Here is a 288,358-nt window from a genome sequence, read left to right as displayed (position 1 = left end):
CAGTACTGACAGGCCAATCACAGCACAGGAGCAGTGGTTTGCCGGCATCTCCATCTCTGACAAGCTCATTCCTGTCAGAGAGATTGTGAGAGTCGGAGACAAGAAGAAATACGGTGTGACAGTGAAAAAAAGAACAAAAAAAAACCAGCGATCTGCCCCTTTTCTGCCCATTAACCAGTGATCACCCACTTTGGTGCCCACTGGTTAAGAAAAAATAAATAAATAAATATATATATATATATTAAATATCATTTCAGTCCCCCACAGTGCCCTTCTGCCGTGCTGTGATCTGTCGCAGTACCCGGTCGCCACCACCCTGCTGTGTCCCTAGATTGCCCACTGCCCGAGTTCCCTGTTAGGTAGCAATGCCACATCTTATTTAGTTTTTCCCCTGGTAGGTAGGGTACCCTTACTCATTGAATACAGCAGGATCTGTTCTCATTCCACAATTGAGAGTAGCGGTTTATTTTTTGATAAAAAAAAAAAAAAATGTAAAAAAATTAAAAAAAAAAAAAAAAGTTACAAAAAAATGTGTTCGTTAGTGATCGCAAGAGTTTATTAGTGTGGCCAAAATAGTCTTTTCAGCCGAGGAAACATCTGCAATGCTGTGTTCCGACACGGACAGCGCGAGTGAAGGTGAAGAGCAGTTCGTGCTTTCATCTTCCTCTGAATGCAGTGACTGAGTCTGCACCCCCCAGTCGGCGCAGAAGAGCCGTAGGTCCTGCTCTGCCGGAGCTGACCTGGGAAGCTGCGGACAATTATACCCCCCAGGTGCCCGAGTTTACAGCCCCCTCAGGCATTCAAATTGAAATTACCGGTTTCAGCCCCATTGATTATTTTAAACTTTTTTTTTCAGACTCCCTTTTAGAATTAGTTGTCCAGCAGACCAACATCTATGCGGAGCAGTTTATCGCCCAGAACCCCGACTCTTATTATGGGAGAAGCCAAAATTGGACCCCCACAAATCCAGTGGAATTGCATAAGTTTTGGGGCATTTTTCTAAGTTTTGGTCTCATAAAAAAGCCCAGTATTAGAGACTATTGGTCCCCTGACATTTTATATAATACCCCCATTTACCGCACAGTAATGACAAGGAAGCGATTTGAAGCCATCCTAAAGTTCCTGCATTACAACGATAATAGCCAGTGCCCACCCCCACAGGACCCACATTTTGATAGGCTATATAAAATAAGACCATTAATTGCCCACTACTCCCAAATTTTTCCCAAATTTATACCCCCCAACAAAATATTTCGGTGGATGAATCCCTAGTCAGCTTCAAGGGTAGACTGCACTTCAGGCAGTATCTACCCAATAAAAGAGCCCGGTACGGCATAAAGCTCTACAAGCTGTGCGAAAGTGCCACCGGTTACACGTACTCTTCTAGGGTCTATGAGGGAAAAGACTCCCAAATAAATCCCCCAGAATGCCCCCCCTTCCTAGGAATTAGTGGAAAAATTGTATGGGATCTTGTCCATCCTTTGCTCGGCAAAGGATATCATTTATATCTGGACAACTTCTACAACAGCGCAACTGCCCCATTTCCCTTAGCTTTGTGTACCCTTGTCTGTTTATCTCGTGCACTTACTGAGCGTAGGGACCGCCGCCCAGTTGTACCCCGTCGCCTAGGGCGGGTCGTTGCAAGTAGACAGGGACAGAGTGGCGGGTAGATTAGGGCTCACTTGTCCGTTTCCCTACCCCCATCATTACATCATCCGTCTCTTCCATCAGCAGGATAATTCCCGGCCAGCATTTCCCCACTGAAATCCCCCCCACTGAAAAAAAACAGAAGCCCCCAAAAAATGCTGTGTGTGCGCCAAGCGAGGCATTCGTAAGGACACCACATACCAATGTGAGACGTGTCCCACAAATTCCGGCCTGTGCATGAAACAATGTTTCAAAATCTATCATACCTCCTTAGATTTTTCATTCATTTATTCTTCATTCACCTTTTCAGTCTCCCATATTGGCCATGAATAATTATTCATTTTTTTACTGACCTGCCCTATTTAAAATTTGATCATTTAAAATTTGTAAAAAAAAAACACCTAAAACAAAACTAAAAATGCTCACTATACCAAGGAGCCGAGGGAGTGTCTTTCTCATCCAGGTTGCAAATCTGGGTGAGCGGAATAAATCCAGATGAGATTGGTTGTCTCAGCAAATCTTTTTTTGCTGAGGCCTTTGATTTATTTTTTGGGCTGGATTTTATGGAATGGTGGGTAGGTTGGTAGTGGGACCTGCCATTCCCTCTCCCTCCATAACGGGTTTTCCAGGTTGCCCTCCTTATTTACTAAAATTAAAGTATTTCTTATTATACCCCTAGATGAATACCTAGAGGGTTGTCACTTCACAATTTAAAAATTCTCACTATACCCCTAGATGAATACCTTGAAAGGTGTTACATTACAATCTAAATCTTCTCACTATACCGCTAGATGAATTCTTTGAAGGGTTTAGTTCCCTAAATGGGGTCACTTTTCTGGGTTTCTAATGTTTTGACACCCCAGAGCCTCTGTTTTCATGACACAGGGCAGTAAATGCCATCGTACTAGGCCTCAGATGTTGCATAGTGCTCTTTACCTTCTGAGCCCCGCCACGTGCTCAAACAGCAGTTTATCTCCACAAATGGGATATTGCCATATTCAGGAGAAATTGCGTAACAAACTGGGTGCTTTTTCTCCTTTAACCCCTTGTGAAAATTATGAATTTGGGGCTAAAGCAGCATTTTCTTTGAAAAAAATCTACATTTTATTATTTTACTTCCCAGTGTATGAAACACCTATGGGTCAAACTGCTCACTATACCACTTGAAAAATTCCTTGGAGGTAAAGCTACATCTTATTGGAAAATAATGTAATTTTTCATTTTCACTGCCCAATTCTAATGAAATCTTTGAAACACCTGTGGGGTCAAAATGCTCACTACACCCCTAGATGAATTCCTTAAGGGGTGTAGTTTCCCAAATGGAGTCACTTTTGGGGGGTTTCCACTGCACTGGTACCTTTACAAATGCAACATGGTGCAGAGAAATCAATCCAGCACTCCAAAAGCTAAATGGCGTGCCTTCCCTACTGAGTCCTGCCGCTTGCCCAATCAGCAGTTTATGACCACATATTTCCGTACTCTGGAGAAGTTGCTTTACAAATGTTGGGGTGCTTTTCCCGATTTGTTGAAAAAAATAAAAATTTTGAGGTAAAGCTACATCTTATTGGAAAATAATGTAATTTTTCATTTTCAAAACCAAATTCTAATGAAATCTAGGAAACACCTGTGGGGTGAAAAGGCTCACTACACCCCTAGATTAATTCCTCAAGGGGTGTAGTTTCCTAAATGGAGTCATTTTTGTGGGGTTTCCACTGTTCTGGTACTTTAGGAGCTTTACAAAAGCGACATGGTTCAGAGAAATGAATCCAGCAAAATCAGCGCTCCAAAAGCTAAATGGCGTGCCTTCCCTTCCGAATCCTGCCGCATGCCCAAACAGCAGTTTATGACCACATGTTGGGTATTTCCGTACTCTGGAGAAGTTGCTTAAGAAATGTTGGGGTGCTTTTCCTCATTTATTTGTTGAAAAAAAAAAAAATTGGAGGTAAAGCTACATCTCATTGGAAAATAATGTAATTTTTAATCTTCACTCCCCAATTCTAATGAAATCTATGAAACACCTGTGGGGTCAAAATGCTCACTACACCCCTAGATGAATTCCTCAAAGGGTGTAGTTTCCTAAATTGAGTCACTTTTGTGGGGTTTCCTTTGTTTCGGCACCACAAGACCTCTTCTAACCTGACATGGTGCCTGAAATATAATTTAAGAAAAGGAAGGCCCAAAAATCCTCTAGGTACTCCTTTACTTCTGAGGCTGGTGTTTCAGTCCAGTAGTGCACTAGGGCCACATGTGGGATATTTCTAAAAACTGCAGAATCAGGGCAATAAATATTCAGTTGTGTTTCTCTGGTAAAAACCTTCAGTATTACAGGAAAAATTGATTAAAATGGAATTTCTGCAAAAAAAATGAAATTTGCAAATTTCCCTTTGTAGCGCCCATGGCCGCGGGCCGTCGGGTTCACTCACCTCCCGACGCCCGCAGCCATGGATCTGTGAGCGCTGGCCTCCGTCTCCCTCCTAGGAGATGCCAGTGCTCACTTCCGCTCCGTCCGGCCGGGTCCCGTAGGGTGCGCGCGCACGCTCGCGCCCGCTCTTAAAAGGGCCAGCGCGCGCACATGAAAACTATGATCATTAACCCACGTGATTCCCTGCCCTATAAGAATGCCCCAGCCCTTCTGATCCTTGCCTGAGCGTTGTTAGTCTTTCCCGGTCTGTCTCGCAAATGTTCCCTTAGTGTCTCCCGTTCCAGCTGTTACCCGTGCCCTGTTACCGTTCCTGTATTCCGCATTGTTCCTGTGACTACCCGTGTTCAAGTGCCATCTGCCACGTCACGTGCCGCCTGCCACGTCACGTGCCGCCTGCCACATCACGTGCCGCCTGCCACGTCACGTGCCTCCTGCCACGTCACGTGCCTCCTGCCACGTCACGTGCCGCCTGCCACGCCACGTGCCGCCTGCCACGTCACGTGCCGCCTGCCACATCACGTGCCGCCTGCCACGTCAAGTGCCGTCTGCCACGTCAAGTGCTATCTGCTCATCGGATACTGCCCGCCACATCTGGCGCCACTTTCCGCACCTCCCTCCATCCGTGCTGAAGCCACAGTCACCGTCCGGACTATTTCAGGTACCTAAGCATTACTGTCTGCTATCTTACTTTCACATAGACTGTGACCTGGTCAGCTGCCTCCCCGCTACGGCGGAGCGGCCTAGTGGGTCCACAAACCCAGTGTCCGTGACACCCTTCCACTTTGCTTTAATTCCTGTGAAACGCATAAAGGGTTAAGAAACTTTCTAAATGCTGTTTTGAATACTTTAAGGGGTGCAGTTTTTAAAATGGGGTGATTTGTGGGGGTTCCTAATATATAAGGTCCTCAAAGCCACTTCAGAACTGAACTGGTCCCTAAAAAAATAGGCTTTTGAAATTTTCTTGATAATTTGAGAAATTGCTGCTAAACTTATAAGCCTTGTAATGTCCTAAAAAAATAGAAGGATGTTCAAAAAACGATGACAATCTAAAGTAGACATATGGGAAATGTTAGCTAGTAACTATTTTGTGTGGTATAACTATCTGTCTTACAAGCAGATACATTTGAATTTCGAAAATGCTAATTTTTTGCAAATTTTCTCTACATTTTGGTGTTTTTCACACAAAAATATTGAATATATCGACCAAATTTTTTCACTAACTTAAAGTACAATATGTCACGAGAAAACAATCTCGGAATCGCTTGGATAGGTAAAATCATTTTTCAGAGTTATTACCGCATAAAGTGACACATGTCCGATTTAAAAAATGAGGCTGTGTCATAAGGTCCAAAAGTGGCTGCGTCCTTAAGGGGTTAAAACAATAAAAAGAAAATTGAAAAGAAAAGAAAGGGGAACCAGGCCTTTTTTGGCCAGAACGGGATAATTAAAATGAGTTTCAGACTTTCCTTGTAAATCTTCTGAACGACTCTTGATAGCAGGAATGGTGGAAAGGCCTATGCTAGATCCATGTCCCAAGGCTAGGATAGAGCATCTATGCCAAGGGGACGATCCTGGGGGTTTAGAGAGAAGAAAAGCTCTGTTTTGGAATTTAATATGTTCACAAAAAGTGCTATTTTAGGAAATTCTAATAGCCGTGTGATATGAAGAAAGACTTCCTGATTTAGAGACCATTCGCCAGGTTCTAGGTTTTTCCTGCTGAGAAAATCAGTATCCGTATTCTCCAACCCCTTCAGATGAATGGTGAAAATCTGCTTTCTCTATGCCCAACAAAATATTCTCTGAGATAGTGAGATATGAGTGGGTGATCTGGTACCCCCCTGGTGTTTCAGAAAAGACACTGTTGTCAGGTTGTCCGATAGTATTTTGACATGGTTGTACTGAAGAGTGAAGGAACTTGACTTCAGTGTCTCCCAGAATGCTCAGAGTTCTCTGTAATTTGAGGATTAAGCAGCTATGGTCGGTGGCCAAGTCCCCTGTATATAACGGTCTGGGATTTTGGCTCCCCAACCTTTTTTGCTCGCATCTGTCAGAATTATGATTGCTGGAGACGGATGCCAAATTACACCACTCCTGCGATTTGAGTGTCCCATCCACCAATGTAGGGAAGTTTTTACCTCGGAGGTATTTTTATCTTTCAATCTAGGGATGATCGTTTCCTGTCCCATGAGGAAAGTATCCACCTTTGAAGTGGACGGGAATGGATTTGGCTCCAGGCGACTGACTGAATGCAAGCGGTCATCTGACACTCATTGACGCTCTTATTTTGTAAGAGGTGGCTTTTTGAAAATTTTTGATATTGGAGATTAGACTCATCCTTACTACCAGGAGAAAAAAAGAAGAAAATCCGTAGGGTAGAGTCTAGTAGGACCCTAGAAATTGTGTCTGAGTGTGTGGAGCCAGATTTGATTATTTATGATCAAACCCAGTTCTGCTAATTGGCTTAGCTTTACCTGAGTGGAAATATTCTCTTGGGTCTCCGCTGTAATTAGGAAGTCGCCCAGATAGGGGACTATAATAATTCCCTGTCTGCAAAATGAAAATATCACTTCTATCATTTTTGTAAACACCCTTGGTGCAGATGAAATCCCGAAGGGGATGGATGTAAATTGGTGATGGACCACTTTGCCTGGGGAGTCCTTTACTGCATATCTTAGGAGTCTCTGCGAGGAGGGATGAATGGGGATGTGGTAGTAAACGTCCTTTAGATCTAGGGTGCACATGTAAGCCCTTTTCTTTATTAAGGGAGTGGTAGATGCTACTGATTCCATCTTGAACCTCCTGTAAATTATCCAATTGTTGAGAGGTTTTAGGTTTATTATTAGCCTGTATGAATTGTCTGGCTTTCTTATAAGAAATAGAGAGGAGTAGTGACCTTTTCCCCACTGATCCTGTAGTACCGGAAATATTACCCCTCTCTCGTGTAGGTTTTAGATGTTGTCTAACATCTGATTTCTCAGAAATTGTGATGGTTGTGTGGTCAGAATAAATCTCTTTGGAGGAAGGGTTGAAAATTCTATTTAATAACAGTTTTTTATTTATTATGTCTGGAACCCATTAGTTTTGGGGGATGTTGTTCCATAGACTGTAGAATTTTAACAACCTTCCTCAGACCCTGGTGTCAAGGTCTGTTTTCTGGTCTATAATTATTCGGGTTGAGCAAGAAGCCTCTATCCATCCCCCATTTAGGATAACTCCAACGACCGGTCTTTCCCTTCCCTCTATAGTTTTCACTCTGCGGTCTTTGGGAACGAAAGAGATATTTTTGTTGGTTTATCGTCTGGAAATCCCTTTTTATCTATCCAACGCCTTCTCTTGGATTATGTCTAAGTCTGGGCCAAAAACATATTCCCCCCTGGAACGTGATGTTACAAAGCCCACTTTTAGAACGAGTGTCCCCTTTTGCCAGTACCTTAACCACAGAGATCTTCATGCGGCATTAGTGAGGGTCCCCTCCTTGGCCGCCTGATACATTCTACTGAGGCCTCTGCTAGAAACAACCCTGTAGCTGCTTTTAGGAGAGGAATTGACTCTGCTAATTGGTCCCTCAGTGTTTTTACCCTACGGTGGTTCTCTAGCTCGCCTAACCAAACAAATAAGGTCCTAGCTACTGAAGTGGCTGCTATGTTGGACTTCACGCGAAACATTTTTTAGAAGACTATCAGACTTCCGATTCGTGGGTCGGTTAACTGAGCTGAATCTTCAAATGGCAAGGATGTTTGTTTAACCACCTTTGGCATTTAGATATCTATTTTAGGGATATCATCCCAGATGCCTGTATCCTTTTTATTAAAAAAGGAGGCAATTCCTAAATTCACAGGAGACCCCAGCCTTTTTTATAGGTCCTTCTATTCATCATTTATTAAGGCCCCATGCACACGACCGTGTTCGGTCCGTGATATACGTGTCGCATGTCAGCCGCATGTCCCGGACCGAGCGCAATACAGGGAGCCGGGCTCCTAGCATCATACTTATTTAGGACACTAAGTGTCACTGCCGCGCTGCGGGACAACTGTCCTGTACTGTAATCATGTTTTCAGTACGGGACAGTAGTTCAGTGGACAGGCAGTGACACCATAGATAAGTATGATGCTAGCAGCCCGGCTCCCTGCACTGTGCTCGGTCCGGGACATGCGGCCCGTATATCACGGACCAAACACTGCCGTGTGCATGGGGCCTAACTCAAACAAGTTTTCGTTAATAGGAAACATGTTTTTTTCTTCGATTTTAGACCACCAAACATATAATCTTTGATGTTTTTTACCTCCTCGATATCCATCGTACCCCTGATTGCTTTTAGTAAATCGTCTTTAGAGAGGAAAAATTTTATTTTTTCTCATCGTCCTGATCTCCTTTAGGATTTAGAGATAGAGATAGACAGAGAGACCCAACTAGTACAGTTTTTGGTAATATAAGGGTATGTCCACACGGCTTATTTTTGGGCCGTAAACGGCTGAAAAATCGGAAGCAGGATGCCTCCAAACATCTGCCCATTGATTTCAATGGGAAACACGGTGTTCTGTTCCGACGGGGGGCGTTTTTTTTTACGCGGCCGTTTGGAAAAAGACGTGCATGTCACTTGTTGAGCCGTCACTTGTGAGGTCTCTTGCCCAGAGTGGGTAGGCAGGAGAACCCAGATTCATCAAACTGAAACCCCACCGGATCAACGCCAGGAAAGGACATGCTTGGAAACACAGACCTCAGAGCAGCATGCATGTGGCAATTTTCACTGCAGTGCCGGGCTATTTACCTGCTCTGCGTTCCCAATGCAGTCACTTCTGTCCGCACGGTCGCCTGACGCCACTTCCGCAGGATGTTTGGTTACAAAGCTGTAACCACGTTGTCAGGATGCCAGAAGGGCTACACTCCGCAGGCTTTAGTCTCAAGGGACGGCAGGCGGACGGGTGGTTTCTTCGCAAGGGGGGTGGGGAGGGAAATTTTTTGCTTCAAACCCCCCCTTAGGAAAAGAGGATCCTCTCTTCATCCTGACTCCTGTAGGGACAGGAAATGCACTGGTGGGAGGCTGAGGGAGGGGCCCTTTTAACCTCTCTGTTCCGGTCCCTACAGATGTCAAGGGATCATCCTCCTAGTGTGCTGTCATGGGGGACAAAATGGAAAACTATGCTCGTTGGAGGAAAAAGTAAGAGCGTTAAGAGTGCTGCTGTAGCAGAATAGTCAACGCAGTTTGATAGGTGTAATACAGTATTTGAAGCAACCCTCTAGTCTCAGAACAAAATTCTAAATGTGATAGCATATATAGAGTAATATTACCTAGTTCCCTCACTTGTGCCACTCTGTTGTGGATCCAAAGTTTTAGGGTACCCTCTGTATTGTCTCAAAATTGCCACAGCTTTATTCAGACTGACTCGAAGACACTCCTTCTGTTTACTGATTGGACAGAACTGCTCACGTGAGCATCTCTGGTCGATACTAGAACAGTGGAGCGTCTCAGACATGTAGTCTAAGAAGTGATGCAGCCATTTTAAGACAGCACAGAGGGGACCCTAAAACATAGGATCCATGGCAGGGGGGCACAATTGGAGGGCACCAGGTAATATTACTCCATATACACCATCATATTTAAAATGCTGTCCCGGGACCGGAGAACTGCTCTAACTTTTATTTGTAACCTTAAAGTGGCTATGCATTTCGATACCGGAGCGGTATCTTCATCAGGCCAAAATACATTAAACTTGAAGTCACACAAACAACAAATAGGGGGGAAAACTGTGAGCTTTTTAAGACAATATTACAAATGTTCACATAAATCGTAAATAAAACACAGGGATGGATGCATGATGAAAAAGCAGAACAGGGTATATTATACAAACAAGGACAAATGGGCTGAGATTTCAGATTGGTCCAGGGTCCGTAAAAAAAAGGGAGGGGTAAAAAAATTAATATTGCAATATACAAAGGAGACGTGGACAGTAGTAAAAACGAGTATTAGTGTGAATACTAAAAGATGCATAAAATACTGTAGTAAGGTTAGTAATCATTCAGTGCTTCGGAACAGTGATGTCCAGCTATGTACAAAGCTACGGTTGCCGGTAGGGTACAAAATAGTGAGTGATTTCTGACACTTGACCGGAAGATTAGAAAATATGAAAAAAAAAAAAAAAAGGGGAGAGGGATGTGATGACTATAATGGTACAGAGTTCAGGTGTGCGTTAAACCATTATATTGTGGTAATGGGGGTGTTATGTTGCCGGGGGCTGCTAACTGCACTAGTGGGCAAAGGTGATAATCAAGAGATTACAGATGTAATGCAAAAGAGGGGGCACAAAATAGTGGTGGGGGATAGTGTTAACCCTCAGGAATTTAAAAAAAAATTAAAACAAGAAAAATACAGATCATAATGAGCGCTGTTAGCTAATAATAATATTAATAATGATGCAAGGCTATATATACTGCGTATAATAGCAATGTCCCATTTTTGAAGGACAAAATAAAGAGAAGGGTAACTCAATATGTATAAAATAATCAAATACCAGATCAGTCTAATACAAAAATACTTACATAGGGGTCATGACCACTGCATTCATCATCGGAGAGCAAATGAAGCCAAACTATGTCCTTCTTGTTTGTATCTCGGAGATAGAGGTTTAGGGTCGTTCCAGAGTGGTCTTCCTTTTCCTGATGTACGGAGAAGATAGTTTCTCCATCACGGGTCTGGAAGACTGAAAGATGGGTCACAGTGCAGTCAAAAAATATCAGAATACAATGTAGTACAATCCACATTTACGGCTTCTTCAATATTTATTGTAACTGGCCCATGAGGACAATTTTTGTTTGTCAGGCCACTTGTGATGTTAGATAAAACGTTCTGTGGGAATGCCGCTCACAGTTTGCATTAAAATGAATATCCATTGATTGTCCAACTATTTTGCATACATTTTCCCAAGTAGTATTGGGCCAACCAGATGGAGAGCTAGGACACACAACATCTCACGCAGCCAACAAAGTCTATACTCTGTACTGGCGAGAAGGAACAACTCCAAAATCTGCCGTCTACGGATGGACGTCTCTGGTTTGGCTTATAATCAGCGAGTAATTTCACCGATCTTTAAAGGGTTGGACATTGACTTACAGATGGTAGTCCCCAGTGTTATTTTATTATCTGGAGGAGACCTATTTGGCATTATTTGTTTGAGAGAGTCCAAGAATATGTTACGTTAGCTTTGCACAATCACTATTACTAGAAAGGTCCCTTAAAAATAAGCAGACCACCAAGTCACCCTCTTCAATCAGCAGAGATCTGTGAGGAAATCTGGCAATGTGTTCAAATTCCCTGCAGCGCCCCCACAGGGGAAATTAAGTATTATACAATGACCATTTAAGTCAATGAGTTGTCTGTGTAGCGCAGGACAGAATACTGAGCGCAAAATACTGTATGTAACCTCTCCCCACTTTGGTCTATTAACTCAGAATTCCTTAATAGAGTAAGTGAAAATGGGTTTTCTAAACTGGACACCTCCTTTAAAAAAAACCTTACATATATGCTAATATTCAGAGTTATACAGTATCTCCTCCGATGGACAGCACGCACCTTCAGTAGTCCTCTCCAAAACGCAGTAGAAGGGGAGCCGACACACACTACATCACCTACTTAGCACCAGTATTAATTGACTGACTGTAATGAAATAGTTTTTGTACACCTCTGTTCATCCAAAGCCACCCATTGGTTAGGAGGCAACAGGTAAGTCTGTATAAAAGCCCCATTTTAATATACGGATACAAATATTCAAGCATTGTGCTCTGTAACATGCGGAGTAATGACTGCAGAATGAGAATGACCTCGCGTGATCCCAGCCAGTCTCGAATATTTATCCAGTCAACACTGAAACCAATTGATTATTAAGTGGCCGAGCCCGAGATTTCATCTGTCCGAATACTAATCGTGAGCTCAACGATCTGAAGTCTTGAGTCTCCAGCTTCTGCTTTGTAAACAGGACGTGGGGTTACCAGAGGCCATGTTTAATTTACATGAAGTTTTCTTGAGCTATTTCTTCAATCTTATGCCTCAATCTCAACTGGACATTGCATAACACATCTGATAGATATTGAATAGATCATGAAGAAGGATGACATATTTGTTTCTGACATCCCACACAGATTAAGACAACTCTTAGAATAAATGACCCAGCGACGGACTAATAGCCTGGTCAACCAATCCAGCCGCATAGGGGCCCAGATGGGAAAGAGGCCAATTCTAACCACAAGTTTCCTGCTTTTCTCACTTCGTACTCACACGATCTCTTAGTCTCTTATAAATTTCACAGTAATTGCATCATCAGAGTAAGCCAATCACAGAGCCTCTAATTGTCTGTGCTGCTCTTTGATTGGCTGTAAGCTGGCGGTGTAGGTTCAAGAGGAAGGAGTCCTGTGCAGGAAGATAACCCTTTCACCACACCCTAAAACACCAAGGATGTGCCTCTGGAATAACCAATCTCTAAACAGTAATATAGTTAATTATCCTAAACAACAACACTCCACCATTATTTTACCTTTTTCTTTAAATATAATCTCTTGTCCCTGTAATAAAAAAAGAAGGGTCAAGATTCCGACAAACCACCAGCTGCTTGAATGGAGAACTGGAATATGACAGCAGTACATTATTAATGGTAGACAGATCAGTACAAGCATATCCAACCTTTATGAGGTTCTCCAGTTGACAGGGGACAATGACTGGGGATGGACCAAGTGTGTCCTGGTAGTTGTTAGCCGATTGCTGTGGACTTTGAGGTTGGGTTTGGATGGGTGCAGATGTGTGATCTATAAAATATTAAAAAAAAAAAAACAGTTGCCAGTTGCTTAGATAGTCCACAAAAATCCCCAATTAGAATACAATTTTGGTAATATTAGATTATCATCGTGCCACCAAATGGTCTTTAGCTCCAGGTGAATGTCCGCCCCAATGTCCTGTCTTCTATTTGGGTTCTTCAGGGTTCTCCATGTGGCGTTTAGGATTTCCAGACTAGGCCACAAATTCAGTTGTGTAATCCCAGATAGAATCAGGTTGCATGACTTTATACTTCATTACTGCCATTTTATACCCATTTACGACTGGAAATATATTGGGGACTAGAGGCGTTGTCTCATCAGCACATCCATTTGTAAAACTGAAAGCTGATAGTATTGGTCCGGCAAATAGCCCTCCAGTAAGCAGCTGTTACAGCCAGTGGAATTTACAGCTGGTCAGGGTCACACATTTCCCTGGCAATGGTCTCTTGTATTTTATGCGGACCATTTAAGCCAGATTGGTCATCATACTATGATGTCCTGGTTCAGGGGTTTGACTCATGGTCATCAAACTATGGTATCCTGGTTAAAGGGATTGTCCACAGGATATGCAATAAATGTCTGAAAGATGCGGTTCCCACTCCTGGGGCCAGCAACTATCACAAGAACAGGGGTCACTCGTCTCGGTCCCTGCCTGGATAGGCAGCCGCCGACCACTGCATCCAGGTGGTGGAGGTGGTTTCCTGTTCCGGAAACACAAACTGTGCTACACTGCTTCCATAACTCCAATTCATGAGAGTGACAGAAACAGTGTAGCTCAGCGTGCTTTGCTGTTTTTGGAATCCTGACCATTACCACCGCCTGGATGAAGTTGCCGCCTCACCAGGGTGATGACTGCTTTTTAGATTGGTGCGGGTCCCAAAGCACGTAACTATCAGACATTTGTGGCATTTCCCGTGTTTTTGTGCCGTTTAGGCGAACAGTAGAGCAGAACTTTCCCCATATTATGTTGCACTCACATAGGAGACCATAGACTGATGACAGATTTAAAGACTGGACCGGCTGGGTTCATCAGAGTGAGAGCTGCTTTGTTAGTGGCTCTGCTCTGGAATTTTAACATTGACACTTAAGAATTTTGTGCACTTGCTGGTTAAACGGGTATAACTTTTTATTTTTTCGGCTATTAGCCCATTAATGAATGTGCCATACAGATACAGTGAGTCGCTGGCAAAGTGTAATGCCCAGACCATTACCAACAGGAAGACCGCTGTGATGCCGCTCAGTGACCATGACACTAAAAATATATAAACCAAAGGAGGGTTCTCACTTTTAATGCTAGTCTTTGACGGTTAGGCCGGGTTCACACGTAGCGTAAATCCTGCGGATATTCCACAATGGATTTCATTGCGGAAAATACGCAGCATAATACAATAGCAGCAGAGTGGATGAGGTTTGAATAAATCTCATCCACAAGCTGAGTAAAAATTCTGCCGAATAACCGTTCATAAGTTAACCCGGTGTGCGTTTTTTTTTAGCAGCATGTCAATTTATGTTGCGGAATCACTGGTTTTCTGTTGCAGGTTTTCCCCATTGAATTCAATGAAGAAGTAAAACCCGCAACAAATAGCACATGTTGCAAAATATCCTACTTACCCAGATCTCTCTGCTCCTGCATCCAGACTGGCCTTCAAGGATGAAAGTTCATCCCATGTGACTGCTGCAACCTGTTACGTGGGATGAAACGTCATTCCAGGAAGCCAGGTTACAGGACATCAGAGGGACGCGTTGTCATGACTACAGGTAAGTATGAGCTTTTCTTTATTTTCCGCAGCAGAAATTCCAGCGAAAAAACGTCACCACAGCTTAGTGCAGTTTTTACGCCTGAATTCCTTGCGGAATCCAGGGTGGATACGCGGTGTGCTTTAATGCTGCATATCCACACTGTGTGCATATAGGCTAAAGCTTTATTCAAACGAGCGTATAAATCGGCTGTATGACGGCTGTTTTTTTAACACACGGCTGCATATATTTCTATGAGGCTGTTAACACAGTTGTTTTAACGGACAGTGTGAAGGGCCCGTGTAAAAACAGGACATGTCCTATTTTTGTGCATTTTTACAATCCCTCAATAGACTAAAGTCTATGAGGGATCCATAAAAACGGGTCCCGTGCGGGTGCGAATCTGATGTGACAGACATCAGTATTTCACGTCCGATTTGACAACCTCGTTTGAATAAGGCTTTATACTGTATTTGCCCGTCAAGGGTCTAAAGAATGAGTATTCCCACCACTCAAAGGATGTGCCATAAATGTCTGATAGGAGCGCGTCCCAACTCTAGATTGCCGAGAGTACAATCCTGCCTAATCTGGCGGGAAATGGGGATAAACAGATAAGATATGAAAAAAAAACAAAAAACTTTATAGCAAGCACGTTAAGAAGAACCAAGAGCTGGATCAAGGTTGGTGAGGTCCCATGGGCAATAGATTTGGTGGACACTTCCTCTTCGTAACAGTGTCATCCATGGCTAAATGCTCTGGTTTAAAAACCCCATTTCCATACAACCTCTTAGGGAATTCTGGGTTAGTGAAGGGGGGTCCTCTGTTCGGGATCATTATCTCTTGGTCAGAGTGGAGAGCGGTTACATAGAGCGTCTCTGGAGGACCTGTGCTGTCCTGTATTACACAGACAACACACTGATATGAATGGACACTGTGTAATGCTTAATTTCCCCTGTGGTGGCGCTGCAGGGAAATTTAACTCGCCTATTCAAATGAATGAGCGACCATGTAATACACGGTTACGTTGATTCTGCCTGAGATGTTTTTTGCAGGTGGTCTTAGCTCTGGATAATATTGAGAGGAGTTTAAGACCCCCTTTGTGACACTCACATACCCTAATAGGGAATATGGATTAGGGGACTAGAGTTGACAACTCATTTAATGAGGACTTCATACAGAATAGACATCGTAAACGGCAACTTACTGGACGTCATGGCCGGTTGTCAGCGCTGAGTAAGTTCTTCCCTGTAAGATAAACAGACTTTATAGAGATATATATAATATACAGTCAGGGCCGGCCTTCTGTTGAACGATGCCCAGTACTTTCTATTGATGTCCCCTCATTGTGGTGTACAGTCATTTTGTTACAGTATGGTGCCCAAATGATAGTGCCATAGTTGTCAAATATTTTCATATAGTTGCCTAAGTAATAGTATAGACTGCTGCCCCCACCATACACAAAAAAAAAATAATATTCTGTATAGCACATAAGTAGCAGAATGTAAAAACCACCATACAAAGCTCAAATAATATTGACATATAGCGGCCAAGTGAAAACTCCAAACATTATGTATTGGCACTGTTATTAGATGATTTTATGTCATCTAATAACAGTGCCAATACATGTCATCTAATAACAGTGCCAATACGTAGTCATCTAACAGTGACAATATGTAGAGTCATCTAAGGGTATGTGCACACGTAGTGACCAAAAACGTCTGAAAATACGGAGCTGTATTCAAGGGAAAACATCCCCTGATTTTCATACGTTTTTTGAGCAACTCGCGTTTTTCGCCACGTTTTTGGAGCTGTTTTCATTGGAGTCTATGAGAAAACGGCTCCAAAAACGTCCAAAGAAGTGTCCTGCACTTCTTTGCCGAGGCAGTCATTTTACGCGTCATCATTTGACAGCTGTCAAACGACGACGCGTAAATTACAGGTCGTCTGCACAGTACGTCGGCAAACCCATTCAAATGAATGGGCAGATGTTTGCCGACATATTGGAGCCGAATTTTCAGTGGTAAAACGAGGCATAATACGCCTCATTTACGTCTGAAAATAGGTCGTGTGAACCCAGCCTTACAGTGCCAATACGTAGAGTCATCTAACAGTGCCAATACGTAGAGTCATCTAACAGTGCCAATACGTAGAGTCATCTAACAGTGCCAATACGTAGAGTCATCTAACAGTGCCAATACGTAGAGTCATCTAACAGTGCCAATACGTAGAGTCATCTAACAGTGCCACTACGTAGAGTCATCTAACAGTGCCAATACGTAGAGTCATCTAACAGTGCCAATACGTAGAGTCATCTAACAGTGCCAATACGTAGAGTCATCTAACAGTGCCACTACGTAGAGTCATCTAACAGTGCCACTACGTAGAGTCATCTAACAGTGCCAATACGTAGAGTCATCTAACAGTGCCAATACGTAGAGTCATCTAACAGTGCCAATACGTAGAGTCATCTAACAGTGCCACTACGTAGAGTCATCTAACAGTGCCAATACGTAGAGTCATCTAACAGTGCCAATACGTAGAGTCATCTAACAGTGCCAATACGTAGAGTCATCTAACAGTGCCAATACGTAGAGTCATCTAACAACAGCGCCAATGCGTAGTCATCTAATAACAGCGCCAATGCGTAGTCATCCAATAACAGCGCCAATGCGTAGTCATCTAATAACAGCGCCAATGCGTAGTCATCTAATAACAGCGCCAATGCATAGTCATCTAATAACAGCGCCAATGCATAGTCATCTAATAACAGCGCCAATGCGTAGTCATCTAATAACAGCGCCAATGCGTAGTCATCTAATAACAGCGCCAATGCGTAGTCATCTAATAACAGCGCCAATGCGTAGTCATCTAATAACAGCGCCAATGCGTAGTCATCTAATAACAGCGCCAATGCGTAGTCATCTAATAACAGCGCCAATACGTAGTCATCTAATAACAGCGCCAATACGTAGTCATCTAATAACAGCGCCAATACGTAGTCATCTAATAACAGCGCTAATACGTAGTCATCTAATAACAGCGCCAATACGTAGTCATCTAATAACATAAAATAAATAAATATGAATATTCATGGTGGGCACAAGGCTCATTTACTAAGCCACCTGTAGTGCCCCCAACAGAAGGGGCAGCCGATGCACCCTGTGTCAGTGCCCTGGTCACACACCTCTAATGCCAGTGCTGCTCACAACCATCACAGTGACAAACATCTACAATGCTGGGTAGGGCCTTAGGCAAAGACCCTAAACAAGTCAGACAACCTTTGGTCTGGTGTAGTCATAATGCAAATGAGTAGCAGATACCACTGGCATGAAAAAAATGGGTGCAATACAAACGTCAAAAGACAACATGGTATACAAAAAAACCTAAAAACCCCTGAGGATGCTGATCTGACCAGACTCATTTGCTCTTTCATTTTGCTTTACATGTAGTAGTTGTTTCTCTGGCTCATTGCCTACCATGTACATACACAAGTTGTATATTCACTTTGTATTATGGATTATTTGCATTCATGTACTTCTTTTTTGTGCTGAATTGGCATTTTGATTTACTTCCTATATTGGTCTTGCATGCACTGAGCACTTGGTATTTCATATGTGGTATTTATTTGGTGTTTTGGGGAACCTTGTATTGGACATTGACATATCTTGACTGTCTAGCCTTATTATTAGGGACCCCATCACTAGAGGGTCACATTATTGTGACACCCTCTGCATATTATCTCTTTTAATTATGTTGTTATATCTGTATCTTTTGTGGGTGTTTGTGTATATACATATATTTCTGGTGTAATATAATAAAGCTATAGAGTATTTCCTTTCAGTATATTTGTGGGTGCACATACTTTCTTAAATTGTTGCTTTATTGTATACCACAGTGTACTCGTAATGGACGGAGTCATTGAAGCAGATTGAGGTCAAAACTGGAGAGGACACCTCGTCTTCTCCTCTCTGGAGAGCGAATCAGATCATAAACGTCTTATATGGGAATACCCAATCCATATAAGACTGATGCAATATTTTAGACAGTCTTTTAAGGTGATTAAAATAAAAACTCATACAGCCAAACCGCGTCTCCCCCAAAACAGCACCAGACACTCCGTGTCTCCCCCAAAACAGCGCCAGGCACCCCGTGTTGCCCCCAAAACAGCACCAGGCACCCCGTGTCGCCCCCAAAACAGAGCCAGGCACCCCGTGTCGCCCCCAAAACAGTGCCAGGCACCCCGTGACGCCCCCAAAACAGTGCCAGGCACCCCGTGACTCCCCCAAAACAGTGCCAGGCACCCCGTGTCTCCCCCAAAACAGTGCCAGGCACCCCGTGTCTCCCCCAAAACAGTGCCAGGCACCCCGTGTCTCCCCCAAAACAGTGCCAGGCACCCCGTGTCTCCCCCAAACCAGTGCCAGGCACCCCGTGTCTCCCCCAAACCAGTGCCAGGCACCCCGTGTCACCCCCAAAACAGTGCCAGACACCCCGTGTCTCCCCCAAAACAGTGCCAGGCACCCCGTGTCTCCCCCAAACCAGTGCCAGGCACCCCGTGTCTCCCCCAAACCAGTGCCAGGCACCCCGTGTCTCCCCCAAACCAGTGCCAGGCACCCCGTGTCGCCCCCAAAACAGTGCCAGACACCCCGTGTAGCCCCCAAAACAGTGCCAGACACCCCGTGTCACCCCCGAAACAGTGCCAGACACCCCGTGTCTCCCCCAAAACTGCACCAGCCACACAATCTCCACAAAAGTGCGCCAGCATAACCGCATCTCCCCAAAAACGGTACCTGCCACACTGTCTCCCCCAAAACAGTGCCAGACACACCGCATCTCCACCAAAACAGCACCAGCCACACAGTCTCCACAAACGAGAGCCAGGCTAACCGAGTCTCCCCAAAAACAATACCAGCCACACTGTCTCCCTCAAAACAGTGCCAAACACACCATGTCTCCCCCAAAACCATAAAAGCCACACCACGCCTCCCCAAAACCGTAAAAGCCACACCGCACCTCCCCCAAAACCGTAAAAGCCACACCACATCTAACCCAAAACCGTGCTAGCCACACTGCATCTCCCATAACAATGCCAGCCTCACAGTGTCTCCCATAACAATGCCAGCCTCACAGTGTCTCCCATAACAATGCCAGCCTCACAGTGTCTCCCATAACAATGCCAGCCACAGTGTCCCCACCGTGACAGGCACATAGTTTTTTCCCATAACAGTGCCAGCGACATATTGTCCCTATATAACAGGTTCCAGATACACAGGGTCTCCTCCATAACACTGGCCAAAAGAGCCACTGCGCAAAAGCCACTTAACGGTACCAGACACACAATGCACCATTAGTACGTACCTGTCCCTGCTCTCGTGTGGCATGCTGTTCCCCACCACTTCTCCCTGACACAGAAGACACAAGTTAAAAGCCACTAGAGGGTGTGCACATCTATCTTCTAAGTCCAGGACTGATCACTAAGATCAGTGCAGGGGAATAGCAGCGCTATGCTCTCCATGTCACCGTAATGCAGCAGACTTTTCGTTTTCTGAACCTTCGGGACACAGACAAGTATGTAAGGTGGGGAACCGCACAGAATGGCATTGCAGGCCGCAGGTTGTGCAGCTATTGGCGGTATGGCGACTTTCATACTTCCCGTCACTTCCATTGCAGTTAATGGGGTAAAAGTAAATGAATATAAAAACTTGAGATATGGCAGATTCTAGAAGACTTCATCCTACATCTTGTGAAGACTGGGCCTAGACTCTAATCCGCCATTTTTTTTTGTTTGCCTCTTCTATAGGGGAAATCATGGGATTAAGAACTACAGGCAGGAACCACAAATGATAGAAAGTAACAGAAACAAACCATCAACCTGAGAGAGAGGCAGGGAAGGGGGCACTACCTCAACTCCAGAGTGAACTATATGGGGGTCAGGTCATCACCCCAAAAACTTAGAGCATGGATAGCCAAGACTTGATAGTATCAAAAGGCGGCAATGTTACTGTTAAGAAGCCTCCTCCTGTGTGAGCAGGACTATGTGCAGCTGACTCGTTAAAACACAAGGCGGGGAGAAGACAACACGAGAGGAGGAGTAGAGGATTCCAGAGAGCGAAGAGGAATAGCTGTGGATAACAGAGGAGCCAGAGCACTAGCCTTAGGCTTTATTCAGACGAACGGGAAATACGTCCGTGCAACGCGCGTGATTTTCACAGACCTATATTAGTCTATGGGGCCGTGCAGACATGTGCGTGATTTTTGCTCAGCGTGAGTCAGCTGAAAAAAAGTCACGACATGTCCGTTCTTTGGGCATTTTTCGCGCATGTCGCACGGAAGCACTTCCGTGTGAACAGCGTGATTCACGCAACAGCTGTTAAAAGGATGAATGAAAACAGAAAAGCACCACGTGCTTTTCTGTTTACAAACATCCAAATGGAGTGTCATAATGATGGCGGCTGCACGAAAATCTCGCAGCCGCGCGTCATATGCTGATGACACACGGAGCTATCAAGTGCCCTTTTCGCAGGCAAAACATTGCGTCTTTGGCCTGCGCAAAAACGGCACGGTCGTGTGAATCCAGCCTCAGACAGATGTAGCAGTTTTGAGTTTGTCGTTTGGCACAATATAGTGAATAATCACCATCAATTATCTAAGAAGCGGTGACGTAGGACGCTCTAGCCACGAGGTGGATGTCAGCCGATTCCTGCTATTTATTTTATATCTCATACTGCATGTTTGATATTTCTATCTGGATATCCTGTTAGTGAACGAGAGAGGCTTATACTTCTAACATCGAACTGCTCACAGAGTTAGGGCTGATTCAGACGTGCGTGGCGTTTTTGCGCATGCAAAACACGCGGCATTTTGCCTGCGCAAAAGCCACTCACCTGCTCCGTGTGGCAGCAGCATATGATGCGCGGCTGCGTGCTTTTCGCGCAGCCGCCATCATTATGACACGCCATTCGGATGTTTGTAAACAGAAAAGCACGTGGTGCTTTTCTGTTTACAATCATCCTTTTGACAGCTGGTGCGCGAAACAGGCAGTTCGCATGGAAGTGCTTCCGTGCGACCTGCGTGGTTTTCACGCACCCATTGACTTCAAAGGGTGCGTGATGCGCAAAATACGCCGAGATATTGACCATGTTGCGCTTTTTGTGCAGCGGACAAACGCTGCACAAAAAGCACAGACTGTCTGTACTGCCCCATAGACATGTATTGGTCTGTGCGTGGCGTGTGAAAACCACGCGGCCCACACGGACGCAATACACGTTCGTGTGAATCCAGCCTTATGCGTACAAGACGGCCGCCATATTACGTCCACTGCTCCCGTTCTACTGTGGCTGCTCCCCCGGCTCATCTCTGTGACATTGTCAATGTATCGTTATGTTGAGTGACCGTGTCAGTGGCTACTGACTGTTTCGGAATTATATTCCCTCCATCAAATATTGGGACATTTATTTGCTTTTTCCATCATTGCATTTACAGCTATTTTGCAATAAATCATCTCCCATATGCTCTTATTTACCTGAGCTATTTGGATATCGGCCAATACTACATGATGTATACATGTTTAGTCTAATATATATATATATATATATATTGTATAATTGTATCTATATGAATTATATCAATCACTGTGTGTTATCTGTGGTGTTACATAGGACTGCAGGTAACATCTACTACGTTGTGTGTATGTGTGTGATTTATACACTAGTCCTACTCAATCAATTAGAATATCATCAAAAAGTAAATTTATTTCAGTAATTCAATACAAAAAGTGTCTCTCGTATATTCTATAGATTCGTTACACACAGAGGGATCTAATTCCAGCATTTTTTTCTTTTAACGTTGATGATTATGGGAACAGTGAGGGTATGTTCACACGCAGTGTTTTCAAACATAATTGGGGCGTTTTACGACTTGAATTACGCCTGAAAACACGGCTCCGTTATGCCTACAAACATCTGCCCATTGCTTGCAATAGGTTTTATGATGTTCCATTCACACGAGGTGTCATTTTACATGTCACTTCTTTGGACGTATTTGAAGCCGTTTTTCATTGAATTCCTTGAAAAACAGCTCCAATTATATCAGTAATGGACGCCGCGAAAAATGCGAGCACTTGCAAAAACGTCTGAAATTCAGGAGCTGTTTTCGCCTGAAAGCCGCTCCGTAATTTCAGATGTATTTTGCGTTGTCGTGTGAACATACCCTTAAGGAAAACCCAAAATTTAGTTTCTCAGAAAACAAGAATATTATATAAGCCCAATTTAAAAAATAATTTTTAATACAGAAATGTTGGCCTACTGAAAAGTATGTCCAGTATCTGCACCCAATACTTGGTCGGGTCTCCGCCTTTGCATGAATTACTGCATCAATGGGGCGTGGCATGGAAGCGATCAGCCTATGGCACTGCTGGGGTGTTATCAATGTGGCGTGGCATGGAGGCGATCAGCCTGTGGCACTGCTGAGGTGTTATCAATGCGGCGTGGCATGGATTCGATCAGCCTGTGGCACTGCTGAGGTGTTATCAATGCGGTGTGGCATGGAGGTGATCAGCCTGTGGCACTGCTGAGGTGTTATCAATGTGGCGTGGCATGGGGGTGATCAGCCTGTGGCACCGCTGAGGTGTTATCAATGCGGCGTGGCATGGAGGCGATCAGCCTGTGGCACTGCTGAGGTGTTATGGAAGCCCAGGTTGTATAATAGCGGCCTTCAGCTCATCTGCATTGTTGGGTCTGGTGTCTCTCATCCTCCTCTTGATAATACCCTATATATTCTCTATGAGGTTTAGGTCAGGCGAGTTTGCTGGCCAATCAAGCGCTGTGACACGGTGGTTATTACACCAGGTATTGCCACTTTTGGCAGTGTGGGCAGGTGACAAGTCCTGTTGGAGAAAGAAATCAGCATCTCCATAAAGCTTGTCAGCAGAGGGAAGCATGAAGCGCTCGAAAATGTCCTGGTAGACGCTGTGCTGACTTTGGACTTGATATAACACAGTGACCAACACCAGCAGATGACACGGCCCCCAAACCATCACTGACTGTGGAAACTTCACACTGGACCACAAGACAATTGGATTGATGCCTCTCCACTCTTCCTGCAGACTCTGGGACCTGGAGTTCCCAATGAAATGCTAAATTTACTTTCATCTGAGAACAGGACTTTGAACACTGACCAGCAGTGTTGGTCACTGTGTTATATCCAGTCCAGAGTCAGTGCAGCGTCTACCAGGAAATTTTCCAGCACTTCATGCTTCCCTCTGCTGGGAAGCTTCATGGAGATGCTGATTTCATTTTCCAGCAGGACTTGGCACCTGCCCCCACTGCCAGAAGTACCAATACCTGGTGTAATAACCTCAGTATCACTGCGCTTGATTGGTCAGCAAACTCGCCCAACCTAAACCCCATAGAGAATCTATAGGGTATTGTCAAGAGGAAGATGAGACGCCAGACCCAACAATGCAGACCCCTCCACTTTCGTACTAGATTTGGTGGCCAGTGGGTATAGGACCTCAGTTCTCCTGATAGGTAGGGACTCAGAGGTAGGACCTCCACCGATCAGACATTTTTTGGTGTATATTGTGGAAATGTCAGAAATGTCTCTGGTGAGGAAATCCCTTTAAAAATTAATTATGTTATTTTTGGAATCCATGACTGGTGGGAATACCTGAAGGGGGCAGTATAAAAATACTGTTTACAGGATGCCGTTCTCAGAAATGGCTCCCGTGACAATGGGGCACAGATAAATGAGAACGGTCTGACCCTGTAGAAGAAAATAAAGGCCCGACTTCTCATTCCAATTTTTTGTTGCCCAAAAATGAGAGCAAAATATATGTTACTAAAGGGAATGGAGAGGTTTCAGTAATAACTGGGCTTCTATGATGTCAAACCGAGTCTCCTCATGCCTCCATTTGTCCCAGAATAGTTGAAGTGGCAGGCTTGAAAAGAGTGACTGGTTGAGTAGACGGCCGCCTTGGGCACTTTTGAGGAGGGGGTGCAATTTATGGGCTACAAAATCTATAACAATTAAAAATGTCTTTGTGCTGTCAAATAGACACTGTGTGTGAGCTGCTGATAATACTGTAGATGTTGGGGACAATTAGAGCTCTCCTTTAGTGTAATAAATGATTGTCCATGTGGCACCTATTACAGGTCCGAGGAGGGGACACATTCTGAAAACCTGCTTTCGGCACCCTGAGAACTTATCGCACACCTGCCTTTTGGTACCTACACCTTGATTTGACACTTGCAACTGTTGGACAATGGTCAAGCAGAGGCAGATCTTGTTACAGAGAAGCCTTTATAAGCCGTACACCTATAAAATCCCAAAAAGGTCACCTTACAAGCACAGAAGCACCATAATAACCTATCTATAACACAGAACTAAACTATAGTAGTCATTCAAAGATAAAAACATTACTAATCCTCACTGTGGTTTACCACGTCCATCTCAATATCTGACCCGACCCTCTCCAAGACGCCAAGGGAACATTTATTCAAAAATAACTCACTGATGGCCGAGGTCCGTTCCAGTTCTGTTCTTTCTCTTCACCTGGAATATTGTGGGAGAAGAACGGCTGGATGAGGTGGAGAGGCTGGATTAGGATGGAATTCCAGAGATTGGGGATTTACTTGCTCCGTCAAATGTCTTGTCATAATGAATATTTTAGTTTTGATCATAAGAAATAAAATTAAACTACCTGGAAGAAGAAGGGAGTGGATGGGAGAGTGAGAACAGCCCCAAAGAGCTGGCAGGTTGACAATCGCAATAACGTGATGTAGAAAGAAATACTATGCAAGAAATACCCTCAGGCACTCAGCTCAGAAATTCCTTTAACATGATGATTCGAGGAAGAGAACGAAGTCCGTACATGTTTTGCAAAATATTCAAATTCACAACATTGAGGCGTTTCTGAATTATATTGGGCTACGTGTGAGTAATGCTCTAGGTGGAACCTTCCCATAATGTGAAACTCCACCTTTGTATAATCCACCATATATTTATATTTTTATGACCTTTTGTGTTGTCTTTACAGGTTTTTAGTGGATTTTAAATTTAAATTCTGTGCATGGCCATATTATATATCCGTTTTGTACAGAGTCATAATAAGGCACCCATAGAGGTGCATAGGGCCTGATTGTACCTCAATTTCACACAAAGACATACATACAAATCCAACAGAAAAAAATAACACACAAGGATGATGTGTCATTGAGGTATTCTCTCCTAGAAGTGTTGCTGCAAGAGGAGAATATCTCCGATATACATAATATCAGAGTATTGCACAAAGACTCACCAGTCCCTGCAAGGGACTCCTTGTGTTACTGTACAGCCTCCTGGATGTGGCTCTGACAGTTCACCTGGGCCGGTGTGCTTGAGGAGTCCAATTGACCCTTTGTCACATAAAAGGATACCAGTATTAGAAATGACACATTGAAGGTGTTAAAGAGTTTGCATTGGGGTCAATATTTATTATGACTTATGTGACACCTATTAGGATACGTTCACACGGCAAACCAAAAACGGCCGTAAAATACGGAGCTGTTTTCAGGCGAAAACAGCCCCTTATTTTCAGCCATTTTTTAAGCAACTTGCGTTTTTTGCAGTGTTTTTTACGACCGTTTTTGGAGCTGTTTTTCTATTGAGTCAATGAAAAACGGCTCCAAAATCGACTCAAGAAGTGACATGCACTTCTTTTTACGAGGCTTTTTTTTACGGCCGTGTAAAAAAACGCCCCGTGGGAACGAAACACAGCTTTTTCCATTGAAATCAAAGGCGAGATATTTGGAGGCGTTAAGCCACCGCATTTTTAGCCAGTATTCGGGGCGTTTATGGCCCGAAAAACATCTGAAAATAGGTTGTGTTAACATACCCTTACAATCTGTAGGAACAAAACAGCAAGGACAGTCTCACCAAGCTTAAAAGGCAGCAAACGTTGTGTGTACCTTCCAGATTTACGCGTAGTATGTAGCACATTGACGGTTTGCTTCTACATGTAAATCCAGATTTTTCCTTTATGAATAAAGGAATATATAAAGGTGGCACTGAATGAACCATACATAGGATATCCTTTAAACCGCACAGCAATTTAAAAAAGTTAATCCCATGTGGCGATGTCTAGTACTGCAGCTCAGTCTTATCTACGTTTTGTGAGTCGGATGCCCACCAATAAGATAATGGTAGCCTATCCTAACAATAGGTCATGATTATTACAGTTCCGGAAAACCCTTTTCTCATAAGAAAAAAAAAGGTTTATAAAGAGACTAATAGATGTATGTGTGTGTATATATGTATATCTATGCGTATATAGATATATATATATATTTATATTTATATATAAAAGCGTTTGTGTTTTCACACTGTTAATAGAGCACACATAATAGGATGACATGTCCTGTTTTCTGCAGCTCACTTTGCTGAGTAGATTGAGACAAAAGAAACAGAGTCATGTCATTATCAGAAGGCAGGGTTTAATTAAAGATGACCGCTCTATTGCATAAATGCAAACTGACCCATTGTCCGCAGGATTGTCCTGAGAAATGCACCCCAAAAGGTGCGAGGATTATGCATATAATACTGAAAGTGGGTGTTTTTGGGTGGATCGGAAGAGGGACAATTTGGGATTCAAATGGGGGAGGTATTCTATTGGACTGAAGCCTATATTAGGAAGGATAGTAACACTATACTCACATCTAAGGCTCCGTATGAAATTTTGCTGTCACTCCCTGGTTTCTGGGGGAGTGGGCTGTACTCTATCTCATTCTGGAGACTGTAGTAATCTATGGATATTTCTCTGACAATTATCCCCATTTATTGTAGCCGCCATAATACACACACATATCCTGCTGTGCTATACATTCAATACAGAAGGGAATTTTGTGTCTCCAACATGGACGTTTTTTTTTAATTAAAAAGAAATTGCTACACCACAAAAAAAATTATAAATTACTTCTTTTCTACAGACTTATCTAATTACTGAGACTAAAATTACATACTTGAGAAATTCCCCTAATATCCTTGTTTCCTTTGTCCTTAAGACACAGGGACTGTGGATGTCCTTGTAGGATAAGCCCTTTAACCCCTTTAGGACGTAGCCTGTTTTGGCCTTGTGGACACAGCCGATTTTTTCAAATCTGATGTGTCACTATATTTGGTAATAACACCGGAATGCTTTTACCTATTCAAGCGATTCTGAGATTGTTTTCTCATGACATATTGTACTTTATGTTAGTGAAAAAATTTGGGAGATAAATTCAATATTTATTTGCGAAAAACGTCAAATTTTAGAAAAATTGTGCAAAAATTACCATTTTTTCTAAATTTAAATGTGTTTGCTTGTAAAACAGATAGTAATACCACACAAAATAGTTACTAGTTAACATCCCCCACATGTCTACTTTATGTTTGCATCATTTTTTTTCACGTCCTTTTAGTTTTCTAGGACGTTACAAGGCTTAGAACTTTAGCAGCAATTTCTCATATTTTCAAGAAAATGTCAATAGGCCATTTTTTAAGGGCCTAGTTCAGTTCTGAAGTGGTTTTGAGGGCCTTATATATTTTGAAAACTGTACCCCTCACAGTATTCAAAACCACATTCAGAAAGTATTTTAACCCTTTAGGCGTTTCACAGGAATTAAGGCAAAGTAGATGTGAAATCTTCAAATTTCATTTTTTTTTTGCCGCAATTCATTTGTAATAAAAAATAATCTGTAACGCTGAAGGTTTTAACAGAGAAACGCAACTCAATATTTATTGCCCAGATTCTGCAGATTTTAGAAATACCCCACATGTGGCCCTAGTGTCCTAATGGACTGAAGAACCGGCCTCAGAAGCAAAGGAGCAGCTAGGGGATTTTGGGGCCTCCTTTTTTTAGGAATATATTTTAGGCACCATGTCAGGTTTGAGGAGGTCTTGTGGTACCTAAACAGTCGAAACCCCCCAAAAGTGACCCCATTTTGGAAACTACACCCCTCAAGGCATTTTTCTAGGGGTATAGTTAACATTTTGACCCCACAGTTTTTTTGCAGAATTTAGTGGAATTAGTCTGTGAAGATGAAAATCACCTATTTTTCTGTGGAAACATAGATTTTTTTTAATTTTTACAAGGAATAAAGGAGAAAAATCACCCCAATATTTGTAAAGCAATTTCTCCTGATTACGGCAATACCCCATATGTGGTCTTAAACTGATGTTTGGACCCACAGCAGGGCTCAGGAGGGAAGGAGCACCTTTTGGATTTTGGAGCGCAGATTTTGCTGGATTGGTTTTCAGTGTCGTGTTGGGTTTGCAACGCCCCGGAGGGACAAAAACAGTGGAAACCCCCCAAAAGTGACCCCATTTTGGAAACTACACCCCTCAAGGAATTTTTCTAGGGGTATAGTGAGAATTTTGACCCCACAGGATCTTTTTTAGAACTAAGGTGACCAAAAAACAACGATTTTGGCACTTTCAATTCTTTTATTTATTACAGCGTTCACCGTGCGCAATAAATTACGTTTTACTTTATTCTGCCGGTCGGTACGATTACGGCGATACCATATGTGTATAGTTTTTTTTTACGTTTTGCAGCGTTTGCACAAAAAAATGACGTTTTTATAAAATAATTTATTTTCTGGGACACCATATTCTGAGCCGTAACTTTTTTATTTTTTCGTCCAAAAAGCTGTGGGAGGTCTTGTTTTTGCGGGACGTGTTGTAGTTTTTATTGGTACTATTTTGGGGTAAATGCGACTTTTTGATCACTTTTTATTCTATATCTTGGGAGGAGTGGTGACCAAGAAATAGTGATGCTGACATAGTTTTGCGTTTATTTTGTTTGCGGCGTTCACCGACAGTGTGTACCGGGAAAAACTCAGTAACTGTACGTCCTTGTGCGCTAAGACACTGGCAGCAGGGACGTACAGTTGCGCCTAGGGGTTAAATCCATTTCTGACAAAGAAATATCTTGAATTATTACTAGAAGCTTTGTAACTGATGATCAGTAAAGACTGACAAACAGCCAGAGAAGTAGGAAACAGTGGACAATGCAGATGTATAAATCAGAACAGGAAGGATCAGTCTATTATGAATGGTGGATCCTTTGTTATCTATATATAGGTGTTACCTGTCAGTGTAATCCTGCCTGTGATCTACAGAGCAGGAAGGTCCAAAATGTATTGGTATGATAAAGAATTAAGATATCCCTTCAGTGGAACTAAGGGGCCAACCCCTGAATAAAAATCATAGCATTACCCCTACTCCACCAAACTTTACAGCTGGCACAATGCAGTCAGGCAGGTAACGTTCTCCTGGCATTCACCAAACCCCGAGTCATCCATCCGATGCCAGATAGAGAATCGTCACTCCAGAGAAAACGTTTCCGCTGCTCCAGTGTCCAGTGGCGTCATGCTTTACAACCCTCCATCTAACGCTTGGCATTGTGCTTGGTGATGTAAGGCTGACATGCAACTAATCGTCCATCATGCCATGAAGCTCCCAGGCACAGTTTTTGTGCAGCTGTTAATACTAGAGGGGGTCTGTACTCTGCAGTTATGGAGTCAGCAGAGCATTGGCGACTTTTCTGCACTATGCTCCTCAGCACTCGGCGCCCCGACTCTGTAACTTTATGTGGTCTGCACTTCGTGGCTGAGTTGCTGTCGTTCCTTCCATTTTACAATAATAACACTCACAGATGATGGTGGAATATCTAGGAGGGAACACATTTCCAGAACTGCCTTGTTACATCAGTGGCGTCCTATTACAGGACCGTGCGCTGGAATTCAGTGATCTCTTTACAACGACCCGTTCTACCACTAATGTCTATAAAGTGACTGCAGGGCGAGCGCCGGATGCTATACACATGTGAGAATGGGACATAGGGAAACATCAGAATTTAATGATTAAGAGGGGGGCACAAACTATTCTCCATATAATGAATATAAATAACATAACAACTACTCCAGGAACTAGACCTGTGAAGGAAAAACAATGAAAAAAACCCAAATATAAAGCAATTAACATGACTGTGCTGTACTCACTCATAAGGAGCTACTTGCATGATTCCTGGTGGAAGATTTATTTTGGGTTTGACTCCCATTTTCCATTGTCTGGAATTGTGACCTGGCCCACTGTCATGTCCGTCCATGGCCGCGGGCCGTCAGGTTCACTCACCTCCTGACAGCCGCAGCCATGGGTCGGCGAGCGCTGGCCCCAGTCTCCTCCTCAGGACAGCACTTCTGCTTACCTCGGCCGGGTCCTGTAGGGTGCGCGCTCGCTCGTGCCCGCTCTTAAAGGGCCAGCGTGTGCACCTGAAGTTGATGTTAAAATTAACCCATGAGTACCCTGGACTATAATAAGGGGTCAGCCCCTCCCTCCCTTGCCTGAGCGTTGTTTGTCATATCCAAGTTTGTCTATGCAAATGGTCTCCTAGTGTTTTCCGTTTCCCAGTGTTCCCCGTTCCTGTATCCTGTATCCCGTGCTTTCCTAGTCAAGTGCCGTGCTGTAGTCGTGCTGTGCTGTACACCACGCCTGTCCTGCTATTCCAAGTCTGACATCTACCTGCTGCCTAGTCCCAGCCAAGCCTGCCTTGCTACTGTCCGAGCTGCCACACGTACACTATACGAACTATAGACACTGACCTGAGCCCTGTTGGCCAGCTGCTGTACTGTCAAGGCGGTACGGTCCAGTGAGTGCACAAACCCAACCTGACACCCCATACTTCACTTCATTATTCCATATAGTAGGACTGTGGTGAGGAAATTGTCAAGTATTCTTATCCAGACTTTCTCTGGTTATTTAAGGTGGTATATTTGTCTTCTGATGGCATAGAAGGTTTAACCTGTCTTGTCCTTTTAGGATTTCAATTATTGTTTTAAAGTTCCCTGATTGGTTGATTTCAAGACCAATGTATGTTGTGTGAAGACCATTGGATGCCATTGAGGGTTTCCACTGGAACATCATGTTTTTGATTATCTATCTATCTATCTATCTATCTATCTATCTATCTATCTATCTATCTATCTATCTATCTATCTGTCTATCTGTCTATCCATCTATCTGTTACTGTCGCCGCCTCCCGGCTGCCGATGCTCTCCAATGTGACCTAGCGCGCTGGCCCTTGCATTCCTAAAGAAGGGCCAGAGCGTGCCAAACTTTTACATCCTGTTATAAAAGCTCCTCCTGCTCTGGAACTCATTTCCAGAGCAATTTGGTTCACTCCAAGTTATCCCCACTCTCTGGTTTTGGATTCCTGTGTACCAACCCTGCCTCTTTTTGACCATCCATCCCTGCCCCCTGCCCTGACCTATTGCTACATATACCGTGAAGAACCTCTGCCGCCTGCCTTGACCTATTGTTAGTTTACCATGATGAACCTTTGCAGCCTGCCAAAACCTTTACCTCACTAGACCATTCTGTTTCTACTAACACCAAGCGAGACTATAGCGTTCTGTGGTTCCCCTGTAGCGAAGTACACAACCCTGTAAAGTGGTTTAAGTGTGAAGATGTGGAAAACCCCTAGACTCTGCTCCCTGGAGTAGTCCTAAATCAAATGCCTTGGTGACAATGAGGGTTTACAACGCCCATACTGCTCCTGCTACAGTCAAGTCCTTGGGCTTTGGTACACTATCTATCTAGAAATACTAGGTGTGATAGAGAAGTTAAGGTTGTAAGCATGCTTCCTAAGTTTTTAAAAGGTACTGTAGATGAAAAGCATTGGTGGACACAAACAGCGGAGGGCCCTGTGTAAGAACAATGTAGGGCCCGGTGCTTTCCAATAGAGATGAGCGAACTTATGAAAAGTTCGGTTCGGCAGGTTCGCCGAATTTCATGAAAAAGTTTGATTCGGACCGAACTAGTTCTGACCGAACCTGTAATACAAGAAAGCCCCTAAAAATCGTGTATAACACTGTTTAAAAGCCCTAGAAGCCCTGTATAACACTCTTAGGTCAACCATGAGTGTATCCAAGTACTTTTGAGCTGTCTTTAAGGCAAAGTTAGTGTCACAGTCATGCCAACATGTATGGCTATAGGAAAACGGATGGGACACGGTGATAACTAACAGAAACCACTGCACTTGTGCATGTTGTATGCTTAATGCATTGTTAAAAAAGGTACAAAAATTAACCATTTTTGGCAGCAGATGCCTGCCAGGGTTCATACATATAAGGTGGTAAAAGAAGAAGCAATGGCTTTTGACAAGCCCTCAAAAAATGTACCCTTTATGGTGGCAGATGCCTGCCGGGGTTCTTCCATACATGGATGTAAAAGCAACAAGCAATGGCTTTTCACAAGCCCTCCAAAAATTTACCCTTTTTATTGGCAGATGCCTGCCGGGGTTCATCCATACATGGATGTAAAAGCAACAAGCAATGGCTTTTCACAAGCCCTCCAAAAATTGACCCTTTTTATTGGCAGATGCCTGCCGGGGTTCATCCATACATGGATGTAAAAGCAACAAGCAATGGCATTTGACAAGCCCTCCAAAAATTGACCCTTTTTATTGGCAGATGCCTGCCAGGTTTCATCCATACATGGATGTAAAAGCAACAGCAATGGCTTTTGACAAGCCCTCCAAAAATTGACCCATTTTAGTGGCAGATGCCTGCCGGGGTTCATCCATACATGGATGTAATGTAAAAGCAACAAGCAATGGCTTTTCACAAGCCCTCCAGGCCTGCTTGTAGCAGACGGGCGCAGTGGAGGTATATTGGTGGTAGTAGAGGTAGCCAACACAGACAGCAAGGGTGGTAGTAGTAGTAGTAGCAGCAGCACATTAAAAAAAGAGACTGGACAACAGTCACAGGACAAAGCCCTGTGGTGGGGCAGGCCTCAGGCCTGCTTGTAGCAGACGGGTAGTAGAGGTAGCCAACACAGACAGCAAGGGTGGTGGTAGTAGTAGTAGTAGCACATTAAAAAAAGAGACTGGACGACAGTCACACGACAAAGCCCTGTGGTGGGGCAGGCCTCAGGCCTGCTTGTAGCACACGGGCGGCAGTGGAGGTGTATTGGTGGTAGTAGAGGTAGCCAACACAGACAGCAAGGGTGGAAGTAGTAGTAGCTGCACATTAAAAAAAGAGACTGGACGACAGTCACAGGACAAAGCCCTGTGGTGGGGCAGGCCTCAGGCCTGCTTGTAGTAGACGGGCGGCAGAGGAGGTGTATTAGTGGTAGTAGAGGTAGCCAACACAGACAGCAAGGGTGGTGGTAGTAGTAGTAGCAGCACATTAAAAAAAGAGACTGGACGACAGTCACAGGACAAAGCCCTGTGGTGGGGCAGGCCTGCTTGTAGCAGACGACACTGGGAGTAGATTGGTGGTAGAAGTAGTAGCAGCACCAACAGCGGCACATTAATAAAAGAGTGAACAGGACAGAATCCCGTAGTAGCAGGTGGCAGTAGCAGGTGGCAGCGGCAGCAGCAATGTCAGATCTAATCAGTGGCATCAGGCACAGGGGTTTTAAAATCCTCACCAATCCACGCTTGATTCATTTTCAGAAACGTGAGGACAATCTTGTTCGCTTAGGGATGACGAAGCCCCCTGCCGTGCTGAATACCCTCTCTGACGCTACACTGGAGGGTGGACAAGACCGTACACCCATGGCAAACTGGGCCAGTTCTTGCCAATGATCCAATCTGCTGACCCAGAAGTCCATGGGGTCTGGGATCAGCATTTCTGACGGAGAAAGGGCACAGTCCAGGTAAGAGTGAACCTGGTTGTTTAGGTGCTGCACCTGGTGATGGTGAACATCCCTTTGGTGACTACGATGTGTGTCAGGTCGGGGTATTGGATGTAAAAATGTTGTCATCATATTTTCCAAACTGAATTGGCAGCTGCTGCTGCTGCCGCCGCTGCTGCCGCCTATTGCAGAGGTAGCTCTGCCAGAGGCGGTGGAACGATGAGACAGTGGGGAGCGGAGAGTGGCCCCCCGGTCAGACATGCTTGCAGCAGGTGTTTGCCGTTTGAAAGCCGTGACAAGCTGGCTGCATAGCTTCTCTCGATAATAAGCCAATTTTGCCTCCCTCTCGGAAGGCGCAAAAGACTCCCCCATTCTGGCTTTATAACGAGGGTCTAAAAGTGTGGCTATCCAGTACTCATCTCTTTGCTTCATGCTAACAATACGACAGTCAGCGCGCAAGTAACGAAGCATACAGCTCGAAATCCTGGCCAGCGTTTCAGAGGGCCCGGTTGGTTCCATCTCCGCCCCATACTGCCATGGTTGTCCATCATCAAGGTCGCCGTCAGACTCGTCATCACCACCATCACTGTCAGGTTGTGCGGCTGCCTCGTCCCCTATCCCTTCCTGTGATTCCATCTCCAAATCCAGCTCCTCTTCAGGTCCTGTTTCGTCATCCTCCTCCTCCTCCTCCTCCTCCTCCTCCTCAACATCCATAGCCAGATGTGATCCTTCCTCCATCCTTTGCTGAATCATCGCTGTGAGAGTTTGCTCCAGAATGAATATCAGCGGCATAACATCGTTCATTCCGCTAGCGTCACGGCTCACAAATCGTGTGGCCTCTTCAAAGGGCCTCAAGACGCGACATGCGTTTCTAACCAGCTACCAGTGCCTGAGCTCGAAATTACACTGGCTCCAAACGCTGCCCGTCTGCTGCATCAGGAAATCATTCACGTCTTTCCGCTGTTCGTACAGACGGTCCAACATGTGCAGGGTGGAATTCCAGCGTGTTGGAATGTCGCAAATCAGGCTGTGTTCTGGGAGATTGTTTTGATGCTGCAAGTCCAGGAGGGCGTGCTTAAATGCATATGAACGTCTAAAGCGAACGCAAACCCTCCTGGACATGGCCAGCACACCTTTCAAACCAACATATGACTTTAAGAAGCGTGTTATGACCAGATTGATCACATGTGCCATGCAAGGAGCGTGCGTCAGGTGACCTAGACGCAGTGCAGCCACAATGTTCTTCCCGTTATCATAGACAACATTGCCCAGTGTGAGTTTCAGAGGAGACAGCCAGCGTGCGATTTCCTCCCTGATGCACAGCAGCAGCTCCTGCCCTGTGTGGCTTTTCTCGCCCAGGCTCAGCAGGTGTAAGACAGCGTTGTGGTGCTTCACCTTGCACCTATGAAAAGAGGAGGGAGGAGGAGTGGAAGATACGCTGTGTCCTGTCGGGGACGGGAAGACCTCCATTGAGGAGGGCGAGGAGGAGGAGGAGGAGTAGGAGGAGGAGGATTGTAGGCGCCTGGTGTCCGGAGTTGAACCAGAAAGATACAAGCGTGGAGGAGGTAATGCCTGGCATTGCTGCGGTGGTGCATCGGACTGCAAAATATTGACCCAGTGGGTCGTGAAAGACATGTACTGTCCCTGCCCATAGTTGCTGCTCCACGTGTCGACAGTGGCATGTACCCTGCTGCACACGGATAAATACAAGAACTGGCACACCTTTTCCTCCACGTGCTTGTGCAAGGCAGGGACAGCTGTTTTGGAGAAGTAATGTCGGCTAGGTATTCGCCACCTAGGCTGAGCGCACGCCATCAATTGCTTGAAGCCGGTGGAGTCGACCAGGTGGTACGGCAGCGACTGCACCACCAACAACTTAGCTAGGTGTGAATTAAGCCGCACGACAAGTGGATGACTGGGTATATATTGTTGCTTATTGGACAACGATTCCATAATGGATAACTGACGGGACGTAGGAGGAGCACTAGATGACAGTGATGATGATGATGACAATGACATGGTGGATAAGGCCTGGCTACTACTTAGATGACAGGAACTCGAAGCAGCAGCAGAAGCGGCAGAGGGGTCTTCATTAGATGTACATGATGATGGTGGGGCATGTTGATTGTCCCACATGGCCTTGTGATGCCGCTCCATGTGTTTACGTAGAGCGGTAGTTCCTACATTGCTGCCCTGCTCACGCCTTACTTTCTGCTTGCAGATACGGCACTGTGCCACGTTTTCGTCCTCCGGGAAGGTACAGAAAAATTACCACACGGCAGAGTACCGTAAATAGGTAGTACCACGTCGTCGTCCACCACCACCACCACCACCCGAGCTTGCCCCTTGTCTGGCAGGCTTTTTTCGGGAGCCTACACCAGCATCAGTGTCGCCGTCACAGGCTCCTGAGCTGACCCTACCGCTGCAACGTTTTCCAGATTGACTTCTGCCCCTACCTCGGCTTGGCTGTTTATCACGGCCAGTGCTGCCACTACTACCCTCCTCCTCTGATGCCGTCATCACCTCGTCACTGCTTCCCACGTCCTGTCTAAAACAACATCATCATCATAGCCTTCCTCATCATCCCCGCCACTTCTGTCACTGTGTTGTGAATGTGATGTGACATCATGGCGGGCTCCATGCCCCCCCTCATTACTGCGTCTGCCACCACGGCTACCACCACCAACACCCCCACTACCGCAGCTATGCGTCTCGGACACCGCTTCCACCTCCACCACCGCCGCAACACACTCCGTTGGCTGACTCGCGGAAAAAAATCATCATCATCACTATGTTGTTCAGTATCTTCCTTCGCACCCGAGGAGATGTCTCTTAGGACTCTCAGGAAAGATGGCTTCCCGCTAGGAAGGGGGAGTGAAGACATAGATGATGGAATGGATACGCTAGAAATACCCATATTGCTACTGTCACTGTGCCAAGGAACTGTAGAGGATCTGGAATCCAACGAAACCTGGCTTGAAGCCAGATCGTCAGAGTCTTCCTGCTGAGATGACCGTGAGCCAGCCAACCAGTCCACAATGGCCGTATTGTCTAAAGTAACCCGCCCACCGGAGGAGATGGACAAGTCTGGCTTGCTGATACTGCTACTACTACCAGCAGGTACATGGCTGCTGCTACTAGTAGAACTGGGCACATGTCTTGTGCCACAAATGCTGGTACTGGGTCTGGCACCAACAGATCCAACATTTGGACTGGAAGAGGAGACGGCATGGATGTTTTTTCCTCTACCCCGTCCTTTCACAACCTTTTTTTTACCAGACATTTCACGGCTGGAATGCAGCAAATTGAATCAAAACCTGGGGGATGAGCCCCTTCTAAAAGCGTATTCACACTGACACTGGCTTGGCAAATGGCAATGAATGAGAACTTCTATCAGCCACGCCGCGGTGCACTCAGGGAATGCTGGGCCTTGTAGTACTAGTACAAAGGCTGCCTGTATTGCAAGTTGTATTGTTATTTGTTTGTTATGTTAACGGCCGGGGATGAGCCCCTTCTAAAAGCGTATTCACACTGACACTGGCTTGGCAAATGGTAATGAATGAGAATTTCTATCAGCCACGCTGCAGTGCACTCAGGGAATGCTGGGCCTTGTAGTACTAGTACAAAGGCTGCCTGTATTGCAAGTTGTATTGTTATTTGTTTGTTATGTTAACGGCCGGGGATGAGCCCCTTCTAAAAGCGTATTCACACTGACACTGGCTTGGCAAATGGCAATGAATGAGAATTTCTATCAGCCACGCCGCGGTGCACTCAGGGAATGCTGGGCGTTGTAGTACTACGTCTACTAAAAAGGCTGCCTGTATTGCAGGTTGGATTGTTATTTGTTTGTTATGTTAACGGCCGGGGATGAACCCCTTCTAAAAGCGTATTCACACACTGACACTGGCTTGGCAAATGGCAATGACTGAGAATTTCTATCAGACACGCCGCGGTGTACTCAGGGAATGCTGGGCCTTGTAGTACTACTACTACCACTACAAAGGCTGCATGTATTGCAAGTTGGATTGTTCTTTGTTTGTTATGTTAACGGCCGGGGATGAGCCCCTTCTAAAAGCGTATTCACACACTGACACTGGCTTGGCAAATGGCAATGAATGAGAATTTCTATCAGCCACGCTGCAGTGCACTCAGGGAATGCTGGGCCTTGTAGTACTACAAAGCCTGCCTGTATTGCAAGTTGGATGCAACTGGGATGAGCCCCTTATAAAAGCGTATTCACACACTGGCTGAGTAGTGAGTAGTGGATGAGCCCCTTCGATTGCTGGATTCCTGCCTTTTAGATTCCTAAAGCTTTCCCTTACTGCACAAAGATGCTATCCCTACAGCTCCTGTCTGTAAAATGGCCGCTGAGCTCCGTGCATAGACTTTTATTGCAGGCTTGAGCCCGCCCCTATGCTGCCTCCCGATTGGCTGGGAGAGCCGTTTGCAAGGCATTATGGGTTAGCCTGATGTCAGGTGATCTTGTGAAATCCTCCATTTTAGATGTAACATGTGGCAGGCGCCAAAATGTAGCCGTGTACGGTCAAAACGGGTTCGGCCGAACCCGATGAAATTCGGATTCGCTGCGAACCAAACTTTTCCGGAAGTTTGGACCGAAACCGGGTTCGGTTGTCCCGGTTCGCTCATCTCTACTTTCCAACTGTTCCTTTAATGAGAGTGAAGGAAAATTTCCCTAATAGCTCATATATGAGATCCCCCATTAACAGTAATTGTAAGCCATGGAAATCATTAGTGCAGTCCCTTGCATGCAGTCCCATTTTGCTTTTAAAGTGGGATTGGGCTCCATTGTTCACAGAACTCATGTGGAACTGCACAGGTAGTGTATGAATATACGAGGGTGAGTCAAAAATTATCCGCACTCTGGCTGTAGAATTTATTTTAATCAACTTTCAGAAAAGACAAATACATCATTTTTCTACATAATCTCCCAGCTTTTCAATACATTTGTCCATCTGTCAAAAAGCTTTTGTATTCCTACATTAAAATGTTTTAGGCTGAGCTGCGAGCCACGAATGCACCACTGTCTTCACCTCTTCATCAAACGTGAGCCAAATGATTTGCCACATAATCCACTGATGCTCGTCTATCCAATAGAATCGATTTGCGTGCACGCTCAATGTTGTCATTAGTCGTAGACGTGGAAGGGTGTTTGGCTCCTTCTTCATGGCTAACACTTGTGCGACCTTCCTTGAACTTCTCTATACATTCATACACACTTCCTTGCAACAAAACACTTTCTCCATACTGTGCACAAAGTCTTCAATAAATATCGGCACCAGATGCACACTCAGACCACAAAAAGCTAATCCTTGCACGCTGCTCTTCTTTCGGGCAAATCACAAGTGGAGCAGTCATTGTTTCTCGGACCCCAGTCACAAATAAACAGATTTAACACGTTCAATCCTGCACAGCAGTGACTTGGGAGACAGTGACCTCGTACGGAAAATTCTGATAAGACTGAAATTTTAGTTTAACCATAGTGCGGATAATTTTTAACTCCCCCTCGTGTAGATATATATCTATCAATCCCCCCATTTGAGCACATAGCATATCTCTTAGGTCCCACAATGTTCCCTTAACAGTGCCAACAACAGTTTCAGCAATAGTGCCCCAGAGTCAAATAGCCTTGGCAAGAGCCACAGGACCCCCAGTACCTGCTGCAGACCCCCTGAAACCTCCACAGTGCTCCATTCACAGTAAGTAGACAATAAAGTGCACAATCACTTGCTCTGTGCAGGTATAAAGTGGGCCGGCCACATAATATGTATTGCAATATCTACGCTCTTACATTGGACTTTAGCAAAACATACGGCATTATCTGGATTTAGTCGATTATCACAATGCATCGAAGAAATAACTCAATGATAACTTCAGCACTGCCACATCAGGTACGGTGAGTGTGTAAGTTACGCTAGTGTTGTACATGTTTTGGTTGTTTTTTTACAACTACAGCTCTTTTATGTTATAGAAAATCTAAGAAACTTTTTGGCAAACTTCAACGTTCTCGGCATTAAAATTCTATTTTGGAATCATTCTGAAATGTAATTGGACCACCGGGGAGTTGTGCAGATAATTAGTGTTCAGTCTCGGTCCCTTCCAACCTTAATACTGAAGATATAAAATCAAGTTTTCTATATTCAATTACCAAACCGATTTCCACGCTGTTCTGATCTGATCTCAACTGTATCTACCAGAACAAGAACAAGTGAGTGACTTTTACAACTTTAATGCAATTTTTGTATTCACTTATTTTACTGCCGTAAAAAATAATAATATCTATACAGATTTTAAGTAAAATTTTAAATTCAAATTTCAAAAAGTTATTTCTGATATGTTTGTAATTTAGTTATATTCATAGATTATTTATGAAATTATTGTTTTTATATTTAAATATTCCATCGCAACACCTAAATAAAGTGATAATTCATTTAATTAAAAAGCAAAAAAAAAGCATTTGAAAATTTCAATTTTACAATGATGGCCCAAGAAATGTCTACTCAAGGTACCTGACGAGCCACCTTAGGGTTAACTAAAGCAACGAAAGGTTCACGCTAATAAGGATCCCATCATAAGAAGTTACCATTATATGACACTGATACACTAAACTACTATATCCCACTACACCACTGTATTACACTACTACACTACACTGTTGTATCACACTACTACACTGCTATATCACATTAGTACTCTATACCACTGTATCACACGTGCTATACCATGTGATATAATACTTTTACACTTTTTAATGTATATCTAAAGAAAACAAAAATGTACAGTGACAAAATATAAACCGACCCGCCACATAAGCAAAAAAGGACCAAGACACTAAGGTACACTAAAAGAGAACACTCTCATAAACCAGATTATAAATTATAATCAGCTCAGATATATTGATGTATCCATTGAATACCAAATGTCAAGAGGAAAAATATTGTAAAAAAAAAAAAAAAACAGCTACAATTTTAGGGTATTTTTAGACTTTAATGTATTTGAAATTATATGTGGGACCCTATAGTTTAATGGATATTTACTGGGAAGAAAACATTTTTTTTTTGGGGGAAATGATGAATATGTCTCACCAGCAATTAGGGACGTACATACAGTAGCATCGAGGCAGCCATCTGGGTGCTACGGGCCCATTAAAAGGCGATGGACCATCTCAGGCTATCATATCAACCTCTACACAATCACAGCGACATTAGCTTCACTAGAGTCAGTGAACATGGAGAGAATTCTTTATAGAAAACAGACCAAAAAATTAACTATAATAACTGAGGTGTAGACAAGTTTGTTCATTTAGATCACATATCTTATCTGTCTGATGACCGGTGTAACTACAGCGATACTTTGACAATATGACAAAAATTACTTCTGCCCTCATGCCACGATGACACAAGAGGGTAAAACCACCTTATTCTTCTACAGAGACAGATCCAATTGGCATCCAACTTATAGGGGTTTTTGCCTTCCTCTGGATCAACAGTGTAGGTTTATAGGTTGGACATGATGGACTTGTGTCTCTTTAACCTTATTAACTACTGTGTGTACAGTAACTATAGGCCCTTTTACACTGGCCAATTATCAAGCAAACGAGCGTTCACAGAATGCTCGTCCCCGATAATTACCCTATGTAAACAGGACAACGATCAACCGATGAACGAGCAAACGCTTGTTCATCTGCTGATCGTATCATTTTAAATGCATCAAATATTACCTTATTAGCAGCACATCTCCCCGTAAACAGGGAGAGGCGCTGCCGACATGGTAGAAATGTATAGGAAAGAGCGATCAGAGTAACGAGCGCTCGTCCCCATACTAACTCCTTGTGAAAGGAGCAAACGAGCGCCTATCAATGAGATGTCTGGAGAATGTCAAGGGTAAAAAAGAACCAGGCCCTATTGTTCTGGGTGGCATAACCCAGAAACATAAGTTGGAGAGGGGCCTCTTTGATCCCTGCTGGAAGGATATGTTTAATTAACAATGTGGCATCTTGTCTTTTGTTATGGTAAGAAACATCTTGAAGGTTACTATAGTGCCCCCCTTTTGAGGTGTCCATGCCACTGCAAGCAATATCAATTATGGGGTGTTTGTCATAGAGGACTGTTTACATGTGGGTTGGACTAAAGTATTGGATAGCATGGTATTTGGCTTCCTAAAATGTAATTGTAATGAAATAAAAATGCATGTTGAATTTTTTACCCACTTTCTACCGACAGATTATGTCTGCACAAAACTCTACAGAATTTTTCCTCATAGGATTCCAGAACCTTGATAACTACAAGACCCTTTTCCTCATATCTTTACTTAACATCTACATCATGACAGTCAGTGGAAATCTTCTCATTGTCGTCTTGGTGTCCACCAGTCACCTTGCACAGTCCCCCATGTACTTCTTCTTGAGCCACCTGTCATTTTGTGATTTCCTATTCTCCTCAAATATTGTCCCCAACATGATGCACATCACATTAGAAGGTGGAAGTCCCATCTCATTTCCCGGTTGTCTTCTTCAGTTCTATATCTTTGCTTCCTGTACTGCCACTGAATGCTATCTCCTTACTGTCATGTCCTTTGACCGATTTGTGGCCATCTGTGTCCCGTTACGTTACCCTTCAGTCATGAACGGCAAGCTTTGCCTGCATCTGGCATTATGGTCATGGGTGCTTGGTTTTCTTTTTGTCCTGATAACCGTTTCATTTATCTGCCAGTTGGATTTTTGCGGTAGCATGATCATCAACCACTTCTATTGTGACTTTATTCCGATGTTGGAACTGTCCTGCTCAGATGTATCACACATTGTCATAGAGACATTTTTCTTTGCTAATGTTATAGTCCTACTGCCTTTTCTGACTGTGCTCGGTAGCTATGTCTCCATTTTCTGGACAATCATTGGGATACCCTCATCTACAGGAAGACGGAAGACCTTTTCAACCTGCAGCTCTCACCTACTCGCTGTAGGTACCTATTATGGTTCACTGCTTAGTATATATTTATTCCCTTCAGGAGGTCAATCAGATAACATCAACAAGACTTTATCTCTGCTGTACACTTTGGGGACACCATTTCTAAATCCACTGATTTACAGTTTCAGGAACCAAGAAATACAAAAGCAGTTTTCTAGAATTATCTTTTTTATGAAAAATCTCAAGCCATCTCTCAGCTGTTGATAATTCTAATTGTAGAGTATGTATCATCAGAAAATTATTATATTTTATGTAAATAACGTTTTCACTCTGTCCAGAGTACACCCAAGACATTTATAATTTTTATTTTGAGAGGTTTCATGACAATACACTCTCCTGGATTTCTTCAGACCACCAAAAGATAAATGTGATACCACCTCTTCCCCTTATCTTGGTGTTCTTCAAGGGTGCATTCTTGAGAAAAGGAAGGGTCTAATCTATATAACATAGAATATCTTACTATCCAGAGCACCAGTCTAACAGTTGCCTCTTCTTTCTTCTCGCTTCCACAAAGTCCCCATCATCAAAATATAGTTAATATTATTTCCACTTTTTCATTCTCTTTAAACTTTAACCTATCCTTTAAACCACACACTCAATCATTTATCACCCCAATTTGCCTTTAAGCTGTCAAAGACCATACATTAAAGATACAAATAAAGTAAAAAAAACAAAAATTTAATATCAAATATCTAAATGATGGCAACAAAATTGGGAAAAAAAATCTTTCATTTAGTGTGGATTTGCAAATTGAAACTAAAAAACTATTGATTTGAAAAAAAATTTTTTTTTAGAATTTACCCATAATAAAAAATAAAGGATAAAATATGTTACAATAAAAAAGGTAAAAAAATACCTCTACTTGTCACAAACATATAAGCAAAAATTATTTTGGTAGTCCAACAATTAAAAAAGTTATGGGGTTAACATAAAATAAATTTCTACTTGTGCTTCTATGTCTACTTCGACAAAAACCAAATGCTTCTACATAACCTCATCATATGCCGGTTTGAATATTGTGATGCCTTACTCTGTGCGCTACCATCAGCCAGACTTTTGCCCCTCCACCACCACTCTGCTCTCCATTACAGTTACAACTTTGACAGAAAATAAAATTCAGAATTCTATCATGACCAGCGGCGTAGCTATCTATAGGGGATACATAGGTAGCATTCACACCCGGGTCCTGGTGTCTGAGGGTTGCACTATTATTTTTAGGGACACAGTGTGTAGCTCTAATATAATCAGGGGTACAGTGTGTTACACTATTACAATCAGGGGCACAGTGTGTAGCCATATTATATGAAAAGAATAGAGTGTGTAGTTCTATTATATTTATCAGGCATAGTGTGTAGCACTATTATATTCAGGAGCACAGTGTCTAGCACTATTATATTCAGGGGCACAGTGTGTAGCACTATAATATTCAGGGGCACAGTGTGCAGCACTATTATATTTAGAAGTCACATTGTCTAGCACTATTATATGCAGGGGCACAGTGTGTAGTACTATTATTTTTAGGGGCACAGTGTGTAGCACTATTATATTCAGGGGAACAGTGTGTAGCACTATTATATTTAGAAGTCACATTGTGTAGCAAGCGCCTTTACTGAAGTTAGATAAACTTGTCTTCCCAAAACAAAATTGAATATTTTACACTGTTATTGTATTCACTGAGGATTCATTTAAAATATAACTTTAATTTGTCTACGCATAAATGAACTTCAAAACATATCACTTATAGACACATACAGTGAAGGAAATAAGTATTTGATCCCTTGCTGATTTTGTAAGTTTGCCCACTGTCAAAGTCATGAACAGTCTAGAATTTTTAGGCTAGGTTAATTTTACCAGTGAGAGATAGATTATATAAAAAAAAGTAAGAAAATCACATTGTCAAAATTATATATATTTATTTGCATTGTGCACAGAGAAATAAGTATTTGATCCCCTACCAACCATTAAGAGTTCAGCCTCCTCCAGACCAGTTACACGCTCCAAATCAACTTGGTGCCTGCATTAAAGACAGCTGTCTTACATGGTCACCTGTATAAAAGACTCCTGTGCACAGACTCAATTAATCAGTCTGACTCTAACCTCTACAACATGGGCAAGACCAAAGAGCTTTTTAAGGATGTCAGGGACAAGATCATAGACCTGCACAAGGCTGGAATGGGCTACAAAACCATAAGTAAGACGCTGGGTGAGCAGGAGACAACTGTTGGTGCAATAGTAAGAAAATGGAAGACATACAAAATGACTGTCAATCGACATCGATCTGGGGCTCCATGCAAAATCTCACCTCGTGGGGTATCCTTGATCCTGAGGAAGGTAAGAGCTCAGCCGAAAACTACACGGGGGGAACTTGTTAATGATCTCAAGGCAGCTGGGACCACAGTCACCAAGAAAACCATTGGTAACACATTACGCCGTAATGGATTAAAATCCTGCAGTGCCCGCAAGGTCCCCCTGCTCAAGAAGGCACATGTATAGGCCCATCTGAAGTTTGCAAATGAACATCTGGATGATTCTGAGAGTGATTGGGAGAAGGCGCTGTGGTCAGATGAGACTAAAATTGAGCTCTTTGGCATTAACTCAACTCGCCGTTTTTGGAGGAAGAGAAATGCTGCCTATGACCCAAAGAACACCATCCCCACTGTCAAGCATGGAGGTGGAAACATTATGTTTTGGGGGTGTTTCTCTGCTAAGGGCACAGGACTACTTCACCGCATCAATGGGAGAATGGATGGAGCCATGTACTGTCAAATCCTGAGTGACAACCTCCTTCCCTCCACCAGGACATTAAAAATGGCTCGTGGCTGGGTCTTCCAGCACGACAATTACCCAAAACATACAGCCAAGGCAACAAAGGAGTGGCTCAAAAAGAAGCACATTAAGGTCATGGAGTGGCCTAGCCAGTCTCCAGACCTTAATCCCATCGAAAACTTATGGAGGGAGCTGAAGATCCGAGTTGCCAAGCGACAGCCTCAAAATCTTAATGATTTACAGATGATCTGCAAAGAGGAGTGGGCCAAAATTCCATCTAACATGTGTGCAAACCTCATCATCAACTACTAAAAATGTCTGACTGCTGTGCGTGCCAACAAGGGATTTGCCACCAAGTATTATGTCTTGTTTGCCAAAGGGATCAAATACTTATTTCTATAATATATATAATTTTGACAATGTGATTTTCTTTTATTTTTTTTATATAATCTATCTCTCATTGGTAAAATTAACCTAGCCTAAAAATTCTAGACTGTTCATGTCTTTGACAGTGGACAAACTTACAAAATCAGCAAGGGAACAAATACTTATGTCCTTCACTGTACAAAGTGATAAGACCAATGTTATAGACTGCATTGCTGATATGTATTGACTTTAAACAGCAATTAGACCAATATAAATGTTACATGGTCATTTCCATTTTTTTTTGAGTTTTATAGATAAAAGATGTGAAAGTGCTGATAGAAAAAGTATAGCAGGAGCAACAGTAAATTGATATCTGGTTTGTAAATTGTACTGCCTGACTGCCAGTTCTATTTCCTTTGTAGGTGATTCGTCATCAGAGGCTCCACAAAAGATAGTTTTACCTAAATCAGCCTAAATGCAAGCCACGTGTAGAGGAATGCACACTTATTTTTTAAAAGTAGCTCCAGCCCAAGCTACTTTGCTCTGCTAAAGATATGAATATTCCAGACCACGAGCAGCATCAATACCTCCAAAAACATGTACTGAGCTTGGTTCTGTTGCTGTGTATATGCACTATGCTTTGTTTTGGTGCTATATATACAGTTAGGTCCAGAATTATTTGGACAGTGACACAATCTTCATGATTTGGGCTCTGCATGCCACCATATTTGATTTGAAATGAAACAACTGAGATGCAATTGACGTTTAGACTTTCAGGTTTAATTTAAGGGATTGAACGAAAATATCCTGTGAAACGTTTAGGAATTGCAACCATTTTTCTATACAACCTCCTCATTTCAGGGGCTCAAAAATAATTGGAAAAATTAACATTATTATAAATAAAATGTTTTTTTTAATACTTTTGTAATGATGGGGATAGGGAAACAGACAAGTGAGCCCTAATCTACCCGCCACTCAGTCCCTGCCTACTTGCAATGACCCGCCCTAGGCGACGGGGTACAACTGGGCGATGGTCCCTACACTCAATAGGTGCACGACAGACAAACAGACAAGGGTACAAAGAAGCAAGGGAAATGGGGAAGTTGCCCATGGAACACAGTGAGCAACAAGGGAGGTGAACGAGCTGAGTAAAGCCAGGAGATGAGCGAGGTACAAATATGCAGAGCAGAAGAGTGGTCAGAAAAGCCAAGGTCAATCACAAGCAGAGGATAAGTAGGTCAAGAAGCTGCAGCAGGGCCAGGAAACCAACAGAGAAGAATCACAAGCAAGGAGGAACAGGAAAGGCAGGTATAAATAGACAGAGGGCGGGAGCTAGCTCCATCTGGCCAGGCTGTGATAGGCTCTCCCACTCCTAAGCCTGCCATCCTGAGTGGTGGAAGATGGAGTCAGTCTCACAGACATAGAAGCAGGTGCAGACTGATTACCTATGGGCGTTGACACAGAAGCTGTGCCTGGCAGATCCTTTACAACTTTGCAGAGAATCCATTCCAGTCAATGACTGCCTGAAGTTTGGAACCCATGGACATCACCACATGCCGGGTTTCCTCCTTTGTGATGCTTTGCCCGGCCTTTTACTGCAGCTGTCCTCAGTTGCTGCTTGTTTGTGGATCTTTCTGCCTTAAGTTTTATCTTAGGCAAGTGAAATGCATGCTGGATCGGGTTGAGATCTGGTGATTGACTTGGCCATTGCAGAATATTCCACTTCTTTGCCTTAAAAAAATCCTGGGTTGTTTTCACAGTATGGTTTGGGTCATTGTCCATCTGTACTGTGACGCGACATCCAATCAACCTTACTGCATTTGGTTGAATCTGAGCAGAAAGTATATCCCTGAACACTTCAGTATTCATCCGGCTGCTTCTGTCAGTCACATCATCAATAAACGCTAGTGGCCCAGTGCCTTTGGCAGCCATGCATGCCCATGCCATTACACTGCCTCCACCATGTTTTACAGAAGATGTAGCATGCTTTGGATCATAAGCCGTGCCAAGCCTTCTTCATACTTTCTTCCTCCCATCATTCTGGTACAGGCTGATCTTAGTTCATCTGTCCAAAGAATGCTGTTCCATAACTGGGCTGACTTCTTTAGATGTTGTTTGGCAAAGTCTAATCTGGCCTTTTTTTAATTTTTCAGGCTAATTAATGGTTTCCACTATGTGGTGATCCCTCTGCATTTGCTCTAATGAAGAATTCTCTTTATGGTAGACTTAGATACTGATACATCTACTTCCGGAAGAGTGTTCTTCACTTGAGTAGATGTTGTGAAGGGGTTTTTCTTCACCATGGAAAGGATTCTCCGATCATCCATCACTGTTGTCTTCCGTGGACATCCAGGCCTTTTAGAGTTCACGAGATTACCAGTTCGCTCTTTTTTTTTTCAAGAATGTACCAAACTGTTGATTTGGCCACTCCTAACATTTGTGCTATCTCTCTGATGCATTTCTTCATTTTTTTTCAGCCTAACTATGGTCTGTTTTACTTGCATTGAGAGTTCCTTTGACCTCATGTTGTGGGTTCACAGCAACAGAATCCAAATGCCATACCTGGAATCAACTCCAAACCTTTTACCTGCTTAATTGATGATGTAATAATGAGGGAATAGCCCATGCAGCCTATTAAATAGCTTCTGAGATAATTGTCCAATTACCTTTGGTCCCTTGAAAACAAGGCAGCTACATATTAAAGAGCTGTAATTCCTAAACCTTAACTCAAATTAAGATGTGAATACCGCCAAATTAAAGCTGAGAGTCTGCTTTAAGCCCATATTGATTATATAACTGTATATTCAATATGTTTTGGTACACAGCTAAAATGCCAAACTTTGTGTCACAGTCCAAATAATTCTGGACCTAACTGTGTGCACTGAGATTTGTTCTGGTGCTGTATATATGTACTGAGCTTGGTTCTGGTGTTGTATAAATGTACTGAGCTTGGTTCTGGTGCTATATATTTGTACTGAGCTTTGTTTTGGTGTTGTATAAATGTAATGTGCTTTGTTCTGGTACTGTATTTATGTACTGAGCTTGGTTCTGGTGCTGCATATATGTACTGAGCTTGGTTTTGGTGGTGTATATATGTACTGAACTTTGTTCTGGTGTTGTATAAATGTACTGAGCTTGGTTATAGTGCTGTATATATGTACTGAGTGTCACAGTCACAGGGTATGTGGACCCACTAGGCCGCTCCGCCGTAGCGGAGAGGCAACTGACCAGGTCACAGTCTATATGAAAATCAATAGTAGATAGTAATGCTTGGATACCTGAACTAGTCCAGTCGGTGGCTGTGGCTTCAGCACGGATGGAGGCCGGTGCAGCAGGTAGCGCCAGACGTGGCGGGCAGTATCCGTTGTGGCAGAAGACACTGGATGTGACAGAAGACACTGGACGTGGCAGAAGACACTGGACGTGGCAAACGACAGCAGGTGCAGTAGGCACGACTCCAACACTTGTATGCACAGGAACAAGTACAGTACGTGACACAAGAACAGGAAACAGGGCACGGGTAACAACTGGAACGGGAAACACAAAGGGACCATTTGCAAGACAGACTGGGATAAACTAACAACGCTCAGGCAAGGATCAGAAGGCCTGGGGCCTTCTTATAGACCAGGAAAACATGGCAGTTAATGATGATAACGATTTTGTTTGTGTGCGCGCTGGTCCTTTAAGGCCGGGCACGAGCGTGCGCGTGCACCCTGTGGAAAAAGCAGCAGAACGGAGCGGAAGTGAGCGCTGGCATCTCCTAGGAAAGAGTTGGGGACCAGCGCTCATGGATCCATGGCTGCGGGCGTCGGCAGGTGAGTAAACCCGACGGCATGCGGCCATGGACGCTACAGTATCCCCCCTCTTACACCCCCTCTTTTTGGGGCCAGAGCGAGAGAGGAACTTTTTAATAAGAGCGGGAGCACTGAGGTTCTCTTCTGGTTCCCAGCACCTCTCCTCAGGACCAAACCCTCTCCAGTCCACCAAATAGAAATTCCTTCCTCCTACCCTTTTGCAGTCCAGGATCTCCTTTAGTTTGAATACATCAGAAGGACCACTGGGAGCAACTGTGGAACTAGAAGTCTTGCTGTAGCGGTTCAGGACCACTGGTTTCAGGAGGGACACATGGAAGAAGTTGGGGATTCTGAGGGTAGGAGGCAGCCGCAGCTTATAGGAGACAGGGTTGATTTGTTGCAGAATCTTGAAAGGACCAAGGAACCTGGTAGCAAACTTGTATGAGGGTACCTTCAAGCCAATGTTTAGAGAGGACAGCCAAACTTTAGTTCCTGGAAGATACTGAGGCGGATCTCTTCTCCTAGTATCTGCCTTTCGCTTCATGCGATCTACTGCCAGCAAAATAGAGGACCGGGTCAGTTGCCAGATTTGCAGGAAGTCCCCATATGCAGAGTCAGCAGGGGGTACTTGAGATGTGGTCGACACTGGAAGAGGGACTCTAGGATGTTGACCGTATACAATGTGAAATTGAGTGGAAGTGGTGGACTTACTTGTGTGGTTGTGGTATGAGAACTCGGCCCATGGAAGAAGCTGTACCCAGTTATCGTGCTGTAAAGAGATGAAGTGGCGGAGATAATTCTCCATGATCTAGTTGATTCTCTCAACTTGCCCATTGGACTGGGGGTGATAGGCTGAGGAAAAGTCCAAACTCACATCCAGGAGTTTAAAGAGGGCTCTCCAGAACTTTGAGGTAAACTGAACACAATGTGAAGAGGCAAGCCATGCCAGCGAAAGATGTGTTGAATAAAGAGACTCGCCAGTCGGGGAGCAGAAGGTAGACCGGTCAGCGGGATAAAATGTGCCATCTTAGAGAACCTGTCCACCATCACCCAGACGGTGTTGCATCCTGCTGAGGGGGGAAGGTCTGTGACAAAGTCCATCGCAATATGCTGCCAGGGGGCATTGGGTACAGGCAGAGGTTGAAGTAGGCCATCAGGCTTGGAGTGAGTAACTTTGTTAAAAGCACACACCGTGCAAGAAGAGACAAAGTACAGAACATCTTTAGGTAGCGTGGGCCACCAGAAGTGACGAGCAATCAGGTCTCTGGTTTTATGGACACCAGCGTGCCCAGCTAGTTTAGTACTGTGTCCCCAGCGGAGAATTCTTCTTCCTGTCTGCCAACCGAACAAAAGTCCTCCCCGGAGGGGTGTCTCTAATCTGCAGAGGATTAGCAGTGACAATGCAGGATGGGTCTATGATAGTCTGAAGGGACTCCACCATGTCTTCCGTCTCAAACAATCTGGACAAGGCATCAGCCCTCACATTCTTGTCAGCGGGACGGTAGTGGAGCAGAAATTGGAAACGGTTGAAAAACAGCGACCACCTGGCTTGATGAGGATTCAGTCTTTGAGCGGACTGAAGGTAGGTAAGGTTCCTGTGGTCGGTGTAGCTCAAGATGGGGTGAGCTGCACCCTCTAGAAGATGTCTCCACTCCTCCAGAGCCAATTTGATGGCCAGTAGCTCCCAATCTCCAATAGAGTAATTGCGCTCTGCAGAAGAAAAAAGTCTTCAGTAGTAGCCACATACTACTGCCTTTCCTTTGGAGCTCCTCTGGAACAGAAGTGCACCAGCAGAGGAAGCGTCCACCTCCAATGAGAACTGTCGAGATACGTCAGGGTGATGGAGGATCGAAGCTGAAGTGAAGGTTTTCTTGAGGCTAATGAATGCGGACTCTGCCTCTGGAGTCCATACCATGGCGTTCACACCCTTCTTGGTAAGGGTAGAGATAGGAGCCGTCAGAGATGAAAAGTTCGGAATAAACTGCCGGTAGAAATTGGCGAATCCCAGGAACAGTTGTATGGCCCTTAGGCCCTGAGGACGTGGCCACTCCAGGACAGACTTTAGTTTCTCAGCGTCCATATTAAGACCTTGATCCGAGATGATGTAGCCCAGGAAGGGCAAAGACTTTTTTTTCAAAGACTCACTTCTCCAACTTGGCATATAAGTGATTCTCTCTTAGTCGCAGAAGAACTTGACGGACATGCCTCTGATGGATCATCGGATCTGGGGAGAAAATCAAAATATCATCAAGATAAACTACAACACACATATAGAGGACATCTCGGAAAATATAATTGACGAATTCCTGAAATACTGCGGGAGCGTTACGCAGTCCGAAGGGCATCACTAGGTAGTCGTAGTGCCCATCGCGGATGTTAAATGCCGTCTTTCACTCGTCACCCCGGCGAATCTGGATTAGGTTATAAGCCCCCTGCAGATATAGCTTAGAAAACATTTTGGCTCCTCGTATGCGATCAAACAGCTTGGATATAAGTGGCAACGGGTATTTGTTCTTGACCGTGATCTGGTTGAGACCAAGGTAGTCAATGCAGGGTCGAAGAGATCCATCTCCCTACTTTTTTTTTTTTGAAACATAAGATTTTTTATTGAGAAAAACAAATGGTGTACATATGTTACAATATACAAGTGTATAGCGGGACATCACCCACTGACAATCATACATAAAGACCATACTTTACAAAAGTCAAAGATGTTCAGAGCATACAGAATTGTAAAGCTTAGGCCCGTATAAAGTTGTATCATGAACAGTCAATGAGTTATAAAAGACTAAAAACATATGTACTCCCTTAGTAATATACTTGTTTTACTAAGTTTTTGACAAAAAATCCAGACAACAGTACAAACCAAACCAAACAAAATTAAATAAAAACAGAACTAAAAACAACATTAAACCTTACTCACAGGATCATACATTAATAAGGAGAAATGTCTTATGTGTGAAGAGAGTCAACAAAATAGCGAGAATCGGGCCATTTATCCCAATGAAGACATTGTGTTACTAGGGTTCTCTGCTGATGGATCGTACGTTCCATAATACCATTTAGATTAACATATTGAATCACCTCATTCAACGTAGGAGTGGAGGTCTTCTTCCAATATTTAGCAATTTGTATTCTTGCGGAGCACAGCACATGGAAGATTACGGTCTTATCATGTGAATGAAAATCGCCTAATCCCAGATTAAGTAAGGCCAACTCCGGGGTACATTCTAGTGGAAATTGTAGGACATTGGTTAATAATTTATCTATTTTCTTCCAAAATGTCCTAAGAGCTGAACAAAACCAAAAAATATGTTTAAGAGTACCAACTTCCTTACAGCATCTCCAGCACATATTAGAGGAGTTAGGGTAGATAAGAGATAGGCAGTGAGGTGTCAGATACCACCTGTATAGGACTTTCCTAGAGGCTTCTAAATGATGAGTGGAGTTGGATAGCTGAGAGGCCAGGGAGAAAGTGGCTTCCCAATCTACACTACCCGTAGGCAACGATAGATCCGCTTCCCATTTATCAACGAATAAAAGGTTAGAGTTGTTCAACCTTTCCAAGATAGCCTGATATGCTTTGGACACCCCTTTTGCCGTTTTAGCCGGCTGGTGGAAGTATATTTCGTAAGGAGATTTAGGGGGAGATGAAGTATTACTCATTCCTAACAAAAAATGATGGACTCTGACATATTTGTAAAATTCTGTAACTGGCAGATGAAACTTAGTGGATAGCTCCGCAAAGGTAAGAAGAAGACCTTCACTCCACACGTCCCCAACATTCCCAATTCCTCCCGATTCCCACATTGACAAGTTCATGTCAGGTAACAGGTATGAGAGATTCTTAATGGATAAATCCGCTAATCTTAGTGGAAACAGGCCTCGTTTAACCACCATCATTTTCCATGAAGATAGAGCAGCCCTGGTGGTTAACATAGTTGGGGTGGGAATGGACTTCCATCTCTCTTCTTAAAGAAGAAGAAGCCGGCCCCAGCCAGGGAGGAAGATTTTTGAATAAATCCCCTCTCCAAATTCTCCTTGATATAGGTTGACATAGATAAAGTCTCTAGCAAGGAAAGAGGATATACTCGTCCACGGGGAAGAGAAGCATTAGGAACCAGTTCAATGGGACAGTCATAATTCCGATGTGGTATGCACAGTAACTAGAACAGTACGGGACACAGGAACAGGAAACAGGGCACGGGTAACAACTGGAACGGGAAACACAAAGGGACCATTTGCAAGACAGACTGGGATAAACTAACAATGCTCAGGCAAGGATCAGAAGGCCTGGGGCCTTCTTATAGACCAGGAAATCATGGCAGTTGATGATGATGACGATTTCCTTTGTGAGCGCGCTGGCCCTTTTAAGGCCGGGCACGAGCGTGCGCGCGCACCCTATGGGACACAGCAGAACAAAGCGGAAGTGAGCGCTGGCATCTCCTAGGAAGGAGATGGGGACCAGCGCTCACGGATCCATGGCTGCGGGCGGCGGGAGGTGAGTAAACCCGACGGCGTGCGGCCATGGACGCTACACTGAGCTTGGTTTTGGTGTTGTATAAGTGTACCGAGCTTTGTTCTGGTGCTGTATATTTGTACTGAGCTTGGTTTTGATGCTGTATATATGTACTGAGCTTGGTTTTGATGCTGTATATATGTACTGAGCTTGGTTCTTGTAATGTATTTATGTTCTGAGCTTGGTTGTGGTGCTGTATTTATGTTCTGAGCTTGGTTTTGGTGCTGTATTTCTGTACTGAGCTTGGTTGTGGTGCTGTATTTCTGCACTGAGCTTGGTTGTGGTGCTGTATATATGTACTAAGCTTTGCTTTGGTGCTGTATTTACACACTGTGCTTGTTCTGGTGCTGTATATCTGTACTGGGCTTTGTTCTGGTACTGTATATATGTACTATGCTTGGTTTTGGTGCTGTATTTATTAACTAAGCTTTGTCCTGGTGCTGTATTTCTGTACTGAACTTGGTCCTTGTCCTGTATTTATGTACTAAGCTTTGTCCTGGTGCAGTATTTTTGTACTGAACTTGGTTCTAGTGTTATAAATAGAGTATATACTGAGCTTGGTACTGGTACCATATTTATGTACTGAGCTTTGTATTGGTACCGTATTCATGCTCTGAGCTTGGTACTGGTACCATACTTATGCAATGTACTGAGCTCTGTACTGGTACCGTATTTATGCGGTACCGCATTTATGTTTTGGGCTTGATGTTGGTGCTATATTTGAACTTGGTTCTGATGTTTTATTAATGTACTGAGCTTGATTCTCCTGTATATATGTATTGAGCTTTGTTCTTGTAATATATCCTAGTGGATTTTGGGGCCTACTTTTTATTACAATATATTTTAGGCACCATGTCAGGTTTGAAGTGGCATTGTGGGGCCAAAACAAAGGAAATACCCCCAAAAATACCCCATTTGGCGAACTACACCCCTCAAGGAATTTATCAAGGGGTATAGTGAGCATTTAGACCCCACAGGTCTTTTGCAGAAATTATTGGAATTAGGCCGTGAAAATAAAAATCTACTTTTTTTTCCCACTAAATTGTAGAATGTCTTCATTTTCACAAGGGATAATGAAGAAAAAACACCACAACATTTGTAAAGTAATTTCTCCTGATTACGGCAATACCCCACATGTGGTCATTCACTGCTGTTTGGACAGCAGGGTTTAGGAAGGCAGGAGCGCTATTTGGCATGCAGATTTTGCTGGATTGTTTTTTGGGCGCAAAGTCATATTTTAAAAACCCAGAGAAGTACAATAAAAGCCCCGAGAAGTGACCCGATTTTGGAAACTATACCCTCAAGTCATTTATCATTTGCCTGGACAAGACAGGGCTCAGAAGTGAAGAGCACCATGTGCATTTGAGGCCTGAATTGGTTATTTTCACAACATTGGCACACAATTTCAGGGCTCTGAGGTCAAATAGTAAAACAAACCCCCAAGTAGTGACCCCTATTTTGGAAACGACACCACTTAGCGTACATCAGGCTATCTATAAGCTGTGACAAGTACATCAGGGTATATGTAAACTGTGCCGCAAACATCAGGGTATATTTAAGCTGCATGGAGTACATCAGGGTATATGTAATCTGTGAGGAGTACATCAGGGCATATGTAATCTGTGAGGAGTACATCAGGATATATGTAATATGTGAGGAGTACATCAGGGTATATGTAAGCTGTGAGGAGTACATCAGGGCATATGTAATCCGTGAGGAGTACATCAGGGTATATGTAATCTGTGAGGAGTACATCAGGATATATGTAATATGTGAGGAGTACATCAGGATATATGTAATATATGAGGAGTACATCAGGGTATATGTAATATGTGAGGAGTACATCAGGATATATGTAATATGTGAGGAGTACATCAGGGTATATGTAATATGTGAGGAGTACATCAGGGTATATGTAATATGTGAGGAGTACATCAGGATATATGTAATCTGGGCGGAGTACATCAGGGTATATGTAATCTGTGCAGAGTACATCAGGATATATGTAATCTGTGAGGAGTACATCAGGGTATATGTAATCTGTGAGGAGTACATCAGGGTATATGTAATCTGTGAGGAGTACATGAGGGTATATGTAAGCTGTGAGGAGTACATCAGGGTATATGTAAGCTGTGAGGAGTACATCAGGGTATATGTAATATGTGAGGAGTACATCAGGGTATATGTAATCTGTGAAGAGTACATCATGGTATATGTAATATGTGCGGAGTACATCAGGATATATGTAATATGTGAGGAGTACATCAGGGTATATGTAATATGTGCGGAGTACATCAAGGTATATGTAATCTGTGAGGAGTACATCAGGGTATATGTAAATTGTGCGGAGTACATCAGGGTACATGAAAGCTGCACAGAGTAAATCAGGATATATGTAATATGTGAGGAGTACATCAAGGTATATGTAATCTGTGAGTAGTACATCAGGGTATATGTAATATGTGAGGAGAACATCACTGTATATGTGATATGTGTGGAGTACATCAGGGTACATCAGGGTATATGTAATCTGTGAGGAGTACATCAGGGTATATGTAATCTGTGAAGAGTACATCAGGGTATATGTAATGTGTGAGGAGTACATCAGGATATATTTAACCTGTGCGGAGAACATCAAGATATATGTAAGCTGTGCGGAGTACATCAGGGTATATGTAATATGTGAGGAGTACATCAGGGTATATGTAATCTGTGAGGAGTACATCAGGGTATATGTAAGCTGTGAGGAGTACATCAGAATATATGTAATATGTGAGGAGTACATCAGGGTATATGTAAGCTGTGAGGAGTACATCAGGATATATGTAATATGGGAGGCATACATCAGGGTATATGTAATATGTGAGGAGTACATCAGGGTATATGTAATATGTGAGGAGTACATCAGGATATATGTAATCTGTGAGGAGTACATCAGGATATATGTAATATGTGAGGACTACATCAGGGTATATGTAATATGTGAGGAGCACATCAGGGCATATGTGATATGTGTGGAGTACATCAGGGTATATGTAATCTGTGAGGAGTACATCAGGGTATATGTAATTTGTGAGGAGTACATCAGGGTATATGTAATATGTGAGGAGTACATCAGGGTATATGTAATATGTGAGGAGTACATCAGGGTATATGTAATATGTGAGGAGTACATCAGGGGTATATGTAATATGTGAGGAGTACATCAGGGTATATGTAATCTGTGTGGAGTACATCAGGGTATATGTAATATATGCGGAGTACATCAGGGTATATGTAATATGTGAGGAGTATATCAGGGGTATATGTAATATGTGAGGAGTACATCAGGGTATATGTAATCTGTGTGGAGTACATCAGGGTATATGTAATATATGCGGAGTACATCAGGGTATATGTAATATGTGAGGAGTATATCAGGGTATATGTAATATGTGTGGAGTACATCAGGGTATATGTAATATGTGAGGAGTACATCAGGATATATGTAATATGTGAGGTGTACATCAGGGTATATGTAATATGTGAGGAGTAAATCAGGGTATATGTAATCTGTGAGGAGTACATCAGGGTATATGTAATCTGTGAGGAGTACATCAGGATATATGTAATCTGTGAGGAGTACATCAGGGTATATGTAATCTGTGCGGAGTACATCAGGGTATATGTAAACTGTGAGGAGTACATCAGGGTATATGTAATCTGTGAGGAGTTCATCAGGGTATATGTAATCTGTGCAGAGTACATCAGGGTATATGTAATATGTGAGGAGTACATCAGGGTATATGTAATCTATGAGTAGTATATCAGGGTATATGTAATATGTGAGGCACTGGCGGATCATCATAGGGCGTTTTGGGCGGCCGCCCAGGGCCCGAGGTTCCCGGAGGGCCCATGTCCGCCCAAAGTACAATGTAGTATTTTCTAGTTTTTGCCGCAAATCTGCATTGTGTATGTCCTGCAAAAGGACCTTTAGACATAAGGTCACATGACCTTATCTCTGAAGTTCTTACTACTGTTTAGAGACCTGAGGGTCACATGACCGAAGGTCCTTGACCAGCAGCAAAATTCCACAGCGAAGACTGAGGCAAGCTGCTATGTAAGTATAAGGTTATGGATTTGTTTAAGGGGTCTGTATTTAGGGGGACTGTATTTAGGGGGTCTGGTGTGGGGTCTGTATTTAGGAGGTTTGGTGTCTGTATTAGTTTAAAGGGTCTGGGATCTGTACTTAGGGGGTCTGGTCTGGGATCTGTATCAGTTTAAGGGGTTTAGGGTCTGTATATTTAGGGGTCTGTGTTAGTTTAAGGGGTCTGGGAGTCTGTATTTAAGGGGTCTGTATGAGTTTTTTTTGTGGGGTCTGTATTTAGGAGGTCTGATCTGGGGTCTGTATTAGTTTATGGGGTCTATTTAGGGGGCCTGTTCTAGGGTCTGTATTAGTTTAGGGGTCTTTATTTAGGGGTCTGTATTTTGGGGGTCTGTATTAGATTAGGGGTCTATTCTGGGGTCTGTATTACTTAAGGGAATCAGATCTGGGGTTATAATTAGTGTAGGGGTCAGGTCTGGGGTTTGTATTTAGGGGATCTGTATTAGTTTGAGGTCTGGGGTCTGTATTTAGGGGGTCTGGGGTCTGTATTTAGGGGTCTGGTCTGGGGTCTGTATTAGTTTATGTGGTCTGTATTTAGGGGGCCTGGTCTAGGGTCTGTATTGGTTTAGGGGTCTTTTTTAGTTTAGGGGGTCTGATCTGGGGTTTGTATTAAGAGAGTCAGGTTTGGGGTCATTATTAGTGTAGGGGGTCAGGTCTGGGGTCTATTAAGGGGTCATGTCTAAGGTCTGAATTTATTTAGGGTGATTGTTCTGGGGTCTGTATTTGTTTAGGGGGGTCTGGTCTGGGGACTGCAATAGTTTAGAAGGTCTGGGGTCTGTATGTATTCTATGATCTAGTCTGGGGTCCAAATTTATTAGCCTGAGTAAAAGGGGTTGTCCGGGCACATCAATAGGTCATCAATATAAAAAACGGTCCGTGCCTGGACAACCCCTTTAATGTATGGGCCTGGGCCTTGGTGTCTAAATTTGTGTGTTTCTATAGAGGCTGGAAATAGCTGCAGAAGCGATGAGCAAAGATGTCTCATCAGGAGAAGTCGCCATAACGGTCTGTGGCAGATGTAGAAGTAAAGAGAACGACTCCCCTCAGAGAAGACGTCACTTGTGAGTCACTGGATTTATAGAGGATCTGTCCCCTCTCCTTACATGTCTGTTGTAGGAAATCCTTGTATTCCACATAAAGTCTTTGTGTACCCAGGACTAATAGACAAATGCGTGTTACCATTCCCCTTGTCAGGAGGATGTGTCCCTACACAGTGTGATACTGTCAGCGATGGTAGGAGACAAGGAGAATCGTAATAACCCTTTATCAATGCTCGCACAGAAAGGTGGTGTTCACTATAGACACAGTAGAGCGGCGGTGGGAAAGGGGGGCCCAAGTTTGTGGAACAGCCCAGGGCCTATGGTCTACTTAATCCGCCACTGATGTGAGGAGAACATCAGGATATATGTAATATGTGAGGAGTACCTCAGGGTATATGTAATCTGTGAGGAGTACATCAGGGTATATGTAAGCTGTGCGGAGTACATCAGGGTATATGTAATATGTGAGGAGAACATCAGGGTATATGTAATCTGTGAGGAGTACATCAGGGTATATGTAAGCTGTGGGGAGTACATCAGAATATATGTAATATGTGAGGAGTACATCAGGGTATATGTAATCTGTGAGGTGTACATCAGGATATATGTAATCTGTGAGGAGTACATCAGGGTATATGTAATCTGTGAAGAGTACATCAGGGTATATGTAATATGTGAGGAGTACATCAGGGTATATGTAATCTGTGAGGAGTTCATCAGGGTATATGTAATCTGGGCGGAGTACATCTGGTATATGTAATCTGTGAGGAGTACATCAGGGTATATGTAAACTGTGAGGAGTACATCAGGATATATTTAATATGTTAGGAGTACATCAGGGTATATGTAATATGTCAGGAGTACATCAGGGTATATGTAATATGTCAGGAGTACATCAGGATATATGTAATATGTGAGGAGTACATCAGGGTATATGTAATAGGTGAGGAGTATATCAGGGTATATGTAATCTGTGTGGAGTACATCATGGAATATGTAATATGTGAGGAGTACATCAGGATATATGTAATATGTGAGGAGTACATCAAGGTATATGTAATATGTGCGGAGTACATCAGGGTATATGTAATATGTGTGGTGTACATCAGGGTATATGTAATATGTGAGGAGTACATCAGTGTATATGTAATATGTGTGGAGTACATCAGGGTATATGTAATATGTGAGGAGTACATCAGGGTATATGTAATCTGTGAGGAGTACATCAGGGTATATGTAATTTGTGAGGAGTACATCAGGGTATATGTAATATGTGAGGAGTACATCAGGGTATATGTAAGCTGTGAGGAGTACATCAGGGTATATGTAATATGTGAGGAGTACATCAGGGTATATGTAATATGTGCGGAGTACATCAGGGTATATGTAATATGTGAGGTGTACATCAGGGTATATGTAATATGTGAGGAGTACATCAGTGTATATGTAATATGTGTGGAGTACATCAGGGTATATGTAATATGTGAGGAGTACATCAGGGTATATGTAATCTGTGAGGAGTACATCAGGGTATATGTAATTTGTGAGGAGTACATCAGGGTATATGTAATATGTGAGGAGTACATCAGGGTATATGTAAGCTGTGAGGAGTACATCAGGGTATATGTAAGCTGTGAGGAGTACATCAGTGTATATGTAATATGTGAGGAGTACATCAGGGTATATGTAAGCTGTGAGGAGAACATCAGGTTATATGTAATATGTGAGGAGTACATCAGGGTATATGTAATATGTGAGGAGTATATCAGGGTATATGTAATACGTGCGGAGCACATCAGGGTATATGTAATCTGTGAGGAGTACATCAGGATATATGTAATATGTGCGGAGTACATGAGGGTATATGTAATCTGTGAGGAGTACATCAGGGTATATGTAATATGTGAGGAGTACATCAGGGTATATGTAATATGTGCGGAGTATATCAGGGTATATGTAATCTGTGTGGAGTACATCATGGAATATGTAATATGTGAGGAGTACATCAGGATATATGTAATATGTGCGGAGTACATCAGGGTATATGTAATATGTGAGGAGTACATCGGGGTATATGTAATATGTGAGGAGAATATCAGGGTATATGTAATCTGTGTGGAATAAATCATGGAATATGTAATATGTGAGGAGTACATCAGGATATATGTAATATGTGCGGAGTACATCAGGGTATATGTAATATGTGTGGTGTACATCAGGGTATATGTAATATGTGAGGAGTACATCAGTGTATATGTAATATGTGTGGAGTACATCAGGGTATATGTAATATGTGAGGAGTACATCAGGGTATATGTAATCTGTGAGGAGTACATCAGGGTATATGTAATTTGTGAGGAGTACATCAGGGTATATGTAATATGTGAGGAGTACATCAGGGTATATGTAAGCTGTGAGGAGTACATCAGGGTATATGTAATATGTGAGGAGTACATCAGGGTATATGTAATATGTGCGGAGTACATCAGGGTATATGTAATATGTGAGGTGTACATCAGGGTATATGTAATATGTGAGGAGTACATCAGTGTATATGTAATATGTGTGGAGTACATCAGGGTATATGTAATATGTGTGGAGTACATCAGGGTATATGTAAGCTGTGAGGAGTACATCAGGATATATGTAATATGTGAGGAGTACATCAGGGTATATGTAAGCTGTGAGGAGTACATCAGTGTATATGTAATATGTGAGGAGTACATCAGGGTATATGTAAGCTGTGAGGAGTACATCAGGATATATGTAATATGTGAGGAGTACATCAGGGTATTTGTAAGCTGTGAGGAGTACATCAGTGTATATATAATATGTGAGGAGTACATCAGGGTATATGTAAGCTGTGAGGAGTACATCAGTGTATATATAATATGTGAGGAGTACATCAGGGTATATGTAATCTGTGAGGAGTACATCAGGATATATGTAATATGTGCGGAGTACATGAGGGTATATGTAATCTGTGAGGAGTACATCAGGGTATATGTAAGCTGTGAGGAGTACATCAGGGTATATGTAATATGTGAGGATTACATCAGGGTATATGTAATATGTGCGGAGTACATCAGGGTATATGTAATATGTGCGGAGTACATCAGGGTATATGTAATATGTGAGGAGTACATCGGGGTATATGTAATATGTGAGGAGAATATCAGGGTATATGTAATCTGTGTGGAATAAATCATGGAATATGTAATATGTGAGGAGTACATCAGGATATATGTAATATGTGCGGAGTACATCAGGGTATATGTAATATGTGTGGTGTACATCAGGGTATATGTAATATGTGAGGAGTACATCAGTGTATATGTAATATGTGTGGAGTACATCAGGGTATATGTAATATGTGAGGAGTACATCAGGGTATATGTAATCTGTGAGGAGTACATCAGGGTATATGTAATTTGTGAGGAGTACATCAGGGTATATGTAATATGTGAGGAGTACATCAGGGTATATGTAAGCTGTGAGGAGTACATCAGGGTATATGTAATATGTGAGGAGTACATCAGGGTATATGTAATATGTGCGGAGTACATCAGGGTATATGTAATATGTGAGGTGTACATCAGGGTATATGTAATATGTGAGGAGTACATCAGTGTATATGTAATATGTGTGGAGTACATCAGGGTATATGTAATATGTGTGGAGTACATCAGGGTATATGTAAGCTGTGAGGAGTACATCAGGATATATGTAATATGTGAGGAGTACATCAGGGTATATGTAAGCTGTGAGGAGTACATCAGTGTATATGTAATATGTGAGGAGTACATCAGGGTATATGTAAGCTGTGAGGAGTACATCAGGATATATGTAATATGTGAGGAGTACATCAGGGTATATGTAAGCTGTGAGGAGTACATCAGTGTATATATAATATGTGAGGAGTACATCAGGGTATATGTAAGCTGTGAGGAGTACATCAGTGTATATATAATATGTGAGCAGTACATCAGGGTATATGTAATCTGTGAGGAGTACATCAGGATATATGTAATATGTGCGGAGTACATGAGGGTATATGTAATCTGTGAGGAGTACATCAGGGTATATGTAAGCTGTGAGGAGTACATCAGGGTATATGTAATATGTGAGGAGTACATCAGGGTATATGTAATATGTGCGGAGTACATCAGGGTATATGTAATATGTGAGGTGTACATCAGGGTATATGTAATATGTGCGGAGTACATCAGGGTATATGTAATATGTGAGGTGTACATCAGGGTATATGTAATATGTGAGGAGTACATCAGGGTATATGTAATATGTGTGGAGTACATCAGGGTATATGTAATATGTGTGGAGTACATCAGGGTATATGTAAGCTGTGAGGAGTACATCAGGATATATGTAATATGTGAGGAGTACATCAGGGTATATGTAAGCTGTGAGGAGTACATCAGTGTATATGTAATATGTGAGGAGTACATCAGGGTATATGTAAGCTGTGAGGAGTACATCAGGATATATGTAATATGTGAGGAGTACATCAGGGTATATGTAAGCTGTGAGGAGTACATCAGTGTATATATAATATGTGAGGAGTACATCAGGGTATATGTAAGCTGTGAGGAGTACATCAGGGTATATGTAATATGTGAGGAGTATATCAGGGTATATGTAATACGTGCGGAGCACATCAGGGTATATGTAATCTGTGAGGAGTACATCAGGATATATGTAATATGTGCGGAGTACATGAGGGTATATGTAATCTGTGAGGAGTACATCAGGGTATATGTAATATGTGAGGAGTACATCAGGGTATATGTAATATGTGCGGAGTACATCAGGGTATGTGTAATATGTGAGGAATACATCAGGGTATATGTAATATGTGAGGAGTACATCAGGATATATGTAATATGTGAGGAGTACATCAGGGTAAATGTAATATGTGAGGAGTACATCAGGGTATATGTAATATGTGAGGTGTACATCAGGGTATATGTAATATGTGAGGAGTACATCAGTGTATATGTAATATGTGTGGAGTACATCAGGGTATATGTAATATGTGAGGAGTACATCAGGGTATATGTAATCTGTGAGGAGTACATCAGGGTATATGTAATTTGTGAGGAGTACATCAGGGTATATGTAATATGTGAGGAGTACATCAGGGTATATGTAAGCTGTGAGGAGTACATCAGGATATATGTAATATGTGAGGAGTACATCAGGGTATATGTAATCTGTGAGGAGTACATCAGTGTATATGTAATATGTGAGGAGTACATCAGGATATATGTAAGCTGGGCAGAGTACATCAGGGTATATGTAATTTGTGAGTAGTACATCAGGGTATATGTAATATGTGAGGAGTACATCAGGGTATATGTAATATGTGAGGACTACATCAGGGTATATGTAATATGTGAGCAGTACATCAGGGTATATGTAATATGTGAGGAGTACATCAGGGTATATGTAAACTGTGCGGAGTACATCAGGATATATGTAATATGTGAGCAGTACATCAGGGTATATGTAATCTGCGCGGAGTACATCAGGGTATATGTAATCTGTGCGGAGTACATCAGGATATATGTAATATGTGAGGAGTACATCAGGGTATACTGTTTGTAATATGTGAGGAGTACATCAGGGTATATGTAATATGTGAGGAGTACATCAGGATATATGTAATATGTGAGGAGCACATCAGGGTATATGTAATATGTGAGGAGCACATCAGGGTATATGTAATATGTGAGGAGTACATCAGGATATATGAAAACTGTGAGGAGTACATCAGGGTATATGTAATCTGTAAGGAGTTCATCAGGGGATATGTAATATGTGAGGAGTACATCAGGGTATATGTAATATGTGTGGAGTACATCAGGGTATATGTAATATGTGAGGAGTACATCAGGGTATACTATATGTAATATGTGAGGAGTACATCAGGGTATATGTAATATGTGAGGAGTACATCAGGATATATGTAATCTGTGAGGAGTACATCAGGGTATATGTAATATGTGAGGAGTACATCAGGGTATATGTAATCTGTGAGGAGTACATCAGTGTATATGTAATATGTGAGGAGTACATCAGGATATATGTAATATGGGAGGAGTACATCAGGGTATATGTAATATGTGAGGAGTACATTAGGGTATATGTAATATGTGAGGAGTACATCAGGGTATATGTAATATGTGAGGAGTACATCAGGGTATATGTAATATGTGAGGAGTACATCAGGGTATATGTAATATGTGAGGACTACATCAGGGTATATGTAATATGTGAGGAGTACATCAGGGTATATGTAATATGTGCGGAGTGCATCAGGATATATGTAAGCTGTGAGGAGTACATCAGGGTATATGTAATATGTGAGGAGTACATCAGGGTATATGTAATATGTGAGGAGTACATCAGGGTATATGCAATATGTGCGGAGTGCATCAGGATATATGTAAGCTGTGAGGAGTAAATCAGGGTATATGTAATATGTGAGGAGTACATCAGGGTATTTGTAATATGTGAGGAGTACATCAGGGTATATGTAATATGTGAGGAGTACATCAGGGTATATGTAAGCTGTGAGGAGTATAACAGGGTATATGTAATATGTGAGGAGTGCATCAGGGTATATGTAATATGTGAGGAGTACATCAGGGTATATGTAATATGTGAGGAGTACATCAGGGTATATGTAATCTGTGAGGAGTACATCAGGATATATGTAATCTGTGAGGAGTACATCAGGATATATGTAATATGTGAGGAGTACATCAGGATATATGTAATATGTGAGGAGTACATCAGGGTATATGTAATATGTGAGGAGTACATCAGGATATATGTAATATGTGAGGAGTACATCAGGGTATATGTAATATGTGAGGAGTACATCAGGGTATATGTAATCTGTGAGGATTACATCAGGATATATGTAAGCTGTGAGGAGTACATCAGGGTATATGTAATATGTGAGGAGTACATCAGGGTATACAGTGAAGGAAATAAGTATTTGATCCCTTGCTGATTTTGTAAGTTTGCCCACTGTCAAAGACATGAACAGTCTAGAATTTTTAGGATAGGTTAATTTTACCAGTGAGAGATAGATTATATTAAAAAAAAACAGAAGATCACATTGTCAAAATGATATATATTTATTTGCATTGTGCACAGAGAAATAAGTATTTGATCCCTTACCAACCATTAAGAGTTCAGCCTCCTCCAGACCAGTTACACGCTCCAAATCAACTTGGTGCCTGCATTAAAGACAGCTGTCTTACATGGTCACCTGTATAAAAGACTCCTGTCTACAGACTCAATTAATCAGTCTGACTCTAACCTCTACAACATGGGCAAGACCAAAGAGCTTTCTAAGGATGTCAGGGACAAGATCATAGACCTGCACAAGGCTGGAATGGGCTACAAAACCATAAGTAAGACGCTGGGTGAGAAGGAGACAACTGTTGGTGCAATAGTAAGAAAATGGAAGACATACAAAATGACCGTCAATCGACATCGATCTGGGGCTCCAGGCAAAATCTCACCTCGTGGGGTATCCTTGATCCAGAGGAAGGTGAGAGCTCAGCCGAAAACTACACGGGGGGAACTTGTTAATGATCTCAAGGCAGCTGGGACCACAGTCACCAAGAAAACCATTGGTAACACATTACGCCGTAATGGATTAAAATCCTGCAATGCCCGCAAGGTCCCCCTGCTCAAGAAGGCACATGTACAGGCCCGTCTGAAGTTTGCAAATGAACATCTGGATGATTCTGAGAGTGATTGGGAGAAGGTGCTGTGGTCGGATGAGACTAAAATTGAGCTCTTTGGCATTAACTCAACTCGCCGTGTTTGGAGGAAGAGAAATGCTGCCTATGACCCAAAGAACACCGTCCCCACTGTCAAGCATGGAGGTGGAAACATTATGTTTTGGGGGTGTTTCTCTGCTAAGGGCACAGGACTACTTCACCGCATCAATGGGAGAATGGATGGAGACATGTACCGTCAAATCCTGAGTGACAACCTCCTTCCCTCCACCAGGACATTAAAAATGGCTCGTGGCTGGGTCTTTCAGCACAACAATGACCTTGAAACATACAGCCAAGGCAACAAAGGAGTGGCTCAAAAAGAAGCACACTAAGGTCATGGAGTGGCCTAGCCAGTCTCCAGACCTTAATCCCATCGAAAACTTATGGAGGGAGCGGAAGATCCGAGTTGCCAAGCGACAGCCTCAAAATCTTAATGATTTACAGATGATCTGCAAAGAGGAGTGGGCCAAAATTCCATCTAACATGTGTGCAAACCTCATCATCAACTACAAAAAAAGTCTGACCGCTGTGCTTGCCAACAAGGGTTTTGCCACCAAGTATTAAAGAGGGTCTGTCACCAGATTTTGCAACCCCTATCTGCTATTGCAGCAGATAGGCGCTGCAATGTAGATTACAGTAACGTTTTTATTTTTTTAAAACGAGCATTTTTGGCCAAGTTATGACCATTTTTGTATTTATGTAAATGAGGCTTGCTAAAGTCCAACTGGGCGTGTTTAAAGTAAAAGTCCAACTGGGCGTGTATTATGTGTGTTACATCGGGGCGGTTTTACTACTTTTACTAGCTGGGCGTTCGGACGAGAATTATCATCCACCTCTCTTCAGAACGCCCAGCTTCTGGCAGTGCACAGACACAGCGGGTTCTCAAGAGATCACGCTGTGTCGTCACTCACTTCCTGCCCCAGGTCTTGCATTTTGTCGGACGAGCGAGGACACATCGGCACCAGAGGTTACAGTTGATTCTGCAGCAGCATCGGAGTTTGCAGGTAAGTCGATGTAGCTACTTACCTGCAAACGCTAATGCTGCTGCAGAATCAACTGTAGCCTCTGGTGCCGATGTGGCCGACACGATGCAGGACCTGGGGCAGGAAGTGAGTGACGTCACAGCGTGATCTCTCGAGAACACGCTGTGTGTCTGCACTGCCAGAAGCTGGGTGTTAACGAACAGAAGTGGATGATGCTGATTCGTCAGCATCATACACTCCCATTCCTAACGCCCAGCTAGTAAAAGAAGTAAAAACGCCCCGATGTATGCAAATAATACACGCCCAGTTGTACTTTTACTGTAAACACGCCCAGTTGTACTTTTGCAAGCCTCATTTGCATAAATACAAAAATGGTCATAACTTGGCCAAAAATGCTCGTTTTTTTAAAATAAAAATGTTACTCTTATCTACATTGCAGCGCCGATCTGCTGCAATAGCAGATAGGGGTTGCAAAATCTGGTGACAGAGCCTCTTTAAGTCTTATTTGCCAAAGGGATCAAATACTTATTTCTCTGTCCACAATGCAAATAAATATATATAATTTTGACAATGTGATTTTCTTTTTTTTTTTATATATATAATCTATCTCTCACTGGTAAAATTAACCTAGCCTAAAAATTCTAGACTGTTCATGTCTTTGACAGTGGGCAAACTTACAAAATCAGCAAGGGATCAAATACTTATTTCCTTCACTGTATGTAATATGTGAGGAGTACATCAGAGTATATGTAATATGTGCGGAGTACATCAGGGTATATTTAATATGTGAGGAGTACATCAGGGTATATGTAATATGTGCGGCGTACATCAGGATATATGTAATATGTGAGGAGTACATCAGGGTATATGTTAGCTGGGCGGAGTGTATCAGGGTATATGTAATATGTGAGGAGTACATCAGGGTATATGTAATCTGTGAGGAGTACATCAGGGTATATGTAATATGTGAGGAGTACATCAGGGTATATGTAACCTGTGAGGAGTACATCAGGGTATATGTAATATGTGCGGAGTACATCAGGGTATATTTAATATGTGAGGAGTACATCAGGGTATATGTAATATGTGCGGCGTACATCAGGGTATATGTAATATGTGAGGAGTACATCAGGATATATGTAATATGTGAGGAGTACATCAGGGTATATGTAAGCTGTGAGGAGTAAATCAGGGTATATGTAATATGTGAGGAGTACATCCGGGTATATGTAATATGTGATGAGTACATCAGGGTATATGTAATCTGTGTGGAGTACATCAGGGTATAGGTAAGCTGTGAGGTGTACATCAGGATATATGTAATATGTGAGCAGTACATCAGGATATATGTAATATGTGAGGAGTACATCAGGGTATATGTAAGCTGTGAGGAGTACATCAGGGTATATGTAATCTGTGAGGAGTACATCAGGGTATATGTAACATGTGAGGAGTACATCAGGGTATATGTAATATGTGAGGAGTACATCAGGGTATATGTAATATGTGAGGAGTACATCAGGATATATGTAATATGTGAGGAGTACATCAGGATATACGTAAGCTGTGTGGAGCACATCAGGACATATGTAATATGTGAGCAGTACATCAGGATATATGTAATATGTGAGGAGTACATCAGGATATATGTAATATGTGAGGAGTACATCAGGTTATATGTAAGCTGTGCGGAATACATCAGGGTATATGTTAGCTGGGCAGAGTACATTAGAATATATGTAAGCTGTGAGGAGTACATCAGGGTATATGTAAGCTGTGAGGAGTACATCAGGATATATGTAATATGTGAGGAGTACCTCAGGATATTTGTAATATGTGAGGAGTACATCAGGGTATATGTAATATGTGAGGAGTATATCAGGGTATATGTAATATGTGAGGAGTACATCAGGGTATATGTAATATGTGATGAGTACATCAGGTTATATGTAATATGTGAGGAGTACATCAGGCTATATGTAATCTGTGAGGAGAACATCAGGGTATATGTAATCTGTGAGGAGAACATCAGGGTATATGTAATATGTGAGGAGTACATCAGGCTATATGTAATCTGTGAGGAGTACATCAGGGTATAGGTAAGCTGTGAGGTGTACATCAGGATATATGTAATATGTGAGGAGTACATCAGGGTATATTTAATATGTGAGGAGTACATCAGGGTATATGTAATATGTGAGGGGTACATCAGGGTATGTGTAATATGTGAGGAGTACATCAGGGTATATGTAATATGTGAGGAGTACATCAGGGTATATGTAATATGTGAGGAGTACATCAGGGTATATGTAATATGTGAGGGGTACATCAGGGTAAATGTAATATGTGAGGAGTACATCAGGGTATATGTAATATGTGAGGAGTACATCAGGGTATATGTAATATGTGAGGAGTACATCAGGGTATATGTAATATGTGAGGAGTACATCAGGGTATATGTAATATGTGAGGAGTACATCAGGGTATATGTAATCTGTGAGGAGAACATCAGGGTATATGTAATCTGTGAGGAGAACATCAGGGTATATGTAATCTGTAAGGAGTACATCAGGGTATATGTAAGATGTGTGGGGTACATCAGAGTATATGTAATATGTGAGGAGTACATCAGGGTATATGTAATCTGTGAGGAGTACATCAGGGTATATTTAATATGTGAGGAGTACATCAGGGTATATGTAATATGTGAGGAGAACATCAGGATATATTTAAGATGTGAGGAGTACATCAGGATATATGTAATATGTGTGGAGTACATCAGGGTATATGTAATCTGTGTGGAGTACATCAGGGTATAAGTAATATGTGAGGAGTACATCAGGATATATGTAATATGTGAGGAGTACATCAGGATATTTGTAATATGTGAGGAGTACATCAGGGTATATGTAATATGTGAGGAGTACATCAGGGTATATGTAATATGTGAGGAGTACATCAGGGTATATGTAATATGTGAGGAGTACATCAGGTTATATGTAATATGTGAGGAGTACATCAGGGTATATGTAATCTGTGAGGAGAACATCAGGGTATATGTAATCTGTGAGGAGAACATCAGGGTATATGTAATCTGTAAGGAGTACATCAGGGTATATGTAAGATGTGTGGGGTACATCAGGGTATATGTAATATGTGAGGAGTACATCAGGATATATGTAAGCTGTGCGGAGCACATCAGGACATATGTAATATGTGAGTAGTACATCAGGATATATGTAATATGTGAGGAGTACATCAGGATATATGTAATATGTGAGGAGTACATCAGGGTATATGTAAGCTGTGCGGAATACATCAGAGTATATGTAAGCTGTGCAGAGTACATCAGGATATATGTAAGCTGTGAGGAGTACATCAGGGTATATGTAAGCTGTGAGGAGTACATTAGGATATATGTAATATGTGAGGAGTACATCAGGATATTTGTAATATGTGAGAAGTACATCAGGGTATATGTAATATGTGAGGAGTACATCAGGTTATATGTAATATGTGAGGAGTACATCAGGGTATATGTAATCTGTGAGGAGAACATCAGGCTATATGTAATCTGTGAGAAGAACATCAGGGTATATGTAATCTGTAAGGAGAACATCAGGGTATATGTAAGATGTGTGGGGTACATCAGAGTATATGTAATATGTGAGGAGTACATCAGGGTATATGTAATATGTGAGGAGTACATCAGGGTATATGTAATATGTGAGAAGTACATCAGGGTATATGTAATATGTGAGGAGTACATCAGGGTATATGTAATATGTGCGGAGCACATCAGGGTATATGTAATATATGAGGAGTACATCAGGGTATATGTAATATGTGAGGAGTACATCAGGGTATATGTAATATGTGAGGAGTATATCAGGGTATATGTAATACGTGCGGAGGACATCAGGGTATATGTAATCTGTGAGGAGTACATCAGGGTATATTTAATATGTGAGGAGTACATCAGGGTATATGTAATATATGAGGAGTACATCAGGATATATGTAAGATGTCAGGAGTACATCAGGATATATGTAATATGTGTGGAGTACATCAGGGTATATGTAATCTGTGTGGAGTACATCAGGGTATAGGTAAGCTGTGAGGTGTACATCAGGATATATGTAATATGTGAGCAGTACATCAGGATATATGTAATATGTGAGGAGTACATCAGGGTATATGTAATATGTGAGGAGTACATCAGGGTATGATATGTGAGGAGTACATCAGGGTATATGTAATGTGTGAGGAGTACATCAGGGTATATGTAATATGTGAGGAGTACATCGGGGTATATGTAAGTTGTGAGGAGTACATCAGGATATATGTAAGCTGTGCGGAGTACATCAGGGTATATGTAATATGTGAGGAGTACATCAGGATATATGTAATATGTGAGCAGTACATCAGGATATATGTAATATGTGAGGAGTACATCAGGATATATGTAATATGTGAGGAGTACATCAGGGTATATGTAAGCTGTGTGGAATACATCAGGGTATATGTAAGCTGGGCAGAGTACATTAGAATATATGTAATATGTGCGGAGTACATCAGGATATATGTAATATGTGAGGAGTACATCAGGATATTTGTAATATGTGAGGAGTACATCAGGGTATATGTAATATGTGAGGAGTACATCAGGGTATATGTAATATGTGAGGAGTACATCAGGGTATATGTAATATGTGAGGAGTACATCAGGTTATATGTAATATGTGAGGAGTACATCAGAGTATATGTAATCTGTGAGGAGAACATCAGGGTATATGTAATCTGTGAGGAGAACTTTAGGGTATATGTAATCTGTAAGGAGTACATCAGGGTATATGTAATATGTGAGGAGTACATCAGGATATATGTAAGCTGTGAGGAGTACATCAGGATATATGTAATATGTGAGGAGTACATCAGGATATATGTAATATGTGAGGAGTACATCAGGATATTTGTAATATGTGAGGAGTACATCAGGGTATATGTAATATGTGAGGAGTACATCAGGGTATATGTAATATGTGAGGAGTACATCAGGGTATATGTAATATGTGAGGAGTACATCAGGATATATGCAATATGTGAGAAGTACATCAGGGTATATGTAATATGTGAGGAGTACATCAGGTTATATGTAATATGTGAGGAGTACATCAGGGTATATGTAATCTGTGAGGAGAACATCAGGCTATATGTAATCTCTGAGGAGAACATCAGGGTATATGTAATCTGTAAGGAGTACATCAGGGTATATGTAAGATGTGTGGGGTACATCAGAGTATATGTAATATGTGAGGAGTACATCAGGGTATATGTAATATATGAGGAGTATATCAGGGTATATGTAATATGTGAGAAGTACATCAGGGTATATGTAATATGTGAGGAGTACATCAGGATATATGTAATATGTGAGGAGTACATCAGGGTATATGTAAGCTGTGTGGAATACATCAGGGTATATGTAAGCTGGGCAGAGTACATTAGAATATATGTAATATGTGCGGAGTACATCAGGATATATGTAATATGTGAGGAGTACATCAGGATATTTGTAATATGTGAGGAGTACATCAGGGTATATGTAATATGTGAGGAGTACATCAGGGTATATGTAATATGTGAGGAGTACATCAGGGTATATGTAATATGTGAGGAGTACATCAGGTTATATGTAATATGTGAGGAGTACATCAGAGTATATGTAATCTGTGAGGAGAACATCAGGGTATATGTAATCTGTGAGGAGAACTTTAGGGTATATGTAATCTGTAAGGAGTACATCAGGGTATATGTAATATGTGAGGAGTACATCAGGATATATGTAAGCTGTGCGGAGCACATCAGGACATATGTAATATGTGAGCAGTACATCAGGATATATGTAATATGTGAGGAGTACATCAGGATATATGTAATATGTGAGGAGTACATCAGGGTATATGTAAGCTGTGTGGAATACATCAGGGTATATGTAAGCTGGGCAGAGTACATTAGAATATATGTAAGCTGTGAGGAGTACATCAGGGTATATGTAAGCTGTGAGGAGTACATCAGGATATATGTAATATGTGAGGAGTACATCAGGATATTTGTAATATGTGAGGAGTACATCAGGTTATATGTAATATGTGAGGAGTACATCAGGGTATATGTAATATGTGAGAAGTACATCAGGGTATATGTAATATGTGAGGAGTACATCAGGTTATATGTAATATGTGAGGAGTACATCAGGGTATATGTAATCTGTGAGGAGAACATCAGGCTATATGTAATCTCTGAGGAGAACATCAGGGTATATGTAATCTGTAAGGAGTACATCAGGGTATATGTAAGATGTGTGGGGTACATCAGAGTATATGTAATATGTGAGGAGTACATCAGGGTATATGTAATATATGAGGAGTACATCAGGGTATATGTAATATGTGAGAAGTACATCAGGGTATATGTAATATGTGAGGAGTACATCAGGGTATATGTAATATGTGCAGAGCACATCAGGGTATATGTAATATATGAGGAGTACATCAGGGTATATGTAATATGTGGGGAGTACATCAGGGTATATGTAATATGTGAGGAGTATATCAGGGTATATGTAATACGTGCGGAGCACATCAGGGTATATGTAATCTGTGAGGAGTACATCAGGGTATATGTAATATGTGAGGAGTACATCGGGGTATATGTAAGTTGTGAGGAGTACATCAGGATATATGTAAGCTGTGCGGAGTACATCAGGGTATATGTAATATGTGAGGAGTACATCAGGATATATGTAATATGTGAGCAGTACATCAGGATATATGTAATATGTGAGGAGTACATCAGGATATATGTAATATGTGAGGAGTACATCAGGGTATATGTAAGCTGTGTGGAATACATCAGGGTATATGTAAGCTGGGCAGAGTACATTAGAATATATGTAATATGTGCGGAGTACATCAGGATATATGTAATATGTGAGGAGTACATCAGGATATTTGTAATATGTGAGGAGTACATCAGGGTATATGTAATATGTGAGGAGTACATCAGGGTATATGTAATATGTGAGGAGTACATCAGGGTATATGTAATCTGTAAGGAGTACATCAGGGTATATGTAAGATGTGTGGGGTACATCAGGGTATATGTAATATGTGAGGAGTACATCAGGTTATATGTAATATGTGAGGAGTACATCAGGGTATATGTAATCTGTGAGGAGAACATCAGGGTATATGTAATCTGTGAGGAGAACATCAGGGTATATGTAATCTGTGAGGAGAACATCAGGGTATATGTAATCTGTAAGGAGTACATCAGGGTATATGTAAGATGTGTGGGGTACATCAGGGTATATGTAATATGTGAGGAGTACATCAGGGCATATGTAATATGTGAGGAGTACATTAGGGTATATGTAAGCTGTGAGGAGTACATTAGGGTATATGTAAGCTGTGAGGAGTACATCAGGGTATATGTAATATGTGAGGAGTACATCAGGGTATATGTAAACTGGGCGGAGTACATCAGGGTATATGTAATATGTGAGGAGTACATCAGGGTATATGTAATCTGTGAGGAGTACATCAGGGTATATGTAATATGTGAGGAGTACATCAGGATATATGTAATATGTGAGGAGTACATCAGGATATATGTAATGTGTGAGGAGTACATCAGGGTATATGTAAGCTGGGCGGAGTACATCAGGGTATATGTAATCTCTGAGGAGTACATCAGGGTATATGTATGATGTGAGGAGTACATCAGGGTGTATGTAATCTGTGAGGAGTACATCAGGATATATGTAATCTGTGAGGAGTACATCAGGATATATGTAATATGTGAGGAGTACATCAGGGTATATGTAATATGTGAGGAGTACATCAGGATATATGTAATATGTGTCGAGTACATCAGGGTATATGTAATATGTGAGGAGTACATTAGGATATATGTAATGTGTGAGGAGTACATCAGGATATATGTAATGTGTGAGGAGTACATCAGGGTATATGTAAACTGGGCGGAGTACATCAGGGTATATGTAATCTCTGAGGAGTACATCAGGGTATATGTATGATGTGAGGAGTACATCAGGGTATATGTAAACTGGGCGGAGTACATCAGGGTATATGTAATCTCTGAGGAGTACATCAGGGTATATGTAATATGTGAGGAGTACATCAGGATATATGTAATATGTGTCGAGTACATCAGGATATATGTAATATGTGAGGAGTACATCAGGGTATATGTAATATGTGAGAAGTACATCAGGGTATATGTAATATGTGAGGAGTACATCAGGTTATATGTAATATGTGAGGAGTACATCAGGGTATATGTAATCTGTGAGGAGAACATCAGGCTATATGTAATCTCTGAGGAGAACATCAGGGTATATGTAATCTGTAAGGAGTACATCAGGGTATATGTAAGATGTGTGGGGTACATCAGAGTATATGTAATATGTGAGGAGTACATCAGGGTATATGTAATATATGAGGAGTACATCAGGGTATATGTAATATGTGAGAAGTACATCAGGGTATATGTAATATGTGAGGAGTACATCAGGATATATGTAATATGTGAGGAGTACATCAGGGTATATGTAAGCTGTGTGGAATACATCAGGGTATATGTAAGCTGGGCAGAGTACATTAGAATATATGTAATATGTGCGGAGTACATCAGGATATATGTAATATGTGAGGAGTACATCAGGATATTTGTAATATGTGAGGAGTACATCAGGGTATATGTAATATGTGAGGAGTACATCAGGGTATATGTAATATGTGAGGAGTACATCAGGGTATATGTAATATGTGAGGAGTACATCAGGTTATATGTAATATGTGAGGAGTACATCAGAGTATATGTAATCTGTGAGGAGAACATCAGGGTATATGTAATCTGTGAGGAGAACTTTAGGGTATATGTAATCTGTAAGGAGTACATCAGGGTATATGTAATATGTGAGGAGTACATCAGGATATATGTAAGCTGTGCGGAGCACATCAGGACATATGTAATATGTGAGCAGTACATCAGGATATATGTAATATGTGAGGAGTACATCAGGATATATGTAATATGTGAGGAGTACATCAGGGTATATGTAAGCTGTGTGGAATACATCAGGGTATATGTAAGCTGGGCAGAGTACATTAGAATATATGTAAGCTGTGAGGAGTACATCAGGGTATATGTAAGCTGTGAGGAGTACATCAGGATATATGTAATATGTGAGGAGTACATCAGGATATTTGTAATATGTGAGGAGTACATCAGGGTATATGTAATATGTGAGGAGTACATCAGGGTATATGTAATATGTGAGAAGTACATCAGGGTATATGTAATATGTGAGGAGTACATCAGGTTATATGTAATATGTGAGGAGTACATCAGGGTATATGTAATCTGTGAGGAGAACATCAGGCTATATGTAATCTCTGAGGAGAACATCAGGGTATATGTAATCTGTAAGGAGTACATCAGGGTATATGTAAGATGTGTGGGGTACATCAGAGTATATGTAATATGTGAGGAGTACATCAGGGTATATGTAATATATGAGGAGTACATCAGGGTATATGTAATATGTGAGAAGTACATCAGGGTATATGTAATATGTGAGGAGTACATCAGGGTATATGTAATATGTGCAGAGCACATCAGGGTATATGTAATATATGAGGAGTACATCAGGGTATATGTAATATGTGGGGAGTACATCAGGGTATATGTAATACGTGAGGAGCACATCAGGGTATATGTAATCTGTGAGGAGTACATCAGGGTATATTTATTATGTGAGGAGTACATCAGGGTATATGTAATATGTGAGGAGTACATCAGGATATATGTAAGATGTGAGGAGTACATCAGGATATATGTAATATGTGTGGAGTACATCAGGGTATATGTAATCTGTGTGGAGTACATCAGGGTATAGGTAAGCTGTGAGGTGTACATCAGGATATATGTAATATGTGAGCAGTACATCAGGATATATGTAATATGTGAGGAGTACATCAGGGTATATGTAATATGTGAGGAGTACATCAGGGTATGTGTAATATGTGAGGAGTACATCAGGGTATATGTAATGTGTGAGGAGTACATCAGGGTATATGTAATATGTGAGGAGTACATCAGGGTATATGTAAAATGTGAGGGGTACATCAGGGTCTATGTAATATGTGAGGAGTACATCAGGGTATATGTAATATGTGAGGAGTACATCAGGATATATGTAAGCTGTGCGGAGTACATCAGGGTATATGTAATATGCGAGGAGTACATCAGGATATATGTAATATGTGAGCAGTACATCAGGATATATGTAATATGTGAGGAGTACATCAGGGTATATGTAAGCTGGGCAGAGTACATTAGAATATATGTAATATGTGCGGAGTACATCAGGATATATGTAATATGTGAGGAGTACATCAGGTTATATGTAATATGTGAGGAGTACATCAGGGTATATGTAATCTGTGAGGAGAACATCAGGGTATATGTAATCTGTGAGGAGAACATCAGGGTATATGTAATCTGTGAGGAGAACATCAGGGTATATGTAATCTGTAAGGAGTACATCAGGGTATATGTAAGATGTGTGGGGTACATCAGGGTATATGTAATATGTGAGGAGTACATCAGGGTATATGTAATATGTGAGGAGTACATTAGGGTATATGTAAGCTGTGAGGAGTACATTAGGGTATATGTAAGCTGTGAGGAGTACATCAGGGTATATATAATATGTGAGGAGTACATCAGGGTATATGTAAACTGGGCGGAGTACATCAGGGTATATGTAATATGTGAGGAGTACATCAGGGTATATGTAATCTGTGAGGAGTACATCAGGGTATATGTAATATGTGAGGAGTACATCAGTATATATGTAATATGTGAGGAGTACATCAGGATATATGTAATGTGTGAGGAGTACATCAGGGTATATGTAAGCTGGGCGGAGTACATCAGGGTATATGTAATCTCTGAGGAGTACATCAGGGTATATGTATGATGTGAGGAGTACATCAGGGTGTATGTAATCTGTGAGGAGTACATCAGGATATATGTAATCTGTGAGGAGTACATCAGGATATATGTAATATGTGAGGAGTACATCAGGGTATATGTAATATGTGAGGAGTACATCAGGATATATGTAATATGTGTCGAGTACATCAGGGTATATGTAATATGTGAGGAGTACATTAGGATATATGTAATGTGTGAGGAGTACATCAGGATATATGTAATGTGTGAGGAGTACATCAGGGTATATGTAAACTGGGCGGAGTACATCAGGGTATATGTAATCTCTGAGGAGTACATCAGGGTATATGTATGATGTGAGGAGTACATCAGGGTATATGTAAACTGGGCGGAGTACATCAGGGTATATGTAATCTCTGAGGAGTACATCAGGGTATATGTAATATGTGAGGAGTACATCAGGATATATGTAATATGTGTCGAGTACATCAGGATATATGTAATATGTGAGGAGTACATCAGGGTATATGTAATATGTGAGAAGTACATCAGGGTATATGTAATATGTGAGGAGTACATCAGGTTATATGTAATATGTGAGGAGTACATCAGGGTATATGTAATCTGTGAGGAGAACATCAGGCTATATGTAATCTCTGAGGAGAACATCAGGGTATATGTAATCTGTAAGGAGTACATCAGGGTATATGTAAGATGTGTGGGGTACATCAGAGTATATGTAATATGTGAGGAGTACATCAGGGTATATGTAATATATGAGGAGTACATCAGGGTATATGTAATATGTGAGAAGTACATCAGGGTATATGTAATATTTGAGGAGTACATCAGGATATATGTAATATGTGAGGAGTACATAAGGGTATATGTAAGCTGTGTGGAATACATCAGGGTATATGTAAGCTGGGCAGAGTACATTAGAATATATGTAATATGTGCGGAGTACATCAGGATATATGTAATATGTGAGGAGTACATCAGGATATTTGTAATATGTGAGGAGTACATCAGGGTATATGTAATATGTGAGGAGTACATCAGGGTATATGTAATATGTGAGGAGTACATCAGGGTATATGTAATATGTGAGGAGTACATCAGGTTATATGTAATATGTGAGGAGTACATCAGAGTATATGTAATCTGTGAGGAGAACATCAGGGTATATGTAATCTGTGAGGAGAACTTTAGGGTATATGTAATCTGTAAGGAGTACATCAGGGTATATGTAATATGTGAGGAGTACATCAGGATATATGTAAGCTGTGCGGAGCACATCAGGACATATGTAATATGTGAGCAGTACATCAGGATATATGTAATATGTGAGGAGTACATCAGGATATATGTAATATGTGAGGAGTACATCAGGGTATATGTAAGCTGTGTGGAATACATCAGGGTATATGTAAGCTGGGCAGAGTACATTAGAATATATGTAAGCTGTGAGGAGTACATCAGGGTATATGTAAGCTGTGAGGAGTACATCAGGATATATGTAATATGTGAGGAGTACATCAGGATATTTGTAATATGTGAGGAGTACATCAGGGTATATGTAATATGTGAGTAGTACATCAGGGTATATGTAATATGTGAGAAGTACATCAGGGTATATGTAATATGTGAGGAGTACATCAGGTTATATGTAATATGTGAGGAGTACATCAGGGTATATGTAATCTGTGAGGAGAACATCAGGCTATATGTAATCTCTGAGGAGAACATCAGGGTATATGTAATCTGTAAGGAGTACATCAGGGTATATGTAAGATGTGTGGGGTACATCAGAGTATATGTAATATGTGAGGAGTACATCAGGGTATATGTAATATATGAGGAGTACATCAGGGTATATGTAATATGTGAGAAGTACATCAGGGTATATGTAATATGTGAGGAGTACATCAGGGTATATGTAATATGTGCAGAGCACATCAGGGTATATGTAATATATGAGGAGTACATCAGGGTATATTTATTATGTGAGGAGTACATCAGGGTATATGTAATATGTGAGGAGTACATCAGGATATATGTAAGATGTGAGGAGTACATCAGGATATATGTAATATGTGTGGAGTACATCAGGGTATATGTAATCTGTGTGGAGTACATCAGGGTATAGGTAAGCTGTGAGGTGTACATCAGGATATATGTAATATGTGAGCAGTACATCAGGATATATGTAATATGTGAGGAGTACATCAGGGTATATGTAATATGTGAGGAGTACATCAGGGTATGTGTAATATGTGAGGAGTACATCAGGGTATATGTAATGTGTGAGGAGTACATCAGGGTATATGTAATATGTGAGGAGTACATCAGGGTATATGTAAAATGTGAGGGGTACATCAGGGTCTATGTAATATGTGAGGAGTACATCAGGGCATATGTAATATGTGAGGAGTACATCAGGATATATGTAAGCTGTGCGGAGTACATCAGGGTATATGTAATATGCGAGGAGTACATCAGGATATATGTAATATGTGAGCAGTACATCAGGATATATGTAATATGTGAGGAGTACATCAGGGTATATGTAAGCTGGGCAGAGTACATTAGAATATATGTAATATGTGCGGAGTACATCAGGATATATGTAATATGTGAGGAGTACATCAGGGTATATATAATATGTGAGGAGTACATCAGGGTATATGTAATATGTGAGGAGTACATCAGGGTATATGTAATATGTGAGGAGTACATCAGGTTATATGTAATATGTGAGGAGTACATCAGGGTATATGTAATCTGTGAGGAGAACATCAGGGTATATGTAATCTGTGAGGAGAACATCAGGGTATATGTAATCTGTGAGGAGAACATCAGGGTATATGTAATCTGTAAGGAGTACATCAGGGTATATGTAAGATGTGTGGGGTACATCAGGGTATATGTAATATGTGAGGAGTACATCAGGGTATATGTAATATGTGAGGAGTACATTAGGGTATATGTAAGCTGTGAGGAGTACATTAGGGTATATGTAAGCTGTGAGGAGTACATCAGGGTATATGTAATATGTGAGGAGTACATCAGGGTATATGTAAACTGGGCGGAGTACATCAGGGTATATGTAATATGTGAGGAGTACATCAGGGTATATGTAATCTGTGAGGAGTACATCAGGGTATATGTAATATGTGAGGAGTACATCAGGATATATGTAATATGTGAGGAGTACATCAGGATATATGTAATGTGTGAGGAGTACATCAGGGTATATGTAAGCTGGGCGGAGTACATCAGGGTATATGTAATCTCTGAGGAGTACATCAGGGTATATGTATGATGTGAGGAGTACATCAGGGTGTATGTAATCTGTGAGGAGTACATCAGGATATATGTAATCTGTGAGGAGTACATCAGGATATATGTAATATGTGAGGAGTACATCAGGGTATATGTAATATGTGAGGAGTACATCAGGATATATGTAATATGTGTCGAGTACATCAGGGTATATGTAATATGTGAGGAGTACATTAGGATATATGTAATGTGTGAGGAGTACATCAGGATATATGTAATGTGTGAGGAGTACATCAGGGTATATGTAAACTGGGCGGAGTACATCAGGGTATATGTAATCTCTGAGGAGTACATCAGGGTATATGTATGATGTGAGGAGTACATCAGGGTATATGTAAACTGGGCGGAGTACATCAGGGTATATGTAATCTCTGAGGAGTACATCAGGGTATATGTAATATGTGAGGAGTACATCAGGATATATCTAATATGTGTCGAGTACATCAGGATATATGTAATATGTGAGGAGTACATCAGGATATTTGTAATGTGTGAGGAGTACATCAGGGTATATGTAAGCTGGGCGGAGTACATCAGGGTATATGTAATCTCTGAGGAGTACATCAGGGTATATGTATGATGTGAGGAGTACATCAGGGTGTATGTAATATGTGAGGAGTACATCAGGATATATGTAATCTGTGAGGAGTACATCAGGATATATGTAATATGTGAGGAGTACATCAGGGTATATGTAATATGTGAGGAGTACATCAGGATATATGTAATATGTGTCGAGTACATCAGGGTATATGTAATATGTGAGGAGTACATTAGGATATATGTAATGTGTGAGGAGTACATCAGGATATATGTAATGTGTGAGGAGTACATCAGGGTATATGTAAACTGGGCGGAGTACATCAGGGTATATGTAATCTCTGAGGAGTACATCAGGGTATATGTATGATGTGAGGAGTACATCAGGGTATATGTAAACTGGGCGGAGTACATCAGGGTATATGTAATCTCTGAGGAGTACATCAGGGTATATGTAATATGTGAGGAGTACATCAGGATATATGTAATATGTGTCGAGTACATCAGGATATATGTAATATGTGAGGAGTACATCAGGGTATATGTAATATGTGAGAAGTACATCAGGGTATATGTAATATGTGAGGAGTACATCAGGTTATATGTAATATGTGAGGAGTACATCAGGGTATATGTAATCTGTGAGGAGAACATCAGGCTATATGTAATCTCTGAGGAGAACATCAGGGTATATGTAATCTGTAAGGAGTACATCAGGGTATATGTAAGATGTGTGGGGTACATCAGAGTATATGTAATATGTGAGGAGTACATCAGGGTATATGTAATATATGAGGAGTACATCAGGGTATATGTAATATGTGAGAAGTACATCAGGGTATATGTAATATGTGAGGAGTACATCAGGATATATGTAATATGTGAGGAGTACATCAGGGTATATGTAAGCTGTGTGGAATACATCAGGGTATATGTAAGCTGGGCAGAGTACATTAGAATATATGTAATATGTGCGGAGTACATCAGGATATATGTAATATGTGAGGAGTACATCAGGATATTTGTAATATGTGAGGAGTACATCAGGGTATATGTAATATGTGAGGAGTACATCAGGGTATATGTAATATGTGAGGAGTACATCAGGGTATATGTAATATGTGAGGAGTACATCAGGTTATATGTAATATGTGAGGAGTACATCAGAGTATATGTAATCTGTGAGGAGAACATCAGGGTATATGTAATCTGTGAGGAGAACTTTAGGGTATATGTAATCTGTAAGGAGTACATCAGGGTATATGTAATATGTGAGGAGTACATCAGGATATATGTAAGCTGTGCGGAGCACATCAGGACATATGTAATATGTGAGCAGTACATCAGGATATATGTAATATGTGAGGAGTACATCAGGATATATGTAATATGTGAGGAGTACATCAGGGTATATGTAAGCTGTGTGGAATACATCAGGGTATATGTAAGCTGGGCAGAGTACATTAGAATATATGTAAGCTGTGAGGAGTACATCAGGGTATATGTAAGCTGTGAGGAGTACATCAGGATATATGTAATATGTGAGGAGTACATCAGGATATTTGTAATATGTGAGGAGTACATCAGGGTATATGTAATATGTGAGGAGTACATCAGGGTATATGTAATATGAGAGAAGTACATCAGGATATATGTAATCTGTGAGGAGTACATCAGGGTATATGTAATATGCGAGGAGTACATCAGGGTATATGTAATATGTGAGGAGTACATCAGGGTATATGTAATATGTGAGGAGTACATCAGGGTATATGTAATCTGTGAGGAGTACATCAGGATATATGTAATATGTGAGGAGTACATCAGGGTATATGTAATATGTGAGGAGTACATCAGGGTATATGTAATATGTGAGGAGTACATCAGGGTATATGTAATATGTGAGGAGTACATCAGGATATATGTAATATGTGAGGAGTACATCAGGGTATATGTAATATGTGAGGAGTACATCAGGGTATATGTAATTTGTGAGGAGTACATCAGGGTATATGTAATATGTGAGGAGTACATCAGGGTATATGTAATATGTGAGGAGTACATCAGGGTATATGTAAGCTGTGAGGAGTACATCAGGGAATATGTAATATGTGAGGAGTACATCAGGATATATGTAATATGTGAGGAGTACATCAGGATATATGTAATATGTGAGGAGTACATCAGGGTATATGTAATATGTGAGGAGTACATCAGGGTATATGTAATTTGTGAGGAGTACATCAGGGTATATGTAATATGTGAGGAGTACATCAGGGTATATGTAATATGTGAGGAGTACATCAGGGTATATGTAAGCTGTGAGGAGTACATCAGGGAATATGTAATATGTGAGGAGTACATCAGGATATATGTAATATGTGAGGAGTATATCAGGGTATATGTAATATGTGAGGAGTACATCAGGGTATATGTAATTTGTGAGGAGTACATCAGGGTATATGTAATATGTGCGGAGTACATCAGGGTATATGTAATTTGTGAGGAGTACATCAGGGTATATGTAATATGTGCGGAGTACATCAGGGTATATGTAATTTGTGAGGAGTACATCAGGGTATATGTAATATGTGAGGAGTACATTAAGGTATATGTAATCTGTGAAGAGTACATCAGGGTATATGTAATATGTAAGGAGTACATCAGGGTATATGTAATATGTGAGGAGTACATCAGGGTATATGTAAGCTGTGCGGAGTACATCAGGGTATATGTAATCTGTGCAGGTACATCAGGGTATATGTAATATGTGAGGAGTACATCAGGATATATGTAATATGTGAGCAGTACATCAGGATATATATAATATGTGAGGAGTACATCAGGGTATATGTAATATGTGAGGAGTACATCAGGGTATATGTAATATGTGAGGAATACATCAGGGTATATGTAATATGTGCTGAGTACATCAGGGTATATGTAATATGTGCGGAGTACATCAGGGTATATGTAATCTGTGAGGAGTACATCAGAATATATGTAATATGTGAGGAATACATCAGGGTATATGTAATATGTGAGGAGTACATCAAGGTATATGTAATATGTGAGGAGTACATCAGGGTATATGTAATATGTGAGGAGTACATCAGGGTATATGTAATATGTGCGGAGTGCATCAGGATATATGTAAGCTGTGAGGAGTACATCAGGGTATATGTAATATGTGAGGAGTACATCAGGGTATATGTAATATGTGAAGAGTACATCAGGATATATGTAATATGTGAGGAGTACATCAGGATATATGTAATATGTGAGGAGTACATCAGGATATATCTAATATGTGCGGAACACATCAGGATATTTGTAATATGTGAGGAGTGCATCAGGATATATGTAATCTGTGAGGAGTACATCAGGGTATATGTAATTTGTGAGGAGTGCATCAGGATATATGTAATCTGTGAGGAGTACATCAGGATATATGTAAGCTGTGAGGAGTACATCAGGGTATATGTAATATGTGAGGAGTACATCAGGATATATGTAATATGTGAGGAGTACATCAGGGTATATGTAATATGTGAGGAGTACATCAGGATATATGTAATATGTGAGGAGTACATCAGGGTATATGTAATACGTGAGGAGTACATCAGGATATATGTAATATGTGAGGAGTACATCAGGGTATATGTAATATGTGCGGAGTACATCAGGGTATATGTAATATGTGAGGAGTACATCAGGATATATGTAATCTGTGAGGAGTACATCAGGGTATATGTAATATGCGAGGAGTACATCAGGGTATATGTAATATGTGAGGAGTACATCAGGGTATATGTAATATGTGAGGCGTACATCAGGGTATATGTAATCTGTGAGGAGTACATCAGGGTATATGTAATCTGTGCGGAGTACATAAGGGTATATGTAATATGTGCGGAGTACATCAGGGTAGATGTAATCTGTGAGGAGTACATCAGGGTATATGTAATATGTGAGGAGTACATCAGGGTATATGTAATATGTGAGGAGTACATCAGGGTATATGTAAGCTGTGAGGAGTACATCAGGGTATATGTAATATGTGAGGAGTACATTAGGGTATATGTAATATGTGAGGAGTACATCAGGGTATATGTAATATGTGTGGAGTACATCAGGGTATATGTAATCTGTGAGGAGTACATCAGGGTATATGTAATATGTGAGGAGTACATCAGGGTATATATAAGCTGTGAGGAGTACATCAGGGTATATGTAATATGTGAGGAGTACATCAGGGTATATGTAATATGTGAGGAGTACATCAGGGTATATGTAATATGTGAGGAGTACATCAGGGTATATGTAATATGTGAGGAGTACATCAGGGTATATGTAATATGTGAGGAGTACATCAGGGTATATGTAATATGTGAGGAGCACATCAGGGTATATGTAAGGTGTGAGGATTACGTCAGGGTATATGTAATATGTGAGGAGTACATCAGGGTATATGTAATATGTGAGGAATACATCAGGGTATATGTAATATGTGCTGAGTACATCAGGGTATATGTAATATGTGCGGAGTACATCAGGGTATATGTAATCTGTGAGGAGTACATCAGAATATATGTAATATGTGAGGAATACATCAGGGTATATGTAATATGTGAGGAGTACATAAGGGTATATGTAAGCTGTGTGGAGTACATCAGGGTATATGTAATCTGTGAGGAGTACATCAGGGTATATGTAATCTGTGAGGAGTACATCAGGGTATATGTAATATGTGAGGCGTACATCAGGGTATATGTAATCTGTGAGGAGTACATCAGGGTATATGTAATCTGTGCGGAGTACATAAGGGTATATGTAATATGTGCGGAGTACATCAGGGTAGATGTAATCTGTGAGGAGTACATCAGGGTATATGTAATATGTGAGGAGTACATCAGGGTATATGTAATATGTGAGGAGTACATCAGGGTATATGTAAGCTGTGAGGAGTACATCAGGGTATATGTAATATGTGAGGAGTACATCAGGGTATATGTAATATGTGAGGAGTACATCAGGGTATATGTAATATGTGTGGAGTACATCAGGGTATATGTAATCTGTGAGGAGTACATCAGGGTATATGTAATATGTGAGGAGTACATCAGGGTATATATAAGCTGTGAGGAGTACATCAGGGTATATGTAATATGTGAGGAGTACATCAGGGTATATGTAATATGTGAGGAGTACATCAGGGTATATGTAATATGTGAGGAGTACATCAGGGTATATGTAATATGTGAGGAGTACATCAGGGTATATGTAATATGTGAGGAGTACATCAGGGTATATGTAATATGTGAGGAGCACATCAGGGTATATGTAAGATGTGCGGAGTACATCAGGGTATATGTAATATGTGAGGAGTACATCAGGATATATGTAATATGTGAGGAGTACATCAGGGTATATGTAAGGTGTGAGGATTACGTCAGGGTATATGTAATATGTGAGGAGTACATCAGGATATATGTAATATGTGAGGAGTACATCAGGGTATATGTAATATGTGAGGAGTACATCAGGGTATATGTAATATGTGAGGAATACATCAGGGTATATGTAATATGTGCTGAGTACATCAGGGTATATGTAATATGTGCGGAGTACATCAGGGTATATGTAATCTGTGAGGAGTACATCAGAATATATGTAATATGTGAGGAATACATCAGGGTATATGTAATATGTGAGGAGTACATAAGGGTATATGTAAGCTGTGTGGAGTACATCAGGGTATATGTAATCTGTGAGGAGTACATCAGGGTATATGTAATCTGTGAGGAGTACATCAGGGTATATGTAATATGTGAGGCGTACATCAGGGTATATGTAATCTGTGAGGAGTACATCAGGGTATATGTAATCTGTGCGGAGTACATAAGGGTATATGTAATATGTGCGGAGTACATCAGGGTAGATGTAATCTGTGAGGAGTACATCAGGGTATATGTAATATGTGAGGAGTACATCAGGGTATATGTAATATGTGAGGAGTACATCAGGGTATATGTAAGCTGTGAGGAGTACATCAGGGTATATGTAATATGTGAGGAGTACATCAGGGTATATGTAATATGTGAGGAGTACATCAGGGTATATGTAATATGTGTGGAGTACATCAGGGTATATGTAATCTGTGAGGAGTACATCAGGGTATATGTAATATGTGAGGAGTACATCAGGGTATATATAAGCTGTGAGGAGTACATCAGGGTATATGTAATATGTGAGGAGTACATCAGGGTATATGTAATATGTGAGGAGTACATCAGGGTATATGTAATATGTGAGGAGTACATCAGGGTATATGTAATATGTGAGGAGTACATCAGGGTATATGTAATATGTGAGGAGTACATCAGGGTATATGTAATATGTGAGGAGCACATCAGGGTATATGTAAGATGTGCGGAGTACATCAGGGTATATGTAATATGTGAGGAGTACATCAGGATATATGTAATATGTGAGGAGTACATCAGGGTATATGTAAGGTGTGAGGATTACGTCAGGGTATATGTAATATGTGAGGAGTACATCAGGGTATATGTAATATGTGAGGAGTACATCAGGATATATGTAATATGTGAGGAGTACATCAGGGTATATGTAATATGTGAGGAGTACATCAGGATATATGTAATATGTGAGGAGTACATCAGGGTATATGTAAGGTGTGAGGATTACGTCAGGGTATATGTAAGCTTTGCGGAATACATCAGGGCATAATAAGGTGTTATAATAATGCAGTAAATAAATAAATAAATGTGTGCCTATTGTCGCACTGATAAATGGTGCCCAATCGTATCCCCCTTTTGGAATGCTCTGCACATTTTGCGTCGCCATATTCTGAGACAGAATTTCTTTATTTTTTCTCCATCAAAGCTGTGTGAGGGCTTATGTGTTATATTTCTGGCATTGTTTTTTGTTTTCTTTTATTTGCGGTGTTCACTGTGCAGGAAAAATAACATCATAGTTGTATAGTTTGGGTGATACCAAAGGTGTGCTTTTTTCAAGGTTTCATTTCTTTTCTATAATAAATTATTTATTATAGGAAAAAGGGCAGTTTTCAATTTTTAGAACTTTTATTTGTACACATTTTTTGAACATTTTAATTTATTTTTTTTGTCCCACTAGGGAACTTCAAGGCCTGCACTTTTCACTTCCCACGTAGTGCATTGCATTAGAGCTGTCAGTTATTAACTGACAGCAAGCCTAAGACTCTACCTCCTGGGTGGGGCCTTCTAGGCTTCCGTTCGTGGCAGACTAGGAGGCCACGGTTGGTCTCTGGTCACCGACCAAATCGCAGCGATGCCAATCTCCTGGAAACCACTAAGAGGCCACGATCGCTTTTGATCGTAGCATCTAAGGGGTTAATGGCAGGGAGCGGAGCTTGCTCCGTTCCCTGCCGTTACAGCAGGGTGTCAGCTGTAACATACAGCTGACACCCTTTGCTGATGGCGCAGGCTCAGCTTCTGAGCCCGCGGCCATATTTCATCTGCAACAAGAAGACTTTTATGCCCCGCCATTGTTAGGCCTCCTGTTGCCAACAGCCGATCGGCTAGCATTGCTGCCCTGCTCTTTTGTCGGGTAACCATTCTGCAATGCTGTGATTGGTCATTCACTACTGACTGACCAATCACAGTGATAGCGGGCGGCACGACGATTGGTCCCCAACGAGTCCCAGTGACTATCAGATGTCTGTGACAGCCGATGTCAGTGTTCTGTCACCATGTCTTTTGACATGTTGACAGAAATGCACCATGACGTAACGGTTTGTCATGGTGCCTTAATGCAGGGCAAACCATGACGTACAGTTGCGTCAAGGTGCGTTAAGGGGTTAAGGTACCACAAGTCTCAATATTACCAAGTGGTAAATAATTGAACACTGCAACACTGTGGTACTACAAATATCAGCATAACCTAGACATTAATTACACTCTGCAACATTAAGATACTACAAGTCCCGATAAAACCTGGACATGAATAATCACACGCTGCAAAACTGAGGTACTACAAGTCCCAGCATAGCCTGTAAATAAATGCACACTGAAACACGGAAGTTTAACAAGTCCCAGCATAGTCTAGAAAGGAATTACACGCCACAACGTTGAGGTACTACAAGTCTCAGCATAACCTAGACATGAATAATTACACACTGCAATATTAAGGTACTGCAAGTCCCAACATTACCAAGTAGTGAATAAATGTGCACTGCAGCACTGACATACTACAAGTCCCAGCATAACATAGAAAAATATAATTACAAGGCATAAAATGAAGGTACTACAAGTCCCAGCATAACCTATACGTGAATAATTACACACTAAAATATTGATACTTCAAGTCCCAACATTAGCAGGAAGTGAATGCATGTACACTGCAACACTGAGGTACTACAAGTACCAGCATAACCTATACGTTAATTGCACTCTGCAACACTAAGGAACATATGTTCCAGCATAACCTAGACGTGAATAAGTACACATTGTAACACTAAGGTACTACAAGTCCCAGCATAACCTAGAAATCAATAATTACACACTGGAACATCCAGGTACTACAAGATGCAATATTACCAATAAGTGAGTAAATGCACACTGCAACACTGTGCTATTAATAGTCCCAGGATAACATAGAAAATAATATTTACATGCTGCAAAATTAGGGTACTACATGTCCCAGCATAACGGAGAATAAAATTATTACTTGTGACAATATTAAGGTACTACATGTCCTAGCATAGCAAAAAGTGAATAATTACACACTGTAAGGCATCATTTACACGTCCGTGATATACGTCCGTGCGACGCGCGTGCTTTTCTCGCGGGTCGCACGGACCTATACAAGTCTATGGGGCAGTGCAGACAGTCCGTGAGTTTTGCGCAGCGTGAGTCCGCTGCGTAAAACTCACAACATGTTCTATATTTCGCCGTTTTTCGCGCATCACGCACCCATTGAAGTCAATGGGTGCGTGAAAACCACGCAGGTTGCATGGAAGCACTTCCATGCGAACAGCGTGGTTCGCGCAACAGCTGTCAAACTCTGAATGTAAACAGAAAAGCACCACGTGCTTTTCTGTTTACAAACATCCAAACGGAGTGTCAAAATGATGGCGGCTGCGAGAAAATCTCACAGCCGCGCATCATACACTGATGACACACGCAGCTGTTAAGTGCCTTTTGCGCACGCAAAACGCCAAGTTTTTTGCGTGCGCAAAACGCACACGCTCGTGTAAATCAGGCCTAACACTGAGGTACAACAAGTTCCAGTGTAGCCTAGACATAAATAATTACACACTGCAACATTAAAGTACTAAAAGTCCAGGTAATAACTGCACACTACAACACAAAGATGCTTTAAAGAGACTGTGTCACCACATTATAAGTGCCCTATCTCATACATGATGTGACCGGCACTGTAATGTAGATAACAGTGGTCCTAGTAATAAAGCGACTGTGTCACCACATTATAAGTGCCCTATCTCATACATGATGTGATCGGCGCTGTAATGTAGATAACAGTGGTCCTAGTAATAAAGAGACTGTTTCACCACATTATAAGTGGCCTATCTTCTATATAATGTGATGGGCGCTGTAATGTAGATAACAGCAGTGTTTTTTATTTCGAAAAACGATAATTTTTGACGGAGTTACGACCTATTTTACTTTTATGCTAATGACTTTCTTAATGCCCAACTGGGTGTGTTTTACTTTTTGACCAAGTGGGCGTTGTGGAGAGAAGTGTATGACGCTGACCAATCAGCTTCATACACTTCTCCCCATTCATTTACGCTGCAGCATCGTGTTCTTGCTAGATTATGCTGTTCCAGACTCTTGTTCCAAAGAGGTTCTAAAGGCAAGACCATGTTAAGGACTGACGTGTAAAGACTGACAACGTCAAATGAACACAGTTGTGCCGTTGTAGGTATTTGTATACTTTGATTTTAAACAAAAAATCTGAACGCATATTTGAGAAGTACCCTATCCAAGAAAACGAAGATGTTACTAAAAATTAACCCGATGCTAGACACAATTGGTCTGTTTAATAAGGGATTTGTGTATTTTCGGTAGTATATAGATGATAGGTGTTATGGATATTGTACATATAGGAATTTCTTTAAGCTTTCGTCAATGATATCATTTGTGAGTGCTCTATCGAGAAATCTATCTATGTGTTTCCTTATATTGAATTTAGGGTCAGCTGTTAGCATACCATATACCTCCTTATCTTGGAGCTGTCTCATAATCTCCTCTATGTAGTCACGTGTATCCATCACCACAATCGCACCCCCTTTATCTGCCTGTTTTATGGTAACATTCTTATTCTCTTTCAGTTCTGTAAGTGCCTCTACCTCAATTGTAGTTATATTAGGATGTTTGAATCTAGTTGTCATGCATCTCTCCCTCAAATTACTGACGTCTAACTTGACGGCTGTTATAGAGGTTTCAATGGCTGCCGCATTACCATAGGGGACAAACTCACTTTTTTAAGGAAAGATCAAAATCACCAAGTCTTAACTCTCTGGGCTCATAATTCTATTCTGCGAACCAGGTTTTTAACTTAATGATACGAAAAAACCTCTGCAAATCCAATTCTAGATTAAACCACTCCGTTTTACTTGTCGGAAAAAATGACAACCCCTTATTAAGTACAGATTGCTGTGCTTCTATAAGTATGACTGAAGAGATATTTACCACAAGTGTTTTGGATGAGAGTCCATCTTGCGGAAGGATTGTGTTCATGTCATCACTTGCTTGAGTGTCACGGGATGTCTGGCGTTTGCGCTGCCTGCAGTGTCTCCTGCCTCCACGTCTGGTTCTCTGTTATTGGTATGTAGATCTCGCTGTGCTGTGCTGTAAGTCTCACACAAACGTTACCGAAGTGTCAGGATTGTGAATAGACATCATGTCCTGGCTGGTAGCGATGTCTATTCACTGACAGGACACCTCAGTAACGTTAATGTGTGTATGTGACTGCACATAGTGTTCTAGTAAGATCACTATTTGCAGCGTAAATGAATGGAGAGAAGCGTCATACACTTCTCTACAATGCCCACTTGGTAAAAAAAGTAAAACACGCCAAGTTGGGCATTAAGAAAGTCATTAGCATAAAGCTAAAATAGGTCATAAATCCGTCAAAAAATATTGTTTTTCTAAATAAAAACACTGCTGCAATCTACATTACAGCGCCGATCACATCATGTACAAGATAGGCCACTTATAATGTGGTGACAGAGCCTCTTTAAGTATACAACACATTCTAAACAATTTCATCTGCCCTGCAATTTTGTTATTATAAATATATCCTATATAATAACCGCACCAGAACAAAGTTCATACATATATACAGTACAAGAACCAAGCTCAGTACATAAATACATCACCAGAACAAAGTTCAGTATAAACAGTATATACAGCGCCAGAACAAAGCTCAGTACATATATACAGCACCAGAATAACGTTCAGTACAAAAATACAGCACCAGAACTAAGCTCAGTACATAAATACAGCATCAGAACAAAGCTCAATACATATATACAGCACCAGAACTAAGCTCGATACATATATACTGGAAAAATATAACCCCAGCACACACAGAGGAACACAAGAGATCCAGATGCAAACAAATGTAAGTTTTATTGCAACAAAAGTTGGTAAAGTTGAGGTAGTAAGCGACTTGGTACAAAGTCGCTTACTACCTCAACTTTACCAACTTTTGTTGCAATAAAGCTTACATTTGTTTGCATCTGGATCTCTTGTGTACCTCTGTGTGTGCTGGGGTTATATATTTCCAATATTGTGGGATTCTCGTCCCTACCCTACTAGCACCACGCTAATAGATTGAGGAGTGCATCCCAATATCTATTTTGAACACATGTATACAGCACCAGAACAAAGCTCAGTACCTATATACAGCAACAGAACAAAGCTCAGCACATAAATACAGCACCAGAACCAAGCTCAGTACATATACATAGCACCATAACCAAGCTCAGTACATATATACAGCACAAGAACAAAGTTCAATACATATATACAACACCAGAACAAAGCTCTGAACATATAAACAGTGCCAGAACCAAGCTCAGTACATATATACAGCACCAGAACTGAGCTCTGTAGATAAATACAACACCAGAAACAATCTCAGTACATATATACAGCACCAGAACAAAGTTCAGTATATATATACAGCACCAGAACCAAGCTCTGTACATATATACAACAAGAGAACCAAGCTCAGTACATATATACAGCCCCAGAACAAATCTCAATACATAAATACAGAACCAGAACAAAGCTCAGTACATACAGTGAAGGAAATAAGTATTTGATCCCTTGCTGATTTTGTAAGTTTGCCCACTGTCAAAGACCTGAACAGTCTAGAATTTTTAGGATAGGTTAATATAGAGATAGATTATATAAAAATAAAAAAAAAACAGAAAATCACATTCTCAAAATTATATATATTTATTTGCATTGTGCACAGAGAAATAAGTATTTGATCCCTTTGGCAAACAATACTTAATACTTGGTGGCAAAACCCTTGTTGGCAAGCACAGCAGTCAGACGTTTTTTGTAGTTAATGATGAGGTTTGCACACATGTTAGATGGAATTTTGGCCCACTCCTCCTTGCAGATCATCTGTAAATCATTAAGATTTCGAGGCTGTCGCTTGGCAACTCGGATCTTCAGCTCCCTCCATAAGTTTTCGATGGAATTAAGGTCTGGAGACTGGCTAGGCCACTCCATGACCTTAATGTGCTTCTTTTTAAACCACTCCTTTGTTGCCTTGGCTGTATGTTTCGGGTCATTGTCGTGCTGGAAGACCCAGCCACGAGCCATTTTTAATGTCCTGGTGGAGGGAAGGAGGTTGTCACTCAGGATTTGACGGTACATGGCTCCATCCATTCTCCCATTGATGCGGTGAAGTAGTCCTGTGCCCTTAGCAGAGAAACACCCCCAAAACATAATGTTTACACCTCCATGCTTGACAGTGGGGATGGTGTTCTTTGGGTCATAGGCAGCATTTCTCTTCCTCCAAACACGGCAAGTTGAGTTAGTGCCAAAGAGCTCAATTTTAGTCACATCTGACCACAGCACCTTCTCCCAGTCACTCTCAGAATCATCCAGATGTTCATTTGCAAACTTCAGATGGGCCTGTTCATGTGCCTTCTTGAGCAGGGGGACCTTGCGGGCACTGCAGGATTTTAATCCATTACGGCGTAATGTGTTACCAATGGTTTTCTTGGTGACTGTGGTCCCAGCTGCCTTGAGATCATTAACAAGTTCCCCCCGTGTAGTTTTTGGCTGAGCTCTCACCTTCCTCAGGATCAAGGATACCCCACGAGGTGAGATTTTGCATGGAGCCCCAGATCGATGTCGATTGACAGTAATTTTGTATGTCTTCCATTTTCTTACTATTGCACCAACAGTTGTCTCCTTCTCACCCAGCGTCTTTCTTATGGTTTTGTAGCCCATTCCAGCCTTGTGCAGGTCTATTATCTTGTCCCTGACATCCTTAGAAAGCTCTTTGGTCTTGCCCATGTTGTAGAGGTTAGAGTCAGACTTATTAATTGAGTCTGTGGACAGGAGTCTTTTATACAGGTGACCATGTAAGACAGCTGTCTTTAATGCAGGCACCAAGTTGATTTGGAGCATGTAACTGGTCTGGAGGAGGCTGAGCTCTTAATGGTTGGTAGGGGATCAAATACTTATTTCTCTGTGCACAATGCAAATAAATATATATAATTTTGACTGTGATTTTCAGTTTTTTTTTATATAATCTATCTCTCATTGGTAAAATTAACCTAGCCTAAAAATTATAGACTGTTCATGTCTTTGACAGTGGGCAAACTTACAAAATCAGCAAGGGATCAAATACTTATTTCCTTCACTGTATATACAGCAGAAGAACAAAGTTCAATACATATATACAACACCAGAACAAAGCTCTGAATATATAAACAGTGCCAGAACCAAGCTCAGTACATATATACAGCACCAGAACCGAGCTCTGTAGATAAATACAACACCAGAAACAATCTCAGTACATATATACAGCACCAGAACCAAGTTCAGTACATATATACAGCACCAGAACAAAGCTTTGTACATATATACAACAAGAGAACCAAGCTCAGTACATATATACAGCCCGAGAACAAATCTCAATACATAAATACAGAACCAGAACAAAGCTCAGTACATATATACAGCACCACAACAAAGCACAGTAAATGACTATAATAGCACCATATACTGTGTCCCTGATTATAATAGCACCATACACTGTGTCACACACACAGTGCTCCCTGTAGATAGTGCCCCCATAGAGTCCCCTGTAGATAGTGCCCTACATAGATCTCTCTGTAGATAGTTACCCCCATAGATCCCCCTGTAGATAGTGGCCCCCATAGATCCTCCTGTAATTAGTACTACACATATAGCCCCCCTGTAGATAGTGGCAAAAATATAGCCCCACTATAGATAGTGCCATACATATAGCCTCCCCTGTAGATAGTGCCCCAAATATAGCCCCCTGTAGATAATGCCACTCACACTTTTAAGTGAAAAATAAACCTTCACATTCTCACCTTTATCGCGTTCCCACACTGTCCTGTGTCAATGTAGCCCTGCTTTCTTCTATGCAGATCTGCTGGGGCTGAATGACTCAAGCGGCACAATGAGATCATTGCGCCACTTGCATCGTTAAAAGGTGCTGATTGGCAGGGCAGAATTACTTGTCCTGTCAATCAATGACGCAAGCGGTGAGATGTCTTCATTGCGCCACTTGCACCATTATAAAGCGCTGAATGCTTTTGTACGGAACGTGCCCGGCCATTCAGCGCTTTGCATGTTATTGTATCTGTGTCCTATAGACGCACGTACAATTAGTGCAGGAGGGGGTGGCAGGGGCTGGTTTCAGTGGCGCCACCGCCCCCCCCCCCCCTCAGAGAGGCAGCAGGCCGCCACCTGAGGCCTGAAGCTCATCTCGCCTCATGGATGGCGCGGCTTAGTATGGAGGTAATAGTAAAGAAAGAGGACTTTCAGGTTACATGCCTCACTTCTAGTCTTAAAGAATCTGACGAGAGACACACCCTAGGGAATAGTTACAATGTATTATGTTTGGAGGGACATCACTTTCGGTCTCACAAAATGGAATTAAAATAACGCAGGGATTATGAACGAATATTAAAGATAGACGTTGGATGTATTGTTTATTCATGATGACGGATATTAAATTTGCTTTTTTTGGTCACTCCCCTTACCACTCCCATAAATATGTTAATCATACCATCAACGCAAATAGGAAAATTAAATCGGAGCAGAGAAACACCTAATCAAACGGTCAAGGACAGACGTACACTCGCTTTTTCAGTCCAGGCATGTATGCTTTAGGTAATGTTTGTATTACCCATGAAATAACAATCCCGGAGTATCTTTTCTGTGCTGTTCCTATGTTATTCCCCCTGAAAATATATAAGCAAATTAATAACTGGTTGTTATTATTGCACTAGTCTAAGGGCCTTGTCCCTAAACAATGTCCAATCATCGCTGACAGTATTAGACGGTGTAGAGACACATACTATTGACAAGGGGAATGGTAACACTCAGGTTAATAAGGCCTGGGCTACATGGAGACATTTTGCATCACTACTGATTGATTTTGATGAGTGACCTGCTGCAGTCCATAAGACAGCTGTAGCTTTATAGTTAAAATTAATTATTTGAATTACAAAAAGTCTCCATGTAGGACAGGCCTTAGTCATACATTTCCAGGAAGAATAACAGAGGAACATCACAACACAGAGTTCTAATTAAAGACCTTTCCAGAATTGTTATCTCATGGGGAATACAAGTATTATCTATAACAGACATGTCAGGAGAGGTGACGTCTTTTCTATAAATTCAGTTACTTACAGGTGACGTCTTTTCTGATTGTAGACATTCTCTTTCCTATTTATCATTTTTCAGCGTAGACCCCATGACGATTTCTGAAGACTGCAGAATTTGCTGCCCAGACGTCTTGGCCCCTCGCTTCTGTAGACATCCCCAGCCTCTATAGCAAAACAAAAAAATTTAGACCACAGACCAGAACCAGAGTTAACCAGAAGTTATTTAGAGCACTAAATTATTCAGACCCCATACCAGACCCTTTAAATTAACCAGACCCTAGATCAAGACTAAATTAATGAGACCCCCACATCAAACCCCCTACATCATTTTTTTTAAACTTCTCAAATAGATGGTGCCACACACCAACGAGTTGTAGGTGCTTCACTTCAAATAGACAAACACAAATAATCCACCGAACACTTATAGGCAATCATGCAATTCTTCTTATGCATTTACACTATGACATCCAATTGATTGATTTCACCAATCAATACATCCAGAAATAGCAAGTCCATCCTGTATCCTTGTCAGGTCCTATCTGTTAGTAGAAAACAAAAAACTTGTGGCCATCAGTAAGAAGGCGGCGACATCACCCTTAAATTAAACACATCCCAAACCAGAGAAAACAAAATAAAATAATTAGATCCCAGATTGGACACTTAAATTCACTGCTCTTGTCTCTTGCTCCCGGCTGTTTGCTCTTCAGCGCCAGGTGCCGCTTGCCGCATCGTTGTGTGCGCCATCACACAGTACATCCTGTCACTGGATGACGTCAGGACCCAAACTGTCGGCTCCCGGAGATAAAGGAAAGCGAGCATTGGCTGCTATTTATTGGATAAATTAAATAGATAGGAAGTGGAAAATAATTTGGCGCAGTGGTCTTGGGAGGGGGGATTGCCCCCAGTATTTCCTAAATTCGCCCCTGCGTGATAAAAGGAGTTGCCCTAAAACGCATAGAATCAATTTTTATACATTTTATTGTTTTAATAAATGTTTTTTATACTAAACTGATAATCCTATTGGCAGATTTTAAGTGTGGATGAGAATTGACTGAGAAACGCTCCGAGATGTGAGGAGAGCACTGGAGATGCCCTTCTGAGAAGAGTGAGTAAAAGATCTCCGTATGATCCAATGGCTCAAAGATAATACTAGAAATACTGTTTTTGAGCCCTCCACATACTTGTGCTCCTTTTTTCTTGCTTAAAGTGTTTATATTTAGAAAGCAGCCCCGTGACAGTGTTCCTATTTCCAAAAATGGGGGTTTAATAATACAACTGAAAGCGTCCTGTATGGTTTTCTTACATGTTGATAAAAATTTGCCGATTTTAATCTTCAAATTACATTGAATGAAATCTTCAGAAAGTGCATGCGGGGAAGTGAAAGAAGACGTGAATTAGCATTATATCATTCCCTCAGCGCAATGTCCTGTGCATTCTAAGGGATTATATTACACAAAGGTAATACTTGTCTGGGCCTCAGCTAGCACACCCTCAACACAGAGCTGCAACAGACAAAGCAGGGGCTGTACTGCATACAAGAATATATATATTTTTGACAAATAGTTTTTTCTTTGTAAAAGTTGTAAAACATAAGGAAATATTATGTATCGCCGTAATCGTATCAACCCGTAGAATAAAATGAACATGTCCTTTTTACCGCACCATGAACAGCGTAAAACTCAAACCCAAAAAACATTGCCGCAATTGCTGTTATTTACTTATTTCACACCACTTTGTTTTTTTTCCATTTTCCCAGTACATTTTATGGTACATTAAATGGTGCCATTAAAACTACAACACGCCCCGCAAAAAAAAGAAAACACTGAAACGGCTATATCTACAGAAAAATAAAAAAATTACGTCTTTTGGAAGGCGGGGAGGAAAAAAAAGAAAGAAAACATGTGCCTGGTCATTAAGGGGTTGAAGCTCACTACCTCTGATTTTGGACCTCCCAGTAGGGGTGGCCGTGTGTGGTCTCATGACATGAGGAAGTAACTTAGGAACGAAAGACAAGGAATGTAATATTATAAGCAGATGTTATAATGTGCAGTATGAGATAATCTCCGGTACATCCAGTGCAGGGTCTGTCCCCGGTCAGTGACTTGTCCTGGAGTCTCCTCTCGGTTTTCTCATCTTTATAGTAAGTGCAGTGTTCTGTATGTGACATCATTTCCTTTCACTTTCTTTTAGAGTCCGGATAAATAAGGTGGAGTAACAGGATATTGTAACAGAAGAACGAGCCGAGACCTGAGGGAGAAGACAACACTTATTATACATCGTAAATGTAAGAAAAAAAAAAATCTGTAATTCTTACGATCTGGGGTCAGGTATGGAAACTGTGGTCAGGGATCACTAAATACATGAGACCTGTTTATAACAAATGCTGCATGAGGAACGAGACAAATCCAGGAATTATCAGGTAACAGCCGCACAGAGGATTTGTAGACAAATCGAATACCAGGAATTCAGGGATTTGGCTTCAGAGAGGATTTACAGAGGAAAAATTGTATATAAAAAAGGTTCAGGAAAACTTCTTAAGTGCATCATATTCTGTCATTGTCAGTGTGGAGCCTCTCTGTGAAGCTGAATACACAGATAATGTTTTGAAAGTTTTTTTTATCATTTTCAGCACTTTTTTTTAATTAAAAAATGTTGTGTCCAGATGTTACTCTAACCCCTTCCCACCACAGCCATTTTATTATTTTAATTTTTTTCCTTCACACTATTTTTCTGTCTATATAGTCGTATTAGAGCTTCACTTTCATCCTACAGCAGCACAATAATGTGATCATTTTGCTTCTGTGTACTGGTAGGACAGACAGAATTTTTAATTTACTCAAACACTAATTAACCAAAGTCCCCTCACTTCATAAGGACGTCTACCTCGTGGGTTTTTTTTGTTTTTTTTTTTCTGTCCTGGGGACTTGGAGATGATGGGTTTGTACTATTTGTTTGCTTTGCATTGTGTTACTGTTTTTTTTTATTTGTAAAGCTGAACTTCCTAGATTCCTGGGAGAAGTACAAAGGGTGTTGTAACGCTATGTAATCTGGGGGCTGCTGCTGCCGCCTGTTATTGAGGTTTTAGCTGTTTGTTGCAGTAATGCACCTTATCCAGTTTTGCTCTCTAGGAAGCCTGAGTCAGCGTGTAGGGGTGGAAGCGCCCTGAGCCTTTACCGTTTCTCAGATAAGTTTTCCTGAGAAAATGTATATTTCTTTGAAGAGGATGCCTCTTCTTTTGTTTCCTGTCTTCATGTAATCGGGACATAGTGCTGCGCTGCCTCATTAGGTGCAGCTATCACTTCATTTTATACTTATTTTCTGTCAAACCAGATATGTTGTTTTTTTTTATTTCTTGATATAAATTTCTAATTAAATCTATTTCTTAGATGTCTTCAGCAGGTTCTGGGGGCAGAGGTTGGAAGGAAGCTCCTCAGTAGAAGCAAGAGAAGGAGCAATGTACTCAGACATATTAGAACATGTCTGCTGTATAACCCTTTCACGACCGGACTAATTTTAGTTTTTGTGCTTTTGTTTTTTTCTACCTGCCTTCATAAATCATAACTTTTTTTATTTTTTCGTGGACCGACATATGAGGACTTAATTTTTACAGGACAAGTTGTACTTTATAATGCCACTATTTAATATTATGTGTGATGTACTGGAAGCTGAAAAAAAAAACCATCAGAATGGGATGGTATTGGGGAAAAAAAAGCAGATCCTCCATTTTCTTATGGGTTTTGTTTTTACAATGTTCACTTTACAGGGAAAATGACACATTAACTTAATTCTGTAGGTCAGTACGATCACGGTGATACCAAATTTATATTGTTCGTTTTATGTTTTAGTACCTTTAACCCCTTGGCGACATGTCAAGCACTATTAGGTTTCTGTTGCCAAGGTCTTAATGCAAAGACACGTAATAGTATGCGATGATAATGGTGCGGGCTCAGAAGCTGAGCCTGCACCATCGCCAGAGGGTGTGAAATGTATATTGCAGCTGACACCCTGCTGCATGGCCAGGACAGGAGCTAGTCTCCGATCTGGCCGATAAACCCCTAAAATGCAGCGCTCAAACGCGAGCGCTGCCTATATGGGGTTTTACCAGCAGATCGGAACCCAGCAATGTAATTGCGAGGTTTCAATGACTGCTCCAGCAGACCGGAGGCCACCTGTCTGCCAAGTAAGGAAACCTGCAAGGTCCCACCCAGAGGCAGGGTCTAACAGGCTTCTGTTCCCAGAAACAAGATGAGGCAGGCTCAGAAGCTAAGCCTGTGACATCAGCCGCCGGTGTCAGCTGTATATTACAGCTGACAGAACCGATAAAAAGAAGGGGACATATATACAAAAACACCGAAAAAGGCCATACTTGCAAATGGACACAGCCAGGTCAGAAACGCTGATGAAGGAGTGAGCAGGTGCTTTAAATAATAATAGCCACTCCCACTGGTCTTGAGGGGAGTGGTGTGTGGTGCATGGAATGTGTAGTAAGAAATAATAAATGAATAGTGTGTGTGCAAGTGTAATACTATAAGTGAAATATAGGTGGCAGTAATGAGTGAAGTGCCTCAATAGAAATAAATGGATAATGGGGTGCAAGTGAGTGAAACATGGAGGGATAGTGTGTACGTCATGAGGCACAACGTGTATAGCCAAGTAGAAGCCTATTTGTGATGCCTTGATAGTTCATAGAGCGGGCTACCCTGCTTGCTATGCCAAACAACAACACACCATGCTCTCCCAGCATCAAAGACACGGCTGTGTCCAAGAGAAGCGAATATATGTAGTAATGAAAAATATCTTGGGTATTAGTAATCATTTTGGCCAAAAGGACGCAAGCTCGCAATCCACGACAAGGATCCCCAGACTTGCGAGTCCCTAACTCCTTAACTGGAACAGAATGTTCCTGATGCACAAACAGAACCGATAAAAACAAGGGGACATATACAAAAACACAGAAAAAGGCCATAGTTGCAAATGGACACAGCCAGGTCAGAAACGCTGATGAAGGAGTGAGCAGGTGCTTTAAATAATAATAGCCACTCCCACTAGTCTTGAGGGGAGTGGTGTGTAGGGCATGGAATGTGTAGTAAGAAATAATAAATGAATAGTGTGTGTGCAAGTGTAATACTATAAGTGAAATATAGGGGGCAGTAATGAGTGAAGTGCCTCAATAGAAATAAATGGATAATGGGGTGCAAGTGTGTGAAACATGGAGGGATAGTGTGTACGTCATGAGGCACAACGTGTATAGCCAGGTAGAAGCCTATTTGTGACGCCTTGATAGTTCATAGAGCGGGCTACCCTGCTTGCTATGCCAAACAACAACACACCATGCTCTCCCAGCATCAAAGACCCGGCTGTGTCCAAGAGAAGCGAATATACATAATAATGAAAAATACCTGGGGTATCAGTAATCATTTTGGCCAAAAGGACGCAAGCTCGCAATCCACGACTCTGTGCTATATTGGCAGAAGTGATAGCGGCATCTTAGTGGTTTTTAGCCGATCGGCATCGCTGCAATGTGATTGCAGGGTTGCTGATCGTTGCTATGGCACCCGGAGTTCCTAACAATGTTAGGCCTCCTAGTCTGCCACGTATGGAATCCAATTACCAACTATGTGGGTACAGCAATGTATTAGAATAAAGCTCAGAAGTGCAGGCCCTCAAGTCTCCTAGTGTGATAAACAAAAGTTAATAAAAATGTTGAATAAAAGCATGAAAATAAAAGTTTCAAGTTAAAAAAACAGCCTTTTTTTCCTATAATAAGTCTTTTATTATAAGAAAAACATGAAAAAGTACACATATTTGGTATCACCGCGTCTGTAACGACCAAAACTGTAAAACTATAATGTTATTGTTTCTGCACGGTGAACACCACAAAAAAAATAATAATAAAAACAATGCAAGAATCACGATTTTTTGGTCACCACCCCCTCACGACATGGAATAAAAAGTGATCAAAAAGTCGCATTTACCCCAAAACAGCATAAATAAAATCTACAACCCATCCCTCAAAAAAACAAGCCTTACACTGCTTTTTTGATGATAAAAAAAAAGTTATGGCTTTGAGACTATGGTGACACAAAAAATAAATTATTATTAAAAAAAAAAAGTGATTTTATTGCGCAAAAGCTGCAAAACGTAAAAAAAGAAATACATATGGTATTGTCGTAATCGTATTGACCCGCAGAATAAAGTAAAATGTCATTTATAGTGTACTGTAAAACAAACAAGAATAAAAAACTTTGTCAGTATTGGCGGTTTTTTGTCACCTTGCTTTCCAAAAAACGGAAGAAAATGTGATCAAAAGAATCGCATGTACCCCAACAAGGTACCAATGAAAACTGCAGATTGTCCCACAACAAATAAGCCCCCACACCGCTCCGCTGGAGAAAAAATAGAAAAGTTCTGGCTGTGAGAATTTTGCGATGCAAAATGTGCAGAACATTCCAAAAACAGATAACATCCGGCACCATTTATCAGTGCGACACTGGCCACATATCTGCGTATTATTATTTGTTTACCCCATTATTATACCCTTTTATTATACCCTGATGTACTCCGCACACATTACATATACCCTGATGTATTCCTCACAGCTTACACATATCCTGATGTACTCCTCACAGATTACATATACCCTGATGTACTCCTCACATATTACATATACCCTGATGTACTCCGCACAGCTTACATATAACCTGATGTACTCCTCACATATTACATATACCCTGATGTACTCCTCACAGCTTACATATACCCTGATGTACTCCGCACAGCTTACATATACCCTGATGTACTCCTCACATATTACATATACCCTAATGTACTCCTCACATATTACATATAACCTGATGTACTCCTCACATATTACATATACCCTGATGATATATAGCACAACACGGTAAACAGCTCAGCATGGCAACAGCTCATTACGGCACTAGATCAGGATACAGGAAAATGCTTCCATGGAGGAAGTGAAACGTGGCTGTGTTGGGTGAATAAATTTCATTTTTTGCTATTGAGTGCTGCTTCTTTGCTCGATTTTTTTCCATATACCTTACTGGGAGAATGTCACTCCCTGTTATTTGAAGCTTAGCACCAGCTGTTTTTGGTTTTTTGCACAGTGCTGCTCTTATTATATGTTTGTTTCTGGATATACCCTGATGATATATAGCACAACACGGTAAACAGCTCAGCATGGCAACAGCTCAGCACGGCACTAGATCAGGATACAGGATACAGGAACAGGGAACATTGGGAGCAGGAAACACTAGGGGACCATTTAGAAGATAAACTTAGGATACGACAACAATGCTCAGGCATAGAAGCAGGGGACTGGACCCATCTTATAGTCCTGGGTACTCACGGGTGAAAATTTCATCGGAAGTCTGGTGCGCGCGCTGCGACTTTAAATGCGGGCACGAGCGTGCGCACGCACCCTACGGGATCCGGCCGAGGTAAGTGGAAGTGAGCACTGGCGTCTCCTGAGGAGGAGAATGTGACCAGCGCTCGCCGACTCGTGGCAGCGGCCGTCAGGGGGATAGTGGACTTGACGGGCTGCAGCCACGGACATGACAGTACCCCCCCACTTACGCCCCGTCTTCTTGGGACCAGAGCGAGAGAGAAACTTCTTCAGAAGAGTAGGAGCATTGAGGTTCTCCTCTGGCTCCCAGGACCTCTCTTCAGGACCAAACACCCGCCAATCCACGAAATAGAAAGTCTTTTCTCTCACTCACTTGGTGTCCAATATCTCCTTAACTTCAAAGGTGTCTGAAGGACCGCTGGAGGCAACCGCAGGGATAGGAGTCTTGGTAAAGCGATTCAGGACCACCGGTTTCAGGAGAGAGATATGAAAGGAATTGGGGATCCTGAGGGTAGGGGGCAGCCGAAGATTGTAGGCGACAGGGTTGATCCGTTGCAGGATCTCGAAGGGTCCGAGGAACCTGGGGGCAAATTTGCATGACTCAGTCGAATGTTCCTGCAGGACAGCCAGACCTTTGTGCCAGGAAGAAACTGAGGAGGTACTCTTCTCCTTGTGTCCGTCTTCTGTTTCATACGGTCAACTGCCAGCAGGACGGAGGATTGAGTTTGCTGCCAAATCTGTAGAAAGTCCCTAAAGGCCGTGTCAGCAGCTGGTACCGCAGACGTATCAGGAAACGAGAGAGGTATTTGTGGGTGTTGGCCAAGGACAATGAAGAACTATGTGTTCCTTGTGGACTCGCTGGTATGATTATTGTAGGAGAATTCAGCCCACGGAAGCAACTGCACCCAGTTGTCATGCTGCCTAGAGATGAAATGACGCAGGTAGTTCTCCAAAATCTGATTGATCCTCTCGACCAGACCATTGGACTGAGGATGGTAGGCCGAGGAAAAGTCCAACTTCACACCTAGGAGTCCGCAGAGGGCTCTCCAGAACCTTGAGGTGAACTGAACCCCCCGATTAAACACAATATGCTGCGGCAAGTCGTGCAGGCGGAAGATGTGTTGAATGAACAGCTTGGCCAGTTGAGGAGCAGACGGAAGACCGGTCAGAGAAACGAAATAGGCCATTTTCGAAAATCGATCCACCACCACCCAGACAGTACTGCATCCAGCAGAGAGAGGCAGGTCAGTAATAAAGTCCATCGCTATATGCTGCCAGGGAGCATCGGGCAGAGGCAATGGCTGGAGCAGGCCAGCAGGTCTGGAGTGAGCGACCTTGTTAGCTGCACACAGAGCAGGAGGAAACAAAGTCCATAACGTCTTTGGGTAGCATTGGCCACCAGAAATGGTGGGCTGTCTAGAGGCGTGACCCCAGCGGAGGATTCTCCTTCAGTCAGCCATGCGCACAAAAGTCCTCACTGGAGGAATGTCCGCAACCTGCAGTGGATTGACTGAGACATTGCAGGATGAGTCGATAATGTTCTGTGGCATCTCCATGATGTCTTCTATCTCAAAAGACCTGGACAAGGCATCGGCCCTCACATTCTTGTCAGCCGGACAATAATGGAGCTCAAACTGGAACCTGGCAAAGAACAGTGACCACTTGGCCTAACGAGGATTCAGCCGTTGGGCTGTCTGGAGGTAGGTGAAGTTTCTTGTGTTCCGTAAAAATCAGGATGGGGTGAGCTGCGCCCTCTAGTAGATGTCTCCACTCCTCCAGGGCCAATTTGATGGCCAGTAACTCCCGATCCCCAATTGAGTAGTTACACTCTGTGGAAGAGAAAAGCTTAGAGAAATATCCACATACCCTAGACTTACCCTTGGAACCTATCTGGAACAGGAGTGCACCAGCAATGACAGAAGAGGCGTCCACCTCCAACGAGAACTGTAGGGAAACGTCTGGATGATGGAGGATAGAGGCTGACGTGAATGCACTCCTCAGGCTATGAATGCGGACTCTGCCTCAGGAGTCCACACCTTGGCGTTCATGCCCTTCTTAGTAAGGTTAGAGATAGGAGATTTCAGTGAAGAGAAGTTTGGGATGAACTGTCTGTAAAAATTGGAGAATCCCAGAAAGCGCTGTATGGCCCTCAAGCCTTGAGGTCGTGGCCATTCCAGGACGGATCCATCTTGAGACCTCTATTCGAGATGATGTAGCCCAGGAAGGGTAGATCATCTCTCTCAAACACGCACTTCTCCAATTTGGCATACAGATGATTCTCCCTTAATTGCAGCAAAACTTGACGGACATGTCTCTGATGTGTCATAGGATCTGGAGAAAAAATCAAGATGTCATCAAGATAGGCTACTACACAAACATAGAGGAGGTCACGGAAGATGTCATTAACAAACTCCTGGAAGACCGCGGGGGTATTACACGGGTGTTAAATGCCGTCTTCCATTCGTCACCCTGGCGAATCCGAAATAGGTTGTAAGCCCCACGCAGGTCTAGCTTGGAAAAAATCTTGGCACCACGTATACAGTCAAATAATTCTGAGATCAATGGCAATGGATACTTATTTTTCACCGTGATCTGGTTGAGTCCACGGTAGTCTATACAGGGACGTAGAGAACCATCTTTCTTCTTGACGAAGAAGAACCCGGCTCCTGCTGGGGAGGAAGACTTGCATATGAAGCCCGCTCCAAGTGCTCTCTAACATAGGTGGACATAGACAGAGTCTCTGGCAAAGAGAGAGGATATACCCTACCACAGGGAAGGGAAGCAACAGAAACCAGCTCGATAGGCCAGTCATACGCCAGGTGTGGGTTCAGTGTCTCCGCCTCCTTCTTGCTAAAGACATCTGCAAATGCAGCAAAATGACCAGGCAATCCTGCCAGTGACTGAGGCAGAGGAGGCTGAGCCAAACTAATCTGTCCCAGGCAATGATTGTGACACTCGGAGCCCCACTGGAGAACCTCTCCAGAGTTCCAGTCCAGGACTGGGGCATGTAATCGGAGCCACACAGGGTTAACGGATTGATGGCCTCCAAGGCTGCAATATAGACAGAGTCCCGAAGGGAGTTTGCGTAGTCTCTCCTGACTACAATGTAAGTCTCTCCTTAGGGTATGTTCACACGGCCAAATTTCAGACATATACGAGGCGTATTTTGCCTCGTTTTACGTCTGGAAATACGTCTCAAATACGTCGGCAAACATCTGCCCATTCATTTGAATGGGTTTGCCGACGTACTGTGAAGACGACCTGTTATTTACGCGTCGTCGTTTGACAGCTGTCAAACGACGACGCGTAAAAATACAGCCTCGTCAAAAGAAGTGCAGGACACTTCTTTGGACGTTTTTGGAGCCGTTTTCTCATAGACTCCAATGAAAACAGCTCCAAAAACGGACGTAAAAAACGCTGCAAAAACGGCGTGAAAACGCCGCGAAAAATGTGAGTTGGTAAAAAAACGTCTGAAAAGCAGGGTCTGTTTTCCCTTGAAAACAGCTCTGGATTTTCAGACGTTTTTGTTGACTACGTGTGAACATACCCTTACACCGGTCCACATTTACAGACTCTCTATGAGGATCGGCATCTGAGGACACAGGTGTTCTGCAAGGATGAGGCCGGACTAGGGAGGCCTCCCTCCCGACGAGCCCCTTGGAACCGTTCTCGGATCCTCATATCAATCCGGACAGACAGAAGGACAATATCATCCAGTGTAGACGGCAGATCTCGGGCGGCAAGCTCGTCCATAATTCTAGGAGTCAGTCCATGCCAAAATTTAGCCACCAGGGCCTCATTGTTCCACAATTGTTCTCCTGCCAGGGTGCAGAAGTGGATGGCGTACACGCCCATGGAGGTGTCTCTTTGGCGTAGGTTCATCAAGGAGAATGCTGCAGACGAGACTCGTCCATGCTCCTTAAACACCATGCGAAAAGTTCGGAGGAAACCCAGGAAGTCCCGGGTCTCAGGTCCTTGTCTCTCCCAGATAGGGTTTGCCCAAGTAAGGGCTTTGCTAGTGAGGAGAGATATGATGAAGGCGACCTTTGCGCCGTCAGATGAAAATGCACTTGCATACAGATGAAAGTGGATCTGGCACTGGTTCTGGAATCCATGACAGGTCCTCGCGTCCCCATCATAGTGGTCAGGAATTGGCAAAAATAAACGTGGATCAACACTGCCAGGAGGTGTAGTCTGAGGATCAACACTGCCAGGAGGTGTAATAGGAGGAACGGTAACTTGTGCCTCCTGCCGACGTTCGAGAATGTCCAATGCCTGTAGGAGTTATTCCTGTCGAGATCAGAGGTCTAGCATATCCGCCCGCATCTCCTGTGACGTCAACATGGTATTGGATCGACCAGCGGGGTTCATGGCCGAGCGTACTGTCACGTTGGGTTCGTGGACCCACTGGGCCGTACCGCCTTGGCGGTTTGGCAGCTGGCCAATAGGACACAGGTCAAAGTCTATAGTTCTATAGGGTACCTGTGGCAGCTCGGACAGTAGCAAGGCAGGCTAGGCTGGGACTAGGCAGCAGGTAGACGTCAGGTGTGGAGTAGCTGGACAGGCGTGGTATACAGCACAGCACGGTAACAGCTCAGCATGGCAACATCTCAGCACGGCACTAGATCATTATACAGGTAACAGGATACAGGAACAGGGAACACTGAGAGCAGGAAACACTAGGGGACCATTTGCAAGACAAACTTAGGATACAACAACAACGTTCAGGCATAGCTGGACCCCTCTTATAGTCCAGGGTACTCACGGGTTCAAAGTTCATCGGAAGTCCGGTATGCGCGCTACCCTTTTAAGAGCGGGCACGAGCGTGTGCGCGCACCCTACGGGATCCAGCCGAGGTAAGTGGAAGGCTGGCGTCTCTGGAGGAGGAGACTGGGACCAGCGCACACTGACTCATGGCTGCGGCCGTCACGGGGAGAGTGGACCTGACGGGCCGCAGCCACAGACATGATAAACACCTTCATATCACTACTCACATACAAACATACATCACCTTCTTATCACTTCTCACATCCATACATACATATATACATACATCACCACCTTCATATCACTTCTCCCATATGTACATCATCACCTTTTATATCACTTCTCACATACAGACATACACCACCGCCTTCATATCACTTCTCACATACAGACATACACCACCACCTAAATATCACTTCTCACATACATACATACATACATACATACATCGCCTTCATATCACATCTTACACACATACATCACCTTCATATCACTTTTCACATACAGACATACACCACCACCTTCATATCACTTCTCACATACAGGGATCCACCACCACCTTCATATCACTTCTCACATACAGGGATACCCCACCACCTTCATATAACTTTTCACATACAGACATACATCACCTTATATCACTTCTCACATATATACATACATACAAACATACATACATACATCACCACCTTCATATCACTTCTTACATATGTACATCATCACCTTTATATCACTTCTCACATGCAGAGATACAACACCGCCTTCATATCACTTGTCACATACAGACATACACCACCACCTTTATATCACTTCTCACATACATGCATACATCACCTTATATCACTTCTCACATACAGACATACATCACCATCTTCATATCACTTCTTACATACATACATCACCTTCATATCACTTCTCACATACAGACATATAGCACCTTCATATAATTTCTCACATACATACAGACACCACCACCTTCATATCACTTCTCACATACAGACATTCACCACCTCCTTCATATCCCTTCTCACAAATATACATACACCACCTTCATATCACTTCTCACATACAGACATCACCACCTTCATATCACTTCTCACATACAGACATACACCACCACCTTCATATCAGTCTTCACATACGGACATACATCACCACCTTCATATCACTACTCTCATACAGACATACACCACTGCCTTCATATCACTTCTCACATACAGACATACACCACCACCTTCATATCAGTTTTCACATACGGACATACATCACCACCTTCATATCACTACTCACATACAGACATACACCACCACCTTCATATCACTTCTCACATACAGACATGCACTACCACCTTTATATCACTACTCACATACAGACATACAGCACCGCCTTCATATCACTTCTCACATACAGACATCACCACCTTCATATCACTTCTCACATACAGACATACACCACCACCTTCATATCAGTTTTCAAATACGGGCATACATCACCACCTTCATATCACTACTCACATACAGACATACACCACCACCTTCATATCACTTCTCACATACAGACATGCACTACCACCTTTATATCACTACTCACATACAGACATACACCACCACCTTCATGTAATGTCCGTGGCTGCGGGCTGTCAGCTCCAGCCTCCCGCTGACAGCCGCAGCCACGAGTCGGCAAGCGCTGGCACCAGCCTCCTCCTCAGGAGACGCCAGCGCTTGCATCCACTCACCTCCGCCGGAGCCCGCGGGGTGCGCGCGCACGCTCGTCCCCGCTCTTAAAGGGGCAGCGCGCGCACCGGATATCTTGAATGACCTTTGACCTGTGAGTACCCTGGGCTATAAGAGGGGTCCAGCCCCCTAGTTCGATGCCTGAGTGTTGTTAGTTTTCCCAGTCTGTCTTGCAAATGGTCCCTTAGTGTTTCCCGTTCCTGTTGTTACCCGTACCTTGTTTCCCGTTCATGTTTCCCGTGCTTTGCCATAGTATCAAGTCGTGCCACGTCCTGTGTCATCTGCCATGTCCAGAGGAATCTGCCACGTCCTGTGTCATCTGCCATGTCCAGTGGAATCTGCCAAGTCCTGTGTCATCTGCCACGTCCAGAGGAATCTGCCACGTCCTGTGTTATCTGCCACGTCCAGAAGAATCTTCCACGTCCTGTGTCACCTGCCACGTCCGGAGGACTCCGCCACGTCCTGTGTCATCTGCCACGTCCAGAGGAATCTGCCACGTCCGGAGGAATCCGCCACGTCTGGCGCAACTTGCAGCTCCTGTGTCATCCGCCACGTTTGGCGCCATCTGCTGCACCCATCTCATCTGGACTATCCAGGTACCCTTGTGCGGGTCATTGTATTTCTGGGGTGTCCTGTAGTTTGGCCAGCTGCCTCCCCGCTGCGGCGGTACGGCCTAGTGGGTCCACTAACCCACTCCGTGACACTTCATATCACTTCTCACATACAGACATACATCACCCTCATATCACTTCTCATATACAGACATACATCACCACCTTCATATCACTTCTCACATACAGACGTACACCACCACCTTCATATCACTTCTCACAAACGGACATACACCACCTATTTGCCCTGCCTTTCTGAAATAGTGGAAAACTCTGTAGATTTACAGCCAAGTTATGTGTAGTGTCAGGCCATGTTTCCATGCGGTCTGCCCCCTATTCAGTGTCCTCTAAAAGTAGGCTTTTGGCAGGGTGGGAAGGATTATCAGCATCCCAAAGTCTTACACTATGGCATCATTTACACGAGCGTAATATACGCACGTGCGACGCGCGTGCTTTTCACGCGTGTCGTACGCACCTATATTAGGCTTTGGGGCAGTGCAGACAGTCCGTGAGTTTTGCGCAGCGTGAGTCCGCTGCGTAAAACTCACGACATGTTCTATATTTCTGCGTTTTTTGCGCATCACGCACCCATTGATGTCAATGGGTGCGTGAAAACCACGCAGGTCGCATGGAAGCACTTCCGTGCGAACTGCGTGGTTCGCGCAACTGCGTGGTTCGCGCAACAGCTGTCAAACTCTGTAAACAGAAAAGCACCACGTGCTTTTCTGTTTACAAATATCCAAACGGAGTGTCAAAATGATGGTGGCTGCGAGAAAATCTCGCAGCCGCGCATCATACACTGATGACACACGCAGCTGTTAAGTGCCTTTTGCGCACGCAAAACGCTGCATTTTTTGCGTGCGCAAAACGCACACGCTCGTGTAAATGAGGCCTATGTATGAGACTACCTTGATCACAAATCTGCTTCTTCTTCTCCTGATTTAATTTCCACAATCTCTACACTTTGAAGCAGGTTGAGAAAAATCATTGTCCTTTCACCAATTAAACACGTATGACCCTCTTATATTTTTATTGTTGTTTTTGTATTGCTCATATAGCCCCAACATATTCTGTTCTGCACTGTTGTACAGAGATTGTTATCATTCATATTTGTGGCTGTCCCCAGGAGCTTACACGTAATAGGATGGAGTAATAGGTTTTTATACAGTTTGTCTTCAAAAAATTTATTTATTTATTATTGTTAACACTTCAGTCGTTTTTTGAAATCACCTCCAACAATGTAATTGTATTTGTTCTCTTTATATATTCGGTTTATGGGCGAGAGCCGCTGGTGTTTTTTTAGTTCTGATTGAATAATAAAGTAATAAACAACTGTTTCATTTTATTTTGATTGACCACAACTGTTTAATATATATATATATATTATTTTTTTTTCATTAACAGAAATCTTTAATATATTTTTTTGGACCACAAGAAATTAATATAATTTTCTCACAGAAGCAATTTTTAAGATGGTCTTAAATTATTATTTTTTTTTTTTAAACTTGAGAATATAACTAGAGATTTCATCAATGAGTTTTATATCCATAAACTTTAATATAGATATTTTTATTTATTTTAAAAATCTGCCACAATTTTCCTGTACGTCCTTCTTAAAAATAAAAAAAAAAAAATATTTTCCCACCCCCTGTTGCTCCAACTGCCATTGACACGTCCTATTTGACAGCCCAATGTTTACCTCTTCACCCAGCACAGTTTACCAATCATCTCTGGCGCTGGGCTATATCAACTTCCGCCGGCCCAGCACAAGCGTCACAACCAGAGGACAGTCCCAGAAAAAACTCATCCACCAGGCGCAACACAGTAACTAGCTGCCACGCTGGACACCACCACCCTTCCTCTCTACCCTGCTCAACACGCCACCATACAGCACAGTGAGCCAGCACACCCTTGCTCTCCACAGTACATCACCGATATCCCGCCTCTACACCAGCTGCTCTCTTCCCAAGCACAAAGTATGGGTCATGTTTTTACATTAAAAAAAATTACACTCTACAGACTACCCAATTTGCCTAATTCAAAAACACACACTAGGGCCAATTTAACCGCTTCCCGACCGCCCACTGTATATTCACGTCGGCACTTGCTGGGCTCTGTGCAGTGCCGACGTGAATTCATGGTGGGTGTTAAAAGCACGATCCGGGTGTCTCAGAGTAGCGCTGACACCCGGATCGCGCTGTTATCACCTACCTCTGTTCCCGGAGATATGATCGGGACCTGATTAGTTCAGGTCCCGGTCATGTGATCGCAGGGAAAGTGTGTTGTAGCAACGAACTGGAAAGTTTGTTGCTATAACAAACTGGAAAGTTTGTTGCTACAACAAACTTTCCCGGGGACCGATTGCTGGTGCTGCAGTCGGTTAAAAGGCAGAACCGGGGGCCATATAACGGCCCCCGGGTCTGCCATGCACAGCAGCCTATGAGAACCAGCCGGATGCTGGTTCTCATAAGCTTCCTGTCAGTGTGACTCTCAGCGTCACACTGACAGTTTATAATACGTTACACTACCTAGGTAGTGTAATGTATTATAGGAGTGATCAGTGCTGCAGGTCTTCAAGTAAAAAGTTAAAAATAAAGTAATAAAAAAGTTTTATAAAAGTGTAAAAACAAGTTATAAAAGTTACAAAAAGAAATAATGCTTTTTTTTTCCTATAAGTCTTTTATTATAGGAAAAAAATGAAAATGTTAAAAAAAGTACACATATTTGTTATCACCGCGTTCGTAACGACCCAACCTATAAAACTATAATATTATTTTTCCCGCACGGTGAACACCGCAAAAAAAATAATTAAAAAACAATGTCAGAATCACTTTTTTTTGGTCATCAACCCTCCCAAAATATAGAATAAAAAGTGATCAAAAAGTCGCATGTACCCCAAAATAATACCAATAAAAACTACAACCCGTCCCACAAAAAACAAGCCCTTACACCGCTTTTTTGACGGAAAAATATAAAATTATGGCTCTCAGAATATGGTGACACAGAAAATAAATAATTTTATCAAAGTGATTTTATTGCGCAATCGCCACAAAACATAAAAAACCTATATACATATGGTATCGCCGTAATCGTACCGACCCGCAGAATAAAGTACAATGTCATTTATACCGCACGGTGAACACTGTAAAAAAAAAAATACAAAAAACATTGTCAGAATTTATGTTTCTTTGTCACTTTGCTTCCAAAAAAATCTAATAAAAAGTGATAAAAAAAAATCACATGTACCCTAAAATGATACTAATGAAAACTACAGATTGTCCCGCAACAAATAAGTCCTCGCACGGCTCCGTTGGAGAAAAAATAAAAAAGTTCTGGCTCTCAGACTATGGCGATGCAAAATGTGCAGAGTGTTCCAAAAGCGGATAGGATCAGGCGCCATTTATCAGTGCGACACCTGCCACATATCTGCGGATTATTATTTATGTACCCCATTATTATACCCTCTTATTATGTCCTGATGTTCTCCGCACAGGTTACATATACCCCCACATCATAACTGAAATACGAGCAAAACCCCAAACAGAACAGTTACCAAGCAAAATCTGCGCTCCAAAAGCCAAATGGTGTTCCCTCCCTTCTGAGCCCCACAGCGTGCCCAAACACCAGCTTACGTCCACATATATGACATTTTATATCCGGGAGAACCCGCTCAACATTGTATGAGGTATTTGTCTTCAGTGGCACAAACTGGGCACAATATATTGTGCATTAAAATGGCATATCAGTGGAAAATTTTAATTTTCACTTTGCACCATCCGCTGCGCATTAACGCCTTGGCGCACCACGACTTAATAGAATGTCGTGGTGCGAGGGGTTATATATGGAGCGGGCTCACGCGCTGCGCCCGCTCCATATTCTGCAACTGTCAGCTGTGTATTACAGCTGACACCCGGGACTAACGGACAGGAACAGCGATCGCGCTGTTACAGGAGCCTGTAAAATGACATTATACTGCAATACATTAGTATTGCAGTGTATTGTACCAGCGACCTAATGATCGCTCGTTCCAGTCCCCTAAAGGGACTTTTGGGAGGTTTCCACTGTTTTGGTACCTCAGGGGCTTTGCATATGCGACATGACACCCGAAAACCAGTCCAGCTAAATTTAAGCTCCAAAAGCCAAATATTGTTCCTTCCCTCCTGAGTCCTGCCGTGGGTCCAAACAGCAGTTTATTACCACATATGGCATATTGCTGTAATCAGGACAAATTGCTTTACAAATTTTGGGGTAATTTTTCTCCTTTATTCATTGTAAAAATTTAACATTTCTATGTTTTTTCAGAAAAAAGTAGATTTTCATTTTCACGGCCTAATTCCACTAAATTCAGCAAAAAAACTGTTGGGTCAAAATGCTAACTATACCCCTAGAACAATTCCTTGAGGGGTGTAGTCTTCAAAATGGGGTCAGTTTTGGGGGGATTCCACTGTTTTGCTTACTCCAGGGCGTTGCAAACGCGACATGGCACTGAAAACCAATCCAGCAAAATCTGCGCTTCAAAATCCAAATGGCGCTCCTTCCCTTCTGAGCTCTGCTGTGGGTCCAAACAGCAGTTTAGTACCACATATGGGGTATTGGCGTAATCGGGAGAAGTCGCTTTACAAGTTCTGGGGTGCTTTTTAATCTTTATTCCTTGCAAATATTATTTTTTTTAAATATTTTTTCAGATAAAAAGTAGATTTTCACTTTCACAGACAAACTCCAATAAATATAGCAGAAGACCTGTGGGGTCAAGATGCTAACTGTACCCCTAGATAAATTCCTTGAGGTGTGTAGTTTCCAAAACCGTCTCACTTTTGGGGGATTTCCACTGTTTTGGTACCACAAGACCTCTTCAAACCTGACATGGTGCCTAAAATATATTCTAAAAAAAGGAGGCCCCAAAATCCACTAGGTGCTCCTTTGCTTCTGAGGCCTGTGTTTCAGTCGATTATCACACTAGAGCCACGTGTGGGATATTTCTAAAAACTGCAGAATCTGGGCAATAAATATTGAGTTGCATTTCTCGGGTAAAACCTTCTGTGTTACAGAATTTTTTTTATTACAAATGAATTTCAGCAAAAATAATAAAATGTGTAAATTTCACCTCTACTTTGCTTTAATTCCTGTGAAGCGCCTAATGGGTTAAGAAACTTTCTGAATGCTATTTTTAATACTTTGAGGGGTGCAGTTTTTAATATGGGGTGATTTATGGGGTCTATCTAGTACATAAGGCCCTCAAAGCCACTTCAGAACTGAACTGGTCCCTGTAAAAATAGCCTTTTGAAATTTTCTTGAAAATGTGAGAAATTGCTGCTAAAGTTCTAAACGTTGTAACGTCCTAGGAAAATAAAATAATGTTCAAAAAACTATGCAAATATAAAGTAGACATATGGAATATATAAAATAGTAACTATTTTGTGTGGTATTACTATTTGTTTTACAAGCAGATACATTTAAAATGAGAAAAATCATAATTTTTGCAAATTTTCTCAGAATTTTGGTATTTTTCACAAATAAGCAATGAATTTATTGCCCAAATTTTTCCACTAACATAAAGTACAATATGTCACGAGAAAACAATCTCAGAATCGCTTGGATAGGCAAAAGCATTCCAGAGTTATTAACACATAAATTGACACATGTCAGATTTGAGAAAATGGGGCTGGTCATGAAGGTCAAAATGAGCTCAGTCTTGAAAGGGTTAATAAGAAACAAATTGAGATCAGTCTGTTTTTGTGGTATGGGAATGGGAAGAAACTAAAATACCTGGAGAAAGCACGCCCATGCATAGGGAGAAAATTGTAGCTGCATATAGATGTTGATTATGGCCCAGTGCTGCAAATAATAGTACCTTACATTCTCTTCCACTAAGATTACATCAGCAAATAGTTCACAGGGTTTTCTCCTTACAACCTATTTGAGGTAGGAGCCACCACGCCGATCAGTGGATCGGTGCAGGTTCATCTCACAGAAACACTGGCAAACAACTTTAATAAACCAGTTTTTCCTTTGTGAGACAACCCCTTTAAGCTAAAAAAAATGTATTCCGTCGACATAGCTGTATAAGGGCCTGTTTTTTTGCGGGACGAGTTGTATTTTTCAATTGAAACATTTTTGGGTGCTTATAATATATTGATTAACTTTTATTAACTTTATTTTAGGAAAGTATTAAAAATAAACAGCTATTCCAGCATTGTTTTTCACGTTATAAATTTACGCCGTTCACTATGCGGCATAGATAACATATTACCTTTATTCTATGGGTCGGCACGATTATAGGGATACCAAATATGTAAATGTTTTATGTTTTCCTACGTTTGCAAAATTAAAACCCCTTTTTCCGTCGATATAGCCATATGTGGGCTTGTTTTATGCTGGACAAGGTGTAGTTTTCATTGGTGGTATTTTAGGATACATGGGACTTATTGATTAACTTTTATTTTATTTTTTTATGGTGAAAATGGGAGAAAAAAAAGAATTTGTTTTTTGCTTTTTTTTTTACACCGTTCACCAGCGGTTTAATTTGTTAACTTTATTGTTTGAGTCGTTACGATCGCAGCGATACCATATATGTGTATGTGTTATTTTTTTTTTTACACTTTTATTAAATAATACTACTTTTTGGGGAAAAAGTGTTTTTATTTTATTTTTACTATAATCTTTTTTTTTTCCATAAAATTTATTTAACGGTTTTATGTTTTTTTGTTTTTGATTGTCCCACTAGGGGACTTCACCATATGATCTGCTAACCATTATATAATGCTTTGGTATACTTGGCTGACTGCAGACCTAGGGGCCTTTGTTAGGCCTCCGGCTGCCATGAAAACTCAACAGCACCCCGCGATTTCTTTGTGGGGGCACCGATGGGGAGACAGAGGGAGATCCCTCCCTCTGTCAAACACATTAGATGCTGCTGTCACTATTGACAGCGGCGTCTAATGGGTTAAACTGCCGGAATCAGAGCGAGCTTTGATTCCAGAAGTTGGGGCAGGACAAGTCTGTGTATAACAGCCATGCTCCTGTCGTGGATCGCGTGGGTACAATGGCAGTACCCACCCAATCAGAGCGACGGATATATCTGTTGCTATACAGGTATTAACACCTGTTTGCAACGGATATATCCATCGCTCGTCATTAAGGGGTTGAGCGTCTATTCTATTTTCTACAGGTGATACTATTCTAGTGAATCTACCACTTTTAAGGTTGTCATATCTTTACACATGTGGAAAAAATTAATGTCTAGCTCATGTAATCACTCTTTAAAGCCATGAGCCTTATTGACCGCCGTGATAAGGCGGTATTGGTGGTTGCTAAGTGGTTAATATGGACTAGGTCTCTATTTTGCAGCTAAACCAGCTTCAACTCTTTTGGGGGCTTTCTACAAGATTTTGGAGTATGCCTGGGGGAACTTTTGCCCATTCACACAAAAAAACATTTGTGAGGTCAGACACTGATGTTGGTGGAGGGGGCCTGGCTTGTAATATCCGTTGTAGTTCATCCCAATGGTGTTGGATACGGTTGAGTTCAGGGCTCTGTGCGGCCAGTGAAGTTCTTTCACACCAAACACCCCCAACCAAACATGTCTTTATGGACCTTGTGCACTGGGGCACAGTCATGCTGGAACAGAAAAGGGAAGAACCCCAAACTATTCCCACAAAGATACAATTGTCCAAAAAGTCCTGGTATGTTGAAGCGTTAATAATTTCCCTACGCTGAAACTAAGAGGCCGACCCCTGAAAACAATCCCATAGCGTTATCCCACCAAACTTTAAAGTTGGCACAATGCAGTCAGGCAAGTAACCGTCTCCTGGCATTCGCAAAAACCCAGACTAGTATATTAGATTACAAAAAAATAGACTCCTAACATATATTTGTCACAGGCTAGGTAAAGTTTAGCGAACCAACTTCCCCCCATAATTAATCAGATTGACTGCTCCACAGTAATAATACCATACCGAAGAAAAGATAGAGCTGGTAGTCATATTATATAAGAATAAATCAATTTTATTAAACAAGATAACATACAATTAAAAACACATAGTTGTGAAGACTCTAGTACTAACACTGTGGTACAGAATGAAGCACGGAAAAAAGACTGAATGAGCAGGTATAATGGTATTAGGTGCCAAATAGATATATTACCCACCTAGATACTACAATGTAACATTCCAAAAGTGGATTGTATAATAGTGACACTCAGTGTCCCTTCAATCTCACAAATTCGCAGGCAAGTGCCAAGTCAAAGAAGGGTCACAGAGGGAAACAGGTGGTATCTTAGTGGTGAGCGGTATCAAAAAGCAATCTTACCCATTTATGAAAGGTGTCTAAGTGCGTCCGTGCTAGATCGGCCACAGGAAACCCCAACGCGCGTTTCGCAGTAATGGTTGCTTCCCTGACATTTAATTAACTTTTTTATTGTTGATCTTTTTCAGGGTGGCTCCTGGATCTATCCAATTTGCCATAACGTGTTCTATTTGCATGGAGATGTATAAAGATCCTGTAACCTTGATCTGTGGTCATAACTACTGCCTGGACTGTATCGAGAAAACATGGAACAATCAGGATATAGATGATATATACTGTCCTATCTGCAGGAGAAGATTTAAGAATCGGCCTGAATTGATTAAGAACCTGGTTCTATGTCAAATAGCAGAATTTTGTCAATCGTCAAAGTCACACAAGAAGACAAATAAGTGTTGTACATATTGTACTACATTTATTGCTGAGCCTGCAGTTAAACAATGTCTGCTATGTGAAGCTTTTCTCTGTGAAGACCATTTACAGGTCCATTGTAAACAAGCAGAACATGTAATAGTAGAGCCCAGCACATCCTCACAGAACAGACAATGCTCCATCCATAGAAAAATCCTAGAGTATTATTGCAGTCAGGACTCTGCCTGTGTCTGTGCCCACTGTTGTATAGTTGGAGAGCATAAAGGTCACCAGGTGAAATTATTTAAAGAAGCTGTGGAGATAAAGAAAGACAAACTGAGGGACATTGAGGAAAATCTGACTATCAAGAAGTCTGAGATCGAGAAAAGTATAAAGATTTGTATGCAAAAACTTCAAGAGAAAGCAAATAATACATTAGGATCAGGAACGGATGTGGTCGAGGTTCAAGCGATGAGGGAAATTCTAAAATTAGTCCAGGGAGGTCCATCAATAGAAGAAGAACAAGCCGCTGGGGATCTCGTGAGATAGCTGGAAGTTAAAAGGTCTCATTTAATCCAATTTATAGCCCGCATTGAAGAGCTGGGCAATGAGACTGATCCACTCCTTGTCTTACAAGATCAGGAGGAATATAATCTGTAATGTATTATATATGTGATACATTTCACTACAGGAGATGCTAAAGGACAATTCTCAGTGGGACATTATAATATATTAAGGGTTCACTATGTGCTGCTGCCACCACACGTGACAATATTTTTCAATTAAATTTTATATACAGGGAAAATCGACTACGCGTTTTGTTATAGTAAAGATGTTTCTATTGTACTTAATGTGTGAAAAGGGGCATTAAAAGTTCAGCTTTGTTAACCTAGACAAAAAACAAAGTAGTAAAATGTAGTTTTGGCTGGTTCATAAAGGAGGGGGCATATGAGCATATCTTTGTCCTTTTTGAGAGACACATCTGGGTGTACCCTACTAGTAATAAATGCGTGCTTTCTTATCTTGTTATTCCATACTGCGATTGGTGACCGATGCCTGACTGATGTCAAACGTTGGGTGTTGTGTCAAATAATACTCTAAATTGTACTCTCGTTTTTGCAATACAATAAAAGACGGGGGCTGAGGGAATGTCCTTAGGGTAAGGCCACACGGTGCAGCCCTGACACGGTCGCAACGCAGCCAACAACTGCGCCGGCAAAATGTTCAGTGCGGCTGTCAAATAGCCTGCTAGTGGCCGCAAGTTAATGCGGGTAAACCATCCCTTTATCTGTAAAATTGTGCGGCCCTGAATTAATACACTCTTTATGGCTGCACGATTTTGCAAGTTACAAGTTACCCCCTATTCATTCTCTATGGCAGCGGTGGAACAAGTCGAACACTGCACTCGGCTATCTCCGGCGCTCCCATAGAGAAAGAATGGAGCGGCAGTGCGCATGTAACCGGAATACCCCTTAACAAGGTATTTGACAGCCGCGCCTACATAGTGCCAGCACGGTTGTTGGCTGTGTTGAGACCGTGTCAGGACCGCTCCATGTGGCCGTACCCTTAGAGACTCCACATCAGACCAACCATTGTGTGTCTATGTCTTGCTCTCTGACTGCTGTCGTCCATTATAATTAGGAACACAGGATGCAATTATTTGATAGGATCCTAACCTTTTGATTACTCTAAGGCTATGTTTACACAGGGCGGATACGCTGTGTAAAGGTACAAAGCGTATCTGCCTTGTGCGGCGCACAGAATTCCGGACGGTAAACTGCACCAAATTGGTGTTGTTTCCTCCCTGCTGCTGCAGCCGTCCGGCATATAGGTGGACATCCAGACCCTGTCCCAAGTTAGTATTATGGGACCAGGGCGTCAATGTTTGTCAGAATCTCTCTTGGCCCTAGCATTAGCAGACTTTAAATTCTCATGGATCTCTATCCAGTTATCCTGAAAGTTTCAAAAGATGTCCACAAGAGCTGGCACCTCAGACTGTGTAGTGAAGGGATTAGGAATGACCAGATACACTTTTTCAAAAATAAATTAACCAGATAACTTGGAGACATGGTTGTTGTGGGCAAACTCAGCCCAAGATAGTAGCTCTGATCAATTGTCCTGATCGGCATTAGCATAAGCTAGAAGGAATAAATCAAGGACCTGTTCCTCATTACTCTGAGGGTGATAACCAGTTGAAAAATCCAGGGAGATCTTCATGGATTTTCATAAGGCTCTCCACAACTAACAAATTGTACTTCAAGATTGGAGGCAATGGGAGGCCATGAACATGAAATATTTATTTTAAAATATCTGAACCAAACGTTGTGTTGATAGCAATCCAGGCAGTGGTATGATGTGAGCCATTGTAGAAAACCGGTCCACAACCACCAGGATACTGTAGTAGTAAATCATTGAATGGGATGCAAATTGGTAATGAAATACATTAAGATTTCTTGCCATGACCCAGTTGGAATGGGTGATGTCTGGAGGAGCGCCGATCAGATTATGTAGGAGATAGGGCACTTATAATGTGGTGACAGAGCCTCTTTAAGTAGACCATAGGTCCTGGTCTGTTCCCAAACTTGAGCCCCCTTCTACAACGCTGCTCTGCCACTCAGTGTCTATAGTGAACGCCACCTTTCTATGCGAGCATTGACAAATGGGTGTTACGATTCCTCTTGTTAAAGGGCTGTGTCCCTAATACTGACGGTCTCCATCACTAAGGGTATGTTCACATGGCAGCCTATGTTACGGCTGAAATTACGGAGCTGTTTTCAGGAGAAAACAGCACTGTAATTTCGGCCGTAATGGCATGTGCAGGCGTCTTTCGTTGCATCCATTACGGACGTAATTGGAGCTGTTTTTCCATGGAGTCCATGGAAAACGGCTCCATTTACGTCTGAAGAAGTGACATGCACTTTTTTGACGCGGGCGTCTTTTTCATGCGCCGCCTTTTGACAGCGGGGCGTAAAAAAAAAGACAGTCGGCACAGAACATCGTAACACCAATTCGAATGAATGGGCAGGTGTTTGCCGACGCGTTTGAGCCGCATTTTCGGACGTAATTCGGGGCTAAAACACCCGAATTACGTCCGTAAATAGTATGTGTGAACCCAGCCTAACAGTATCACACTGTTTAGAGACACATCCGTCTGATAATGGGAATGGCAATACCCAGTTGTCTATTAGTTATGGAATACACAAACATTTTATGTGGAATACAAAGATTTCCAATAACAGACATGTCTCTATGCACTGAGTTCCCTCTAGTGGTCGCTGCAGGAAAATTATCTAGCTCTAGGTTGGGAAGCAAAAAAGAGTTCAGAGCCAGACCCTCTTCTCATCACGGGCCACACAGCAATGACGTAGTCTGCCTTTATGCTGAGTACATCACTTGTGTTTGGGGCAGCGTAGCCGCAGACCAGATAGATTGCCCCTGCTGTCCACCACTGCAAACACCTACAATGGGCACATGATTATCAGAACTGGACCATGGAGCAATGGAAGAAGGCGGCCTGGTCTGATGAATCATGTTTTACATAATGTGGACAGCCGGGTGATGATCCAAAACGTTCTAAATTCATTTTGCTTTATTTGAATCCAGAATTTGTGACCATATACATTTTCTTCTGACTGATATGCAACAACCTCACTGTCGAAAATAATCCAATATACTAGAAAGCTATATCCTTTAATAAAAAAAATACAAATATATAACTACATGAGTGTATAATATAATTGTTTCGTAGAGAACATACAATAATATTATGCTCTGTTCCCATTACCCGTAGTCTATAATCCGGCCGGTTTTTATTGCTGTTTGATATTAAAACAAATTCTGGCCTACAAACAAAAAATAGGGAAAAGTGACACAATATTCATGAGAACTGGGGTCCCAATCCCCTCCTCCTTGAGAGTAGGAGCTTAAAATGGAGCGGCGGTTGAGCATGCACCCGCCACTTCATTCGCTGTCTATGAGAATGATGAAAATAGCCAATCGCTGTACTTGACTGGTTCCGTCATTCCCGTAGCTGTTGAATGGAGCGGTAGTCAACCTGCAGCTCCATTCAATGTCCTCCTCACTGCGGTCGAGCAGTCACGATTACCCCAGCTCTCACAAGAAAGCAAGAAAAAATATTGCAAGTTGAATAGATTTATTTTTTCACAAAGCCGTATATCATATATTATTTTATATGTAATCAGCGGTTTTATATGAATACATGAGTTGAAGCGACTTAATAATGACGTTTCGGCAAATCCACGGCCTTTATCACTGTCGCTGAAAATGTAGTGAAGAATCGTATATATGGACGTCTGCCAGACTAGCCAAAATTTCACTGTAACGAGCGAGATCGTTACCCCTTAGATGCTGCGGTCAATAGCGACCGTGGCATTTAAAGCATTTTTAAGAGGGGGTGACCCCACTCTTACAGCCTATTGGTCCCCCTGCGACGCCTTCACAGGGTGCCAAGGATTGGCATGGCAGCCTGGGTGCCTAATGAAGGTCCCCAGGTCTGGCATCTCTGTACATTAGTCTTGTGGTATATAGTACTAGCGATCTAACAAATGCTGGTTCAAGGCCCTAGGATGACTAATAAAGAAAAAGTCAAAATCTGTTAAATAAAGGTGTTTTTTTTTTCCGTACAAAAAATTCTTAAAAGTTAAAAATTTTTTTTTTTTACCATTTCCTCCTAAAGCAATGTAAAAAACAAGCAAACAAACAAACAACACATTATTGGTATTGGTATCACTTCTTGTTGATGATATTACTATAGCACTGGTGAGACACTGCGGGGATACATCACTGACCTACGGTTTCTGTTACTGCCTGGTGCACACACGTTCATAGTGTGGGTTTTATACATCATACCCGTGGTGACATTAATATCTTTTGAGTGGTCCACACATATACTCTATTTTAGATCCTCGCTATTGTTTTTATTGTTCTTTTCTTTGTATGATATTGTTATAATAAAATGTTGTGCTTGTTTCTATTACTTATGGCGTTGTGACTCCTTGTTCTCAATTTTTTCTAAGATTTATTGGAGTTTTTGCTATGTTGTGCATATACCTTGGAGGTGTCTCGACATTTTGTTGGCTGCACTAACCAGTGATTTTGACCTGTGAGACGTATTTTGATATTTGTGCTTTCAGTGTTGTTCACAGCTTTTGGCTCCAGGCCTTACATGGACTTTCGTGTGCAGACCAATTATGGATCTTGCAACTAACTGAAGTTTTTAAGGAGGATCTAAATTTGCTTTTAGATTGTAATGGTAAAGACATGGGAGAACTAACCAGTAGGCTCAAAGCACTACTTAAACAGAGGACAACAATATGGTGGAATAAAGCCTTTCTTGACAGATATCTTAGTAAGGGCTTGATTCCAAGGATTGCTAGGGCTGCCTGGGGGCTTAATGAACGCCCCCAGGTCCGCCATCTTTGTACACCTATTAAGCCTTGCCTCTGGCAGGGCTTAATATTTGCCTGTCAGAATCACGATATACTGTAATACATTAGTATTGCTGTATATCGTACAAGTGATCTAACGATCGCTGGTTGAAGTCCCCTAGGGGGACTAATAAAAATGTAAAAATGTGTTAAATAAATTTTCTTTTTTACACTTAGGTTTTTACATGTAATAGTAGTAAAATATAGAAAAAACGATATATATTTGGTATCGCCGTAATCGTATTGACCCACAGAATAAAGTTAACATGTTGTTTTAATTGCACAGTGAATTCCGTAAAAAACCATGGAGGAATCGCTGTTTTTTTCATTTTTGACCCCACAAATAATTTTTTTCCCTTTTCCTAGTACATTATATGGCAAAATAAATGGTGCTACGAACAACTACAACTCGTCCGGCAAAAATCATGCCCTCATAGTACTATATTGACGGAAAAATAAAGACGTTATGGCTTCTGGAAGGTGGGGAGGAAAAAATGAAAATGAAAATCTGAAAGTTGTTTACGACGGGAAGGGGTTAAAAGAAAGATATAGAGAGAGGGTCTAAAGTCAGCGATGCATCAAGCAGGGGTATAGTCGGGCCAAAAAAATGAAAATGAAAACAACTATTGCACCCGACAGGAATAAAAAGAAAGATGTGGCTAACAACAAGATTAGATTTATTTCCACTTATAACAACCAGTGGCAAACAATGAGAACTACATCACAAAAACACTGGCCCATTTTACAGATGGAACCCACTCTGACGACAGCCCTACCAATAAACCCTCAGATGACGGCTAGAAGGAGCAAAAATCTTAAGGACATGTTAGTTAAAAGCCACTATATATCAAAACAGCCGAACCCCTTCTCAACAAGAGGTCCAGTTCAAGGCTGCTTTCCATGTGGGGATTGTGTGGCGTGCCCTAACATATCATGGACATCTTTCTTTGACTTCATTAAAAATGGACGGCGGTTTAAAATCTTGCACTACATTTCATGTAGCATGACTCATGTAATTTACTATGCGACAAGCGGATGTCCAAAGGTCTATGTAGGCCTAACTTCCAAACAACTGAGAATGCACATTCGGGAGCATGTACGGAACATAATCGCCGCAAAGGAGATTAATAACCTAACATTATTGAAGACGATCCCTAAACAATTCAATCATGGGTGTGACCCCAAAACGTTTTTGGCATGGGGTATAGATAGGATACATTGTGGTGTCAGAGGTGGAGATGCGAAGATGATGCTTGCACAGAAGGAATGTAGGTGGATTGTCACCTTGGGAACTATGACTCCACATGGCCTCAATGAGAAATTGAGTTTTGCTGCCTTTTTATGAGGCCGCTTTTGTCCTTTGTCCAAATACAATTGGTTATAAGTTCCTCTGTCTATTGTTTTTATTATGTGTTATTAACTGTATGCTTTATACTTATGTCCAGATTTCGTTAGTGGATTTTCATAGTGTCCGATTCTCGGGTGTCTTTGAGGACGCATTAAGTACGAGGAGTCATCAGATACGCTTTTTGATCATCTATCAACATTTCTTTAACAAGAGACTTTTTCCTCGTTATCTACTATGTCTTTTTTATGTAACAATTATGTCCGATTTGTAAAAATTTGACAACTGCTTTCCCCTGATCATACTTTTTATGGTTAACACATTTTTTATCTTTGTGGGTTTAGTGCCTTCTTATAGTTTGCGTCCTTTTTACATGGTATCCATGTACTTAACTCACTGATTTTGTTTTCCTGTTTTTTTGTTTTATATTTATTGTATTATTCACTTATTCGTGATCTATATATATTTAATATCTATTTATTTTTTGCACGACAGTGCCACCTTTTGTGTATATAATGACACATTCTTCTTTATTATTGCACAATTATTATAATTATTGCACATAATTATTATTGTTAAAAAATGTAAAAAAAAAATATATTGATATTATTTCTGGTTTATTTTTTATATGTATTCGGTTGGCTAACTAGGCACAATCTTTTCATGTCATCACGTTTATACATTTTTATTTTGATACAATCAAGGGACTTACCTTGGCATGCACTTGACTTATAACATACTACATCATTAGACTAAATGGATACATATATACTCACGGTAGTATTCTTTTCCCTGGGGTTGCGCATGTTGTGGAGAGACTGAAGGCCCGCTCCGGTCTCCTCTCGTCTATACATGGGCGCTGCGCCTGCGCTGTCTCCCTAGAGACGCGTCCTCGGAGACGCGCAGGCGCAGTGGGGGTGTGACGACAGGCGACGGAGATCTTGCGGCCTTGGGTATAATCACGCGCATGCACCAGAGACCGGATGAAGGGATACACCGTAACACACCCACTAATCACTGGGGGACACATATATAAACTGGACATTCACATATATGATTTACTACCCCCTGAAGAAGCTGTACCAGCGAAACGCGCGTCGGGGCGTTACTCTACTTGGTTATACTGCGTGGACCAACTTAGGCGATCAGAGACGAGGCTCACTCGTAGGGGTCAATGTGGAAGAGAGAAAAGGAAAACCTATTACAAGGCAACGAAGGGGCAGACAATAGATAGTAAAAATATCATTAACCTTACTGACTTCCCTCTATCCTCTAGCCATATAAGCCTGTTGAACCGGGGATTGGGATTTTCACCAACCACATGTGGAAACCAATTTGAAATACATAAGGACTTATATCTATTTGTGAGAAAGATCCTCTTAAGATTATGGCATGAGGGAAGGAGGGAGACAGGTGAAGGAACGGTAGATGATACAGATTTGACCTTATCAGATATGGCGACTTTGGCCGACCTGGAAGACCTCCTGAGAGAGGGACATATAGTTGAAACCCAGAACCCTGAAATAGTGCACAGTCCCTTAGTGCCAGAATTTACTAATTTGTGCAAAAGAAGTAGCACTATGCCTAACTTCTATTTGAATAGATCCACTCAGGCCTTTTTGGAAGCTATGAATAGGGATTTGGATGCCGTTGACTGGTCTTCCTTCCTGGGTGTGGACAACCTCGCCAGAGAGGAATGACGATCTTTGACAGAATTACAAAAAGCTAAAAATATCATTATTAAACCTAGTGATAAAGGGGGTAATGTTGTCCTTCTCAGGGAGGTATACTTTGCCGGCGAGATCCAAAAACATTTAAACTCCACAAACTATTGTCCCTTACAGGAAAATCCAATTGATAACATAAAACGAGCCCTAAATAGGAAACTGATCTTTGCCCTTGATGAGGGTTTAATTAACAAAAAGGAGTTCGAATTCTTAGAGGTTAGAGAGCCACGTACCCCTACAATCTACATGCTTCCCAAGGTGCATAAAAATGAACAATGTCCACCGGGAAGGCCTATTATTTCAGGCTGCGAGAGTCCCACTGATCACTTTGGCAAGTATGTCGATGCAAAATTACAACTCTTTGTCAGTAATCTCCCCTCATTTGTTTTAGACACAGGCGATCTTCTTAGAAAGATCGATTATCTTGCTATTGAAGGAGAATTTCTTCTGGTTGGTCTGGACGTAGAGTCCCTCTACACATCAATTCCACATGATGTTGGACTTAGAGCCGCTGCATATTTCTTGGAGAATAGGGGCGCGGATTGGGCCCATCAAAATGAGTTCATTATAGAAATGTTGGAATTTGTTTTAAATCATAACTTCTTCTGCTTTGATGGGAAATACTACCGCCAGACACGGGGAACGGCAATGGGGGCTTCTTGTGCGCCATCCTATGCCTGCCTACACCTGGGTTTGTGGGAGGAATTCATAGTCTACGCCCATCCATTCTTCAAGAGATATGCAGCTAGCTGGCTAAGATACATGGATGACATATTCCTTTGTTGGAGAGGGACACTTGACACTTTGGAAAGTTACATTACTGAGTTAAATTGTAATAATTTAAATATACATCTAATTTTTACATATAGTGATAACCAAATTAGTTTTTGGGATCTAAACATTCACAAACAAAATAATACGTTTATTACCTCCACTTATAGGAAACCTACGGCAGGAAATACCCTGTTAGATGCCAAATAAAGGGAATCCCAGTTGGACAGTTCCTTCGAATCTGTAGAAACTGTATTAACTTTGAAGATTTAAAAAAAGAGGCAGTGAATTTATCTGAATGGCTCCAAAAGAGGGGGTATTCAAAATTTTTTATTAAATATGGCTATAACAAGGCCTTGAGAACAAATAGGGAGGATACCTAAAATAGGAAGAACGACTTAAGGAAAGATGATAGAGTGAGATTCATCTACAGATATGTCTCCCACTGGGATCTACTCCGTAATCTTATGGTCAAAAATTGGCCACATTTGACTCTGGATAAAATAATTGGGTCCATAGTAGGAAAATCTCCTAGTATGGTTCCAAAAAAAGCACCGACACTAAAAGACCTTTTAGTTAATTCTGAATTTCGGAGGTAAAAACAAGAACATGAATCGTGGATAAATAGTCGCCCTAAGGGTATGTATATATGTGGATCCTGCAATTATTGCAAATATGCACTCAAAACAAATGTATTTACTGATTCAGAACATAAAAGGGATTATAAGATCCTTTCATTCATTAATTGCCGTTCTAGCATGGTGGTGTATGCCATCACATGCCCTTGTGGAAAGATGTATATTGGTAAAACAAAACGAGAATTACAGAAACGCATCAGTGAACATATCTCAGATATAAGAAGAGGAGAATTGAAGAGTCCTCTGGCAGTTCATTTTAAGTCCCATCATAAGCAATCGCCAAGGGGCTTACAATTTATGGGGATATATCAGCTGCATGAGGATTGTAGGGGAGGCGACAGAAATAAACTGTTGCTCCAAAAGGAAACCATGTGGGGACTTTATCTCCCTGAGGTCTCAACAATGAGATTAAGTTTAATATTAGAGATGAGCGAACCGGGACAACCGAACCCGGTTTCGGTCCGAACTTCCGGAAAAGTTCGGTTCGCAGCGAATCCGAACTTCACCGGGTTCGGCCAAACCCGTTTTGACCGAACGGCAACATTTTGGCGCCTGCCACATGTTACATCTAAAATGGAGGATGTCACAAGATCACCTGACATCAGGCTACCCCATAATGCCTTGCAAACGGCTCTCCCAGCCAATCGGGAGGCAGCATAGGGGCGGGCTCAAGCCTGCAATAAAAGTCTATGCACGGAGCTCAGCGGCCATTTTACAGACAGGAGCTGTAGGGATAGCATCTCTGTGCAGTAAGGGAAAGCTTTAGGAATCTAAAAGGCAGGAATCCAGCAATCGAAGGGGCTCATCCACTACTCACTACTCAGCCAGTGTGTGAATACGCTTTTATAAGGGGCTCATCCCCGTTGCATCCAACTTGCAATACAGGCAGGCTTTGTAGTACTACAACGCCCAGCATTCCCTGAGTCAGTGCACAGTGGCTAATAGAAATTCTCATTCATTGCCATTTGGCAAGCCAGTGTCAGTGTGTGAATACGCTTTTAGAAGGGGCTCATCCCCGGCCGTTAACATAACAAACAATCCAACTTGCAATACAGGCAGCCTAGTAGTACTACAAGGCCCAGCATTCCCTGAGTGCACTGCAGCGAGGCTGATAGCATTTCTCATTCATTGGCATTTGCCAAGCCAGTGTCAGAGTGTGAATACGCTTTTAGAAGGGGCTCATCCCCGGCCGTTAACATAACAAACAAATAAATAACAATACAACTTGCAATACAGGCAGCCTTTGTAGTAGTAGTAGTAGTAGTACTACAAGGCCCAGCATTCCCTGAGTGCACTGCGGCATGGCTGATAGAAATTCTCATTCATTGCCATTTGCCAAGCCAGTGTCAGTGTGTGAATACGCTTTTAGAAGGGGCTCTGAAATGTCTGGGAAAAAAAAGGTTGTGAAAGGACGGGGTAGAGGAAAAAACACCCATGCCGTCTCCTCTTCCAGTCCAAATGTTGGATCTGTTGGTGCCAGACCCAGTACCAGCATTTGTGGCACAAGACATGTGCCCAGTTCCACTAGTAGCAGCAGCCATGTTCCTGCTGGTAGTAGTAGCAGTATCACCAAGCCAGACTTGTCCATCTCCTCCGGTGGGCGGGTTACTTCAGACAATACGGCCATTGTGGACTGGTTGGCCCGCTCGCGGTCATCTCAGCAGGAAGACTCTGACGATCTGGCTTCAAGCCATGTTTCGTTGTATTCCAGATCCTCTACAGTTCCTTGGCACAGTGACAGTAGTAATATAGGTATTTCTAGCGTTTCCATTCCATCATCTATGTCTTCGCTCCCCCTTCCTAGCGGGAAGCCATCTTTCCTGAGAGTCCTAAGAGACATCTCCTCGGGTGCGAAGGAAGATACTGAACAACATAGTGATGATGATGATGATTTGTTTTCCGCGAGTCAGCCAACGGAGTGTGTTGCGGCGGTGGTGGAGGTGGAAGCGGTGTCCGATACGCATAGCTGCGGTAGTGGGGGTGTTGGTGGTGGTAGCCGTGGTGGCAGACGCAGTAATGAGGGGGCCCGCCATGATGTCACATCACATTCACAACACAGTGACAGAAGTGGCGGGGATGATGAGGAAGGCTATGATGATGATGTTGTTTTAGACAGGACGAGGGAACCAGGTGACGAGGTGATGACAGCGTCAGAAGAGGAGGGCAGTAGTGGCAGCACTGGCTGTGATAAACAGCCAAGCCGAGGTAGGGGCAGAAGTCAATCTGCAAAACGTTGCAGCGGTAGGGTCAGCTCAGGAGCCGGTGACGGCGACACTGCTGCTACTGGTGTAGGCTCCAGAAAAAAGCCTGCCAGACAAGGGGCAAGCTCGGGTGGTGGTGGTGGTGGTGGTGGTGGACGTGGTACTACCTCTTTACGGTACTCTGCCGTGTGGCAATTTTTCTGTACCTTCCCGGAGGACGAAAACATGGCACAGTGCCATATCTGCAAGCAGAAAGTAAGGCGTGGGCAGGGCAGCAATGTAGGAACTACCACTCTACGTAAACACATGGAGCGGCATCACAAGGCCATGTGGGACAATCGACATGCCTCACCATCATCATGTACATCTAATGAAGACCCCTCTTCCGCTGCTGCTGCTGCTCCGAGTCCCTGTCATCTAAGTAGTAGCCAGGCCTTATCCACCATGTCTTTTTCATCATCATCATCACTGTCATCTAGTGCTCCTCCTACGTCCCGTCAGTTATCCATTACGGAATCGTTGTCCAATAAGCAACAATATATACCCAGTCATCCACTTGTCGTGCGGCTTAATTCACACCTGGCTAAGTTGTTGGTGGTGCAGTCGCTGCCGTACCACCTTGTCGACTCCGCCGGCTTCAAGCAATTGATGGCGTGCACTCAGCCTAGGTGGCGAATACCTAGCCGACATTACTTCTCCAAAACAGCTGTCCCTGCCTTGCACAAGCATGTGGAGGAAAAGGTGTGCCAGTCCTTGCAATTATCCGTGTACAGCAGGGTACATGCCACCGTCGACACGTGGAGCAGCAACTATGGGCAGGGACAGTACATGTCTTTCACGGCCCACTGGGTCAATATTTTGCAGTCCGATGCACCACCGCAGCAATGCCAGGCATTACCACCTCCACGCTTGTATCTTTCTGGTTCAACTCCGGACACCAGCCGCCTACCATCCTCCTCCTCCTCCTCCTCCTTGCCTTCCTCCTTGGAGGTCTTCCCGTCCCCGACAGGACACAGCGTATCTTCCACTACTCCTCCCTCCTCTTTTCATAGGTGCAAGGTGAAGCGCCACAACGCTGTCTTACACCTGCTGAGCCTGGGCGAGAAAAGCCACACAGGGCAGGAGCTGCTGCTGTGCATTAAGGAGGAAATCGCACGCTGGCTGTCTCCTCTGAAACTCACACTGGGCAATGTTGTCTCTGATAATGGCAAGAACGTTGTGGCTGCACTGCGTCTAGGTCACCTGACACACGCTCCTTGCATGGTACATGTGATCAATCTGGTCATAACACGCTTCTTAAAGTCATATGTTGATTTGAAGGGTGTGCTGGCCATGTCCAGGAGGGTTTGCGTTCGCTTTAGACGTTCGTATGCATTTAAGCACGCCCTCCTGGACTTGCAGCGTCAAAACAATCTCCCAGAACACAGCCTGATTTGCGACGTTCCAACACGCTGGAATTCCACCCTGCACATGTTGGACCGTCTGTACGAACAGCGGAAATCCGTGAATGATTTCCTGATGCAGCAGACGGGCAGCGTTTGGAGCCAGTGTAATTTCGAGCTCAGGCACTGGCAGCTGGTTAGAGACGCATGTCGCGTTTTGAGGCCCTTTGAAGAGGCCACACGATTTGTAAGCCGTGACGCTAGCGGAATGAACGATGTTATGCCGCTGATATTCATTATGGAGCAAACGCGGATGAGGAAACAGGACCTGAAGAGGAGCTGGATTTGGAGATGGAATCACAGGAAGGGATAGGGGACGATGCAGCCGCACAACATGACAGTGATGGTGGTGATGACGAGTCTGACGACGACCTTGATGATGGACAACCATGGCAGTAGGGGGCGGAGATGGAACCAACCGGGCCCTCTGAAACGCTGGCCAGGATGGCGAGCTGTATGCTTTGTTACTTGCGCGCTGACTGTCGTATTGTTAGCATGAAGCAAAGAGATGAGCACTGGATAGCCACACTTTTAGCCCCACGGTATAAAGCCAGAATGGGGGAGTTTTTTGCGCCTTCCGAGAGGGAGGCAAAATTGGCTTATTATCGAGAGAAGCTATGCAGCCAGCTTGTCACGGCTTTCAAACGGCAAACACCTGCTGCAAGCATGTCTGACCGTGGGGGGCCACTCTCCGCTCCCCACTGTCTCATCGTTCCACCGCCTCTGGCAGAGCTACCTTTGTAATAGGCGGCAGCCGCGGCAGCAGCAGCAGCCAATTCAGTTTGGATAATATGATGACAACATTTTTACATCCAATAACCCGACCTGACACACATCGTAGTCACCAAAGGGATGTTCACCATCACCAGGTGCAGCACCTAAACAACCAGGTTCACTCGTACCTGGACTGTGCCCTTTCTCCGTCAGAAATGCTGATCCCAGACCCCATGGACTTCTGGGTCAGCAGATTGGATCATTGGCAAGAACTGGCCCAGTTTGCCATGAGTGTACTGTCTTGTCCACCCTCCAGTGTAGCGTCAGAGAGGGTATTCAGCACGGCAGGGGGCTTCATCACCCCTAAGCGAACAAGATTGTCCGCCAACAGCTTGGAAAATCTCACGTTTCTGAAAATGAATCAAGTGTGGATCGGTGAGGATTTTAAAACCCCTGTGCCTGATGCCACTGATTAGATCTGACATTGCTGCTACTGCCGCCTGCTACTACGGGATTCTGTCCTGTCCACTCTTTTTTTAATGTGCCGCTGTTGGTGCTGCTACTACTTCTACCACCAATCCACCCCCAGTACCGTCTGCTACAAGCAGGCCTGCCCCATCACAGGGCTTTGTCCTGTGACTGTCCAGTCTCTTTTAATGTGCTGCTACTACTACTACTACCACCCTTGCTGTCTGTGTTGGCTACCTCTACTGTCTACCACCAATACACCTCCACTGCCGTCTGCTACAAACAGGCCTGAGGCCTGCCCCACCACAGGGCTTTGTCCTGTGACTGTCCAGTCTCTTTTTTAAATGTGCTGCTACTACTACTACTACCACCACCCTTGCTGTCTGTGTTGGCTACCTCTACTACCACCAATACACCTCCACTGCCCGTCTGCTACAAGCAGGCCTGAGGCCTGCCCCACCACAGGGCTTTCTCCTATGACTGTCGTCCAGTCTCTTTTTTTAATGTGCTGCTACTACTACTACCACCCTTGCTGTCTGTGTTGGCTACCTCTACTACCACTAATACACCTCCACTGCCACCCGTCTGCTACAAGCAGGCCTGCCCCACCACAGGGCTTTGTCCTGTGACTGTCCAGTGTCTTTTAATGTGCTGCTGCTACTACTACCACCCTTGCTGTCTGTGTTGGCTACCTCTACTACCACCAATACACCTCCACTGCCGCCTGTCTGCTACAAGCAGGCCTGCCCCACCACAGGGCTTTGTCCTGTGACTGTCGTCCAGTCTCTTTTTTTAATGTGCTGCTGCTACTACCAGTCTACCACCCTTTCTGTCTGTGTTGGCTACCTCTACTACTACCACCAATACACCTCCACTGCCGTCTGCTACAAGCAGGCCTGCCCCACCACAGGGCTTTGTCGTCCAGTGTCTTTTAATGTACTGCTACTACTCACCCTTGCCAATAAAAAGGGTCAATTTTTGGAGGGCTTGTGAAAGCCATTGCTTGTTGCTTTTATATCCATTTATGGAAGAACCCCGGCAGGCATCTGCCAATAAAAAGGGTCAATTTTTGGAGGGCTTGTCAAAAGCCATTGCTTGTTGCTTTTACATCTATGTATGGAAGAACCCCGGCAGGCATCTGCCAAAAAAAGGGTCAATTTTTGGAGGGCTTGTCAAAAGCCATTGCTTGTTGCTTTTACATCTATGTATGGAAGAACCCCGGCAGGCATCTGCCAACAAAAAGGGTCAATTTTTGGAGGGCTTGTCAAAAGCCATTGCTTGTTGCTTTTAAATCCATGTATGGAAGAACCCCAGCGATTTAGTTGTCTTGCATCCCCCCCGTACTTATACGTATCTGAATAATGATATTTTTTCTGGGTTTAAATAATTAGAATGAGACTTGATTTGCTCTTCCTTGGGTTATGGTGCCGTTTGGGGTCCCCTATCACCCTCATCTAAACGTTCTGTACGGGTTTGGGGTCTTGCTGTGGGGGATGGGGACCCGGCCGATGAACTTATTAGGTTATTGGCTGGCTCCCTGCCCCCTCTGACTGACCTTAGTAACCATGTACAGATATGCACAATTACTGTGTCTTGATATAATTCCATGTTTTCATCCTTTTTCATTTAGTTACCTTTATCTTTTCTTTTTTTTTTGTTCTTATTTTATTTCATTTAACTTTTTTCATTTATTTATTTATTTATTTTATTATTTATTATTATAATTTTTTTGTTTATATTATCATTATTTTTATTTATTTTTTTATATTTATTTATTTATATTTATTTATTTATTATTTTTTTTTATTATTATTTCTTTTAAATTATGTTTATCATTATTATTTTTATTTATTTTCTTTTGGGAGAGCGATGCCTCCCTCTATGGATTACAATCTTTGTATTGTTAGCTGAATTTATGTGCAAAGAAATGAGGACTATATTGTGCCTTATTTGTTACATAATAGTTCTGGTCATATTTGATTACCCAAAAAAGTATATAGCAATTCTTTCTGGATAATGATTGTTACTTTTTTAATAATGTCTGTATATTGTATACATATTTCAACTTAGCTTAAATGCTTATAGAACTCTAAATACTTTTCAGTATGTAACTAATTAAAATATTTAACACAGGTAACGTACCCCTTAAATGCCTATGCTATAAATATAGGTACTTTTGATAATATGTCTGATTGTCTCTGATGAAGTCCCAGCTGGGATGAAACGCGTTAGACAGACTGTTGCACGGTGGTGAGAGACGTCATCGCACCGTTTACTTCAGACGTGGCTGCTTGCAGCGCCATGCCACAAACCATGCTGGTTTTTTAGAGTCAAGCTACCGCTGACCGCTGACCTTTATGATACATATTCTACCCTCGAACCTGAGGGAAAAATGCCTTGATACTATACAAAAAAATGAGACATCATTATTAGAAGGGTATTAACCTGTGATTCCTCAATTGAGGGAACAGACTTGCGTGCATGCAGTAATCACAACCTTATACACCTGTCTCTTGAGTTCCGGAGCTGATCCACTTTGTTACGAAGTTGAAGTGAGGAGGGAGACTTACTCCTAAAACAACTGGGAGCCGTGCTATGGGTCAGGAAATCCTATTGAAGATACTTGTCTTCACGTAGCCACAGCAAGTTGTTGCCAGTGTTAACAGATGGACTCTGGACTGAAGATCTCACAGCCAGATGAGTATACTCAATCTAATCTAGGTCATATATATGCTTATCTTCAACTCCTGCTTGCTGGCTATAACTTGGCTCCTCTACTCAATTAACCCTCAATATGCCTGACAGGCTAAGTGTGCTTACGTCCTTCTTGTTCTAAAAGGGTGATATATTTACTCTCTATTTGTGCACTGCATAGGTTTTCATTGGATATGTTTATACAAATGATGTGACCTTGCTTCCATATATTGTTGGGTGATTGCATTCACCGGTTACATTTTCATGAATTGTTACTATTTGTCATACCAATGTTCTCTTGTGCTTTATAGAATATTTTTCCTGGCCAGGTAGCTTTTTTTATTGTGTCTTCTTTATATCACTTTTTGGTATTTCCTTATGGGAATTGGTCTGTGATATGACTTTTTCCCCTTTTTTTTTTTTACTACTCAGTTAATAAATTATTTATTCTTATTACATACCCATGTGAGTGCTTGATATATCCTTATTTTGTGGACCAACTTACTTTCTTTACTTCCATGGGTAAGATTGTTTGTATGGAGTTCCTTGACATCCCAGACAGGCTTTGATTTACATCATAAGTTAGGATACTTCCCTTTTGACCTATGTAGGGAGAACTATGTAGCAAATGTTTGGCGTGATGTGTCCCTGCAGTGTCCTTTATGTCCCAAATTTTTGATATTTGGGCTTTACCTATTACTGAACTTCACTTCTTGTTGACCATATTACTATAGCACTGGTGAGACACTGCGGGGATACATCACTGACATACGGTTTCTGTTACTGCCTGGTGCACACACGTTCATAGTGCGTGTTTCATACATCATACCCGTGGTGACATTAATATCTTTTGAGTGGTCCACACATATACTGTATTTTAGATCCTCGCTATTGTTTTTATTGTTCTTTTCTTTGTATGATATTGTTATAATAAAATGTTGTACTTGTTTCTATTACTTATGGTGTTGACTCCTTGTTCTCAATTTTTTCTAACATTATCATTCACATTCATCTAACACAAAAAGTGTAATAAAAAGTGACTAAAAACTGTCATATACCCCAAAATGGTGCAATTAAAAACTCTAGCTCGTTCTACAAAAAAATAGCTCCTGATGCTACTCAATAGATGTAAAATGTACAAAAGTTATGGCTCTTGAAATATGGCGACACAAAATACATTTTATTTTATACAGTTATATTCCTCCTTGTAAAATTAGTAACATATAAAGAATATATATATATATATATATATATATATATATATCAATTTGGTATCTCCGTAATAATATTGACCCACAGAATAAAGTTAATATGTCATTTTAATTGCACGGTGAACGCCATAAAAACGAAGTGCGAAAAACTGTGGCGGAATAACTCTTTGTTGTTTTTTTCATTTTCCACCACACAAATAATTATTTTTCCGTTTCCTAGTACATTGTATGGAACAATAAATAGTGCCATAAAAAAGTACAACTCATCCTGCAAAAAACAGCCCTCATACGGCTATAATGATGAAGAAAAAAAAAGTTATGGCCTTTGGAGGATGGGGAGGAAAAAATGTAAATGAAAACCTGAAACATGGCTGCGGCGGGAAGTGATTCAATTATATACACAATTTCTATGTAAATATAAATTAATTACAGCAAATTAGGCTGTGTTCACATCGTCTAAAGGAGTCTCTGTTGCCTATTTCACCAAAAATCCTTTCCAAACTAGCGCAGCATGTATCGCTATTTTGTCTGGTAAACTTACAGACCCCATAACAGAACCACGACAGAGCCAATTAAAGTTATTAGGTTCCGTCAGGCACCTTTGGTGTTTGTTGTGTGATGGATACGGCACTTCCATAATTTTAATTTTTCTATTTCTGTGACGGAACAGAAAAATGGAAATAATGACGTAGATGTGAACATGGCCTTTTAGACAAAGCTACAGTTTGCTACATCTGTATACAAATAAACCCCCATCCATAGATATTTAACATTCTAAGCAGTATATATAAATTAAAACTTCTAGAGCTATTGACATTTGACTACTTCTCCTTTAACCCCTTTGCGCACCTCGACAAATTAGCACATCCTGGTGCAGGGGGTGATGTATGGAGTGGGGTCACGCGCTGAGCCCGCTCCATAAACTCTGGGTGTCAGCTGTGTATTACAGCTGACACCCGGGACCAACGGCCAGGAACAGAGATCATGTTGTCATGTTGCCGTTTAACCCCTTAAATACCACGGTTAATCGTGACTGCAGCATCTGAGGTGTTAAAAAGAAGGGGGCAGCCCATTTAGACTGCTCATTTACCCCCTACGCGATATGATCACGGGGTGCCGATGGTTGTCATGGCAGACCAGGGGCCAAATGAAAGACCACAGATCTGTCTTCATTCTGCCTCTGTTGAGCTGTGCCACTAGCCCTGGTGGACTTAATGAAGGGCTTTACCTTCGTGGCCTTCTTGTGAAAATAATGTTATCTTAGCCATATAATTTGAATCTCCTATGAACCCTGCAGATAACTTTTGTTTTTCTAAAAATATATTTAGTCTTCTTAATACTGATAATACTGATCTAATATTGCAGATATTTTTAATATGGTTGTGTTCGCATAAAAATATTGTTGCTATCTTGTCTTGAAATTTATCTATTTTGCCGGTGTCTCAATTATTTTGGGATGATTTTTTGATCCTCTATACTATCTTAATAATACTTCTATGGGGAATCTTTCCCTATTTATATAATATCTATTTCAGATATTAGTATTTTTCTTATTCCCTTTATAGGCAATATGATCTCTGCTTATATGCTAGATTCCTGACGGTCTTTTTATTTATCTGAGTCCTAACCTCTTTATAATCCATCATGAGATGAATATTGATAAGGATATGTCCTCTGTCATGGAAATCCATCGATACTTACAGTGATTTCTTTGTTCGTTTAATTTTGGTGCTCCCATGATGGATATCTTTGTTACACTCTTAAGATGATCGTATTCTCGATTCTAAGTTCACTGACATGCGCAGTGCATTGCTTTTCATACTTGTTCATTTGGCGGTATTTCTTTCATGTGCGCATGCGCAAGGTCCGTCTCCGATTGGCGGGCGGGTAACACTCTATGACTGAAGCATTCTGCTGTCCATCATCTCCATTACATGACTGATAGCGAGTCTCATATTCGTTGAATGATGGTGGTATGTGATTGGAGTACACTTTTCCGTTGGGGGATGTTTCTATGAGGATCATTACTATTGGCAGTACTAGTCCCGATGAAGTCAAGAATGAGGTCATAAATTGGAGACACAGCCGCGTTCGCCACCATTAGCCCCATTTTTTCCCCTGAGGACACCACTGCGGTGGTGAAACATGTCGGTGGGGCTTTTTCAATTTTAAATTCAATGTGTTCCAACAAATTTAAGTCCCTAATCCAGCGGACTGCAGCCACAAATTTCAAGCGTCTCACATAGGCAGTGTGGCCATCTAATAGGGTGGTTTCACTGCACTTAGACGTCATTGACTACTGAATATCAATAGCATCACTATTTGGAGACTTTTCAGTTCACATTGCGGTTTTAACTTCCATTTGTATGCTTATAGTTACTCTAATAAAGATGTATGCCGTTATACTAGTAAGCATTCATAGGTGTCTGGGAAACAAGGGCTAATCTTTTTGTCTTTGGGGATATTGATGTGTCTTTGTGCCACTGGCAGGGCTTAACAGAAGCCTGAAAAAAAGACAATATACCGCAATATGACATTACATTAGTATTGCAGTGTATTGTACCAGTAATCTAAAGATCGCTAGTTCAAGTCCCCTAGGGGGACTAATAAAAAGTGTAAAACAAAGTTAAATAAATTTATAAGTAGTGAAGAAAAAAAAAGTTTAAAAAACCCGCATTTTCACATTTTTCTTCTAAAGTAATGTAAAAAATTAAAAAAAGAAACAATTTGTAGCGCCCCATCCGTAAAAGTCTGCAACATTACATATACCATTATTTAACTCGCATGGTGAATGCCGTAAAAAAAAAAAATTAAATGCCAAAATTGCTGTTTTTTTGGTCAACTTAGCTCTAAAAAAATAAAGTAATAAAAAGTGTATGCACCAAAAAATGGTACCAATAAAAATGACAACTTGTCCTGCAAAAAAATAAGCCCTCACACCGCTCAATCGCCAAAAAAACAAATAAACTTATGGCTCCCAGAATATGATGAAACAAAACATTTCTTTTAGGGCTTATTCAGACGAACGTAAAATACGCGCGTGCAACGCGCGTGATTTTCACGTGCGTTGCCCGTAGCTATATTAGACAATGGGGCCGTGCAGACATGGCAGCGTTTTTTGCGCAGCGTTGCTCCGTTGCAAAAAACTCACGACATGTCCGTTGATTCAGCGTTTTCTACGCATCACGCACCCATTGAAGTCAATGGGTGCGTGAAAACCACGCATGTCGCACGGAAGCACTTCCGTGCGAACTGCGTGTTTGCGCAACAGCTGTCAAAAGGATGAATGTAAACAGAAAAGCACCACGTGCTTTTCTGTTTCCGAACATCCAAACGGAGTGTCTTTGCGATTAGCGAAACCCGACAACCGAAGCTAACTTCACCGGGTTCGGCCAAACTCGTTTTGGCCGAACTCTGCAAAAAAAATTCCGGTCCGCTACGTCGGGAGACATTCACTGTGCATGGTGCTGAAAGAGTTAAACTGTTTCAGCACCATGGACAGTGACTTGCGATCCCAAAATACATGAACCTGTAAAAAAAAACGAAGTTCTAACTTACCGATTACTCCTGTCTCCTTCCTGCAGTCCGACCTCCCGGGATGACACTTCAGTTCAAGTGACAGCTCCAGCCAATCACAGGCCAATCACAGGCTGCAGCGGTCACTTGGACTGCCGCGTCATCCAGGGAGGTGGGGCCCGATGTCAAGAGAGGCGCGTCACCAAGGACGCGTCACCAAGGACGCGTCACCAAGGCAACGGCCGGGAAGTTCTCGGTAAGTAGGAACTTTATCTTTTTTTTTTACAGGTTTTTCGCTGTTGTGTTCGGCATTCACTGTCGAGGGTGCTGAAAGATTTAGCTCTTTCAGCACCTTGGACAGTGACGGGCGTCGACAAGCCTCATCTCTATGATGCCGGCTGCGCGAAAATCACGCAGCCGCGCATCAGACACGGATGACACACGCAGCTGTCAAATAGTGTTTGCGCACGCGAAACGCTGCGTTGTTTGCGCGCGCAAAAACGCAACGCTCGTGTGAATCCGGCCTTAACAAATAGTTTTTTCTTTGTAAAAAAAAAAATAAAAAAATATATATATATGTGTGTGTGTGTGTGTGTGTATGTATATATATGTGATATCACTGTAATCGTATTGATCCGCAGAATAAAGCAACGTTTTCGTTTTTACCGCACAATGAAAGCCGTAAAAAACAAAACCCAAAAAAGACTATGGAAGAATTACATTTTTTTCTAATTTAACCACACAAATAATCTATTTTCAAAAAATTATCCTTCAGACCGCTCCATTAACAGGAAAATAAAAAAGTTATGGCTCTTGGACGGCGAAGAGTGTAAAACAAAAAGGAAAAAGCAAAAAATGTCTCAGTCCTGAAATGGTTAAGAACTAGCACTAAACTTGATAAAAGTGAGAACCTCCCAGTAGTTGAGGCTTTATATGGTAGTAACTCAGGTACAGACGAAGCAGAATATGCGATTATCAGCAAATATTACACAGTCCATGTAGATCCAGGGTCGGTCCCCGGTCAGTGACTTGTCCCGGAGTCTCCTCTCCGTTTTCTCATCTTTATAGTAAGTTCAGTGTTCTGTATGTGACTTCATTTACTTTCACTTTCATCTGTATGTGACATCATTTCCTATCACTTTTTTCTAGAGTCCGGATACATAAAGTGAAGTAACAGGATCTTACAATATAACAGGAGAACGAGCCGAGACCTGAGAGAGGGGACAACACTTATTATACATCCTGAGGTAAAGTAATATAATAAAACTTCTGGGACTCTCATGATCTGGGGTCAGGTATGAAAACTGTGGTCAGAGGTCACCGAATACATGAAACCGGAGACCTGTTTATAGGAAATGCTGCATTGAGGAATGAGACAAATCCAGGAACTATCAGGTTACAGCCGCACTGAGGATTTATTAGGAAAGGTTCAAATAATTATTTTTATTTTTTTTACTCTCATTATTTCTACAATTTGTTACAACCTTATATTATATTGTATATTTGTCTCAGTAAGTTATGTGCATTTCTATAAGAAGATTTATTATACAGTATTGACCAGAATAAAAACAATTATTGTTCAGTAAAAATAAAATCCTATAAAAAAAATGCATCGAGTAGAAGGTGTCGCCCTGATCGTAACAATCTGTTGAATAAAGTAGTGATAATATTTAGCGGATTTACTTCCAAGAAAATGTAATAAAAGTCAATTAATGAATGATATGTACTAAAAATGAAACTAATAAAAAGTACAACTCCTCCCACAAAAGACAAGCCCCCATACGGCTATTTCGCCAAAAAAATTAAAACGTTTTGTGGCAACACAAAAATTACTTTCCCTTACAAAATGCTTTTATTGTGCAAAAGCAATAAAATAAACTATTCATGTTTGGTATCACCGCAACTGTCATGACTAGAGATGGGCGAACCGGGACAACCGAACCCGGTTTCGGTCCGAACATCGGGAAAAGTTCGGTTCGCAGCGAATCCGAACTTCACCGGGTTCTGCCGAACCCGTTTTGACCGAACCCGGCTACATTTTGGCGCCTGCCACATGTTAAATGTAAAATGGAGGATTTCACAAGATCACCTGACATCAGGCTACCCCATAATGCCTTGCAAACGGCTCTCCCAGCCAATCGGGAGGCAGCATAGGGGCGGGCTCAAGCCTGCAATAAAAAACAAAAACCTATAGTTTAGAGTCTGACACACCAAAATCATTATAAAATAGAAAATTTATTGAATACATCTAAAAAATACCACAAAAGTTAAAACAGAGATGATATCCACAGTACAGAAAGACAACCAGATTATTGTATATAATAATTCCAGATATATGGGTAAAGGACAACACTGTTCAAATACAGGAATACATCCACAATAGGTTACAATTGTGTAAAGTAATATACATATTCTAATACATTAACCAGCAAAGTAGGCTGTTCAACATTAACCAGCAAAATAGGCTATTAAGCAAACAGAGCAAATCTCCCACGTATTTGTCACTCTCACATCTTTAAAGTATAAATTAAATAAACATCAATGAATGAGTGTACACAAGTATAAATACCCCTGAATAAAGCCAGATGCAAAAATCAGTAGAAAAAACTGTGAAATACTAGTGCCATGCACAAGTAAAATACATGGCTCTATTTAAACAGACACATGAAATAGGAGCAGGGCAATAGCTGTAATGTCCACCCCATTTGCAGACACTCAAACACCCATTAGGTAGAAAGTGATAGAAAGAAACTTTTTGCTGGAAAACAGGCATATGCTGGAAGCGGAGTTCATACCCATAGTAACAGGTCACCGTCTCTGGGTGTTTGAGTGTCTGCAAATGGGGTGGACATTACAGCTATTGCCCTGCTCCTATTTCATGTGTCTGTTTAAATAGAGCCATGTATTTTACTTGTGCATGGCACTAGTATTTCACTGTTTGTTCTACTGATTTTTGCATCTGGCTTTATTCAGGGGTATTTATACTTGTGTACACTCATTCATTGATGTTTATTTAATTTATACTTTAAAGATGTGAGAGTGACAAATACGTGGGAGATTTGCTCTGTTTGCTGAATAGCCTATTTTGCTGGTTAATGTTGAATAGCCTACTTTGCTGGTTAATGTATTAGAATATGTATATTACTTTACACAATTGTAACCTATTGTGGATGTATTCCTGTATTTGAACAGTGTTGCCCTTTACCCATATATCTGGAATTATTATATACAATTAATCTGGTTGTCTTTCTGTACTGTGGATATCATCTCTGTTTTAACTTTTGTGGTATTTTTTAGATGTATTCAATAAATTTTCTATTTTATAATGATTTTGGTGTGTCAGACTCTAAACTATAGGTTTTTGTTACTAATCAGCGGGTTCACCGGTATTACCATGCGTCTTTCCCCATAATTTATTATGTTATAAGTCAGATTTTTGACTACATGTATCGGGGGAACTTCTTTCGTGGTGTTCTTCATGTAGGTATACTACTTCAAGCCTGCAATAAAAGTCTATGCACGGAGCTCAGCGGCCATTTTACAGGCAGGAGCTGTAGGGATAGCATCTCTGTGTAGTTAGGGAAAGCTTTAGGAATCTAAAAGGCAGGAATCCAGCAATCGAAGGGGCTCATCCACTACTCACTACTCAGCCAGTGTGTGAATACGCTTTTATAAGGTCCAACTTGCAATACAGGCAGCCTTTGTAGTAGTACTACAACGCCCAGCATTCCCTGATTGCACCGTGGCGTGCCTGATAGAAATTCTAATTCATTGCCATTTGCCAAGCCAGTGTCAGTGTGAATACGCTTTTAGAAGGGGCTCATCCCCGGCTGTTAACATAACAAACAAATAACAATCCAACTTGCAATACAGGCAGCCTTTGTAGTAGTAGAAATACTACTACAAGGCCCAGCATTCCCTGAGTGCACCGTGGCGTGGCTGATAGAAATTCTCATTCATTGCCATTTGCCAAGCCAGTGTCAGTGTGATTACGCTTTTAAAAGGGGCTCATCCCCGGCCGTTAACATAACGAAATAACAATCCAACTTGCAATACAGGCAGCCTTTGTAGTAGACGTAGTACTACAAGGCCCAGCATTCCCTGAGTGCACCGCGGCGTGGCTGATAGAAATTCTCATTCATTTCCATTTGCCAAGCCAGTGTCAGTGTGAATACGCTTTTAGAAGGGGCTCATCCCCGGCCGTTAACATAACAAATAACAATACAACTTGCAATACAGGCAGCCTTTGTAGTAGTGGTAGTAGTACTACAAGGCCCAGCATTCCCTGAGTGCACCGCGGCGTGGCTGATAGAAATTCTCATTCATTGCCATTTGCCAAGCCAGTGTCCGTGTGAATACGCTTTTAGAAGGGGCTCATCCCCCGGGTTTTGATTCAACTTGCGGCACTCCAGCAGTGAAATGTCTGGTAAAAAAAAGGTTGTGAAAGGACGGGGTAGAGGAAAAAACACCCATGCCATGTCCTCTTCCAGTCCAAATGTTGGATCTGTTGGTGCCAGACCCAGTACCAGCATTTGTGGCACAAGACATGTGCCCAGTTCCACTAGTAGCAGCAGCCATGTGCCTGCTGGTAGTAGTAGCAGTATCAGCAAGCCAGACTCCTCCTCCGGTGGGCGGATTACTTTAGACAATACGGCCATTGTGGACTAGTTGGCTGGCTCGCGGTCATCTCAGCAGGAAGACTCTGACGATCTGGCTTCAAGCCAGGTTTCATTGGATTCCAGATCCTCTACAGTTCCTTGGCACAGTGACAGTAGTAATATAGGTATTTCTAGCGTTTCCATTCCATCATCTATGTCTTCACTCCTCCTTCCTAGCGGGAAGCCATCTTTCCTGAGAGTCCTAAGAGACATCTCCTCGGGTGCGAAGGAAGATACTGAACAACATAGTGATGAAGATTTGTTTTCCGCGAGTCAGCCAACGGAGTGTGCTGCGGCGGTGGTGGAGGTGGAAGCGATGTCCGAAACGCATAGCTGTGGTAGTGGGGGTGTTGGTGGTGGTAGCCGTGGTGGCAGACAAAGCAATAAGAGGGGCATGGAGCCCGCCATGATGTCACATCACATTCACAACACAGTGACAGAAGTGGCGGGGATGATGAGGAGGGCTATGATGATTATGTTGTTTTAGGCAGGACGTGGGAACCAGGTGACGAGGTGATGACGGCGTCAGAGGAGGAGGGTAGTAGTGGTGGCACTGGCCGTGATAAACAGCCATGCCGAGGTAGAGGCAGAAGTCAATCTGCAAAACGTTGCAGCGGTAGGATCAGCTCAGGCGCCGGTGACGGCGACACTGATGCTGGTCTAGGCTCCCGAAAAAAGCCTGCCAGACAAGGGGCAAGCTCGGGTGGTGGTGGTGAACGTGGTACTACCTCTTTACGGTACTCTGCCGTGTGGCAATTTTTCTGTACCTTCCCGGAGAACGAAAACATGGCACAGTGCCGTATCTGCAAGCAGAAAGTAAGGCGTGGGCAGTGCAGCAATGTAGGAACTACCGCTCTACGTAAACACATGGAGCGACATCACAAGGCCATGTGGGACAATCGACATGCCCCACCATCATCATGTACATCTAATGAAGACCCCTCTGCCGCTGCTGCTGCTCCGAGTCCCTGTCATCTAAGTAGTAGCCAGGCCTTATCCACCATGTCGTTGTCACCATCATCATCACTGTCATCTAGTGCTCCTCCTACGTCCCGTCAGTTATCCATTACGGAATCGTTGTCCAATAAGCAAAAATATATACCCAGTCATCCACTTGTCGTGCGGCTTAATTCACACCTGGCTAAGTTGTTGGTGGTGCAGTCGCTACCGTACCACCTGGTCGAATCCGCCGGCTTCAAGCAATTGATGGCGTGCGCTCAGCCTAGGTGGCAAATACCTTGCCGACATTACTTCTCCAAAACAGCTGTCCCTGCTTTGCACAAGCACGTGGAGGAAAAGGTGTGCCAGTCTTTGCAATTATCCGTGTGCAGCAGGGTACATGCCAACGTCGACACGTGGAGCAGCAATTATGGGCAGGGACAGTACATGTCTTTCACGGCCCACTGGGTCAATATTTTGCAGTCCGATGCACCACCGCAGCAATGCCAGGCATTACCACCTCCACGCTTGTATCTTTCTGGTTCAACTCCGGACACCAGGCGCCTACCATCCTCCTCCTCCTCCTCCTCCTTGCCTTCCTCAATGGAGGTCTTCCCGTCCCCGACAGGACACAGTGTATCTTCCACTCCTCCTCCCTCCTCTTTTCATAGGTGCAAGGTGAAGCGCCACAACGCTGTCTTACACCTGCTGAGCCTGGGCGAGAAAAGCCACACAGGGCAGGAGCTGCTGCTGTGCATCAAGGAGGAAATCGCACTCTGGCTGTGTAATTTCGAGCTCAGGCACTGGCAGCTGGTTAGAGACGCATGTCGCGTTTTGAGGCCCTTTGAAGAGGCCACACGATTTGTGAGCCGTGACGCTAGCGGAATGAACGATGTTATGCCGCTGATATTCATTATGGAGCAAACGCTCACAGCGATGATTCAGCAAAGGATGGAGGAAGGATCACATCTGGCTATGGATGTTGAGGAGGAGGAGGAGGATGAGGAAACAGGACCTGAAGAGGAGCTGGATTTGGAGATGGAATCACAAGAAGGGATAGGGGACGAGGCAGCCGCACAACATGACAGTGATGGTGATGACGAGTCTGACGACGACCTTGATGATGGACAACCATGGCAGTATGGGGCGGAGATGGAACCAACCGGGCCCTCTGAAACACTGGCCATGATGGCGAGCTGTATGCTTCGTTACTTGCACGCTGACTGTCGTATTGTTAGCATGAAGCAAAGAGATAAGTACTGGATAGGCACACTTTTAGACCCTCGGTATAAAGCCAGAATGGGGGAGTTTTTTGCGCCTTCCGAGAGGGAGGCAAAATTGGCTTATTATCGAGAGAAGCTATGCAGCTAGCTTGTCACGGCTTTCAAACGGCAAACACCTGCTCCCCACTGTCTCATCGTTCCACTGCCTCTGGCAGAGCTACCTCTGCAATAGGCGGCAGCAGCGGCAGCAGCAGCCAATTCAGTTTGGAAAATATGATGACAACATTTTTACATCCAATACCCCGACCTGACACACATCGTAGTCACCAAAGGGATGTTCACCATCACCAGGTGCAGCACCTAAACAACCAGGTTCACTCGTACCTGGACTGTGCCCTTTCTCCGTCAGAAATGCTGATCCCAGACCCCATGGACTTCTGGGTCAGCAGATTGGATCATTGGCAAGAACTGGCCCAGTTTGCCATGGGTGTACAGTCTTGTCCACCCTCCAGTGTAGCGTCAGAGAGGGTATTCAGCACAGCAGGGGGCTTCGTCACCCCTAAGCGAACAAGATTGTCCGCCAACAGCTTGGAAAATCTCACGTTTCTGAAAATGAATCAAGCGTGGATCGGTGAGGATTTTAAAACCCCTGTGCCTGATGCCACTGATTAGATCTGACATTGCTGCTGCTGCCGCTGCCGCCTGATACTACGGATTCTGTCCTGTCCACTCTTTTTTTAATGTGCCGCTGTTGGTGCTGCTACTACTTCTACCACCAATCCACCCCCAGTGCCATCTGCTACAAGCAGGCCTGCCCCACCACAGGGATTTGTCCTGTGACTGTCCAGTCTCTTTTAATGTGCTGCTACTACTACTACCACCACCCTTGCTGTCTGTGTTGGCTACCTCTACTACCACCAATACACCTCCACTGCCGTCTGCTACAAGCAGGCCTGGTGGGCTTATGAGAAGCCATTGCTTGTTGCTTTTACATCCATGTATGGATGAACCCTGGCAGGCATCTGCCAATAAAAAGGGTACATTTTTGGAGGGCTTGCACTCAAAAGCCATTGCATTTTGCTTTTACATCCATGTATGGATGAACCCCGGCAGGCATCTGCCACCATAAAGGGTAAATTTTTTGAAGGCTTGTCAAAAGCCATTGCTTCTTCTTTTACCACCTTATATGTATGAACCCTGGCAGGCATCTGCCGCCAAAAATGGTTAATTTTTGTACCTTTTTTAACAATGCATTAAGCATACAACATGCACAAGTGCAGTGGTTTCTGTTAGTTATCACCATGTCCCATCCGTTTTCCTATAGCCATACATGTTGGCGTAACTTTGACACTAACTTTGCCTTAAAGACAGCTCAAAAGTACTTGAATACACTCATGGGTGACCTAAGGGTGTTATACAGGGCTTCTAGGGCTTTTAAACAGTGTTATACACGATTTTTAGGGGCTTTCTTGTATTATAGGTTCGGTCAGAACTAGTTTGGTCCGAATCGAACTTTATCATGAAATTCGGCGAACCAGCCGAACCGAACTTTTCATAAGTTCGCTCATCTCTAGTCATGACCCTAAGGGTATGTGCACACGACCTCTTTTCAGACGTAATAGAGGCCTCGAATTACGTCTGAAAAAACGCCCCTAATACGCCTACAAACAACTTCCCATTGCTTTCAATGGGAATTACGATGTTCTTTTCCCACGAGCCTTTATTTTACGCTTCGCTGTCAAAAAACGGAGCGGAAAAAGACGCTCCGTAAAAAGAAGTAGCATATGGCTGGGTTCACGTGACCTTTTTTCAGGCGTAAATGAGGCGTATTATGCCTCAATTTACGCCTGAAAATAGGGCTACAATACGTCGGCAAACATCTGCCCATTCATTTGAATGGGTTTGCCGACGTACTGTGCAGACGACCTGTCATTTAAGCGTCGTCGTTTGACAGCTGTCAAACGAAGATGCGTAAAATGACTGCCTCGTCAAAAAAGTGCAGGACACTTCTTTGAAATGTAATTTGAGCCGTTCTTCATTGAATTCAATGAAAAGCTCAAATGTTCAGCCGTCAAAGACGCCTCGCATAATGCGAGGAGGAGCTTTTACGTCTGAAACTACGCATCTTTTTTCTCCTGAAACCAGTCTGTAATTTCAGACGTAAAAGCCAGCTAGCGTGTGCACATACCCTTAGGGTATGTTCACACGGCCTATTTACAGACGTAATTCGGGCGTTTTTGCCCCGAATTACGTCCGAAAATAGCGCCTCAATAGCGCTGACAAACATCTGCCCATTGAAAGCAATGGGCAGACGTTTGTCTGTTCACACGCGGCGTAATTTACGCGCCGCTGTCAAATGATGGCGCGTAAATAGTCGCCCGCGTAGAAGAAGTGACCTGTCACTTCTTTGGCCGTAATTGGAGCCGTTATTCATTGACTTCAATGAATAGCAGCGCCAATTACGTCCGTAATTGACGCGGCGTTCAAGCGCCTGCACATGCCGTTACGGCTGAAATTACGGTGATGTTTTCAGGCTGAAACATCCCCGTAAATTCATCCGTTACGGACGCCCTCGTGTGAACATACCCTAAGCTTGTGCACATACCCTATCACTTCTAAGGGTATGTTCACACGGCCTATTTACGGACGTAATTCGGGCGTTTTTGCCCCGAATTACGTCTGAAAATAGCGCCTCAATAGCGCTGACAAACATCTGCCCATTGAAAGCAATGGGCAGACGTTTGTCTGTTCACACGAGGCGTATATTTACGCGCCGCTGTCAAATGACGGCGCGTAAATAGACGCCCGTGTCAAAGAAGTGACCTGTCACTTCTTTGGCCGTAATTGGAGCCGCTATTCATTGACTCCAATGAATAGCAGCGCTAATTACGGCCGTAATTGACGCGGCGTTCAAGCGCCTGCACATGCCGGTACGGCTGAATTTACGGGGATGTTTTCAGGCTGAAACATCCCCGTAATTTCAGCCGTTACGGACCCCCGCCGTGTGAACATACCCTTAAGGCGTTTTTTGGAGCTGATTTTCCATTGAGCACTATGAAAAACGCCTCAAAAAATCCTCAAAAAACATCTGAAAAGAAGCCTCAAAAGAAGCTCCAAATTTCAATCTCAGCTTCAAAAACGCCTGAAAATCAGAGGCTGTTGTCTCTGAAATCAGCTCCGTATTTTTCAGACGTTTTTTGTTAAGGGCTAGATTACACTGAGTTTTTTGGTGCTGTTTTTGATGCGGAAACCGCGCCAAGAATCAGACGAAATCGCCTCCCATTAATTTTAATGGAAAGTCGAGGCGGTTCCAAAACCCCATTTCAATCAGTCAGAAGGGTAAAATAAACACCTCGACGAGTATGTTGACGAGTTTTTATCAAACCACTGTGCAAAAAAACGTCTGGAGCAGTTTTTACAGGAGGAATTTTCCTTCTGCAAAAAAAACTCAGTGTGAACACAGCCTAAGGGTATGTTCACACGGCCAAATTTCAGACGTATACGAGGCGTATTATGCCTCGTTTTACGTCTGAAAATACGGCTCCAATACGTCGGCAAACATCTGCCCATTCATTTGAATGGGTTTGCCGACGTACTGTGCAGACGACCTGTTATTAAGGGTATGTTCACACGGCGGGGGTCCGTAACGGCTGAAATTACGTGGATGTTTCAGCCTGAAAACATCCCCGTAATTTCAGCCGTACCGGCATGTGCGGGCGCTTGAACGCTGCGTCAATTACGGCCGTAATTAGCGCTGCTATTCATTGGAGGTCACTTCTTTGACGCGGGCGTCTATTTACGCGCCGTCATTTGACAGCGGCGCGTAAATATACGCCTCGTGTGAACAGACAAACGTCTGCCCATTGCTTTCAATGGGCAGATGTTTGTCAGCGCTATTGAGGCGCTATTTTCGGGCGTAATTCGGGGCAAAAACGCCCGATTTACGTCCGTAAATAGGCCGTGTGAACATACCCTTACGCGTCGTCGTTTGACAGCTGTCAAACGACGACTCGTAAAAATACAGCCTCGTCAAAAGAAGTGCAGGACACTTCTTTCAGACGTTTTTGGAGCTGTTTTCTCATAGACTCCAATGAAAACAGCTCCAAAAACGAGTTGGTAAAAAAATGAGTTGGTAAAAATGCGAGTTGGTAAAAAAACGTCTGAAAAGCAGGGTCTGTTTTCCCTTGAAAACAGCTCTGGATTTTCAGACGTTTTGGTTGACTACGTGTGAACATACCCTTACAATGAATCAATGTATTTAGAATTTACAGACGTGTAAAATATATGAAGAGATTCATAGAAGTATATGTGTGTATACGTATATATTACACGTACGTATATATCTATATGATGTTATAGATATATAACATCCCTAACTATTAATTTTTAGTATTAACAAATTTCAAATATATGTCTATATATAATAGACAGTACAGAAATATATATATATATATACACACATTATAATCCCTAATTGATTATTAATTAACTAATTAATTGTCCTAGTCTGAGTACTATCTACCTGAACTATAACTAGCTGCCTACACTAAACTATCTATGTGGAGGTGGTTTTTGTGTGTTTTTCACATTCATTGTGTCTTTATATGAGACACACAGCAGCTGCTCGGCACAGCTTCTTCTCCCCCACTGTCTCAGAACGATCTGACAGGAAGGGAGGAGAAACAGTGTAACAAACAGCACGAAAGTTTGTTGCTGCAACAAACTTTGCTGCTGCAACAAACTTTGCTGTGAACAACATGATAGATTTATCATGGTGATCACGTCATCAGGACCGACACCAATCCGGTCCTGATGTCTTCTCTCAGCACTTAGGCTGCTAGTAGCAGCGTGTGCTGAGATTCAGAGCACAGGGAGAGCGCTGTGCACTCTGTTCTGACACCACGTGGATTAACGGGCTGCCGAACAAAAGCCCAGCACGGCAGCCCGTTAATCTACGTGGGCTGGTCGTGAAGGGGTTAAGTAACATTATATTGTAATATATTCAAACTTTTAAAGACGCGGCGATACCAGTTAAGTGAACTTTTATTGTTTTTAACTTTACTTTTGGAAAAAAATGGCAAATTATGTTTTTATTATTTTTTTCATATTTTTTATTTTTTTTAAGCTTTCATTATTTTTTTACACTTTTCATTAGTCCCCTAATCATTGGAAGAAGTGCAGCCTTTGGTTACTGGTAAAGTTTCTGTCACTCATAGACAAGGCCTGAGTTTAGGACCCAATAAAAAAAGGAAAGGTTAAAAAAATGTAATTACTCAGAAGCATAACCCGAGCAGCATGAGAGAAGTGCCAGGACGTCCCCTCCCCCAATGTGTCCTGCACTCGAGAATCTACACAGGAAATAAGTAGAGAAAAGTGTATTTATCTTAGCATACTGCCCCCAAGGTTGTCCCCATACAGTATAATGCCCACACAAATGCCCCCATACTGTATAATGCCCCATACATTATAATGCCCACATAGATGCCCCCTTACATTATAATGTCCACACAGATGTCCCTATACAGTATAATAATAATACTAATAATAATAATCTTTATTTATATAGCGCCAACATATTACGCAGCACTTTACAATTTAGAGGGAACATGAAACAAACAATATCAGACATTACATAGTGACAAAGTTAATTTACAATTCAAACCTGGGGAGTGAGGACCCTGCTCGCAAGAGCTTACAATCTATGAGGAAATAAGGGAGAAGCAAAGTGTAACAGTGTTTGTTCTGTACAATGGTCCGGCCATTTTTATACACATGGGGTGGTAACATAAAGCTGCATGAGCCGGTCACCAGCTAGTATCCGTGTATGACGGACATGAAGAGAAGGAGTGTGAGGGAATCTTATTCTGATGACTAATCTAAACGGAGGGGCCATGAAATGGAGTCAGATTAGGGAATGTTATAGGCCTGTCTAAATAGATGTGTTTTCAGGGCACGTTTAAAACTGTGGATATTGGGAATTATTCTGATTGTGTAATGACAGGGTAGGGAGACAGACAGGTGAGCCCTAATCTACCCGTCACTCAGTCCCTGGCTACTTGCAACGACCCGTCCTAAGCGACGGGGTACAACTGGGCGACGGTCCCTACGCTCAGTAAGTGCAAGACAAACAAAACAGACAGGGGTACAAAGAAGCTAGGGAAACGGGGCAGCTGCCCACGGAACACCGTGAGCAACAAGAGTGGTGAACGAGCCGAGTCAAACCAGGAGAGAGCGAGGTACAAAACGCTGAGCAGGAGAGTGGTCAGAAAGCCAAGGTCAATAACAAGCAGAGGATCAGTAGTACAAGCAGCAGGAAACAAGCATAGAAGACTCACAGGCAAAGGAGGAACAGGAAAGGCAGGTATAAATAGACAGTGGGCGGGAACTAGCTCCGTCTGGTCAGGCTGTGATAGGCTCTCCCAGTCCTAAGCCTGCCATCCTGAGTGGTGGAAGATGGAGTCAGTCTCACAGACATAGGAGCAGGTGCAGACTGATTGCCCACGGGCGTCGACACAGAACCTGTGTCTGGCAAATCCTTTACAGTACCCCCCCCCCCTTTTATGAGGGTCCACCGGACCCTTTCTAGGTGGACCTGGTTTATTGGAAAGACGAAGGTGGAACCTCCTGAGCAATACCCCAGCGTGAACATCACGGGCGGGTACCCAAGTCCTCTCCTCAGGCCCGTATCCTCTCCAATGGACCAGGTACTGGAGGGAGCCTTGGACCATCCTGCTGTCCACAATCTTGGCCACCTCGAATTCTACCCCCTCAGGGGTGAGAACAGGGACCGGAGGTTTCCTCGAGGGAGCCAAGGACGGGGAGCAGCGTTTAAGGAGGGAGGCATGAAAGACGTTGTGCACTCAAAAAGACGGGGGTAACTCCAGTCGGAAGGAGACAGGGTTAAGGACTTCAATGACCTTGTACGGCCCTATAAACCGGGGAGAAAATTTCTTAGACGGGACTTTAAGGCGCAAATTTTTAGAAGATAGCCACACCAGATCCCCGACCACAAACGAGGGGTTAGCAGAACGTCTTCTATCTGCCTCAGTCTTTTATATGCTCTAATGTGCCTCTAGGTTCTTCTGAACCTGGGCCCAGACTGTGCACAGTTCCTGATGAACGACATCTACCTCGGGATTGTTTTTAACTACCAGGTGAAACGGAGGAGAATCGTGGATTAAACCCAACATTTCAGAAAAAGGGGGAGACCCCTGACGAGTTACTGACCCGGTTATTAAGGGAAAATTCGGCGAGAAGAATGAATGAGACCCAATCATGTTGACAGTCAGAGATAAAACACCTTAAATATTGTTCTAGAGACTGATTAGTCCTCTCCGTTTAGCCATTAGTTTCAGGATGGAAAGCCGAGGAGAAGGACAGATCAATCTCCAACTTTTTACAGAAGGCTCTCCAAAACAATGAAACAAATTGTACCCCTCTGTCAGAAACAATATTGACAGGAACCCCATGGAGACGCAGGATGTGTTTGACAAACAAGGTAGCTAACGTCTTAGCATGGAGTAGTTTCTTGTGGGGCACAAAGTGGCACATCTTAATGAAGCGGTCTACTACAACCCACACCACCGACTTGCCTTGAGATGGAGGCAAATCGGTGATAAAGTCCATGGAGATATGGGTCCAAAGTCTCTGGGGAATGGGCAAAGAACATAGTAAACCCGCTGGTCGGGACCTAGGAGTTTTGGACCTAGCACAAACCTCACAAGCGGCGACGTTAGCCTTAACGTCTTTAAGCAACCCAGGCCACCAGTAGTTTCTGGCAATGAGGTGCTTGGTACCCAGGATGCCTGGATGGCCAGATAGTGCAGAGTCATGATTTTCCCTAAGTACCCTTAGCCGGAATTGCAGGGGAACAAAGAGCTTGTTCTCAGGAAGGTTCCCGGGAGCTGAACCTTGATCAGCCGCAATTTCGGAGACTAAATCAGAATCAATAGAGGAAATTATTATACCTGGAGGCAAAACACAAGCAGGATCTTCCTCCGAAGGAGGGCTGGCAATGAAGCTACGCGACAGTGCGTCAGCCTTAATATTTTTAGACCCAGCCCTATAGGTGACCAAAAAGTTGAATCTGGTAAAAAATGACGCCCATCGAGCTTGTCTCGGGTTTAGCCTCCGGGCAGATTCTAGGAAAACCAGATTCTTGTGGTCGGTAAGGACCGTTACCTGGTGCCTAGCCCCCTCTAGGAAGTGGCGCCACTCTTCAAATGCCCATTTAATGGCTAAGAGTTCGCGGTTGCCAATATCATAGTTACTCTCAGTGGGCGAAAACTTCCTGGAGAAGTAGGCATATGGACGGAGATGGGTGAGGGACCTGGTACCCTGGGACAAGACAGCACCCACTCCCACCTCGGAGGCGTCAACCTCCACGATGAATGGTTCCATTTGGTTGGGCTAAACCAGCACTGGGGCCGAGATAAAGCACTTCTTAAGGACCTCAAAAGCCTGGACAGCCTCAGGAGGCCAGTGGAGGAGATCAGCACCTTTGCGAGTGAGATCCATAAGAGGCTTCGCGATGACCGAGAAGTTAGCAATAATTCTCCTGTAATAATTAGCGAACCCCAGGAAGCACTGTAACGCCTTCAGGGAGGCAGGTTGGACCCATTCCGCCACAGCCTGGACTTTGCGGGGTCCATGCGGAATTCATGAGGAGTGAGGATTTGACCCAAAAATGGTATCTCCTGCACCCCAAACACACATTTTTCGGTCTTAGCAAACAGTTTGTTTTCCCGAAGGGCCTGGAGCACCTTCCTGACATGCTCAATGTGGGAGGACCAGTCCTTGGAAAACACAGGTATGTCATCAAGGTACTCTACAATAAATACCCCCATGAAGTCTCTTAAAATCTCATTTATGAAATTCTGGAGGACCGCGGGAGCATTACACAACCCAAAGGGCATGACGAGGTATTCTAAATGACCTTCGGGCATGTTAATCGCAGTCTTCCACTCATCCCCCTTTTTGATGCGGATAAGGTTATAAGCCCCCCGTAGATCAAACTTAGAGAATCATTGGGCCCCCTGAACCAGATTAAAGAGATCAGGAATCAAAGGAAGGGGGTACTGGCTCCTTACAGTGACCTTATTCAAGTTCCGGTAGTCAATGCACGGCCTAAGACCACCATCCTTCTTCCCTACGAAGAAGAAGCCAGCACCTACCGGAGAAGTAGAGGGGCGAATGTAACCCTTGGCCAGGCATTCCTGGATATACTCTCTCATGGCTTCACGTTCGGGACAAGAGAGATTAAATATCCTACACTTAGGGAGCTTAGCTCCTGGTACCAAATCGATTGCGCAATCGTATTCTCTATGAGGAGGTAACACTTCGGAGGCCTCTTTAGAGAAAACATCAGCGAAGTCCTGAACAAACTTAGGTAGAGTGTTCACCTCCTCAGGGAGAGAAATAAATTAACAGAAAAACATGACGTCATGCATTCATTACCCCATTTGGTAAGATCCCCAGTATTCCAGTTAAACGTGGGATTATGCAACTGCAACCAGGGAAGGCCTAAAACCAAATCGGACAATAATCCCTGCATCACCAGTACAGAGCACTGCTCCAAATGCATGGAGCCAACAAGGAGTTCAAAAACAGGGGTATGCTGTGTAAAATAACCATTAGCAAGAGGAGTGGAGTCGATACCCACTACCGGGACAGGTTTAGGCAAATCAATGAATGGCATAGCTAGAGACATAGCAAATTCCACAGACATAATATTAGCAGAAGACCCTGAATCCACGAATGCACTGCCGGTGGCAGACCTACCATCAAAAGAGACCTGAAAGGGAAGCAAGATTTTATTAGGTTTCATCTTTACGGGAAATTCCTGTGCGCCCAAGTAACCTCCCCGATTATCACTTAGGCGCAGAAGTTTTCCGGCTGATTATTCTTACGCCTAGGACAGTTGTTCACTTGATGCTTGTCATCCCCACAGTAGAAGCAGAGACCATTTTTCCTGCGGAACTCTCTACGTTGTTGGGGGGACACGGAGGCCCCGAGTTGCATAGGTACATCCGAGTCTTCCGTGGAAGAACGAAGCAACGGAACTTCGGGAGGCATCATGGGGGAGTCAGAGGAGAAGGCACTAAAACGTTCAAGATGTCGTTCCCTGAGACGTCGGTCAAGTCGTACCGCTAAGGCCATAACCTGATTTAGGGAGTCAGAAGAGGGATAGCTAACTAGCAGGTCTTTCAGGGCGTTCGACAGACCCAATCTAAACTGGCACCTCAAGGCAGGGTCATTCCACCGAGAAGCTACACACCACTACCTAAAGTCAGAACAATACTCCTCTACAGGTCTCTTACCCTGACGTAAGGTCACCAGCTGACTCTCGGCAAAGGCAGTCTTGTCAGTCTCGTCATAAATGAGCCCGAGAGCAGAAAAGAAAAGATCAACGGAGGAAAGTTCAGGGGCGTCAGGAGCCAAGGAGAAGGCCCATTCTTGGGGCCCGTCCTGGAGCCGGGACATAATTATACCCACCCGCTGGCTCTCAGAACCTGAGGAGTGGAGCTTTAAGCGAAAATAGAGCCTACAACTCTCCCGAAAGGAGAAAAAAGTCTTCCGGTCCCCTGAGAACCGGTCAGGCAACTTGAGGTGGGGATCAAGAGGTGAGGTGGGGGGCACTACCAGGGTAGCATCATGCAGGTCGTCCCTCTGAGCCAGGGCTTAGACCTGTAGGGAGAGGCCCTGAATTTGCTGAGCCAGGGTCTCAAGGGGTCCATAGTTGTGTCAGGGACCAGGGTAGACTAGGTATATGGGCCTGTGATTATGTAATGACGGGATAGGGAGACAGACAGGTGAGCCCTAATCTATCCGCCACTCAGTCCCTGCCTACTTGCAACGACCCGTCCTAGGCGACGGGGTACAACTGGACGACGGTCCCTAAGCTCAGTAAGTGCACGACAGACAAACCAACAAGGGTACACAGAAGCTAGGGAAACAGGGCAGCTGCCCACGGAGATACCGTGAGCAACGAGAGTAGTGAACGAGCCGAGTCAAACCAGGAGTGCACGAGGTACAAAACGCTGAGCAGGAGAGTGGTCAGTAAGCCAAGGTCAAGAACAAGCAGAGGATCAGTAGTTCAAGCAGCAGCAGCAGAGCCAGGAAACAAGCAGAGCAGAATCACAGGCAAAGGAGGAACAGGAAAGGCAGGTATAAATAGACAGTGGGCGGAAGCTAGCTCCGTCTGGCCAGGGTGTGATAGGCTCTCCCACTCCTAAGCTTGCCATCCTGAGTGGTGGAAGATGGAGTCAGTCTCACAGACATAGGAGCAGGTGCAGACTGATTACCGACGGGCGTCGACACAGAAGCTGTGTCTGGCACATCCTTTTCAGGTGGCCTTCTCTGTCCCGGGACGTTAAAGATTATGTCGCTGCTGTCACTATCTGTCCTCAAAATAACATTTCTCACCAAGGACCTGCTGGATTGCTTCATCCCTTTTCCAGTACCTGACTACCATTGGACTCATATAGCTATGGATTTAATTATCAAATCCAAAAGTCCAGCATCACCGGCAATCTGTAGGTGCAAGCCGTAGGGAACCGACCAATGTCCCGTCTATACAGAACAAAATAATCAGGCAGCACTCTGTAGAATTTTAGTGAACAAAACTGGGAACTTTATTACCCTAGTGCAACGTTTCAGCTCACAATGTTGGAGCCTTTCTGAAGAAAATGAACTGGTGTAACAACAGAATATATATCAACCAGTCAATCAATTACATAATAGGATGCAATCAAGGTAGAAAATTGTAAATACAGAGTCACAAAACTGTACAGATAATCATACATAGTGAGTATGAGTGTAATCAATAGAAAACAAAATTGAATTCAGTATATGAGTTAGTAAAGTGAAGAAAATTTGGTAACACAGTAAATAGGTAATCAATGTGCTAGTGTGCACACATGGGAAGTGTTACAACAGGTGCAGGTGTGTAAAATATATTTAAAAACATTGTGTCACCCCGACGTAACCAATACAGGGTATGTGGAATGAATGTTGTTCACATCTCACGAGTGCGCAGGCGCCAAGTGAGCAGTGAAGCCAAATCACGAGTATATGGTATCGCGAGACCGCGCATGCGCAGTGCAATTCACAGTAATGAAGTGGCCATATTGTTAACTGGAAAACCATAGTAAAATGGAGCATGACCGTGCATGCGTAAGGGCAAAATGCCTAGTCCCGTTGTATGTTTCCACTACCATCTATAGAAAAGTAAAGCAGAAAATTAAATCTGCTGAATTTAGAACTTAAGAATAAAGGACCAGAATAACAAAGTGAATGGGAATGGTGTTAGAGTATGTCACTGGGGAGATCGCAAACAATTAAAGGTACAAACATCATATAAAGTTAGCATAAGTCACAGATGTAAATACGTCTTGGACAGTGACTTGGGGCATAGGCAGCCAATGACGAAGCATGTATAGAGGGGGCAAAGGACAATGGGCTGTTAGGGTTAACTGTCACGCTATCAAACCGTTTAGATAGGCACAATCGGTGTGTAGTATACGTCTATGTGTCAAGATGTCATAAATGTGACCCTCAAAGTGGTGTCAATAAAGGCTAGAGACCCATATATAAACAGTGACAATCTTAGAACCAGATGTATAGCAAAAAACTTGAACACGACATATATATATATATATATATATATATATATATATAAATCTATTGTTACACCTGTTCATTTGCTTGAGAGAGGCTCCAACATAGTGAGCTGAAACGTTGCACTAGGGTAATAAAGTTCCTGAAATTCTACGGAGTGCTGCCTGATTATTTTGTTCTATATGGTTTTAATTAGTGATCTACTCTCTTCTGATTGTACAGTAATTTGGTCGATATTGTCCGCTTCACGAAAATGGCACACTTCATTCCTCTTACTGGTCTCTCCTCAGTTAAACATCTGGCTACTCTCTTTATCAAACAGATTGTTTTGCTTACATTAACTTCCTATGCATATTGTATCCGACAGTTCACTACAAGATTCTGGAGGGCAATTTGCAATTTACTTGAAGTTAGCTTGGATTTGTCCTCTGCCTACCACCCTCAATCTAATGAACAAATGTAATGGATTAACCAGGTATTAAAGGAACTTTCTCAGCAATTTTGGCTCTCCTCTGCAGGATGACTGGACAAATCTCCTTTCATGGGCAGAATTTGCTTACAATAACCATACAGGGGAATCTACACAATCTTCGACGTTCTTCCTGGTTTATGGACAACATCCTAGAGTTCCTCTACCAGTTCCAACCCTATCTCAGGTTCCAGCAGCTAATATTTCTCATGCTCATTTTTTAGGCAACTGACAGAAGGCCAAAGAGTCTATTACTCAAGCAAAATGCAGACAAGAAGTGCAGAAATCCTCCTCAATTCCTCCCTGGAGACAGGGTCTGGCTATCCTCCAAACACATCTGTTTGAGAACTCCATGTTTTAGGTTTGCACCTCGCTTCTTGTGTTCTTTAGTTATTTTAGTTATTTTGGGACAAATCAATCCTGTCTCTTACAAACAGTCTTTCTCAGTCTTTGAAAATGCCCAATTTGTTTCATGTGTCTCTCCTCAAACCACAAAATTGCAGCAATAAGTGCCACAAAACCAGCATGAGTAGATACATTTGAGACCTGTCCAGTATTTTGGGTCGTTTTGGTGGAAAAGGCGGCAACACTAAGTATGGTAGACAATGATAACAACTTATTGGTAGTAAACTAGGAAAAATAGAGGTCTGAAGCACAATCACCTGAGATTTGAAAGGTAAAAGCTTCATATAGGTTTTGCACGTTTTTATTTTTCACTAGAGGTACACTAGACTGAAATGTGATGAGCTGCATCATTTATTATAACAAACCTGGGGAATAGAAACAGTAAATCAGAATAATCCCTGCTCTTATTACAATTTTTTTTTCTTTTTTTCTTTTAGAAAGCCTGCTGTTCCAAAATCCTTCTCAGAGGAAAAAATAAAGTGATCAGAAGTCCACAGTGACCACCTCTCTATGATATAAGAATGGGGCTGACCTCACATGAGATGAGGGCTCTAGGGAAGCTGGAGCATTCTAGTATCCAGAGATTCATAAAGAAACTGAGTGTGTGGAAGGCTAGAAAAGAATATAAAAATATCCCGAAGGATGAGCTGACTGGGAAAGATATAGGACACATTCTTGGTCTGATCAATAAATACTTCAATTATGCCTATGGCGCTGAGGTGATCCTGGCTCTTCTAGAGGACATAGATGAGAAGGAAGTTCGGAGGGAACTCCAGCATGACCTGAGGGAAGGTAAGAAGTGATAATCTATATCTGTCATTTATATTATAGACAATAGTTATTACCAATAATCACAATGTAAATCAGAGGTAACAAGTATATAAAAAAAGGGATTTCTCAAGTTATTTAAAGGGGTTGTCCACTACTGGATAACTGATTACCTATCCACCGGATAGGTCCTCAGTATATGATCTGTGGGGGTCCGACACCCGGAACCCTACACCGATAAGCTGCTGCAGCTGCCTCAGAGCACCGGACGTCCATGCCAGAAGATGATGGCTCCTGTCATGGAATAGCGGCCGAGCTGCAGTACTGTTCAAGTGAAAGGGAGAAGAGGTGAAGTTCTGCATCACGGCCGCTATGCAATGCACGGAGCCAACTGCTTCTGGCTCCGTACATTACAAACTGTGCAATGACATCGGGTGTCCGCAGGCAGGTGGAACAGCTGATCTGTGCGGAGTCTGGGTGTCGGAACCCGCAGATCATATACTGATAACCTATCTGGTAAATAGGTAATCAGTTGTTCGGTAGTGGACAACTCCTTTAATTTACAGAACATTTCAAAACTGATTCTACACGGAGTATATACACTTTATTCAGAAAACCGACTTATAATGAAATTCTGGTAAATGAACATTTATCTTTCGTGGTTTTTTATTTGCAGTAAATACTTCAGACGATGGATTTGGAACAATAATGTTTACAGGTAAGAGATCATAATAGTGAAAAAGTAAATTTTTACCACCCCATATTTTATGTTTAGGCACTAAATAGTATAATCTTTAATTTCATTATATATTTTTATGTTTTAAGACTCCAAATCACTTTCCTTCTCGCAGCCAAAGACAAAGTATAAAATTCTGGCTTCCTGCAGCTGCCACTATGGCTCGTCATTCTATACCACTTACTATTAGAACGGCATTGTCATATTGCCACTTGTTTTATCTGTAACTCTATTGCCGTATGATGCAAAGCAGGTGATTTGGAGCTGTGTGTTAGAATATATCTTTTTAGTATCACTACACGAGATGAGCGAATTTCCTGAAATAAATTTTTGACCGATTCTATCGAACCAGCCGTCAAATTCAATTCAGTCCGAATAAATTGATTGCAAATTGAAAGTGCCCCGGTTGCCCTTAAAAGTCATGTATGATACTTTGAGCGTTTCTAGCACTCTATCCAACCCCTTTGTAATTAGTAATGTCAAAGTGGCAGCAGTATACATGACTATAGGTAAATGGCTGGTAGCCGGTGGTAACACACTGCTCTGTCATATTTTTTATCCTTTTTTAAAAATTAAAAAAACCGTAATAAAATGATCTATTTTTTTTTTTTTGGGGGGGGGGGGGCAGATGCCGGTCTGTCTTTTTGCACACACAGAAAGAAAGCGAGAAAATACCACGGCGCCACATGGTGCAGATCGCAAGCGGAAAAATTGGCAAACGAACAATGGTGAATAAAATTCTAACCTTTAGGGATTGTGCAAGTAGTAGGCACAACTCTACTGTAGGCAGGTAATAAGTGATGTAGCTGCAGCTAGACCCAACAGGCTTGGTCTGATGAAGACGCTAGTCCAGCATCGAAACGCGTAGCCTCAAGCTGCCTTTATTGTTTTAAACCCAATAAATCCCATTTATTACCTCTTTGTCTGGACTTGAAATTGATGTTAGCAGCACTGTACTTTGGTCCGCAATTTTTCTCCCTCCTTGTCTTTTTACACACACACACACACGTTGGTATCAGTATGGGTGGTAATGTTTGTGACGTCTGTATCTGCAGGCAGGGCACACTATCAGCACCAGGGTTTAAAATAAAACCTATTTATTTAAAAAAAAACAAAAACAACTATCATTGGGCACAGACTGAAGTATAACGGCGCTGTATAAATGCTTGGAGCAGAAAAATATGCCACTGGTGGCACTGTTAGATATATGCAAAACAATGAGTAAACTATTGTCCATGACATCTGTATCAGCAGGCGGCGGCACGCTATCAGAACCAGGATTATTATTATTGAAGAAGATTTGTGAATGATGTGATAAAGATTGGTGATTCACAAAGAATCAAGACTTGTATAGCTGCAGCAGCACTCACTCACAGCAATGACTGCCTGTGCCTACCTAACACACTGAATGACTTCTATCTCTCTCTAAAATCTCTATCAAATTATTGTAAATGTAACTATCTATTCTCTTCTCCTCACTATAAAACACACTCACTGACACTAATCCACTATCTATCTGTATTCTGTGTTTTACTATATCTCACTCTCTGTCTGATGTCCTCTCCCTCTTCCTTGTATCTCCACAAAGCAGCAGCATTTCCTGGTTGGGCTGTTTATAGTGGTTATAATTCATATGACTGTTATCCACAGAGTCATCAGTGACTCACACCTATACCCCTCATGATTGTGCCAGAGAGAAGGCTGCCAGCAAAGCGTTATGAAAAAGTTCACCGGCCTACATTTGGGGTAATGTGATCCTTCTTTTCTGTCTTCTTTTCTATCTTCATTTTAAGCAATTTGTGTGGAATGAATTCCGAAAGTTTCTAATTAGCTGAAACTCAAACGTATGGAAAATTCGAAACAAATTCAATTTGTGTAGAATCGATTCTTCTCTCATTGCTAATCACAATTTATTTATTTTTTTAGACATGAGCAAAACATTTTGCCTGTTTGGGAGTTCAATGTAAAAGAGACTAATTTGAGAAATTATTTCTAGTTTTCTTGTGGGGAACCCAAATTTGAACAGCGTTTCAGAGTCTTCTTTGGATTATGTGCTGAGACATGACATGGGCTCAATTTATAAGACAGTGCAGCATTATTATTTATCCTCTTTCTTCATGGCGAAGGACCTGCACGGAACTTACTGTGCCACCACAAAGAATAGTCACAGACTGCAGCCTCCACTTACCTGACGACCGCAGACCTCTCTCTTCCTGCCGACGTCCCCCTCTCCGGAGACATCCGCACACGCGGCCGCTTTGCCATGTAATGTCCACTAGGGGGTGCGCACGCTGGTTCCCGGCCTTAAAGGGCCAGTGCATGCATAGGTAATTAATTCATTATTCTCCAGATCACCCTGAACTATAAAAAGTGTGCTACCGTTTCGTTTCTTGCCAGAGCCCTTGTAGTCTTCCCATGTCTGTATCGCAAATGGTCCCAGTGTTCCCGTGCCCTGCTACCTGTTTCCTGTATCCCGTACTATGTTTTGTTCCTGAGCTTGTCAAGTATTGGAGTTGTGTCGTGCCGCCTGCTGTCATCTGGCGAAATCTACTACAACTACTGCTATATGCCACGTCTGGCATCATCTGCCACTCCTGGTATCATCCACCACATCTGGCGCAACTTGCCACATCCAGCCCCATCCGTGCAAAACTCTGGACTATCTCAGGTACCCTTTTGCTACAAACTCCTTGTATAGACATTTGCATTGACTGTGACTTGGCCAGCTGCCTCTCCGCCATGGCAGAGCGGCCTAGTTAGTCCACATACCCCTTGATAAAGCTACATTCTTTCTTTGTCTGGTTCAATTAATAAAAATTAAAGTTTGTTACATCAATCATTTTGTGTGAAAAAACCCTACAGTCTACAATAGCTCTTTGCTGTGTTTGTGGCATCCTGTGAACTCTTTATGTCCTGCAGAGATGGTTGCCAGCAGTAAAAGTCATAAAGGCATATGTAGTGCTAGGATTGGACATGGTCCCACTTTCTGAAATTTTAGTGGGTCTCAGTGACACACAAGGGACGGGTGGTTGCAGTGCATGGGGCAGTAGTTCCATTCCGTTATCTACTAGTGGGCAGCAAAATATTTTTGCTGCACTACAGTATGTTAGGAGAGACAGACATAATTCCTGTGCTGTTTGTGTTCTTAAACTGGTGGTGCGGGGCTTTTTAAAGCCCTAGCAGAGAATGCAAGTGGGCCTGTTACAGTATACAGCAGAATATGCTCCCATGTTGTTAAAAAATACTCTCCTGGTTAGCACTTCCATCAAATTTGTCATCACAACCATATTTATTTTAAAACTATATTCCATGTGGCAATTCTAATTGTATTCCACGCCCCCTTATGCTGTATCCTCCTATTGTGCAAGAATGAAAGCAAAGTGTAATTTGACCATTAAATATTTTTTTTTTGCAGATATTCAAATGTAATCCTTTTATTTTTGTAACAGAGGAAGTGTTAACAGAAAAACGCAACTCAATATTTATTACCCAGATTCTACAGTGTTAAGAAATATTCCATATGTGGCCCTAGTGTGCAACTTGACTAAAACACAGGCTTCAGAAATTAAGGAGCACCTAGTGTATTTTGGGGCCTCCTTTTTATTTGGATGTTTTCTAGGCACCACTATAGGCTTGCAGAGGCCTGTGACGCCAAAACATAAAAAAGACCCCATTTTCTAAACTAAACCCCAAGGAATTCTCCTAGGGGTGCAGTAAGAATTTTGACCCCAGGTGTTTCATAGATTTTATTAGAATTGGGCCATGAAAATTAAACATTTAATTTTTTCTAAAAAGTTGTCATTTTACCTCAATTTTTTTAATTTTCAGAGGGAAAAAAATTGAAAAAGTCCCCCAAAATTTCGAAAGTAATTTCTCCCGAGTACGGAAATACCCCATAAGTGGTTGTAAATTGCAGTTTGGGCACACTGCAAGGGAAGGAGCACCAATTGGATTTTGGAACGCATATTTTGTTTAATTGGTCTCTTGGCACCATGTTGGACACATGAAAGGGCTCAGAAGGGAAAGAACAGCTTCTAAACCCATGCCATCACTGCCATATAATAATACTGTGGTTTGCAGGCACCTCGACAGTGCTGTATATCTAGGGCTAATTTGTTCACATGCTTTAAAATGCTGTTCAATGGTGAGCACACCCTTTGAGAACTAGTAACTATAATGTCTAACTTTTATCTAAAATTGTCATAAAAAATTGGGGAGATTTTTGTAGAGAATCAGTCAGTTTAGACATAGTTTATGTGTTAGTGTACTATTTGTGTGCACATTATAGCGGTATTATATTGTATACAGGTAACAATAATTTTTGTGTGTAATGTATTGGTATCAATTTATCATTTTGTGCGTAACAATAATTGTTGTGTGTAATGTATTGGTGACGTTGATTATAGATATTAGAAAATCGATTCTACACGAATGTGTTACTAATTTCTAAAAAAAATTGATTTTAATGGATCTCACATTTTTGGGATTCGTCTTGCACGAATCGCTAAAAATTATGGCCACCATTTTACAAATCAGAAGACAAGAAGAAAGAAGAGAAGGATCAGATGATCTCAGGTGGGAGCTCGGCAAGCTTTCCCATAATAGCTTGCAGGCAGCAAGGTATGAGTCGCTGATTATTAAGTGGATGACAGTAATATGAGTCATAGCCGCTTTAAACAGCCCAACCAAGAAATGCTGCTGCTTTGTGGGGAAACAGATAGGAGAGAGAGGATGTTAGACAGAGAGTAAAAGATAGTAAAACACAGAATACAGATAGATAGTGGATTATTGTCAGTGAGTGTGTTTCATAGTGAGAAGAGAATAGTTACATTTACAATAATTTGACAGAGGGATAGAGTTTAGGCAGCCATTGCTGTGAGTGAGTGCTGCTGCGGCTATACGATTCTTACATTAATTTGTGAATTACCAATCATCAACACATCATGCACCAATCTTCTTCAATAATATTATTCCTGGTGCTTTCCATAACAGACGTCAGGGACGTGACGTCACTCATTCTTTTGCATACAGATGTAGCCATCTTTATCTTGACTTGTAACGCATTAAATACACAGTGGAAGGAAACGTTAGTTTGACTTTTTTCATGTCCTTTCAATGGGTTTTGTTGTGTCATATCACGCAGCAGTAAGTTATCTGAGTCAAGATAAACTTAGCTACTTCTGCATATCTAATAGTGCCAGCAAAAATTGGGGTATTATTCTGCGTCAAACATTTAAACAGCGCTGTTATACTTCAGTCTGCGTCCATGTGACAATTTTCTTTTAAAATAAATAGATTTTAATTCAAATTGAAATCCTCTTGCTGAGAGCATGCTGTTACCTGCTGATAGAGACGTCACAGAACGCTTGTTAAAAAGCCATTGCTTCTTTCGATACCATCGTGTGTGTATAAACACTGGTAGGCATCTGCCCCAAAAAGGCATCAATTTTAAACCGGTTTTTAATTTTAAAAAGCATAAAAAAATCAAAGTGCATTGTGTTGTTAATCAGGCTGTTTATTTTCACTGGCTACCACCCGTTTACCTATAGTCATATATGTGTCTGTCACCTTGACAATATTAATGCTGTCTTGGCGTTAAACAGCTTGAGCTTTTCATACACAACTTTCAGGGCAATCGGGCACTTTCGATTTGCGACAAATTTATTCAGACCAAATCGAACATGACAGCCAGTTTGATAGACTCAGAACCGAAACAAATTTCTGGAAATTGGCTCATCTCTGATTAATCATTTGTGTTGTGTTAGGATTATTTTTGTATACATTACGGTGTAATTATTTATGTGCTTTATTATGAGGGCACTAACTCCATCCGTTGTGTGTTTGTCCAAGTAAATCTGTTTTATTTCCCGCATGCACATATCCATGCTATTATATGTCATATCATGGACCCATAGCACCATGACGCCATGATACCCTCCACTTGACAAAGTCCTGCGTACACCCTTGTTAGTGTGTATAGTATGTAGCAGAATTATTTATATATAAAGCATAAAATTACATTATTTAAGTGTACAATATATGACCACATTAGGTATGAGAACAAACTAGAATTGTATTATTTGCGAGTACATTATGTTTGGTAGTGTCATTGGCACATTGTATGATGTTTTTATTTGCACAGTTCATGACACTGTAAATCGTGTATGGCCATATAGTTTCCGCAGTGTAGGGCACTACATTTCCCATTTCACTTTTTGCTGCATTTCTTCTGCACTGCTCATACATTTCATAGGAAGTAAAGAGATATTTCCTGTATAAAAGCTGAGACTAGTGACTACATCACACATATCATATCCTGCTCTCCATTACCAGTTCCTAGAGATTTCCTGATTTATTAAATATCTGGAAAACAGCATTCAGGAAACATCGAGAACTGCGGGGGTTAAGTCAATGATAATTCAATAATAAAACTGCTTTTGTATGGATGGAAGGTGGGCTGTCACAATCATTTCCTCTCGTGGGCCCAATGTACCCCAAAATGACAATAAGCTAAATATTGAGAATGGCCCCAGACATGTAATAATGTTGTGTCTTTCCCCCATTATTCTCCCCTCACCCTGCAGACATGTAATAATGTTGTGTCTTTCCCCCATAATTCTCCCCTCACCCTGCAGACATGTAATAATGTTGTGTCTTTCCCCCATAATTCTCCCCTCACCCTGCAGACATGTAATAATGTTGTGTCTTTCCCCCATTATTCTCCCCTCACCCTGCAGACATGTAATAATGTTGTGTCTTTCTCCCATAATTCTCCCCTCACCCTGCAGACATGTAATAATGTTGTGTCTTTCTCCCATAATTCTCCCCTCACCCTGCAGACATGTAATAATGTTGTGTCTTTCTCCCATTATTCTCCCCTCACCCTGCAGACATGTAATAATGTTGTGTCTTTCTCCCATAATTCTCCCCTCACCCTGCAGACATGTAATAATGTTGTGTCTTTCTCCCATAATTCTCCCCTCACCCTGCAGACATGTAATAATGTTGTGTCTTTCTCCCATAATTCTCCCCTCACCCTGCAGACATGTAATAATGTTGTGTCTTTCCCCCATAATTCTCCCCTCACCCTGCAGACATGTAATAATGTTGTGTCTTTCTCCCATAATTCTCCCCTCACCCTGCAGACATGTAATAATGTTGTGTCTTTCTCCCATAATTCTCCCCTCACCCTGCAGACATGTAATAATGTTGTGTCTTTCCCCCATAATTCTCCCCTCACCCTGCAGACATGTAATAATGTTGTGTCTTTCCCCCATAATTCTCCCCTCACCCTGCAGACATGTAATAATGTTGTGTCTTTCTCCCATAATTCTCCCCTCACCCTGCAGACATGTAATAATGTTGTGTCTTTCTCCCATAATTCTCCCCTCACCCTCCAGACATGTAATAATGTTGTGTCTTTCTCCCATAATTCTCCCCTCACCCTGCAGACATGTAATAATGTTGTGTTTTTCCCCCATTATTCTCCCCTCACCCTGCAGACATGTAATAATGTTGTGTCTTTCTCCCATAATTCTCCCCTCACCCTCCAGACATGTAATAATGTTGTGTCTTTCTCCCATAATTCTCCCCTCACCCTGCAGACAAGGTAAATTTTATTGACAATCACCGATCAGAACTGATTACAAACATAACGGATGTAGATCCAGTTCTACGTGATCTCCGGGACCAAGATCGACTGACTCAGGAACAGTACAATGATGTGATGAAGAAGACAACAACCTGGGAGAAGATGAGAGACCTGTGTGATATTATCAGATACTGGGAGGAAACTGGGAAGTGTGCGGCTTATAATGTTCTCAGAAAATACAATTCTGAAATTATTGCTGACTTGGAAATAAGTCTCAAACCATGGAGAGGTAAGTCTTATTTAACGTTTGACCTCTGATACCCTTTAAATATAGAAAGAGGCAACTAAAGCCATTTAATTGCTTGTTAATTAGTTTTAATTAATGTGTGAAATAAACTTATTAGGTGAATTTACATCAGTTATTTACAACATTTTTGTCACTGTTTTTGTCATGCTTTTTTGTGGCAAATATATAGCAAAACCGAGGCAAAAACAGTAAAAACACCCATATGTGCGATAAATGGTGACTTTCAATGAATGCATTACTGACCACTATGAGCACATTCATCCATTTACTTATTTAATTATCTGTTGGCAGCAGAAGTTTCCTCATTTTTTTCCAAAAGTGTTAGAGCTTTTTCACGTGTTGCAGTCATGTCACGGCTTTTGCCACAATTTTTTCAATTGCAACATGACCCAGACATGTGAATAAACTATTAAAAAACTTTCCTTTCATTCACTGTACATTTACTGTCCTGGAATAAATTCATTGGCGACCAGTCAATTTGTTGCAGAAGATATTAAAAGTTAATTATGACCAATTTCACAAGGTTGTAATACGGGTGCCTCATCCGCATGTTTCATGACCCAAATAAATAGCCACATAGGGAGTTATGATGCCAGTTATTTGGGTCCTAAGACTAACAGATTGACCAAGATTTGCGTTTTTGTGCCATATAATTCTTGTGAGAAATTAGACTAAATATCTGATAAAACAGCTACTAATTAAAGAAACTCAGAGCACTAGTATCCTAATTTAATCCACCATCCACATGTTCGTTTATATTTATTTTAATGATATCTTGTATGTACTGTACTGGTCTTTCTGACATAGTCTGGTCTTCCCGTGTAAATGAATGTAGTCAACTGGTTAGAGACGTTTCAATTAATATGGATCTGTCGTCAGACTATGCGGCTTTATGTAAGGGCAGCATTGTATGGGGACAGGTCCACTCACCAATTAGCCAAATTGAGATTTAAAAAAATAGTGCCATTTGGCTATCAAAGAATATGCTGGAGTCTGATGCATTCATAAGGAGAGTTCTCCCCGCGCCTCTTCTCGCCTACCCCATCCTCCTGATTGACGTGCTAGTCTTGGAGAACTTTGGCAACAGTGACAATAATATGGTACGTTTTTCAAAGACATTCAATAAAACGGTATAAAGGAGTGCTACAAAAACCTGGACTTTTAGGACGATGCAAAATTCAATGGATTAAATTGTACCCTCCAGTACCCACAAAAAATAAACAAGTAATAGTAGATCAATTTTTAACTTACCTAGTGTCCATGCCTTTGGTCCATCTCTCTCTGTTGCCTAGTTCTTGGTCCCCGTTGTCTTCCATACAATATGGCCACCGCTGTCGCAGAAAACAGTCCCTATGCAAGTCTGAAAGTCTGACACATGCCCCCCCTTTTCCTTCACTGCCCTCTAATGGACCAGCGCTGATTAAATCAGTGCTGGTCCATTGCTGCTGACACTTCCCCTGCCAGAACCCCTGCAAGGTACCAGCAGGGGAAGTGTCAGTAGCGATGGACGAGCACTGATAAAAGAAGCGCTGGTCCATCAGAGGACAGTGAAGGAGAAGGCTTGTATCAGACTTGTAGACTATGCTCCCTATGCAAGTCTGAGACAGCAGTGACCATATCTGATGAAAGACAACTGGGACCGAGAACCAGACAACGGAGAGAGAAGAAGCAAAGGGATGGACACTAGGTGAGTTAAACATTAGTAAGTTAAAAACTACTATTGTTAGTTTATTTTTTTGTAAGGACTGGGGGGGGTCAATTTAAGGGTAGATATTAGACTTGTATCCAAGACCCTGAGGTCATTCAATGGTTGAAAGGGATACTAAAGATAAATGGGGAGTTTTTAAAGATATATAACCTGAATAGTGTAGTAAGTTTATACCCTCTGGTAACAAAAAGTCTAGGAATAAAAGGAGAACTATCTGCCTGAATAGGGAATTACTGAAAATTATAAGACAAAAACAAAAAGTATTCAATCTATCCAAGACTGAGGGATTAGTAAAAGCAAACCAGACCCCCAACTCTACTAGTTCTAATGACCTTTACCCTACTAACCATAACCTTCATACTACCCGGAGTTGCAATGTTATCCCCAGAAAAACAAATCGCTAATGACAATAAAGGCGTTGTTGGGGGAATGAAAACTATCTTTAAATTGCTCAAAATGGTGTCCAAAAATTAAAAACTCTCGGAATATTGCTGTTCCTTTTGACATGATTATTTCTCTAGTTTTCCTCTAACGGGTCATGGTAGTTATTTTTCCTCTTGAATTTCTTGTATTTTCATGTGTTGTTCCGTTTTAAATGTAGTAAAACTGGTGGCCCGGACGCCACTGATTCATGTCTTTCCATTTTAAATTCTGCAAATGTTGCTACTACTACCCCATGTGCGTAGTCTGGTAATTATTCTCCTTTTTCTAGAGGTGGTAATTCATGTACTAGTGTACAATCATAGCACTATGACTATATGTACATTTTCTTAAAGTATTTCTGCTCCATTAGATCGGTACTAGATGCACCACTGTTGGCCTTTTCATGCTTTTTTTAGGGTTATTTGTCTTCTTTTTTTCCCAATAATCTCTAAGGTTTTCCTATTGCACTGGTCTAGGGGTAGAGCAGCCTGGCTACCGTTACTCTAAAAAGATTTTCGCTTCCAAGACGTGCTTTTTTTGTTCTCATTAAATAATTTTAGTTAGTATAACTTAATGCTGAAGGATTTCATTCTAATAATAAAGGTCGACAGACACTGCGATAACTCTGCCAACTCAAACCTGATTTAGCGTTCTTACAAGAGAAGCATTTTGACTCAGAAGTCGACTTTAAAGGGGTATTCTCATCTTGAAGATCATACTTCAATAGGTTCCATATGTAAATTAATAAAACGTAGCAATTACTCTTTTACGTTTTTTCACCGTTCTGAGATATTCCTCCTCTTGGATCGGATGTCCTCTTCTTTGTATATTGTCTGTTTCCAATAGATATACGACCACCACTAGGATCATGCAGCAGTGGCCACGCGTGCACATCTGCACCACTACATCTTTCTATTTATCTGGCCGGGTTCTCAGGAGTGTGCATTGGTCTCGCATGCGCAGAAACTACCGGCCCGGCCACCTCTCCCCCTTACCATGTAAGTAAATAGCACAGCTCTCAGGCATGCTCAGTAGCCTGAGAGCTGTCCTATTCAGCTCCTACCCCAGCCTCCCCCTCTCCTTCCCCTCTGCTATAGAAGTAAATAGGAACAGGTAGCCGGAGAGCTGTCCTATTCAGCTCCTACCCCGGCCTCCCCCTCTCCTTCTCCTCTGCTATAGAAGTAAATAGGAACAGGTAGCCGGAGAGCTGTCCTATTCAGCTCCTACCCCAGCCTCCCCCTCCCCTTCCCCTCTGCTATAGAAGTAAATAGGAACAGGTAGCCGGAGAGCTCTCCTATTCAGCTCCTACCCCGGCCTCCCCCTCTCCTTCCCCTTTGCAATAGAAGTAAATAGGAATAGGTAGCCTGAGAGCTGTCCTATTCAGCTCCTACCCCGGCCTCCCCCTCTCCTTCCCCTCTGCAATAGAAGTAAATAGGAACAGGTAGCCGGAGAGCTCTCCTATTCAGCTCCTACCCCAGCCTCCCCCTCTCCTTCCCCTCTGCTATAGAAGTAAATAGGAACAGGTAGCCGGAGAGCTCTCCTATTCAGCTCCTACCTCAGCCTCCCCCTCTCCTTCCCCTCTGCTATAGAAGTAAATAGGCACAGGTAGCCGGAGAGCTGCCCTATTCAGCTCCTACCCCGGCCTCCCCCTCTCCATCCCCCCTGCTATAGAAGTAAATAGGAACAGGTAGCCGGAGAGCTCTCCTATTCAGCTCCTACCCCGGCCTCCCCCTCTCCATCCCCCCTGCTATAGAAGTAAATAGGAACAGGTAGCCGGAGAGCTGCCCTATTCAGCTCCTACCCCGGCCTCCCCCTCTCCATCCCCCCAGCTATAGAAGTAAATAGGAACAGGTAGCCGGAGAGCTGCCCTATTCAGCTCCTACCCCGGCCTCCCCCTCTCCTTCCCCTCTGCTATAGAAGTAAATAGGAACAAGTAGCCGGAGAGCTATCCTATTCAGCTCCTACCCCGGCCTCCCCCTCTCCTTCCCCTCTGCAATAGAAGTAAATAGGAACAAGTAGCCGGAGAGCTGCCCTATTCAGCTCCTACCCCGGCCTCCCCCTCTCCATCCCCCCTGCTATAGAAGTAAATAGGAACAGGTAGCCGGAGAGCTGCCCTATTCAGCTCCTACCCCGGCCTCTCCCTCTCCTTCACCTCTGCTATAGAAGTAAATAGGCACAGGTAGCCGGAGAGCTCTCCTATTCAGCTCCTACCCCGGCCTCCCCCTCTCCTTCCCCTCTGCTATAGAAGTAAATAGGAACAGGTAGCCGGAGAGCTGCCCTATTCAGCTCCTACCCCGGCCTCCCCCTCTCCTTCCCCTCTGCTATAGAAGTAAATAGGAACAAGTAGCCGGAGAGCTGTCCTATTCAGCTCCTACCCCGGCCTCCCCCTCTCCTTCCCCTCTGCAATAGAGGTAAATAGGAACAGGTAGCCGGAGAGCTGTCCTATTCAGCTCCTACCCCGGCCTCCCCCTCTCCTTCCCCTCTGCTATAGAAGTAAATAGGAATAGGTAGCCGGAGAGCTCTCCTATTCAGCTCCTACCCCGGCCTCCCCCTCTCCTTCCCCTCTGCTATAGAAGTAAATAGGAACAAGTAGCCGGAGAGCTCTCCTATTCAGCTCCTACCCCAGCCTCCCCCTCTCCTTCCCCTCTGCTATAGAAGTAAATAGGAACAGGTAGCCGGAGAGCTCTCCTATTCAGCTCCTACCTCAGCCTCCCCCTCTCCTTCCCCTCTGCTATAGAAGTAAATAGGCACAGGTAGCCGGAGAGCTGCCCTATTCAGCTCCTACCCCGGCCTCCCCCTCTCCATCCCCCCTGCTATAGAAGTAAATAGGAACAGGTAGCCGGAGAGCTCTCCTATTCAGCTCCTACCCCGGCCTCCCCCTCTCCATCCCCCCTGCTATAGAAGTAAATAGGAACAGGTAGCCGGAGAGCTGCCCTATTCAGCTCCTACCCCGGCCTCCCCCTCTCCATCCCCCCAGCTATAGAAGTAAATAGGAACAGGTAGCCGGAGAGCTGCCCTATTCAGCTCCTACCCCGGCCTCCCCCTCTCCTTCCCCTCTGCTATAGAAGTAAATAGGAACAAGTAGCCGGAGAGCTATCCTATTCAGCTCCTACCCCGGCCTCCCCCTCTCCTTCCCCTCTGCAATAGAAGTAAATAGGAACAAGTAGCCGGAGAGCTGCCCTATTCAGCTCCTACCCCGGCCTCCCCCTCTCCATCCCCCCTGCTATAGAAGTAAATAGGAACAGGTAGCCGGAGAGCTGCCCTATTCAGCTCCTACCCCGGCCTCTCCCTCTCCTTCACCTCTGCTATAGAAGTAAATAGGCACAGGTAGCCGGAGAGCTCTCCTATTCAGCTCCTACCCCGGCCTCCCCCTCTCCTTCCCCTCTGCTATAGAAGTAAATAGGAACAGGTAGCCGGAGAGCTGCCCTATTCAGCTCCTACCCCGGCCTCCCCCTCTCCTTCCCCTCTGCTATAGAAGTAAATAGGAACAAGTAGCCGGAGAGCTGTCCTATTCAGCTCCTACCCCGGCCTCCCCCTCTCCTTCCCCTCTGCAATAGAGGTAAATAGGAACAGGTAGCCGGAGAGCTGTCCTATTCAGCTCCTACCCCGGCCTCCCCCTCTCCTTCCCCTCTGCTATAGAAGTAAATAGGAATAGGTAGCCGGAGAGCTCTCCTATTCAGCTCCTACCCCGGCCTCCCCCTCTCCTTCCCCTCTGCTATAGAAGTAAATAGGAACAAGTAGCCGGAGAGCTGTCCTATTCAGCTCCTACCCCGGCCTCCCCCTCTCCTTCCCCTCTGCAATAGAAGTAAATAGGAACAAGTAGCCGGAGAGCTGCCCTATTCAGCTCCTACCCCGGCCTCCCCCTCTCCATCCCCCCTGCTATAGAAGTAAATAGGAACAGGTAGCCGGAGAGCTGCCCTATTCAGCTCCTACCTCGGCCTCCCCCTCTCCTTCCCCTCTGCTATAGAAGTAAATAGGAACAAGTAGCCGGAGAGCTGTCCTATTCAGCTCCTACCCCGGCCTCCCCCTCTCCTTCCCCTCTGCAATAGAGGTAAATAGGAACAGGTAGCCGGAGAGCTGTCCTATTCAGCTCCTACCCCCGCCTCCCCCTCTCCTTCCCCTCTGCTATAGAAGTAAATAGGAATAGGTAGCCGGAGAGCTCTCCTATTCAGCTCCTACCCCGGCCTCCCCCTCTCCTTCCCCTCTGCAATAGAAATAAAGAGGAACAGGTAGCCGGAGAGCTGCCCTATTCAGCTCCTACCCCGGTCTCCCCCTCTCCTTCCCCTCTGCTATAGAAGTAAATAGGAACAGGTAGCCGGAGAGCTGTCCTATTCAGCTCCTACCCCGGCCTCCCCCTCTCCTTCCCCTCTGCAATAGAAATAAAGAGGAACAGGTAGCCGGAGAGCTGTCCTATTCAGCTCCTACCCCGGCCTCCTCCTCTCCTTCCCCTCTGCTATAGAAATAAAGAGGAACAGGTAGCTGGAGAGCTGTCCTATTCAGCTCCTACCCCGGCCTCTCCCTCTCCTTCACCTCTGCTATAGAAGTAAATAGGAACAGGTAGCCGGAGAGCTGTCCTATTCAGCTCCTACCCCGGCCTCCCCCTCTCCTTCCCCTCTGCAATAGAAATAAAGAGGAACAGGTAGCCGGAGAGCTGTCCTATTCAGCTCCTACCCCGGCCTCCTCCTCTCCTTCCCCTCTGCTATAGAAATAAAGAGGAACAGGTAGCCGGAGAGCTGTCCTATTCAGCTCCTACCCCGGCCTCCTCCTCTCCTTCCCCTCTGCAATAGAAGTAAATAGGAACAGGTAGCCGGAGAGCTGTCCTATTCAGCTCCTACCCCGGCCTCCCCCTCTCCTTCCCCTCTGCAATAGAAATAAAGAGGAACAGGTAGCCGGAGAGCTGTCCTATTCAGCTCCTACCCCGGCCTCCTCCTCTCCTTCCCCTCTGCTATAGAAATAAAGAGGAACAGGTAGCCGGAGAGCTGTCCTATTCAGCTCCTACCCCGGCCTCCTCCTCTCCTTCCCCTCTGCAATAGAAGTAAATAGGAACAGGTAGCCGGAGAGCTGTCCTATTCAGCTGTTCAGGGCACATCTTTGCTGAGACTACTTCAGCAGAGCACTTATCATGGCTTTCACACTTGTGCTTGCTCCTCAGCTCTGTTATCTCTATATGTAAATAAAGAGATATCAGAATGGACTTTGGAGCAAGCAAAAATAGTTTTTATTATTAGGATATCAGAACACTGAACTGAAGAAAGAGGGGATAGGAATTGTACTTTTACGCAGCACATAGTGAATAAAAATGAGGGGTGAACGAGTAAATCTCCTGTTAGAATTTATTGTGGCACTATATTGTAATCCCAATGCTGAATGTAATACTATACATAGCAGTATCGCGAGTGTGCATGCTGATACAAGTGGTGCTGTGATATTTTCACAGCGCCATCTGCTGGTTATGTGAATGGAAAGGCCTTGTACCGCCCACTTAAGCAGAAATGATAGGAAACGAGGTGTGGGAACATGCAGTCATGTAGTGGGAATATGGGGGTAAGATCAAACAATGGAGGAGTGTAATATATTTATTTTTTATTAAAAAAAAGATTTAGAGTATAAAAAAAAAGAGGGAAGATGGGAATATTTTCGCGTTCCTACAGTGCCAACCTGACCAAAAAGAAAATGCAAGCTGCTATACTAATAGCTAGGTCTTGCCTCCTGAAGGTTTTAAACGCAGGTGTCGACTCGCTTGGTAGATATGTACTTCTTAAATGCAAACTTTATGGTGGTTGTAACATTTATGTACCTAATGAAAATCACTTATATTTCCTGCGTATAATTTTCGCAAATTAGACACCCTGAGACACACCAGGATTCTTCTTGGCGGAGAATTCAATTTGGCATTTTCAGACACGATGGATAGACTGACTGTCCCTCCTACGCCTTCCCGGACATTGATAACCCCGCTATGTAGATAATTTTGTCAACTATTTGCTTCCAATTTTCATTTTTTTCTTTAAATGATAAGCAATCCAACTAGTAAACAATTTGTTTTCTACTCCCACCCACACTGCGCACGTACGAAAATTGATTACTTTTTTGGTAATCTACTTGCCTTGCACGATTCACATACTGCAACTAAATACTGCTTGGCCAATGCCCTTTCAATAATTGTGATACAATATATGGACAAAAATATTAGGACAACTTCAAGAGCTTTTATGACATCTCATTCTATATACATAGGCATTAATATTGAGGGGTTCCCCCCCCCCCCCATTTGCAGCTAAAACAGCTTCCACCCTTCCGGGTGCTTTCTACAAGATTTTGTGTGTCTGCAGAATGTCTGTGGGAATTTTGCCCATTTATCCAGAATAGCATTTGTGAGGCAAGAGACTGATGTTGGAGGAGGGGGCTTGGCTCGCAGTCTCTATTCGAGTTCATCTTAAAGGTGTTGTATTGGGTTGAGGTCAGAACTCTGTGCAGCCAGTCAAGTTCTTCCACACCAAACTCACCCAACCATGTTTTTATGGACCTTGTGTACTGGGGCAGTAATGCTGGAACAGAAAAGAACCGAACCCCAAACTTTTCCCACAAAATTGGATGCTAGAATTGTTCAAAATGTCTTGATATGCTGAAGCATTAAGATTTCCCTTCACTAGAACTAAGGGACCTATGCCCACCCCTGCAAAACAACCCCATAGCATTATCCCTCATCCACCAAGGTTTACACATGGGACAATGCAGTCAGGTAGGTAAAGTTATCCTGGAATTCACCAAACCCAGACTCGTCCATCAGACTGCCAGATAGAGAAGCGTCGCTCCACATAACACTGCTCCAGAGTCCAGTGGTGGTGTGCTTTACATCACCCTATCCGACGCTTGGCATTGTGTTTGGTGAAGTAAGACTTACAGCAGCTGCTAAACTATGGGAACCCATGCCATAAAGTTCTGGCTAGGCCATGTGTTTGATTTCATAAACCCGTGGAAATGGAACTAAATGAAACACCTGAATTCAATAATTAAGAGTTGTGTCCCAAAATGTTGTCCATATAGGGTATCTCTCTACCGGAACGTGTCATTGGCTTTTAAATGGCATGTTACGCAAACAGCCCATACATAGGGGTCTATTATGAGTAATAATGGAGGCAAAGACTGAGATAACGATTCTTCTTCCTTTTACTTAGACAGAAGTTGCAAACAACTAGTAGCATTATATGAACAATTAACATGCGGTCTTGATTTTGAAATCACCCAACAGTCTATAACTTCTTAATATTCAACCCTCTTATGACTCATCACTTGGTCCACCCTCTGGGGGCCCTCTCCTCATTAGTTCTCTTTAGGATTTTACTTTGATTCTCTGTCCCAGCGATTTTCCAGTACTCACTCCAATTATTTACTTTGTTGGTTCTGTTCAAGCAGGCCAATTTATTTGCCTGTGCTCTCTTGTCAGCCACTGGCTCGTAGCACCTTAGCAATGTAATCCCTCTGACAGACAGACTCTCTGCTGTATATCTCTCTTTGTGCTCTTTGCAACAAGCTATCGCTCTCCTTATAACAAGAGTATCTTGCACAGCTCCCGAACCACACTCCTGCCTTTTCACTGGAACTAATGGTGAGCACCACTTCCTATTCAGTATTCCTCTGCTATTTCAGCATTCTTGAACAACCTCTACATCACCGATCCAGATACTGCCTCTTCAGCACAGACTTCATAATCTCTATGGGTTGCAGGGCAACCCTTTGCTTCCTTTTAACCACATACTTATCCAAAAACAAACTTTCTCCTCTACTTCCACACTGTGGGAAGCACATAAAACAGTATTTTGTGGTTACTGTATTTCTTTATCTAGTTATCTGTAAAATGATAGATTAAGCAAATCCTTAGATTTAAAACACATTATGTCAGTTCTTAAAAAATAATGTTTTGTAGACCTTCCATTCTTACGTTATGTAAATTAGTTGATGCGCGGTCTAAACTAAAATAACTCTCCATGGCGAATATGAAAAAACTGCTTAATTCTCTAAGCAGTGCTATTACGAACGTGGCAATAAAGCCCATTCTCTCCTTGCCAAACAGCTTAGAGACTCTCAGACAGCAGCTTCCCTATTTGCCATCTGAGACAATGTTTGTTCTCCTCCTTTCTTTCCAAGTTGCAGCTCCCCAGGCTGCCCTTTGGAAGACTTTAATCATCTCAATAACGACATATAATTAGATGAGATACCAGAGGATCTGCATGCTAAATATGTGTTGTATCCGCATATGGTGGACCTGTTTAAATCCTTCTTAAAAGGTGTGCCAATCCCTTCCTTTATTCTTCACTTAGATCTCAAGGTAAGGCAAAGGCCATTTGGATTGCTATAAGGCTGGGTTCACACGACCATGTTACGTCCGTAATGTACGGAACGTATTTCGGCCGGAAGACCCGGACCGAACACACTGCAGGGGGCCGGGCTCCTAGCATCATAGTTATGTACGATGCTAGTAGTCCCTGCCTCGCTGCAGGACAACTGTCCCGTACTGTAAACATGATTACAGTACGGGACAATTGTCCTGCAGCGAGGCAGGGACTCCTAGCATCGTACATCACTATGATGCTAGGAGCCCGGCCCCCTGCAGTGTGTTCGGTCCGGGTCTTCCGGCCGAAATACGTTCCGTACATTACGGACGTAACATGGTCTTGTGAACCCAGCCTAACTATCAATCTACTACACTCCTCAACTTTGATCTTAAAATATTTACTAAACTACTGGCTAACAGGATCAGCATCTGGATGTTTCATCTTTTGCATAAAGATCAAGTGGGGTTTGTCAGATTTCATCAAGCTAGTAACATTACCAGGCCTATTATTGACTTGATAGATATAGCCAACTAACAGAGTATCCAGATTTTACTGCTTAGCCTTGTTGCAGAAGAAGGCAATCAACCGGCTTTGTTGGCCTTTTATGTTTGCCACTCTTGATCACATGGGCTTCCAGGAACAGTTCGTATAAGCTTAAACAGGTCTCTTCTTGATTCCTACTTCTGCGAGAGAACTCACCTCTGCCATGTTCTTGACTTTCAGTTTTTATAATGGTACCCACCAGGGCTGCCTCTACTCTCCCCGACTGTTCACCCTTTGTATTGAGCCACTGCTTGTTGCAATACTTATATATACCCAGACATCAGAGGATTGAGTATAAGGGACAGAGAAGTTAATATTATATTGTAATCGGAAGATGTCCTTCTCACCATTACACATCCCTTAGGTCTGTCTCCCTAACCTTTGTGACCTAATCAGTCACTTCGGGCAATATTTGGGGGTTTCTCTCACTAAACTCTTACGCCACACTACAGATGTAACCATCTTTACCTTAACTTTCATCGCATTAAATACACAGTTGCAGGAAACTTTAACTTTACATTTTCAATGGTTTTCAAATTAAGTGATAAGTTATCATGCTGAAGCAAGTTATCAGAGTTAAGATAAGGATTGCTCCATCTGTATACCGATTCTCCTCATCAACTTTAGGACCAACTGGAAAACGCTCCATCTCTCACGTTTAGGAAATAATAATGAAGTAAATATGACAATTCTCCCCAAATTACTTTTGATACCCTATCTCTCCCATCCCCTAACAGGTATTTTGTCAAATTTACTGAACTTTATTTGGTAGAATGGTAGACATTGTATGCACAACTCTGTGACTGCTGGTGTGTCGCATGGAGGACTATCTCTCCCTGATATAGCGAAATATTGCTATGCCACTCATCTTTGATGAATCCTCTGCTGATCTACCCTGCAGGCTTACAATAAATGAATGTAAATTGAGAAACGTAACCTTATTCATTGATGTCTAGGCCTTCCAAGCAGGGTCTTTTATTATATTGACATAAGGAATCCCAAGATAAGTGATATTCCTACCTATAATACACTTCGGAGACAAACTTAAAGATGCACTGGTTTGTTTTATTTTTTTCTTTCATTAGATACCTATCCCCAATATATATAGTCCGCGAGTATTACCTTAGTTATTCCTTTCTATATGAATTCATCTCTTTAGTTGGGTCATGTGACCTCACTCTGACCTGATAAGATCTGCAGCAGTTAATGTAATTGAGAGTCAGCTTCTTAATTTCCTAAATTTATGGACTGTACCAAACTGGTTCTCCACAGAAGGGATACAGAAACTTATGTTAATAACTACTGATGAGCAGACACATTACTCAGGAAGCTGACCTGTGACCTCCTTCATTATAACTGTATAATAGTTATGTGTCTGCTCATCAGTAGTTAGTGACAGTTGTTTTACGCATTAAATGCACAGCGGCAAGAAACTTTAACTTGACTGTTTTCAAAGATTTTCAATGGCTTAAGTGATAAGTTATCAATGTGCAGCAAGTTATCAGAGTCAAGATAATGATTGCTACATCTCTAATTCGTTACTGTAAATGTCAAGTTAAAGTTTGCTACATCTGTATATATTGCAATAATTCAGTAGAACGTATGTGTACAAGGAAAAACTTGTAGGAACATACTAGCGGTGCACCTCTTAACACGTTTCGGAGGGGTTTCCTATCCTTCCTCAACTTTTATCAATATCATTAAAATTGTCACATGTCTCCTCTCTCTGTAGGACAAGGTCACTTTGTGGATAGACACAGAAAACATCTGATCGATAATATAAAGGAAGTGAATCCGGTTTTAGATGATCTCCGATCCAATCATCTTCTGATGGAGAAAGTTTATAAACATATACAAACAATGACCACACCAGGAAAAAAGATGAGAAATCTATGTGATCTACTCCAGCATCAGTCTCATACAGTGAAGGATAAATTCTACATATATCTCTGGAGATACAACTACACAGTCATCAATAACTTGGAAAAATCGGACAGAGAATCAACATGTAAGAGTAAATTCAAAAGTTTCTATTATCTGAAAACATATGACAAAAATCTGAGATCTTATAGTTTGTTATATTTACAGACAAGTTGGCTTTATGTAAATATTAATTTATCAGCGTCAGATAGTTTTCAGAGAAATCCTCATACACTAAGTATAATACAAAATCAGTATTTAAAGTGGATTCTATTACTTTTTGTTCTCCTGTTTAAGGGCAGCATAGTACAGTTAGTGGTCAGCTGCACTATTCGGCAAAATAGCACAAAACAATATTGTGCCGTAAAAAAAATTATGAGGAGAATGCCTCCACTCCTCCACTGTAACTGACAGCTGCCATATATACACATTAAGATACATAGTAGCCCGCCACTCACTGGTGACTCCAATGGTATTGCAGCCTCAGCTCCCTGCCCTGGGGTCATAAGAAAAGACCTTCTGATGGGGCGCCCCATCTTCTCTACTTTCTCATACATGAAACCTGTCCGAAGACTTTCTTCTTCCTTAGAGAACACGAGCCACTAAACCTGTGGGCAATGATGGGGGTTACATAAGGACTATGAATGGCATAATCACACTAAATGGACAATGAATTGTGCTGATAGGGGAACTGAGTGGGTCCTGTATAACACTGAATGCATCCTCGAAACCATTTTGTGTTTTTTTTTTGCCAGATTGGCCCAAGAGATGGACCTCACAGGGAGAAGGTCATTTAACTGTATTTTAAAGTTGTTTTATGTGAAATCCAATGTTGGGATTAGATGTTGGGAGCAGTGGCGTAACTAACGCAGCTTGAGGGGGCTCGTGCCACCAGCCGACATGCTCCCCATATGCCGGTTGGCACCGCTAGCAGCCGTTATGGCTGCTACAGTGGTAGCGCCGGTACTACAGGGCCCGCGCCGCCGAGCCTCCAACAAAAATGGGTCAGACGACACAGGGCCTCTCATGCCCGTAGGCGTTGCTAGCACTGGAAGGGGCCCCAGTGCTAGCGACAGCCAAATACATTCATTAGTGCTGAATGCCCAACCATTCAGCACCTTACAATGACGCTGATTAGCGGGGCAAAATGACTTGCCCCGCCAATCAGCACCTTTCGATGACGTCATCGCGCCGCTTCCGTGCTTGAAAGGCGCTGATGGACGGGGCAAGTCATTCTGCCCAGCCAATCAGTTTCATTGAATCATGTGTCATTCAGCTCCAGCAGATCTACTCATAAGAAAGCAGATCTGCATTGCCATTGGACTGTGCTGGAACGGGATCATGTGAGTATGTAAATTTTTTTTTTTTCTAATAAAACTGTGAGTGGCATTATCTATAGTGGGGGCTCTATCTACAGGGGGGTCGTCTATATGTGGGCCACTATATACAGGGCAGATCTATATGGGGGAATGTGGGGCACTATCTACAGGGGTAATCTATATGTGGGGATGTGGGGCACTATCTACAGGGGGGTCTATTTGTGGGGATGTGGGCCACAATATACAGGGGGTTTATATGTGGGCCACTATATACTGGGGTGGCCTATATGTGGGCCACTATATACAGGGGGGTCTATATGTGGGGGTGTGGGCCACTATCTACAGGGGGGTCTATATGTGGGCCACTATCTAAAGGGGGGTCTATATGTGGGCATATGGGGCACTATCTACAGAGGGGTCTATTTGTGGGACACTATATACAGGGGGAGCTGTATGTGAGAGACTATACAGGGGTGGGCTATATGTAGAGCACTATCTATAGGGGAGCTATTTTTAGGGCACTTTCTATAGGGGTGGGCTATATGTGGGATACTATATACAGGGGTGGGTTACCTGTGGGGCGCTAGCTACAGGGTGGCTATATGTAGGGCACTGTCTACAGAGGTGGGCTATATGTGGGACACTATATACAGGGGGAACTATATGTGAGACTATCTACAGAGGTGGGTAATACGTGGAGCACTTTCTATAGGGGAAGCTATATGTAGGGCACCACGGTTGCTCAGTGGTTAGCACTATTGCCTTGCAGTTCTGGAGTCCATATGTGGGAACTGTCTACAGAGGGTTGTATGTGGGACACTATCTACAGGGGCTTCTATGTAGGGCACTATCTACAGAGGCTCTTTGGGGTCACTATCTACAGGGGCTATGTGGGCACTACCTACAGAGGGCATGGTGTGTGTGTGTGTGTGTGTGTGTGTGTGTGTGTGTGTGTGTGTGTGTGTGTGTGAGTGTGTGTGTGTGATAGTGTATGGTACTAATATAATCAGGGACACAGTGTATGGCACTATTATAATCAGGTACACAGTGTATGGTGCTTTATTATATTTAGAGGTGTTGAGAATTTTAACTTCGTTTATAGGTGCAGAAATGTTTTGAAAGTGAGAAGCTGAAGACATCTGAATGGAAAACTGCAGAAATGGGTCATGGTCGGTAGAAATCCATCATAGAGGTCTGGGCCGTAGGGAGAAGAAAATAACTAGAATTTGAGACGTCACCGGTGAGTCACTTAATGTATATGTTTATTCTGCCTCTAATCACAACTGTAGTTACTGTATGATCTGCAGCGAGATGATGGGTGTTATGTTTTTTTTTTGTGAAACAGCATCTCCCAGCATATCCTCACCATTGTTTGGGCCATGCTGGGAGCTGTAGTTTTACGCCGTACAAACCTATAAGGCAGGGGTTGCACTAAATTGAGCTGTATTTGTTCTGGTGTTGTATATATGTACTGATCTTTGATTTGATGCTGTATATATGTACTGAGATTTGTTCTGGTGCTGTATCTACGTATGAGATTGGTTTTGGTGCTGTATATATGTGCTGATCTTGGTTCTGAGAATGTATTTATGTACTGAGCTTGGTTCTAGTGCTGTATTCATGTACTTAGCTTTGTTCTGGTGCTGTATATATGTACTAAGCTTGGTTCTAGTGCTGTATTTATGTACTGAGCTTGGTTCTAGTGCTGTATTTATGTACTTAGGTTGGTTCTGGTGCACATTATGTGCTGATTACTTATCAGAGGGTTATGGGGCGGTGCCGCTATCCTACAGAGTCACATAGTCCTGCCTCCAAACCCACCTTTCCATGTTTGAGTGACATCTCCCTGGCTGATACAACTTTCTCGAATGAGCCATTGCCTTTTGGCATTATACACAAGGGGGGGGTTGTGTGGCACTATAAACAAAGGGGGGCTGTGTGGCACTATACACAAGGGGGGGGCTGTGTGGCACTATACACAAAGGGGTGGCTGTGTGGCACTATACACAAGAGGGAGCTGTGTGGCACTATACACATGGGGGAACTGTATGGCACTATTTACAAGGGGGAGGGCTGTGGCTCTATCTACAGGGGGCTGAGTCTGGCGCACTTTACAGGGGTCTGTGTGTGGATCTACTAAGAGGGGCTGTGCTGCACTGTCTACTAAGGGGGCTGTGTGGCACTATATACAAGGGAGAGGGCTGTGTGGCACTATATACAGTGGGAGCTGTATAGCGCTATATACATTGGGGGCTTTATGGCGAAATCTACAGGGGGCTGTATGGCACTATCTACAAGGGGAGGTGGGGGCGCTATCTACAAATGGGGTGTGACACTGTCTGTAGGCGGGGCTATCTAGCACTGTCTACAGCGTCATACACTCCTCTGTACAACGCCCACTTGGCCAAAAAGTAAAACACTCCCAATTGTTCATTAAGAAACTCATTAGCATAAAGCTAATATAGGTCATAACGTCAAAAATGATAGTTTTTCTAAATAAAAATACTGCTGTAATCTACATTACAGCACCGATCACATCATGTACAATATAGGCCACTTATAATTTAACATCACTTTCTGCTCCAGTCTGACAGAGGCTTTACTAAACAGTGATCCTTTTTAAACAGGTAACTCTTCTCACCTGACCAACCGGAGCAGTAGATCTAATCTGTAACATAGAATGCGAGTCCCAGACCCACCCATTCCAACCCAACTCTTTCCCAACCCAACTCTTTCCCAACCCAACTCTTTCCCAACCCAACTCTTTCCCAACCCAACTCTTCCCCAACCCAACTCTTCCCCAACCCAACTCTTCCCCAACCCAACTCTTCCCCAACCCAACTCTTCCCCAACCCAACTCTTCCCCAACCCAACTCTTCCCCAACCCAACTCTTCTCCAACCCAACTCTTCTCCAACCCAACTCTTCTCCAACCCAAATCTAATCCAACCCAACTCTTATCCAACCCAACTCTTCCCCAACCCAACTCCAAATATTGATTTAATTTAGATGTATCTTCTGTTAATTAGCTTTGCATTCTGTTAATTGATAAATAAAACGTTTGAAACACTTTTTGAAAGCATTCTTACTTAGCAGAAATTTTCTACACCTACTTAAACTTTTGCACAGTACTGGATGCTGAAAGGACAGACTTTGGCACATAGTTAGTGTCACGATCACAGGGTATGTGGACCCACTAGGCCGCTCTGCCGTAGCGGAGAGGCAGCTGACCAGGTGTAAAGGATCTGCCAGGCACTACGTCTGTGGATACTCCCAGGATTAATCAGTCGACACCTGAGGCCAGACCTCTTAGACTGACACCGGCTCCCACCAATCAGGGTGGCAGGCTCAGGAGTGGGAGAGCCTATCGCGGCCTGGTCAGTCGGAGTTAGCTCCGCCCCCTGTCCATTTATACCTGCCGTTTTCTCTTCCTCATTGCTTGTTATTCTTCTTGGATTCCTGGCCCCACTGCTGCCTTGCTCCAGCCTGCTTCTGCCGTGCTTCTGCCTTGCTTCAGTTCCCGCTTATCCTGCTTCGCTCTGCCCCTGGCTTGCTTCCTGCTCCGTGCTCTGTGTTTGTATACTCCGCTACATCCTGATCCTGACTGGCTCGTTCACCACTCCGTTTCCTCATGGTGTTCCGTGGGCTACTGCCCCTTCCCTTGCTTGTTCCCTGTTTGTATCCCCTTGCACTTAGTCAGCGTAGGGACCGCCGCCAAGTTGTACCCCGTCGCCTAGGGTGGGTTGTTGCAAGTAGGCAGGGACAGGGCGGTGGGTAGATTAGGGCTCACTTGTTCCCTTCACCTCCTTCCTGCCATAACATAATAACAAGCCCATACCTAGTCTACCATTTCTCCTACGCTGACGCTATCATGGACCCCCTTGAGACCCTGACCCAGCAGATGCAGGGCCTCTCACTATAGGTCCAGGCCCTGGCTCAGAGGGTCAACCAGTCTGACGCTGCCATAGTAGTACCCCTCACCTCACCTCTAGAACCCGACCTCAAGTTACCTGACCGGTTCTCAGGGGGCCGTAAGACTTTTCTCTCCTTCCGGGAGAGTTGCAGACTTTACTTCCGTCTAAAACCTCACTCCTCAGGTTCCGAGAACCAGCGGGTGGGTATCATTATATCCCGACTCCAGGAAGGGCCCCAAGAGTGGGCCTTCTCCTTGGCTCCTGACGCCCTTGAACTTTCCTCCGTCGATCGTTTTTTCTCTGCCCTCGGATTCATTTACGATGAGACTGACAGGACTGCCTTAGCCGAGAGTCAGCTTGTGACCTTACGTCAGGGTAGGAGACCTGTTGAGGAATACTGTTCTGATTTTAGAAAGTGGTGCGTAGCTTCTGGGTGGAACGACCCGGCCCTAAGGTGCCAGTTTAGGTTAGGATTATCTGACGCCCTGAAGGATCTGCTTGTTAGCTACCCCTCTTCTGACTCCCTAGACCAGGTTATGGCCCTAGCAGTACGACTTGACCGACGTCTCAGGGAACGTCAGCTTGAACATTTCAATGTTTTCCCCTCTGACTTCCCTGCGATTCCCCCCGAGGTCCCGTCTCCTCGCTCTTCCACGGAAGACTCGTAGGTACCTATGCAACTCGGGGCCTCCATGTCCCCTCGACAACGTAGAGAGTTCCGCAGGAAGAATGGTCTCTGCTTCTATTGTGGGGGTGACAAGCATCTACTGAACACCTGTCCCAGGCGCAAGAATAAGCAGCCGGAAAACTTCCGCGCCTAAGTGATCATCGGGGAGGTCACTTGGGCGCACAGGTATTTCCCGTTAATATGAAACGCAATCAAATTTTGCTTCCCTTTCAGGTCTCGTTTGCTGGCCGGTCTGCCACTGGCAGTGCCTTCGTGGATTCTGGCTCATCTGCTAATATCATGTCTGTGGAATTTGCTATGTCTCTAAAAATGCCTTTTATTGATTTGCCTTATCCTGTCCCGGTAGTGGGTATCGACTCCACTCCTCTTGCTAATGGTTATTTTACTCAGCATACTCCTGTTTTTGAACTCCTTGTTGGCTCTATGCATTTGGAGCAGTGCTCTGTACTGGTGATGCAGGGATTATCGTCCGATCTGGTATTAGGTCTTCCCTGGTTGCAGCTGCATAATCCCACGTTTGATTGGAATACTGGGGCTCTCACCAAATGGGGTAGTGAATGCCTGACGTCATGTCTTTCGGTTAACTCTATTTCTCCCCGTGAGGAGGTAAACACGCTACCTGAGTTTGTTCAGGACTTCGCTGATGTGTTTTCTAAGGAGGCCTCCGAGGTGTTGCCCCCTCATAGAGATTACGATTGCGCCATCGATTTGGTACCTGGTGCTAAGCTTCCTAAGGGTAGGATATTTAATCTTTCATGTCCTGAATGTGAAGCTATGAGGGAGTATATCCAAGAATGCCTGGCCAAGGGTTTCATTCGCCCCTCGACTTCTCCTGTAGGTGCTGGCTTCTTCTTCGTGGGGAAGAAGGATGGTGGTCTTAGGCCGTGCATTGACTATCGGAACTTGAATAAGGTCACAGTAAGGAACCAGTATCCCCTTCCTTTGATTCCGGATCTTTTTAATCAGGTTCAGGGGGCCCAATGGTTCTCTAAGTTCGATCTACGGGGGGCATATAACCTTATCCGCATCAAAGAGGGGGATGAGTGGAAGACTGCGTTCAACACGCCCGAAGGTCATTTCGAATACCTGGTCATGCCCTTTGGGTTGTGTAATGCCCCTGCCGTCTTCCAGAATTTTATTAATGAAATTCTGAGAGATTACCTGGGAAATTTTCTTGTAGTGTACCTTGATGACATACTGGTGTTTTCCAAGGACTGGTCCTCCCACGTGGAGCATGTCAGGAAGGTCCTCCAGGTCCTCCAGGAAAATAATCTGTTTGCGAAAACCGAAAAATGTGTGTTTGGGGTACAGGAGATACCATTTTTGGGTCAAATCCTCACTCCTCATGAATTCCGCATGGACCCTGCCAAGGTTCAGGCTGTGGCGGAATGGGTCCAACCTGCCTCCCTGAAGGCGCTACAGTGTTTTTTGGGGTTCGCTAACTATTACAGGAGATTTATTTCCAACTTCTCGGTCGTCGCTAAGCCTCTTACAGACCTCACTCGCAAGGGTGCTGATGTCCTCCACTGGCCTCCTGAGGCCGTCCAGGCTTTTGAGACCCTCAAGAAGTGCTTTATCTCGGCCCCCGTGCTGGTTCAGCCCAACCAAAGGGAGCCATTTATTGTGGAGGTTGACGCGTCCGAGGTGGGAGTGGGGGCTGTCTTGTCCCAGGGTACCAGCTCCCTCACCCATCTCCGCCCCTGTGCTTACTTCTCTAGGAAGTTTTCGCCCACGGAGAGTAACTATGATATTGCCAACCGCAATCTTTTAGCCATTAAATGGGCTTTTGAAGAGTGGCGTCACTTCCTGGAGGGGGCCAGACACCAGGTAACGGTCCTTACTGACCACAAGAATCTGGTTTTCCTAGAATCTGCCCGGAGGCTTAATCCTAGACAAGCTCGATGGGCACTATTCTTTACCAGATTTAACTTCTTGGTTACCTATAGGGCTGGGTCCAAAAATATTAAGGCTGATGCACTGTCACGTAGTTTCATGGCCAATCCTCCTTCTGAGGAGGATCCTGCTTGTATTTTACTCCCTGGTATAATCGTTTCTGCCACTGATTCTGATTTAGCCTCTGACATTGCGGCTGATCAAGGTTCAGCTCCCGGGAACCTCCCTGGGGACAAGCTGTTTGTCCCCCTGCAATACCGGCTAAGGGTACTCAGGGAAAACCATGACTCCGCACTATCTGGTCATCCTGGCATCTTGGGTACCAAACACCTCATTACCAGAAACTATTGGTGGCCTGGGTTGCCTAAAGACGTTAGGGCTTACGTCGGCGCTTGTGAGGTTTGTGCTAGGTCCAAGACCCCTAGGTCCCGACCTGCGGGCTTACTACGTTCTTTGCCCATTCCCCAGAGACCTTAGACCCATATCTCCATGGATTTTATCACCGATTTGCCTCCATCTCAGGGCAAGTCGGTGGTGTGGGTGGTAGTAGACCGCTTCAGCAAGATGTGCCACTTTGTGCCCCTTAAGAAACGACCTAACGCCAAGACGTTAGCTTCTTTGTTTGTTAAACACATTTTGCATCTCCATGGTGCCCCAGTCAATATCGTTTCTGACAGAGGGGTACAATTTGTTTCCTTATTTTGGAGAGCTTTTTGTAAAAAGTTGGAGATTGATCTGTCCTTCTCCTCCGCCTTCCATCCCGAAACTAATGGCCAAACGGAAAGGACTAATCAATCCCTGAAACAATATTTAAGGTGTTTCATCTCTGACTGTCAATAAGATTGGGTCTCATTCCTTCCCCTCGCCGAATTTTCCCTGAATAACCGGGTCAGTAACTCGTCAGGGGTCTCCCCGTTTTTCTGTAATTTCGGGTTTAATCCAAGGTTCTCCTCCGTTTCTCCTGGTTGTTCCAATAATCCCGAGGTAGAGGACGTTCATCGGGAACTGTGCACAGTCTGGGCCCAGGTTCAGAAGAACCTAGAGGCGTCCCAGAGCGTACAAAAGATTCAGGCTGATAGAAGACGTTCTGCTAACCCCCGGTTTGTCGTCGGGGATCTGGTGTGGTTGTCGTCTAGGAACTTGCGCCTTAAGGTCCCGTCCAGGAAGTTTGCTCCCCGATTTATTGGGCCTTATAAGGTCATTGAAGTCCTCAACCCTGTATCCTTCCGTCTGGAGCTGCCCCCATCCTTTCGCATACACGACGTCTTTCATGCCTCCCTCCTTAAACGCTTCTCCCCGTCCTGGTCCCCCTTGAGGAAACCTCCTGTTCCCGTTCTCACTCCTGAGGGGGTGGAATTCGAGGTGGCCAAGATTGTGGACAGTAGGATGATCCAGGGCTCCCTCCAGTACCTGGTCCATTGGAGAGGATACGGGCCGGAGGAGAGGACTTGGGTACCTGCTCAAGATGTTCACGCTGGGGTATTGGTAAGGAGGTTCCACCTTCTCTTCCCCACTAAACCGGGTCCTCTTAGTAAGGGTCCGGTGGCCCCTCATAAAAGGGGGAGTACTGTAAAGGATCTGCCAGGCACTACGTCTGTGGATACTCCCAGGGTTAATCAGTCGACACCTGAGGCCAGACCTCTTAGACTGACACCGGCTTCCACCAATCAGGGTGGCAGGCTCAGGAGTGGGAGAGCCTATCGCGGCCTGGTCAGTCGGAGTTAACTCCGCCCCTGTCCATTTATACCTGCCGTTTTCTCTTCCTCATTGCTTGTTATTCTTCTTGGATTCCTGGCCCCACTGCTGCCTTGCTCCAGCCTGCTTCTGCCGTGCTTCTGCCTTGCTTCAGTTCCCGCTTATCCTGCTTCGCTCTGCCCCTGGCTTGCTTCCTGCTCCGTGCTCTGCGTTTGTATACTCCACTACATCCTGATCCTGACTGGCTCGTTCACCACTCCGTTTCCTCACGGTGTTCCGTGGGCTACTGCCCCTTCCTTTGCTTGTTCCCTGTTTGTATCCCCTTGCACTTAGTCAGCGTAGGGACCGCCGCCAAGTTGTACCCTGTCGCCTAGGGCGGGTCGTTGCAAGTAGGCAGGGACAGGGCGGTGGGTAGATTAGGGCTCACTTGTTCCCTTCACCTCCTTCCTGCCATAACACCAGGTCAGTCTATACAAAAGTCTATACTAGTAGTAACACTAGGGTACCTGAACTAGTCCAGACAGTGGCTGTGTCTTCAGTATGGATGGAGGTTGGTTCAGTAGGTAGCGCCAGACGTGGCGGGCAGTATCCAATGTGGCAGAAGAGACAGGACATGTCAGAAGACACTGTACGTGGCAGAAGACAATGGACATGGCAGAAGACACTGGACGTGGCAAACGACACTGGACATGGCAAACGACAGCAGGTGCAGAAGACATGACTCCATCACTAGTAGGCACAGGAACAAGAACAGCACGGGATACAGGAACAGGTAAAAGGGCACGGGTAACAACTGGAACCGGAAACACTAAGGGACCATTTGCAAGACAGACTTGGGATAACTAACAATGCTCAGGCAAGGATCAGAAGGGCTGGGGCTTTCTTATAGACCCCGAAATCATGGGCAGTTGATGATGATGATTTTCTTATTGTGCGCGCTGGCCCTTTAAGGCCGGGCACGAGCGTTTGCGCGCACCCTATGGGACACAGCAGATCGGAGCGGAAGTGAGCACTGGCGACTCCTAGGAAGGAGAAGGGGCCAGACCTCACGGATCCATGGCTGCGGGCGTCGGGAGGTGAGTAATCCCGGCAGCCCGTGGCCATGGGTACTTTTTAATAAGAGCTGGAGCACTGAGGTTTTCTTCTGGCTCCCAGGACCACTCCTCAGGACCAAACCTTCTCCAGTCCACCAAATAGAAAGTCCTTCCTCCTACCCTTTTGCAATCCAGGATCTCCCTCACCTCGAACAAATCATAAGAACCTCTGGGAGCAACTGTGGAACTAGAAGTCTTGCTGTAGTGGTTCAGGACCACAGGTTTCAGGAGGGACACATGAAAAGAGTTGGGGATTTTGAGGGTAGCAGGCAGCCGCAGCTTATAGGAGACGGGGTTTATTTGTTGCATAATTTCGAAAGGACCAAGGAACATGGGAGCAAACTTGTAGGAAGGCACCTTCAAACGAATGTTCCGAGAGGACAGCCACACTTTGGTACCCAGAAGATACTGAGGCGGCTCTCTTCTCCTTGTATCTGCTTTACGCTTTATGCGATCGACTGACAGAAAAATAGAGGATCGGGTCTGTTGCCAGATTTGCAGAAAGTCCCCATATGCAGCAGGTACCTGAGATGTAGTCGACACTGGAAGAGGGACTCTAGGACGTTGAATGTACACAATGTGAAATGGAGTGGAAGTGGTGGACTAACTTGTGTGGTTGTTGTACGAGAACTCGGCCCATGGAAGAAGCTGTACCCAGTTATCGTGCTGTAAAGAGATGAATGTGGCGGAGATAATTCTCCATTATCTGGTTGATCCTCTCAACTTGCCCATTGGACTGGGGGTGATAGGCTGAGGAAAAGTACAATCTCACATCCAGAAGTTTACAGAGGGCTCTCCAGAACTTTGAAGTAAACTGAACACCCTGGTTGGACACAATGTGAAGAGGCAAGCCATGCAAGTTAAAGATGTGTTGAATGAAGAGACTCGCCAGTCGGGGAGCAGAAGGTAGGCCGGCTAGCGGGATAAAATGTGCCATCTTAGAGAACCGGTCCACCACCAGCCAGACAGTGTTGCATCCTGCTGAGGGGGGAAGGTCTGTGATAGTCCATCACAATGTGCTGCCAGGGGCCATTAGATACAGGCAGAGGTTGAAGCAGGCCGGCAGGCTTGGAATGAGTAACTTTGTTAGAAGCACACACCGTGCAAGAAGACACAAAGTCCAGAACATCTTTAGGTAGCGTGGGCCACCAGAAGTGACAAGCAATCAGGTCTCGGGTTTTATGGACACCAGCATGCCCAGCTAGTTTAGAACTGTGTCCCCAGCGGAGAATTCTTCTGCTGTCTGTCAATCGAACAAAAGTCCTCCCCGGAGGGATGTCTCTAACCTGCAGAGGATTAGCAGTGACAATGCAGGACGGGTCTATGATAGTCTGAAGGGCCTCCACAGTGTCTTCCGTCTCAAACCATCTGGACGGGGCATCGGCCCTCACATTCTTGTCAGCGGGACGGTAGTGGAGCACAAACTGGGAACGGGTGAAGAACAGCGACCACCTGGCTTGACGGGGATTCAGTCGTTGAGCAGACTGAAGGTAGGTAAGGTACTTGTTGTCGGTGAAGATCAGGATGGGGTGAGCTGTGCCCTCTAGAAGATGTCTCCACTCCTCCAGAGCCAATTTGATGGCCAGTAGCTCCCGATCCCCAATCGAGTAGTTTCAATCTGCAGAAGAGAAGAGTTTAGTGTAATAGCCACATACCATTGTCTTATCCTTGGAACTTATCCAGAACAGTAGTGCACAAGCACCACAGAGGAGGCGTCCACCTCCAACGAAAACTGTTGAGATACATCTGGATGATGGAGGATAGAGGCTGATGTGAAATGTGGATTCCACTTCTGGAGTTTACACCTTGGCATTCATGCCTTTCTTGGTGAGGGTGAAAATATGAGATGTCATTGAGGAGAAGTTTGGATGAAGTGTCTTTAGAAATTGGTGAATCCCAGGAAACGCTGGATGGATCTCAAGCTTCGAGGACGTGGCCATTCCAGAATGACCTTTACCTTCTCAGAATCCATCTTAAGGCCTTGATCCGAGATGATGTAGCCCTGGAAGGGTAGAGCATTTCTCTCAAACACGCAATTCTCCAACTCGGCGTACAGGCGATTCTCCCTTAATCGCAGCAAAACTTGACGGACATGTCTCTGATAAGCCATCGGATCTGGAGAAAAAAAATCAAGATGTCATCAAGATAGACCAGAACACAAACAGAATGGAGGTCACGGAAGATGTAATTAATGAACTCCTGGAAGACCGCGGGTGCGTTACACAGGCTGAAGGGCATTACTAGATATTCATAGTGTCCGTCACGGGTGTTAAATGCCATTTTCCGTTCATCACCCTGGCGAATCCGGATTAGGTTATAAGCCCCCCGCAGGTCTAGCTTAGAAAATGTTTTGCCTCCTCATAGTCGATGCAGGGTCGCAGAGAACCATCCTTTTTCTTGACGAAGAAGAATCCGGCTCCTGCCAGAGAGGGAGACTTCCGTATGAAGCCCCTCTCCAGATTCTCCTTAAAATAGGCGGACATAGACTGAGTCTCTGGCAAGGAGCAAGGTTATACCCTAGCACGGGGAAGGGATGCACCAGGAATCAGCTCGATAGGACAGTCATACGTCCGGTGGGGGGGGGCAGCGTGTCCACCTCCTTCTTGCTTAAGACATCTGAGAACTTAGAATAATGATGAGGCAATCCTGCCAAGGACTGAGGCAGAGGAGGCTGGGCCGGATGAATCTGTACCAGGCAGTGATTGAGACACTTGGGGCCCCACGGGAGGACCTCTCTGGAATTCCAGTTCAGGACTGGGGCATGTAGTCGGAGCCAGGGCAGGCCCAGCAGCACTGGGTTGATGGCCTTAGACAGGACAAAGAAAGAGTGGAGCTTCGAATGGAGGGCTCCCACTTGGAACTTCAGTGGCTTGGTCCCAGCTACAACTGGGTCTGGCAGATGTAGTCCATTCACAGATGCAACCATAAAAGGCCTCTCCAGAGGGGTTGTGGGCAACTGGAGAAGATCCACCAGGTCCCTCTGAATGAAGTTAGCTGCGGATCCAGAGTCCAGATAAGCTGAGATGATAGATCTTGCGTGGTAAGTTCATCCTTAATCTCAGGGGATAGTTCCTGACAGAATGTAGCCACCAAGTCCTCATTGTTCCACAACAAGTCTCCCGCCAGGGTGCGGAAGTGGATGGCGTACTCGCACACGGATGTGTGTCCCTGGCGAAGGTTCAGCAAGAAGGCAGCTGCCGACAAGACTCGACCAGGCTCCTCAAACACCATGCAATATGTCCGTAGGAACCCCTGGAAGTCAGGGGTCTCTGGTCCTTGTCTCTCCCATATAGGGTTCGCCCATGCTAGGGCCCTGTCAGTGAGGAGAGAGACAATGAAAGTGAATCCCCTTTAGGTCTTCGCGTCTCCATCATAGCGATAAGGTAGTGGCAGAGAAAATCGGGGATCAGATCTGCCAGGAGGTGTAGTCGGAGGGTCTGTACTACCAGGAGGGGTAGTAGGAGGAATGTCAGCTTGCACATCCAGCCAATGTGCAATAATGTTCAAAGCCTGGAGGAGTTGGTCCTATTGAGGTCTAACATATCCGGCCGCATCACTTGTGACTTCATCATGGTCTTGGATTGACCAGCGGGATCCATGGCCTGAGCATACTATCACGTTGGGTGCGTGGACCCACTGGGCCGTACCGTCTTAACGCCTTAACGGTATGGCAGCTGGCCAACAGGACACAGGTCAAAGTCTATAGTTCAAATAGGTGTACCTGTGGCAACTTCGGACAGCAGGCAGACACAGATTCATTTACACTGCACTAGCAATATAGCTATATCGTTATGTGCAGCTACATACACACACTATAACATTACTGCAGTGTCCTGATAATGAATATACATTACCTCCAGCCAGGACGTGATGTGTATTCAGAATCCTGACACGTCTGAAACTTTTCTGTGAGATTTCCAGCAAGGCAAACGTAATCTCGTTTACATCGTAATATCGCGCAATTACGTTTGCCTTGCTGGAAATCTCACAGAAAAGATTCAGACGTGTCAGGATTCTGAATACACATCACGTCCTGGCTGGAGGTAATGTATATTCATTATCAGGACACTGCAGTAATGTTATAGTGTGTGTATGTAGCTGCACATAACGATATAGCTATATTGCTAGTGCAGTGTAAATGAATGGAGAGAAGTGTATGACGCTGATTGGTCAGCGTCATACACTCCTCTGTACAACGCCCACTCAGTCTAAAGTAAAAACATGCCCACTTGGGCATTAAGAATGTAATTAACATAAAGCTAAACATAGCTCATAAAGTGGTAAAAATAGATTGTTTTTCTAAATAAAAAGCACTGCTGTCACCTACATTATAGCGCCGATCTCCTTATGTAGGAGATAGGGTACTTATAATGTGGTGACAGAGTCTCTTTAATGCGGCTGTTTTGGAAGAGAACGCCGTTTTTCCCATTGAAATCAATGTTTGGAGGCGTTCTGCTTCCAATTTTTCGGCCGTTTTTTGGTAGACTGATCGTCCTTCTCCGCTGACATCACTGACATCATTTACAATAAAATAGCTTTAAGTAAAATGTTAGATTGTTGTTCCTCTTCTCTCTCTGTGTGATTCTTGTATTTCTTGTCCCTACAGCTGGATATCACTTTATAGACAGACATAAACAGGATCTTATTGAAAGAATAAAAATTGTGCGTCCCGTTATAAATGATATGTACTGTAATACTCTGCTGACAAGTGAAAAGCGTGATTATATAATGAGAATGTCAGATACTGAGGAGATGACGAGATGTCTGTATGATGTCATCAGAAATTGGGATGACATTGACAAGGACACGGTTTATGTCACTTTCTATAAATACAATCCCAGCGTCATTGATAAACTGAAAATGCTTGAAGACTCATCAAAATTAGAAAAACAAAGTAAGTGATCTGTTTGTTTTTATCTACTTGGACCCGATCCCAAATTACATTGATGACCAGATATATGCACATAAATATAATTATTCAAGCCAGGTACAATGTATAGAAGTTCTCCATGACAACATTGCAGCTGGCACAGATCAGAAGGGGACATGTTGTATTCAGAATCTCTCAGTGGTGCAGCTTCAGGGGACTTCCCTCTATGGTCTAGCATGGAGATCTGCTCTGTAAGAACGACTCCCGCTGAGGCAGACACAAATCATCCATGCATTTTATGGATGTTATTTAAATGGACGGTATGCAATGCTACATTTTACCTGTATGGACCTCTGCTGGGAAAATGTGCGGTTCAGTCAAGGATAACAATTGTTTGCCGGGGTGTAGAAAAGCCGGACCTACAGCAAATTATTTTTAAAGAGGCTCTGTCACCAGATTTTGCAACCCCTATCTGCTATTGCAGCAGATCGGCGCTGCAATGTAGATTACAGTAACGTTTTTATTTTAAAAAAACGAGCATTTTTGGCCAAGTTATGACCATTTTTGTATTTATGCAAATGAGGCTTGCAAAAGTACAACTGGGCGTGTTGAAAAGTAAAAGTACAACTGGGCGTGTATTATGTGTGTACATCGGGGCGTGTTTACTACTTTTACTAGCTGGGCTTTCTGATGAGAAGTATCATCCACTTCTCTTCAGAACGCCCAGCTTCTGGCAGTGCAGATCTGTGACGTCACTCACAGGTCCTGCATCGTGTCGGCACCAGAGGCTACAGATGATTCTGCAGCAGCATCGGCGTTTGCAGGTAAGTCCATGTAGCTACTTACCTACAAATGCTGATGCTGCTGCAGAATCAACTGTAGCCTCTGGTGCCGATGTGGCCGACACGATGCAGGACCTGGGGCAGGAAGTGAGTGACGTCACAGCGTGATCTCTCGAGAACACTCTCTGTGTCTGCACTGCCAGAAGCTGGGCGTTATGAAGAGAAGTGGATGATACTTCTCATCAGAACGCCCAGCTAGTAAAAGTAGTAAACACGCCCCGATGTACGCACATAATACACGCCCAGTTGTACTTTTACTTTTCAACACGCCCAGTTGTACTTTTGCAAGCCTCATTTGCATAAATACGAAAACGGTCATAACTTGGCCAAAAATGCTCGTTTTTTAAAAATAAAAATGTTACTGTAATCTACATTGCAGCGCCGATCTGCTGCAATAGCAGATAGGGGTTGCAAAATCTGGTGACAGAGCCTCTTTAAAGGCTATGTGCACCTTTGAAAACATTTTTTTAAATAAACTGTGTAACAGTGTGATTGGTGCAAATTTCTGAATACTAGTTATTAAAAAATATTTTTACTTTTTGAGATACAGCTGTTTTGTATTCCTTATACAGAGCAGCTCTATCTAGCACTGAAAACTGTATCTGTCAGGTCTGCGAGACTGAAGGGTTTAGTGTCAGTAGGTCCTGCGTGTCTCTGACAGATAGAGAATAAAAAGCAGCTGTATCTCAAAAAGTAAAAAATATTTGTATATGTTATCTAATATGTGGATGTGTGTTATATAATATGTGACTGTGTGTTATCTAATATGTGGATGTGTGTTATCTAATATGTGGATGTGTGTTATCTAATATGTGGATGTGTGTTATCTAATATGTGGATGTGTGTTATCTAATATGTGGATGTGTGTTATCTAATATGTGGCTGTGTGTTATCTAATATGTGGATGTGTGTTATCTAATATGTGGCTGTGTGTTATATAATATCTGGCTGTGTGTTATCTAATATCTGGCTGTGTGTTAAATTATGTGTCTGTGTGTTATGTAATATGTGACTATGTGTTATCTAATATGTGACTGTGTGTTATCTAATATGTGGATGTGTGTTATCTAATATGTGGATGTGTGTTATCTAATATGTGACTGTGTGTTATCTAATATGTGGATGTGTGTTATCTAATATGTGACTATGTGTTATCTAATATGTGACTGTGTGTTATCTAATATCTGGCTGTGTGTTAAATTATGTGTCTGTGTGTTATGTAATATGTGACTATGTGTTATCTAATATGTGGATGTGTGTTATCTAATATGTGGATGTGTGTTATCTAATATGTGGATGTGTGTTATCTAATATGTGGATGTGTGTTATCTAATATGTGGATGTGTGTTATCTAATATGTGGATGTGTGTTATCTAATATGTGGATGTGGGTTATCTAATATGTGGATGTGTGTTATCTAATATGTGGATGTGTGTTATCTAATATGTGGCTGTGTGTTATCTAATATGTGGCTGTGTGTTATCTAATATGTGGATGTGTGTTATCTAATATGTGGATGTGTGTTATATAATATGTGCCTGTGTGTAATCTAATATATGAAACTGTGCATTATCTAATATGTGGATGTGTGTTATCTAATATGTGACTGTGTGTTATCTAATATAGTTACATAGTTACATAGTTACATAGTTAGTACGGCTGAAAAAAGACACATGTCCATCAAGTTCAACCAAGGGAAGGGAAAAGGGAAGGAAAAATGTCTACACATAGGAGCTAATATTTTTTTGTTCTAGGAAATTATCTAACCCTTTTTTAAAGCCATCTACTGTCCCTGCTGTGACCAGCTCCTGCGGTAGGCTATTCCATAAATTCACAGTTCTCACTGTAAAGAAGCCTTGTCGCCTCTGCAGCTTGAACCTTTTTTTCTCCAGACGGAGGGAGTGCCCCCTTGTTTTTTGAGGGGGTTTTACAAGGAACAGGATTTCACCATATTTTTTGTATGTGCCATTAATATATTTATATAAGTTAATCATATCCCCCCTTAGTCTTCTTTTTTCAAGGCTAAATAGGTTTAATTCTTTCAATCTTTCCTCATAACTTAAATTCTCCATGCCCCTTATTAGCTTCGTTGCTCTTCTTTGTATTTTTTCCAACTCCAGGGCATCCTTTCTATGAACTGGAGCCCAGAACTGAACTGCATATTCTAGATGAGGCCTCACTAATGCTTTGTAAAGTGGCATTATTACATCCCTGTCCCGCGAGTCCATGCCTCTTTTAATACACGACAATATCCTGCTGGCCTTTGAAGCAGCTGATTGACACTGCATGCTGTTATTGAGTTTATGATTTACAAGAACACCCAGATCCTTCTCAACAAGTGAATCCGCCAGTGTAGCTCCCCCTAGGACATATGATGCATGCAGGTTGTTGGTACCAAGATGCATAACTTTACATTTATCTACATTAAACTTCATTTGCCAAGTGGACGCCCAAACACTTAGTTTGTTTAAATCTGCCTGTAATTCATGAACATCTTCCATAGACTGAACTATATTACATAGCTTGGTGTCATCTGCAAAAATAGAAATAGTGCTATTAATCCCTTCCTCTATATCATTAATAAATAAGTTGAATAATAGTGGTCCCAGCACTGAACCCTGGGGTACACCACTTATAACCGGGGACCATTCAGAGTAGGAATCATTGACTGGCTGTGTGTTATCTAATATGTGGATGTGTGTTATATAATATGTGCCTGTGTGTAATCTAATATATGAAACTGTGCATTATCTAATATGTGGATGTGTGTTATCTAATATGTGACTGTGTGTTATCTAATATGTGGATGTGTGTTATCTAATATGTGACTGTGTGTTATCTAATATGTGACTGTGTGTTATCTAATATGTGGATGTGTGTTATCTAATATGTGGATGTGTGTTATCTAATATGTGGATGTGTGTTATCTAATATGTGGATGTGTGTTATCTAATATGTGGATGTGGGTTATCTAATATGTAGCTGTGTGTTATCTAATATGTAGCTGTGTGTTATCTAATATGTGGATGTGTGTTATCTAATATGTGACTGTGTGTTATCTAATATGTGACTCTGTGTTATCTAATATATGAAACTGTGCATTATCTAATATGTAGCTGTGTGTTATCTAATATGTGACTGTGTGTTATCTAATATGTGACTCTGTGTTATCTAATATATGAAACTGTGCATTATCTAATATGTGGATGTGTGTTATCTAATATGTGGATGTGTGTTATCTAATATGTGGCTGTGTGTTATCTCATATGTGGCTGTCTGTTATCTAATATGTGTGTGTGTTATATAATATGTGTCTGTGTGTTTTATAATATGTGGCTGTGTGTTATATAATATGTGGCTGTGTGTTATATAATATGTGGCTGTCTGTTATAAAATATGTGGCTGTGTGTTATATAATATGTGGTTGTGTGTTATATAATATGTGACTGTGTGTAATCTAATATACGGTTGTGTGTAATCTAATATGTGGTTGTGTGTTATATAATATGGAGGTTGTGTGTTATATATGTGGCTGCGTATAATCTAATATGTGACTGTGTGTTATCTAATATGTGGCTGTGTGTTATCTAATATGTGTGTGTGTTACATGATATAGGTTTGTGTGTTATATAATATGTGGCTGTAATTTATAAAATATGTGGTTGTGTGTTATATAATGTGTGACTGTGTGTAATCTAATATGTGGTTGTGTGTTATATAATATGTGTCTGTGTAATATAAAATATGTAGGTTGTGGTGGCATACAGGGTACAGTGTTGGCATACAGGCAACAGAGTGGTTGTTTTACAGGTGGCTTGCAGAGTGATAGCATATGCGGGGCAAGACTTTTCTAGAGCCCGTTGTATTTTTTCACACAAAGGGCTTTATTGCTAGCAGGGCCGGCTTTAGGTTGGATGGCGCCCTGTGCGGGATTCTCTATTGCTGGCCCCCACAAAACAAAAAAATTAACCATATATATATATATATATAGACACGCACATACTGGAACATATATACTATACATACATAGAGGCACATATTTAGACATACAGGCAAATATTAATGCAATATATATGTATATATATATATATATATATATATATACACAAACACACATGAGGCACGTATACACACATAATGGGTCTTATACAAATACATATACGTAAATATATGGACATAAAGGCCCAAATATACCCACGCAGGCACATATATACACAGAACAGATAGTTACCTGCAGTCCTATGTAACACCACAGATAACACAGTGATAACTCTCTGATTACAGATAATGTAGTAGATGTTACCTGCAGTCCTATGTAACACCACAGATAACACACAGTGGCACATGAAATATAGTTGGAATGCACAACCGCCATACATACATGGATAGTGTTAAGAGGTTAAAAGGATAGACCGGGTTTAAACTTTTTAAGCAGCAGCAGGAGAGGAGGGCTTCAAATAAAAAAGCAGCCCATACTTACCAGGGCCGGCGTCAGCACCCGGCGAACCCAGGCGAGTGCCAGGGCCCACTACCCTTGGGGGGCCCACTCGGCCGCCGGGTGCTGATGCCGGCATCACGGCATTACTGTCCATATATGGACAGTGATGTCAGGAACAGAGCAGGAGAACCGGGGCAGAGTGCTAGTAGTGCTCTGCCCGGGACGATGGTTCTGGGGCTGCCTCGGAAAACACTGTCCATATATGGACAGTGACGTGAGGGGCTGCTCCTGAAGCGGAATCCCCACCCGGAGTGTCGGCAATGCTCTGGCTTGGGATTCCACTCCTAGAGGGAACCCCAAAGGTGCAACTACCAGGGAGAGGGGCTTTGTGGAACTACCAGGGAGGGAGGCTGTGTGACACTACCAGGGAGGGGGGCTGTGATACTACCAGGGAGGGGGGCTGTGTGACAAAACCAGAGAGGAGGGGACTGTGTGGCACAACCTTGGAGGTGGGGGCTGTGTGGTACTATCTTGGAACGGGTGCTGTGTGGCACTACCAGGAAGGGGGGTTGTGTGACACTACCAGGGAGGAGGGGGCTGTGTGGCACTACCTGGGAGGTGGGGGCTGTGTGGCACCACCTTGGAGGGGGGCTGTGTAGCACTACCTGGGAGGGGAGCTGTGTGGCACTACCTGGGAGGGGGGCTCTGGGGCACTACCAGGGAGGGGGCTGTGTGGCACTACCTGGGAGGGGGCTGTGTGGCACTATCTACGGAGGATGCTAAACTTATGGGGGTACAAACTTGGGGCCTAACTTTATATGGGGGCATAAACAGGGCCTAACTTCTATATGAGGGCACAAAGTGACATTTTCTGCCATTTTACTGCCGCCGTGACTTCTCCCACAAAGGGCTCTACTAAGTCTTGTGCCGCCCAAGGGCCCACATAAACCTGAAGCCGGCCCTGATACTTACCGCTCTCCTCCCAGACGTTCCTGCGCTGGTGTCTTCTGTCATCTCTGTTCTGTGTGTACACAGTGATTGCAGCGGTGACAGCACGTCGACAGTACATCACCACCGCAGCTAATTACTGGTCTCAGCTGAACGCCACTGAGGCTATTAATAGGCTGCAGCGATGGTGTACGGTCAACATGATGTCACCGCTGCAGTCACTCTGTGTACACACAGAACAGAGATGACAGAAGCCCCCAGAGCAGGAAGGTCTGGGAGGAGAGCGGTAAGTATTAGTTATTTTTTTTATTTTAACTCCTCCTGTTGCTTCAACAAAATTTTTAATTTGTATTCCGGACAACCACTTCAAAGGCTATGCTCACCTTTGAAATTGTTTTTTTGTTTTTGTTTTTTTAAATAATCAGTGTGTTTTCTGCAACTTTCTAAATAAATACTTTTTATTAAAAACAATTTTTACTTTTTGAGATACAGCTGCTTTGTAGTCTGTATACAGAGCAGCCGTATCTAGCACTGAGACCTGAATCCGTCAGGCCAGTGGGACTAACGGGTTCAGTGTCAGCAGGTCCTGTGTCTCTGATCCACCTGTTATCGATCACATCTAAGTTATGAATAGTCGACACGCAGGACCCGCTGACCATGAATCCGTCAGTCCCACTGACCTGACAGACTCAGGTCTCAGCGCTAGATACGGCTGCTCTGTATACAGAATACAAAACAGCTGTATCTCAAAAAGTAAAAATTGTTTAATAAGGCTCCGTTCACATGTGCGTCAGGGCTCCGTTCAGGCAATCCATCTGTGCTTTCCGTCAGAATGGAACCCTGACTAAATCAATACTGTAGTCGACTGCGCTTTTGATTCCGTCCTTGCACAACGGAGACAAACGCAAACCATTTGCACCGGATCCGTCACCATTGAAATCAATGGTGATGCAAACGGAAACCTATGGTTTCCGTTTGTTTCAGTCAGGGCTCCGTTCTGACGGAAAGCTCAGATGGAATGCCTGAATGGAGCCCTGACACAGATATGAACGAATCCTTAAATGTAATTACAAAGTTGCACCAAACACACTGATTTTTATAGCAAAAAATATATAAAAATTCAAAGGTGTACATAGTTTTTCACGTAATCTGAACAGGGTTTAAAAGGGCAACAAATGGTAAATGTGCACTATGAAGGCACTGAATTCTGTGACCATTTGACATTTATTAACACTTTAGTGCCTTTCAGTGCCACCATGGTGCCCATTTGTCACCTATTGCCCCTTTAGCATCCATCTGTTTGGTGGCCCCTTGATGCCGATTTGCCATTTACTGCCCCTGTAGACATTAGCATCTTTTGTCAGAGAAGAACAATAACAGGGCAACAAAATGGCAAATTTTCATCAAGGGGGCACTGAATAGAAGGACACTAAAGGGGCAATAAGTGGCAAATGGGCACCAAGGTGACACTGAATCCTCTGTCCATTTGCCATTATTGCCCTTTTTAGAACCCCATCAGTGCCCACATTCAAACAAAGTCCAGTCAGTGACTTACCTGCTGGGCTTCCGGCATACGCTTCCTGCTGGAGCTGGAGCTGCCCGGGAGAAAACGTTCTCTAGGTATCTCCACCTGCCCTGGAAGCGCACAGGAAGCACGGTGTGTCCTCCCTGTCTTGCATCCTGAATGGTGTCATCATGCCTGTCTCGTCATTCAGGACGCAGGACATGGTGAGCGGACGAGCGGTGGTCGGGGCGTGGGGCCGCCAGTATGACGTTGGTGCAGTAAGTGAGTGGCACCTGACCCGCTGGCGTCCCGAGTAGTGGCCAGGGCGCAGGGCATGGACTCCCGGTGGCGTCCCCCTTACAATGTGGCGGGCGGCGCCCCTGTGCGACCGCACTGACCGCACATACCTAAGGCCGGCCATGATTGCTAGTCTGCAATAAAAATGGATCAATTAAAATGTTAGATTGTTGGATTGTTGTTCCTCATCCCTCTGTGTGATTCTCGTATGTCTTGTCTCTACAGCTGGAGATCATTTTATAGACAGACACAAACAGGATCTGATTAAGATAATACAAATTGTACCTCCCGTTATAAATTATCTGTACCGTAAAGGTCTGATGACAAGAGAAAAGCGTGATTATATAATGGGAATGTCAGATACTGAGCAGATGATGAGGCATCTGTATGATATCATGAGAGATCGGGATGACAAGGACAAGGACAAGATTTATGTCACTTTGTATAAGTACAATTCCAGCGTCATTGATAAACTGAAAATGCTGGAAGACTCATCGAAATTAGAAAAAAGTAAGTGATAATGTGATCTGTTTAGATTTCTCTACATATATCACTCTCCTCTGTGAAGACACTTTTTCTTTCAGTGGTGCAGCCTTAGGCTTTCAGCCTGCAACATAAAGTAATCTTGCCTCAATAAAATGTTAAGATACAGATGTTGTAAACTTTTAATTTACTTTTAACACAGTGGTCAGAACCTTCAACTTGACATTTTTAATGGCTTAAAACGAGCACACAGTCCCAGGACAACATTTTATATATGGTGGTGTTTATGGAGTAATATTACCTGGTGCCCCAGGATTAAGTGGGCCCTTGGGCCACACAGACTAAGTGGGTCCCTTTACGGGGGAACTCACGGCGGCAGTAAAATGTCAGAAAATATCACTTTTTGCCCCCATATAGAAGTTAGATCCTGTTTCTGCCCCCATAAAGAAGATAGGCCACCAGTTTGTAGCCCCATAAATGTAGTGCCCACTGTAGATAGTGCCACACAGCCCCTACTCCCAGGTAGTGCCCTTCTTCTAGCGTTCTGCCTGGGACTCCTTCTCTCATCCTGGCATTACTGTCCATATATGGACAGTGATGACAGGGGCAACCCCAGAGCCAAAGTCCCAGGCAGAGCGCCACTAGCACTCTGCCATATACTAGGCTACAGACTCCCAGGCAGAGTGGGCATGGGGGGCAATGATGGCGGGTGGCACGGCCCCCTTATACCATGGGCCCCATAGCAGCCACTATGACTGCTACAGCGGTAGTTACACCACCTCCTAGACAGGGCTCTCTCTAAAGGAAGAGTCCCGTCGGCATCACTCTGGCCGGGGATTCCACTTCTGGAGGAGCCATGACGGCAGCGGAAGCACCCGGCGGCCGAGTGGGTCCCTGAAGGGTAGTGGATCCTGGCACATACCTGGGTTCGCCGGGTGTTGACGCCAGCCCTGTCAATATTTTTGCCCCTCTGCTATGAATCTGCTGTGTCAGGGTACCTTCTGTGTTGTCTTAAAAGGGCCCCAGAGCTCCTTGACTACGAGTCTGAGACACTCCCACTATTCTCGGATTTAACAAATTGTGCTCACGTCAGCAGCTCTGTCCAATCCTTGAACAGAGGTAGTATATTAGACTTAGTTTGAGAAGTGCTGTGGCCATTTTGAGACAATACAAAGGGTACTCAGAAATGGCAGATCCACAGGAGAGGGGCACAACTGGAGGGCACCAGGTAATATTACTCCATATACCCCATTGCATCCATAATTTTGTCCTGAGATCAGAGGGTCACCTTGAGTTATCACGCTGCAGCAAGTTGTCAGAGTCAAGATAAGGATTGATACACCCGTATTATAAACTTGATTACAAAACATTTGTGAAGCTTACATCCACTTAAAAGATTTTTTTTACATGAAGACAACTCCTTTTTAAAAAGATATTAACCCTACAGTATATATTTTCTGAGCACCACCATTTCATAAAGCAACAGGACAAAAAATATACAGTATTCCAAACCTATATCGTTCAAGCTAGCAATAAATACTTACAAAAGACAAAATCTTTTGTTTAGAAAAAGGTCATCTATATTAGTATATATATATATATATATTAAAAACAACTAGTTTACCCCCAAAAAAACAGACAGGATAAAAACATGAAAACATCCTGGGATGAACAGCATGTCAATACTACTAAACGTACAATAATAAAAAATAGTGGCAAACCATAGCTAGGTTGTAAGTCTAGACTCAAGCCCCAGAGAACTTTCTGATTTGCCAAAAGACTGTAACTTTCCGAATGATCTTGCAACCATGCGCATTGTGCACGCGACATCTGACGTCCCTAGCAGCCCTGACACGAGTCTCCCAAAAGCAGCAGCTGACCGATGAGGACGATGTAAGTACAGGGAAAGGTGAGTATGTTAAAGTACCTTCTATGAGGTAACACTGCACCCTTAAGACCAGGTTTATCAGGGGTTTTTTCAAATAGAATCTCTAAAAAGTTGGCATTAACACACCAAATGGGATCCCAAGATCTCTCCTTAGGTTCTTAACTCCTTCAACTGACCAGGAATTAAAGAGAACCTCTCACAATTCTGGAATCTAAGATTTGCTGGATTTTGAATTATTGATGACCTTCCAATAAGATATCTGGTGGTGGTGAAGTAACTGAATGAAGGCGAGACCAGTAATGTCTCAGAAGAGACTTGTGATATATATTGCAAATTACAAAAGACACGGGAAGGTGGAGGCAAAAGCAGATGGTTAATAATCTGAATTACCTCGTACAGAACAATGTTCTCAGGTCCGTGATCAGCCGACACGACCTCCATCTTAATGTTCTTAGTAAACAGACAAATTTTATCTCCAACATGAAATAGTGGACCCGAGGACCATCTGCTATCTGCATATTTGTTCAAGATTTTGCTGTACCTCTGGCCAGAAAGCATCTAAACAGTCAGTGAGTGCTTGGACCTCAGGAGTATCTACCTCAATAAAAGATGAAGAACTGAATCGAGGATGATAACCAAAGTTACAGAAAAATGGAGATGTCTTTATAGATACCTGATAACGGTTATTCAGAGCAAATTCAGCCAAGGGAAGTAATGTTACCCAGTTGGCCTGGTGTTCTGATTTATAGAATCATACATATTGTTCAAGGGACTAGTTAGTATCGGAATAATAGACATGATTAAGCAATCTGAAACAATATTCTTGGGATACTAAATGTAATTTGACAATAAGCTGAATGTAGAGACAGTGAAATAAAATTGCACATTTTGCGAAGACGATCATTAACCACACAAATCACAGTTTTCCCTTCAGACAAGGGAAGGTCAATAATGAAATCCATAGATAAATGAGTCCCCTTGGAACTCAGGAACAGGAAGGGGCTGAAGGAGACCTATACTAACCTTTCAGGGTCTAATGCCAAATCCAGTACTGGATAGCCTGCACCTTGACTGAATCCATACATATCCTGTACCAGAGACAATGAAAACCAAAAAATGTACCTCCTAAACCTGAAAGAAGCAATTTCCTAACTTAGCATATAAATTGTTCTCTTGTAAGTCTAAAACCACAGAACTGACAAGAGAAATCTGATTACTCAGATCAGGCAAAAAAAACAAACAATGTCAAGGTAGACCACCAAGAACCTTCAAATTAAGTCCCTGAAGGTCATTAACAAAGTTTGGAAAAACTTCTGGAGCGTATTTAAAGCAGTCTTCCACTCATCACCTTGCCGGATTCAAATGTGTTTATAGGCGCCCTAAGATCAAACTTAATAAATAATTTAGCCCCTGGAACAGAAAGATCTCTACTATGTAGAGAGTAAAAGGACAGGTAGCCGGAGGGGATAGGTAACATCACTGGGGCATCCACATGGCACAACTCTTTGCAGTCCTTTTGAGTTCTTGCTTTACCAAATAAGTTATTTGCACTTTCTACAGGACACTGCTTCTTTACTGTTACCACCTGGTGTGTTGCTTCTTAGAGAAAACCAAATTGGGCTTAAAAGAAAAGGGAAGATATACAATTTAAAAAAAATGGTGTCTGTTGGACTAACAAGTACAGAAATATGAATGTCCCAGGAATACAAATGTCTCTTTTCCTGTGAAAGTCTTTTTTCTTCTGATCCTCCAAAGCTACAGGGTCTCTGGTGCAGGGAAGCACTGGGAGATTATTGTGCTCCTCACTAGTGGCCTATTGCCAAAGTAACTACGCTACTTTCCTGGGTTGGCCAAAGAACAGACCCTGAGGAGAAATATGTCCCCGCTCTTTAGAACTACAATGGTCTGCCTCAGTCTTGTCCCACTACTTTCTCTATGTTATTGGGTATGTTGTCCATGGTTGCAGAGTACAAAGCCACTTTTCTGTGGTACTTATGGCTCTTCAGGACCGCCCTCTATACAACATTGGTGTATCTATTCTTCAGGGAGGAGCTTTGATGTTTGGATCTCCCCTATTTGTAAAGAGTGGTTATGCAGGTTGTGTCTGGAAATTTGTCAGCCCTTGTTGTTGGTTTACTACTGAAAGTCTTTTTCAGATAAATACACTTCCAAGGCTGCTCCCGTGTAATAGCAGTGCGAGCTGAAAGGTCTTTGTGACGTGTCAGGTCTGCGATGTTGGGCAGTCAATGCCACCTACATGCTGTGCATGCTGTGTATCTAGAAGGTTTTCTGGTTGGCTTGTGGAGCACCTGGACACTGTTGGATTGTTATTTCTTCTGGCACTACTGAACAGATACAATCTGCACTTACTAAAGATGAAATGTTAAAACAGACTTGAAACATTCCTCAAATTAAAGCAGGAATAACTTGGTTCATAAAAGTAATAAAATAACTAATCTTGTAGAATTACTGCAGTGGGCTATGTTGAGTGAATTATGAAACCATCTTCTCAGTCCTGGGTTACTTTTCACCACTCCACCATGAAAGGAACCAAAAACTTATATATATATATATATATATATATTTACTATCCTCAATGCTTAAAAAAGTATAAAATTATATATATCCCATAAGGCTTACCTAAAGAACAAATACCTCATAATGTGTTGGCATATTAAATTTACACCTCTAAACATTAGTGTTTGTTTGATTACACATGTTTGAATAATACTATATATATATATATATATATATATATATATATATATATATATATATATGTATATGTGTATATAATATATATAGAAAGCAACCATAGAACGCAGTAACGGCACCAGGACTTCGGAGTAGATGAAACAGGGTGAATTTATTTATCTCAAGTGAGCGACCTTTCGGTTCAACAGAGAACCTTTCTCAAGCTATCACATACTACACAAAGTGTCAAGTATAAATAGGAAGTACATACAGTGATTCACAGAAAGCCTATGAGATGTACAGTTTCCATAAAATACATTTGTAAATATGATACCCAACCTATATCAAAAGCTGGTTTTAAAGTGCAAACATTTCTTTATAAATCGATATACAAAAAAATAGATAATGCATGAAAATAAAGTGTATAAAAATCGTGAACATTGATTATACTAGCAATTAAGCTGATTTGGAGAGATGCAGAGGCCAATTAAGTGTTTATATATGCAAAACTTACAGTTAGTAGTATAACATCGGTGTCAGCCCTAACCAACATGTAGCGTCCGAGCGCATCTACTCGCATGCTCGAAGGTGGCGCCCAAACCGGAAGTTTAATCCAGTGGAACACAGAGCAAAAAGATCACTATTGCGCATGCGTCAACAGCGGTGATAGTGTAAATAGAAAATATGCATAAAAAAAGGGATTTTTGTAAGTAGAACAAGTCTGCAAATTTGAATTAATGTACAGTACAGTATCCAAATGGATACACCAGATAACATGAGTCAAAACAAAGGGAGGGGGGAGGGAAGGGAAGCAGACTACCAGCAATAATATGACCCCAGCTAAAGAATTGCAGACACTGAAGCGCCTAGGGAGAGTGTCAGGGACTGCAAGGGGTTAAGAAGGATGGAACGTTTCAATAATGCCCAGGACCAGGATTGGTGAACAAGGGGTTGAGAGGGGCGTGGTTAAGAAGATATAAGGCAGGGGTTTGGGGCAGAAAGCCCTCTTACCTTCAAGCTGCAGTGGAAGAAACACCTTTGCTGCTGCTGGAAGATTCGGAGCGTGATCCTTCAGGACTGATGGCGGAAGATCTTTTGCGGCAGGTTGCACAGCGGGTGGCGTTGGAAGGGCCTGCCTGGCTGGAATCCCTGCTAGCTGATGGGGGACGAAGTGGATCAGAGCGTGTCATGGAACAGCCGGGAGCGGCTACCCGAGGTAGGCCGCAACGCGTTATTCGCCCCCCAGTTCGTTTGAGCCCTAGTCCCGTTGCTGTTTGGGGCGCTATGACTGCTGCACCGGTGTGCGCTGGTCACAGCATGTCCCCTAGGCCTATGTCGCCTGGCGCCTCGTCGGTCGACATAGTGCCGCCCTCCCCTCCGTCCACTCGTCGCGCTGCTGTCCCTCCCCATGGCGGTAAGAGGGCTGCTGTTACACCGGCGCAGGCACGGTACAACCCACCTCGAGCTGCAGTTGCGGGCACGGATGCGGCGGCCGATTTCCGGGACAGCGGGGTGAGTATGGCGGGCCCAGGTAACTGGTCCGCCATGGTCGCGTACCACGAGGCATGTTCGCGGGAGCTGGGACTTACTTCCGGTTCCCGTGAGCCGCCGGGGCCGACGCCATCGCTCCCCATTCTGTTCTCTGTGCAGCCGGAAATGGCTGTGGGGAGAACAGAGGCGGGACTTCCTGGCCGGCGCAGGTCGGCCAGGAAACAAGATGGCGGCACCCATGGAAAGAGGATGGCGGCGAGTACAAGGAAGCGAGCGGTGAATACGCGGCATAGCCCTGGGGCGGGGGCTTCTGCTGCGCCTGCTGCTTCTCAACTCCAATCTCCCCCGGTTCCCTGTCAGCAGGGGTCGAGGCCGGGAGGGGAGCGTGCTAGTGAGGATAGGGTCAGGGGAGCGGTGGACCCGTTTTGCCCTTCTCCTGCCTTGTCTCATTTTTCTCCTGCAGGTCCGGTGAGGGAGCGTTCCAGGCGAGGGAGGAAACGCCGAGCTGGAAGACATCGTCATCACGGCCATCACAGACGTCGCAGATCAGGTGGCGTGAAGAGGCATGGTCGGCGGTCTTCCTCGTCTTCCAGTGAGGGATTCTCCATCGGCATCTGCCTCGTCAGGGTCGTGGAGGAGGTCGTCGCGGAGATCGTCACGGCCGCAGAGACACAGTCGACGCCGGGAGGTGCGGCACTTGTCGGTGGATCGTGAGCAGCTGTCCCAGGTTGTCCCTCCCGCCGGGCCGGTGGAGGAGGTTCTGGCCGTGGTTCCAGTGCCGCGGCAAGTGGCTGACGGACCCTCTGGAGTCGGTGGGACCTCTGGGAGCGGTGAGTCGGCCTGCGGTGACGCATGGCTTAATAAATCTACTGCTTCGGGTGCTGATTTGATTTCCGTTTTAAAAGCCGTGGTGGCTGGTTTGAATGTGAATGAGGGAACGTCGGTTCCCTCTGTGCCACCAGGAGGGGCTAAGCTCCCGTCTGAGAGAGAAAATACTTTAGCTAGTTTGACGTTTCGAGATTCTTTGTTTTGTGGGGTCGCTCCTCTCGGGACTCATTTGTCAGCTGAGACCAAGGATAAGATTTGGAAGAATGAATTTGTGGATATTTGGTCCTTGGTCTCAGTGGAGCAGGTGACTGTTGATAAGGAGCGGGTTTTTGAGACAGGTTCGGATAGGAAAGCAAAAGTCGCGAAAACGTTTGGCAACTGGATACAGTGTTATGCTACACTGGCTCACGTGATTTGCCAGCGGTATCCCGGGAAAGGGGCCGAGTTGTTTGTTTATTTTGACACAATTTTCAGCGCCCACAGGCTGCACGGTGGTGCGGCCTGGTGGCGTTATGATGAAGAATTTCGGCGTCGTTTGGCTTTGTCGCCCGATATTAGTTGGGCGACTAAGGCAACGGACGTGTGGTTGCAGCTCATCTTAGCGCAAGGGAGCAAACAGCAACGACCCTTTCCCGGTGCGGCCGCAGCGCCAGGTCCCGCCCCTGGAGCTGCGGCCGCTAGGCCCACGGGGGCCTGTTGGCTCTACAACGAGGGCCACTGTCGGTTCTTTGCCACGTGCAAATTCCGACATGAATGCTCCATCTGTAGGGGCGCTCATTCGGCGCTCCGTTGTTTCCGGAGAGGCAAGCAGCCGGTCAAGGCACCTCCTTCCGGCGCAGCGGAGAACGCCGGTGAACGTTCTCGAGATGGTCCCATGGTTAGAGCGATACCACAGGAGGCGGGAAGCAGAGGTGCTCACTAGCGGGTTTTCGTTTGGTTTTGTGATTCCTTTTGAATATTCTGCAACATTGTCGTTGGCTGACAATTTGAAGTCGATCAATGAGAATGTTGGCATTGCGCGTCTAAAGTTGGCGAAAGAGGTGGAGTTAGGGGGAATGGCAGGTCCATTCTGCGAGCCGCCGTATTCGAATCTGCGAGTTTCCCCCCTTGGCTTAGTTCCGAAGAAGGAGCGGGGGAAGTTTAGGCTGATTCATCACCTTTCCTTTCCTCGTGGCGGTTCTGTTAACGATGGGATTCCCAGGGCGGATGCGGCGGTTTCGTATACATCTTTCGATGTTGCAGTGAGGCTGGTACAGGCGGCAGGACAAGGTGCGTTGTTAGCTAAGTCAGATATTGAAGCGGCTTTTCGTTTACTGCCGGTTCATCCGGAGTGTTTTCACCTGCTGGGTTGTTATTTAGATAATGCTTTTTATGTTGATATGTGCCTTCCCATGGGTTGTTCCATATCGTGTAGTTACTTTGAAATGTTTGCGTCCTTTCTAGAATGGGTAGTTCGTTTGGAATCTGGTTTTGCTTCGGTCATTCATTATTTGGATGATTTTCTTTTTGTGGGCCCTGCGGGCTCTGGGTTGTGCAGCACGTTGCTACGGGTGTTTCGGCAGGTAATGTCGCGTTTTGGGGTACCTATTTCGGAAGACAAGACTGAAGGCCCGGTAACTGTTTTGTCATTTTTGGGCATTGAGATTGATACCGTGCAGATGATTTTTCGCTTGCCTGATGACAAGTTGGCAAGTCTGGTGTCGCAAGTTGACCAGGTCAGGGGGTCTAAAAAAAGTGACGTTAAAACAGTTACAGTCGTTATTGGGACTGCTGGTGTTTGCCTGTCGGATAATTCCAATGGGTCGTGTTTTTTCTAGGCGTTTGTCCTTAGCCACTAGGGGTATATTGAAACCGAATCATTTCATCCGGGTAACGTCCTGGATGAAAAAGGATTTGTTTTTCTGGCATTCCTTTTTGAGTTCATTTAATGGTAGGTCGGTGTGTCAGGACGCTGAGTTGTCTAATATAGATTTGGAATTGTTCACGGATGCAGCTGGGAGTGATGGTTTTGGAGCAATTTTGGGCCGAAGTTGGTGTAGATCCCCTTGGCCCTCGCATTGGGGGGAGTTAGGTTTGGTACGTAATTTGACGTTATTGGAGTTGTTTCCGATTATAGTTGCTATAGAGTTGTGGGGTAGCGTGATGGTGAATAAGCGGATTGTATTTTGGACAGACAACATGGCGGTGGTGCACGCGGTGAACGGTTTGTCGTCTAGGTCATTACCTGTATTAGCGTTATTACGATGGTTGGTTTTAAAATGTTTGGAGTTAAATGTGTGGTTTCGTGCAAAACATGTTCCGGGAGTCCGTAATGTGATGGCCGATGCTTTGTCTCGTTCACAGATGTCCTGGTTTCGGGAATTGCACCCGGCAGCTTTGGCAGAAGGGGAGTCGTCCCCCCCTTCACTTATGGGCCCTGGTCGAGGACAACTTATGAGACTGTTGAGGGGTTCTGTGGTGCCAGCGACTTGGAAGAGTCATTCCAGAGCGTGGGATCGGTGGTTGGAGATTGCGGGGGTAATTTCCCATCACAGGATGGTTGTCACCTTGATATCACCCTTGCAAGCTTGGTGCAGTTACGTCAGGAGGGTTGCAGTGCGGCCACTGCAGGAAAACTTTTAGCAGGTGTGGCCTTTATGTTAAAATTGTGGGGATGTAGAGATGTTACAAAAGAATTTGTTGTTAGGCAGTCTTTGAAAGGGTGGAGGAAAGAGGCGTTTTCCAGGGACACGAGGCGTCCAGTATCTTTTGCGCTCCTGGGTTGGCTTCTATCCGTGTTGTGTTTTGTGTGCCGGGATGAATATGAGGTTTAGTTGTTTGGCGCGGCTTTTTCTTTGGATTTCTTCGCCGCATTACGGGTCAGTGAGCTGGTTCCACCCAGCGTAAACACAAGCGGTGGGCTACTCGGATCTGATGTGGTGGTGTTGGGGGATTCCCTCCGGGTCTGCGTTCGGAGGTCAAAGACAGATATGGCAGGGAGGGGAGCTTGGTTGTCGATTAGGAAGATTGGGGGGCAGGAGTGTCCGGTAAGGTTGGTTCAAGAATTTGTGTCTGTCCGGGCGCCCGGGGTTCAATTCTTGATACATCAAAATGGTTCAGCGATGTCGCGTTTTCAATTTGAGGCGGTTTTTAAGGCCGGGCTAAAGTACCTGGGGCTGCCACATGGCGAGTTTGGCACACATTAGTTTAGGATTGGCGCTGCCACGGAAGTAGATGCCTTGGGCTTGGATTCAGTGGCTATCATGCGTTTGGGTAGATGGTGTTCTAATAGCTATAAGTCGTATGTGCGACCGGATTTGGTTTTAAAGTGTGATTAATCATGGTGGTTCCCCTGTTAGTTTCCTTTTCTCCTCCTTCCCCTGATCCCCCCCCCTCCCCACCCCTCCCCTCCTTCCTCGTTTCCATATGGTATCGTGTTATGCTATTCCTGTCTGTATCCTTTCGCATTTGTCCGGGAATTTAGCTTGACTTTTCTTTTGTTAGGGTCTCGGCGCCCCCAGGTGTGGATCCTGGGGCACTCATATGTGCATTGGGCAGCGGTCCCAGCAGTACGGAGGCCGTTGGGTCCGAATTTGGGCCTCTCACAGGCCGACGTCCACTGGTGAGGTGTCCGGGGACTACGGTGGGTGCAGTTACTGCCAGAGGCTGTGGCAGTTACGAGGCACATGGAAGGACCTGTGGTCCTGATTATCCATGCTGGGGGGAATGATATCGGCCAAGTAAAAATGGCCGAGTTATTATAGTTTATACAGACTGATTGGCGCGATTTCAGGACCTGTTCGCCCGTTGTGTTGTGGTTTGGTCCGAGATAGTGGCGCGCACGGTGTGGCGAGGAGCGAGGAACATGGCGGCATTGGAGAGAGTGCGCAGGCTTATTAATGTGCGGGTGTCGCGGTTCATTCGCTCAATAGGTGGAATTGGGTTGCAGCACCAATCCCTGGAGGGGGATAATGCGGATTTGCTGGCGCCGGATGGAGTGCACCTCAATGATATCGGGCTCGATATCTTTTTATTGGATCTGTTGGATGGTGCCGAGAGAGGGCTGCCGTTTCTTGGTGGGGGTGGTCGGGGGACTGAGTAGGTTTCTCAGTTCCCCTTCTTGGCGGAAAGTACGGCAGAAGAAGACAGAGTTAGCACCCTACATGCCTGATGGAGACATGGAGCATCGGCATTTCAGGAGAAGGAGAGAAAGAAATATATATATATATATGTCTTCATGCCGATGGTGTAAATATAATAATAAAGCTGTGGCCACTTCCACATTTCCATAAAGAAGGTGTTGGTGTGTTATTTAATGAAGGATGGTATAAGGTCCTGGGCAGGTAAGGTGGACAATGGGTCCTTGCAGTCTTGCAGACACTGAAGCGCCTAGGGAGAGTGTCAGGGACTGCAAGGGGTTAAGAAGGATGGAACGTTTCAATAATGCCCAGGACCAGGATTGGTGAACAAGGGGTTGAGAGGGGCGTGGTTAAGAAGATATAAGGCAGGGGTTTGGGGCAGAAAGCCCTCTTACCTTCAAGCTGCAGTGGAAGAAACACCCGCCCTCCCTCCCCTGGTGGTGTTGGTTTTGTTTTTGAAAAAAATTTCTACGGTTATATTCTTGTTCTGGCGTTTTATCTGGTTTTTCGTAGATGTCACAGCTGGCGGAAAGTACGGCAGAAGAAGACAGAGTTAGCACCCTACATGCCTGATGGAGACATGGAGCATCGGCATTTCAGGAGAAGGAGAGAAAGAAATATATATATATGTCTTCATGCCGATGGTGTAAATATAATAATAAAGCTGTGGCCACTTCCACATTTCCATAAAGAAGGTGTTGGTGTGTTATTTAATGAAGGATGGTATAAGGTCCTGGGCAGGTAAGGTGGACAATGGGTCCTTGCAGTCCTGCCATATATCAAACAAGATATATCCTGATAAAATGTTTGAGCTCTGACACTTAACAGGGATAGTATCATCCCAATCAGGGATATCAAATATACCCAAACCCAAAATATCAAGGGAAGGACGCATATTCCAAATGTACTCAGCATGCGTTTTTTTGTTGTTTTTTTTTTTAGCAAAAGGGAGCTCACTCTGTTTATATGGAACAAAGGGTACTCTACTGTATAATTCACTACAACTTTAAAACCAGAATGTAAAGACATACAAAAGACTACATCGTGTTCTGAGAAAAAAACATTTTAAGCCATTTTAAACATTTTAATTTTAATATACAGTATTTATAAGCACGAACACTGTAGAATCAAATACAAATATATATATATATATATATATATATATATATATATATATCAAAACTAGGCTCTAAATTATATATATGCAAGAAACTATACCGTCGAATAGGTGTTGCTATCAGTGTGTGAAGAGTGGGAGAAGAGGGTTGCATTGACAATCCAACACAATGGGCAGCACTTTGAACACATTTTATAAGTGGTCAGAAACTTGTAAATAACTCATGAAAGAATAAAGTAACGTTAAAACCAAGCACACCATTGTTTTTCTTGTGAAATTCTCGATAAGTTTGATGTGTCACATGACCCTCTTCCCATTGAAAAAACTAAAGTTGGATACAAAATGGCCGACTTCAAAATGGCCACCGTGGTCAACACCCAGCTTGAAAAGTTTCCCCCCTCCCATATACTAATGTGCCACAAACAGGAAGTTAATATCACCAACCATTCCGATTTTATTTAGGTGTATCCATATAAATGGCCCACCCTGTATATCAGTATCGATCTAACCCGTTTAACCCCTCAGATGCAGTGCTCAATAGCGAGCGCCGCATCTGAGTTGTTTTGGAGAGAGGGAGGGAGCTCCCTCTCATCCCACCGACACCCGGCGATAAGATCGCCGAACGTCTGTGTCTTCGATGGCAGCCGGGGGCCTAATAAAGGCTTCCAGGTCTGCGAGTAGTGAATGCCTGCTAGGTCATGCCGGAGGCATGTCCTAGCAAATGCCTCTCCATTTTAACCCCTTAAGGACGCAGCCACATTTGGACCAAATGCCACAGCCTAATTTTTAAAAACTGACATGTATCACGTTATGTGGTAATAACTCTGGAATGCTTTTACCTATCCAAGCGATTATGAGTTTGTTTTCTCGTGACATATTGTAAAATGTGGTTGATAAATTCAATATTTTTTGTGAAAAACACAAATTTTTCTAAATTCAAATGTATCTGCTTGTAAGACAGATAGTTATACCACACAAAATAGTGACTAGTTAACATTTCCCATATGTCTACTTTAGATTTGCATCATTTTTTGAACATCCTTTTTTTTTCTAGGATGTTACAAGGCTTATAAGTTTAGCAGCAATTTCTCAAAATTTCAAGAACATTTTGAAAGGCTATTTTTTTAGGGAACAGTTCAGATCTGAAGTAGCTTTGAGGGCCTTATATATTAGGAACCCCCACAAATCACCCCATGTTAAAAACTGCACCCCTTAAAGTATTCAAAACAGCATTTAGAAAGATTCTTAACCCTTTATGCGTTTCACAGGAATTAAAGCAAAGTGGAAGGTAAATTTGCAAATATCATTTTTTTTTGCAGAAATTCCATTTTAATCCATTTTTCCTGTAATACTGAAGGTTTTTACCAGAGAAACACAACTGAATATGTATTGCCCTGATTCTGCAGTTTTTATAAATATCCCACATGTGGCCCCAGTGTGCTACGGGCCTGACAAAAAGGCCCCCATAGCAAAGGAGCACCTAGTGGATTTTTCGGCCTTCCTTTTCTTAAAACATATTTCAGGCACCATGTCAGGTTAGAAAAGGTCTTGTGGTGCAAAAACAAAGGAAACCCCCCAAAAGTGACTCCATTTGGGAAACTACACCCTAGAGGAATTAATCTAGGGGTGTTATGAGCATTTTGACCACACAGGTATTTCCTAGATTTCATTAGAATTGGGCAGTGAAAATGAAAAATTACATTATTTTCCAATAAGATGTAGCTTTACCTCAGAATTTTTAATTTTTTCAACAAATAAATGAGGAAAAGCACCCTAACATTTGTAAAGCAACTTCTCCAGAGTATGGAAATACCCAACATGTGGTCATAAACTGCTGTTTGGGCAAGTGGCAGGACTCGGAAGGGAAGGCATGCCATTTAGCTTTTGGAGCACAGATTTTGCTGGTTTGATTTCTCGGCACCATGTCACATTTGTAAAGCTCCTAACGTACCAGTACAGTAGAAACCCCCCAAAAGTGACTCCATTTGGGAAACTACACCCCTAGAGGAATTCAATTAGGGGTTGTAGTGAGCATTTTGACCCCCCAGGTGTTTCATAGATTTCATTAGAATTGGCCAGTAAAAATGTAAAATTACATTTTTTTCCACTAAGGTGTAGCTTTAGGTCAAAATGTTTCATTTTCCCATCAAATAAAGGAGAAAAATCACTATAAAATTTGTAAAGCAGCTTCTCCAGAGTACGGAAATAACCCATATGTGGTAATAAACCACTGTATGAATACACATCAGGGCTCAGAAGGGAAGGAGCGCCATTTGGCTTTTGGAGAGCAGATTCTGCTGGATTGGTTTTTCTGCACCGTGTCTCTTTTGCAAAGCCTCTTAGGTACCAGTACAGTAGAAACTACCCAAAAGTGACACCATTTGGCAAACTATAGCTATTGAGGAATTTATCTAGGGGGGTAGTGAACATTTTAACCCCACAGGTGTCTCATAGGTTGTATTACAAATGGGCAGTGAAAATGAAAAATTACATTATTTTCCAATAAGACGCAGCATTACTTCAAAATTTTTCATTTTCTCAACAAAGGAGAAAAAGCACTGTAACATTTGTAAAGTAACATCTTCAGAGTACGGAAATACCCCACACGTGGTCATAAACTGCTATTTGGACACACAGCAAGGCTCTAAAGGGAAGGAGCGCCATTTACTATTTGGAGTGGAGATTTTACAAGATTCGTTTTTTGACACCATGTTGCATTGAGCTATAGTACCAGTACAGTGGTACCCCCGGAAAATTACCCCATTTTGGAAACTAGATCCCCCAAAAAATTTATCTAGGGGTGTAGTGAGCATTTTGACCGCACAAGTGTTTTGCAAAAATTAGTAAATAGATGTTGCAGATTGAAAATTGCTGTTTTCCACAAATATGCCATTTCAGTGCCCAATGTGTTGTGCCCAGCTTGTACCACCGTAGACACACATCCCATAAATTGTTAAGCGGGTTCTCCAGAATACAGTAATACCCCATATGTGGTCATAAATTGCCGTTTGGGCACACTGCCAGGCTCAGTTGGACCACCATTAGACTTTTGAAGTGCAGATTTTGCTTGGTGTTTTACTGGTATTTCAGCTCATAATGTGGGGGCATATGTAATCTGGGCGGAGTACATCAGGGTATATGTAAGCTGGCCGGAGTACATCAGGGTATATGTAAGCTGTGCGGAGTACATCAGGGTATATGTAATCTGTGAGGAGTACATCAGGGTATATGTAATCTGGGCGGAGTACATCAGGGTATATGTAAGCTGGGCGGAGTACATCAGTGTATATGTAATCTGGGCGGAGTACATCAGGGTATATGTAAGGTGGACAGAGCACATCAGGGTATATGTAATCTGTGCGGAGTACATCAGGGTATATGAGAGCTGGGCGGAGTACATCAGGGTATATGTAACATGTGAGGAGTACATAAGTGTTATTGTAATCTGGGCAGAGTACATCAGGGTATATGTAATCTGTGCGGAGTACATTAGGGTATATGTAAGCTGGGCAGAGCACATCAGGGTATATGTAATCTGGGCGGAGTACATCAGGGTATATGTAAGCTGGACAGAGCACATCAGGGTATATGTAATCTGTGCGGAGTACATCAGGGTATATGAAAGCTGGGCGGAGTACATCAGGGTATATGTAATATCTGAGGAGTACATCAGGGTATATGTAATATGTGAGGAGTACATCAGGGTATATGTAATCTGTGAGGAGTACATCAGTGTATATGTAATCTGTGTGGAGTACATCAGGGTATATGTAAGCTGGGCAGAGCACATCAGGGTATATGTAATCTGTGCAGAGTACATTAGGGTATATGTAATATGTGAGGAGTACATCAGGGTATATGTAATCTGTGCGGAGTACATTAGGGTATATGTAAGCTGGGCAGAGCACATCAGGGTATATGTTAGCTTTGCGGAGTACATCAGGGTACATGTAATCTGTGAGGAGTACATCAGGGTATATGTAAACTTGGCGGAGTACATCAGGGTATATGTAATCTGTGCGGAGTACATCAGGGTATATGTAAACTGGGTGGAGTACATCAGGGTATATGTAAGCTGGGCTGAGTACATCAGGATATATGTAAGCTGTGCGGAGTACATCAGAGTATATGTAAGCTGGGCAGAGTACATCAGGGTATATGTAAACTGGGCGGAGTACATCAGGGTATATGTAAGCTGGGCGGAGTACATCAGGGCATATGTAATATGTGAGGAGTACATCAGGGTATATGTAAGCTGTGAGGAGTACATCAGGGTATATGTAATCTGGGCGGAGTACATCAGGGTATATGTAATATGTGAGGAGTACATCAGGATATATGTAATATGTGAGGAGTACATCAGGGTATATGTAATATGTGAGGAGTACATCAGGGTATATGTAATATGTGAGGAGTACATCAGGGTATATGTAATCTGTGAGGAGTACATCAGGGTATATGTAAGCTGTGAGGAGTACATCAGGGTATATGTAATCTGGGCGGAGTACATCAGGGTATGTGTAAACTAGGCGGAGTACATCAGGGCATAATAGGATGATGTAATAATGGGGAGAATGAATAATCCATGGATTGGTGTGGCTTTGAACCAATCCTTTATACACAGGCCGTGTTTATTGGGTATTATACAAAATATCTGCGCTCCAGTATTGCCTAATCTTTGACTTGTTCACTCACCCTATAAGCCGCACAGGGCCCTAAAGTTACCTCATCTCCGCTGTGTCTACGGGGTCCACCTGTGGGGTCCAGCAATTTATTGAAATTCTACTGGACCTAAAAAATTAGTCTGGGTCGTCATTTAGCATCATTGTGTTTTGAGAGTCATAACGTGTTATTTTTCCGGTGACGGAGCTGTGTGAGGGCACGTTTTTTGTGGAACGAGCTGTAATTTTTATTGGTTCCATTTTGGGGTAAATGCGATTTTTTTTTATCACTGTTTATTAATTTTTTTGTGAGATGAGGAAACCAAAAAACAGCAATTCTAGTACGTTTTTGTTTTTTTTATTTTTTACAGTGTTCACCGTGCAGTATAAACAACATATTAACCCCTTCCCGCTTTTGAGTGTGACTGCACGTCCAAATTCAAAGTGCTTTCCCGCACACGGGCGTACAGTAACGCCCTGTAGATGAAGCCGGCACAGGAGCTGTGCGCGCTTCATCTTCAGCGGCTGTCAGCTGTCATACACAGCTGACATCCCGCTGCAATGGCTGCGATGGCAGTTACCGCCGATCACAGCTCCCTCTGTACCCCCCGGGCCCCCCCCCGCGATGGATCGCGGGTGTCGATGGTTGCTATTGCAACCAGGAAGCCGTTCCTAGGCTTCCTGGTTGCCCAGGTACGGTAGTCTATTAGGTCCTGCCCGAGGCAGGACCTAATACGCTAAATTGTCAAATGAAGAATGACAGTTACAATGCACTGCACTACATAAGTAGTGCAGTGCATCGTACCGGGGATCAGAAGACCAGATCTTCAAGTCCCCAAGTCAGTGTAAAAAAAATGTTAATGAAAAATAAATAAATAAAAGTTTTAACTAATAAAAACAACAATTGCCCTGTTTCCCTGATCAACTCCTTTAGTATTAGAAAAAAAAATTAAAACAAGAAAAAAAAACTATACATAATAGGTATTGCCGCGTTCGGAACGTCCTGATCTATAAAAATATCACATTATTTTTACTGCACGGTGAACACCGTCAACATTTTTAATAAAAAGCAATGACAGCATTTTTATTTTTTGTAATAAAAAGTGATCAAAAAGTTGCAAGTAACGAAAAGTGGTACAAATAGAAACTACAGTTTGTCACGCATAAAACAAGCCGTCCCGCAGCGATATCAACTAAAAAATAAAAAAGTTATGGCTGTCAGAAAATGGCGACACTAAAACATGATTTTTTTAGAAAAGAGTATTTTTATTGTGGGAACGCAGTGAAACGTAAAAAAACGATATAAATTTGGTGTTGCTGTAATCTTATCGCCCCGCAGAATAAAGTTAAACCCCTTAATGACCAGCCTATTTTGAACCTTAATGACCAAGCTATTTCTTTTAAAAAATACATTTGCGTCGACATAGCTGTAAATGGTCTTGCTTTTTGTGGGAGAATTTGTATTTTTTAATAGCACCATTTTGGGGTACATATAATTTATTGATTGACTTTATTTGGGGGGGGGAATAAAAAAAAAATGTTGCCACTCTTTTTTGCATTCTAAATCGACGCCATTTACCGTGTGGTATAAATAACACAATACCTTTATTCAGCGGGTTGTTATGATTACAACAATACAAAACTTGTATAGATTTTCTATGTTTTACTACTTTTACACAGTAAAAACTCTTGTTTCTCCATATTTGAAGAGTAATAACTTTTTTATTTTTCCGCCGATGCAATTGTATAAGGGCTTTTTTTTGCGGGACGACTTGTAGTTTTTAGACTTGTAGCTTTTATTGGTACCATTTTGGAGTAGATGCGGCTTTTTGATCACTTTTTATCACATTTTTTTTAAGTCAGGATTCACAGAAAACAGCAATTTTTCCAATGATTTTTATATTACTTTTTACGGCGTTCACCGTGCGGGTTAAATAATATAATGTTTTATAGTCGGGGTCATTCCGGATGCGACGATACTAAATATGTGTAACTTTTTTACTTTATTTGTTTTTTTTTAATAGTAAAGCAGTTTGTAAGGGGGAAAAGTGGGTTTTTCATTATTTTTCACATTTTTTTTATTAACTTTATTAAACATTTTTTTTAACTTTTTTACTACTCGCACTAGGATACTTCAATATGCGATCCCCCGATCGCTATTATAATACACTACAATACTTTTGTATGGCAGTGTATTACTGCCTGTCCATTTAAAATACGCTTTAAGGGTATGTTCACACGGCCTATTTACGGACGTAATTCGGGCGTTTTTGCCCCGAATTACGTCTGAAAATAGCGCCTCAATAGCGCTGACAAACATCTGCCCATTGAAAGCAATGGGCAGACGTTTGTCTGTTCACACGAGGCGTATATTTACGCGCCGCTGTCAAATGACGGCGCGTAAATAGACGCCCGCGTAGAAGAAGTGACCTGTCACTTCTTTGGCCGTAATTGGAGCCGCTATTCATTGACTCCAATGAATAGCAGCGCTAATTACGGCCGTAATTGACGCGGCGTTCAAGCGCCTGCACCTGCCGGTACGGCTGAATTTACGGGGATGTTTTCAGGCTGAAACATCCCCGTAATTTCAGCCGTTACGGACCCCCGCCGTGTGAACATACCCTAAGAATCAAAAACACTTTGAAAATCAGCTCCAAAAACGCCTCGATTCAGAGGATGTTTTCTCTTGAAATCAGCCTTGTATTTTTCTGCCTCAAACATATGCCGTGTGAACATACCTTTACTTGTATAAATATATGAATGGCACATACAAAAACTATGGAGAAAGCCTTTCCCATGTAAAACCCCCTCAAAAGACAAGGGGCACCCCCTCCATCTGGAGAAAAAAAGGTCCAATCTGCAGAGGCGACAATACTTCTTTAGGCCTCATTTACACGAGCGTGTGCGTTTTGCGCACGCAAAAAAACCGCAGCGTTTTGCGTGCGCAAAAGGCACTTGACAGCTCCATGTGTCATCAGTGTATGATGCGCGGCTGCGTGATTTTCGCACAGCCGCCATCATAGAGATGAGGCTAGTCGACGTCAGTCACTGTCCAGGGTGCTGAAAGAGTTAACTGATCGGCAGTAACTCTTTCAGCACCCTTGACAGTGAATTCCGATCACAATATACAGCAACCTGTGAATAAAAAAAAAAAGTTCATACTTACCAAGAACTTCCTGCTTCCTCCAGTCCGGTCTCCCGGCCGTTGCCTTGGTGACGCGTCCCTCTCTTGACATCCGGCCCCACCTCCCTGGATGACGCGGCAGTCCATGTGACCGCTGCAGCCTGTGATTGGCTGCAGCCTGTGCTTGGCCTGTGATTGGCTGCAGCTGTCACCTGGACTGAATTGTCATCCCGGGAGGTCAGACTGGAGGAAGAAGCCGGGAGTTATCGGTAAGTCAGAACTTCTTTTTTTTTTTACACGTTCATGTATATTGTGATCGGAAGTCACTGTCCAGGGTGCTGAACAAGTTTAACTCTTTCAGCACCCTGGACAGTGACTGTCTCCTGACGTCGCGTACCGCAAAACTTTTTGCCGGGTTCGGTCAAAACGAGTTCGGCCGAACCCGGTGAAGATCGGTTCGGTTCGCTCATCTCTAAGACACTCTGTTTGGATGTTTGTAAACAGAAAAGCACGTGGTGCTTTTCTGTTTACATTCAGAGTTTGACAGCTCTTGCGCGAATCACGCAGTTCACACGGAAGTGCTTCCGTGCGACCTTCGTGGTTTTCACGCACCCATTGACTTCAATGGGTGCGTGATGCGCGAAAAACACAGAAATTGAGAACATGTCGTGAGTTTTTTTCAGCGCACTCACGCTGAGCAAAACTCACGGACTGTCTGCATGCCCCCATAAACTTGTATAGGTCCGTGCGACCCGCGTGAAAAGCACGCGAGTCGCACGGACGTATATCACGTTTGTGTAAATGAGGCCTTATTGCGATAACGGTGAATCTGTGGAATAGCCGACCGCAGCAGCCGTCACAGCAAGGACAGGAGATGGCTTTACAAAAAGGCAAAGATAATTTCTTAGAACAAAAAAATGTCAGCTCCTATGTCAATATTTAGAATTCTTGTTTGAATGTTGATCCAGTCCTTTCGCCATTTGAGACCAGAAGGAACATTTTTGTTAACCCCTTGAGTACCCAGCTCATTTTGGCCTTGAGGACCAGACCCATTTTTTCAAATCTGACATGTATCACTTTATGTGGTAATAACTCCGGAATGCTTTTACCTATCCAATTGATTCTGAGATTGTTTTCTCGTGACATATTGTACTTTAGTTTAGTGCAAAAATTTGGTCGATAAATTCATTGCTTATTTGTGAAAAACACCAACATTTAGCGAAAATATGAAGAAATTATGATTTTTCCCATTTTAAATGTATCTGCTTGTAAAACAGATGGTAATACCACTCAAAATAGTTACCAATTAACATCTCCCATATGTCTACTTTATGTTCGCATCGTTTTTTGAACATCCTTTTATTTTTCTATGACCTCACAAGGCTTAGAACTTTAGCAGCAATTTCTCATATTTTTAAGAAAATTTCAAAAAGCGATTTTTTCAGGGACGAGTTCAGTTCTGAAGTGGTTTTGAGTGCCCTATATATTAGAAACCCCCATAAAACACCCCATTTTGAAAACTGCACCCCTCAAAGTATCCAAAACAGCATTCAGAAAGTGTTTCAACCCCTTAGGCGTTTTACAGGAATTGAAGGAAAGTAGAGCTGAAATTTTCAAATTTCATTTTTTTTTACAAAATTCATATGTAATACATTTTCTTCTGTACCACAGAAGGTTTTACCAGAGAAACGCAACTCAATATTTATTGCCCAGATTCTTCAGTTTTTAGAAATATCCCACATGTGGCCCTAGTGCGCTAATGGACTGAAACACAGGCCTCAGAAGCAAAGGAGCACCTCTTGGATTTTGGGGCCTCCTTTTTTCAGAATATATTTTAGGCACCATGTCAGGTTTGAAGAGGTCTTGTGGTGCCAAAACAGTGGAAACCCCCAAAAGTGACCCCCATTTTTTAAACTACACCCCTCAGGGAATTTATCTAGGGGTATAGTTAGCATTTTGACCCCACAGGTATTTTGCTATATTTTCTGGAGTTAGTCTGTGAAAATGAAAATCTACTTTTTTTCTGGAAAAACGTAAAAATTTATAATTTTTGCAAGAAATAAAGGAGAGAAAGCACCCCAACATTTGTAAAGCAATTTCTCGCGATTACGGAAATACCCCATATGTGGTAATAAACTGCTGTTTGGACCCACAGCAGGGCTCAGAAGGGAAGGACCCCCATTTGGATTTTGGAGCTCTGATTTTACTGGAATGGTTTTCAGTGCCGTGTCACGTTTGCAACGCCCTGGAGGGACCTAAACAGTGGAATCCCCCCAAAAGTGACCCCATTTTGGAATCTATACCCCTCAAGGAATTTTTCTAGTGGTATAGTTAGCATTTTGACTCCACAGGTTTTTTGCTGAATTTATTGGAATTAGTCTGTGAAGATGAAAAGAGACTTTTTTTTGGAAAAAACACAGAATTTTCTAATTTTTATAAGGAATAAAGGAGAAAAAGCACCTCAACATTTGTAAAGAAATTTCTCCTGATTACGGAAATACCCCATTATGTGGTAATAAACTGCTGTTTGGACCCATGGCAGGGCTCAGAAGGGACGGAGCACCATTTGTATTTTGCACCTCAGATTTTGCTGAATTGGTTTCTGGGGGCCATGTCGCATTTGCAGAGTCCCTGAAGTACCAGTACAGTAGAAATGCCCCAGATGTGATCCCAATTTGGAGACTATACCCCTGAAAGAATTAAATTAGAGGTGTAGTGAGCATTTTGAGCCCTCAGGTGTTTTATAGATTTTATTAGAATTGGTCCGTGAAAATGAAAACATTTTTTTTTTCCAATAACCTGTAGCTTTAGCTCAGAATTTTTCATTTCCCAAAGGAATACAGGAGAAAAGACACCCCAAAATGTGTTACACAATTTCTCCTGATTATGGAAATACCCCATATGTGGTTGTAAACGGCTATTTGGACATACGGCAAGGGTCTAAACTGAAAAAGTGCAATTTGGTTTTTAGAGTGGAGATTTTACAAAATTTGTTTTTGACGCCATGTTGCATTGCGCTGAGGTACCAGTACAGTGAAAACTCCCGAGAAGTGACCCCATTTAGGAAACTACACCCCTCAAGGAATTCATCTAGAAGTGTAGTGAGCATTTTGACCCCCAAAGGTTTTGCAGAAATTAGTGCACAGTGGATGTTGCAGATTGAAAATTGACATTTTCCACATATATGCTATTTCAGTGCCCAATGCGTTGGGCCCAGCTTGTACCACTGGAGACATACGCCCCATAAATTGTTAAGCAGTTCTCCAGAGTACGGTAATACCCCATATGTGGTCATAAACCGCTGTTTGGGCACACTGCCAGGCCCAGAAGGAGCGCCATTTGGCTTTTGGAGCGCAGATTTTGCTTGGTAGTAGTTTTGTTTAGTGTTTTACTGGTGTTTCAGTTTATAATGTGGGGGCATATGTAATCTGTGCGGAGTACATCAGGGTATATGTAAGTTGGGCAGAGTACATCAGGGTATATGTAAGCTGGGCGGAGTGTATCAGGGTATATGTAAGCTGTGCGCAGTACATCAGGGTATATGTAAGCTGTGCAGAGTACATCAGGGTATATGTAAGCTGGGCGGAGTACATCAGGGCATATGTAATATGTGAGGAGTACATCAGGATATATGTAATATGTGAGGAGTACATCAGGGCATATGTAATATGTGAGGAGTACATCAGGATATATGTAATATGTGAGGAGTACATCAGGATATATGTAATATGTGAGGAGTACATCAGGGTATATGTAATATGTGAGGAGTACATCAGGGCATATGTAATATGTGAGGAGTACATCAGGATATATGTAATATGTGAGGAGTACATCAGGATATATGTAATATGTGAGGAGTACATCAGGGTATATGTAATATGTGAGGAGTACATCAGGGTATATGTAATATGTGCGGAGTACATCAGGGTATATGTAAGCTGGGCGGAGTACATCAGGGCATATGTAAGCTGGGCGGAGTACATCAGGGTATATGTAATATGTGAGGAGTACATCAGGGTATATGTAAGCTGTGTGGAGTACATCAGGGCATATGTAAGCTGGGCGGAGTACATCAGGGTATATGTAAGATGTGCGGAGTACATCAGGGTATATGTAAGCTGGGCGGAGTACATCAGGGTATATGTAAGATGTGCGGAGTACATCAGGGTATATGTAAGCTGGGCAGAGCACATCAGGGTATATGTTAGCTTTGCGGAGTACATCAGGGTACATGTAATCTGTGAGGAGTACATCAGGGTATATGTAAACTTGGCGGAGTACATCAGGGTATATGTAATCTGTGCGGAGTACATCAGGGTATATGTAAACTGGGTGGAGTACATCAGGGTATATGTAAGCTGGGCTGAGTACATCAGGATATATGTAAGATGTGCGGAGTACATCAGAGTATATGTAAGCTGGGCAGAGTACATCAGGGTATATGTAAACTGGGCGGAGTACATCAGGGTATATGTAAGCTGGGCGGAGTACATCAGGGTATATGTAATATGTGAGGAGTACATCAGGGTATATGTAAGCTGTGCGGGGTACATCAGGGTATATGTAAGCTGGGCGGGGTACATCAGGGTATATGTAATATGTGAGGAGTACATCAGGGTATAGGTAATATGTGAGGAGTACATCAGGGTATATGTAATCTGTGAGGAGTACATCAGGGTATATGTAATCTGTGGGGAGTACATCAGGGTATATGTAATCTGGGCGGAGTACATCAGGGTATATGTAATATGTGAGGAGTACATCAGGATATATGTAATATGTGAGGAGTACATCAGGGTATATGTAATATGTGAGGAGTACATCAGGGTATATGTAATCTGTGAGGAGTACATCAGGGTATATGTAAGCTGTGAGGAGTACATCAGGGTATATGTAATCTGGGCGGAGTACATCAGGGTATGTGTAAACTAGGCGGAGTACATCAGGGCATAATAGGATGATGTAATAATGGGGAGAATGAATAATCCATGGATTGGTGTGGCTTTGAACCAATCCTTTATACACAGGCCGTGTTTATTGGGTATTATACAAAATATCTGCGCTCCAGTATTGCCTAATCTTTGACTTGTTCACTCACCCTATAAGCCGCACAGGGCCCTAAAGTTACCTCATCTCCGCTGTGTCTACGGGGTCCACCTGTGGGGTCCAGCAATTTATTGAAATTCTACTGGACCTAAAAAATTAGTCTGGGTCGTCATTTAGCATCATTGTGTTTTGAGAGTCATAACGTGTTATTTTTCCGGTGACGGAGCTGTGTGAGGGCACGTTTTTTGTGGAACGAGCTGTAATTTTTATTGGTTCCATTTTGGGGTAAATGCGATTTTTTTTTATCACTGTTTATTAATTTTTTTGTGAGATGAGGAAACCAAAAAACAGCAATTCTAGTACGTTTTTGTTTTTTTTATTTTTTACAGTGTTCACCGTGCAGTATAAACAACATATTAACCCCTTCCCGCTTTTGAGTGTGACTGCACGTCCAAATTCAAAGTGCTTTCCCGCACACGGGCGTACAGTAACGCCCTGTAGATGAAGCCGGCACAGGAGCTGTGCGCGCTTCATCTTCAGCGGCTGTCAGCTGTCATACACAGCTGACATCCCGCTGCAATGGCTGCGATGGCAGTTACCGCCGATCACAGCTCCCTCTGTACCCCCCGGGCCCCCCCCCGCGATGGATCGCGGGTGTCGATGGTTGCTATTGCAACCAGGAAGCCGTTCCTAGGCTTCCTGGTTGCCCAGGTACGGTAGTCTATTAGGTCCTGCCCGAGGCAGGACCTAATACGCTAAATTGTCAAATGAAGAATGACAGTTACAATGCACTGCACTACATAAGTAGTGCAGTGCATCGTACCGGGGATCAGAAGACCAGATCTTCAAGTCCCCAAGTCAGTGTAAAAAAAATGTTAATGAAAAATAAATAAATAAAAGTTTTAACTAATAAAAACAACAATTGCCCTGTTTCCCTGATCAACTCCTTTAGTATTAGAAAAAAAAATTAAAACAAGAAAAAAAAACTATACATAATAGGTATTGCCGCGTTCGGAACGTCCTGATCTATAAAAATATCACATTATTTTTACTGCACGGTGAACACCGTCAACATTTTTAATAAAAAGCAATGACAGCATTTTTATTTTTTGTAATAAAAAGTGATCAAAAAGTTGCAAGTAACGAAAAGTGGTACAAATAGAAACTACAGTTTGTCACGCATAAAACAAGCCGTCCCGCAGCGATATCAACTAAAAAATAAAAAAGTTATGGCTGTCAGAAAATGGCGACACTAAAACATGATTTTTTTAGAAAAGAGTATTTTTATTGTGGGAACGCAGTGTAACGTAAAAAAACGATATAAATTTGGTGTTGCTGTAATCTTATCGCCCCGCAGAATAAAGTTAAACCCCTTAATGACCAGCCTATTTTGAACCTTAATGACCAAGCTATTTCTTTTAAAAAATACATTTGCGTCGACATAGCTGTAAATGGTCTTGCTTTTTGTGGGAGAATTTGTATTTTTTAATAGCACCATTTTGGGGTACATATAATTTATTGATTGACTTTATTTGGGGGGGGGAATAAAAAAAAAATGTTGCCACTCTTTTTTGCATTCTAAATCGACGCCATTTACCGTGTGGTATAAATAACACAATACCTTTATTCAGCGGGTTGTTATGATTACAACAATACAAAACTTGTATAGATTTTCTATGTTTTACTACTTTTACACAGTAAAAACTCTTGTTTCTCCATATTTGAAGAGTAATAACTTTTTTATTTTTCCGCCGATGCAATTGTATAAGGGCTTTTTTTTGCGGGACGACTTGTAGTTTTTAGACTTGTAGCTTTTATTGGTACCATTTTGGAGTAGATGCGGCTTTTTGATCACTTTTTATCACATTTTTTTTAAGTCAGGATTCACAGAAAACAGCAATTTTTCCAATGATTTTTATATTACTTTTTACGGCGTTCACCGTGCGGGTTAAATAATATAATGTTTTATAGTCGGGGTCATTCCGGATGCGACGATACTAAATATGTGTAACTTTTTTACTTTATTTGTTTTTTTTTAATAGTAAAGCAGTTTGTAAGGGGGAAAAGTGGGTTTTTCATTATTTTTCACATTTTTTTTATTAACTTTATTAAACATTTTTTTTAACTTTTTTACTACTCGCACTAGGATACTTCAATATGCGATCCCCCGATCGCTATTATAATACACTACAATACTTTTGTATGGCAGTGTATTACTGCCTGTCCATTTAAAATACGCTTTAAGGGTATGTTCACACGGCCTATTTACGGACGTAATTCGGGCGTTTTTGCCCCGAATTACGTCTGAAAATAGCGCCTCAATAGCGCTGACAAACATCTGCCCATTGAAAGCAATGGGCAGACGTTTGTCTGTTCACACGAGGCGTATATTTACGCGCCGCTGTCAAATGACGGCGCGTAAATAGACGCCCGCGTAGAAGAAGTGACCTGTCACTTCTTTGGCCGTAATTGGAGCCGCTATTCATTGACTCCAATGAATAGCAGCGCTAATTACGGCCGTAATTGACGCGGCGTTCAAGCGCCTGCACCTGCCGGTACGGCTGAATTTACGGGGATGTTTTCAGGCTGAAACATCCCCGTAATTTCAGCCGTTACGGACCCCCGCCGTGTGAACATACCCTAAGAATCAAAAACACTTTGAAAATCAGCTCCAAAAACGCCTCGATTCAGAGGATGTTTTCTCTTGAAATCAGCCTTGTATTTTTCTGCCTCAAACATATGCCGTGTGAACATACCTTTACTTGTATAAATATATGAATGGCACATACAAAAACTATGGAGAAAGCCTTTCCCATGTAAAACCCCCTCAAAAGACAAGGGGCACCCCCTCCATCTGGAGAAAAAAAGGTCCAATCTGCAGAGGCGACAATACTTCTTTAGGCCTCATTTACACGAGCGTGTGCGTTTTGCGCACGCAAAAAAACCGCAGCGTTTTGCGTGCGCAAAAGGCACTTGACAGCTCCATGTGTCATCAGTGTATGATGCGCGGCTGCGTGATTTTCGCACAGCCGCCATCATAGAGATGAGGCTAGTCGACGTCAGTCACTGTCCAGGGTGCTGAAAGAGTTAACTGATCGGCAGTAACTCTTTCAGCACCCTTGACAGTGAATTCCGATCACAATATACAGCAACCTGTGAATAAAAAAAAAAAGTTCATACTTACCAAGAACTTCCTGCTTCCTCCAGTCCGGTCTCCCGGCCGTTGCCTTGGTGACGCGTCCCTCTCTTGACATCCGGCCCCACCTCCCTGGATGACGCGGCAGTCCATGTGACCGCTGCAGCCTGTGATTGGCTGCAGCCTGTGCTTGGCCTGTGATTGGCTGCAGCTGTCACCTGGACTGAATTGTCATCCCGGGAGGTCAGACTGGAGGAAGAAGCCGGGAGTTATCGGTAAGTCAGAACTTCTTTTTTTTTTTACACGTTCATGTATATTGTGATCGGAAGTCACTGTCCAGGGTGCTGAACAAGTTTAACTCTTTCAGCACCCTGGACAGTGACTGTCTCCTGACGTCGCGTACCGCAAAACTTTTTGCCGGGTTCGGTCAAAACGAGTTCGGCCGAACCCGGTGAAGATCGGTTCGGTTCGCTCATCTCTAAGACACTCTGTTTGGATGTTTGTAAACAGAAAAGCACGTGGTGCTTTTCTGTTTACATTCAGAGTTTGACAGCTCTTGCGCGAATCACGCAGTTCACACGGAAGTGCTTCCGTGCGACCTTCGTGGTTTTCACGCACCCATTGACTTCAATGGGTGCGTGATGCGCGAAAAACACAGAAATTGAGAACATGTCGTGAGTTTTTTTCAGCGCACTCACGCTGAGCAAAACTCACGGACTGTCTGCATGCCCCCATAAACTTGTATAGGTCCGTGCGACCCGCGTGAAAAGCACGCGAGTCGCACGGACGTATATCACGTTTGTGTAAATGAGGCCTTATTGCGATAACGGTGAATCTGTGGAATAGCCGACCGCAGCAGCCGTCACAGCAAGGACAGGAGATGGCTTTACAAAAAGGCAAAGATAATTTCTTAGAACAAAAAAATGTCAGCTCCTATGTCAATATTTAGAATTCTTGTTTGAATGTTGATCCAGTCCTTTCGCCATTTGAGACCAGAAGGAACATTTTTGTTAACCCCTTGAGTACCCAGCTCATTTTGGCCTTGAGGACCAGACCCATTTTTTCAAATCTGACATGTATCACTTTATGTGGTAATAACTCCGGAATGCTTTTACCTATCCAATTGATTCTGAGATTGTTTTCTCGTGACATATTGTACTTTAGTTTAGTGCAAAAATTTGGTCGATAAATTCATTGCTTATTTGTGAAAAACACCAACATTTAGCGAAAATATGAAGAAATTATGATTTTTCCCATTTTAAATGTATCTGCTTGTAAAACAGATGGTAATACCACTCAAAATAGTTACCAATTAACATCTCCCATATGTCTACTTTATGTTCGCATCGTTTTTTGAACATCCTTTTATTTTTCTATGACCTCACAAGGCTTAGAACTTTAGCAGCAATTTCTCATATTTTTAAGAAAATTTCAAAAAGCGATTTTTTCAGGGACGAGTTCAGTTCTGAAGTGGTTTTGAGTGCCCTATATATTAGAAACCCCCATAAAACACCCCATTTTGAAAACTGCACCCCTCAAAGTATCCAAAACAGCATTCAGAAAGTGTTTCAACCCCTTAGGCGTTTTACAGGAATTGAAGGAAAGTAGAGCTGAAATTTTCAAATTTCATTTTTTTTTACAAAATTCATATGTAATACATTTTCTTCTGTACCACAGAAGGTTTTACCAGAGAAACGCAACTCAATATTTATTGCCCAGATTCTTCAGTTTTTAGAAATATCCCACATGTGGCCCTAGTGCGCTAATGGACTGAAACACAGGCCTCAGAAGCAAAGGAGCACCTCTTGGATTTTGGGGCCTCCTTTTTTCAGAATATATTTTAGGCACCATGTCAGGTTTGAAGAGGTCTTGTGGTGCCAAAACAGTGGAAACCCCCAAAAGTGACCCCCATTTTTTAAACTACACCCCTCAGGGAATTTATCTAGGGGTATAGTTAGCATTTTGACCCCACAGGTATTTTGCTATATTTTCTGGAGTTAGTCTGTGAAAATGAAAATCTACTTTTTTTCTGGAAAAACGTAAAAATTTCTAATTTTTGCAAGAAATAAAGGAGAGAAAGCACCCCAACATTTGTAAAGCAATTTCTCGCGATTACGGAAATACCCCATATGTGGTAATAAACTGCTGTTTGGACCCACAGCAGGGCTCAGAAGGGAAGGACCCCCATTTGGATTTTGGAGCTCTGATTTTACTGGAATGGTTTTCAGTGCCGTGTCACGTTTGCAACGCCCTGGAGGGACCTAAACAGTGGAATCCCCCCAAAAGTGACCCCATTTTGGAATCTATACCCCTCAAGGAATTTTTCTAGTGGTATAGTTAGCATTTTGACTCCACAGGTTTTTTGCTGAATTTATTGGAATTAGTCTGTGAAGATGAAAAGAGACTTTTTTTTGGAAAAAACACAGAATTTTCTAATTTTTATAAGGAATAAAGGAGAAAAAGCACCTCAACATTTGTAAAGAAATTTCTCCTGATTACGGAAATACCCCATTATGTGGTAATAAACTGCTGTTTGGACCCATGGCAGGGCTCAGAAGGGACGGAGCACCATTTGTATTTTGCACCTCAGATTTTGCTGAATTGGTTTCTGGGGGCCATGTCGCATTTGCAGAGTCCCTGAAGTACCAGTACAGTAGAAATGCCCCAGATGTGATCCCAATTTGGAGACTATACCCCTGAAAGAATTAAATTAGAGGTGTAGTGAGCATTTTGAGCCCTCAGGTGTTTTATAGATTTTATTAGAATTGGTCCGTGAAAATGAAAACATTTTTTTTTTCCAATAACCTGTAGCTTTAGCTCAGAATTTTTCATTTCCCAAAGGAATACAGGAGAAAAGACACCCCAAAATGTGTTACACAATTTCTCCTGATTATGGAAATACCCCATATGTGGTTGTAAACGGCTATTTGGACATACGGCAAGGGTCTAAACTGAAAAAGTGCAATTTGGTTTTTAGAGTGGAGATTTTACAAAATTTGTTTTTGACGCCATGTTGCATTGCGCTGAGGTACCAGTACAGTGAAAACTCCCGAGAAGTGACCCCATTTAGGAAACTACACCCCTCAAGGAATTCATCTAGAAGTGTAGTGAGCATTTTGACCCCCAAAGGTTTTGCAGAAATTAGTGCACAGTGGATGTTGCAGATTGAAAATTGACATTTTCCACATATATGCTATTTCAGTGCCCAATGCGTTGGGCCCAGCTTGTACCACTGGAGACATACGCCCCATAAATTGTTAAGCAGTTCTCCAGAGTACGGTAATACCCCATATGTGGTCATAAACCGCTGTTTGGGCACACTGCCAGGCCCAGAAGGAGCGCCATTTGGCTTTTGGAGCGCAGATTTTGCTTGGTAGTAGTTTTGTTTAGTGTTTTACTGGTGTTTCAGTTTATAATGTGGGGGCATATGTAATCTGTGCGGAGTACATCAGGGTATATGTAAGTTGGGCAGAGTACATCAGGGTATATGTAAGCTGGGCGGAGTGTATCAGGGTATATGTAAGCTGTGCGCAGTACATCAGGGTATATGTAAGCTGTGCAGAGTACATCAGGGTATATGTAAGCTGGGCGGAGTACATCAGGGTATATGTAATATGTGAGGAGTACATCAGGGTATATGTAAGCTGTGTGGAGTACATCAGGGCATATGTAAGCTGGGCGGAGTACATCAGGGTATATGTAAGATGTGCGGAGTACATCAGGGTATATGTAAGCTGGGCGGAGTACATCAGGGTATATGTAATATGTGAGGAGTACATCAGGGTATATGTAATATGTGAGGAGTACATCAGGGTATATGTAATATGTGAGGAGTACATAAGGGTATATGTATACTGGGCGGAGTACATCAGGGTATATGTAAGCTGGGCGGAGTACATCAGGGTATATGTAATATGTGAGGAGTACATCAGGGTATATGTAAGCTGTGTGGAGTACATCAGGGTATATGTAAGCTGGGCGGAGTACATCAGGGTATATGTAATATGTGAGGAGTACATCAGGGTATATGTAAGCTGTGTGGAGTACATCAGGGTATATGTAAGCTGGGCGGAGTTCATCAGGGTATATGTAAACTGTGCGGAGTGCAACGGGTCATAATAGGATGATGTAATAATGGGGAGAATGAATAATAAAATTAATTATCCCTGGATAGTGACGTACGCTTTGAACCAATCCTTCATGCACAGGCCGGATTATTGGGTGCAGGAGTCGCACTTCTAAAGGGTGTCTGTGGTGTTGTACAAAATATCCGCACTCCAGTATTGCCTAATCTTTGACTTCTTCACTAGCCCCATATGTAGCACAGACCCCAAAATGTCATAGTTTTCGCTGCATTTACAGGGTCTATCAGTGGGGGCTGCAAATGATGACTTGGGGTTTTAGGTGAAGAACTGCTGCACATATAAATTAGTCTGGGCCGTCGTTTTGCATTATTGCGTTCCAAGAGTCAGAACCTTTTATTTTTCCGTTGACGAGCTGTGTGAGTGCTTGATTTTCATGGGACGAGCTGTCGTTTTTATTAGTATCATTTTGGGGTACATGTGATAATTTGATCAGTTTTTATTCCATTTTTTCTGAGGTGAGGAGACCAAATACCAGAAATTCTTTCACTATTTTTTTTATAATTTTTTACCAGCGTTCTCTGTGCAGTATAAACAACATGTTTATTTTATTCTGCGGTTCGATACGATTATGGCAATACCAAATTTATATAGTTTTTATGTTTTACTACTTTTACAAAATAAAAACACTTTTTTCTAAATAAAATGTTTTAGTGTCACCATGTCCTGAGAGCCATAACTTTTTTATTTTTTTGTCGACAGAGCCGTGTGAGGGCTTGTTTTTTGCGTGACACACTGTAGTTTTTATTGGTACCATGTTTGGCTACGCGCGACTTTTTGATCACTTTTTATTCCATTTTTTTGGAAACAACGTGACCAAAAAAGGAAATTCTGCCATTGTTTTTTATGGTATTTTTTTTACGGTGTTCACCGTGCGGGATAAATAATATGATATTTTTTTAGGTCAGGCCAATACGAACGCGGCGATACCTATTATGTCTAGTTTTTGTCTTTTTTTTCATTTTTTTTCTAATTATAAAGGGCTTGATCAGGGAAACAAGGCGATTATTGTTTTTATTACGTAAAACTTTTATTTATTTATTTATCGAAAACTTTTTTTTCACTTTTTATTTTACACATACTAGGGGACTGGAAGATCTGATCTTCTGATCCCCTGTACAATACACTGCACTACTTCTGTATGTACTGATGTAGTGCAGTGTATTGTAACTGTCACTTTACAACTGACAGTTGAGCCTATTACGTCCTGCCTTGGGCAGGACCTAATAGGCTCCCGTACCTGGCAACCAGGAAGCCGTTGCTAGGCTTCCTGGTTGCCATTGCAACCATCAGAACCCCGCGATTTTTCGCGGGGGGGGGCAATAGGGTGCAGACGGAGCCCCCTCCCTCTGTATCAATCACTTAAATGCCGCTGTCGCTATTGACATTTAAGGGGTTAAACTACAGCGATCGGAGAGGACAGTGATCGCTGTAGTTGCAGTGGGATGTCGGCTGTATATTACAGCCGACATCCGATGAAGATGTTGCGAGCACAGCTCCTGTGCCCGCTTCATCCTCAGGGCGTTACTATACGCCCATTTTCGGGAAGGGGTTAATAAAAATAGTGTTTTTTTTTTTACACCGCTTTCTCTGATCTCCTCACGTATCTCACAGAAGTGAGGAGATCAGAGAAAGTGACAGGAGCTTTCTCCTACAGACGACGTCACAGACGGCTGTGATTGGTCAGTCTTCAGAGACTGACCAATCACAGCAATCGCCGGCATTGGGGACTGCTAATTGGTCCCCAGGCCGGTAGCAGAGACGGTTAGCTGTCAATGCCAGCTGCCGCCGCTGTTCTGTCACTATGTGATTTCACATAGTGACAGTTTATTCCTGCGCAGTAATAGTACGTCGAAGGTACGCTGGAATAAGCGGCCAGCGACATACTATTACGGCGAAGGTACGCAAGGGGTTAATGCCTTATGTTTTGTTTTTTTTGTTGTTTTTTGTTTTTTACCTCTCTCTTTGTCAATAGAAGTGAAAAAATTCTAACGTTTGCCTATATCCCTTCTCTTTGTCCCATCCCTTGGTTTAACTTGCTGGACATACAGTATGCTTTTTTCAACCCTACTAAGCATGTAACTGGTTCTCAGAAACCTCCCTGTTGTTATATTTCTATTAAGGAGACTCTGTCACCACATTATAAGTGCCCTGTCTCCTATATAAGGAGATGGGCGCTGTAATGTAGGTGACAGTAATGCTTTTTATTTAAAAAAACGATCTTTTTTCACAAAGTTAGGAGCGATTTAAGTTTATGCTAATGAGCTTTCTTAATGCCCAAGTGGGCGTACTTTTACTTTCGACCAAGTGGGCATTGTACAGAGGAGTGCATGACGCTGACCAATGAGCATCATGCACTCCTCTCCATTCATTTACACTGCACTAGCGATATAGATATATCACTATGTGCAGCCTCATACACAAGCCCTAACATTACTACAGTGTCCTGATAATGAATACACATGAAATCCAGCCTGGACGTCGTGTGTACTCAGAATCCTGACACTTCTGACTCTTTTTTGTGAGATTCCAGCAAGTGAAACGAAATCTCACGAGACTACGGAGCTAAACGAGATTTGGTTTCACTTGCCGGAATCTCACAAAAAAAAGATTCAGAAGTGTCAGGATTGTGAGTACACACGACGTCCAGGCTGGATGGTCATGTGTATTCATTATCAGGACACTGTAGTAATGTTAGGGCTTGTGTATGTAGCTGCACATAGTGATATAACTATAACGCTAGTGCAGTGTAAATGAATGGAGAGGAGTGCATGATGCCGATTGGTCAGCGTCATGCACTCCTCTGTACAACGCCCACTTGGTCGAAAGTAAAAGTACGCCCACTTGGGCATTAAGAAAGCTCATTAGCATAAACCAAAATCGCTCCTAACGTTGTGAAGAAAGATCGTTTTTTTAAATAAAAAGCATTACTGTCACCTACATTATAGCGCTCATCTCCTTATATAGGAGACAGGGCACTTATAATGTGGTCTATTTATTTGGGCATAACTGAACAGAACCCATTAACTTCCAATCCTGCATCTTTAGGCCTTGTTCACACAGAGTTTTTCTTTTTGCTTCAGTATTTGCAGCGGAAACCACGGCAGAAACCGTGGCAAAATATCGGCTAAAATTGCCTCCCGCGGGCGGAAAAAAACGCTAAAGACATGCCCTTTCTTCGGACGTTTCTGTCTCTGACCTCTCATTGACATCAGTGAGAGGCAGAGAAAGCGAAAAATGCAGCAAACAGCATGCAGACAGCTCAAAATCTGCCTCAAAATTCCAGACAGATTTTACTGCCTGCAAAAAAACTCTGTGTGAACAGGGCCTAAAACAATAGTATCCCAGTCAGGTCAAAAAATATAACTGATGTCATCTACATTTACAGAAACAAGTCGGAAAACTGAGAAGCCTCTGATGAGTCATGTGAAGATGAATGTAGACAACATCAGCTGCAGACTCTGTGGCAAGGTAACATTATTATTATCTGTATTATTATTATTGTTATTATTGTTGTTGTTGTTATTATCATTATTATTAGTATTATTATTTTTTATTATTGCTATTATTTTCTTAATATCATTATTAGTATTATTTGTTAGTAGTACTAGTTATTATTTCTTGCATTTGTATAATATATTATTATTACAAATTATTATTATTGTTATTATTATTATTATTATTATTATTTTGTGTTTTAAATATTAACTCCTAATGACCACCAATATGCCTTTTCACAGCGACCCAGTCTAAGTCCTGCATCGGTGTCCCCTGCAGGCTGGAGCCGGGGCTCGGCTGTCTAATGACAGCTGGGTTTCTGCTTCAGCGACCCTGATCGTAGTTTACTTAGATTGCGGCTATTTAACCTGTTAAATGCCGCGGTCAGTAGCGACCATGGCATTTAAATCATTTACAGAGCGAGGTAGCTCCCTCTCTCACTTATTGGCGGCCCGCAAATCCAATCGCAAGCCTCCGCCGTAAAAATAAAACAACAGCGATATTGCTATTTTTTCCATTGCCCCCCAAACATGTCATAATAAAAGTTAATCAATAAGTCCCATATAACCCAAAACAGTACCCATCAAAACTATGTCTCATCCTGCAAAAAACAAACCCTCATATCACGACATTGACGGAAATATAAAAAAATGACGGCTCTTGGAAAGCCACGATGCAAAAACATATAATTTTAGTTTAAAATACTTTTTATTGTGCAAAAGTCATAAAACATAAAAAAACCTCTACATATGTGGTATCACCGTAATCGTACCGACCCATAGAATAAAGCTAATGTGTTATTTACACCGCACAGTGATTGGCGTGAATTTAAAACGCATAGAACCATGGCGAAATTTCATGGTTTTTTATATTCCCCCAAAAAGGAAGTTAATAAAAATTAATCAAAAAGTTATATGTTTCCTAAAATGGTGCCATTACAAAGTACAACTAATCCCACAAAAAACAAGTCCTCATACAGTTATGTCAACGGAAAAATAGAAAAGTTATAGCTTTTTGAATGCGACTATAGAAAAACGAAAAATAAGGCTTGATCATTATGGCCTAAAATAGGCTGGTCACTAAGGGGTTAAACTAATAAATAAAATAAAAAAAACACCTAAAATACTGTATTATCCTGATGTGGTTTTAAATATTAGTGAAGTATTTAATAAAATAAAAATATTTTCAAAATTTTAAAGTATTCAGTATTCCCCATACCAACAGAAGTTACTTTACTATTGTTGCTGAATATTATGTTTCGGCATTTCCATGTGTTGTGTCCTTCTATTTAGGAGCAGGATGAGGAGCAGGATTTAGCGGAAGTAGTCATCACTGTTGGCAGCATGTACCGGTAAGTTCTACCTCCGACAGTCAGACATGTGATTTCTACTACGATTTAATTTCACAATATCCAAATAAGGACTAAGGGGGGAACATTTTAAGACTGGCGCCTAATATGTCTGTCTTTATCTGAAGCCTGCAGTATTAAGATGCGCTTAATTTATTAAAATGTGCACGGCTCTTAATAAATTCAGTGCATCTCTGGCCGTCCATACAACAGAAAGTGAAATCTATGTCAGCTGTGACCTGGCATAGATTTATGCTATAATTTACAACCTTTTATGGCAAAACAATTGAACGTTTGTGGGGTTGTGGAAAACCCTGCCTCATTCTGTTAATTCCTGACCACTTTTTAGAAGAGTGTCGAAAAATCTAAAAAAGTTGCAAATTTCTTCACAAATGAGGCATGGGCTGAAATGTGCTTAATTTTTCTGCTACAATTCTGGTGCACCTCTTTTATTAAATGCCCCCCTGATAGATGCAGATTCCACATCTGGAACCCTCACCTATCTCTAGAAGGGGACCCCCTGAGCATCATCCTATCTTCTGTTGCTGTCGCTGTACTTCGGCTACTGAATTAGAAGGTGGGCGAGTTTTCCGGAAACAGCTAAACGCATTTTGTTACATTGTTACTGGAGCTACGGAAACAGTGCAGCACAGTGATCTTGCTGTGCTACGCTGTTTCCGTAACGTCTATTCACTTCTTTGGGAGTTCCAGATACAGCATAGTAACACGCAATCGGCTGATTCCAGAAAAGCCAGTCATCTCGTCAGCCAGTTTTGGGAGCCCAGCGACAGTGGCAGAAGGTAGCACGGGGGTCAGGGGGACCTGTTTTAGAGAATAGTGCTGACCCCAGAGGTGGGACCCGCATATTTTGCACATTTATAGCTTATCCTGTACATAGATGTATGCCATAAATGTCCAAGATGGGAATACCCCTTTTATTCCCATTATTTCAAAAACAGAAACTGAGCAGCTGGGATTTGAGCCTATGAACAATTGGTAGAATAGTCTTGTTATTTTTGGGGGAGTGTAGTTTGTAGTTTACTACAGTGACCAGTTCAAACCAAGTTAAGGTCTCAGTAGGACTCCTGATTCTAGGATCATTTTAAAGCAGTTCTTCGTTATCCTGGGCAGATGTGGAGATTCTGCACCATCAGCTACTATCCTCGGATAAAACTCTCAGAGTTTTTATTCTCTATGGCATCTATATGCCTCAATAGGATATATGGAAAGATGTTGTCCAAAGTGGAGAGTCTCTTTAAGTATAGGCAACCCTTCTAGGGGTGCTATGAATTTATATAAGCTTGGTGCTTCTTCTACTTATTTGACATTGGAATTGTGCCTAAATTCAAGAACTTTAAGAAGGATATTTTTTACTCCTGATATGTTAGTGAAACTTAGTGGTTTTAATTTGTAACATTCTAATTTTTGATTGTTATCATAATGCACATACAGCAAAAAGTTACAGAAAATATTAAAAATGACAGAATCTCACCTGCTGTTTTTCCAAAGGAGATATCAAAATTTACCAATAACTCAACATCCTCTTTAACTTTCAGATTAGAGTTGAAGTCTCCGGGGTTCTACCGCTGCCAGAAAACTGGAATCAAATTCCTGGTGAAAGGTCCTGTTACTATTAAATATAAACTTGATTCTTGGAGCAATTACTTAAAAGATCTTCCAGACAACACTTATGTGATTTTGGGTCCTCTGTTTAACATAAAATGTGGTGAACGTGATGCTGTGTCTGCTGTGTACCTACCTCATTATCTGTGCTTAAAGGGTAAGTCCACTGTTATTATCGGCACATGCTGCTGGTACTGTACGTGTTTTATATTCTCTAAAATTTAAGAATGAAGATTGGGAAAGAAGAATGTTAAAATGTCAACAATGTTTTCAAAGAATAAACAGGGAAAAAGAAATTCAATACACAAGTCGGGGGGGGGGGCAGATAACAACATAAGAGATGGAGATAACCAACGGGACGCCGGCTGACCACCCATAACCAAAATACAAGCAGACAAATATCATGAAAGGTTGTCCCGGAGCTTCTCTACAATAAGTAGAATTCTTCTCTGTTAACAAGTCAAATGTAGTGCAGAATGAGTTTTGTTCAAACACCGCTCACTCCTCCTCCCTCTGCGAGGACATCATGGGTGCAATATAAGGTCAGAAACGACTATAACATGTTGCTTCTTAGCCAACATACATGTTCTTGTGTGCCCTACATTCACCTCAATGCAGCCATCTGAACTTGCACCTGTTTAAGGTTTTGCATAATTTTACGCAATTTTAATATTATACTTACAAGATTCCCCTGACGAAGCATCTGCGAAACGCGCGTCGGGCTCAGCAGCAGACCCCCGGTCTTTGATCTCCCGGCTATTTCCCTACTCTACAGGTGTATGTATATTGCTGTTTAAACTTGATCATCTAGATTGTATTTACACTTTTCTATATACCAATCTGTGCAAAAGTTCCATACCTTGTACCTGCTTTAAAATTATTCATGCACTTTAGCATCTTTGGGGGATCGTTAGACCGGATTACTATCTGGTTGTCTTGCTGCGCTATTGTTCCGATTCCATTTTTTATTTTGCGAGGGTTATGCTATTTTCTTGTGTTTAATGTTGTGTGTCTGCATTTGTCTAATTGACATAATAAAGGATTTTTTCTACTTTTTCAATTATATGGTCGTGCCTGTTTTTTCCTTCTTTGGTTTGACTTACAAGATTAGGAACAACACATGGGTATATCAGCATATAGAGATAAAAACACAACAAATTCTGTAGTTTGCTCTACCGGTTTCGCCCTTCTAGCTTCCTTAGGTGTTTGAAGCCGCAAGCGTGAAAACGGACGGGCTTGCAACAAAATTGTGCTTTTTATGTGTATATGCTGACATACACGTGAGTTGGGTTTCTTATTTTCTAAGTATAATATTAAAAGCATCTGAAGGATGCCCAAGGAAATATATGTTGGCTAATTAGCACCGTGTTGGGGTTATCTTTGACCATATTCTGCACTCATAGTGTCCAGGTAGAGGTTGAAGGAGTGAGCGGTGTTTTGAAAATGCTGAACGTGCACTGCATGGGAGCTATAAACCGAGAATAATGCTAAGGAATGGTGAGGTATAATTCTCCACCTTTGAACAAGGATAATAACTGTTGTAGAGGATCTCCTGTACACCTTTTCATGATAAAGGACTTCAATAAATCATTTACTGATGTAAAGTGGAATAAGGCAATACATCGGGTTCTCAAATCCAGAGCATGTGCAAACCATAAGGAACAATACCAGAAATGTTTAACTAGATGGTATTACATGCTTCTTAGACTTTCAAAAATATGTCACACCTTCTCTTCATATTGCTGGAGAGCTTGTGGTTCTGCCGATTTATTATTTTTCATGTTCTGGTTTTGTAATAACTTTTGGATAGATCTTTAAGCTGTCATATCATGGTTAGCTCAAGTTCTATTCCCTACACGTCTAGTTTTTGCCTTGCTCTTAGTTGGGATAGAACAAGTACCCTCAATCAATAGGGAATTAACATGTCATATTATACATGCTGCTAAATGCTCTATAGTAAGACGATGGAAATCCTCACTTTTATCCACAACTCCACAAACTGTCTTTATGGGAAAATGTTAGCTGACCAACAGGGTAACCTTATGAAATGTATTTCTCATTGGTCTTCTTGGATATTTGTGCATTCATATATATATATATATTTTTTTATCTCATAGCATTTATTGCTGCCAGATCAATTTATTAAACTTCTGAATAACCCCTTTAACATCTGTATACTGAGTGCACCCCCAACTTCCCATTACTTATTTGTGTCTTCTTTGTTTACTTTTTGTTACTTTTAAAATACGGTAACACAGTAAGGTTATACTCTCAATTTGCCACCTGTTTGACAATTATTCGTCAACTTTTCTATCTAGCGATCAAATTCCTCATGTAACACATCTTCTCTGCCATTTTGACATTTTCTATGCTTGTACTACAAACTATCTTGTTACCTTTTAAAAACTTTTCAATAAAAACTACTGATGTATTACGAGCAGCAGATCTATTTCTGCACGCTCATATTCTCCTCACTATTAAGCAACAGCTGGGACACTTGCTAAAGCTACTCCTGCACAGCTGTTTCATTATTTCTGTCACGTAGGGTTCGTGGACCCACTGGGCCGTACCGCCTTGGAGGTATGGCAGCTGGCCAACAGGGTGCAGGTCACAGTCTATAGTTCGTATAGGGTACCTGTGGCAGCTCGGACGGTAGCAAGGCAGGCTAGGATGGGACTAGGCAGCATGCGGATGTCAGGCGTGGTGTAGTAGGACAGGCGCGGAATACAGAACAGCACGACTACAGCTCAGCACGGCACCTGACCAGGATACAGGAACAGGAACAGGAAACACTGGGAACTGGAAAACACTAGGAGACCATTTTCAAAGACAAACTAGGATACGACAAACAATGCTCAGGCATGGAAGAAAGGGACTTGGCCCTTCTTATAGTCCAGGGCACTCATGGGCTGATTACACCTTAAAGTCTGATGCACGCACTGCTTCTTTAAGAGCGGGCACGAGCGTGCGCGCGCGTACGCGCGCGTGCGCACCCTACGGGACCCGGCCAAGGTGAGTGGAAGTGGGTGCTGGCATTTCCTGAGGAGGAGACTGGGGCCAGCGCTCGCCTAGCCATGGCTGCGGTCGTCAGGAGGTGTGTGAACCTGACGGTCCGCAGCCATGGACATGACAGTATGCCCCCTCTTATGCCCCCTCTTCTTGGAGCCAGAGCGAGAGAGAAACTTCTTCAGAAAGGTAGGAGCATTGAGGTTCCCCTCTGGCTTCCAGGACCTCTCTTCAGAACCAAACCCCCTCCAATCCACCAAATAAATAGTCTTTCCTCTCACTTTCTTTGTGTCCTAGATCTCCTTAACTTCTAAGCTGTCTGAAGGGCCACTGGAGGCAACCGAGGGCTAGGAGTCTTGGTAAAGTGGTTCAGAACCACCGGTTTCAGGAGAAAGGCATTGAAGGAGTTGGGGATCTTGAGGGTAGGAGAAAGCCGAAGCTTGTAGGCAACAGGGTTGATCTGCTGCAGGATCTAAAAGAGTCTGAGGAACCTGGGAGCAAATTTGTATGATGGCACCCTCAGTCAAATATACCTGGAGGACAGCCAGACCTTCGTGCCAGGAAGAAACTTAGGAGGTACTCTTCTACTTGTGTCCGCCTTCCGTTCCATGCGGTTGACCGTCGGCAGGATGGAGGATCGAGTCTGCTGCCAGATCTGCAGAAAGTCGCTAAAAGCCGTATCGGCAGCTGGTACCTCGGACGTATCAGGCACCGGGAGAGGAATTTGTGGGTGTTGGCCATAGACAATAAAGAATGGTGTATTCCTTGTGGACTCACTGGTGTGATTATTGTATGAGAATTCAGCCCACGGTAGCAACTGCACCCAGTAATCATGCTGCTTGGAGATGAAGTGGCGTAAGTAGTTCTCCAAGGTCTGATTGATACTCTCGACCTGACCATTGGACTGAGGATGGTAGGCCGAGGAAAAGTCCAACTTTACACCTAGTAGTCCGCAGAGGACTCTCCAGAACTTCGAGGTGAACTGAACCCCCCGATCAGACACAATATGCTGCGGCAAGCCGTGGAGGTGGAAGATGTGTTGGATGAAAAGCTTGGCCAGTTGAGGAGCAGAAGGAAGACCGGTCAGAGGAACAAAGATGGCCATCTTTGAAAATCGATCCACCACCACCCAGACAGTACTGCATCCAGCAGAGAGAGGCAGGTCAGTGATAAAGTCCATAGCTATATCCTGCCAAGTTGCATCGGGCACAGGCAATGGCTGGAGCAGGCCATAAGGTATGGAGTGAGCGACCTTGTTAGTTGCACACACTGAGCAGGACGAAACATAGTCCATAATGTCCTTGGGCAGCGTGGGCCACCAGAAATGACGGGCAATCAGATCCCGGGTCTTACGGGTCCCCGCGTGACCTGCCAGTCTAGAGGAGTGTCCGCAGGGGAGGATTCTCCCTCGGTCAGCAAGGTGCACAAAAGTCTTCCCTGGAGGAATTTCCCCAACTTGCAGGGGATTGACAGAGACAATGCAAGACGGATCAATAATGTTCTGTGGAATTTCCATGGTGTCTTCTGTCTCGACAGACCAGGACAAGGCATCGACCCTCACATTCTTGTCGGCCGGGCGATATTGGAGCTCAAACTGGAACCTGGTAAAGAACAGCGACCACCTGGCCTGATAAGGGTTCAACCTTTGGGCCGTCTGAAGATAGGTGAGGTTCTTGTGGTCCCTAAATGGGATGGGATGAGCTGTGCCCTCTAGTAGATGTCTCAACCCCCCCAGGGCCAATTTGATGGCCAGTAACTCCCGATCCCGAATCGAGTAGTTGCGATCTGCGGAAGAGAAGAGCTTAGAGAAATATCCACTTACCATTGACTTACCCTTTGAACCCCTCTGGAACAAGAGCGCACCAGCAGCGACAGAGAATGCATCCACCTCCAACGAGAACTGTAGAGAAACATCTGGATGATGGAGGATAGAGGCTGACGTGAAGGCGCTCTTCAGGCTATTGAATGCAGACTCTGCCTCGGGAGTCCACACCTTGCCATTCATGCCCTTCTTGGTGAGGTTAGAGATAGGAGAAGTCAGTGAGGAGAAGTTTGGAATAAACTGTTTGTAAAAATTGGCGAATCCCAGAAAGCGCTGTATGGCCCTCAAGCCTTGAGGGTGTGGCCATTCAAGGACGGACTTTACCTTTTCAGGATCCATCTTGAGACCTCTATTCGAGACAATGTAGCCCAGGAAGGGTAGAGCAGCTTTCTCAAACACACACTTCTCCAACTTGGCGTACAGACGATTCTCCCTGAACCACAGCAAAACTTGACAGACATGTCTCTGATGCGTCATAGGATTTGGAGATAAAATCAAGATGTCTTCAAGATAGACTACAACACAAACATAGAGGAGGTCACGGAAAAGGTCATTAACAAACTCCTGGAAGACGCAGGAGCATTACATAGGCCGAAGCGCATTACTAGATATTCATAGTGTCCATCACGGGTGTTAAATGCAGTCTTCCGTTTGTCACCCCGGCGAATCCGGATTAGGTTGTAAGCCCCATGCAGGTCTAGTTTGGAAAAAATCTTGGCACCACGTATACGATCAAACAGTTCTGAGATCAGTGGCGATGGATACTTATTTTTCACCGTGATCTGGTAGAGACCCCGGTAGTCAATACAAGGACGCAGGGAGCCATCCTTCATTTTGACGAAGAAGAACCCGGCTCCTGCCGTGGAGGAAGCCCCTCTCCAAGATTTCTTTAACATAGGCAGACATGGACAGAGTTTCTGGCAAGGAGAGGGAATATACACTACCACGGGAAAGGGATGCACCAGGAATCAGCTCGATAGGACAGTCATATGCCCACGGTGCGGAGGCAGCGTCTCCGCCTCCCTTCTGCTGAAGACGTCCGAAAATGCAGCATAATGACCAGGCAATCCTGCCGATGACCGAGGCAGAGGAGGCTGAGCCGAACGAATCTGCACTGGGCAACGGCTATGACACTCGGGGCCTCACTGGAGAACTTCTCCAGAGTTCCAGTCCAGGACTGGGGCATGTAGTGAGAGACAAGGCAAGCCCAGCAGCACGTGGTTAACGGCCTTGGAAAGGACATAGAACTATAGAAATTCAGAGTGGAGAGCCCCTACATGGAGCCTCAGCGGTTTGGTCACAGCTACAACTGGGTCTGGCAGAGGTAGTCCATTTACCGATGCAACCATCAACGGTCTCTCCAGAGGGGTAGTGTGTAATTGAAGAAGGTCCACCAGGTCTCTACAAATGAAATTAGCAGCGGATCCAGAGTCCAGATACGCAGAGACCTGATGCGTTCTCTCGCCGAACACTATGGTCACGGGTAGGGACAATTTAGATGGGAGTCCTTCTTTGCCCAAGGTTGTTTCTCCTACCAACCCTAGGCTTTGGGGCCTTTGGGGGACACAAACGCACAAGATGGCCTCCGAGGCCGCAATAAAGAGAGTCCTGAAATGCGTCTGCGTTGCCTCTCCTGGGTAGATTGCTTACATTGGTCCTTCTTCACAGATTCCTTAGGGGGATCGGCATCTAAGGACAGCAGGGGTTGCTGCAAGATAGGGACCGGAAGACTGACAAACTTCTTGGAGCCGTTCTCGGAGCCTTCTATCAATCCGGGCGGCCAGAAGGATGAGGTCATCCAGGATAGATGGATGTCTCGAGCGGAAAGTTCGTCCTTAATTTTAGGAGACAGTCCCTGACAGAATTTAGCCACCAGGGCCTCATTGTTCCACAATGGTTCTCCCGCCAGGGTGCGGAAGTGGATGGCGTACTCGCCCACGGAGATGTCTCCTTGGCGTAGGTTCAGCAAGGAGGCGGCTGCAGAGGAGACTCGTTCAGGCTCCTCAAACACCGTGCGAAATGTCCGGAGGAAACCCTGGAAGTCACGGGTCTCTGGTCCTTGTCTCTCCCAGATAGGGTTCGCCCATGCAAGGGCCTTGCCAGTAAGAAGAGAGATGATGAAAGTGACCCTTGCGCCATGAGGCGAAAATGCCCTTGAATACAGGCTGAAGTGGATTTGGCACTGGTACAAAAGTCCACGACCGGTACCTGCATCTCCATCATAGCGGTCAGGAAGTGGCAAAGAAAAAAGAGGATCAACACTGCCAGGAGGTGTAGTCTGAGGATCAGTACTGTCAGGATGTGCAGTAAGAGAAACGGCAGCTTGTGCCTTCTGCCGACGTGCGATAATGTTCAAGGCATGGAGGAGTTGGTCCTGTCGAGACCGGAGGTCCAGCATTTCCGTCCGCATCTCTTGTGACGTCATCTTGGTCTTGGATCGACCAGCGGGGTCCATGGCCTGAGCGTACTGTCACGTAGGGTTCGTGGACCCACTGGGCCGTACCGCCTTGGCGGTATGGCAGCTGGCCAACAGGGCGCAGGTCACAGTCTATAATTCATATAGGGTACCTGTGGCAGCTCGGACAGTAGCAAGGCAGGCTCGGCTGGGACTAAGCAGCAGGCGGACGTCAGGCGTGGTTTAGCAGGACAGATGTGGAATACAGCACAGCACGGCTACATCTCAGCACGCACTTGGCCAGGATACAGGAACAGGAACAGTAAACACTGGGAACTGGAAAACACTAGGATTTTTATGTGCCGTCTTTTTATGTGCCGTTTTTGGAAAATGAGGCGTAAAAAAAAACCGCCCCGTTGGAACTGAACGCTGTATTTCCCATTTGAATCAATGGGCAGATATTTGGCATTAGTAGCCATTCTGCTTCCGATTTTTCTGCCGTTTTTTGGTTTTAAAAACACTACGTGTGCACATACCCTAACACTTTGAAGCTCACCACTTCTCCACTCACCCAACATGTGGCAATCCAGATACAGTACAGAGGATATTTGTTTTTCATTTTCTATGTTTATGTGGCTACTAATTTTTTTAATTTACTTCAGCTCCCATATATTCTCTCTTCACATATAAATTATATTTCCCGTTCCATTGCAGAGTTCTTGAAATAAATAGTTCATGTGCCTCTTCTTTGCACTAAACCTGTATTTGCAGTAATTATGAATTTAAATCCGATTGTGAGATATTAGCTGCAAACGAAGCTATTGTTTCTCTGTGTGCAAGAGGACCCCTCAGTTCTAGTGACTAATATACATTATCTTAACTTTGTCAGTTTTTCAATGTATGAAGGAAGTGATTCTAAGTGGGGGAGGGTTTGCTGCGAATAATTTATTGGACTAGTGTAGAATTCATTATTTTTATTTATTTTACTTTATATGTTTAAAACTTCTAATAATCATGATTTGTAGGGCACATACATATATTTTAGCAAAATATGCAATGTTTATGAGAGTTAGGTTGTTAACATAATCTAGGGTTTCTATGTAAAAACAGTACACACATTTGACATTCAAGTTTATTTATTACAATATAATATGAATATGCAGATAATTCATACTGTATTTTACCAAGATAATTAGTTTACTGCTCTCATATTGTATAGCTAAAGTAGTACATACAGTGCCCAGATAGTGCCACACAGTGCCCATATAAATAGTGTTTGCAGTGGAATTTGTATGCAGGTTGTAGTGGTGATTAGAGATGAGCGAACCGGGACAACCGAACCCGGTTTCGGTCCGAACATCGAAAAAAGTTTGGTTCGCAGCGAATCCGAACTTCACCGGGTTCGGCCGAACACGTTTTGACCGAACCCGGGCGGGCAGAAAAAACATTACAAAAATATTATACTAATCGGCAGCCACTTGTCTCTATCAATCACTGATAGAGAAAAGAGGCTGCTGATTAAAAATAAAATAAAAAGCATTTCATATGTACCCGGTCGTTGTCTTGGTGACGAGTCCCTCTTCTTCCTCCAGTCCAACCTTCTTTCCTGACGCGGCAGCCTGTGATTGGCTGCAGCGGCCGCGGCAGCCTGTGATTGGCTGCAGAGGCCGCGGCAGCCTGTGATTGGCTGCAGAGGCGGTCACGTGACGTGCGTGACCGCCACTACAGCGTGTGATTGGCTGCAGCGGCGACATGGAAGAAACGTCATCGCTGGAGGCCGGACAGGAGGAATGTAAGTATGAACGTATTATTATTTTTTTTTTATTACATTAAAATTTTATTTTCCGCGCGCCGAGCAAGTACTGTCAAGGTTGCTGAAAGAGTTAGTGCAGCCGATTAACTCTTTCAGCACCCTGGACAGTACCATGCTCGGCGCACGGAAATTACAGGTTCGGTCAGAACTAGTTCGGTCCGAATCGAACTTTTTCGTGAAATTCGGCGAACCAGCCGAACCGAAATTTTCATAAGTTCGCTCATCTCTAGTGGTGATGTATAATTTTTTTTATTTAATTTTTATTGTTAAATTGTGAAAGTCTTTTAACTGTTACTCCTCGTTGATATAATGTCATATTTTTGTATCCTTCAGGTTTCAATGGAGGCAAATCTCTGATTAAATGTGCTCACTTTAAAGGTGGAAACTTAACAATAGAGACACCAACACGGACTGATCCATTTTATATCACATTAGAAAACCCCACATTTTCCTGTTTCGGGCCTGTCCTGTCATTTAGAAATAAAAAGATCCCGATACATGGAATTGTTCTTCTTTACTATAAGATACTGTGTAAAGGTTGTCCAGAGGAGGAATTCAAGATCCATCTTTATGTTCTGCCCTACTCCACGGATGCAGAAGAGGTAAATCTTGACTTAATAAACATATTGTAGCACATTTTATCACTTCTAGTATTTTTATTTTTTTCATTTAGATTTAAAACCACATAAAAAAATCATAAAAAAACTAAAGTTTGAAGCGCTTTTTATGTTGTCCTTATGAAGTTATTTATGATGTTTTTTGAGCAATTTTTCTATTGTCTAGTCATATTTAAATAAAGCTTAATCAAATACGATATTTTACACTTCAACATTTCGCTTGCTGTCTGTGAGTGGAAATATTTATGTTTATATTAAGAGGCTAAAAACCTTCCCTGACCTAGTCCTGGTAGCAAAGATGATGATCTTGTTGTGATGTGTCAGTGCAGATAATAATTACCAGTCTGTAGTTTGTGTTAGAGATGATCGCCTACAGTAAGGGCAGATTCACACGAACGTGGGGAAACTCGGACTTGAAAAACGTGATGTTTTTCACGTCCAAGGTGCCCCCGTGTGGGTTCCGTTTTAGACTTGAGTCTATGGAGGGATCCGTTAAAATAGGACATGTTCTATTTTTCAACAGACCCTTCACACAGTCCGTTGAAACAACGGCTGTGTAAACGACCCCATTGAAATACATGCATCCGTGTGACCGTCCTTGTTTTAGCCGCCGTCACACGGATGTACTTTATGTTCATCTGAATTCAGCCGTAGGCCAATTTCACATTATCGTAATATGGGCGTATTTTCCTATGATGCTGTAAGTTCAGGTCATTAGATCAGCGGTCAGCCTGGGATTCGCATTTATGTTACCCTTGCGTGATTTTGGCCTAACACATCTTAGAACATCCTCATCAGCTGTGCGAGCAGGACTAGATCAGGAAAGGATGTAACAGTATAAAAGAACATGGTGTATATACATTGCTGATCTTCTTCAAGTTATTTTCCCCTTTATTTGTCTTTCATTAGTAAACCTATGGAGTTACATATATAAATCCAGATATTATTCTATGAGTATGTTTATCGTAAACTATGTGGTTATATACTGTATCCAGATTGATTTATTGTCTAATTATAATTTCAGAGCCTTGACAAAAAAAACAAAAAATTTGGATTTCAGAGAATTAAAAAACATGAACACACCACTGACACTGTATATACGAAAATAAAATACCTTGTCGCAGGGCGTCCGGGAGTACCAGTTCATCCTAAGGTATATTTTATGAGAAAAAAAACCTGCACTTTGGACCACATGTATCAAAAGTGGCATCAAATAAGTAAAATCTCGGCTAATTAACCGACATATCTTGTGATAAATACAGTCTAGTCACATTATTATGGCCACCTCCTACTTTCAACGTAGCCCATGAGGGAAGTGATGTGTCGTGAGCTGGCTTGGTGGGTATATAAGGTGTGCGAAAGGCTGTCTGAACACATATCACTCGTTGTTCCCATGTGTAAAAGGGGCGATTTATCAGAGTTTCAAAAAGGGATGATTATTGGCTTTCGGGCAGAGTGTGGCAGCATTTCTCCAGCAGCGCAGTTTGTGAACCGTTTGCGTGCTGCTGTGGTGAAAGTGTATCTTGAGTCGACAAATGGCACCATTGGGAATAACCGACGTGGAAACAGCAGAGCACCGCGTGTCGTTGATTTGAGAGGTGAACGTTGGCTATGAAGGTGCGCGAGGGCTGAAAGACACGCTCCAGTGGAGCAGCTCACCATGAAAATCAACCAGGGGCCTACCAAACGTGGGTCTAAAACAACAGTTCAGTAAACCCTACTGTGTATGGGGCTCCAAAGTAGACGGACGTTCACTGCTCCTATACTAACAAAGGTGCATTGGAAAAAAAGGCTTCAATTTGCACGGCAGTATCGGAATTAGACCACCAATGATTGCCAAAGGGTTGCCTTCTCCGATAAATTCAGTTTTGTGCTTCATGGAACGGATGGACGTTGGCGTGTCAAGCGAGAAACATCAGAGAACAAACACCCTGCAACCATTGCTGGAAGAACACAAGCCGGTGGTGGCAGTATTATGGTCTGGGGCATATTTTCATGGCATTCTCTGTGCCCACTCATCCATGTGGAAAGCACTCTGAAGTGATTTGGGTATGAGTCCATCGTCGAAGATCACGTCCACCCATACATGCAGTTTGTCTTCCCTGGGGCAGATGGAATCTTCCAGCAAGATAAAGTGACATGTCACATGGCCAGAAATGTCCTGCAGTGGTTGGAAGAGCACAAACAAAACTTCCAAGTACTTCCCTGGCCCCCTAATTCTCAAGACTTGAACCCAATTGAGCATCTGTGGGACCTCAATCGTCTTGTTCACTCTATGGATCTTCCAATATGCAACCTCCTGGGATGTACTGCAGTCAGCACGGCTCCAGATACCGGAGACAACCGACCAGCACCTTATTGAGTCACTCCCAGCCTGTCTAGCTGCTGTCCGTGCTGCACACAGCGGTTACTCTGGATATTAGCTGGTGGTCATAATAATGTGTCTCCACTGTTTATATGACTGCATGTATATAATGTCACGACTTACATCGCTGCTATTAACTGTCATACTAGCTAAAATTACATATTTTTTTCTACCCCAGGATCTGTGTAAAATAGAGATACAACTTTTTTTTATTTTTAAAAAATTTCATACCTGTGTCTAAATCCAGGCCAAACAGTAAGCCACGCCCACTTTTCACTCCACTTTTACTAACTGATGTGCATGCCGCAAATGGTACCAAATTCTGGCACAGCAGCTAAGAAACTATTTAGGAGTAAAATGCACCAAAAATGTCTCAAGTACATTAATAAATGTAGGCCACTTTTCTTACTGACACCACCTCATGCTTGGAGTATTTTATGCTAATGTTTTGTGCCCCAGAAATTGTGTACATAGTTAATAAATTTGGCACATATTATCACTCACAATAGGCACACTTATTTTTCTAGACACTTTTGATAACTGTTACGGAAGTTGCCAAAAGTGTCTAAAATGCCATGTAGTCCATTTTGTTGTAGCATTTTGCATAGTGAATTTCTTCAATATTTGTCAATGATAATAAAAAAAATAAATGAGAACTTTATCTATCTATCTATCTATCTATCTATCTATCTATCTATCTAGCACACAAGAAAATGGCGACAACACTCTGCGAGCACTACATAGATACGATACATAGATGACATATTTCTAGTGTGGAAGGGAGATCTTTCTGAATTGAATAATTTCCATACTTTTCTAAATGGGATTGATCCTGATATGGGTTTTACCATGGAATGCTCAAAGGAGCTTATACATTTCTTGGATGTTGAAGTTAGCCTTGTTAACCAGACTATCATAACCAATTTGTATATAAAACCAACAGATAAGAATAATTTACTACGATTTGAAAGTAATCATCCTCGACCGATGCTTAGATCACTGCCCTACAGTCAATTCCTTAGAGTTAGGAAAATTGTTTATAGGGAAGAATTATTGGATGATAAGTTTGAGACCCTGACCAAAAAATTTAGTGATAGAGGATACCCTATGTCCTTAATACAGAATCATCAACAAAAAGTGAAGAATCAGACACGTGAAGTCCTATTACAGAATACACTAAAAGGGGACAACAAATTTCAGAGAATACCTTTTGTTTCGACTTATAGTGATTTGAGTCAGCCAATATCCTCTATTATTTGGAGACATTGGCCAATGTTGGGGGGTTGTCTACAAAAAGTGACAGAATTTAAAGCTCCTCCATTATTCTCCTACCGCCGATCCCATAATTTGGGAGATAAACTTGTGAGAGGGGATTTGGGCCCAATACGGAAAGGGTCCCAGACTTATCTTGCCCCCATTAACAAAGGATGTTATCTATGCTTAAATTGCATCAATTGTCCCCTTATGATTAAGGGTAAGTCCTTTTTACATTCAAAAACGAATGATGTCATGTCATGCTGTCATGATGTCATGATGACATGTCATGCTGTATTTAAGCCTGCTATTCACATTGTTTGTTATGCTTGAGAAAGGCCCATGTGGGCTGAAACGTTACACTGACGTATGGGTGAATAAACCTTTTTTTCACTGAATTGGAACCTGTGTTGTGCTGCCTATTCGTTTGGAAATACATATGTGGGACTGGAGTCTGAGGTCATAAGGCTTGTGCACACACAACTACGCATACTTTGCGTTTATATGTGCTGCTCTTCTTTTTTTCTACTATCTATCTATCTATCTATCTATCTATCTATCTATCTATCTATCTATCTATCTAGATGATAGATAGATAGATAGATAGATAGATAGATAGATAGATAGATAGATAGATAGATAGATAGATAGATAGATTTTGGATATATTTGTTTGGGTCTTTGGTCGCGACCCTGGTGGTCTTGCACCCATCCAATTAACCTATTACAGGCTCTACAACGTTCCCTGTATTTAATATATTTAGAATATTAATAATGTTTTATCTCATTATTAAATGAATTAATAAAATAAATGAATAATTGAAATCCAATTTAAATGTTGTTCTGTTTTTTAAATTAGGTCTGAATTTTCCAAAAATTTTGGATTTGCTGAAATATGAAACATTTTTGGTTTGTGACGCACAAATTGTCAAAAAGGCGACAATGGGACAGCTATGTCATTTCACCCTACAGCAGGGAGCCATCGCTACAGAAGTTGGGGAATTTGGTTTTATCTCTGTGGAATCACAAGTGCCTCAATTGCATTGTTTGACTCTCTGAGTCTGACAGGGCTATCGAGGGACTTGCGATTCATGGAAAATTTAGTCGGACCAAAACTGATTTCAGGAAATTCGCTCATCACTAGTCACAGACAGACTCACTGGTTTTGCAGATTCACTAATCCTGTCATTTCACATTTTCTCAGACTCTGAAGTTCCATTCAGAACCTTATCAGTTTACAGAGATCAGACTTCAGGAAAAGGACATCAATATGTTTTTGTTTGTTGCTGAAGAAAACACTGAGGACACAGTCTGGGATGCTCACCTGACGCAAAGTACTGCTTACATTTTACCTTTAATCCAATGTGTGTACTTAATAATTTATTTCATTTTTAATTTATTTGTTTTCTTTTCCTTGTAGGTGATGTAAAGGACATTACCCAATCACTGTCACAGCTTACAATCCAAGAAGGTAGATGAATCTTTACATAGTTTTTAATCTCTCTCTTATAAAATATCAGATTAGTAGCATAACGGGGCCAACCGGCACACAAGGTCTGAGCCACGGCGCATACAAGGTCCTGACGCTGCCCGTTGTTAGAAGCTGGTATGCGACGCGGCTCAAACCTTTTGTGCCGGGACCTGAAGACAAGAAACACCAGGAGGGAAGAGTGGTAAGTAAATGCCTGTTTTTGTTTTTGAGGTGTGATCTTGGGTCATATTTAGGGTCTATATTCGGGGGACATTCAAAAGTGTGCCATGGGACCCAGACCACTCTTGTTATGCCCCTGTATAAGATACTTTGTCAGAGCATTCCAAAACTGCCAGGGACTTGTCCTAAAAGTCCTGATCAACAATATGTTTGTTTTTTTGCTTATTAATCAATTTTTTTACTTTCTTGTGATACTTTTGGAGAAGTATGTTTTATGGTACAGAGGCAGCAATCCTTTCTACCTACACCCAAATTTACTTTCATCCCCACCCCTCTTCTTTAGGAGTCCCAGGGATGGGAATCCACCTATAAACGGTTTGGGTTTATGCTGGGAATACACCTTTAAAAAATTAATAAAATGACATAATTTTGTACATATAAGTTGAACTAATAAAATACACTTTGTAGATGCAGGTGCCTGTTCTCTACCCAAGCACTTTGTGGATAGACACAGAGAAGCTCTGATACAAAGGACATCAAACATCAGTCCAGTCCTGGATAATCTACTGAGCCAGAGATTGCTGACCCAGGAGCAATATGACACCATGCGCAGTAGACAACCACACCAAGAGGCGATGAGGCAGCTCTATACATATTTGGATATCTGGGGTTACAGTGACAAGGAAAAGTTTTATCAAGCCCTGAAGAAGAACAACGAGCCTCTCATCAGAGATCTGGAATGTAAAGACACCATTAGGCTATAAAAACTCAAAATCTACCGACTTTGCTGATATGTCTTGGAAAATTCTTAAGGCAGTAAAAGGCAACTCTGCTATTTCCCTCTTTCAGTTATCACAGAGCAGTGCATTGTGGGAGTCAAAATGGCAGTTACACAGCTACGTAGGTCACATGTCTAACAGTGAGCTGGTGATTTATAGAGTTATTTATTGTGATTAACATACATTATGCATAAATTATCGCCTAAATAAATGAAAACCCCATCAATATCCAGCATTACTTACAAATCATAGTTCTAACTTTACTAATAAACAGTTTATTTTCTGCATATTATTAGTAGAGTTAGAACTACGATTCGTAAGCAATACTATATATTGATGTGCATGCGTACATGTGCGTGCGCGCGCGTCTGTTAGTTATTATTTTTTTACCAAACTTTTTTTATTTGACTTTTGCAAAACTGAAAAATAATACAGTTTTTGTGACAGCATGTTAAAGGAGTTTCCCCTTTATCAATATTTATCACCTATCCACAGGATAGGTAATAAATATCTGATCGGGGTGGGTGCGACCACTGATCACAAAAACTGGCTTTTTATACCTTGCCGTTTTTGGTAGCCCCATAAGAATGTAGTGTGTATGTTTATCCCCCGGCTCCATTAATTTCTATGGGGCTGACAAAGCTATTTATTGCCTACCCTGTGGATTTAATTATCAGCAGACAAGATTATAATATATATTTTAAATGCTATAATCAAACTAAAACAAGTATATTCAAAATAAACATATATATGAATCTTAAAATAATTAACTAATACATATATTTAATTTATAAAATAACATTAAATTAATATATTTTTTTTTAAAAACTTGAGTATATCCAAGAATATATTTATATATACTGCTCAGCTGTATCTTTAAAACCGGTAACAGGTGAACTAAATAACATTGGTTATTTTTTTACAATGGCGTCTGAGAAGGGATTTATTAGGCAGCAAGTGAACCCTCAGTTCTTTGTTAATGTGATGGAAGTAGGGAAAATGGGCAGGCGTAAGGATCTTAGCAACTTGTGATGGCTAGGTGATTAGTTCATTGTATTTACAAAACAGTAGGACTTGTTGGGTGTTTCTGGGATGCAGTGGTTAGTACCTACTAAAAGTAGTCAACGTAAGGACAACTAGAGATAAGCGAATCGATTCTACATGAATCAAATTCGTTACGAGTTCCTCAAATGTTTTGAATTGTTGCGAACCCAAAACCTTTGTTATGTCTCGCACTAATTGTTCAAAACAGCAGTCTCCATTTTACAGTTTAGAAGTAGACAAAAAGACAGAAAAGAAGGATAACATGACTTCGTATGCCCCATAATGCCTTGCAGTCTGCCCTCCCTCTAGCACAGCCAATCATGAAGGGTATAGCGTGTAAGTCACTGATGACTCAATGTATGACAATTATATGGGTCATAGACACTACAAACAGCCAAACTAGGTAATGCCGCTGCTTTTTGGGGATACATAAATGAGAGAGAGTGTGTTATTAAAAACAGGCTGTTTGTTACCAATGGCAACTATCCATTTAGATAAATAGCCAAACATGTTGCTGTCACTTTGACATTACTAATGCTGTATTGGTGTTAAAGAGCTTGAAAGGGGTTGGACACAGTCCTAGAAGACATCAGCGTGACATACACGACATTTCAGGGCAATCAGGGAACCTTCAATTTGCAACAATTTTTTATGACCGAATAAAGTCTGACACCCATTTTGACCAAATCAGAGTCAAAATTCATTTAGGGAAATTTGCTTAACTCTAAGGTAAATTTTTGCTATTCAAATACTATACTAATTTAGTAAAGTCCTCAGCTATACCAGATCAAAGGATAAATACATCGTCTATATATCGTAAATAGAGCTGTAAATACTTATGAATAATGTTACCCTCAAATTCAATGAGAAAAATATTTGCAAACATGCAGGTCACAGAGGTCCCCATTGCAAACCCTGCTTCTGATGATACCATCTACTGTTAAATTTAAACTTTAAATATTACACAATGTAATTGATGTGTTTAGGCTCTTGAAGTCAATACTGGCAAGTTTAAAGCTATCCCGTTCACCAAATCTATAAAATATAGACATAACTTCTGTCGCATGTCGCAGGTATGAAGAAAAATAATTTAGTAGAGGTTTAAATACAAAGTAATGTCGTTTGAGACATTCAATATTCAACTTCTGTAATGGCAGGAAGGAGGTGAAGGGAACAAGTGAGCCCTAATCTACCCACCGCCCTGTCCCTGCCTACTTGCAACGACCCGCCCTAGGCGACGTGGTACAACTTGGCGGCGGTCCCTACGCTGTCTAAGTGCAAGGGAGTACAAACAGGGAACACGCAAGGGAATACAGTAGCCCACGGAACGCCGCGAGGAAACGGAGCGGTGAATGAGCCAGTCAGGATCAGGAAGTAGTGGAGTATACAAACAGGAGCACGGAGCAGAAGCAAGCCAGGGGCAGAGCAACGCAGGATAAACGGAACTGAAGCAAGGCAGAAGCACGGCAGAAGCAGGCTGGAGCAAGGCAGCAGTGGGGCCAGGAATCCAAGAAGAATAACAAGCAAGGAGGAAGAGAAAACGGCAGGTATAAATGGACAGGGGGCGGAGCTAACTCTGACTGACCAGGCCGCGATAGGCTCTCCCACTCCTGAGCCTGCCACCCTGATTGGTGGGAGCAGGTGTCAGTCTCAGAGGTCTGGCCTCAGGTGTCGACTGATTAATCCTGGGAGTATACCCAGACGTAGTGCCTGGCAGATCCTTTACAGTACTCCCCCTTTTATGAGGGGCCACCGGACCCTTACTAAGAGGACCCGGTTTAGTGGGGAAGAGAAGGTGGAACCTCCTTATCAATACCCCAGTGTGAACATCTCGAGCAGGTACCCAGGTCCTCTCCTCCGGCCCGTATCCTCTCCAATGGACCAGGTACTGGAGGGAGCCCTGGATCATCCTACTGTCCACAATCTTGGCCACCTCGAATTCCACCCCCTCAGGGGTGAGAACGGGAACAGAAGGTTTCCTCGAGGGGGACCAGGATGGGGAGCAGCGTTTCAGGAGGGAGGCATGGAAGACGTCGTGTATGCGAAAGGATGGGGGCAGCTCCAGACGGAAGGATACAGGGTTGAGGACTTCAATGACCTTATAAGGTCCAATAAATCGGGGAGCAAACTTCCTGGACGGGACCTTAAGGCGCAAGTTCCTCGATGACAACCACACCAGATCCCCGACGACAAACCGGGGGTTAGCAGAACGTCTACAATCAGCCTGAATCTTTTGTACGCTCTGGGACGCCTCTAGGTTCTTCTGAACCTGGGCCCAGACTGTGCACAGTTCCCGATGAACGTCCTCTACCTCGGGATTATTGGAACAACCAGGGGAAACGGAGGAGAACCTAGGATTAAACCCGAAATTACAGAAAAACGGGGAGACCCCTGACGAGTTACTGCCCCGGTTATTCAGGGAAAATTCGGCGAGGGGAAGGAATGAGACCCAATCAAATTGACAGTCAGAAATGAAACACCTTAAATATTGTTCCAGGGATTGGTTAGTCCTTTCCGTTTGGCCATTAGTTTCGGGATGGAAGGCGGAGGAGAAGGATAGATCAATCTCCAACTTTTTACAAAAAGCTCTCCAAAATAAGGAAACAAATTGTACCCCTCTGTCCGAAACTATATTGACTGGGGCCCCATGGAGACGCAGAATGTGTTTCACAAACAAAGAAGCTAACGTCTTGGCGTTAGGTAGTTTCTTAAGGGGCACAAAGTGGCACATCTTGCTGAAGCGGTCTACTACCACCCACACCACCGACTTGCCCTGAGATGGAGGCAAATCGGTGATAAAATCCATGGAGATATGGGTCCAAGGTCTCTGGGGAATGGGCAAGGAACGTAGTAAGCCCGCAGGTCGGGACCTAGGGGTCTTGGACCTAGCACAGACCTCACAAGCGGCGACGTAAGCCCTAACGTCTTTAGGCAACCCAGGCCACCAATAGTTTCTGGTAATGAGGAGTTTGGTACCCAAGATGCCAGGATGACCAGATAGAGCGGAGTCATGGTTTTCCCTGAGTACCCTTAGCCGGTATTGCAGGGGGACAAACAGTTTGTCCCCAGGGATGTTCCCGGGAGCTGAACCTTGATCAGCCGCGATGTCAGAGGCTAAGTCAGAATCAGTGGCAGAAACAATTATACCAGGGGGTAAAATACAAGCAGGATCCTTCTCAGAAGGAGGATTAGCCATGAAACTACGTGACAGTGCATCAGCCTTAATATTTTTGGACCCAGCCCTATAGGTAACCAAGAAATTAAATCTGGTAAAGAACAGTGCCCAACGAGCTTGTCTAGGATTAAGCCTCCGGGCAGATTCTAGGAAAACCAGATTCTTGTGGTCAGTAAGGACCGTTACCTGGTGTCTGGCCCCCTCCAAGAAGTGACGCCACTCTTCAAAAGCCAATTTAATGGCTAAAAGTTCGCGGTTGCCAATATCATAGTTACACTCCGTGGGCGAAAACTTCCTAGAGAAGTAAGCACAGGGGCGGGAGATGGGTGAGGGAGCTGGTACCCTGGGACAAGACGGCCCCCACTCCCACCTCGGACGCGTCAACCTCCACAATAAATGGCTCCCTTTGGTTGGGCTGAACCAGCACGGGGGCCGAGATAAAGCACTTCTTGAGGGTCTCAAAAGCCTGGACGGCCTCAGGGGGCCAATGGAGGACATCAGCACCCTTGCGAGTGAGGTCCGTAAGAGGCTTAGCGACGACCGAGAAGTTGGCAATAAATCTCCTGTAATAGTTAGCGAACCCCAAAAAACACTGTAGCGCCTTCAGGGAGGCAGGTTGGACCCATTCCGCCACAGTCTGAACCTTGGCAGGGTCCATGCGGAATTCATGAGGAGTGAGGATTTGACCTAAAAATGGTATCTCCTGTACCCCAAACACACATTTTTCGGTCTTCGCAAACAGATTATTTTCCCGAAGGACCTGGAGGACCTTCCTGACATGCTCCACGTGCGAGGACCAGTCCTTGGAAAACACAAGTATGTCATCAAGGTACACTACAAGAAAATTACCCAGGTAATCTCTCAGAATTTCATTAATAAAATTCTGGAAGACGGCAGGGGCATTACACAACCCAAAGGGCATGACTAGGTATACAAAATGACCTTCGGGCGTGTTGAATGCAGTTTTCCACTCATCCCCCTCTTTGATGCGGATAAGGTTATATGCCCCCCGTAGATCAAACTTAGAGAACCATTGGGCCCCCTGAACCTGATTAAAAAGATCCGGAATCAAAGGAAGGGGATACTGGTTCCTTACTGTGACCTTATTCAAGTTCCGATAATCAATGCACGGCCTAAGACCACCATCCTTCTTCCCCACGAAGAAGAAGCCAGCACCTACAGGAGAAGTCGAGGGGCGAATGAAACCCTTGGCCAGGCATTCTTGGATATACTCCCTCATAGCTTTACGTTCAGGACATGAAAGATTAAATATCCTCCCCTCAGGAAGCTTGGCACCAGGCACCAAATCGATGGCACAATCGTAATCTCTATGAGGGGGCAACACCTCGGAGGCCTCCTTAGAAAACACATCAGCGAAGTCCTGAACAAACTCAGGAAGCGTGTTTACCTCCTCCCGGGGAGAAATAGAGTTAACCGAAAGACATGACATCAGGCAATCACTACCCCATTTGGTGAGATCCCCAGTATTCCAATCAAACGTGGGATTATGCAACTGCAACCAGGGAAGACCTAATACCAGATCGGACGATAATCCCTGCATCACCAGTACAGAGCACTGCTCCAAATGCATGGAGCCAACACGGAGTTCAAAAACAGGAGTATGCTGAGTAAAATAACCATTAGCAAGAGGAGTGGAGTCGATACCCACTACCGGGATAGGATAAGGTAAATCAATAAAAGGCATTTTTAGAGACATAGCAAATTCCACAGACATGATATTAGCAGATGAGCCCGAATCAACGAAGGCACTGCCAGTGGCAGACCGGCCAGCAAACGAGACCTGAAAGGGAAGCAAAATCTTATTGCGTTTAGTATTAACGGGAAATACCTGTGCGCCCAAGTGACCTCCCCGATGATCACTTAGGCGCGGAAGTTTTCCGGCTGCTTACTCTTGCGCCTGGGACAGGTGTTCAGTAGATGCTTGTCGTCCCCACAATAGAAGCAGAGACCATTCTTCCTGCGAAACTCTCTACATTGTCGAGGGGACATGGAGGCCCCGAGTTGCATAGGTCCCTCCGAGTCCTCCGTGGAAGAGCGAGGAGACGGGACCTCGGGGGGAATCGCAGGGCAGTCAGAGGGGAAAACATTGAAACGTTGGCGCTGACGTTCCCTGAGACGTCGGTCAAGTCGTACTGCTAGGGCCATAACCTGGTCTAGGGAGTCAGAAGAGGGGTAGCTAACCAGCAGATCCTTGAGGGCGTCAGACAATCCTAACCTAAACTGGCACTTTAGGGCCGGGTCGTTCCACCGAGACGCTACGCACCACTTTCTAAAATCAGAACAGTATTCCTCAACAGGTCTCCCACCCTGACGTAAGGTCACCAGCTGACTCTCGGCTAAGGCAGTCCTGTCAGTCTCGTCGTAAATGAGACCGAGGGCAGAGAAAAACCGATCAACGGAGGAAAGTTCAGGGGCGTCAGGAGCCAAGGAGAAGGCCCACTCTTGGGGCCCTTCCTGGAGTCGGGATATAATGATACCCACCCGCTGGTTCTCGGAACCTGAGGAGTGAGGTCTTAGGCGGAAATAAAGTCTGCAACTCTCCCGGAAGGAGAGAAAAGTCTTACGGTCCCCTGAGAACCGGTCAGGTAACTTGAGGTTGGGTTCTAAAGGTGAGATGAGGGGTACTACAAAGGCAGCGTCAGACTGATTGACCCTCTGAGCCAGGGCCTGGACCTGTAGGGAGAGGCCCTGCATCTGCTGGGTCAGGGTCTCAAGGGGGTCCATGATAGCGTCAGCGTAGAAGAAATGGTAGACTAGGTAAGGGCTTGTTATTATGTAATGGCAGGAAGGAGGTGAAAGGAACAAGTGAGCCCTAATCTACCCACCGCCCTGTCCCTGCCTACTTGCAACGACCCGCCCTAGGCGACGGGGTACAACTTGGCGGCGGTCCCTACGCTGTCTAAGTGCAAGGGAGTACAAACAGGGAACACGCAAGGGAATACAGTAGCCCACGGAACGCCACGAGGAAACGGAGCGGTGAATGAGCCAGTCAGGATCAGGAAGTAGTGGAGTATACAAACAGGAGCACGGAGCATAAGCAAGCCAGGGGCAGAGCAACGCAGGATAAACGGAACTGAAGCAAGGCAGAAGCACGGCAGAAGCAGGCTGGAGCAAGGCAGCAGTGGGGCCAGGAATCCAAGAAGAATAACAAGCAAGGAGGAAGAGAAAACGGCAGGTATAAATGGACAGGGGGCGGAGCTAACTCTGACTGACCAGGCCGCGATAGGCTCTCCCACTCCTGAGCCTGCCACCCTGATTGGTGGGAGCAGGTGTCAGTCTCAGAGGTCTGGCCTCAGGTGTCGACTGATTAATCCTGGGAGTATACCCAGACGTAGTGCCTGGCAGATCCTTTACAACTTCTCTGCAAATTTATGAGAGAAAAATGCCTATTGTACCCCGACCCCAGCATAACAATGATCGCAATTCTACCTGATACATGGCAGTGTTTGTTTTTTCCAATATATCATATGTACTATGGTTACCCTGAAAATAATTTTGCCAAGCAAACAGAAGCCCTAAAAATTAAGGTCAGATAGGTTGTGCCCCCTGAAAATAATAGTGCCGAATAGATAGATAGTCTCATATAAATGCAAATTTCAAAATAAGTCCCAGCATAACCTAGAAATGAAAAATATGCTGCAATAATGAGGTATTACAAATACCAGTATAGCCTGTGCATAAATGTACATTGCAACACTGTGGTACTACTAGTCCCAGCATAATCTAGAAGTAAACAATTACATACCACAATGCTAAGGTACTACAATTCCCAGAATAGCCTAGAAGTGAATAATTGCACAACACAACACAACACTGAGGTATTACAAGTTTCAGTATAACCTAGAAGTAAAAAAATGCAAAAGTGAGGTACTACAGGCTCCAGCACAGCAAAAAAAAATATAATTAACACTGCAAGACTGAGTAACAACAAGTCCCAGCATAACGTAAATGTAAATAATTACACAATGCAACACTGAGGTACTGCAAGTACCTACATAGCCTAGAAGTGAATAGTTACACACTGCAACATTAAGGTACTACATTGTCCAGCTACTTCATCTACCATACCTTGTGTTTGGTGGGTGATGGCCTGACATGTGCTACAAACACATGTTATCATATGTTTGTGAGCTTTACCTGGGCTATCACATAAGTGACTCCCCTATCAGTATTTCAAGCAAAGCTCTTATATACATTTTGTATTTATACATCCATATCCTCGTTTCTTGCCATATATGTATTACATGCATATTATCATTTCAGACTTATGCTGTCTGGTTTCCATCTTCACACACTGTGGTCACTATCATCTCTGTAACTTTTTTATGCAATAGCTTTTATGAATTTGTACACAATAAAATGTATACGTTTTATAGTAACTAGTGGTATATTGACTCCTTTTTAGGTTATTATTAGCTGGATCTTGAGCCTATACTCATCTCCATCGGCATTCGTGAAGGTCAACGGCCATACTTCCTCGTTCCCTATAACTAAAGGAACCCGCCAGGGTTGCCCGCTACCTCCCCTGATTTTCATGCGGTGTCTAGAGCCCATTCTCTGCCATGTCCGTAAAACAACCGAGATATTGCAGGTGTCGTAGTCGGGCACACGCCTCACAAAGTGGCGGCATATGCCAATGACCCCTTGTTCTTCATTTCCCGCCCCCGTATCTCAGTACCCAAACTATTAGCCAAATTTAAACCATTTGCTTTACAGTCCAATTTCAAAATACATTTCCAAAAGTCAAAAGCACTCAAAATATCCCTCCCAACCCAATTAGTGGCACTGGCGGATTCCTTCCCTCTCAAATGGGCTCCCAGCTCAATTAAATACCTAGGTATACACCTCACAAACAAGCTCTCCCAATTCTATTCTTGCAATTACCCTCATCTCCTAAGATCAATCAAGGGGGACCTTGACAGATGTTCTAAAGGGACGTTTACCTGGTTCGGTCATTGTTCCATATTCAAGCTGAATGTGTTGCCTCGCCTTTAAAAACTTCTTTCAAGCACTCCCCATACAGCCTATTCTTTAGTTCCCTCTCCTTCTTACTTGTCAAATTTATCTGGTCCAGAAAACCGTCCTGCATTGCTCGCACAACTCTTGCCGGCCCAAAGTTTAACGGTGGTCTAGGACTGCCCGATATCCATCTTTACTACCAGGCAGCACATCTGGTTTGCATTGTAGATTGGTGCAGACATGATACTCTCAAGCCTTGTGTCAAACTAGAACAATCCTTCTCACCCCAGCCCCTATATGCCGCCCCTTGGCTGCTGAACCACCCCACAACACATATAAGATCTCATCCACTTATTGGGCCCATTCTACGTGTAGCGTCACTCACATTAAGCGATGCAACATTTCCCCCCTCCCCATCACCACTCTACCCCATACTAGACAACCCCTCTTTCCCACGAGGATGTGAGCCAGGTCCCTTCAGCCAATGATGCGCCACCCGTGAGACCCAAGCCTGTCACTACATAGTTAATGACAGCTGAAAAATGCTATTGCAACTGAGAAAGCAAACTCGGGACACCTCTCTTTTTGGCAGGCCTCCCAACCCCATCAGTTTCTACTGTCCCTCCCCTCTTCCTCTACCTTTTCTCGCACTGCTACGCCATTCGAAAACCTATGCACTATGACGGGGCAACTGCGCCGTGCCCTCTCTCTGATGCATGCCCTGCTGAATTTACCAGCAGATGACTCACACCCTCCATGTTTGTCCAAATGGGTGTCAGATCTTAACCTAACTATTACAGCAGACCACCATAATAGAGTATACACCATGACACATCAATCCTCAATATCGAGTAGAATTCAGGAAGAAATTCAGAAAATTCTGACAAGATGGTAGAGTCCCCTTCAAACTCTACAGCTTTTACCCCCAGGTCTCCCCTATGTATTGGAGATATTGTGCCAAGGTGGGTGACCTCTTACATACCTTTTGGAGCTGCTCTAAGCTGTCTGCCTTCTGGGACAATGTATGGCATGTCACCTTCAAATTCACTGACTTCACGCTCTCTAAGAAACCTGACTTCTTCTTGCTTCCTCTGTGTGACATCCCTATCTCTACATACAAGAAATCGGTGGTACGTAATTTGGTAAACATGGCTCGCGCATGTATTCCAGCCTTGTGAAAACAAGTTGATCCACCCACAATGCACCTTTTGTTTCAGAAGATCCAGGAGGTGAAACACAAGGAGGAGCTCATGTCCTCTATATGGGACTCCAATGGCAAATTCGTACGCTCCTGGTCCCACTGGGTGTGCTTTGAGAACTCACCTGAGTACGTCTCCTTGTTGTCATGATGTCATTCTTGGTATGGGAAGGATGTTTAATGGTTAGATGCTGAGGAATGCTCCCATCTCCCTCCTTTCCCACCCTTCTCCCCCTGTCCTCCCTTCTCCCCCTTCCCTCCCTTCCCTCTCACTTTGTTGACCCCCCTTCCTCCCCTTACTTCCGCTTTGTGGTCTTTACCAGTCCAGTTCTAGATGGACTACTAAGCTGATTGGCATTGAATAATGTTTTGACCTTTATTGTTCTTCTTATGTGCTTATATGCTGTTTTTGTATATCATTAAGCTGTGAATTTGTATTAAAAAAAATATATAACTCCACACTGCATTACTCAGGTACTACAAGTCCCAGCAGTGCCTAGAAGTGAATAATTACACACTTCAACACCGAGGTCCTACAAGTCCCAGCATAACCTAAAAAAATAGATCAACACTGCAATACTGAGGTACTTGTAGGAGTAATTTGTATAAATTGTATAATTGTTATCAAAATGACTATATTATGTATTGTGTATTACATGAGATATGTATGAGATATGTTTTAAGAATCTCTTAAACGAAGATATTCCCCATCATTTGAATACATAGGATAACGATGATGTCATCAGGCATTTCAAACTAATATATACCAGATGTGTTTGAAGGGATTCAACTAGGAAGAAACCTGTTACCTTATATAGAAGTAATTTTGGACATACACATTGTATACTTGGCATCATCTGGTTGGTTATGTGTGTTAAGTGAAAGCATAAACCTATAAATAAAGGCTCCGTTCACAGCCATTTTAGATTTCTGTACATCAAAACATTGTATGTGCAATCTCTCCCGATCGGTCATTTATGTAAATTTGCATGAATCCTGGACAAATTCTGTTATTGAGGAAAGGAACTCAAGAGTGATGGAGATCACTCTAACGTTTAGAGGCCCCAGCAAGATTCTCATCAAAAACTGCCTGATCAGAAACTAGTGTGGAAAATACCCTTTGGAGGTAGGGACAAAAAAAAAAAAAACCGGTGAGTAAGCCATTGCCTTGCTATTCAAACTCCCTCCCTCTTTCTGTAGGATAAGTCCCTTGGGGGTCTGGTGGGCAGAAGAGAATCTCAGTGAATTTGTCTGGGATTATCTACATGTTATATGTGTGTGCTTTATGTAGGCTAAGTGTGCGATTGAAATATGAGGGGAATAGCTGTTTGTCTCTGTTAGTGTATAAATTGTGCTGTGCAAGGTAATCAGGTGTATGATTCTGTTAATGTCTGTGAAATGGTCTTCTTCAGTATGGTGTTAAAAGGGATTATCACACCACAACTTCTATTACTAAGCTCTCCAGAACTGCTAGTAATCCTCACATAAAGGGTTAATAGTGAATCTTGTTGTGCATAGCTTAACTTTAGAAAAGGTGGGAGGGAAACAGAGAAGGTAAATGTGAAGGTACTGCAAGCCCTGTAATTTATTGTATGTGCCTCATCCTGATTGGTCCCCCCACAGCAGCCTCATCTCTTTTGCATAGATCCTGTTACACAGCTCATTCAGCTATATCCCGTTCTTAACCCCCTTCCCCCTCCCTTCTCAAAGCCTTGGAATGTCTTTATCTGGTATTTCTATATCTTTACTAGAAAGTAATAGTTTTAAGTGGGTATTGGAAGCAGAACAGGGTTATACATTTTGGCAAGGGTATGTAACATTTAATTGTCAAATGTTTGTAATGTAAATATATAGACATTAAGTGTGTGTAAGTATATATGTATATATATATATATATATATATATATATGTATATATATATATACACCAAAAAATGGCAACCGCACAGTCCAACTTTCATAAAGATGAGGGTGCAAGCCTGCCAGGGACGCGGCCAAGGTCCCCCAAAATATATATTTCCAAAAAAACAGGCAGCACTCCAGAGATTTAGCAAAAATAGAAAAGGTGCTTTATTCCATCAATCCAAATAGCAACGATTCAGCTCTTCAATAGCTTGAGAAAGGCTCTATTGAAGAGCTGAAACATTGCTATATATATGTGTGTGTATATATATATATATATATATATATATATATATATATATATATATATATGCATCAATGGGACTTACTCCTGTTGATATATCCAGAATAGGAGCTGCAGTGTTCTTACTTGTGCTGTTATTCTATCTGTGCTTGAAATATTTATCCCAGAAAGTCAGGTGTCACGGCTGCGGGGTGTGGACCCACTGGGCCGTACCACGTAGCAGGATAGCAGCTGGCCAAACAGGTACAATGCAATGTCTATAGTTCAGAAAGGGTACCTGAGGCAATGTAGACAGTAGCGGTACATTCAGGCTAAGATGAAGCTCAGTAGACAGTAGACAGACACCCGGCGGGGTGCGACACAATAGATGCAGTGGAGGGCACAAAACTACTCCAACTCTTGAAGGCACAGAGGCACGGTAGCATGGTATACAGGGTACAAACAGCAGGAATGGGTAACACTGGGAACTGGAAAACAATAGGCGACCATTTGGAATGACAAACTTTAGGTAACACAACAACGCTCAGCCAAAGATCGAGAGGGCAGAGCCCCTTTTATAGTCTAGCAGCATTCTGGGCTAATTGCGCGTGTCCGGACTAGGAAGTGAGTGCCGGAGTCTCTCAGGAGGGAGATGCCGCCGGGAACTCACTCGTCCATGGCCGCGGCCGTCATAGGGTAAGTCAGGACGACGGTCCACGGCCATAGACTTTACAGTATCCCCCCCCCCTCTTACGCCCCCTCTTCTAGGGGAAAGAGCGGGAGAGAAACTTCTTCACGAGGGCAGGAGCATTGATGTTCTCCTCTGGCTCCCAAGACCTCTCCTCTGGACCAAATCCCCTCCAATCCACCAAATAAAATGTCCATCCTCCCACTCTCTTGGTGGCCAAGATCTCCCTCACCTCGAAAGTCCCTGACGAGCCGCTAGGAGCCACTGCGGAACTAGAAGTCCTGAAGTAGCGGACAGGACCACAGGCTTCAGCAGGGAGACATGGAAGGAGTTTGGGATCTTGAGGGTGGGAGGCAGCCGAAGCATGTAAGAGAGAGGATTTATCTGCAGCAGAATCTCGAAGGGTCCGAGGAACCTGGGGGCAAACTTGCAAGATAGCACCTTCTTGGAAGACAGCCAGACCTTAGTACCTGGAAGAAACTGGGGAGGTTCTCGTCTTCTAGTGTCTGCCTTTTTCTTCATGCGGTCGACCGCCAGCAGAATAGAAGATCAGGTCTGCTGCCATATCTGCAGAAAGTCCCTGACGTTAGAGTCAGCTGCAGCCACCTGGGACATAGTGGAAACAGGAAGAGGTATTTGTGGATGTTGGCCGTGGACAATGAAGAACGGGCTGGATGTGGTGGACTCACTAGTATAGATGTTATAAGAGAACTCAGCCCAAGGAAGCAGCTGCACTCAGTCATCATGCTGCCTAGAGATAAAGTGCCGCAGATAGTTCTCCATAATCTGATTAACCCTCTCGACTTGACCATTGGACTGTTGATGGTAGGCCGAGGAGAAGTCCAACTTTACACCGAGGAGACCGCAGAGTGCTCCCCAGAACTTTGAGGTGAATTGGACCTCTCGATCCGAGACAATATGCAGAGGCAAGCCTTGCAGACGGAAGATGTTTTGGACGAAGAGACCGGCAAGTCGGGAAGCAGAAGGCAGTCCAGTCAGTGGAACAAAATGAGCCATCTTGGAAAATCCATCCACCACAACCCAGACCACACTGCCTCCTGCAGAGAGAGGCAGATCTGTGACAAAGTCCATTGCAGTATGTCGCCAGGGGGCAACAGGCACAGGAAGTGATTGGAGCAGACCAGCTGGTCTGGAGTGGGCAACTTTATTTGCTGCGCACACTGTACAGGAGGAGACGAAGTCTGTGACGTCTTTGGGCAGTGTGGGCCACCAGAACTGATGGGGAATTAGGTCTCGGGTCTTACGGGCACCCGCGTGACCTGCCAGCTTGGAACTGTGTCCCAGCGAAGGATTCTTCCTCTGTCTGCCAGACGTACAAAGGTCCCTCCAGGAAGAATGTCTCTACCTTGCAGAGGATTGACAGAGATGATGCAAGAAGGGTCAATGATATTCTGTGGGGACTCCACAGTGTCTTCTGTCTCAAACGACCTAGACAAGGCATCGGCCCTCACATTCTTGTCGGCAGGTCGGTAGGGGAGCTCAACAGGAACCAAGCGAAGAACAGCGACCACCTGGCTTGACGAGGATTCAGCCGTTGAGCAGTCTGAAGATAGTTGAGGTTCTTGTGGTCCATGAAGACCAGGATTGGATGAGCTGTGCCTTCTAGTAGGTGTCTCCACTCCTGCAAGGCCAGCTTGATGGCCAGTAACTCCTGATACCTAATGGAGTAGTTGCGCTCTGCGGGAGAAAAAAGCTTAGAGTAGTAGCCACATACCACAGTCTTTCCTTTGGAACCTCTCTGGAACAGAAGTGCACCAGCACCAACAGAGGAGGCATCCACCTCCAACGAAAACTGTAGGGACACATCAGGATGATGAAGAATTGAGGCTGACGTGAAGGCCTTCTTTAAGCTCTTGAACACGGCCTCTGCTTCTGGAGTCCACACCTTGGCATTCATGCCCTTTTTTGTCAGGGTAGAGATAGGGGCTGTCAGTGAGGAGAAGTTGTGAATGAACAGCTGGTAGAAGTTGGCGAATTCCAGGAAGCGTTGTATGGCCCTTAAAGGAAAGGTGTCGCAAAATGTTTTTATTTTTTTTATATAATATTGCTTTTAGTATGTTATTAAAATAAATTTTATTTATTTGTGTGTTTGTGTTTTACTTTTTTCTAACTTTTACTTCTCTATGGGGGCTGCCATTTTGTTTTCATCTCTGTATGTGTACTGTAGATTAACGACACATACAGAGATGGAATACGGCAGCTACAGTACATAGGAGTCAATGAACGGCTCCCGTCTATTGTATCTGCTCTCTGGCTCTGTACTGCTCAGACGCAGGTCAGAGTCACACAGCAGAGCAGCTGTTTGCAGGGTGATAGCAGGCACCATCATGAAGACCAGCTAGACTGCAGGTAAGGTGTGTGTCTCTGTCTGTCCCTCTCTCTCTCTCACACAGACCGCCGCTCTCGTAACCCCTGACGGCCTCCACCCCCCCGATGGGCCACACCCCTCCCCCTGACGGCCGTCCCCCCCCGACAGGGCCACCCCCCGACGGGCCCCCCTGTAGTCGTGCAGGAGACTCTGTATAGAGGACACATGATGTAACTGTCCTGGGAAAGCTGGGTGATAAACAATATTCCTGCAGTTAGTGTGGTACCCAGCTTTCCCAGACCCCTGAATGATAAATCTCTCTAGTTGTGCTGAGACTGAGAGGTTCATTAGTCACATTCCCAAAGAGTCTCAGTAGAACTAGAGAGATTAACCGTTCAGGGGTCTGGGAAAGCTGGGTGACCACCATTACCCCTCCTACTGGAGTGTGAGAGCTTCATTAGTCACATCCCCAAACGCACTCCAGAAGGAGGGGTAATGGTGGTCACCCAGCTTTCCCAGAACCCTGAACGATAAATCTCTCTAGTTGTGCTGACACTGAGAGGTTCGTTAGTCACATCCCCAAACAGTCTCAGCACAACTAGAGAGATTTACCTTCAGGGTGTCCACCATCAAGCTGGGTGTCCACCATTACCCCTCCTACTGGAGTGTGAGAGGTTCATTAGTCACATCCCCAAATACTCCAGTAGGAGGGGTAATGGTGGTCATCCAGCTTTCCCAGAAGCAGATATGACCACGAAAGGGCTGGATGGATGGGCTGAGGGTGCACAGGGTTTTTGGTGATCTCCCTCTGTCATGTGATCGGACCTAGGTTAGCGGTTCTGATGCAGACAGGGTTTATGTGACTATAAATCTGTCCATAACAAGAGACAGTGCACTCAGGACAAGCACTGCCCTCATGCTGTAGTTGTATGGTTCTGTCTGCAGTGATGGCGATGGGTGGCTCTGACACCCGCCTCCCCCGTCGGGTCATCTCAGGACAGAAGGGGTGTCCGGTTTGGAGACACAGCGCCGCACCTGTCCTCAGGTTGTGTCTGGTATTGCAGTTCACCTCCATTGAAGTGAATAGGATAGAGCTGTAATACCACACACGACCTGAGGACAGGTGGACGACCCCTTTAAAGAGGCTCTGTCACCAGATTTTGCAACCCCTATCTGCTATTGCAGCAGATAGGCGCTGCAATGTAGATTACAGTAACGTTTTTTATTTTTAAAAAAACTAGCATTTTTGGCCAAGTTATGACCATTTTTTTATTTATGCAAATGAGGCTTGCAAAAGTCCAAGTGGGTGTGTTTAAAGTAAAAGTCCAACTGGGCGTGTATTATGTGCGTACATCGGGGCGTTTTTACTACTTTTACTAGCTGGGCGTTCTGACGAGAAGTATCATCCACTTCTCTTCAGAACGCCCAGCTTCTGGCAGTGCAGACACACAGCGTGTTCTCGAGAGATCACGCTGTGACGTCACTCACTTCCTGCCCCAGGTCCTGCATCGTGTCGGCCACATCAGCACCAGAGGCTACATTTGATTCTGCAGCAGCATCAGCGTTTGCAGGTAAGTAGCTACATCGACTTACCTGCAAACGTCACAGGTCCTGCATCGTGTCGGACGAGCGAGGACACATCGGCACCAGAGGCTACAGTTGATTCTGCAGCAGCATCGGCGTTTGCAGGTAAGTCGATGTAGCTACTTACCTGCAAACGCTGATGCTGCTGCAGAATCAAATGTAGCCTCTGGTGCCGATGTGGCCGACACGATGCAGGACCTGGGGCAGGAAGTGAGTGACGTCACAGCGTGATCTCTCGAGAACACGCTGTGTGTCTGCACTGCCAGAAGCTGGGCGTTCTGAAGAGAAGTGGATGATATTTCTCGTCAGAACGCCCAGCTAGTAAAAGTAGTAAAAACGCCCCGATGTACACACATAATACACGCCCAGTTGTACTTTTACTGTAAACACGCCCACTTGGACTTTTGCAATCCTCATTTGCATAAATACAAAAATGGTCATAACTTGGCCAAAAATGCTCGTTTTAAAAAAATAAAAACTTTACTGTAATCTACATTGCAGTGCCTATCTGCTGCAATAACAGATAGGGGTTGCAAAATCTGGTGACAGAGCCTCTTTAAGACTTTTCCCGTGTGTGTGTGTGTGTGTGTGGCAGAGCGGAGTGTGCATGGGCGCCGCTTCATAGCCACTTATCAGCTGTTTTGAAGAATCAACGGCGAGCACCCCCCCCCCCACACACACACAAACACACACACAAATCCCCCCAAACACGCAAAATCAAGTGTAATCAAGCGTTTTTTTTTATGTGTTTTTTTGCACGTAAAATGTGCAAAGAGAAAACGTGTCAAATACACGGCGTGTGAACCGGTCAACTGAAAAGTCATTCATTCACTTTCATTATTCTTAGGGTATGTTTTCAGCTGAAAAATCGGAAGCAGAACGCCTACAAGCATCTGCCCATTGGTTTCAATTGGAAATATGGCGTTCTGTTCCGACAGGGCGTTTTTTACGTGGTCGTTTTCCAAAACAGGCACGTAAAAAGACGCCAACCAAAATTAAGTGCACATCCCTTCTTGGGACGTTTTTGGAGCCGTTTTTCATTGACTTTATAGAAAAACAGCTCCAAAAACGGCGAGTTTGATTAAAAAATGGCTGAAAATCAGGATCTGGTTTCCCATTGTTTAGTAAGCGTGTGAACATACCCTTAGCCTTTTGGTGTGTCCTATAACTTCTGCCAGCTACAGAATCACACCCAAAATGGCTGCCGGACAATGCTTAGCAATTTGAAGACACCTTTTCCTGGATTGTGGGAGGGGGGTGAGATTCCCTCCCACATTTACAGCAGCTGTGAGTCAGGTTGCTTTGCCTTATTCACCTTGCTGTAATTCTGGGAAGTGCTCCCCCTGGTGGCCAACATAGGAAAACATGTCAAATTATTATTGAATTTTTAATACTTTCCACCATATGGAAGAAAAAAAAAAATACAGCAAAAAACTAAAAAAATATAATAGAAATAAGTAACGACACTTAAAGAAAAAGGTTTAATTTGCGACACGTTCCCTTTAAGCCTTGAGGGCGTGGCCATTCCAGGACAGCCTTTACCTTCTCAGGATCCATTTTGAGGCCCTGAACAGAGATGATATAGCCCAGGAAAGGTAGAGATTTTCTTTCAAACACGCACTTATCCAGCTTGGCATATACGTGATTCTCCCTTAATCAAAGCAAAACTTGGCGGACATGTCTCTGATGAGTTACCAGATCTGGGGAAAAAATCTAAATATCATCGAGATACACCACAACACAGACATAGAGGAGATCACGGAAAATGTAATTGACAAATTCTTGAAAAACCGCAGGGGTGTTAGACAGGCCGAAGGGCATGACTAGGTATTTTTAGTGCCCATCACGTGTACTAAATGCAGTCTTCCACTCGTCACCCTGTCAAATCCGGATTAGATTGTAGGCCCCCCGCAGGTTTAGTTTGGAAAAAATATGCCCCCCGTATGTGATCAAACAGTTCAGAGATTAAAGGCAATGGGTACCTGTTTTTTACCGTTATCTGGTTAAGACCCCAGTAGTCAATGCAGGGTCGGAGGGATCTGTCTTTCTTTTTGACAATGAAGATTTGCATATGAAGCCCCTCTCTAGAGTCTCCTTAATATAGGCAGACATTCACTGGGTTTCAGGTAAGGAGAGAGGGTATACTCTACCGCGAAGAGGGGACGAATCAGGCACCAAGTCAATAGGACAATCATATGATCGATGTGGTGGAAATGTCTCTGTCTCCTTCTTGTCGAAGACATCTGAGAATTGAGAGTAGCAAGAGGGCAACCCTGCCAATGACTGATTCGGAGGAGGCTGAAGCTGATGGATATGCCCCAGACAGCGGTTAAGGCACTTGGGACCCCACTGGAGAACCTCTCCGGAGTTCCAATCCCATAGTGGGGCGTGTAGACGGAGCCAAGGCAAACCCAGCAGTACGGGGTTGATGGCCTTGGGCAGGACAAACAGGGAGATGAGCTCAGAATGAAGGGCTCCCACTTGAAGTCACAGCGGCTTGGTCACAAACAATATTAGGTCGGGCAGCAGCAGTCCATCTACTGAGGCAACGATCAACGGCTTCTCCAGAAAGGCAGTGGGCAAGTGAAAAAGATCCACAAGGTCTTTAGAGTATAAAATTGGCTGCAATGCCAGAGTCCAGATAGGCAGAGACTAGATGGGGCCTCTCGCCAGCAACAATGTTCACAGGGATGAACAGCTTGGAGGAGAGTTATCTATCAAATGCTGTATCGCCCAGGGTTGTCTCTCCAACCAATCCTAGGCATTGGAGTTTTTTGGCTTCATGGGACAAAGACACACGATAGGGCCAGCGAGGCCACAATATAGACAGTCCAGAAATGCGCCTGCGCTGTTTTTCCTGGACATATAGTTTGAGCCGATCTACTTGCATCGGGACCTCGGGTAGAGCAGCAGATGAAGACAAGAGGAGTTGCTGGAAGTTGGGGGCCAACCTAGGAAGACTTCTCTCTTGACGAACCTCTTGGGATATCTCTCTGAGCCTCATGTCAACTCGAGTGGCAAGCAAAGTTAGGTTGTCCAAGGTAGGTGGTAGATCACGAGCAGCTAGTTCGTCTTAAATCAGACCATGCCAGAAGGAAGCTACTAACGCCTCATTTTACAAGGACAGCTCTCCTACCAGGGTCCGGATCTGGATGGTGTACTCGCCCACGGAAGTGTCCTCCTGGCGAGGGTTCAGCATAGAAGTAGCTACCGACGAGAGTCGTCCATGCTCCTCGAAAACAGTGCGGAATAAACGCACAAACCCCTGGAAGTCTCAGGTCTCGAGTCCCTGTTGTTCCCAGATTGGGTTCGCCCACGCCAGGGCCTTGCCGGCAAGTAGAGAAATAATGAAGGCGATCCCGGCGACGTCTGAAGGAAATGCTCTCGTGTGCAGGGTGAAGTGGATATGACACTGGTTGAGAAAAACCCTGCACGCGCTTTCATCTACATAGAAACAAGGTGGCAGTGGCAGCAAGAACCGAGGATCAGAACCACTGCTGCCAGGAGGTGTAGCAGGAGGATCACTCGGAGAAGCTGGAACAGGAGCAGAGAAGGAAGCAGCTAGTTACCCTAGCTGTAGTGCCGTGGAGTCTACTGCCACAAGAAGTTGATCCTGTCGTGTTTGCAGATCCTGCAGGTCCGCCTTCATGGCTTGGGAGGGTGACAGGCACTTGAATTGACCAGCGGGGTCCATGGCCTGAACGTACTCTCATGGCGCGGGGTGAGGACCCACCGGGCTGTACCTTGTAGCAGGATAGCAGCTGGCCAAACAGGTACAATGCAATGTCTATAGTTCAGAAAGGGTACCTGAGGCAATGTAGACAGTAGCGGTAGATTCAGGCTAAGATGAGGCTCCGACAGTAGACAGACACCCGGCGGGTTGTGACACAATAGATGCAGCAGAGGTCACAACACGACTCCAACTCTTGATAGCACAGGGGCATGGTAACACGGGATACAGGGTACAGGCAGCAGGAACGGGTAACACTGGGAACTGGAAAACACTAGGAGACCATTTGCAATGATAAGCTTTAGGTAACACAACAACGCTCAGGCAAGGATCGAGAGGGCAGAGCCCCTTTTATAGTCAAGCAGCATTCTGGGCTAATTTCAGTATTCTGCAACTGTGCGCGTACTGGCCTTTTAAGGCTGTGCACGCGCGGGTGCGCGTGCCTTGCAGGAGACAGTGTCCGGACCACGAAGTGAGTGCCGGCGTCTCTCAGGAGGGAGATGCCGCCGGGAACTCACTCATCCATGGCCGCGCCTATCAGAGGGTAAGTAAGGACAACGGTCCGTGGCCATAGACATTACATCAGGTAGCCATCCTTAAAGTAAAAAAAGTTCCAGGTTATAAGGGCCAGGATAGGAGAACTATTATTAAGTGAAATTTAGGTCAAAATTTTCAGGATCAGGGCTCGTGAATTAGGTCTCACAGCCCTGATGAGGAGGTCGGGATATTGGGCTCACTAAGTAGCAAATCGGGTTCTGAGGGCCAGACGCGGAGAACCGGGGCTGTGGTTATAGTGAGACTACAGAAGGGAGGATGGGCAGCAGAAGGAATAATAGAGGGTTTTTAAGGAAATGAAAGATGTAGAAAGTGATGTTGTAAGTGAGAGGGACAAACGTGGTTAGAAGTGTCAGAGAAATTGATGCAAAGTTAAAGCGTAACTAAACGTTCGATCAACTTTTTATTTTCTAGCAGCATGTGTCATAGAAATATATTTTGTAATATACTTTATTAATGAATTTGGGCTCCATTTTGTGTTATATGCGTTTTAAATGGCCACTCACACTTTTTTACTACATTTTATTTCTTGTATTTCTCCTGTTGCTAGCAGAAATCTGTACACCGTTTGAATGTATCGGTGTACGGATTCTTCTGCCTATGAGTATGGGTGGGTGGTGGCCCCATCCTGACGACAGATGTGCGTGCCCCCATCGTGATGTCAGGGAGGTCTCTCTGCCTCTATACACTACACAGTTCTCTTTAGTGTAACCTGAAGCAGCAGAGCGCATGGAAGAGACTGTTATGAGCTCTGCTGTTGTTGGACTATAGTGTGTGTGAGAGGCGCTTCAGTAGCAGAAGCGCAGGTCTGGCGCCCCTTCCCTGTCCCCTCGTCCACTGTACTATAACCGGCAGTAGCAGAGTGCAGGGAGGAGAATGACAGCTCTGCTACTGTCTGGTCTATGGTATGTGTGAGTGGCACATCTGTAGCTGAAGCGCAGGTCTAGTGGCGGCTCCCTCGCTGGACCTGCACTTCTGTTATGGAAGAATGTCAGATGCAAAAGACATCTGTGCTACAAAAGGACCTTTTGGTTTCCCTGATTGGCTGGCTGTTTAGGTGCATGATGGGAACTAT

The 288,358-nt window shown here is 43.2% G+C and overlaps 2 protein-coding genes and 1 long non-coding RNA gene across 4 annotated transcripts; all 3 read left to right on the top strand.

The window, feature by feature from the left end:
• Positions 1-42,501: 42,501 nt before the first annotated feature.
• On the top strand, positions 42,502-43,446 carry LOC142750616 (olfactory receptor 11L1-like). Its single transcript, XM_075859611.1, has one exon. It carries the CDS (start codon positions 42,502-42,504, stop codon positions 43,444-43,446), a length of 945 nt encoding a protein of 314 aa, XP_075715726.1.
• Positions 43,447-101,513: 58,067 nt separating this feature from the next.
• LOC142748465 (uncharacterized) lies at positions 101,514-123,451 on the top strand. The gene is made up of 3 exons (XR_012882266.1): positions 101,514-101,623; positions 101,721-101,814; positions 122,440-123,451. It is a non-coding gene; the product is annotated as an uncharacterized LOC142748465 (long non-coding RNA).
• Positions 123,452-146,008: 22,557 nt separating this feature from the next.
• Positions 146,009-266,056, top strand: LOC142748464 (uncharacterized). 2 transcript variants are annotated; one of them, XM_075855557.1, is made up of 15 exons: positions 146,009-146,080; positions 165,583-165,937; positions 166,590-166,631; positions 174,254-174,529; positions 187,290-187,565; positions 202,686-202,973; positions 211,204-211,488; positions 247,095-247,177; positions 248,497-248,555; positions 250,109-250,332; positions 259,545-259,813; positions 260,853-260,981; positions 264,651-264,780; positions 264,867-264,917; positions 265,566-266,056. In XM_075855557.1, exons 2-15 carry the CDS (start codon positions 165,667-165,669, stop codon positions 265,859-265,861), a joined length of 2,679 nt encoding a protein of 892 aa, XP_075711672.1. In that variant the 5' UTR covers positions 146,009-146,080; positions 165,583-165,666; the 3' UTR covers positions 265,862-266,056. The 2 variants fall into 2 exon arrangements, with proteins under 2 accessions (XP_075711672.1, XP_075711673.1); XM_075855558.1 differs by lacking the exon at positions 146,009-146,080 and adding an exon at positions 165,048-165,101.
• The last annotated feature ends 22,302 nt before the right edge of the window (positions 266,057-288,358 follow it).

The sequence above is a fragment of the Rhinoderma darwinii genome, chromosome 3 (assembly GCF_050947455.1).
Source record: "Rhinoderma darwinii isolate aRhiDar2 chromosome 3, aRhiDar2.hap1, whole genome shotgun sequence".
Classification (NCBI taxonomy): Eukaryota; Metazoa; Chordata; class Amphibia; order Anura; family Rhinodermatidae; genus Rhinoderma; species Rhinoderma darwinii.
Note: the sequence above shows the minus strand (reverse complement) of the source record. Positions and strands in the feature narration are given on the sequence as shown.

What these genes read in the sequence shown, in the direction of transcription:
- LOC142750616 (XM_075859611.1), top strand. Translation starts at nt 42,502, where the DNA reads ATGTCTGCACAAAACTCTACAGAATTTTTCCTCATAGGATTCCAGAAC.
- LOC142748464 (XM_075855557.1), top strand. Translation starts at nt 165,667, where the DNA reads ATGGGGCTGACCTCACATGAGATGAGGGCTCTAGGGAAGCTGGAGCAT. An exon ending in AAGTCTCAAACCATGGAGAG is followed by an intron (nt 174,530 to 187,289) that starts GTAAGTCTTATT and finishes CTCTCTCTGTAG; the next exon opens with GACAAGGTCACTTTGTGGAT. An exon ending in ACAGCTTACAATCCAAGAAG is followed by an intron (nt 264,918 to 265,565) that starts GTAGATGAATCT and finishes TACACTTTGTAG; the next exon opens with ATGCAGGTGCCTGTTCTCTA.